The sequence below is a fragment of the Alosa pseudoharengus genome, unplaced genomic scaffold (genome assembly GCF_046254945.1).
Source record: "Alosa pseudoharengus isolate Yale_2024_CS ecotype anadromous, Long Island Sound unplaced genomic scaffold, YU_APseudo_1.1 YU_APseudo_1.1_scf_2, whole genome shotgun sequence".
Lineage (NCBI taxonomy): Eukaryota > Metazoa > Chordata > Actinopteri > Clupeiformes > Clupeidae > Alosa > Alosa pseudoharengus.
Window position 1 is genome coordinate 3,009,553 of NW_027468663.1, and position 204,360 is coordinate 3,213,912.

The window sequence follows — 204,360 nt, forward strand, 5'->3', positions numbered from 1 at the left end:
TCATTATTTTGGGCTACTATTACATTGGAATTCCAGCTCCAATTTGGATACCATGTAGCAGGGCTGTAGTCAAGACCACCTTTGTCGAGTCCAAGACAAGTCCAAGACCAGGACTAGTCGAGACCAAGTCAAGACCAAGTCCATAGAGGTCCGAGTCCAAGACAAGAACGAGTCCAAAAAGATTCGAGACCGAGTCCAGGACATAAAAAAACAAGTCATATGCATGACAGTATCTAAGACAATCATTTTGGGTTATTATTTGTTGATCTAAAACAGTGGTCCCCAAACTTTTTCTTCCGAGGGCCAGCTTACTATGCCTGGCTCTAAGAGAGGGCCAGAGACTCGGACTATATCAGTAACCATAAATAGCTTGCTGTGAACAACAGCAGTCTACCTTAGTTGAATATTCCATTACATTTAATCTATAGGCTATTGCAATTTAATACCATTGTTAGCTGTGTTTATATTGCCATCATGCCATATCAGTGTAAAACGTAACTCAAATTAAATAATACTAATAAAAATACTTTTGCATTCCCAAAAGTATATTTTATTAAAAATGTGTGAACTCTGAACTCTGAAAATGTAAAGTTCTCAAACTATGAGAATTTTATGAAGCGCTGAAGTGGTCTGAAATGACCACCATTCTAACTTTCACTCACCTGAACTTGTGACCTCTTTGTAGGCCTATGAACATTTGAACGAGTGAATACAAAATAGAAATAATTATCCCAGAAAGTCCCAGAAATATGACTTGAATAGAAGTTAGTTAGTTATTAACAATTAATTGATAAACTTTTACAATACTTTGAGCACTGATGCAGTCAGCATAGGCCTCTTACATTGTTTGCAGGTAGGCAGGCCTACATTTCATTCCGTTTTTGATGGCAAACGCGAAACAGCGCCAAAATAACCACCAGTGGACAAAAAGAGTATTACACGTGTACTGTTAAGACTCGCCATAGAGAATGAATGGGGGAAATAGTTTGACGATGTCGTACTCCCGCGGGCCGTAGTTTGGGGACCACTGATCTAAAAGATCTACAGTGTCACAACTCCCAGGATTTGTAAGTATAACCATTCCCCTTGATATCATATAATCTAATCTAAAGAAAACAGAATGAAATATGGTGATACCTCATAATAGCAGTGTTAGAACTGATACAAAGACCAATCCACTACTATTAGCCTACCACTGCTAGGTACTAGTAGCCTACTGAGCATTTGAGCAACTAAATTACACTATAGCTTCACTTTACAGAGTGTAGCCTACCCCTATGTTTGGTTTATGCCTTCCCTGAAAAAAATATTGTATTATATTGGTATTTTGACATGGGTTAATGGGAAAGACATCTATTTTCAGTTTGGAATGAACAGACTGTAATTCAACATTTTTTATTATTTTAGAACAAAGTGCAGAATTTTAAAATAAAACCATCAGGAAGTTCTTTTTGGAGGTTGGGTCACACACACACACACACACACACTCATATTGCACTCAAGGAGGTGGATCAAAATCAATTGTTCCAAAATCAGTTGTATCCTTCAATAGAATAGCTTTTTTAACATAAACATCTTAAAAGAAAAACAAATCTGAGTAAATTATCAACAAACTTTTAGTGTAGCATTTTGTTCGCAGGTGAGGTAAATAAAACTACTAATGAATGTGTAACAAGAAAAACAAATCTGTGTACATTATCAACAAACTTGTATAGCTAGGGCATGCAAATTATGGTATTTGTCCTTGTTTTTCAACCAAAATACAAGGACATTCTCCTCTACCGGACAGCTCTGAATATTGTCCAGGTATGCATTTACCTCACTGTTGACACTTGGATGATATCCATGGGTGGAATGGTTCTTTTTGTGAGTTTTATATTTTGTCAGGAGCCGTGGAATCTTGGCGTTTGGGGGAGAATCCTGCATTAATCAGCGTCTCCGTGGCACACATAGAAAAGGCAGCGCTGTGCTATAGCACAAGAATTGCATCGCCGGTTCGAATCCGGCCTGATGCACCGGCCGCCGCACCGGCCGTTTCTGCGATCTCACGTAGTTCTACGCCACGCCGCCCGCTGGTCATCGCGTTCCCGATCGCACGCGACATCTTATGAAGCCAAGTACCTGACTGTTTGTAACTCTTTGCGTCCTGTTTGTTGTGCTTTTTTACTGAGGGCAATCATATTAATCATTGATATCAATTGCAACAGAGGAATAAAAATCAATTTTACAAAATAGGGGGATGCAGCCGAGCGGCGGACTTTGTACACGCAGTAGCCGGCATCACGAAGTGCATTAATCAGCGTCTCCGTGCACACATAGAAAAGGCAGCGCTGTGCTATAGCATGAGCCAGCCAAGTCCATGAGGAAAAACTGAACGGCAAGTCACCTTGAAGTTGGATTAGGCTAAAACAAAATGCGCTCCTCCGGCCAGAGACCCAGGAGATCATGTCGAAAATGTACTGAGCTAGAACAGAGGATTTCTTCTTTGGAATCAAAGATGCATGCCCTTCCATCAAAGACAGATGAACTAGAGACGGGCGTGTGATGGGCACAGACAAGAAGCAGCACTCGCACCTATTCATCCCACAACCCTCGTTCTAGGCGACTCTGCTGTGAGACTTTTAATGGGGAAAGGATCAGTTGTGTAGTCTACGTAGAACGCAGGTATACGCCGTATACCCACCTCAGAATTTTGGTTATTTCAGTATACCCACCTAAAATGTTCAGTATACCCACTTAAATTTCATTTTTCAATATTTAGGAAAACATGCCAGTGAATTTCGCTAGGTAGCCTTCCCCCGACCCCGAGCTGCCAGGTTAAAGCAGCAGCAGCAGCGTTCCAGGTTTTTAGTTGGGGACGACGGATGGCCAGGCGTAAAGGACAGCAAGACCTTCAGAACTTTTTTAATAAGGTTGCCCGACCTGACGTTTCCGAAGGTAAGTTAAGAGTCAAAAACATCATTCACGCTTTTTATGAGACTTGTATTGCTACCAAGTTACCCTTCTAGGTTGTTTAATTTGTGGACATAACACAGTAATAACACAGGCTAGTCATGCTGTAGTCTAGCTTTCGTTCTTCTCTCAATACTAGCTAACGTACTCTGATCCACGTTACCCTACTTAGTTTTAATTTCTGGACGTTTGTTTATCTGGGATTCTTCTTTGGGATTCTTCTTTGGGAATAACTCCTAATCGCCATGTCTGTCTGTAAACGGTCTACATGATGTGTACTGTGGCTGTGGCTGTCTGGATTAAGTATCTATCATGAACTTTATTTACTAGCCAGAACCATGCTATCTCCATGGTATGCATGGATGGAGAGATATATTATTTGTACTTATGGGTAATAACATTATCTACCACACTGTTACTGCGATATAATGCCAGATGCAAAAACCTTTAGTGCATGTGATGAGTTTACAAAACAGGCTATATTTCTATTGACCAACATTTAAAAATCAGCTAATCTAATTTTGTTTGGGCTTGACTTGCTGTAGGCGTACTTGATAGTAACATTTTTGATTGTCATAGATGAAAATGCTTAAAAATGAAACTTAAAATTGGCCTATTTTTGTCATAGCTTTTAGAGGGCTTTGCATCTGAACTCATATGAAACAGAGTTGTTCATTGTTTTCTCTAGATGGCAGTGGCAGTCAGCAACAAGGTGCAAGGGGAGCTGGAGGCGACCTTGACACTGAGATGGTGGACCAGCAGGAGCAAGCAGGAACTTCAAGAGCTGGAGAGGGTATTTGATGATGGTGATGATTATTTTCTATTGGTTTTATTTTTCATTTATGAAATAAATTGACATGTCGAAGACACACAACCTGTCTCAAAATGTTATGGTGTTCTGCTGCTTTAAAACAATCCAGTGTTTCCTCTAGGATTTTTTTAAGCAGTGGGGGCAGGCCTGTCCGAACCACCCACCGTCCCCCCGTCCCACGGAACGTCCAACTGACACTTCGCTGCAACACAAACAATTATATGTATTCACCTCTATTCACACATAATGAGGCATTATTTTCAGTTGTGATTGAGCTGTATATTTGGAGAATCTACAACAGGTCTGCACAATGAATTTTGAAAGGCAACTGCGACTATTGTACGTCTGCCCCATTTCTGATACCGTGGGGGAAGAAAATTAAACCGCGGGGGGCCGCCACTACCAAATCAACATAGAGGAAACACTGCAATCACTCTGTTAGGCCTTGCTCTATGAGAGATGAGTACAAAGATGAATTGCCACATGGAGTTCCATTGCCTTTGAGATACACAGCACACAGTCCACACAATGAAATTTATGCTGTCCCTCACGCATGCAAGGGGCAGGTAAGTGCAAGTCTGCGACCCCCACAAACATTTTTGTCCCTTAATATTGGTCCCGAGGGGTCGAGTCCCGACCCCTAGTTTGGTAACCACTGAGCCCATGACTGGCCAAATATACAGTATGCCCACCTCAAAAAAGTAGACTACACCACTGGAAAGGATGATTGTATGTTGTTTCCCAAATGCTTCAGTGTCTGACACAAAAAAAAACTTGCAGAACTGGTGTCAAAATATGCAAATATCAAGCACATCATTGTGCATGTTGGAGCAAATAACATTTACAAAGAACAGCTTTCATCAGTGGCCCACTCCCAGCCAGTGTTGCCAATTTAGCGACTTTGTCGCTAGATTTAGCGATTTTTGGCCGTCTCTGGCAACTGAAAACTGTATCTAGCGACTGACAACAAATCTGGTGACTTTTTCGTGTGTCTGGCGACTTTTGTTTTCTCTTTGCGTTATCCTTCGGTTTGCCCAGGCTGACTGCAGCAGCAGCTCAAAGTGTGAGAAAAATCTTCTCGCAAAGATGGCAAACTGTTTTGTTGTTGAAACGTCAGAAAATCTCCCCTCTCATGCCTGTTTCGTTAGTGAATTACATCGCAAATTTTCCCAAAGGGTTGCCCCATGATTATAAAAGGAATGACTGGCCTATATAGTATCAGCCCATTTTATTACAAGGAAGTAGATGATCTATAGATCTAAGCTCAGACAACGCTCATTGGAAGGTGCAGCAACTTCGGGTGAAATTACAACAAGAGAGTCAACGAAACAGGGACTCCTGTTTACTTTAAGTCGAGTCAGAGCAGAGTTAGGAGTGTGCTGGCCATGGTGCTGGCTGGTTGTACATGTCCCGTAAATAAAGCTCCTGAAAGTTAATCTTCACACCTGTAACCCGGCTTCCTTCCACGCCTCAACGAGACTGGATAGTTAACCAGGTAGTACTCTAAAAATTAGGGTTACACATGTTAGAAAAACCTATAGCATTCGTTTAGGCTATGTAGGCCTAGCTTCAATGTTGTCAATGCAAGTTGATGCAGGACTGTCGGCTGAGTAAAACAAAATAAAAAATTCTATCGGTCTGTCCGAGTGACATTTAAGCCTATATTATGTAGCCTAAATATATCCAAAATATAGCCATTGCTGTAAGGGTACATTGCGTGTAGGCTACCCTATGGTCACGTTATAATCAGACTTCAAGCAGTGCAAAGCAGATGCAGCAGTGAATAGGTTGGAAATGACTGCTTTTCAGCCACCTGATGCTCTAGTGTAGTAGATGATAGGCTACAGAAAGTAAAGTGTAGCCTATCCAGAAAGTAAAGTGTAGCCTATCAAAAAATATACAAGTATATTAAATCAAATATATTTAAACTAGGCTCTTAAAGGATAATACTGGTATTTAGCACTTTGAGTCCCTTTTCTGGTTTGTTTTGGATGAACTAGAGTGGTGGACACCGACATTTTGACGATGGGTCCTGTCTCGACTTTCTGACTCGTTTTGAATTGCTAGTTGATGTTTTTTTTGTGGTATTTTGCTGTTGTTTGATTTTGGGGGATTCCGTGCGTTGGCTGTGGCAGAGCCAATGGATTCCCCCATGTGTAAGATTTGTGTTATCTATTATTGATGTGTGATTTAGCCTCCCTGCAGTAGGTGGTCTGAGGGCTGCAGCAGTGGACCGTATGGGGATTTGCGTTGCTGATGTAGCTAGGTGGTGTTCTGTATATTGAGTGGGCTTTCTTTGTAGTTTAGCTTTGTTATGTGATGCAACTTGAATTCACTTGAATGCTGTGTATTTTTCCTGGTGTTGTAATTGCCTACTGCTGCAGAACGTATGGTGGGAAGTGATAGCAATAATTTTACGGTTAAAATTAATAATAATTTAATTTCTAGACTAGTTTCAGTTAGCCATGTGGCCCTTCTTGGTTTTAAAACAAAGACACCCTCCCCTCCCCCAATGAAATGCTAATGTACTGGTTCTAAGAGCTATTAGACCCACAAGACAAAGGATGTTACTTTGCTATAATGTATCCATGTGTCATGAAATGTAAATATATTCATGTTTGGTATCGGGCAGTTCCAGCGTTATGGATGTGACAATTGGACTCATATTGGTAAACAAAATGCCTTAGAGTGGGGGCAAAATTAGTATCAGTGAATTAATTTGCATAACTTTTAATGCAACCTTTGTCCTCTGAATACTGAGAAATCCTCAAATTACATATAATCAATTTCATCCTAAGAATACAAGGCATTTTATCAGCGTTATGGATGTGACATGAAATGGACACACTTTTGTGAGAGATTACAGTTTTTCTACAAACTCTGTGAATTTTAAAGGAAACTGCCGAAACTATGATTTATGTACCATGAAGGAGACTTGAATGAACACAAAAAGTGTGTTTTTGAAACTATGCGTCATTTTCGTAATGCATTATGTAGGAAAAACTGGCGTTATGGATGTGACGGTTTCACGTTATGGATGTGACGTGTCTGAACCAGTCCTCGACAAACTACATAAAACACATAATTAAGTAGTGAATTTTGATATGAAACAATGAAATAGTAATCATGAAAAACTTGCGATGAAATTATTGCTTCCTCAGTGCCCACTAAGATCCACAGGAAGAATCAGGACAACAAGTCATTTAAAATATAAAAAAGAAATTTCTTTTTTCTTTTTACTGTCATCAATTTTGGTCAGTGATTCCCGGGTTACTGAAACACCAGGGAACATGAAACTTGGTGGCCACTCCCCTAAATAACTAGCCCTACCTGAACCGTTGCACCCAAGAAGACAAAATATTTATGGTATGTTAGTCTCAAGAGCCCGCATGAACCTAACCCATACCCACTCATTTGTGATTTGCACACATAAAGTACATGCACGCGCACGAGCACACATGCACACACACGCACATCCGCACACACACACACACGCACGCACGTACAGTCGCACACATACAGACAGGCAAGCACACACACACACATAAACACATACAGACAGGCAAGCACACACACACACACACACACACATGCACATGCACAAACACTAGGGGTGGGCGATATGGACAAAAAATAATATCTCGATATTTTTTTGTGATTTTGACGATAACGATAATTAGTCGATATCCTTAAAAAAAAATTGTAAAAGTCTGAGTTACTTTACAGCTCATTATTTATGAATAGCATCAATACAATAATAACCCGATAACCTAACCTGTGACTTTTTAACCAAATCAACCAATGCATTGTCACTCTATGACACATTTCCAATTTTGCCCCCACTTGTGTGTGTGGCAATGACATGGTCTAGCAAGCTACATTAGAGAAGATGACTAGGCCTAACAGCTTCTCAAGAGAAAGTCTGAAGCTGAAGTTCCTTTCAAAAACCTTTACTTAGGATTCACTGTAAAACTAAGCAGACCAACAGAGTACATCTCAGTTATTCCCTTCGATGTTTTGTTTAAGAGAAATCATGTAGGCTAGCATTCCAAGTTACAGAATAGAAACTAATGCGTTAGCTTATGGCTAATGTATATGAGAAATCCCATAGAGATGCTAACGGTTAGCATAATTGATACACGTAGATATTTAGAGCGAACTTTAGTCCATTTACAAAAGGGTTACATGAGAAGAGTTCTTTGTTTACAACTGACTACTAAAATACTCAAAGGCAAATGTTTTCTCTCCATACAATACCATGTAGGAAAAAATGTGACTGTCTCATCAATACTACGTGAACAGAAGTAGCTGCACAAAATCCCTTGTAGGCTACGTCTTCATCTCGCTACACAAAATAAACATAAGGCCTGTGTGTGACAACGTGGACCCACTAGCGATCATGTGACACTTGCTCTGCTGCTGCACACACCTCCTGGATTTAGTGAATGTATGGGGTTTCGAGTTCGAGTGTTTTTTTCCCCCATAAGTAATTTAAATACTCGATAATGTAAATTTGCACATCGTTAAAACAACAATCACGATATTATCGCAGACGATATATATCGCCCACCCCTAACAAACACCCACCCACATGAATGCAGATACATAAACACACACGCACAAGCACGCATACGCATGTGGACATGCAAACACACACGCACACACACACACACACACACACACAAACACACAAACACAGGCACGCATACGCACATGCACACACACAGACACACACACACACTCTTATAAACAAAAGCAAACTCACATATGCCCACATTTACATGCACATGAGTTGCAGGAGTAGGAGATGGAGACAAATTGACTAGCGTGATTTATTTTTTCGAAGAAAATATGCAGGACTGAGAGGCGGTCATATTTTGTACCGCTATGCGGTACATCTAGTTTATTGCTGCCCTTACTCATGTTACTCTGTGGGTAGCTGTATTGAGGACCTGACACTTCAAATGCTGTCATATCGCGTCACATTTAAAATTAAACTGTGTTAAGCAGACGTGAAACGGCAGGCTGAACAGATCTGCAACAGAAGGAGGTTGCTATGTTAACTCCAGCTGCAAAGTCAGCCATCTTCACCAGCTGACACGATAATCCAGTTACTGTACAACATTAGTATGACAGTTACAGGAAGATAATCGCTCAGATTTTCGTTATTAGGCCACTTGAAAATAGGCTATGGCTAGGCTAATCACTGGAGGTATTTTAATATTATGTTTGTTTTGCTAATGGTTAGGCAAGGCCTCCCTGTGGTTTTGATCGATCAACCTAATAATCTTTGAAATGTCAATTGTAAACACTAAGTTGAAATGCGTTGAAACTGACATGCCACCAGAACAGACGTTTTATCGGCTTTGAGGTATAATAAAGTCCCCAGTCTTGTAAATTCACATTATGTAACATCCATAACGTCACATCCATAACGCACCATTAAAGGTTTTAAAAGTAAGAAAGGGGCACAATTTGGTCATCACACTTTACATTGATATAAATCAGCTTTGCACAGACACTATGGACATTGTCGCATCAACACTGTATGTGTAGCATAAACTTTTCCTATAAAACGTTATGGAGGTGACATGGCCATGGAACTTGCTGACTTAAAAACAAAAGCCTTACAAATGTAAGGAGTTGTGCTCTTAAAGGCAAGCTGAGCATAGACATTACTCTACCATTCCCTTGTCAATCTGGAATTTGTCAAATGACACAATTTGTTTGAACATTGGGTCCATTTATCCACTTTTGAAATATGTATAATATTACCATGTGAAATATGTTGTTTCTGTATGGTTGCACACCATATTTATGATGTAAAAAGAGTGTCATTCTCCATCAAATTCAATCAGATCAGTTACAAACAATAAAATATAGACCTAAATGAAGATTTTAACAACAGTTCTATTTGCGTATGCACAACTTTTTTTTTCCATGGTAAGGATGACCTTTGCATGGAATTGCCCTATCATTGTAATAGTCTCAGTACAAGGATTGTAATGATTTGATTGTGAGAATGTTTGGAACATTCTATAAGTGATATTTATGATATATAAGATATCTCTCCTCATGCTATTCAGATAGGTGTGAAGTAGGTGTGAGTAGGTGTGTCTGATGCCATCTGGAGAACCAACCATGTTGGCTTGTTTTGGCGCCAAATTCTTCCTTTGTTTAACCCATACAAAAGTAACTAAACTGCAATGTTTGTCAGACTAAGAATTAGAACATGGAGAACTGAAGAAGAGAGAGAGAGATGTTGATCCAGAGGCCATGGCCATATTATTGTGATCATTATTATTGTAGGCTATAGACTACCTCCTTTATTGGAGATATTTGGAAATGGAAAATGCTGGTGTGTCTGTGTCTGTCAATATCAGGCGCAGTTTATTTTAGCAGATTATTCATTTAGAATTTGTAGCCTAGACTAAATCACTCTGTGCGTAAAAAGACTAGCCTATAAATCTAGATGCGCCTCTAGCTGCCAGGGCTAGTCTAGCAACTCTCCGTTGGCTTGTGAGCTCCAGAAATCGAAACTCAATCAGGCCAATGAAATCGTGTATAGAGTCGTTAGGTGGGCTTAACATAATGATTGATGGCAGAGTTGCAACGGTTTGGCTTGAATTCCCTGCTACTTGAAAACAAATAAGATGGATGTTGCTGTTGGCGAACAGTGTGACACGAGTTAAGCTTTTATTAAGTTGGCAAACGTTTAAACTAGCCAACTAGCTCCGCTGGTGAGAAAGGCATGGGACTCATAGCGCTGCCACTGTCCTATTGCGTGCAGAGGGAATTTGAAATACAACTGATTATCCCGCCCCTTGGACTGAACACTGTGAACGGTAAGTGCCCAGACCCTACATTTTGATGTGGGTCTGGCTCGTCAGGCTATAAAAAGACGCTACTTGCAGTCCAATCAGCTTGAATGAAACCACCCGAAATCACTACACAGCACCTAACATAATGACAATTTTTTTAACTATTTTTAAAATTATTATTAGACTATCTTATAACGTAATATCCCACGTGAAAACGTGCGTGAATAGTGCGCCGCTGACTGAGGTGTAATGGCAAGTGTACCCTGTAGCCTCGTTCTGGCCGCCGGGTGAATAAGGCGAATCAACCCTGCTGGAGATAAATGCATGAATGAGTTTTTCTAAATCATGTTTTGACATCAGCTGATTTAGTTACCAGAATGATGCATTCAAAAGTTAAAATAATACAATTGTTTCTTCCGGGAGAGCATGCCCCCAGACCCCCCTAGGATGACACACCATCAAAGAACCGCAGCTTCAGCCAATAACCAAAAATGGTTATTTCTATTTATTTTGTTTGGTAAGGATTAGAGTGGTTCTCATTCTTTAGTATTGCAGTGATCCTAGTAGATTACTTTGGTACCCCCAATGTTAATTTTACTAGGCTAGTTTGGGACCTAGGTCTAGGACTCCCTACACTGAGAAACACTGATGTACTATAAATTGTTTACATTATTAGCATAATGATGCTGAATGAGCCAAACAGAAATTTGCTGTGCATGCTGTTTTTTTTTTAGTTGGTAGCCCTGCTTTCACTGTTACTGTTGACCTGTACACATTTGACTATAGCTACAACTCTGAGTCATGCCATATGCAGAGTTCTGTCACTGTCATGCTCAACAGACAGGTTGAGGAGGTCCTTTGTCCCCGGGGCCATCCAACATGTCCATGCTACACAAAAGGAGAGGGGAGAAATGGACTTTTCAGCATGAGCTCTCTCTCAGCACCTATATCACTTTATCTGCTGTCCTGATTGTTTAACAGGCTACAGTATATAGCCCTCCTACACAATCTGGACTGTGGTCATAACATCTAGGCTACATCTTATAACTTTTTGCCTGTTTTATATTGTTCTTATAACCCGGAGAGAAGAAATACTCTTTTCTGATTGGCTGGTGTGGTGGTGGCTATTAAAGGGGTACTTGGCAACTATTTCAACGTAATAAACCCGTTTAGAAATCATTTGGATGGTTAAATGACCTGTTCCGGTGAAAATTTTGACTTTCCTGGCTGCGCCTAGCGTCCCCAGGCGGAAAACCAACCTTGCAACATTGAGACTACCGTCCTGGAAATAATCCGGTGGACAGCCCATAGAGCCCCATTGTGGACCCGGAAATGTTGAGTACACCAAAGTTTTATGATGGAAATATGTAGTATGGGTTCCCAGCATGCAGAAACTGCCGGATGCAAATTTGCATATGTTGGGCAATTTGTATAATTGAGCTAATTAGCATAAATTAGCATAATAACCTATATTGATCATATTATAAGAGCTGCTTGGCCAAAATGGACAATGTTAGTAGGTTTTTAGGGATTACTGGAGATGCTGAGTCCATATCTGACATTTTCAAGATTCAAAATCACTATTTAAACTTGGTTTGGTCACATTTTACTCTCATTAAGCTGATTTAGCTGAGTTTTTTGGTACAATTTAGACAGATTTTTGGAGGATAGGGCTATAGCGATATACAGTAGGGCTGTAACGATACACCAACCTAACAATTCGATTCGTATCACGATTTTTGACCCATGGTTTGATACGAACCTCGATAGACCTAGACATTTTAATAGCCTACCTTAGAGTAGGCCTACCAGAGGATTACAATGTAATATATCTGTATTATTTTATATCCTGTTGTAAAAAGAGAGAATACTGAATGTCTGATATTTATGACAGCACACTTTATGCAGATTAGCCTATAGCTTAGGCCTACTATTTCTATTACAACTCTACCACATTCAGCTGTCTGGTTGAAGCCTGGAAATATTGTAAACAAAGTAGCATAGTTGGATAGCTTATCCTAGTCTACTGATTGGACTGTTCAGTTTCCTCATGTGTGTTTAAGGTAATACTGTTCTCCTTGGGACAAGCCTTTTGGGAAACATTGGTATTGAGATGATCATTCAGTTCTCCCAGAATCCCCAGCGCGAAACATTGTGGGAATCTCAAGCACAGTCCAGCACGCTGGCGTTGCACAGCTTCCCCAACAAGCCATTGCCATCCTCGGCGCGGGCGTTCCCACATTCAGTCCAGCAATTAGTCTCTGGCACTGCCACACAGTAGGTGGGGTGCACACACCGCAAGAGCCCTACTCACCCTGGGGAACCACAACCACCAGCGGCCCAATGCGGGGCGTGCTAGCAGTCACCTGGTCTGTCGCCTCTCGTCCCCAGCTCCCTTCAGAGAACGCCCTCAGGTCACACTTTCGCAGTGTGCACCAACGCAACGTTCCTCCAACACCTGGCGTGGCCTAGCCTCCACTGCCACAGACTCCCCGGCGCTGAGCACCGTAACTGGCACTCCACCTCCGATGCTCCACTCCGTCGTCTCGCCAGTCGGGGCAGCAGACTCCAGTTCCATCGCAGCCGGACCACGCTGCGCACAGCTACAGCTACCGACGTTGGCGTCCCTCCTCTGCTGCCTTGTCGCAGAGCTGTCCTCCGCTGTTTCGGCCACACTGCCACGATCGCGCCAAGCCCTAGACCTTCTCTCTGGCTCGTGCCATCGGATTTCACACAACAAACTTTTTTCCCCCTTATTTTTCTAAAGAGCACCGGCGAACAGGCCAACTCGAACAGGCTCCGCCAACCGTCCATCCTCAAGGCACCACCTCATTGCCGCTCCACCTCTGCTCTGCTCCGCAGCCAGGGCCACCGCCAACTCCAGCCTAAAGCTGTCCGGCGGGGGCAGGGGCTCAAGGTCTTCTCTCGGTGAAGTCAGCGCCCAGGCCAGCGTCACTACCTTATTTTCCAAGGCCGCTTCCTCAGACCGCTCTCCCAGTCGCGTGAAGTCCTTCTCCGCCGTGGCCACTGCATCAAAACCCTCTTCGGGCAAGCATTTCTCCCGTAGCTAGGTCCAGGCGACAGCTGGTCTCCTCCTGCGGCTTCTACTGAAGGCCTCTGTAAGCTTTTTAGTACCCCTTACAAGTGTTCTCTTCGGATCCTTTTGCTTGGGCCTCCACCTAGCGGTGAGCATGGATGGATTATGAACTTTCGGGCCCCTGAGCCCAGATGTATTAAGGGTCCCCCATTAATTGTCGCATATGTGGAAGGGGGTTTGGAGGTCCTTCCTCAGAAATGTTTTAATTTGTTTGATGTGATTTCCTGTATTCTGGTGCATTTTGGGGATGGCCAATACTAAATTCAATCAGATTCATAGCCTACATCCTGATGTGTTGATATTGAGGCAATGAGTTCATGCAAATGCTTGGGCTTCAGGGCTCCCTGACCCCTTGGGCCCCTGGGCCGGGCCCGGTAGGCCAGTGCAGTAATTCATCCCTGGCGGTGAGGTCTCCCACTCCCGGCTCCTCCAGCACTGAAGACACTGTCTCCTACAGAACGCAACTTGCTCCTCCATGGAAAACGTGCCCATCTACAGGTGCTGCTTTGAAAAGCAGCAGACCGTCCTGATCCACCGGCTTTGGATATAACCGCGTTTGGAGGGAGTTAGAAGACAGGAATGAAGAAAGGAGAGGAAGTTGCCCACCCTCGTTTCAAGTCCTGTTGCTCCTCCTGATTTGTTAGATGTTATCAGCTGTAACTGCTGTGGTCAAAAATATCCAGGCAACACTCAGGTGTGAGGAACCACTGCAGGTTTATTCATGATACCGGGAGCAGGTCACTAGCAACAGCATGTTCCAGTAACACTACTCAAAGTTCTCTAGGGCGATGCCCCATCTTATGCATGTTAATTACATTGGTAATACAAATCACATGAGTACAATGGTCTTTTCCAAAAATCCTCATACATTTTCTTCTAAAGTCCTTAACAAGCACTGGGTATGTATCCAGAAAACTTTGAGGCAAAGTCAACTGCACCTGTTAAGAAACAAAAGATAGAGCAGCAATCAGTTCTCGCATGTAACCAGACAAAGTACCAACTACATTAGGTTAGGATTAGGTAAACCTGGAATTGGCATGGGACGGGCAGTCAAAATCTCAAATGGGCTTAACCCTTTTGATCTTGATGCACGGCCTCTGAGGTAGAGGAGAACCAAAGGTAGAGCAGTCAACCAATTCCATCCCATTATTTTAGTCAATTTATCTTTCAACATTCCATTAACATTCTGGCCATTTTTAAAACATATCTACAATTATAAGTTAATATTCATAACTTTTGCATTTTGTTAATTGATCAATTGAATAAAATCCATTATAATATATTCAAACGGGTCCGATGGTGGTGGGTGATGCCCTCCTTGGGCTCTCACTGTGGGTGCGGTGTTATGTTTAAGACAGGTAATGCACCTATCACAGTAAGCAGCTGCCGTAGTGGTGAATCCTGGTGCAAAATAAAGTTGTTCTATTGTTTTTACCATAGCTGTTGCACTCGCATGATCTAAACCATGAGTGACTTTATCAACTATATGAAAACATAATTTTGGTAGAACAGGCTTGCCTGTTGGAGTATGTAGCCACAAATCATCATTATTCTTTTTACAATTTTTCCATTTTCTTTTTTCTTTTGTATCTGCCGATTTTTGTGCTTCTTTTAAAGCTTGACCTGATGTCACTATATCTGGTATATGTAAATTCAAATTAAAAAACAATTGTGTTTTGTTCGAAAGTCTTAAAAACTCTGGTGGTATCCTCCTCTCAACTCCCCCCTTCGCGGCACTTTTAGCAGCCGAGTCAGCCCTTTCATTACCAAGGCTGACCTCATCAGCGCCTCTAATATGCACTGAACACTTAACCACTGCTAAAGCAGAAGGAAGCTGAATTGCCTCCAGCAACAATACAATGAACTCTTTATGTTGTACAGGTTTACCAGTAGCCGTAAGAAAGCCTCTTTCTTTCCATATTGCTCCATGGTCATGAACAATTCCCCAGCAATAACGACTATCAGTGTATATGCAAACAGATTTTCCAGCTGCCAACACACAAGCTCGAAAAAGTCCAATCAACTCAGCAGATTGGGCAGAAAAAGTTGGAGGGAGCGAGTAAGATTCAACCACTTCAAATTGATTCACCACAGCGTAGCCACTCCCTACCTCTCCAGATTCCAAGCGTAATGAGGAACCATCAACATAAAAATTAAGTCAGGGTTAGTAAGGGGTTCCTCAGATATATCAGGACGAGGTTTAGTACAAATTGTTATGACACCACAGCAATCATGGCTTTCGCCATCTTCGGTGGTAGGTAATAATGTCGATGGGTTGAGGGTGGTACTACGTACAAGTGTGACGTGCTAAAGTCAATAAGACAATGTTGGTACGAGAGGAGGCGGGCAATTGTCAGATGTGATGTCTTTGCTTGTAAAAGCAATGCATGCACGTCATGTGGAACATGAACAGTCAAAGGATGCATTAATACTAGATCCGCACAAGCCATTACTGCATTTGAAGCAGCTGCAACAGACTTCAAACAAGGCACCCAGCCTCTTGCTACCAGATCCAGTCTCTTTGACAGATAGGCTATTGGTCTATACTGTCCACCATGCAACTGACATAATACCCCAGACATGTAACCTCCTTTTTCACACACAAACAAATGAAAATCAAGATCATAATTAGGCAATCCCAAAGCTGGAGCTGAAGCTAAAGCTTGTTTCAAAATCACAAAAGCAGTCTCACAGTCGTCAGTCCAAGTTACAATGTCAGTCAAACTCTTACAAGCATTTGCGCATGCCCGGAGAGGTTGTGCCTTCTCCGAGAAGTCTAAAATCCAAGCACGACAATAACCAATCATTCCTAAGAAGCTTAACAATTGCTGCTTTGTCCTGGGTCTCGGACAGCCAGTAATTGCAGTGATGCGTGACGCATCCAGGGCCCTTCAGCCAGGAGTAAGTATATGACCCAAGTACTTAACTTGCTCTTGGCAGAGTTGCAACTTTTCTTTAAGAGACTTTAAGTCCCTCCCTGGCCAGGTATTTCAGCAATGCCACTGTGTCAATCAGGCATGATTCTTTTGATGGACTTCCTAATAAAACATCATCAACATAAGAAATAACAGTACTTCCTGCCAGTGGAGTAAATTGTGTCAGACAGGCCACTAATGCCTCATTAAACACTGAAGGTGATTCTGTGTATCCCATAGGCAAACGACTCCAAGTATACCTTTGACCTTTAAAGGTGAAGGCAAACCAAAATTGAAAGGCAGGATGTACTCTTATCGTAAAAAACACATTTTTAATATCAATTACAGAATAAAACTTCGCAGTGGATGGCAGACTAGAGAGAATTGTGCAAGGATTTGGCACAATAGGATGCCTCAGGTGAATAGCGTCGTTAACAAGTCTTAAATCTTGCACAAATCTCCAAGTGCCATCAGACTTCTTAACGGGCAAAATTGGTGTGTTAACTGGGGAGGAACTGCAATGCACAATAGCTCCCCTGTCCAATAATGATTTGAATACGGGCTCTATCCCCTGCTTAGCCTCTTTCGACAACGGATATTGGGCTTTCGACGGGTAAATACAATGTTTTTGCGCATATTTTTAATGGTTGAGCAGTAGATAGTCCCAAAGTCATAACTATCAGCTGCCCAGAGATTATCTGGAACAGCGGCTAACAGATCTGCTTTCTCTTTTAAAGAGAGAATCCTCCATTTATTGGGTTGGGTTAATGAGGGTATTAAACATGCAGAGAGCTCTTTCTGCACAGGAGTAACTTTCAAAGAACACTATGCATCTTGCATGCATCTTGTGATGGCTAATAAAACAAATTTAGGGTTTCTTGGACTCCTGTCCAATCTTTAGCATTCACACACGCTTTCACAAACGGCCCTAAATCAATCCAATTATCTTGGGCTTTCACCAATGCAACATGTGGATAAGAATTTGGGTTTGCAAACAAATATTTCAGACCTGGAGACAGGTCTACTACTACTGCAGAGTAGATTTTAGAGGTCAATACGCCGGCTACATCAATAGTCTCAATACTATTTCCTATCTGGTACCACTCTTTCACATACAGCTGATCTGGAGAGCCTTGAAAACATGCGATTGTACACTGAAATTGCTCAGGGGTTTCTGTCTTTTCTAGAACCGAGATCGGAGATTTTAATGCTAAACTAATGTCTTTACACTCATATCCTATCTTTGTGGGGTTAACTTTCTGACAATACAGATAAATGGGCCCTTCTAGACCTACTCCTTCAGGAGAAAGAAAAAGTGTAAGATTTAATTTACACATTAGATCTCGGCTTAGTAAATTTTCAGGGCAAACACTGCTCAGGAGAAAAGAATGTTCTACTGTCTGATGTTCATATTGAACCACTAAAGGGGTAGAAACTGGTTCTGCCACTGATTGGCCTGAAGCTCCTGTTACATATATAACTCTATTGCTTTTTAATGTTAAAAACTTAAGGAACTATCTTTCCTTCCAAGTGTGCTAACATCTGCTCCTGTATCAACTAAAAAGATACATCATTACCATTCAGAGAAAGAGTTAGCTTAGGTTGTGTGGCAGCATTCAAAGTCAGTTGTGGATAAAGTTCATAGGGTGATACAGAAGTGTTGGTGAAGGGTCCCGGAGCCCCCTGTTCAGAGTCCTCCCTGTCCTATTCAGAATTTCCATTCTGTGTCCAGACCGGACCCTGAGGGCGTCGTTGTGATGATTTATCCCCGTCTTGTCTCCAATCACCCTGCTTCGGACAATATCTCGCTATGTGTTCTACGTCTCCACAATTCCAGCAACCATTTCTTTCAGTCCACCTAAATCCTGCTCTCCTTCCTCCACAAAGTTTGTTAACTGCTGAAGCCACTCTTCCCAAGAATTCTCTAGCAGTCTGTTGTAAACTGAGAAATAGCCATTTTAGTCCAATCTTCAGTAGGTGAATACTTGCAGGGGCTTAGGGGCAGGAACAGCCAAAGCCAGCTGTGGTGTAGGGGGTGCTGAAGGGAATGGTGGTGGAGATTTACGGACTATAAGGGCTGGATTGTCAGGTTCACTCGTCTGCACATACACTTCAGTTGAAATGTCCATAGCTCCGCACAAACCTTCTCTTTCTCTCTGGCCCTGCTCTTTCTGTTCCATAACTTTTCTCTTCTCCTCTCTTTCCCTCGCTTCTCTTTCCCACTTTTCAAACAAATCATACTTAAAAGGCCTAGCCTTCCTTTCCATCTTAGCCCTACATTCAGTTAACCTTTCAAAACTCAACGTACCATCTAAAGGAAATTTTCCTTCAGTCCATCTACTCCACTTATTCAATAAACATTAGGGCTGGGATAAACGATTATTTTTAAACGATTAATCTAGCGATTATTTTTTCGATGCATCGATTAATCTAACGATTCATTTTTTCAGTCCGATTCGATTTCGATTCGATTCGATTATCGATTATCTCCCCATTAATTCACTAATAGCAACTTATACATGTTTATTTACATATCTGAATGAAAAAACATGAATTCTTTAACATTGCAATATATGTTTATTGCTCTTAAGATTCCAAAATAAAAGACTGAAGTGCAAGTAACTACAAGTGCAAAGTAGTGTATTCTTAGTCAGAGGTAGCATTCAATAAAGTTCAGTAGGCTAGTGTATGTCTAATTGAGTGCCTGTTATTTTAAGACGTTCGTGTGGGAATCATGTGTGGATGCAATTCATAACGTAGTTCAAATAACAGTTCGTACTTCTCCTTTGGACAAGCACTTTTGAGTCTTGGAAAACACTTTTCCATTTCCATCGGGATTTTGCAAACAGAGTCAATAAAATGAGCCCTGCATGAGTAATACAAGCAGCTGCAAGTAAGCATGCTAAACTTGACATCCAAACAGTATTCTAATGTTAGCTTTGAGATAGGACTACTGCTTGATTGCATACTGTAACTTAACTTCGTTTAGTCTCCTCAATGTACTATGTTGTGATAAGACCTTAGCAGAGTTTACTTTAACTTTAATGCAGCGGTTTTGAACAAATTTGCGCAGCATGGTCACGATGCTAAGCGGATTTAATAGCAATGTAGCCCACTGTGTTCTATGCAGTGCTTCTATGTGGCAACAATCGTGAATATTTTGTTAAATGCACATGCAGAGGAGGAGCAGCGGGCTCGTTACGAGAGAGAGCGGGCGGGGCGAGGAAAGGCTGTGTGAGTAGAAAGTGCAGCTCAATGAAATTATTTTATCTTATCTTTAATTTAAATAGCAGGCCTACAACATAGAACATCAATGTGTGGTGGCCGGTTTTGATTTCGTGGTGCCCAGCCACAGATTAGTCAACGTATGGAAAACACTGAAGGTGTAAAAGTAAAAATATTTAGCGGCACGCGTTATGCTTGACGAATCGACGCTCATATTTTGCGTCGACGTATTTTTTGCCTCGACGTCATCGATTACGTCGATGCGTTGTCCCAGCCCTAATAAACATTCATCTACACATTCAGGTCCATATTTCTTATATATATCTTTTAAACATCCATAATTATGTATACCTTTGGGCAATTTAACAGTTTAACTATTCCCCATAGCAGTGTCCCTTTAATATATTTTTATTAGCCAAATTACCTCACGCCTAAAACAGAGCAAACTATCAGAGTACAATAGCAAGGTTCTCAACCAATCCAATCCCCGTATCAAGCGCTTTAAGCCAATCCTACCGATTGCTTCTCTTAGCAGATCCTTTATCGATTGCTCTTCGGCTGTGCTCACAAGCCAACCTTTCTACCTTCCTACAAGTAGAGCAGATTGCTTCGGTGGCACCCCGGCACACAAGCCAATTCTTAACTACAAAGCGGTAGAAAAAAATCGCTTCCCACTCCCACTTCCCATCCTAGGTGCCTGTGACCACAATATGGTAATACCGTATCCGAGACACAGGATGACTCCCTTCCGGCAAGGATGGGTCCCGCGGGCGTTGTTGCCTTTTTTCCACGGTATTGTCCAAAAATCAAAAATAGATCTCCCGTAAGGCCTTTTCGGGTCCTACGCCTTCCAGGTTTCACCGCCGCGTCTCGGAGTTAGGTATCCCAACCGCTGCCACCAAAATGTGGTCAAAAATATCCAGGCAACACTCAGGTGTGAGGAACCACTGCAGGTTTATTCACGATACCGGGAGCAGGTCACTAGCAACAGCATGTTCCAGTAACACTACTCAAAGTTCTCTAGGGCGATGCCCCATCTTATGCATGTTAATTACATTGGTAATACAAATCACATGAGTACAATGGTCTTTTCCAAAAATCCTCATACATGCAGAAATACAACAATACATATACACTTCTTGGACATAGCATGTGATCCATGCGCCATACGCAAGTCATGTGGCTACTCCAAGTAAGTAGATAATTGGTCAATACAATACATATACATCCTTCAGCATTCTCTTGCCATAGTCTAGTTCCTGTCGGGATATTCCTAATATTACTGCCTCAGGCAGAATACCCTTAACTCGTGACAAAGGGGGTCGCATGACCTTTATTAGAAAATCATGACATGGAGAGAGCAAATGACAGACAAAGCAAAGTTGATGCACAGTATTGAATGTATAGAAAGCATATACAGAATATAAAAAAATTTTAGTAATCCAAAATTTCTCCTTCACTGCAAAGCTGTGTTAAAACTGTGTATACATGTATCTGGAAAGTGCAGCTGTGCAGCTGCAGGCCTGGCCTGTACTAATTATTGTTTCTGCAAAGGCAGTGATGTTACATGTGGCAATATATTTACACAGCAAAAACAGCAGAAGGACAGGGATGAAGAGTCTGGAGAAGATGGCGACAGGACAACGGATGAGGACAGTGAGGAGTAGTAGAGGCTGGTTCTTCCCTTTGTTACTCAATTGTGAGTCACAGCAGAGGGCCAGTGAATAGCTATTTCCAAAATGATTGTGGAATTCAGAAATAACTTGAGGATCCAAATTATTCCTAGACACTGAACATTTTTATCCTCCAAAAATCCATCTAAATCGCCCCCAAAAACTCAGCAAAATCAGCTTAATGAGAGTAAAAACGTGACCAAACCAAGTTTAAATAGTGATTTTGAATCTTGAAAATGTCAGATATGGACTCAGCATCTCCAGTAACCCCTAAAAACATACTAACATGGTCCATTTTGGCCAAGCAGCTCTTATAATATGATCAATATAGGTGAGTATGCTAATTTATGCTAATTAGCTCAATTACACAAATTGCCCAACATATGCAAATTAGCATCCGGCAATTTCTGCATGCTGGGAACCCATACTATATATTTCCATCATAAAACTTTGGTGTACTCAACATTTCCGGGTTCACCTTTCTGTCCACTGGACTAAAAGAGAAGTGAGAAACAAGAAACTCGTTTTAAATCGTGTTTCTTACCTTTATCCACATAGTTCTGCCAAACGTATGCTAACCATTCGCTAGCTTGTAAACAAATCAATGTGCTTTACCTTTTCCCACAGTTTGAAATAGCATAATGTACAATTTCTCCAGCAGAGGGGGAAATCCTGCCAAGTTTCCCTTTAAAGCAGCGGTATGGTATAAAATTCTCGCCAAAAGTTTTCTGTACCTGTACCAAAGTTTTGTGCTTGTAAGAATATTTTGTGCTCGTAAAAAATATTTGTGTACATGTAAAAATAATTTGTGTCTGTAAAAATATTTTGTGCATGCAAAATTGTACATCTTCAAATCCGTTTTGTCACTGTGTAGAAAAAATGTTTGTGAATTTGCGAACGATTTTTGCACGCACGGATTTTCCATTTGCAAGTGCGCATCTGTTTTCTACAGACATGAAACAGATCTACGGGTACGAAACGAATTTACAAGTACAAAACTTTTTTACAAATTTTCCCAAAACAGCCAATCACAGCACTGCTTACTGAACGGACAGTCAGCCTATCAACTGTCTCTGCTAACGTTACGTGAAAGCACCGCACAAATAACATGGGAAATACAAAGGGAGGAATGACTAGTCGGAAAACACTAACACAATAACTATACAGAACAATTATCATTAATAATAATACTAACCCTGTGGGAACAATAACTCTTAATGAGACATGGTAAACTACCCAATTTCGTGTAAAAGTACAATGGTTAGGGCGTGTGAAATCCGTCTTTTAGTCATAGTCAGCCTAAAGCCACCCTGAACTTTTTTGGTCATGTAGCAGTAACTGTTATGTTCCAGCTAGCTTAGGTAACAAGCTAACTTAGCTAACAAGATACTGCTTTTATCAACCGTCTCTGCTAACGTTACGTGAAAGCACCGCACATATAACGTGGGAAATATGTGCAAAAATACAAAGGGAGGAATGACTAGTCGGAAAACACTATAACACAATAACTATACAGAACAATTATATCATTAATAATAATACTATTGATCCGAATTTTATTAGTTCTAGTTAATGATATTAGATTCATAGTAGGGAAGGAATAGAGTTAAGTTGAGCTGTTTGCTTGTTAGCTAAGATAGCTCTTCTTTTTTAAGTGTTTCACCTCTTCTATATGGTGTTTACATGGATGTACCCAGAGCGGTATTTTCTATGTCCAGCGTTTCAGAAATTAAAGAAGCGAGCTGATCGGCTGACTGGCCGTTCAGTAAGCAGTGCTGTGATTGGCTGTGATCGTACCCGTAGATCTGTTTCATGTCTGTAGAAAACAGATGTGCACTTGCAAATGGAAAATCCGTGCGTGCAAATATCGTTCGCAAATTCCCAAAAAAAATTCTACACAGTGAGAAAACGGATTTGAAGATGTTCAAACCATTTTTACATGCACAAAATATTTTTACAGATACAAATTATTTTTACATGTACACAAATCATTTTTACGAGGCCGGGTTTTCGGCAATGACTGCAACTAAGACCAAATTGCGCAATCGACTGGACATTTCAAACACACTGAGGGTGTCACTGTCTTCCATCACCCCCAGATGGAAGCTTCTTGTTGTAGGGAAACAAGCAGGGCTCCCACTGATTATATTCGTAATGCACGTTTAGTTCCCATGTTTTGTTCCCATATTTTGTTAAGCATGTTCACACTTATAGATGTAGCTTCAAGTTGTTCAATATTCATAGTTCATATTGTTCAATTTTCACTTCTTCAAGTTCACGTTTTTCACAAGAGATTGTTACCTTCACTGTTCATACATAACTAAAGCTAGTTATTTTCAAGTAATGCATGCACAACACATATGGAACATGGAAACCCCCCCCGCTGGTCCGTGAAAAAAAAATAGGAATCAAACCAGTCCATGGTACATAAAAGGTTGGGGACCCCTGCTTTAAAGGATAATTCCGGTATTTAGCACTTTGAGTCCCTTTTTTTCTGGTTTGTTTTGGATGAACTAGAGTGGTGGACACCGAAATTTTGCACAGTTTTGAAAACGAACGTTAAAGCTACCTTGTGTAAGAACTTCTCCCATCTAGCGGTGAAATTCTATATGACAACCAACTGAATATTACTTTCTAGCCCCTCCCATTCCGAGCGCATTTTAACTCCGTTTCATGCCAAGGTTAACATGGCTTCCAGTACTACGACTTCGTCCAGTGTTCCTTCCAGTAAAGAGGTTACTTTAGAAAACAATTACACATTGCATTTAGTTATATAGCCAGTAAACATGTTGGGTATGACCTCTATGTAAAGTGAATAGCCTAATAGTTTTACGTTTTCGTTATTTTGGTAGGCTACTATTCCATTGCTAGCATCAGCTATCAGGTTCCCAAACGAATGTATGCTAATGTTAGTACAGTATCAGTGCTATCGTTATTCTGTATGTGCGAGATTAATAGTGTAAAGGCAATGTTTACAGCGTAGCCTACTATTTTTCTCAGTGAGCAGAGTCAGAGATCAGTCGATGCAACGGAGGTGCAAGGGAAAGGTAAAGGAAGAGGGAAAGGTAAAGAAAAGCCAAGAACCGGTGGCAGAGGATCGGTGAGACCTCCTAGGCAAAGAAAAAGTAAGACTCCAAAGATGACGAGGAGAGAGTGGAAGAACTTCAAAGACAAAGGAGAGAAGCAACGGAGGTTTGTGTTTTTAATATATTTCTCTGAACAGTATCAATGTCAATGACACCGAAATCAGCTCGGAAGCTGCATCAGGCACGTTCGTTTGCGTTGCGTCTGCTGCCACTACACCAGAAAAAAAATAGACCATTCTTCTAAAATTGATTTTTATGCGTTGTAAACGGAACGCTTCAGTTACGCGCTTGGTGTAGCTCTCCTGCCTGTTTGTATCTCCATTGTTTATATGTAGCAATTTCTAGCTGTTGCTAGTCAACTGCATGATGCGAGTTGTCTGCCAGTGAAATCACGACACATAATTACGTTATGGTCTATAGAAAATGTTACACAACATTTTCACCTTTTCATTGTCCATACACATAGTATTCATCATTTTGTGTGAACACTTGAAAAATGACAGAGTACTATTACTACTACTCTGCTAACAATCTAACTTTGCTACCTAAACAAGCCTATCTGATCTTATTTCTTGTGTCTTATTTCTTCAGAGACTTGTGGATGGAATGAGCCTGCAAGAGCACAGGAACCTTACCACACAGTTGCTAGTGAGGCAGCCAGGTCTGGTGTTTGATGCATCAGTGCAGACATGTCGTCCCCCCACCTGTGCCAGGGATGCCTTGGTGTACTTGTACACACTGCAGAGACATGCCAACTGATCAGGAGAGAAAATGCTGTGGACAAAACCCTGCCACCTGTGTGAGCCTTCTGCCTCACTACACACAGCACTGCCTTAGTGATGGGACAACCGACTCTTATACGCAAGTCGGTTCAACCGGACGGTCGTTGGTTGGCCTACCGAGTTAATAGATTCGGTCACCGGTTCGCGCGACCGGGGGGGGGGGGGGGGGAGGTGTTGTATCGTGCGTTACTTCCCCCGCCATAGTCGCTCCAAGACATGTAGCCTCAAGCTGCAAATGTCATGCTCTCCATGTCTCTGAAATTAGCTGACATACACACTCATATTGACCTACACTAGACTCAAGCACTGCCCATGGTTACATTCGGTCTTGTTCAGTAGTCAGCTGTGCGCGGTCTCCTCGTGAGCCTACCAATAGCCTATTCACTTCTAACATTTAACTAACTACCAAGATAACATAGCCTATGTCATATAATATTTCCCCCCTTTGTAATTTAGCATATGAATTTCAATGAACAATTCCAAGATGCACGAAACATAAAGGCTTTTGGGATCAGTTGATAACTCAACTTACCAAGAACCTAGAAACCCGTTTGATAACTCATGCATTAGCACGGTTCCCAGCTAGCACAGTTACGTTGCCAGTACGTTGCTGCAATGTAACTGAATGACCCAAAATACATTGCCACAACGTCGTATCCAACGTTGCCACAACATGCAAAGTGAAAGGTGAGAATTCGTAACCGCAACGTCACTCCCCAACGTTGCCAATCCGTAACTGCAACATTAAGTTACGTTGCAGCAACGTGGAATTGAAAGGTGCCGTTTCGTAACCGTAACGTAAGTTACTGATGCCACCAGTCCTGTTCAGCAACGTTGCCACAACATGCAAAGTGAAAGGTGAGAATTCGTAACCGCAACGTAACTCCCCAACGTCGCCACTCCGTAACCGCAACATCAGGTGACGTTGCAGCAACGTGGAGTTGAAAGTTGCCGTTCCGTAACCGTAACGTAAGTTACCGACGCCACCAGTCCTGTTTAGCAACGTTGCCACAACATGCAAAGTGAAAGGTGACAATTCGTAACTGCAACGTAACTCCCCAACGTTGCCAATCCATATCTGCAACATCAGGTTACGTTGTAGCAACATGGAATTGAAAGGTGCCGTTTCGTAACCGTAACGTAAGTTACCGACGTCGCCAGTCCTTAACAACAACTTCAGGCAACATTGCGGCAACGTCGCAAGTGGAAGGTTTCATTACGTAACCGCAACGTAACTTGCCAATCCGTAACCGCAACAATAATAAAATTATAGTATGTGCCTTACATGACAACTACCCTTCTTACAGCACTTGTACATAGGCCAATTAATACCTGTAGGCACAGCGAATGCTTTGATCCGGGTGATATTACTGTTACTGTGGGAGAGAGACAACCTATGTAACATCAGATCACATCTTCATGGTTATCCATTTTGCTATTAATTACATACAGTGAACTTACCTTATGTGTGTAGCTGATTTTCAACCATTCAGGCTTATGTCCTCCAACAAGATACACGATGGAATTGTCAGCTGGACTTTTATACTGCGTTAGAACTAGTAGTTTCACGTCCACGGTTTCTTTTTTTTTAAATAAACTATTCAATTTATTGTTCAAAACATCAGTAAGAGTTGAGCCTAAGCTAAACTGTTTCAACCATATTGTTTCAAAATCAATAACAATAATAGCCTATAAATGAGGCAACTGACTTGCAATGCATGCTGGGAAGCAAACCTCAACATGAAATAAGAGACACCTTAGGCTATATTAGTTCCCCCCTCATTATGAAATACTTTTTACAGTTTTTCACCGTTTTTCTCAGTTGCTAAAACACTAAAACCCATTGGCTGAAGAAGGTTCTCAGTTGCCTGAACTCATTTAGCTACTGTAATTGTTCAGTCTGTTGTCAATACCTTAAACCATTTCACATGGTAAAACACAATTTGCAGATCCCACTTACACTTTTCAGCAAAACTCTAAACACATTCGCATTCTCAAAACACATTCTGAACTCTAATGCACATGTCATCCATACTGGTAAACACAAGTGACAACAATTACAGTTTTTTTCAATTGCTAAAACACAATTTCTGAAACCTTGCTCCATTTTCTTAAAGCATTAAACACAAAACCCTATTTACAAGCACTATTTACAAAACCTCTGACTCCTCTTGTAAAAATCAAACTTTCGCCTCAAAACAGGAAACATCTACTTTGCTTTGCTCTTTGCATTTTTTTGTTCTTCCTCCTCCTTGTACCTCTATTTTTACAGTATCCTTCATCTCACAAACTTGTCCTTTGATTCTTGTTCTTTGTTGATATGAACTTGCACCAGTCAAAATCTATTGAGCAGTCAGTTCTGTAAACAAATGGAAAGCACAATGTTCAGGGCCATACGATTTGTTTACAGTATTGTACAGTATACAGCCTACAATGCACTGTAGTACAGTGTCCAATAAAAATCCCCTTTCTTGCCATCCTCCCCTTCCTCCTCATCCCCCACTTTGCATATGCACTCGTCTTCTTACATAGTTTCTTCTATCCATTTTCATTCCCACCTTCAACAACATGTTTGCTCTCTGACCTGGCGTATATTGGTTTTGTCACATCATTTGAAACAAGTGAAATCAATTTTGAGTGGTTGTGTTTAATCGATGACATGTGTATGTCTATTTGTATTTCATTTTTGCCACTTGTGTTTACCAGTATGGATACAGTACATAAGCATTAGTGCAGAATGTGTTTTGAGAATGAGTGTTTAAAGTTTTTCTAAAAATTGACAACAGACTGAATAATTAGCTTAATGAGTTCAAGCAACTGAGAACTTTCTTCAGCCAATGGGTTTTAGTGTTTTAGCAACTGAGAAAAACTGTAAGTACTCATATATTTTAGATGTTACATGTACTGTACATATACTGTATATACTGTAACACCACATATGTATGCATATACATATATCTTTACAAATATTACCAATAAATTTCCCCATATACATCTGAATACATTATGGTGGATATTTCTAACTAATTTGGGGCAGTCATGGCCTACTGGTCAGGACTTGAAACCGAAGGGTTGCTGGTTCGATCCCCGACCAATAGGTAAAATGCTGACCTGATCATGATGTTGTGGCACCATTCTTCATGGTAGCAAATGGCAACATCATCAGCTGACCAGTTCACAATGTTGTGGCAACATCACTCACAATACTACATGGCAATGTCATCGGCTGACGTCGCGGGGACGGTTCCCATGGCACCAAATGGCAACGTCATCAGTTGACCCGTTTACAACATTGTGGCAACATCACTCCAAATACTACATGGCAACATCATCGGCTGACGTCGCCGGTACATTTCCCACAGCACCAAATGGCAACGTCATCGGCTGACCTAATCACAATGTTGTGGCAACATCACTCCAAATACTACATGGCAACATCATCGGCTGACGTCGCCGGTACATTTCCCACAGCAACAAATGGCAACGTCATCGGCTGACCTAATCACGATGTTGTGGCAACATCACTCCAAATACTACATGGCAACATCATCGGCTGACGTCGCGGGGACGTATCCCACGGCACCAAATGTCAACATCATCAGCTGACCCGTTTACAACGTTGTGGCAACATCACTCCAAATACTACATGGCAACATCATCGGCTGACGTCGCCGGTACATTTCCCACAGCAACAAATGGCAACGTCATCGGCTGACCTAATCACGATGTTGTGGCAACATCACTCCAAATACTACATGGCAACATCATCGGCTGACGTCGCGGGGACGTATCCCACGGCACCAAATGTCAACATCATCAGCTGACCCGTTTACAACGTTGTGGCAACATCACTCCAAATACTACATGTCAACGTCATTGGCTGACGTCGCGGGGACATTTCCTGATACTAAATGGCAACGTCATCAGCTGACCTGATCATGATGTTGTGGCAACATCACTCACAATACTACATGGCAACGTCATTGGCAGACGTCGCGGAAACGTTTCCCACGGCACCAAATGGCAATGTCACCAGCTGACCTAATCACAATGTTGTGGCACCGTTCTTAACGGTACCAAATTGCAACATCATCAGCTGACCAGGTCACAACGTCGCTGCAATGTCACTAATGGTACCAAGTGACAACATTGTCTTGCAAAGTAGCTGTGACGTTGCAACAACGTAGCCAGAAGGTAATGTCGCTGTGACCAAATGACAACTTTATGGCGACGTTGCTGCAACGTCATGTGTTAGCTGGGTTACGGTCTCTAACCTGTTGTAGGCCTACAGTCTCCTCGTGACAGCCTACCTACCAACAAACATCTCATTTAACATAACTACCAAGATAACATGACGTATTTGTATTTTATATCCATCGGTAATGTAGCCTATGAACATCTATGTAGGCTACACAATCACCTAAGATGCACGAGAAATAAATAGGTTTCTGCGAACTCAAAGTTGCGATAACACCCGTTTGATTAGACTCATACCCTCGGTTACGGTCTCCTTCAGTAGCCTGGCGCGCGGTCACTTCCCAGATAGCACACGTTTTGGCTGAAGTCTGGCATATGTTTGGTATTTTTGGGTTTGTTTTGGCATAGAAGCGGCAAAGTAAATGCTTTCGGCTGAACTGTGGCAAGATTGTGGTTTACCATAATAGATAAAAAGGCGCCAGCGGTAGATAACTAGTTATGGCATATGTCTGGTTAACCAGATGAATGGGCAAATAGCGGGACGGTTTACTGACGTATGCAGGTGCGTTTTGGCTCCTTGTGGTTTGCCAGAAGACTGATCAAAGACCGGGAATTTTCTCTAGAAGAGACGTCTAGTACTTCACTAACTCCAGCACTATCACAGACGGTAAGAACATTTTCCTGTCTTTAAATAAACGTCTGAATTGTATACAAATATAGTCGTGGTTTTACATAGCTCTATAACATATATGACTACTAGCTTCGTTTTGGTGAATAGCTTTGTAACAGCCCACTATGCAAACGTTATTTATCGACAACACGTCTTTTTATTACAGTATTTGTAACGTAGCCTACTGGCTAAGTAGCTATTTAACGTTAGCTTGTTAATCTAAAGGCAAACTTGTGAAACACAGGCAAACTTAAATCACTGAACACATCCAATATTGCACATCCAATTATTTCCCTTTTTTCTGTTCTGTTTTCAGTGCATAAGACATTCAGTGGAGCTGCAGCAAGCAGTATAAATGGGTAAGTTTTTATCATGGCAATAAAGCCTCATTTTGCCCTAATATAGCTAGCTTAGTAGCTAGTTAACATGTTAACCTAAATGCTCTGCAGGTGGTAAACTTTTTAAAAACACAGACAGACTTATATCAATGAACACATCCACTTATTTCCCTTTTTTCTCTTCTGTTTTCAGTGCATAAGGCATTCAGTGGAGCTGCACCTTAATGGGGTAAGTTTCAATCACTGTAGGCCTAATACAGCCTCATTACCCTACACCTAATGTCCTGCATCTGAATTAAACTTCACTAAACAATTTCCTAGGCTATTTAAAGAGTAGATTTAGTAATTGTGCTTATTCTATCTTTGTGTGTACCGGTATGTTGTCAATTTCAGATGCTAGAAATCTGCAGCAAGCGGTATAAATGGGTAAGTTTCAACAATAAAGCTTCATTTTGCCCTAATATAGCTAGCTAAATAGCTAGTTAACATGTTAACCTAAATGCTCTGCAGGGGCCAAACTTTTTTAAAACACAGACAGACTTATATCAATGGACACATCCACTTATTTCCCTTTCTTCTCTTCTGTTTTCAGTGCATAAGGCATTCAGTGGAGCTGCACCTTAAGGCAATAGTAATGGGTAAGTTTCAATCACTGTAGGCCTAGAGCCTCATTTTTACCCTACACTCAATGACCACATCTGAATTAAACTTCACAAACAATTCCCAAGGCTATTTAAAGAGTAGATTTAGTAATTGTGTTTCTTTTGTCTTTGTGTTTATGTTGTCAATTTCAGATGCTGTGAGAGAAAATCTGCAGCAAGCAGTATAAATGGGTAAGTTTTTATCATGGCAATAAAGCCTCATTTTGCCCTAATATAGCTAGCTAAGTAGCTAGTTAACATGTTAACCTATATGCTCTGCAGGTGGCCAACTTTTTTAAAACACAGACAGACTTATATCAATGGACACATCCACTTATTTCCCTTTCTTCTCTTCTGTTTTCAGTGCATAAGGCATTCAGTGGAGCTGCACCTTAAGGCATAAGTAATGGGTAAGTTTCAATCACTGTAGGCCTAATACAGCCTCATTTTTACCCTACACTCAATGACTGCATCTGAATTAAACTTCACTAAACAATTTCCAAGGCTATTTAAAGAGTAGATTTAGTAATTGTGTTTCTTTTGTCTTTGTGTGTATGTTGTCAATTTCAGATGCTGTGAGAAGAAATTCTGTTTGCTCTGCCAACAGTCGACCCGTTTACAGTAATAAGTATGCTGATATGACTTAATAAATACAAATCCCAATGAAATGCATTTAATCTTTGTGGGGTTTTTTTGTTGTAAAAATGTGATGCGATCTGGGAAAACCCATCACATGGTGAAATTTTACCAACTTAAGATTCTGATACCACCTTAAAGCTGCTTTCAATGTCTTTTCAAATCTGTTTTCCTTTTTTTCATAGCATGTCTGTAACAAATGTTATCATTATCTGAAGTCAGCTTAGTAACATGGTTTTATGAAATGGAATTTTGAGAAAAACAGCTTTAAAGATGGACATTCTAAATAGAATCACCACAATCGAATATCACATGTTAAATTTCAATTACTCTATTATGGCACACACTTATTTTAGTCACTGTATATGTTGTAAAAGATAAAAAAAAATGGTTACTTTGGCACCAAGCAAACACACAACACTCATTAATTAGATAAAAATGAAGAATGTATTTATTCATTCAACATTCAATGAATTTAATTTGTTTTACTCTTCCTCTTCTTTTTTTGTTTCTTTTTCTCTTTATAAGTTACTGTACATTATATATGTATTAGACAATGTCAGTATCATTCTGTTATTATACAGTATATTATCAAATCATGCAGTATACATATGCAGAAAATATAAAGAATATGCAGTATAACTACAGAAAATATCAGAAATATACAGTATATCATGACTTATTGTGAATTCAAAATGTAAAAGTTGAGGTATCAACACATATTCGATGTAATTATTGTTTTGCTATCATTCAAAGTATCATGAAATCATGCAGTAAAAATATCCAGAAAAGTATACAAATATGCAGTATAACTATGCAGAAAATATCTGAAATATGCTGTATATCATGACTTATTGTGAATTCAAATGGAAACGTTGAGGTAACAACACATAGAATATCATCAAATCATGCAGTAAAAATATCCAGAAAAATATGCAGTATAACTATGCAGAAAATATCTGAAACATGCAGTAAGCTTATATATATATATATATATATATATATATATATATATACAGAAAACATAAAAATATGCAATATATCATGACTTATCGTAAATTCAAATGGAAAAGTTGAGTAACAACACTAACTATAGATTCAACCCTTGTATTCAATTAATCCTCATTCATGGTTACAGCCTGAGGGAGGGGGCAAACCAAGTCCTGCTTGTCCTTTGTCACAAATTCCCTTATCTCATTGTAAAGATACTGTTGCCTTTTAGCATCAAGCCCCTTTGGGAGGAGTTGATCAGGCAAAGCATTTGGGTCAAGTGCATCAAAGTCAACACCATTTCTCCCCAAGTCTTGGGAAACTTCCTCACTATTAAGAAATGTTTTCATTGTTACTAATGTGGAGCCCTGACAGAATAAGAAATGATGAAAGCTTTTAATGGTGGGTAATTTTCTGAAGTATGTACCCAAGAATGTGCTCCAGTCATACATGGGTACAAGAACAGTGCCATCCTCTCTACCACAAAGACATGGTACATTGACTCCAGATGGACTTGAGTTTTGAACTACTTGGGCAATGTCATCCAAGCAGTCAACCTTATTCCTCCTAAAATTTCTTTTAAAGAGCCCAAAGCACCAGTCACAGGAAAACTTTGTGTGCCCAGCAAGAAGGAAACTCATTTTGATTGACACATGACGACCTGTCAAGACACGCCACATCAGATACCACATCACAAAAGAGTTCTTGTTTTGTCCCGCGCAGTTATCTGCATGAAGGTGCATGTGCATTTCACCCAGTCCATAATTCTCAAGATATGAGTGTAAAAGGCTAATAACACAGTTGCTACCTTTACCAGTCTGTATGCATTCATCCAACAAGAAAGTAACCTGCTTTGGCAAGGCCTCACATGCTACACCAAAAACTCCACACTTACGTGGTGTTTTGAAATACATCGGCCCTGGTTGGAGGGGATCATTGGGGTAGTGAATCTGTTGTGCAAAGTCCATGCTATAATGTACCATTCCCTCATAGCTACAAGGAATGTGTGGACCTAACTCTAACCCAGCAGGCAAGTTTGCTTTTGAATCCTTACAAAGTTGCTGATAGTGTGTACGTTCTACTCTAGCCTTCTCCAGATGTTCAGTGGCCAGACGATGTAGCTCTACCTTTTCTGAATCAGCCTTATTGGCAGCCTCACTAATGTGTTTTTGATATTTTTGACATGTCCAACACAGGTCAGTTGCTGGCCGCATTGTGACAACAAATGGCACCACTTCCCGCCAGATACGGCGAAACGTAACTACAGAAACCACACGCTGATTCGCTGCAGCAACTGCCACACAGTAATCAGAGTACACCTTCACCTTTGTACAGTTAGTTGGAAGAAGTTTCAAATCACTCCTCCAAAAGCCTGGTACCCTCCCTGGAAGATGCATGCCATGAGTTTCAGCATAGTTTAAAATGAAATGTGCAACATACATATTGTCCTCTTTCTTCAGTGCATTAGGAGGCTGGCGCTTTTTGTTGCCATGAATTCGAGGAGTAACACCATGCTCCTTATAATGCTTAATAAGAGCATCTAGCTTGACCTGCCCAATGCCATGGAGATATTTGAACGTATCCCTGCATATTTTCTCCCCATGGTGAAAGAAATCAGTTCTTTGGGACTTCCGAACTGTCTGTTCTTTTTTATGGGTGCGGGATGTTAGCTGAGAAAGATGCATTCCACACGAGAGTTTAGCTAAAATGGCGATATCTAGCTCTTCCCTTGTCATTTCCAAGAAACAGTAACGAATCATCTGCAACTCCTCTTGCATGAAACGTGTTGAACATGGATGACCGTTATTGTATTTGCATGCACATACAAACTCTTGCACATCACCATTCTCTTCTTGATGTGGAACAGGTGGTAGTATCTCTGCTACATCTTCAATAATAGATGTGGGATGGTCATCACCTGAAATGAGTAAGAATGAATAACTGTAATACATGTATTATATAAAAAAGGCTGAACTACATTATTATTAATAATCAACATTGAGAATCTATCACACAAGTATTTCACCATTGCAATATGTCTATGCCCATAAGACACATGTGTAGGCTACTACTATAGTAGTACTACTATTATTACTCAAAACAATTATCATCATCATCATCATGATTAGATTATTTTGTTTGACAAGGTGCGACCAAGTTAACTTTATGTTAAGGTGTAGCCTACTAATAAAAAAGTGAACATGTTACGTGCAGGTTTGCACAGAATGCTGACAAGCTATCGGATCTGGCTCAATCCAACATCTCTCATTCCCAAAATAAGATTTATATGTCTTACATTTAAATTGCATAATGTCACAGAGTGAAGAAACCGTCTTCACCGTCAGTAATGCAAGGCTACAGTCTTGAATGTCACTAGCATGGCGCAATCATGAACATCACCAAGTGTATTAACCTAGCAGCTAACGTTAATGCTACAGTCTGCATCTCGAACATTAACGTTAAGTCTCCGTTTTAAACTCACATGTCAGCTGGACTTACATGCATAACCAGCCATAGTTTGTTGCTTTAACTTGACGTTTTAGTTTTAAGCCTTCGTGTCGCCATTCAAAATAAATGTATAACGGGAACATGGTAACGTAATGGATAAAGTTACTCTGAACGAACAACCCTGATCTTCCAGGGAACTTTCTAGCCTGTCAGGAATAGCACTAGGCTAACCTACATCACGTTTATAACGTTACACAAGGAGATAAGTTACCAGAGGGGGATTTTAAAATTAAGTAAATTGTTTTATTGTTGTTTTATTACTAGTGCAGTCTCTGGATGTTTTAATCGTAACGTTACCTTGTAGGTTTTTGATAACTAGTCTTACACTGGTCTTTCAAAATAACAAGCACCTTGTATCTTACATTAAGAATAGCATGGCTAGCTTACCTTCATCGGACTCCTCTTCTTCAGTAAATTCATTACAATCCGATCCTTCGTCATCTCTTGGATCTCTGGATGTGAAATAATCCATGATCACATCGTTCAGGGCAGTGGCATCGCCAGGATTTAGCAGATTGAGACGTGCAGCATCATTTAAGTGAGCAGCTACCTCAGACTCCCTTTTCTTGAGCTCCGTCATCTCTGTAGACTCTCACAAGACTGACATCCTCACGTAACGTTAACGTTAGGTTTATCAAAACATATCACAGTGTTACAATGTATATATGGCGGGAACATGTGCATTGATATGATTTCATTCGTGTGGTTACTTTATGGCTTTGATTGGTGAACCGTCTTTGTAGCCTAGTGTTTATAGCCTGGCAAAAGCAAGTTATGGGAGATTCTTTATGCACCTCCGCCGTTCGCGGTTTCAAATGTAGATGATCTTTCAGGCAGCTTGGCCAATATAAATCAATTTTTAATGTATAAAACTAGTGAATTTCACCTAGATATTTTCAGGACTTATAGACAAGATGTTATATAATAATAATTTAATGAAAACACAATTTTGCCAAATAAATGACAACCGACCTATTTTTACTATTTCCTCGAAACGTGACAGCGCGACATCCGACGGGTTTTCCCAGATCGCATCACAAATATCTTTTGACATATAGGCTAATTTAACAGTATGAGCCTAGTGCACTAGGACATAGCAATTAATGTATAAAACTAATGTAGATGTTAAAGGAGTTCTGTTCTAATACGGAACTACTGAGGTGTCACTGACTCGGGTAGTAGCTAGGCTGACGCGCTAGATGTTACTAGTGTTGTCACGATACCAAAATTATGACTTCGATACGATACCTGCCATAAAAATCACGATGCTCGATACTAAAACGATACTACGGCGAAATCCTAAGATATCTGGAGAAGAAAGGACTCATACCTCCTCCAAGTGTATTGAGTCATTTGTGTTAAATTTGGTGCACTTTTGTAGTGTGTAGGTCAATTCTGGGTTCTAAACTTCTAAACTTCCTACATAATTATTATTTTTTTATAGTCAGTAAAATAGTAGGCCTACTTTGTGTGATTAAGTCCTTTATTGTTTGTTATAGTTCATTTGACAAATGACAAACTATGAACTCAGTAAATTCCTGATGATTAATTTGATATTAATGAATGAAGTAATACATAAATCATGAATTAATTCATGTACCCTTACCGTAAAGTGTAACTTACTCTGAGACTACATACATTACCAACCTAATTCGCTTCAATTGTGTAAAATGTAATGTAAATCAGGTTTTATGGCCAAGTATACTTTGGTATACAAGGAATTTGGTCTCTGCATGTATCCCATCCGTGAATTAGTGAACACACAGGTCACACATTGAAGCACACATTAACCTGGAGCAGTGAGTAAAATAGTAGGCCTACTTTGTGTGATTAAGTCCTTTATTGTTTGTTATAGTTCATTTACATTGTGTTGTGTTTTCGCAATAAAGTAGCTTTAAATAGCCAAACTAGGCTAGATCAAGGTCAGTGTTAAAATTACTGCATGCAAATCACTGAATGCTATGCAGAGGGGCCATCTGATGTACAGTATTGATGGGTTTCATCAGGTCCCTTTCCACAGGTGTATTAATCAAGCTCCATGCAGTCTGCATTGATAATCAAGGTGCTTCATTTTATACACCTGTGGAAAGGGACTTGATGAAACTCATGAATAGGCTACCCTAGGCCTTCCCGTGTTCATGGGATTTCTTTGACAGTTGCAAAGGGGAAAATGTGAGGATAGTTTTCTTTGCGCCCAGTGTACAAGTACGACGTTCCAACCACTCAGGTCTTCGTCAGATAAGCCTACACCATTACCTGTTGCAATATATCTGTGTGCATTCCTACATTACGTCTATTTCTTTGCTACCACGTAGGCTACTGTAACAATAAGCCGCTATTATTAGGACTCTACACGCTTTGGTGGTATTATGCTGTGGGCTTTAATTAGCGCATTTCGGGTAGCCTATCCTACATCTGGGCAATAATTATTGAACAAATTGCAGTCTACATGCCATGACAAATATTACCAGTAGTAGGCTACTGACCGAACATGAAATAGATCGTTTACAAGTTATGGTAATGTTATTCTGGCGTGAACATTGCGCTTTCATCACGTTAGCACCCTATGATTACAGCTCGTTATGTCTCGTCAAAAAGATTACAGCTCGTTATGTCTCGTCAAAATTCATGGATGAAGGAAGGTTCGCTTTATCCCAGATAACCATACTCGTTTCACTTAGGCTAGACTAAAACATAAGAGAAGAACTTGGCACTAACCATGTAGTCGTGTTTTCTATAGCATAATCGTTAACCTGTCGTTCTTTGAACTCTTTAAAAATGTTGGGATATGTCTGCGAGGTGTTTAGCCAAGTTCCATGCGTAGCCTACTGCTTTTAAATGACTTTGTGTACCTGATGGCTTGCCTTCACTATTCGCGATGTATCCGAAATAGTTGCAGATTTCACTGCACCTTTTGTTTTATCCACAAGGCCTAGAACTGTCGGCAAAGAACTATGTTGACGTTGGCTGCCCACTCACTCACTCAGAGCTGCCTGCTTAGACACGCCCACTTGACTAGATGCGTGCAAGGAGCAGTGAGAGCAGCAGTTCCCACAGACACAGAACGTTATTATTTTAATAAAGTATCGATTCTAAAAACGTCTGAAATCGTATCGTTTTTTGCGTGAAGGCATCGCGATACCTTTTTAGTATCGATACACCGTGCAACACTAGATGTTACCTGAAGTTAGTTGCTGTGCTACTCTTTTGACTTACTGTGAATAAAAAACAGACGCCTGTAAACGGTCTTCAAGTTGAATCAAGGTGATCCATTTATTCCACATGAGTCCATAACAATAGATAAGGCAAAGTATTCACCAGTCAACCGGAGTGAGCATGCATAGCGTTTCACCACCTTAGTGCAGCGTTAGCGGTCAAAACCCTTTGCTCTTCCGGGTCGGACACCTAACCAGCAACACGTTATTCCTACCTATATACATGACAAATTGGTAATGAATATGCGCCACCCAGTGGAACACAAAAACATTGCACTCAAAAAAGACACCATACATTTTGGCTCCTACACACCGGCCCCTAATTGTTGATGGCAGGCAGACACAACAATTCAAATAAATGAAAACAAAAAAGGAACCAAAAATGTAGCAAAACACCAAGTGATAAGTACAATGCAATAACACGTTCATAACTATACCCCATGTACTAAGCAGAGTTTGGTCACAGGTCTTTCAATGATGTTAGATTTTGTCTGCAACCTGACAGATCGTACCAGGCCCTGCCTATCAGGAAATACCTCAAGCACCCTGGCAAGTGGCCAAGATCCACGGGGGGCAGAGGCATCCATGATGACAACTATGTCTCCAGCTTTCAAACTCCTTTTCTTCTCATTCCATCTCTGTCGTTCTTGGAGCAAAGGCAGATATTCTCGAACCCATCTCTTCCAGAACAAATCCGCAATATATTGCACTTGCCTCCATCTTCGTCTGACATACTGGTCATGAGGCTCGAAGACTCCTGGTGGCATAGCGGGCTTTCCTTTCAGCAAGAGCAGGTGGTTGGGCGTGAGCGGTTCCAGATCGGTTGGGTCATCGGAGAGATTGGTAAGAGGTCTGTCGTTCAAGATAGCTTCCGCCTCACAAAACACTGTATGCAAAGAGTCATCATCCAGTGTCTGCTGACGTACCACTGAACTTAGGATCCTTCTCACCATGCGAATCATCCTCTCCCAGACACCACCATGATGTGAGCCTGCTGGTGGGTTGAAACTCCAGCGTATTCCAACTTGTGAGAGGACTCCTGCAATCCGCTGATGGTTGAGCGCAGCTATTGCTTCTCTAAGCTCCCTGTCTGCTCCAACGAAGTTTGTACCGTTATCTGAGATCAGGTGAGTCACTTGCCCTCTCCTGCTTATGAAGCGCCTCAGAGCGTTGATGCAGGCATCAGTCTCCAGGGAAACTGCCACCTCCAGATGGACCGCTCTACTGGCTAAGCAGGTAAATATGGCCCCATACCGCTTGCAAGTTCCTCTTCCTTTCCTTACTTCCACAGGACCGAAGTAGTCTACCCCCGTGTTGGTGAAGGGGGGTAAGTCTGGCTGAATCCGCACTTCTGGAGGATCCACCATCTTTTGTTCCAGGAGACGTCCGTTGTAGCGTTGACAGAAGCTACATTCTGAGATTACTTTCCTGACAGCTGCATTTGCCTTGGTAATCCAAAATTTCTTCCTTACAGAAGACAAAGTGTGTGTGCGACCAGCATGACCTAGGCTCTGGTGAACATGTTTGAGGATGAGTGCTGTGAGGTGCTGCTCTTTGCTGAGGATAACGGGGTGTTTGGACTCCTCAGGCATTGCTGCTCTACTCAGCCTCCCTCCAACTCTTACTAGGCCATCGACCAAGACTGGGTCAAGCTTATATAGAGAACTTTGCCGACTCACTGCTGCCTTTGTGGAGGACAGTGCAGCAATCTCCTCCTTGAACTGCTGCTGCTGGCAATAGCGAACGACCGCATTCTCTGCCTCCAGCAGATAGTCTACCGTCAGAATGCTACCCCTGGGTGTTGCAGTGAAACTTTGGCCATCAGCTGCACTTGACTGGATTGTCACAGGCCCCTTCAGCTGGTTTCTCCAGCGAGCCTTCTCCAATAGAACGGCCTTCAAAAGGAGAAACCAAGCAGCTGCTTTCTTGAGCCTCTTCCAGTCAGAAAAATAACTAATGAGCTGGTCAGTTGGTGTAACAGCATTGCACACATTGATTGCATTCGTGACTGCCTCTCTCTTCACCTCCTTGTCATCAGCACTCAGGGAAACATCAAAGGCATTGTTAGGCCAGTCCTCCTCATGTCTCCAAAGAAACGCAGGCCCTTCCCACCATCTACTGGTCTTCAGGAAGCCTGCCACCTTCAATCCCCTTGATGCGTCGTCCGCTGGATTGTCTTTGGAACCGACATGTCTCCATTGCCATGGTTCCGATGACTCTCTGACAGTGGAGATCGATCCTGTTGGCCACGAATGTGTGAAATCTCCGATCCTCATTCTTGATGTATTTGAGGACCGAAGTACTGTCTGTCCAGAAGACCGAATCCTCAAATGTCCACTTCAATTCTTCCTTCAGCAGCGAGTCCATCCGCACAGCGAGAACTGCTGCAGTCAGTTCAAGCCGGGGTATAGTGACTGCTTTCAATGGTGTAACTCTGGCTTTGCCAAGGAGAAAGGAGACCTGTACTTTACTTTGCTCATTCAACACCCTCAGGTATGTCACGGTCCCATAACCAGCTTCGCTGGCGTCGGCAAAGTGATGTAGTTGGGCTCGGACAACCTTGCCATACGTCGCTGGTTTGACACACCTGGATATTTTGAAGGTGTTGAGCAGGTCCAAGTCCTCCAGCCATGAGTTCCACTGACATAAGATGTCAGGTGGCAAGGAATCGTCCCATCCGCATCCTTTTCTGCATAGCTCCTGTAGCATGATCGATCTTTGCTGGCAGCGTGACTGGGGCCAGAAAACCCAGAGGGTCGTATACTGAGCTGATGGTGGACAACATACCACGTCTGGTAAGTGTCTGTTGCTTCAATTCGATCTTGAATCGGAATGAGTCTGTTTCCACGCACCAGAGTAGACCTAGAGCTCTTTCTACTGGCAGCTTGTCACGGTCCAGATCCAGTTCCTTTAAATCCTTAGCCCTTCTTTCTGATGAAATGCCTTGCAAGACACCACGACTGTTGCTGACAAACTTCTCCAGGGTGAAGCCTCCCTTCTGGCACAGTGCAGTCAGGTCCTTGATTGTCTGAATGGCATCTGCTTCTGTGGCAGAGCTTTTCAAGTAGTCGTCAACATAGAAGTTTTCCTTGACAGACTGACATACAGTAGCAGGGAACTCCGCCTGGTGGTCCTCAGCATTTTTCCTCAGTGCGTAGCTAGCACAGCTTGGCGAGGATACTGCACCGAACAAGTGCACGGTCATCCTATATTGCCTCAGCTCCTGAGTGATGTCTCCATTCGGCCACCACAGAAACCGGAGAAGGTCTCTGTCTTCCTCTGCGACCTTTACTTGATGGAACATCGCCTCTATATCACCCATAAACGCCACAGGTTCCTCTCTGAAGCGCAGCAGGACTCCCAGTAATGAGCTTGTGAGGTTAGGCCCTTGAAGCAGCTCTTTGTTTAAACAAGCTCCTTGGTAGGTGACACCACAGTCAAACACCACCCGAAGGCTACCTTTCCTTGGGTGGTGGACTGAGTGATGGGGGATGTACCATACTCTTCCAGGTTCGCCTTGAAGCTTTGGCAGTAGCACGGGTTCTGCATAGGCGTTGCTGATGAGGCCATTCACAAACTCAGCATACTCCTTGTGCAAGCCTTGGCTATTGAGGAACCTTCTCCTCAGGCCCTGCATCCTCTGCTTCACCACGGCGATATTGTTGGGCAGAGAAACCTCATTTCTCTTGAGGGGCAACTTCAGGCAGTACTTTCCATCCTGCAGCTTTGCTGATTGATCCATGGTTTCCATAAACCTCATGTCATCTCTGGACATTTCCTTTTCCTCCGAAGCCCTTTCACTGAAGTCGTGGTTGTATTGACTAACCAGCATTTGTTCAAGTGTTTAAAGCGAGATGCGGTTCACTGTGGCGGAGGGTGCTGGCGCGCCACTGCTTCCACTCAGTGGGCCATTGACTACCCATCCTAGCACGGTCCTGATGGCATAGGGTCCGTGGTCACGGCTATTGATGACCTCCCAGGGCTCTAATAGCCTGGGTGCATTGGTGCCAATCAACAAGTCAACGTTTGCCTTCACGTTTGGGATGCGCACCTTCGACAGGTAGGGCCACCTGGCCAGATCCTTAGATGTAATCATGTTCTCCACAGTGACAGGCATTTCCTTCTGTGTGAAGACTTCAGGCAAGGGATAGAAGTTGTTACTGTCCACCTCGGACACCTCTAGACCAGACAGGGCATATGCTGGAACGACCTTTTCTTGTCCCATTGTCCTCAACAGGAAGCTGGTTTTCTTGCCTGTGAGTTTCAGTTTTTTCATGAGATGTTCAGAGCAAAATGTAGCTGAGCTACCAGGGTCTAGGAAGGCATATGTTGTTATAATGCGGCTTCCATTTGCAGACTTTAACTTCACAGGCAGAATGGACAGTACACATTGGTCTCTACCGGCCCCTGTATGCCCACATGTTTCACTGGAGGACTGCTGAGTGTCAGCAGAATCCTTTGACTGTTCTGGGGTCTGTTGCTGTTTAATATGAAGCACAGTTGGATGAGCCTTTCCACAGGTTTGACATGTCAAGCGCTCCTCACAGTCTTTGCTCATGTGTCCAGGACGTAGACAGGCGAAGCAAACGCCTTTTTGCCTCAAGAGAAGAATTTTGTCTTTGTGTTTCTTTTCTCTGAACTGCCTGCATTCCTCCACCAGATGGCGACGATCACAGCACAGGCACCTCACTTCCTCCACATCTTGAGTCTGTTCCTTGCCATCATCAGCCATGTCCGTTGCAGCAACAATGTTTCCCCTTCCATTGCCCCTGTGCTGTGACTTGAACGTTGACAGTGGCCTTGTAATAGATGAGGCGAAGGGTGGATCCTGAATATCGCCGAACAAGGGGTCGGACAGAATTTTGACACGCCGTTCAATGAACCGCACCAGGTCAAAGATGTGGGCTCTATCATGAGTTTTCTCCATGATGTCATGTGCTGTAGTGCGCCACTGTTCTCTCAATTTAAATGGCAGCTTAGAGAGAATGGTCCTCATGTTTACAGGCATGTCCAGTTCCTGTACATAACTCAAGTCCTGCATAACATTGCAACAGCCACGTAAAAACAAAGAGTAGGCCTGCAGTGCCTTCGCATCCTCCGCTTTAACAGCTTGCCAGGCCAAAGCCTTCTTCATGTAGGCTGTTGCCAACTTGTATGGGTTGCCAAAGTGTTCAGTGAGGAGGCCCTTTGCCACTACATACCCACGCTCGGGCACCATATGCTGGCAGCTGCGCACCAATTCCTGGGGTTGACCTCTAGTGAACTGTTCTAGATAGTAAAGGCAGTCTCCCTTTTCAGCCTTACTCTCCACGCCCTGTTCGAAAGCCTTCATGAATGGCCGAAACTGGAGAGGGTCACCATCGAACACTGGTATCTCTCTTGATGGTAGAGATGAGATGCGCTGTTCATGAACCAGAGCGGCTGTGATGTCATTTTGCCTTTGCATTATTTCCAGTAGGTCAGGTGAGTGTGTTGTGTTGTGTGAGGCATTACTGGTAGGAGGTGGTTGTTCAGCCCTTACATGCTGTCGATGTGCTCCTTGTGATGTTCCATGTTGTAGCTGAGGCATAGTGTGTTGTTTCAGAACATCGTTGCACCACAGCTCAGTTTGTTTTCTGCATGCTTCTGTTGACAGTATGTTGTTAGGTGGTAGTGGGCCTTTGGTAGACACATGTTGCGTTTGCTGTGGTAGACCAGGTTTGTACTCCATTGCATTAGGGTTAAGGTTAACCACTTTCCCTTTCTCCTTACGCAGATACGAGTTCATGCCATCGGAGTGCGCTGCTGAGTGACTCCTTCTGTCTGAGGCCTGCAGCACGGCTAGTTTAGCTTCTGTTGCAGCCAACTCTGCATCCAGATCAAGCTGCTCCTTTCTCCTCCTCAGCTGTTGCTCCTGCTCCTCAATGGCATGTTTCTCCTTTAACACAGCTTGGCGAGCAACCAGCGCCGCTCTGTCTGCCTGGGCCAGCATCCTGGCTGAGTGTGTGCTTGACTTGCCACTACTACCGCTTCTATGTGACCTTTTGCTACCCACATTAGAAATGCTGTCATTTGGGTTAATACCAGTGCCACCTTCAACATTTTCATGTATAGCCTTAACGTCATCATTAACATTCACAGAAACACCTGCATCAGCATCAGCATTTAAAACAGTAGGCAAACCAGTGTGAACATTTTCAGGACCCATTTTCAGAAAAACCTTAGTTTCACAAATAACATCATTATTTGAAATCATTTTTGCTTTAAACCAAACATCGTGCTTTTCTTGTTCTTCAACAGGTAATAAACTCAACAATGATTCATGAATGCGTTTAGCATCATTACACGTTTCCACCAAACATTTCAGAGCCTTTTGTAACTGAGGAATGTCATGCTTTAAACCGTCCATTGACCTCCTAATAGCACTTGCATTGTCCAATTTTAATTTTCTGTCCGTCTGTAAAGACGTAAGCTTATCAGCAAGAGAGTTTGCACGCTTGCTTTGCTGATCAACGCCACTAACAACACTACTAGGTTTATTAGCAGCTGCTTGTTGTTTATCATGTGAATCCATTGTAGCGAGAGTTCGATGAAAAAAGACGACAGTTCGAAGTACAAAAAAGTCGGCGTAAAATCAAAATCAGTAACGCAAGTCAGGCAAAGTCAATCAGTCCAAACGACGCACGAATCCCAAAGTCAAGTTTCTGCCAGCATTTAATACACTAGTTGTATTGGTACCCGGGTACTGTGTGCACACAAATAAAAGATTCAAATGGCCATTAAGAGTTGTAGCGCTACAATACCTCTTTCGTCGGGCGCCTGCAGTCATCAGCTGGTTGTTGGATGCTCTGAAGTATTCGTTTCCCCATCAAACGAAACTCCTTGTCATTGCCCACGAATTCAAACGAATAATCCACAACGAAAGCTGAATGCTCCTAAATCCACAAGCGCAGAAGTCTCCGACGTGCTTTCGTCGGACGCCTGCAGTCATCAGCTGGTTGTTGGATGCTCAGTATTGGCTTCCCCATCAAACGAAACTCCTTGTCATTGCCCACGAATTCAAACGAATGATCCACAACGAGGCTCTTCATGCTCCTAAATCCATAAGCGCAGAAGACTCCGACGTGCCAACTATTTACCAACTATCGCAGGGTTTTGACTAATGTTAAAGGAGTTCTGTTCTAATACGGAACTACTGAGGTGTCACTGACTCGGGTAGTAGCTAGGCTGACGCGCTAGATGTTACCTGAAGTTAGTTGCTGTGCTACTCTTTTGACTTACTGTGAATAAAAAACAGACGCCTGTAAACGGTCTTCAAGTTGAATCAAGGTGATCCATTTATTCCACATGAGTCCATAACAATAGATAAGGCAAAGTATTCACCAGTCAACCGGAGTGAGCATGCATAGCGTTTCACTCCTTAGTGCAGCGTTAGCGGTCAAAACCCTTTGCTCTTCCGGGTCGGACACCTAACCAGCAACACGTTATTCCTACCTATATACATGACAAATTGGTAATGAATATGCGCCACCCAGTGGAACACAAAAACATTGCACTCAAAAAAGACACCATACATTTTGGCTCCTACAGTAGACATATTGCAAAATGCAAAATTAAATAAATTTAAAGATTTTCAAGTGGAGTTTCAATGTAGATGCAATCATTTGGCATACTTATGGCCTCAATTTGGGTCAGTTTTGGCTACTTTTTGGCTGGATTTTGGGGATTTTGGGCTCTCTTTGGGATGGTTATGGCCATATTTTGGAATGCCACAATTGGTTTTGGGTGAGTTTTGGCCTCCTTTTGTTTTGATTCTGGCTTGCCTAATTTGGGCCATATATTGGGCGTACATCCCTCCAAAACTCTGCCAAAATGCCAAGCCAGTTTTGGGCCAAATTTGGGCCAAAATTAATGTGCTATCTGGGTTCGTGAACCTATGAAGCCAGCAACATTCACCTCTCTAACATTTAACTTTCTAACTACAAAGATAACATGACGTGTATTTGTAGGTGATGAACTTCCCCATCGATATATGAATGGCCATGAACACAAGCATCTACGATGCACTAAAAACAAGGCTTGGAATAACTTGCCGCGAACCTAGACAACCGTTTTGATATAGACTCGGTTACGGTCTCGTTTAGTAAGTAGGCTATGCGCGGTCTCTTCGTGACGAAGCCAGCAACATTTAACTTTATAACTAGGCTACCTAGATAACGTGTAGCCTATTTGAAGCTCATGTGATGTAGGCTACTTCCCCATCAATAATGTGTAAATTGCCATGAACACAATCATCTAGGATACTAGAATAAGGCTTGGTTAATAACTAACTTGTCGAGAACCTAGACCGTTTGATAACATTACTCACCCTCGGTTACGGTCTCGTTCAGCCTGGCACGGTCTTCGTGAGGCTATGAAGCCAGCAACATTCACTTCTCTAACATTTCACTTTATAACTTTAAGATAACATGACGTGTATGCTAATATGAGATGTAGGCCTACTTCCCCATCGATAATGAGTGAATTATGAACAAATCCATCTAGGCTACGATGCACTAACAATGGTATGAATCAAACATGCCGAGAACCAAGACAAGATTAAAGGTATACAGCGGTTGCACGGTTACATTCGGTCTCAATCTGTCTCCTCGTGACAGCCTGCAGCCTACAGTCATTCACTTCTAAGCATTTATTTAACATGACTACTAAGATAACATTAGGCCTATGTGTATTTGTAGGTATGTGATATAATACTTTCCCATCGATAAGATTTCCATGAACATAAGCATCTAGTTTGCACTAGAAAGGCATGTGATCGGTTGATTACTAGGGATGTGACGCTCGAAGCTGACGTTTCGAAACAGTGTCGAGCTTCCGAAACGCAAGTGTTTCGAACAGTGTTTCGAAGTGTGGTTCAAAACGCCCATGTCACGTGACCATGGCTTCGTGGTGTTTCAATTTGGTTTGGACCTTACCGCGCGAGCCAATTACCCGAGTAAACACCTGTTTGATCTAAATTACAAAGTCCCAGAATGCTTAAAAGTCATTCAAACACATCCTATCTTTGTGGGTTTTTTGTGAGGAGAGAGATTTTGAGAGATATAGCGACATAGAGACATATAGAGATATAGCGATTTATAGATTTATAGTGCATTCTTGTGATTGATGTTAGTGATATAGATTAGTTGACAGGCTAGAGACAGACAGTGAGCGAAAGTTTAGATAGATATAGTCTAGTGACGTTAATATTTAGATAGTAGCAGAAGTAAAAAAATATATGACTGATGCCTTTATTTCAAGAACAGCTGACCCTTTGAAATACTGGCAGGAGAGGAGAGTGGTTTATCCAAACCTAACTGTGATGGCCAAAAAATATTTGTTCATGCCAGCAACAAGTGTGCCTTGTGAAAGAATTTTTTCCAAGGCTGGGGAGGTTTATTCAAAAACAAGAAACAGATTAAATGCCAAGACGGCAGAACAACTGTTATTCCTAAATAAAAATGTATGTTGACATACAAAAAATGTGTTGTTTATTTTTCCCATGTTGTACCTGTTTAGTCTAACGCATGTATCCTTTATTTCCCTACAACATGTTCCCAAAAAAAACCCTGGGCCATAAGCATAGCCTACATTTTAAAACCATTGTAGCATTTTCCTCTCCAGCATATTCCAAAGGATAATGTACTATGAAACTGAAATAACAAAACATCTAACTGGCAGATATAAAAATATTCTTGTAATTTATGGGATATAGTCTGAAATTTCTAAGCACCAGCAGGGAATAGAACACCGGACGCTCCGGCCGAATGCAAGTGTGTTAACCACTCAACCACGTAGCTGTGGACGAAATCGTGCGTTCCATGTTGGCTATTTATATTCTTCGTCTGAAGCAGTTGTGCTTCACGGTCAAAATGTGATGGTGACATCTAGTGGCTAGTTTTGCTAACATAGAGTTACGGGTGTCGGATTGTTTCAAAACCTCGACACATTCCGGCGCAATTGCTTCGAACGTTTCGTTGTTTCACAAAGCCTCGTTCTGCCCATCCCTATTGATTACAACTTGCCGAGAACCTAGCGAACTGTTTGACTCGTGTGGCAGTCACGGTTACGAGGCCCGGAGAACCTAGCGAACTGTTTGACTCGTTTGGCAGCCACGGTTATGAGGCCCAGAGCCATGCAGGCTCATCATAGTTTGTTTGACTGATTATACTACCACTCCAGTAGAGGCGCTAATACGCGATACGATTATAGCGACGAGAACACTCGAGCACAGCCAATCAAGCCAGTGTTGCTCTTTATGTGAAAACGAATGATGTTAGGAACACTGAGTCGGTTTTTGACGTTTGGCACTCGAGTCTCCCGGCTCAGTGACACGAACCGGGTTATTTAACCGACACTTCGGTCAGTTCGTCAACACTACACTGCCTAGATGAAGGTTTTCTCCAGATTCACAGGCAGTACATCAGACATCACAGCATTAGGCCATGTAGAGTTCAGATATGCTACCTACAGACATTTCATTTTCTGACAGCATGGGTCTCTAGGACAGGGTAATAGAAGAGTGATCCCAAGCTGTGTGTGTAGGATAAATTCCCTGACCCTCAGGGACATCTCTGGAATTTATATCACCTTCCTATAATGTTGTAATGTTGTGTTATTGTAAATAGTTTTGTATTAGTGTTCTTGTAGCCTACTGCCTGTTCCTTTTAAAACTGTATTTAATTTATTTTACACCGGTACATTGCTATATTTTGCTTTCATGAAAATAAAAACTTTTAGAATTGATAAGAGACTGTTCATGCTGTACCTCTTACCACAAACTTATAATTAAAAAAGGAGTTGTGGTAATTTGCCATTTTGAAACACCAAATGACAGTAACATGGTCAACAATGTTATTTGCAATATATTTATTTACAGAAATTAACAAACTATGGTATTTACACATGAACCCTTCCTTTTTGTATGGTGCCTTTGAAGCAACATGGGCCATCATTCTAAATTTGCAGTCTCCTGGAAAGCTGATCCTGTGGAAGACATGCAGTGTCGTCAGACATACACGCCATTTTATATAGTTCAACATATTGTTACTAATCTGTATAGTGCTATTTTGCCTAGACTGAGTTACAGGCAAGGTTACAATGAAGGCATTCACGTGCATCACATAACAAGACCATTGAATTTCGTCCACATCCTCCTCCACGATGCTCATGTCATGTAGGCTTTGTAAAAATATATATAAATGCTTATATCATGAAAATATACAATAGAGAATATGTAGGGTTAGGGTATAGACATTATGAGAATTGATGGGTTACCTCTGTTCAAGGTTCCTTGGCGACTCCTTTTCATGTCCTCGAGCATAGGTGTAATCCTCCGTCTTCAACAGACTTTCAAATCTGCCGGCAGTTGCGAGTAGACTAATCATGCAAAGAGTATTGCCTACAAGCGCGAAAGGCGGAGCTGAATTTCCAGGATTGTCCCTCGTTGGCGACATAGACAGTAAAAGAAATGGACGAACAGACTCCGTCGTTTTCAATGGGAGGGCACTGAGTCAAATAGAACAATTTTTCAGTTGGTCCCCCCAGTACTGCGCAGACTCACACTTAACTTCGTGACGTTAGCCATCGAACTGAATCTTGTAACTCATATGATAGATACACAGAAATTCTTCTCACACTTCCTTCGCCTTCAAAGTCATCAAAGTTAAACAGCTAGTGGATTTTGTTTTGCCTTTGTAGTGTTTATGTGGATTACACAGAAGCTACAATATCGGCACAGGATATATGTTATATGAAGTTATGGTATTTCAAAAAAATCCTACAATGAATGGACTTCTATGGGAGTTAGCAGAGAGGTGCTCCCTCCAGCCTATGTCGATTCTTCTACTTCCGGGAATTCGCCTGCCCCCTTGGTTGGCGAATGTATTTCAAAGATGGAAGCGCAACATAGATTCAGCCCAAGGGGGCAGGCGAATTCCCGGAAGTAGAAGCATCGATGTAGCGGTGGTTATCAACTCTCTGCTAACCCCATAGAACGCCCATCCATTTAGGATTTTTTTGAACTCCCATAACTTCATATAACATATATCATGTGCCGATATTTTAGCTTCTGTGTTATCTACATAAACAATAAAAGGCAAAACAAGACTCGACTACCTCGTACGTAACGTTAGGTTCCCGTAAGAAGAATGTTTAGCATGTCCGGTTGAAGGGAAGCTAACGCACTGAAGGGAGATAACCGTATTGTTTGGATAAGAAGCGTAGTCCAGCCAGCACGGAAACTCGTGAACAAAGCTATGTAGCCTACAATAGCATTGTAGCCTATGTTAAGGTAAAGCATAGAGGCAAGTAAACCTAATGGAAAAACAGTAGTTTTACCGTTACACTGTAAAACCGAACAGTACAAGTAAAACAATGTTTTTGATTTGTAAACACTCAAAAATGAAAAAAAGTTAATAGTACTCTAATCGTCTGTGTTACTTGAACAAATTTGAACTTTTAAGTTGACAGCACTCGTCCGCTTTAAGTCATTTGAAAAAATAGAAAGCGTGGGAAACTTCCCCACGCAAATTGTAGCAAATTTGTAGGCGGATCTTCTGCCATACGTGGACCTTGTGTACAGCACCAACTAGCCAACGCCGAGTGACAAGCGACGCCGGCAACGGTCGACCAGCAGATGACAAGAGACGAGAACAAGAGCAGTGAAAATAGACAACGAGAGAGGAGACGACGAGAAGAGAGAAAAACCGCAATTAAACGTAAGTGGAAAAGTGAGGTGCATGTTGACCCTAAAGCACGTCCTTTATCATATTGTTTAAAAACCCAAATGTTTGAAAATATTGTCTTAGGCTACGTGACGTAACTTTATCCAGTTAGAACTAGCTAGCACTAGCGGCTAAGAATTTGGCTGCTGTATGCCAGCACTTGCTGGACCAGCCAGCGATCTAACTCAATTTGCCAATGTGAGTACTAAAAATATGAACTAATTAACCCCCGTTAGCACTTTTTAACACAATAGCTTGGAAGTGCAAGCTTTGTGGTGCACTGCTTGATAACAGGGCAGGTCCTGCAACATTATCGTTTACAGCATGTTAGCAATGTTTCCTCCATTAACGTTAGTCCACTGTCATGTTACTGACTGTGCACATTTAAGTCAGTAGCCTAAATTCATTTGACACGGTCACACACAGTTCATGCTCAGTCAGAATGTGTATTATTTGCATGTCAGCTGTGTAGGTGAAAACAACCATTTAATGTGCAAACTGTTCTCGGCCATTTAAGGATGCATTTAAAGTGGCATTTAAAGCGACATCATGAGATGGTGGATTGTCCTAATAGAGATTGTCAGTATGTTCAAATGTGTATTCGTCCTTCAATTCACAGATTCAGAAGTTGATGCAAACAACATTGGCATTGAGAAGGAATCAGACGTTCTTCCCCGCAGACATAGCCTATTGGTTCGGTGGTGGCCTGCAATCATGTTGGAATCTCAGGTAAGCATTTATTTTGTACAAATACTTGGAATAGATTCATTTCATGTGTGGTTCTGACCAAATGTGTTTTAAATCTTTACACTTACCCCCCTATTTTGAGTTTTTGCTCGAAATTGCACACCGCCTACTAACAATGGCCCTGTTTCCACATACTTTGACTTATATTCAAGTGCTTGACCCCCTTTGAAAGCAGAGGTCTTGTAGATTACAACTCCTCCATGGACTTAAGATAAAAAGAATGCTTTGGTTTCAGAAGCTGTACTATCAAAGAAAGGTAATCCTATTGAATTGCATTTTGTAGTTATTAACTGGCTTGACTCCATGTTTTCTCATGCAGGGATCCTCAGATGTAAATATCCGACGTGCTGTGGCGCTCCGTGGCCTTCCTTTCTACCTCCATGAGGATGATGCCACTTTTCTAAAGACATGGGATGTAAGTAAGTATGTTTTCTATTGACATGACAGTTAAAGCGTAACTGTGGCATTAAGCGACCCATGGCCTGTTGTTTCGAGGTCAACGCATGCTATTAGAATGAAAAACAATGAGAAAATTGAGTACAACATAAAGCAAATACTGGTCCAGCAGCTTAAATGGGTGGTTCAGGATTTTGGACATAGGACCTAATTTCCAAGTTAGCAAGTGTGATATTTATCAGTGGAGACCGTTTTTAACACGTTTCATCCAGTCCTCGTCTATTCAGGCGTTATATTTATTTGCCTCGGTGTACTATGGAGTGGGTAAGACTGTTTTTAGTGGCAGGCTTACACATACTGTTGACTCGCGCCAGCCTAGCACCTGCGAACTCTGCAACTAGATGGACTGGATGAAACGTGTTGAAAACGGTCTCCAACTTGTGTTGTTATCTTGGATCTTGGCACAAGGGATTATAACACCTAATCCTGTGTATTAATGTAATATCACACTTGGTAACTTGGAAATGAGGTCCTATGTCCAAAATCCTGAACCACCCCTTTAAACTAACCTAACAAGGCATTTGAACTGAACTGAAACTAAAGCCAAATTCCCTGGTAGGTTATCAATAGCTGCTGGGCCACTACTCAGTCTATGTTGCACCATTTTTTTTAATTCTTTTAATTTTATTCTTACGAACAGCCGTGACCTCGAACAACAGGGCTATGTGTCGAATAACGCTGGAGTTACATTTCAAGCTTTTGTTTTTCTGTTTGTTTTTTCACCAAGAAACTCCAGGGAAGTTACTTAGTATTATTTCAAGTAATTATTTCAATAATGCAACTGCCCTGGAAAAGTTTGAAGATAAAATGTTAAACTTAATATGACATGGTATCACTTGACATGTAATGCCTATTAGATATTCAATTAACACACAATTGTTCTTTGTTCATTTCTTCAGGTCTCTCAATCGGAGTTCCCAGATATTGAGGACCTTACTGTTGAACTCATTCTGATCAGCACGAACAGTGCAAATGCATCCCTCTGCCCAAAGAAGACTCCTGTTGTTTTGGATTGAAATGATTGTTGAATTTCCTAGCATTGGTCAGGCATTTGTCATAAAGTATCTATCTATCTATCTATCTAGATAGATAGTATCTATCTATCTATCTATCTATCTATCTATCTATCTAGTCTTTATGCCCTTGATCTAAACTGTGTTTATTTGAATGTAGCCTCCACTACAGCCCTGTTCTGAACTCCAACCTGTATTTGTTTCCATGGTTTACATGAAAATAAAAGATTAAGAAGAATTTCACTGGCCTTTGTCAACCTTTTTAATAATTTTTTGAAACTAATCAAAATGGACAAGTTTGTTCAACTTTCTGGAAATTAAAACTTTTAAGTTTAATTAAATTTAATTTAAAGAATTGGTTGAAGCAAAATGAAATATTTCAGGCTGACATAAATAAATCAAATTAAGCTATCTAAGCTTAATTTTATTAATTACCGTGAACTCATGTAGTTGATGTTTTTTTAACTTAAAAAAACCTTGTTGAACACACTCAAAATTTGCTAGTGAAGACTAATTAAAAAAGGTAAGTTTCTTTGACTTAGCAAAACCGAGTTACTATTACTTAAATTTTTTTGTGTAATCGGTTTCACCAATTATTTTGAGTTCAATTAACTTGTCGGGTTTTACAGTGTAGGTAGTCTAACGATAATCTTTTCGTTTTCGATGGATTGACGTAGGTCAGAAAAGTGGAAAGAAGATTAGCCTCAAGGCTATAACTTTTTTGTTTTGTTTTACCATGACTGTTTTTGAAGATGATCATGTGTGGTAGTTTCAACATTAACACGACTTGATATCACTTGTGAGGATGATAATAATAATACATAAATAAATGTTTAACTTTGATGACTTTGAAGGCGAAGGAAGTGTGAGAAGAATTTCTGTGTAGCCTATCTATCATATGAGTTACAAGATTCAGTTCGATGGCTAACGTCACGAAGTTAAGTGCGAGTCTGCGCAGTACTGGGGGGACCAACTGAAAAATGACTCAGTACCCTCCCATTGAGAACGACGGAGTCTGTTCGTCCATTTCTTTTACTGTCTATGATTCAGCCATTCGCGTGACTCGCGCGTATGTATTTGGAATAGCAGATTCTACACTTACGAGAATACTTTGATTAGTAGGTGGAAATAATTACACATGAATGAGCACATATTTTTGAAAGAACAAATGGGTTTTTGCTAAGAATTAACTCAAAAAAGTACACAATGTAGCTTTAAGGGATGTTTTAACCCTTAAAGGAGTACCGTCACACCAGTGTGACGGGAATGTTGAGAAATGAACGTTCTAAAGAATATCTGGGTTCATTGAATTCAACATAGAATTTTAGAACCTTCAATTGTTGCGGAACTTAGAACGTTCAAAAACCTACACCTTTAAGGGTTAAGGATGTTTGTGCATACCCGTAGGCTGCCACTCTGAAGTAGTCAAAGGCGATGTTTCATGTTTTAGGTAGGAAGGGAAAATTAGAAAAAATTAGATATTCACATCCAGTTGTCTTCAACAATGAGCAATATCTCTATATGATACATTGATTAAACCTAGCACTACAAACCATCCTCAGGAAGGAAGAAGCTGAGAAACTAAAATGGAAGTAGGGCATTTCAAGAGAGAAATGGCAGTATGACAGCAGTACATTATTTGTACTTGTTTGCTCATAAGTGATATCATCAAATAGGCTAACACTCTGATACCCATGCAGAAAAATGATAGTGACCATGACAACGACGGGCCCCAAGGTCTCCCAACAAATCCGGCCCACTAGAGTTTGACACCCCTGATCTAGAACCAATCAATTTCTGATCTGTGATCTATACTCCTATCCAGCAGATGTCAGTAATGCATTATTCTGTTCTACTTTTAGATGCACTTGCCAACTTGTCCCCGGAAGTTATTCAACTAAGTTTTAGCGCGAAAAGCTGAACGACCCGTAGACGGGCTCTGGCTGTACACAAGCAGAGACATTTAAACGGGCTCTGACACATAGCGAATCTGTATGTTTGCTAACCCTACGTTTACGGTGTGTTTGAGCAACACTTTGTAGTTATTCGGCCAGTTAATCAAGAAGATGTTAGATGTTCTCATTTAAACATGAGATCACTCCGCAATTGTTTTTAGAGCAATACATACCACGTCAACACGTTTATCACTGTGACTGAAAGAAGCCTGTGCCTTAAGTCATAAGTATCAAGGCTAATCTAGATTAATCAAAGTTAGGTTAAAATAATACTTCCTCCTCATGGAAGAACAGCTGAACACTGACAGCGATCGTTTGGAGCCTAAATATGGACTTTCTGGAGGTAAACGACAACTTTCAAGTGAGTGGGGCACGTTAATGTTTTTTGTATGCAACTTAAAAAAAAATCATTACGCATTTGTACCTATTAAGTATCTGTTATGTCTTGAATGAGGCGCCCCTAGACCATAAGCCTTTTAGTGCCAACCTATTCATGACTGGCATGTACTACTTTTTCTGGTAACGTTACATGAAATGTTTCCACACACCAGTGGCGGTTGCTGCTCTTGGGAATAGGCGAAGCTCATTATAAAAACACACAAATATTATTCTTTATCAGATCTGATAAAGAATAGTGTTTGTGTGATTTTATAATTAGTACTGTTGTGAAAATTATTCACGCAAAATAATCATAATAATGGTAAAATCGTGATTATTCTTCAGACAATAATCGTACCACCAAAATCTCTAATCATGCCATGCACAATGACAAACAGGAGTGCAACATTACTGCAGACTTCAACATGGCTATGTTTACGATTAGAAATGTCAAACAAATTTCGCCTATATAGGCTATTGTAGCCCATGAAAAGAGGTTGAAAATAAAAGTTAAAATTCACTGAAGGACTAGCCTACATTGATTGTGAAGTGTCATGTCACACAGGTTGATCTCTGTTGTCCTCCATTTTTTGGGGGGCAAATAAATAGTCATAGTCATAGTCAAGTTTATTTATATAGCACAATTTAAAACAACCTGTGGTTGACCAAATTGCTCAAAAAAAAAACAAAAAAAAAAACAGATAAATAAATAGTTAATATAAGACAAAATGAAACAAGACACACAAAAAAAAAACACAACAGGAAAATAAAACTAAAATAATATGTACATATATATAGCCTATAATTACATTCCACAATTCATTTAAAAGCCATTAATAGCATATGTTCTTTTAACTTGGCTTTAAAAGCACCAATAGTTGGTGTAGATCTAATGTGAAAAGGGAGGTTGTTCCACAACTTGGGCCTAGCTACTGAAAAAGCACGGTCACCTTTATTTTTTAGACGACTCTGTGGTGCTGAGAGCAGTTGTTTATCTGATGACCTCAGAGTTCTGGGAGAGCAGTGAAAGTGTACAAGCTCACTTAGGTATTGGGGAGCTTGTCCATTTAAAGCTTTAAAGACAAAAAGAAGAATTTTGTAATCTACTCTAATTTTCACTGGTAGCCATTGCAGAGATTTAAAAACTGGAGAAATATGTTGTGTCTTTTTAGATTTGGTGAGCAGCCTTGCAGATGCATTTTGCACCATCTGAAGTCGGGATAGAGTGGACTGAGTAACACCAAAATAAAGGGAGTTACAGTAGTCCAGGCGGGATGAAATAAAGGCATGGATCAATATCTCATAGTTTTGGCTTTACTTAAGATTCTGAGGTGGTAAAAAGATGACTTGACAACAGCATTAATTTGTTTCTCAAATTTAAATACAGGGTCAAGTAGAAAGCCAAGATTTCTTGCATAAGGTTTTACAAATCTGGCAAAAGACCCTAGTTCACTAATTGCATTATTTGCAGCTTCATGTGAACCAAAAAAATAGAATTTCTGTTTTGGATTCATTCAGTTTTAAAAAATTGGTCGACATCCATTGTTTAATCTCTTTTAGGCAATCAAGCAATGGGTTTAGAGCACCAGAAGAACCACATTTAAATGGGAGATACAGTTGTGTATCATCCGCATAGCAATGATAGGATATACCGTGCTTTTTCATAATTTGACTGAGTGGCAACATGTACAGTGAGAATAAAATACAACTAAGCACTGATCCCTGTGGAACACCATAAGATAAGGGGGCAGATGAAGATGAAAGATCATTGAAAAGTATCATTGAAAAGTATCATTGAAAGAAACTGAAAAGGTTGAAGGAGGCAAACCATTTCAGTGCAGTTCCTGAAATTCCAACCCAGTGCTCAAGGCACTCTAATAGAATGCAGTGATCTACAGTGTCAAAGGCGGCGCTAAGATCTAGCAGCATAAGTAATGCACAGTTCTTTGCATCCACTGATGGTAACAAGTCGTTAGTGACTTTAATTAAAGCAGATTCCGTGCTGTGTTTAGGTCGGAATCCAGACTGGAAGATGTCTAACATCTCATTCTCTAATAGAAAGGATTGGAGTTGTTGAAAGACAACCTTTTCTAGGATTTTAGAAAGAAAGGGCAATTTTGAGATGGGTCTATAATTGTTTAAGTCAGTGTCATCAAGCTCTGGCTTTTTAAGCAGGGGCTGCACTATTGCATGTTTAAAATGAGTTGGTACTTGGCCAGAGATAAGTGATGAATTGATAATAGAGAGGATGGAGGGACCCACACTCTCAAATGCCTCTTTCACCACCCTTGGTGGAATACAGTTGAGTGGATAAGAGGAGGGTTTTAGATTAAATACAACTTGTTTCAGGTGTGACAAGGAAATGGGTACAAAGCTAAGTAAGGAGGCTGTGAGCACTGGAGGAGTTTCTAGATATACATGTGCATAAAACGTAGATACTTGGTCACGTATATTAGAAATTTTGTTAACAAAGAAATCAAGGAAATTACCACAGTTCAAAGAAGGAGCAGTATTTGCAGTTTCCTTGGGACTGATTAAGGATTTTAAAGTGCTGAAAAGAACCTTAGGCTGGTGACTATGTTTAGTTATAAGATCAGCAAAATATTTCTCTCTAGCAGATTTAACCTTTGCGTGTTAGAGCTGGCCCAGCACGCTATTCTATTCAGCACGTGAGCGCAGCCCAGGGCAACGCAGCCCATCAAGTTGCTACATACTGTACAGTGTATCATACACCGATAACACTTCAAATCCCAAAATGCGTTGCATCGTTAATGCTTTCTGTTCATAAACAAAACACGTATCCATGCAACCAGACAAAGTATCAACGAAAAAATGGCGAAGCGAAAGATTGATAATCGGAGTTTTCAAGATGGGTGGTAAAACGATATATATGTTCATATTATTCATATTATTCAAGGACAAACCCGTTTGCTTGGTATGTGGATTTACCGTAGCTGTCACTAAAGAGTAGCCTACAACATAAAACGGCACTACAAAACTAAACATGAAGACAAATACAAAGATCTGGATGTGAAGCTTAAGCTACAGCAGGTGGGAGAATTGAAAGCAAGTCTGCTTTCAAGGCAGACTATGTTTACCCAAGCCAAGTCACAGAATTCCCACGTTTCCTCCCCCAGACAATGCCGCGACTCCGTCAGCAAGCCGCTCAGACGCTGTCAATGTTCGGAAGCACGTATCTATGCGAACAACTTTTTTCTCTGATGAAGGCAAATAAAACGCCTCTCAGGAGTCTGCTATCAGACTGGCACCTCCACGCAATTCTGAGGATTTCCTCTGTCCAGAGCTTGATTCCAGACCTTGACAAGCTGGCATCTCAGAAGAGAAGCCAGGTGTCTGGCTCGCACCAGTGCGAGTAGCCCATGAACTGTTAATGAACTGTCATGAACTGTTAATAGTTACAATTACAATTTTGATAGTTGTTAAATGTTATTTACAATTTTTATAGTTCACCTGCAAAAATAGGCCAATATATTTTTTCTATTCAGATATTCAATATATTTTTTCTATTAGGCTATATTCAGAAATGCCTGCATTCTATTTTTTCTTGTGTGTATACAGTTTTAATTCAATAAAAACATCGGTTATTCAATAAATGTTGAGCTTGGCCCGCGACATACTCCCAGTTCTTAATTTTGGCCCCCTGTGAATTTGAGTTTGACACCCCTGATTTAGAGGGTTCTCAAGAATGATGGTAGAAGGGGCAGACTTGAAAAAACTAGCAAAATTGGTTACCGTCATGTTGTTAATAACACGTGAATAACGTGGTGGAGGACGGCTTTTCTTAATAAGACCTGGGATATTCACGTGAAAGACAATTGGCATATGATCAGAAATACAGGTGGAGACAATGTTCAGATCATTAACGTCAAAACCATACGATAGAACCAGGTCAAGTGTGTGTATGTGAGTTGGACCGGAGACTGACTGGATCAAATCAAAGGCTTCAATTAAATTATTGAAGTCCGACACCATAGGTTTATCAGGACAACACACATGTATATTAAAATCTCCCACAATTAGAACCCTTTCCCAGTTTGCCATAATCATACCAAGGAAGTCAGAAAAGTCTTGAATGAAACTGGTGCTTGGTCTTGGAGGCCGGTAAATCACTGCGCAAAGCAGTAGGACGTCGATGTCAATTTTGATCAGCTGCAACTCAAAGCTCTGATACGTCATAGGTGGAAGCAAACGGCAGTTAAAATCTTGCTTGAAAATGGCAGCAGTCCCACCACCTCTTCCAGAAAGTCTTGGTGAATTTAGGCAATTGCAGTCCACCGGAGTTAATTCATTTATAGCGCTCAACTCGTCAGGGTTGACCCAGGTCTCACATAAAAATAAAAAGTCTAAACTGTGAGATTTAAAAAGATCGTTCAATATGAATGTCTTATTAGCGATAGATCTGGCATTTAACAGAGCCATCTTCAGAACAGATAGGCCTGTAGAAGTATGCTGTGGAGGGCACAGTCTTGGTTCGGGTCTCACCAGTGCCGCATGATTCATATGCCGACATTCAGCGAGTTGAGAGGATGGTGCGCTGTCTGTAACGATCTCACAATGAAGTTTTGGGGAGTTGGGTGTAGACAGTGTTTCCCCTACAATGTATTCATCAGCGGCGCAGCACCGCTCCTGGAAATCAAGCGCCACTGCAAAAAAAGTTGCCTAATTAAAAATAAATTGACGCAAGTGAACTTCAGGAACAGCTGCCGTTCGTTCAGGTTTTCTGTCAACAAATAATAGTAGGCTAACGTTGAAGGCGCAGTCAGGATTCCACAGGAGATCACGTTTGTTTGTGTTTATGTTTAAGTTTATTAGCAGATGCAGTTTTGTGCAAAAAAAACGTAGCCTACATTATGTTAACCAAGGAACCAAATTAAACACGTCAGCGAGATAGCTCGCCCCTACCTTCAGTAGCCTGTTCCCAGATAAATTCCACGCATTGTTTCGTTTTTGTTTGATACAGGCAATGCTTTCAAGCCGTGTTGCTAACATGCCTAGGCTGTGGAACTAAGGTCTAGCTAGCCTATTGGTGGGTTTAATTGAATTTGAGTAATAGGATATGCAACCATTTACATCTGAGATAGTTCATATGTATCTCTAATTCCTGTAGAGTTAGCCTATGAACTATGAATATATGTTCTTACCTTAACTTTCACTGCAGAAGTTCTTGGGCAGAGTATCGGAAGACCTTCATCCCTGGAAAGCACAAACTCAACAAAGAGTTGTATCGCAGAAACCGCCTTCTCCGCTGTGCCGACAGTCAATCGACTATATTGCAACCATAGGTGTTCATGGGGAAATACCGCGGATGAGGAAGAGAAGGGAAGCCCAAACCAGTTACTGGTGACTCAGAGTCCGAGGTGCAGCTATTGCCTACGTTTTTGTAACAGCGTTTTCTTCTTGTTGTCTGCAGTGTCAGATACTCAGCTGTATCCAGAGTTTTGTTACAAATTATCCCAGTGTTGCCTCAACGTTCTATAGGCAAAAACTTGAACTCCGATAAAAACTAAGATCGTGTAAAAATAAGTCACTGAAACAGCGAACAACGAATAGTAACTGATCATAGCCAACTTTTGGCAAATAAAAACTGTAATAAAAACAACACCGAGTAATGAAAATAGTGAACATAAATCAAAGAAAGTATAGCCATACGGAGCGGCGCATCTGGCCAGCGTCCCCGTTATTAGGCAACTCATAAATAAATTAAATTAATGCAGAGGAAAATCTTGCTGCAGCCTGCGGGAAGGTGGAGCCCAGCCCACATCCAAGTCAGCCATGTTTTTTTATTTTTTTATTACATCAAGCAGTTTAAAATCGCTGGCGGTGAGAGGGAGGCAGAGAGAGAGCCATGACTCGCGACGAGCGAGCTGCAACATAAACCAGCAATTTACTGCAAAACACATTCTATTGTGTATTCAACACGTAAATTGTGGATTCAAACCAGTGCAACAACTCGCAACAGCACCAACGTTCCCATAAGAACGCCGATGTCACACTACTCGTCAGATATGAACTAGCTAGCTAGCTGGCTAGCTAGCCAGCAAAATTAACCACCCAGATGGTAAGAGGCTGGCGGCGGCCCACCGGTTTCATAGTTCGCTGTCCGCTGGTGACTTTTCTGACTCGTTTTGAATCGCCTTTGACTACTTCAGAGTGGCTGCCTATGGGCATGCACAAACATGTCTCTAAAACAACCCTTAACGTTCGTTTTCAAAACTGTCCCATTGATTTCTGTTGGAAGACACATTGCACGTTGATATTACTGCGCCACCGGAAACTGAAACGAGGGCTGTTTACGTTTGGTTGTAGTCTTTCCGTGAGACCTTCTTTTACTGTCTAAGCTTATGCTTCAGGCTCAAATATTGAGCTGAAGTTTATACGTGGTTGTGTGGTATCTGAAAAAATAGTTCCACATTAGCAAATAACACGGCTGGAAATCATACATTGCGTCGATATTAGTTTTTAATAATCAACGAACACCACTAACCACTCGTGAGTTGCACAATTTTGAAAACGAACGTTAAGGGTTGTTTTAAGGACATGTTTGTGCATGCCCATAGGCAGCCACTCTGAAGCAGTAAAGGCGATTCAAAAACTAGTCAGAGAAGTCGAGACGGGACCAATTGTCAATTTCGGTGTCCACCACTAGTTCATCCAAAACAAACCAGAAAAGGGACTATCCTTAAATAATTTAACAACTATTTAACTGTTCACCCATTGCAACTGTCAGTTGTCATCAACTGTGACTCCCGCCAACTGTTTCCTCTTTCCTCAACTTTTTCAAAATAAAAGTCCTCACTACAATAATTCCCTATTAAATAATTTAACCATTTAAACTACTTAAAGGTAAACTATGCAGTATTGGCAATTTCCTTACTGTTTTTTTGGTTTTTGCTTCTTTTTCGCTGGCTCGGTCATGATTAATGTCTGAGAAACTCCATCGCTACCTTTTTGCCTGGCGTGTTATGTGTATTTGAATGCAGTAAAGCAATTCGTTACACTCGTTATACTTCCTGACACTGAGGCCGTCGGCCTGCCGGCCCACAGTTGCAAGGGTGGTTTTTCTGCTCACAGGTGCTAGGGGGAAGTGAGACGGCCACCATTCAACCCGAAAAAAGTCATTTAACCATTCCAATGACTGCAGTTTGATATGCAAGTTTTTTAGCTTAATTTACCTTCATTTAACAGCTTCATAGTTTACCTTTAACTAGGCTATTTAACTATTCAGCCATTGCAACTGTCAGTTGTCAATTATGACTCCCGCCAACTGTTTCCTCTGCCCACAACTGTTTCAAAATAAGGCCTCATTACAATAATTCCCTATTAAATAATTTAACAATTTAAACTATTCAACTATTTAACTGTTCAGCCATTTCAACTGTCAGTTGTCATCAACTATGACTCCCACCAACTGTTTCCTCAGCCTATGACAACTATTTTCAACAACAACAACTATGACAACTATTTTCATGCACTGGTAATTCCTCGGAATTACATTTTCTAGTTTATTTATTTATGAAAAATGAGGAGGGAGTCAGTCTGTCAGTTTAGGCCAATCTGTCTGGGAGTGATTAGTCCAGCATTTCTTAACCATTTAGTAGAATAGTATAGCCCTTACCTTCTGCTGGCTTTCAGGTGCCACACTGCTTATTTCAGTCTTGCACCGCAGACAGCAAAAAATATAAACCTATTGAGATTATTGATCTGTGTTGAACGAGTTTACTCCACTTACTTTACAAAACCAGCGTCCCTCTTCCAGTTTAGTCCATCTGTGATTTGAGTACTGATTCAGAAAATGAAAAAACTAGGCTACTTGTATCCGTTTTTGGTTTTGGAAACGGATATAGAAAAAACAAGTGTTTGTATTTTTTTGAATGATACACAGATTATGCATGCATTCCTTTAGTAGGGTGAATTGCCTTAATATGGGACACTGCCTGACATGGGACACCTAGTGAGGTTTTAATGTGCTGTAATTACATTAATACACAGGATTAGATGTTAAAATCCCTTGTGCCAAAAGCCAAGGTAAAAACACATTAAGAAGCCCCTGCTCAAGTTTAACTTTAAAAAGCACACTACCCACAAATCCGCCAACAAATGGTCACAAACACAATACAAATGGCCCATCCAACAGCAGTATGCGGCATGTCATTGGGGTTATCAAGTGGGCACCCTCATTCACCGATGTTTCGTTAAGTTAGGCCCACGACACCTCATGAAGGCTTAACAGTGAAACCAGCGTCCTGGAGACACTCCCCTCCATGCTGCCACCATATTACCACATTGAAATATCCAATACCCAAAATACTCTTAACCAGCCCAGGCATGGTCAAGGTTGGCTAGGTTGGTCCGTCCCGTTGATGTGGACTGAACCATAGCCATAAAAACCTTGGCCAATCAACCTAGACACAGCCCATCACAAACACAAAACAAATTAGCCAGTTAGCTTACGCCCCATGCTGCCACCATATTACCACAACAAACATCCAAATACCCTTAACCAACCTAGGCATGGTCTAAGTTGGCTAGGTTGGTCCGTCCCGTTGATGCGGACTGAACCATAAACCATAAAAAACCTTAGCCAAGTACCATCAACCTAGGCACAGTCCATCACAAACACAAAACAAATGAGCCAGTTAGCTTACCTTAGCTTGCGCCCCAGGAAGGGTAACTTCTCCTTACCCACAACCATTCGCTTGCCCGTTCTGCTGCTAAAGACATGCTACTAACCACCTGCCTTAGACTTCGACCACAAATGCCCAATTCAGACAGCAAGCCAATAGCAGATCTGGCCACAAACCCACGTGCACCGATTTCAATAGGCCTTAATCGTGCACTCCAACCTCGCTTAGCTGCCTCCTCTGCTATTTCAGTGTATTTAGCTCTCTTCAGCTCATTGGCCACTTCCACTCTGTCTTCCCAAGGAACAGTGAGCTCAATGAAGTAAACTATCTTCTCTTAATCCGACCATAGAATTACGTCGGGTCGTAGTTTAGTACTCACTATATGTGGAGGTACAGCCATCTGCTGGCCAAGATCAACCTTCATTTCCCAGCCCGCCCCATTTTTCAACTGGCCGGTTTTACACCTGGCCTTCGCGGAACAAGGTTTATCCCCCTGACGTACAAAGTTAATTTGCCTTACCCCTTTACTAGCTGCTAATGAATTGACTTCTCTCCTTTTATCCTCTATTGCCACTGCCACACATTTCAATACCTGGTTATGACGCCACGTATACCGCGCCTGGGTGAGACTTACCTTGCACCCTGATAGGATATGGTGGAGACAGGAGCAAGTCTGTCAAGTGCTGTAGACATGCAGTCATTATAGTGGTCAACTAAATCCCCCAATGAAGTATTAAAAGCAGGGGAGGGATAAGTGGCAATTAGAGAAGTGAGTTCCTCTGGGTCCACCTTTTTAATGTTGCGATATGACATCACACGCTGAACCTTGGACTTCATGACAGGCAGATGGGTGTCAAACAGTACAGCTTTGTGGTCAGAGATGGGTAGTTCAGCAGTACTGATATTGACAGGCTTGATACCAGAGCAACAGACCAGATCTAAAATATGTCCTTTGTTGTGGGTTGGAAAGTCAACATATTGTGTGATCCCAAAGGAGTCAAGCATATCCATAAAGTCTTTTGTAAATGCATTAGAACATTTGTCCATATGTATATTAAAATCCCCCATCAGGATGACATTAGGAGACATTGCATTCAAAGCAGTAAGAACAGTTGAAGGTTCAGGAATAAACATATTTGATGGTTTAGGTGGTCTGTACAATACCGCAATAATGGTGGGTGTGGGTCCTTTGAGTTTAACAGCCAGCAGTTCAAAAGAGGTGTGATAAGGCACTGATAGCGGTGTCAGTTTCACATTCTCGCGATAGAGCAGTGCGAGACCACCTCCCCTCCCGGATGAGCGGGCTTTACAGATGTAAACAAATCCATGTGGGACTGCTTGGTTCAAAAGAAATCATTGCTCTGCTGCCACATTTCCGTCAGGCATAGAAAGTCCAGTTTATGGTCCACAATGAAGTCGCTGACGAGAGAAGCTTTGTTGGTAAGGGATCTTATGTTGAACAATCCAGCTTTCAATCGGTTTGACTGACTGTGCACATCCGATCTGGGCAGACGGGCAAGCACAGTATGGTCAACTTGTCGATCAGGCTTCAAATGACCACGATCAACAGTCCAGAGACAGGGGATTATTTTGTCATCTTTGCGAGCCATGCAGATTTTGTTGCGACGAGATCCTCGATGGATATACTTTGGACGTCGGAGAATGTCGCGTTGACACAGAAGCTCCGCAGAAGGTGCATAGTTCCCCCATAGCCGGTAAAGTTCACTTATTAAATATTTCCTCATCCTTACTCCAGCAGATGTAGCCGATGCAGGAATTTGTTGTGGGTAAGTAGGCCTAGTCCTAGAGCGCTGTTGGCTTAGACTACTGCGATGGAGTTTAACGTTAGGCTTCTTGCGTCCTCCGGTCACTTTGTTGATGAACGGAGTATGAAAATCAAAGAAAATGATCGATGTATTCGTGAGAAAAAGTAAAATTACTGAAAGTAAACAAGCCAGCTGGAGCGGCGTCAATGTCGCCAGCGTCCCCGTTACTAGGAACTACCGTTGACAGAGGAACTTCATAAACTGTCAATGGCCACATTAGCCGAGGCAACAAACCAAACTGCCAACACCACAGCTTGAGCTTACCTGGCAGCCCTGACTTGTCAATTTTTGCAATACCTTACCTAGTGACCTGTCTCAAGTCTTCAACCTGTGATTTATCAGTAAGGCTTGCATCATACCACCTTCCCAGACTCTTCACTGGTTTCTCCAGAACTGTGGGAATCACCCCCTTATTTATAGCAAACTTCTTATCTATTACCTTCCCTTTAACAATTGAGAGACTCCTAGACTTACTTGGCTTCACCTTCATTCTGGCCCATTCCAGATTACTATTTAACTTATCCAGCAACCTGTTGGTGCATGGAACGGTTGACGTCAAGGTTGTCATGTCGTCCATGAAAGCCCTAATCGGGGGGAGGTGTGGCCCTCCCTGCAACTTCTCCCCACCCACTACCCATTTTGAGGCCCTAATGATGACCCATTGCCATTGTAAAAGCAAGTGTGGAGATGGTACATCCGGCCATGATTCCTATCTCAAGTTGTTGCCACCCTGTGGTGTAATCAGCTGTAGTAAAACATAATTGAATATCCAGAAAGTATGCTTTTACTAGGCTTTTAATGCTACCTGGGATTCTGAAATAATCAAAGGCTTCCCACAACAGACTATGCGGCACAGACCCAAAAGCATTAGCCAAATCCAAGAACACAACGTGCAGGTCTCTCTTCTCACGCTTTGCTAATTGAATTTGGTGCCAAATCATGCTGGTATGCTCTAAGCACCCGGAGAAGCCAGAAATTCCAGCTTTTTGCACCGTGGTATCAATTAGTTTATTCCTTTCAAGGTAATTTGTCAGTCTCTGTGCCACCACACTGAAGAAAACCTTCCCTTCAACATTCAGTAGTAGCCTGGGTGTTCCCATGCTGCCTTGCGCGCGATTTGATTCACGCTGCTAAGGCAGCCTGGAGACCATGGAGCAAATTTTCGCCTGAGATAGGAGACCAATCACAGAACAAGGGGGAAAGCAAGACGATGATGAGCTATGCACAGACGCATTTGATAGACATCCATGGCCCCCAATAAACGGATCTGGGCATTTTTTTCAAATACGAGAAAATGAACGTTTGGTTCCTAGACCACGTCTCATTGAGAAGTGGTGGCGCTAGCCAGGCTAATTCAGTAGACTAATTGGCCTAAATTGATTAATCTCCACTGCATCCTTTTCTTTGGGAATAAATATTCCCCCAGCCCTCCGCCAAGCCTTGGGAATACTCTTATACAACCGGTAGGGCACTCCATTAGGTCCTGGGGCTGAAGAGGCCCTTGCACGTTTTATTACTTCTTGCACCTCTTTCCACCTTGATGGACTATCGTCGCATTGGCTACTTAATTCACCAATAGGTGGGATATCAGCAGGAAGTACCATCTCTCTGAACCTCTCCCTATCTTTGTGCACTCCCTCTAAATACTCCTCAAGCTTCTGCTTAGGTTCCAAAAGACTACCACTCTTCTGCAATACGAATAAAGACTTAACAAACTTAAATGGGTCTTTATAGAATGCTAGTCGAGCTCGTGATTTCTTCTTCCTATTTTTCCTAATATTTTCAGCTCTTCTTAGCACTGCCAACCGCTCCCTCACATCTGCCTGTAGACAGTCAATACCTTCCTTCTCATCATCTGTAGCTTTTCTCCACTGCTTCTTAAGCTGCCTCCTCTCCTTGATAAGTTTATCTATCTCCTGCTGGCGCCTAGATTTGACTACCTCATGTTGCCGTTTTGTCCTTATCTCAATAGTCCCAAATCTTTCCTTACCATAGCTATTAATAATGTCTCCCATTTTCTCTAATTTGCTTTCAGCCGTCCCCTTGAGCTGACCCAGGATACTGACCAAATCACTATTAACATCTTCCCACATTCTACATTCTGCTGCACCTGGCCATCTAACCCCAGGCCTATGACCATTAATCTTCTACCTCCTTGGCTGACTGGACTATCTTTCTGCCTCAGTGCTAGAACTTTCCTCAACAACAGGGGTACTGATGTCCTGCGAACTGTGGGTTTCTTCCTGTCGCTGAACTTCAACCGACTGACTTGATGCACTTCTTAAGAAATAGCTATCAATGCGGGGACCCTGTGTTCCCTCTACCAAGCACTTCTTTTTCCCTTGATGAATTTTCAGTCCCTTTAGACTTGTAACCTTCTGCCAACCACACACACACATCTGCAGCTTTTTCTCAGTTTTCTCTGAACTAGTGGCTTCCACAAACATGTTTTCCTTACTCGTAATCAAATTCGTTCCAGGGTCAGTAACCATGTCTATCACAAGTGAGTCATTTTCCGCCCCTGCTCTCGCTGACTCTAGGGGTATTTTTTTCATTATGTCGTACTGTAGCTTAGTAGGGTGCAGCCCATAGCTTAGTGAAGCCTGGGCTACTGCCACAATGAGCTGCTAACCCATTGTAGCCCCGTAATATATACTACAGAAGTCCGAAATGCAAAAATGTGCCACTTGAGGGCTAGTCACCATGTGATGATGATATGAACATAATAAGTAAAGAGTTTATTTGGCCAGACAGTGTTCTTACTTTTTATACTAGCGGGATAAGGGTCCATTCACATTTGTGTGTGGTCAGAACATGTTGGTTGCATGCATTAGCTGTTGTGATCGATGTTAATCACAAAATCTGCATAATTTGCTAGGGAAGACCATTGTGCGCAGACTGCGGTTGCAGATTTATGCCTGCTCTTTTTTATCATTGGCTACCCATATCTCCTTGGGCAAGTGTGTTAGCAATAGCGGTGGAAAACAGCGACTTCTGATCTGATTATGTACAGTCAAGATTTCCTAGAATTCCGAGAATCAGTGACAAACACTGGTTGCAAGAAAGACAGTGAAATGGCAATTAATTTTGCAATGTCAGTTTTTCGATGATCTATGCAGATGCAACTTAACACTCATCCACGGAGGTTATAGCTAAACCTTCATGTTGTAGCTTTAAATGTTCATGTCCATGTTGCTTATGCAGTAGGAAACAGTGCTTTGTCACAGGCTACAGCTATAACAAAGTTGCTCATTACCTTTTTTCACAGGGGAAGTGGAGATGGACATTGCTCAGTTAAATCATGATGTGCCACAGCTTTCAGAAGTTTTCTCCATTGTAGACAAAATTGGTGAAGGTGAGTGTGCACTTTTCAGTATCAGTCTGCTTCATCTCTGCAAATTATATAACTAGTGACCGTCCAGACCAGTCCCCACACAGCAGATCTTGGATTTTATGGGTTAGACATTAGAGATGAGCCGATCCAATACTCAAGATCGGTATCGGTCCTATATTGGCCAAAATAACTTGATTGGATATTACTAATCCGACCCATTCCGCTAAAAGCTGTTATCATAATTAACCTATACTTGGAAGCACACGACATAGAGAGATGCTATGCTATGAGCAGCATATAAGCGTAGTAATATTGTAAAGACTTACAGCATGCATCCAGGCAAATGTATTGACCGCATAGTTGTTTTAATAGACAATATCGGATTGGTATCGGTATCAGCAGGTTGTCATATCAATAAAGTATCTATCCATCTATCTATCTATCTATCTATCTGGCATTAGTAAGTGGTATTGTGCCATCCCTGTTAGATATCCTGTTACTCTGTTGGGTCATTACATTAACTTTAGGCCCAACTTTAGGCTATTATCATTCGACAGATATGACATGGATGACCATAAGTATTGTAGACTGTTTCCACATGAAAATCATGCTTGAGTCTTAAGTACAGTGTTTCCCCTGGAATTTTCTCCCACAGCGCTGTTATTGGCAGAAAGTTAGTAACTGAGCTAAGCTAGGAGGATCCAGGGGCCAATTTTGAAAAATACCAGTAGGCACGGCCGAAGTGCCCTTGAGCAAGGCTAGTGATGCACCGATGTGAAAATTGTGGCCGATACCGATAACCGATATTAATTTTGCTGTTATGGCCGATACCGATATTTACCGATGTCGATCTGTATAGAAAACACATTCTTATGATAATCAAATAAAGAGCTATTTTCCAAAATGCATTTTTTTAAATAACGTTTCAATAGCCTACCTTAGAACACCAGAGGATTACAATATAATAGAATATATATGTATTATTTTATATCCTGATATAAAAAGAGAGAATACTGAATGTCTGATATTTATGACAGCACTTTATGCAGATTAGCCTATAGGTATGGCACACTATAGGCCTACTATTTATATTACAACTCTCCCTCTTTAATTCAGCTGTGTGGTTGAAGCCTGGAAATATTGTAAACAAAGTAGCATAGTAGCATAGTTGGCTAGCTTATCATAGTCTACTGATTGGACTGTTCAGTTTCCCCATGTGTGTTTAAGTTTAAAGGTAATACTTGTTCTCCTTGGTACAGGCACTTTTGAGAAACATTGGTATTGAGATGATCAGTCAACTTGAAACCAAGAGTTTTTAACAAATATGTGCAGCATGCTAATGTTGCTAAGCAGATTTAATAGTAATTTAGCTAGTCGTCTTCTATGAGTCCTTGCTTTCACGATTGTAATGTTTTATTTAGTGCTGCCACTAACGACAAATTTTCTAACGACTAATCTTTCGACTAATTTTTCGATTAGTCGACTAATCTAAACGACTATTTTTTTTTTTTTTAAATCAAGTGTTTGTTATTTTGTTGTGTACGTTTTATTTTGAACTCAACTAAAGGGAAAACGTAAACTATATATCACCTTGTTAGAAGCTGTATTACTGTAAGTAAACTGTTCAAAAACATTATGTAGCCTATTAAAAAAAAAAAAACACCCATTTAAAATGCTACCTTCAGATCTACAGTAATGTCAGACCTTTGATAGACTTTATTTGTATGCCAGTGTTGCCATCGACATAGACAACTTCTTTGACCTGAGGCCCGGTCATGGCATACTTTGGGGTCATAGGGCCCACCTACATGAACCCACCCCCCATCAAATTATCATTATATCACATCACAATTATTATTGTTATGCTATATTGTTATACATGCACTTCAAAGCAGCCAGTGTTTAAAGTGCTAACATTGTTCACAAAAAGTTTGAAAACATGCACATCAGAGGACTGCTTTACTAATGTAAAATATAATTAGAATAGTTCCATTGCTTTTGCATGGTTGCATGATAAATACTTCTCAAAACAACAGCAATTATATGGGTGTCATCGTTTGGGATGTTTCCCTCATGCAAGCATCATATACTGGTAGGCAAATGGAAAGAATATTTACATATTTAATTATGCCACAAGCTTTTGGCCACGTTATTCAAATTTGACTATACAATACTCTAGATAGTGTATTATAGTCTGTGCTCTGTTTTTATGGAAGTTGCATAAATCCACATTGTTCTATTAAATGTAGTTTCATAATTAAATTATCAGTTAATCAGTTTCATAATTAATAATTATCAGACGAAGCCCCGGGAATAATTTCACGCCGCAGCTCCGGACCAGCAATGTCCACGTTACGGCCGGTGCTGGTCCGCGCGGCCCATAGTTTGAGAAACGCTGGACTTTGAAAGGTGACAGGAGTTGAGGACTTTGCAAATGAGCCTAACATCAGCATGTTCAAAACAAGTAGGCTACAGGCACTTTGCGCGTCTTACCACATAGGTTACTTCACTTTATCAGTTGGCTTGAACGCTAAAAAAATATGCGTCGTGACTTATTGACCATGGGAAATGACGTGCACCTTGATTGTTGATATCACGGGCGGCGGCATGTTCGGTTTAACGTTTTTTTGTATGAATGAATTACAGTAATGACACGCCGTTGCGTTGTCAACGTGAGACACTTCACTTGATTTATTTCAATTTCCACAATAGGCTACTATATTAGTCAGAGTCTGGACTAGGGGTGTAACGGTACACAGAAGTCACGGTTCGGTTCATACCTCGGTTCGGACATCACGGTTCGGTACGAGTTCGGTACAATGGAGGGAAAAGCAAAACAAAAATGCAGAAAGCATTTTTTTTATACATTTCTCAGGCTGTACCACCTAGTGTCCTACAGTCTCTTTCCTGAGCTATCTGCAACAGCCTGAAGTGTGTAAGATGTAGGCTAAACAGTACAATAAGTACCCAGACTCCATCTGTAACTTGTAAACAAAATAAAACAATCAGCTATAAAACTGAAAATAGGCCTACAGCATCTCTTATTTCTGAAAGTGCAAATTACATAGAAAAATTATTTTTAAAAATCCACTTAAGCAAGACCTTCAACATCTGTGTTTAGTTGTATATGGAAGGGTCTACAATTTGCCTCAATATTTTTCATTGTGTGTAAAGTAATAATCTAGCCTACTAACTGTGAAAATATCACACTATTTTGCCTTTTTTTTAAAAAACAAACACCCACTGGGGCGAAATTGCTCCTTTCATTTCATAAAGAGACTACAACTAGAAGTCACGTGACTTTGCCCTTTGACGTTAACTCACCGTAGCATGGTTTGTTTATTAGCCTGGTTAGCGTTGTCACTTTACTGTCACTTAACACGACCAGCTCCTCATGTGAGAAGTTACAAGTTACCACGCGATTTACATAGCTTTCTGTCATTACGAAATCGTTTAATTTAAGCCATAGGTTTTGGCCCTATTTGTATGTATCCAAAGGCTGCTGAAGCGCAGGGGAAGTTTTTTACCCCTCGTTTCAGTGATTGGTAGCTAGCCTACTACATAATCTGGGTGATGGCTTCTAATATGTGTAGCATTTTTTTCACTCACATACCCAACAACTGCTGAACAACGCCGACACACAGTTTCATCTTATCCACCACTCTTTCGCCTGTACTAACGTTACTGTAACTGAAGTTCTCAAACTTGCGATCTTAAAGAGACCAGCGGATCCTCTAACTCTTGTGGGTCGCCACCACTTGCTTATGTTGCTGCTATCTCTGACTGACTTGACCGACGACCTGACAAAAAAAGAACATAGGCGCCAATCAGAGCCAAGGCGAGGCTACAGATTAGCGTTAGGTGTCGCTAAAGAACTCCCGTAACTCTCGCTACTTAACAAATTTTGCGCATGACATTAATTAATCCGCACACGAGTTTTATGTATTTTGATACCGTGTATTCTCCGTGTAAATTCATGCACCGAACCGTGACGCCCGTACCGTTTCGGTTCAATACGAATACATGAACCGTTACACCCCTAGTCTGGACTAGCGTAACCTACTAGCTTAGCTCCCCCCACTTAGCTCTGCCTAATAATTAATTGCGCTGAAAGCAGGCAGGCACGCAGCTTTGCTGCTGGCGTTAACACTTGCGTGCATAGTGGGGTTTAAAACATGCCAAAGTCTTAGTAGCCTGTTTAACATCCAAAGACAGTCATTGTACTTTTCAAGAGTTAATAACATAGAGTTAATATAACATTACAGCCGTGTGAGACCAAAAATAAATAGGCGGTCAATAGTAAAACGACTCTTCGACTAAAAAAAATTGCCGTCGACTAATTTTCATGGTCGATTAGGTCGACTAATCGCGGCAGCACTAGTTTTATTTGGATTGCGTTGGCCGAGTCACGCGTGTCCATTGAGTGAGCAAGAGAGAGCGGTGCAAAGAGAGGGGTGTTGTAAAATGGTGTTGCGGCTCCTTTAAGAGAGCTCCGTGTGTGTGTGTGTGTGTGTGTGTGTGGGAAGAAGCTGGGAAGGAGGGAGATAGAGTGAGGAAGTATATGTAGGCTATGCGACTGGAGCAGAGAGTGTGGAAGTTCAAGTTGGAGTCTGTACACAGTGTGAGCGGTGTTACTGTCCGAAATAAAACTCCATAAAGTTCAGCTCGTGTATTTTGCTCATCAGAAATGGGACCGTGACCCCGACGTTATTCTATCTTATAACATCAGCCCTCGAATAACGAATCTCCCCTGCGTTTCTGACTACGGTCTGAAACAAAGCAGGAAAGGTTAACAGGGGGTTTATACTGTTTGGTAAAGTCTACAATGAAAGCAACGTAGGCTACCGCCAAGTAAAGCGGGAGATGTGTGTTGTTTATGCGGCCGTGTAAGCTGCAAAGCACTGCTAGACACTAGAAAGGGTGTGTCAGTTCTGCCTTTTCACACCGCGACACAGGTTTGTGGATTTTTGAATCGCATATCGTTACAGCCCTATTAAATTCCTATTACGACCATATAACTACATTCTGTCTGATACACAGTTATATTTAGCCTACCGCGAGAGATGTAGTGCTAGGCATGACATGCAAGCCAGCCATCAACTTGACTGCAAGCAACGCGAGCAGCGCGATACAACGCAACGTTTTGAAAGAATTTTTGTCAGATGCCCAGTGTCTTCTTTCTGTCAGTCTTGTTGCCCTGCTATTTTAAATAAGAAATATGATTCAATAGAAGGGCATATTTAACGGATTCAGTGTAGACAGATAACACGCTTGGATCGCTACACACACGTCAAATACACAGGAATGATTATCGGCCTGTTCACATCGGCCCTATTTTGACATCGGACCGATACCGATGTGAAAAAAATGACCATATCGGCTAATATTATATCGGCGGCCGATATATCGTGCATCACTAAGCAAGGCACCTAACCCCTCACTGCTCCCGGAGCGCCGCTGTTGTTGCAGGCAGCTCACTGCGCCGGGATTAGTGTGTGCTTCACCTCACTGTGTGTTCACTGTGTGCTGAGTGTGTTTCACTAATTCACAGATTGGGATAAATGCAAAGACCAAACTTCCCTCACGGGATCAAAAGAGTATATATACTATGTTTATATGAAACCAAAAAAATGAAAAAACATATATTTTTTTATAGCAATTAGGCCTAATAATGTAACGCAATTAATTGCTTAATGCAGGGATGGGCGAACTTTTTGGTTCAAGGGCCACATTGGGTTTTGAAAATTGGCCGTTAGGTCCAAGTTAGGTCCTAAAAGTTACAAATAGTTCACCTTTGACGTTAAATTTTTTTCATAATGGGTGGTTGCTTAGCTGCCTGCCTTAGCTAAGTCAGGAAGATGTCTACTTATCTAATATGTATAACAACATGTACAGTACACAATTTCAACCTTGCATGTTTTAACCTTCACTACTTTGGAGGTAAAAAGCATGATATTGTGAACGATGCCTTATGCAGCAGTCATCTCTTCTGCCATACATGTAGTCCATGTGATATGAATTGAGGATTTTTTTTCTCACGTCTGTTTTCCAGGGACTTTCAGTTCAGTGTATCTGGCTGAGGATAAAATGTCATTAAGGCAAAGACGGAGGTTTGCTTTGAAGCATCTTATCCCCACCAGCCATCCAATCAGGGTAGCTGCTGAGCTACAGTGTCTGACTGTTGCAGGGTGAGTGTTTTTTTAACTAATATAATAGTTCCTTTTCAGATAAATTAACTTTAAGCTTTATAGTTCATTAGTTTTTTATATCAGCATAGGACTTTTTTTTCAGTTATAATCATTTATGATCTCAAATGTTTCAGTGGCCAAGAAAATGTCATGGCTGTGACTTACTGCTTTAGGAAGGACCATCATGTGATCATCGTTATGCCTTATGTGGAACATGAACCCTTTGTGGTAAATTGCTCCCTTCCCATCTTACAGTTAGTTGCCATTGAATACTGCTATGAGACTGTAGTTTAATAGTCCTTTTTAAACCATTTACAGTCATCAATCCAAAGACTTCTGTATGATGTATGATTCTGCTCACCTGGGAAAAAATATGTTAAGATGCTTTCTGAAATGGTGACATGAAAGTTTTTCAATAACAAAATACAAAGTGCATTTCTGAGAAATGGCCAGAAATCCAGTTCTTTGCTGGATTTAGACATGAAAAATGCACTCTACCGTTATCCAAATTCTTATTACACTGTACTGTTCTTCCTAAGCTTCTTATTCTTCTTCTTCCGCTGACTGCTTTTTCTGCGCGCAATTTCTCTTGAACCGTTAAACTTAATTCCAACTTTGTAACTTCTAAAGGACATAGCTGCTATGTGCTTTTCATCTTTGTAACTTCTATACTTTTTAAACTATCTCCCCATAGACTTAACATTGGTGATTATGACATCACAATACGGCCATTAAGCAATTAAAATCCTGTGCCAGGTGGCCATGCCACCTGCAGCAACTGCCAGTCTCAGGCTTTAAGCATACAATCTGGCTCTCTTAAGCCTACACATCCTGTTCAACTGTTTCCTCTGCCCTACTGTTTCAAAATAAGTCCTCACTACAATAATTCCCTATTAAATCATTTAACCATTTAAACTATCTACCTATTTAACTGTTCAGCCATTCCAACTATATTAAACCACCAACTACTTAGCAACCAACATAGCAACCACCAAAAGTACCCTAGCAACAGCCTAGCAACCATGTCAAATACCCTAGCAACAGCCTAGCAACCACTTACATAGTTACAACCTAGCAACCAATATAGCAACCGATGATATTAACCTAGCAACCAGCATAGCAACGGCCACAACTAAGTTAGTTAGTCTGTTGTTAGCAATTGTTACCAGATATAGCATTACCAGATTGTAATGAAGCAGAGTACCAGAGTATATCTACGGCTCTCAGAGTATATCTACGGTGTACTGTTATGGGTGCAGCCGTCATGGAATTTCAAACTCAGGGCACTCTTGGTTCGAACGAGCTGAACGAGTCGGATTGAACTTCGGGGGGTGTTCCTTCTGCAACTAACCATTTTTCTCTGTCCTTCGTTAGTGGTAGTGTAATGTCCGGCTGGGGATAGCTTGCGAAAATAGGAGCTTACAATGGACAATCATTTTCTGTGCATATACCTGAATAAAACTCTCAATGGTCTGATACCTTCATGTATCATCATTCTACGACACCTTAGGTCCTCTATAGCAGATCTCCTAAACGTTCCCCAAACAAAACTGAAGCCACCTTCCCTACCTCTGCACTGAAATCATGAAAATCTGCATGGCAGGCAATTCAAGGGGCTTTTAAAATAATAATAATAGTAGCAATATTTTTATATTTATATAAATGTTCCATAGATTATATCTTTAGTTATATTTAGTTACAACTTGAATTCTGCTTTTGCTTAATTGTTAAAGCACTTTGAGTTGCTTTCCATGTATGAGTGATGCTATACAGATAACGGAATAACAGAAGTTGTTACATTTATTTAGTTTTTGATGCAACTAGTTTGATATTATCTGAAGCAAATTTAGTACACCCCAATGCCTTAAATAGTTGAAAATAACCTAATTTCTTTTTTTAGGACATTGTTGGTAACATGACTCTTCAGGAAGTGTGCCACTACATATTTAATCTCTTTATAGCGCTGAAGCACATCCATAAGTTTGGAATCATTCATCGTGACATCAAGCCAACAAACTTCCTTTACAATCGCTCCCAGAGAAAGTAAGTACCACAGTGCTTTGTAATGCTAGTTTTCGTATGAACCCTGAGCTTTGTCCACACCAGTGGTAATCAAACAGGGGTCCATGAGTGCAACAGCAAGGGGATCTGGGAAATAATTTTGGATTTAGATTTGTAGGAGCAGGATTATGGAGTGTGCACCTGTGTGTGTGTGTGTGTGTGTGTGTGTGTGTGTGTGTGTGGGGGGGGGTTCTATGTTTGGGTGAGGGGGCAGTGTTTCCCCTAGAATTCTTTCCAGCAGCGGTGCTGTTACGTACAGGAAGTTGTAATCAAGCCATAGTAGGGTGGTCTGGGGGCATGCCCCCCCTGGAAGAAATTGTTTAAAATTTGAAAGTTTAAATGCATCAATCTGGTACACTTTCAAAAGAAGAGGTTAGACTTGCTTATTTTTGTATCTATGAATGAAAATATTTGTGCTGTAGCCTAAACTATTTTGTACTTCAGAATTTTAACCATACACGCACCAGGTGGAATAGTTCTGATGATACTGCAATACGTTCACAACTACAAAGCATATGCTTCACAGTTCAGAAATAGTCGGAAATAGTTTAGGCTACATTTCAACACTCCATGAAATTATGCAGAAGTGGTCACCTGTGTTGAGCTACTGTAGTGACACAGTGGAAAGACACAGTGATGGGGAGATTATGTGAAAAATCGTTACGCGGTGGATAGAAGCATGAAATTTGGTAGATATGTTCCTTGGGTGATCCTAAGACATCCTAGAAGGGGTGTCCAAAAATATCTCAAACAGGAAGTGAGATTTTGAAGAAATTCAAAATGGCCGCCCATACAAATGACAGCTGATTCAAAAGCCACCTTCACAACCTCCTAAAAGCTTGAAATTTGGTATACATGTTCCTTGGATGATCCTAAGACATCCTAGAAGGGGTGCCCAAAAATATCTCAAACAGGAAGTGAGTTTTTAAAGAAATTGAAAAATGCCGCACTCCCCGCCACAAAATTGGCAGCTGATTCAAACACTACCTAAACAACCTCTAAAAAGCTTGACATTTGGTATGTATGTTCATTGGGTGATCCTAGGACATCCTACTGTAGAAGGGGTGCCCAAAAATATCTCAAACAGGAAGTGAGTTTTTAGAGAAATTGAAAAATGGCATGCTCCCCACCACAAAATTGGTAGCTGATTCAAACATCACCTAAACAAACTCTTAAAAGCTTGAAATTTGGTATATATGTTCCTTGGGTGATCCTAATACATCCTAGAAGGGGTGCCCAAAAAAATCTCAAACAGGAAGTGAGTTTTTAAAGAAATTGAAAAATGCTGCGCTCCCCGCCACAAAATTGGCAGCTAATTCAAAGACCACCTAAACAACCTCTTAAAAGCTTCACATTTGGTATACATGTTCCTTGGGTGATCCTAAGACATCATAGAAGGGGTGCCCAAAAAAATCTCAAACAGGAAGTGAGTTTTTAAAGAAATTGAAAAATGTTAATTCAATCACCACCTAAACAACCTCTTAAAAGCTTATATATTCCTTGGGTGATCAAACATAGTCTGTCTGCCTTTTCACCCCCTCCATGTTTGGTACTGTTTGTCCACTAGCCACTTGTACCACTGTCTTTATGCCTCACTGTTTGCGTGCTATATTAGCACATTAGCACATATGCATAACCCCCCCCCCCCTCCATGCCACAGCAGAACTGTGGCCACACTTATACTTTTTCTTAAATAGTTAAATATATAGATATATAGACTTTACTTTACTTTATTCCTGCATTGTTGCACTGTTGACTTACTCATTTGCACTATCACCATGACCACTATCACCATTGCACTACCACCATGACACTCATTCACACAGAGCACCTTAGAGCACCTTACCATACCTCACTATGCACAGAGAATCACAGGCTCAGTCCCTTCCTCAGTCATTGCAAGCGCCTCTGATTTATTAATCACCACTATGTGGATACTGTTTTTAGAATTGATTTAGATTAAGTGTTAGTATAATTTGTATTTTTGTAATTTGTATTTTAGTATATTTTTACATATTGTATTAAGTGTTAGTATAATTTGTATTTTAGTATATTTAGCATATTCTTTATCTTCTACTGTCCTTACTGCTTAGTTGTGTTTTTATATTATATACTTTAATTACTCTTTCTGCTGTTAAAGAATGTGTTTGTGTTGTATGTATGCTGCTGAGACCTTGAATTTCCCCTGGGGATCAATAAAGTATCTATCTATCATATCTCAAACAGGAAGTGAGATTTTGAAGAAATTCAAAATGGCCACCCATATAATTGACAGCTGATTCAGAGGCCACTTAAACAACCTCCTAAAAGCTTGAAATTTGATATGTCCCTTGGGTGATCCTACGTTATCCTGGAAGATTACTCCAAGAAATCTCAAACGGGAAGTGAATTTTTAAAGAAATTGAAAAAAGGCTGCACTGCCTATCCACACAATTGGCAGCTATTTCAAAGGCCACCTAAACAACCTCCTAAAATCATGAAATTAGGTATAAGTGTCATAGATATGTCTCTGTTTTAAGCAGACAATACGGCTACACTATGGCTATATCCACCTATTGTCTCAAGGATACTATAAACACACAGTCAAGCACCTCAGACAGACCTCATAAAAAAACATACAATTAAGCACACATGTCCCCTGCAACTTCTTAAGACACAGTAAAACACCACACTAGATTACATTAATCCTACTCTACATACTGCATATTTGCATCTGTTCACATGCTCTGGCACATTGGCATGATACTGTGCAAGGCAACCCAGCATCCTGGCATCGGCACTTTCGAGAGCAGAGGCTCACCTTTGCTGCCACATTTAAGAGGTTCTCTACATACTTTGGCTGCCTCTGGTAAAAGTGTCCATAAAGATGCCCAAAAATCATCTAATTTGGTCAATCCATATTTTTTAGGAGAAGGCACTGACTGGGTAGCCTGCAGACCTTTGGACCAAATGCTAGCTTGGTACACTGCTCTATTTGAATGCTGTATCAGTGCAGCCTGTGTGGGAGGAATATTTTCCATTGAGAGACATATGAGAAAACAAGTCCTTCCTGAGATCATTGACTTTCATGATCCGTTTTTTTATCGTAAAGAACACAAGTGTACTTCTCCAGCATGCAAACATGTTTGATTCCTGGCTAAGCAGTTGAAAAGGATTTGCTGTCATAGCAATGAAGGCATCCTTTACTTCTGGAAATGGTTTCCATGCTGCCCACCCTTTAGAAGGAGTCTGCTGTTCCAGAGGTAGCCACCCCATTATCACATAGTGCAGTTGTTCAACTACTTCCATCTAAAAGTTATCCGATTGTGTTCCTTAGAGCCATCTCTATGTGTAACCCACCAAGCATCACAAACATCTCTCCATAACAGTCTGGATCTCTGGATCACTCCACTGAACCATTTTTGTAAATGTATATAGTGGTTGGTCAAATGCCATGGTTGGTCAAATGGTCAATGTTCAATGACGGAATTTAGGTGCTCTGTCAATTGTTTTACAACATTCATGCCATGTCTTACCATAGCAAAGCTGGCAGCTTTTTCATGAAAGAGAGGAAGGAGTGAGTTTATAGCAGGTGGGTCAGACAGTTCTGGCTGAAGTGAAGCATCAGTTTGATTGCATGCTCACCCCACTTTTCCTCCTCTGTTATTGCCCATGCTAAGTTCGGTTTGGTTAACTTTTGGCACTAAGATGGCCTTTGGTTGACAAGTAACAGCTGGAATTGTAGTGTATACTTCTCTGGAAGACAGAGCATATATTTTTGCACTTTTTGAGCTGGCTGAATGTATATTTGCTCTCTAGCACCTCGGATCGGGAGGCGAGCGTGCTGGTAATTGAGCTAAAAGCCCAGGCTGCTAGTTCTCTCACTAGCACGTCAAGGTATCATGAGAGAGGTTTACTCAATGTACATACTGCACAGCTAAATACTAGCTGGCTACCGTTACTGTAGTACAGAGGTTCCCAAACTGAGGCGCGCCAAATAATTTGAGGGAAGGCGCAGAAGGTTGATTCAAAAAAGAAGGAAAAACGTTTATTTCATGTTAGAACTATCTATGTTTTTTTCCAATGATTATGTAATTGTCAACATTATAAAATCGAAATAAATCATAGAAGAGATGTATACTAAATCTTTGGGATAGTGGAAAGTATTATTGATCCCTATCCTGAGTGAGAATGTATATGTGCCAAACCTCATAACGTAATTTAGCAACAGTGCCGCAAGCCGAGCTAGCTGCAAGTTACCAGTGAACGGTAACTTGCAGCTCCAAGCGGATTTGTACACGCAGCCTTACAACACTGTTTACAGCTCTTCGAGTCATGGTAAAATGTATTTTTTGTATAGCTAATTTAGATAAACTTATGGTGTGGGTGCTTGCGTTTCTTTAGGAATCAGCTGCCTTGGTTTGTATAGAAATGAATATTAAGTGACAGATACACGTAAGAGGTTGGACATACGTGACTGTAATATGTGACGTTCCGATAGCTAACTTACTGTAAAATGGACAGATTTGTCACATTTTATCGCTGCAGGGCCCGAGCCTGATATGGGCAACAAAGCCAAACGTCGAAAATATGATGAACTCATTGCATTGCATAGCATAGTATAGCACCGATTTAAGTGACTTAACTGAAGTGAATATCATTATTTGAAAATGATTGTGTGGGGGGGGCGCAGCAGAGGTGTCACTGTTTTCAGAGGGGAGGCCCACATTGATGGAGTTTGGGAACCCATGCTGTAGTACAAATAAAAATTTCGTAGCTTCTAATGTTATTCCCGAAATAACAGTACCCCCCAGGAAGCCCCACAGATTCACAAATACGCACCCCAGGTGATCATGGGGACACAATTAGCCTAGGGATGCCTTTGTTTGCCTAGATTTAGCTTGATAATTGGAACCCAGCTAGTGGTTTTACATTGGCTAATGCTAACGCTAACACTGGCATAACATTTGGTCAATGAGTTGTGTCCCTATTTACTGTAGGGCTTGATCTCTGATCATGTGGGCATTTTAGCAATAAACTGTCTTGAAAATTAAGTGATTCTTAAAAGTATATCTAAAAATATTTATGTTATGCATACATAAATAATTAACTTCTCAGATGAGGATTCATTTGGGGAGTCATGTCATTCTGACCATTTTAAGCCTGTTTTCCCCCCTTTAAAGCTGTATAAAAGGCATGTAAGATTATTTTCAGGGGTTATCTTGCACATATTATTTGTTAAAGGAAAATTCCGGTTTTTAGCACTTTAAGGCCCACTCGGTGAGTTGCACAGTTTTGAAAACGAACGTTAAGGGTTGTTTTAGGACATGTTTGAGTAGCCTACTACAGTATGCCCATTGCCAGCCACCCTGAGAAGTGAAAAGGCGATTCAAAACGAGTCAGAAAAGTCAAGACAGGACCAATCGTCAAAATTTCGGTGTCCACCACTCTAGTTCATCCAAAACAAACCAGAAAAGGGCCTTAAAGTGCTAAAAACCGGAATTGTCCTTTAAACATTTCTATATCAAATGTAAAATAATAAAGTAGCAGAATAAACCATGATGCCCAACTATGTAATGTTTTATTATCCTTGTGTCGTTTTAGGCGGCCATCTTGGATTTTCCCTTAAAAAATGACCTAAATGAACCAGAAATTTTGGGCACCCCTTCTCAAATGATGAGATACATCATAAAGAGTGTCTGTACCAATTTTGATGCTTCTATCCACCGTGTAACGATTAGGCCCTTTTTTGTTGGTAATCCCCCCTACTAATAGTGTCGAGTCTGTTATAGCCTATTTGCTTGTATTGTAGCCTATGCAACTATTCTATTTAACACTGTGTGTTAGTCTATAGGCTATGACCACTATGTCCTTGCACTATTTTCCCCCATGATCATATTGTTTCAGTTATCCAAAAGGCTCGAAGGATGCTCTTTATTATATGGCAATTTTGGAAAAATAACTAATGAAAGTGAGGTGAGGTGGCAATTTGTGGGGGACCTAGAGAAAGCACCCGTTTGATAGAATGAGCCAGTAGTGGAGAAATAACTTTTAAGAAATAATCTGTAGCCTAAGGTAGGCTACTGCAAAAAACATTGGGTACTAGTGACTAATCAGCCAACCACTCAGTCTCAAACTGAACTGAATGTGTGATGTGTTTTATCTACAATTTAGGTGACGGTAACTGTAATCAAATCCTTACAGAAACGGTGCTTGGGCCTCAATAATCCTTACAGAAACAATCAGGCTTTGCACCTTTAATAAGAAAAGCAGAAACACTTGGGGTGCCTTTGCAGCTTTGCTTTATTGTGAAAGTGAAAGCAAAAGTATTGTTTGTTTTTGTTAAGTACTTGAAGTGGAGGTATATATGACATAAGCATACTGAAATGTTGTGTCTGAAATATACTGGTCGTGACTTTTTTTTTTTTTTTTTTAAGGCATAAGCCAAATTTGGATCATAGGGCTTTAATCATAATTTCAACTAATGTGTTTTTGTTTTTTTGTCTGCTTGTCTAGGTACGCATTAGTTGATTTTGGCCTAGCTCAGGGCACACCAGACACACAGATTGAGCTGCTGAAGGAGGTGATCTCCAAAGCACAGAAGGGTGGTAGGACCACTGGGGAACCTGAGCACTCAAGGGGAAAATCGGTACCTGCAACAGCACCAGTCACCTTAGCCACATCACAAAAGTTTCTTTTTCCATCAAGCACTAAACCACCAGCTGAAAAAAAACCTTGCACGATCTACACATCTGCAGATGCCAAACCTAGCAAGGTGTTCACACATGGGTTTTGTTCTGTCATGATTAGGATATTGCAAATGTTTTTTTTTTATTGTTCATCAGGGTTGTGCAAAACTCGGAATTGAATGAAGAATGACTCCTAAATTTGCATTTACATTAAATTACATTTATTCATTTAGCAAACTTTTAATCCAAAGTAACTTATATACAGCGGGGGAAATAAGTATTGCACACATCAACATTTTGTTCAGTAAGTATACTTCCAATTAGGCTATTTGAATTAATTTTTCACTAGATATTAGTATTAACTCATAACCCATATAAAAAAATATCCAAACATTAAAGTCCAAAGTAGTTATGTGTAATAAAGTGAAATGACACATTATTTGTAATGACCGCTTCAAGGCATTTCCTGTATGACGAAACGAATCAGTCGCAGTATTCAGGTGTGATTTTGGCCCATTCTTTTAAACAGATAGTCTTTTAATTTTGCAGATTTCAGGGGTCTCTCTTGTGAATCCTGATCTTTAGTTAACTTCCAAAACTGTTCAATTGGATTTAAGTCAGGGCCTTGGGCAGGCCATTTCCTTTCTCTGATACCAATTGAGAGTTTCCTTTGCTGAATGCTTTGGGTCACTGCTGGATGGTCTAGCCATGTCTCATCCTCATCAACTGTATGAAGTCTGCCAGTACCATGAGATGAAAAACAGCCCCACACCATGATGCCTTCACCTCCAAACCTCACTGTTGGTATGGTATTTTTAGGGTGATGCACAGTGCCATTTCTCCTCCAAATATGGTGTGTAGTAGTATGAGATCCAAAAAGTTCAATTTTGCTGTCACCTGACCAGAATACATTCTCTCAGTATTTCATAGGCTTGTCCAAATGTTGTGTAGCAAACCTTCAACAAGCTTCGACATGTTTTTCTTCAGTAATAGTCATGCAGGGTAGTGCTGGGCGGTATACCGGTTCACACCGTATACCGGTGTATATTTTCGTTATGCTATGAATTTTTAATATACCGCCATACCGGTGTATTTGATTACACAATGTTTGGAACGCTGCGCCGCGCGACAGTGTTTCAGACGGGACTTTTTTCACACGCACGCATGGTGCCACTGCGAGGCATAGTGAGGGTAAACACAAAACACCTGAAGTTTTTCCCCTGAAGTATGACCCTTAAAGCGATGGTTCGGAGTAGTCCTAAAAGTCCTGGCAGGAAGCATGCATAAGGATGTAGATCCAGGAATGCACTAATATTTTGTTCTTAGTCCAGTTTGCAACAATTATTAGTTATTACTAAGTTGTAAACACTTTGGAAAAAAAATATTTAAAACTGGATATACCAAAAAACGTTGATGTAATCGCTTCCTGCAAGGACTTTTACAGGCTTTTCCCAAATCACGGAAGAAACGTTGACGCAGCGGTATAGTAGCAGATAATCAGGCAAGTCTTATTTAAATAAACTCCTGGTGCACTTACAAACTTTCTAATGCCTCGTTATTGGACTAAATGTCGTAGTTGTACTACTGCAGAAGTTTCGTACCATTCAGGGCATTATTAGTGGGGTAATTTACGAGATAAAAGTTGGTTCCATCATGACTGCAGAACGTCATTCGTTTCTGACGGCGCTGCTCGACCAAGGGAAAAAAGGTTCTGGGAGGGTGTTTGGCTCGGGGTCATGGTGCAAAGAACCCTAGGGTAAAATTACTCCGAACCATCGCTTTAAGGCTTAATTTATCCTTAGATAAGGGGTTTATTTAAGGGTGTTGCACAGAATACCTTAAATTGTTTCTTTAGTTAAGGAAAAACGTTAAGGGATACTGCGAAAGGGATTTACCGTCACGAAAATTCTATTGAGATTGTTCAACAGCAACTAGCTGGCTAGTAGGTGATGTCGTTAGTTAGCAACCCACCAAACACAGTTAAGTTTAATGAGCTTATCATTCATCTCACTTTAAGAATATTCGCTGAAATTATCCAGGTAGCAAGTAAAGCATGTTATAGACATGCACTGAGCAATACAAGCTGGCTAGTTAGAAATGATCCTGACTGTCATCAGTGCACCAAAACGAAATTTTTTGTTAATGTTTTGCCTAGCGAACCGAACCGAAGCTCACGGCAGGCTAACATGACATCCACATTCACATGAAGTTAACGTTAGCCTATCACTAATGTCATGTAAACCACACAATAACAATAAGGCATGTTTCTGATAGGCCTATTTGACAGAGTAAGCATATTAGCAGAGAGGTTTCATTTTAAATTGTATAATTTTCAAAAAAGTATAAAGTTGCACTACTTTTTGTATTGGTTTTATAGGCTACAAGATGTTTGAAATTTGCACAGTACAGTTCTGTATTTTGACTGCAATTGTCTTTGCATTCTGATTAGATTCTTCTTTAGAATCATGAGTGGCTCTTTGTAAACAGCATCATTTTCTGGGGCCTTGCAAAACTGCATTACCACTAGTGTGGAGTTATTCTACATCATGGCAGTAAAATAGACCATCCTTAGTCAATGTACTGCAGCAATTCCTCCCTCAACCTGTAGAAAATGCTGTGAACATCTGATTATGCATGGAAAAAAAATAGTCATATACCGTGAAACCGTAAGAATTTAGAAAAATACCGTGATCACATTTTTGGTCATACAGCACTAATGCAGGGTGATCGTGCATAGAGGCCATGCCGGTGGAGTGCATTACCTATGATTTTCTCTGTAACAATTGTACCTGCTGCCTCCCAAGTCTTTCTGGAGCTTTCTCCGGCTCTTGGGCTACTCTTCTGACTATCTGGTCAGAAATGTTGTGAGGTGATCCTGTGCATGCCCGGTTGATGTTCCTTCCACTTGCATGTAATGGCTCCAATACTGCTTACTGCGTGATTCTGAAGTTTTGAAATTCATCTGTAACCAGTTCCATTGATGATTTGCAACAATAAGGTTGCAAAGGTCTTGGGAGAGCTCTTTGCGTTTACCCATCATGAAGTGTTTCTTGTGTGACACCTTGGTAAAGAAAACCCTTTTTAGGGCCCATCAATATGTACCAACCCAATTTATATTAATTTGCACAGATAGGAGGGATAATTACTCTCTAACTAATAGATTCCAGCTTGTTCCTTGCCGTTCCTTGCCTTTGTATACTGCTTTTTCTTATTGTGTACAATACTTTTCCCCTGTGCCAGTCCATTCTACTTATGGACATTAATGCTTGGATTGTTTTTATATGTGTGCATTATCTAAGTTCATACGAATAGCCTCATTGGAAGTATACTTACTGAAAAAAATGTTGACTCGTTCAATACTTATTTCCCCCTGCTCTGTCAATTAAATTACAAGGGATTACATTGTCCCCAAAAGCTGGGAATTGAACCCACAACTTTTCAGGCTACTGCATGCTAGCCCAGCTCCTTAACCACTACGCTACCACCACCCACTTCAATTCTTGAATTTGAATTGAGGTTAAAAACAGGCTCTAGACTTATAATATTTCGAATTTGAATTAAAGGAAATAGTGTAGTGTTTAACAATGAAGCTTTTAGGGCTGCACGATATATCTAAAATCTATCGTTATCGCGATATCAACGCTTGCGATGGACATACCGCAAAGATTACTTCATTTTCGATAAATTTTGATAGATTTTCTGTGCCGTGCGCATTCCATGGCCTACAGTCTATGATGTATTCACATTCTGAATGTCAACATATTTTAACAAACCGATGCTGTCATGCAGCCCTAGAAGCCCGTCCCCTACCAGTTTAGGTGTGTGGTGTTTTAGGTGTTGAGGCAGGAGCTAAGTCGTGATGGCTGAAGATAGTGAGTCAAGCGAGGTAGGTTACACTTATGTGAAGAGGAATTGGTGACTAAAGGAAAAGCACGTCTGTTATATGGAAATATTTTGGTTTTTATAAAGGACGACGTATTACAAACACAGCGCCAAATGAGTCCTTCTCCACTGTGTTAAAATAAACAATTTCTTTCGTTGTTGTTATAGGATCAGAAGATAGCCTATCTATCTTTCACTGTAAGGCTTGTATTTCATGATTTGCATTTAGCAAAAGCCCCAGACAGCAGCAGAGAGGTAATCAGGATTCGTTATTTGTAAAAGTTGTTTAGCCTACTTCGTTAGCCTGGACTGCGATCGCAGCCACTTACTTTCACTTTCCGCTGCCCTCGTAGTCGGCATGCCGGTAGCCTAATAACGTGGGATGCGCAGCGTATGAGGTTAGACTGGGCTACTTAAGATTTTAGATGAGTGACCGCCGCGATATAGCTTAAGTAGGCCTAGCTTTTTTTCTAGGCCCAGCGAAGGCTGGCAATGTGGAATATTCCGCTGGTTGGTGCACAAGTATTCAGATTGGCTGTCTATCCGTCTTTTACGAGGATTTTCTTGGAGCACATCTTCCACACAACTTCGATAGCCTAGTCAGTAGGTATCTTAGCTGTCCACTTTCATCAGGCCATATAAAGCCTAGGCTACATAATATACTGCTCAAAAAAATTGAAGGAACACTTACAGTTTTTCACAATTGTTCAAACCCATTTTTTTAAACCTTCCACCCTTCTCTCCATTTTCAAACTACATTCACAGAATGTCTGACAGTTCTTGCAAAATAAAACACTCGCCTTAAAAGTTTTTCTTATGCTCAGAACCAAACAGTGTCAGAGCACCAATCCAGTGTATGATTGAAGTGTCCCCTTAGTTTTTTTGAGCAGTATATTTATATTGTTTATGTAGAAAATTATACATTTATTTCTGTAGTTATACATTTACCCCCCCCCCCCCCCCCAACCCTACAATCTATGTTAGCAGCAAGTAGAACAGAGAAAAACATTAAATATTTAAATATCGCAAGTTATATCGTTATCGCAGTACTCAATAATGTTATCGCATATCGCATGTTTTCCTAATATCGTGCAGCCCTAGAAGCTTTACAATATGTCAGATATGATTGCATTACATATTTTAGAAATAATATTAGTTTTAACTACTTTCACTTGGACTTGAACACCCCTTGTCTTTCAGAGGATACTGATCCTTTGGTTTATTGGAGGGACCAAACTAAAACTTTTTTCCTAGCTCAATTCCTAGCTCAACTTGCATATTAACTATGCCATACCAGCTTCCTCTGCACCTGTCGAGTCTTTAATGTTGCAGGAAGATATTCCAACCAGAATGGTGCAAACTCTATGATACAACATTTGAGGATCTATTGAGAATTAGATGCAACAGTGTTGCTCAGTGAGTTTTTGTATTGAAATAAATGATAACTGCATTTACTATGACAACTTGGAGGGAGTATTTTTTTTCTTCAAGAATTTGATATCTATATTTTGGAGCAAAATGTATGCGGTTTGGGAAGTGACTAGTTACATTTATGTTACAATTATGTTATCAAATTACAAAATAATTACAATTACATTTAGTTGCATTACGGAGTGAAAATGTGTAATTAAGTTAGTTACTAATAAAAATAAAAAGTAACAAGTTACATTACTTTGATAAAGTAATCCAAATTACATTGCTTTGATAAAGTAATCCAAATAAAGTAATCCAGACCACATTTATAATGAGTAACCGTCCCAACACTGAGTGTATGTGAGATTCAGCAGTCTTTCTGTTGTTTGACTCTGGAATTTCTTTGAATTGTCATGAATTTAATTCCATTTCCTGTCATTCCAATTCCAATGCAAATTCAACTTCCTGTGGGGCGGAGCCAAGCTAATTCAATTCAAATTCCGATTTATAAATTGAATAGAGACCAATTCTGAATGTTACACAAGCCTGCTAATCATAAGACTTTATCATATTTCTTTCAGCAGCTAATTGATTTCACTGTGCAAATCTTTTTCAAAATGGGTCATATGTGAATAATATAATTTTTTTTCTCAGGAGTTAATGACCCCCTGTAAAGTGCCACGGTCTGTGTTTGGAGAAAGAAACATGAATAGCATTAATCCAGCCAATACATTAGACACAGGAGTGGAGGTATGTTTCCTCGACAATTATTTGTTAAAGGGATGATATTCCACCATTTGGGGAATTATACTGATTTTCAATCTCTTAAACAATTGATTTTTTTACCTTTCTCCAGTTCATCCAGCCATTCTCTGAGTCTGGTGATATCAGTTTTAGCTGCAGCCTAGCATAGATCATTGAATCTGATTAGACCATTAGCTTCTCGCCTGCTAGCATCATGTTAAAAAGTGACTAAGATTTCCGGTAATTTTCCATTTAAAACTTGTCCTCAAGTCAGAAAGTGTAATAAGACCAACGGAAAATAAAATGTGGCTATTTTCTAGGCTGATTTGACATGGAACTATACTCTCATTCCAGTGTAATAATCAAGAAACACCATGGGCACAGCAGCACAATATTATGCAGCACCTGAAAATAGTCCCCGTAGGCATAAAGGTTGAGCTGCAGCAGACAAATTGGTTAGTGACTGGATTATTACGCCTGAATGAGAGTATAGTTCCATGTCAAATCGGCCTAGAAAATTGCCAGGTTTCATTTTCCTTTGGTCTTATTACACTTTCTAACTTGAGGAGACAAGTTTTAAATAGGAAAATTACAGGAAATCTTAGTCACTTTTTAACATGATGCAAGCAGGCGGGATGCTAATGGTCAATGGTCTAATCCGATTCAATGATCTATGCTAGACTGGAGCTAAAAGTGGTATCGCCAGACTCCGAGAACGGCTGGATGAACTGGAGAAAGGTAAAAAATTGTTTAACTCAAGGGGAGGTGGAAAATAAGTAATTCCCCAAATGGTGGAATATCCCTTTAACTGCAATACGTCTCTTGTAATATTCTTTTTCAACCATGCAGAAAGAAGTTTGTCTAAGCTTTTTGTGTTTGCTCTGTTTAGGTTATACGATCTGTGAATACAAAAGACATTGCTGCTAGAAAGATGTTGCAATCCAAGTATCAGTCTGCCACAGTGAAGGAGCAAGTCAGTGGCCAGAAGCACAGAGACTTAGCTCTTGATTCAAACCTCACCTGCAGCTGTTTCTTGACAGACCGTGTCTGCAACATTTGTCTCTCCAGGTCAGATCCTGGATCAACCACAACACTGAAATCCTCCAACAAAACAATTGTATATGTATATATATTATGTAGCTGTAATGTTAGCCAATTCAGTCTATTTGTTGTACCCATTTGTTTAACTGTGTAAACAAATTACTACGGCATTCTTAATCTCTCTTACGTTTTTTTCCACCTCCCCACCACAGGAAACAACAGGTTGCCCCGAGAGCTGGAACACCTGGGTTTAGAGCTCCTGAGGTGTTGATTAAGTGTCAGAAACAAGGAACAGGTATAATTCATCATGTTGCCATCACATTGTGGATATTTGGAGTTACATCTACAATGCCTAATGTGCTCTCAGTGACTGGTTCATAAAATGAATGACTGGCTGAAATATTTCACGTGATACTTTTTTTCCCCCTCTACAGCCATTGATGTATGGGCTGCTGGTGTGATCCTTCTCTCTCTCTTAAGTGGTAGATACCCATTCTTTAAAGCAAGTGATGACCTTATAGCCCTAACACAGATAATGACAATACGTGGATCCAGGGAAACCATACAGACTGCAAGAGTGTTAGGTATGTTTGTTTACCTTTGGCTCTTTTTGCTTTTCTGCTATTACATATAGCATATATTGTTATGTTGTCCCCTCATGTCTTTCGGTACATTCACTACATAGTTTTTTTGAGAGCTTGATGGGCTTAAATGCTCTCTCCCTCTTCCACTCACACAAACTTGAGTTATAAGACAAAAATTGCACCAAAGTTTATTTTTTTTTTTATAAAGGAGCCACACCAACACTTTACTATACGCTATTCTGTTCACTTTCTGTTTTGTTGCTACTGTGCATGCAGGACAGGCCAATTGTTCTGTCCATCATTGGTGGTATAGGCTTAGTAACATTTTCAGCACATTTGAACATAAGTGATATTACATTTTTATACCATTACATCTCTGATGCACTTACCATACACGTCCCTTTCCTTCTTCGAAACACTTGACTAGTATTTAAATTTATTTATTTATTTATCTAGGTATTTATTGTTACCTAAGGTCTCCTCTGCACTGTAGCTTGGATGTTATTCCTCATTTAGTAATGCCGGCCTTACACCATACGATTTTCAAGCGATTTCACAGTCGGTGACTAAATTTCCAAAGTCGGAATGAAGTCATGGGAGTTTTACTGGAGTCCGGTGCGCTCCCGTCAACTAGATCGTTTAGCGTAAGGTGCCAATCATAGGGGTTTTAAGTCAGTCCGAGTCAGTTTTTTTCTAGTCTTGGCGTTGATATTTTCGTAAGTCTTTTAGTTGAGGCTCATACAAATAGTGACATGAACAATATAAAAACCAATAGTTCTCTCTAACATAAAACAGGAAGGGGCAAAGTAGGTGACAACTGTAGCCTATATGATTATTTGTTATTTCGTTTCATATAAATTATTAGTTGGCTATTCCATGTGACAGAACAACTGTATATCGGTTAGGGATGTCACATATGATACAATACTGCAGAAACATGAAAATATGACTGATGAGTAGGCTATCGTTTGAGTTCCTGTTTATATCTAGTGCACGGTGGCAAGATCCCTAGTTGTTGCAAAATCGTTGTCTGTGACTAGTATGCTACTTAAAAACTCTGACTTGTCTTTAGATGTGAGAGGGTCTGAGACTAGCCTTTCAAAAGATCTTTTCCAAATCTTTTTTTAAGTCTTTCAGTGTAAAGATGGCATTTGTTGCATTGAATAAGTACTAAATTAGCAAATGTAATGTGATGCAAGATTTAAAATCGTAAGTGTTATACTAAACGGCATGTATATGTTTAACACATCCAACTGAACCTACAGTACTTATTGAGCAACAAGCCCCAATAGGCCATAGTTTAATTATATTAATACTGTTGTTTGGCCAAGTGGTAATGCTGCAAAGGTAAATAAACTCATACTTGTTGACTACTTTACCCAGTTTACCAGCTGAGTGACAGTGACACAAAAATTATAAATGAACTGAATGCCAAGTTATCCAGCTGGTCGAACTTGAGTGAGTTTTCACTGCAATGCATTAGTATACCCATCTGTGACATTAGGTAACATTAACAACTGCTACTACATGTATGTATACACATTCATATGTTTAAGTTTAAGATTTGGGTAATATGAGATTTGTCTTTCAACCAAGGTTGACATCAAAGATGATGTGCAGAATGTATTTCATATAAGTTGTGTTATTGATTTCCTTAATACCCAGGGAAGGAAGTAGTGTGCAGCCATGAGCTTCCACGACTTGACTTGAGGAGACTTTGTGAGATGATGCGAAGAACGCAGCCTGGCCAAGAGGAGACCGTTTTGACTGAAATACAGACCACATGTCAATCCTGCAGTCCTATACAAAACAACCTGGACAAGACTAGTATGCACACTGAACAAAACTGGGATCGAGTTCCAGATGAGGCATACAATCTCCTAGACAGACTGCTTGACCTGAATCCAGACACAAGAATTAAGGCTAGCATGGCCTTACAGCACCCTCTGTTTAAAGACCTGAATGTAACACCTGGCGTCTAAGGAGTAAATCTGCCACACAGCAGGAACTCTGAGCAAGAGTACATGAAATGGGCTCAGGCTGCTCGCCTTCATAAAGCATAACTAGTTGATGTTATTTTATTGTACCAATTATTATTTAATAGTAACACCCGTCACAATTGATGGAGTTCCACCCCCACTCCCACTAGATTTCTCAAGAATGCGTAGCTGCTGAAACAGTCGTCTTAACTGAAATTAATGCTACTGTCTGCAAAATTCTGACTCATGTTTATGATATTGTTATGGATAATAAAATTTGAAATGCGGGAAAGTCTTGGTAACAATGTTTATTAACACAATCACAATGAATTTACCAGGGGTTGTTCATTCAGATTTTAACAATTACATGATAGAAAATTATGGTGAAGTTTGAAAACACTTGGAATTTTAACAAATCATAAAAAAGAAATGTTATGACGCTGTTCCATTCCAGATACCTGAATCAAATAGTCATAATGTGATTCTTGGGCTTTAATGGCCTCTTTCCACAGTTTAAGGTAGGGTCTCCATAATCTCTTCAATTCTCACCAGGACACTCTCAATCAATTCAAATGTAAACAAGGCAGAATGAAGAGCCTAGGACAATAGAGCATTAGGTTATTAAATTTCATTGTCACTCAGCTGTACACTTAAAAAAATGTTGAAAGACTGACTACAATAACAAAAATATAGCCACAAGAAGCTAGCGTCCAATACTATATAACAATTCTGAACAATTCAGGTGTGAGAACTGGATCACTGGATACTAAGTAAAAAGTATGCCAAGTTAATACTTTAGGTTGAGAAGTTAGCATAAGTTAGCATGAATGCTTAAATTGTTCATGACTGCATCCTGCTGTTTGGCCCTGCTGACATGTCCCTTAAAATTAGGTTAATGTTGCATCACATCTTACATATTTTAACCACAAATCACCTGAATCTGTAGTTCTGGTGTAAGATTTGGTAGAATCTCATTTCCCACAGTAATCGTGCAGACGGCTCCCGAGTCATTTTCTGAGTAATAAACAGGCAGCTTGGTTAAGAAAACAAATAGTCAGCTGAAATGGGACATGGAAATGCAGTAATGTGAAAAATACTGTCTCAATTATTTCATTAAGAAAGCTGATCTTTCACAGCATCTCACCTTTGTTTGTGTCCTTTACTTGAGTATTTTTCAGCTCTGCCTGATAATGAGCCTTAGACATATTCAGACCCAGGCGTAATGGCTTCATGAAGCAGTCATGAATTGTGTGCACTTCCAACCATATCCCTGTCTTGAAACAATTTATATGGAAATTCTGATGCACTGCTCATCACACCAATAGCTTTTATATATCATATATTGCGCTTACCTCATTGTCACATTCTTTGTCTCTTATTAGCAAATATCGCAGAAGGTTTAGGGCTTCCATTATCCTTTTAAATTATATACATTGAATTAATTATTGTCAGTACATTAACCTAAAAGTCCCAACATGCACATCTATTCATCTATTCATAACTGTGTCTTGCAATGCCATCTCACCTGTCCAGGTTTTGCAACAAATCTGTTTCAGGACCCTGTGGAAGGCACAGGACCAGTCGCAGTAAAGGCAGAAAATGGATTCCTCGGAACCAAATATTCTCGTTTCCTGGCTGGAAAGAAAGAGGTCACTGTACTGATATTGACCATGGTGTATGACAAATTATTTTAAAAGATATGGTAATTATGCTCTAGCATTGTGAAAGCAAAACCTTCATTTTGGAAAACTATCAAATAGATATGAATGAATAGGCCTTACATCTCATGGCAATAAAAAATCCTGTATCTCAAAATATTAGAATAAAGAAATGTCAACCTTCTGAATAGTCAATTTATGCACTCAATACCGATTAGGGGTTTATTTTGCATAAATGAATGCATCAATGTGATGTGGCATGGAGGCAATCTGCCTCATTTTTCTCTTTTCAATTCATTGACATTCAATCATATCACAATCGCAATATCTGAGAAAAATCACAATTAGATATTTTCCCCAAATCGTGCAGCCCTAGTAGACAGCCAGTCCTTTCAGCAGTGTCCTTCTGTGGCTTACGGCTTCTATACAGTTGCGTTCCGTCAACGCATGCCAGTGGGTGTTCCCGATGGTAGCTATGCAAATGACTTGAAGTATAACCGTAATTTGATTGGTTGGTGCGGTCCGTCGATTGGCTTGATTGGCCTGTGCTGTCTGTTGGTGCAGCAACAGCTGAACTTCTCAACGTGAGCGACGGGAGAAACGCAACGCAACGGACCCACAATTCAGTTCGGCAATGGATGACGTGAGCCCATGTAAAGTGAATGGGATGTGTCTCCAGCACGGCAACGCACGCAACTGTGTGTAGAAGCCGTTACCCTCCCTGTGGAGGGTGTCAGTGAGTGTCTTCTGGACAACTGTCATGAGCGGAGAGCCGCATCATCAAGATTAAAACAAAGAAAAGCTTCAAATATTTCACTTTGTGGGATAAATCTCGAATACAGTGGGGAAAATATTGAACGTGTCAACATTTTTTTCAGTAAATATATATTTCCAATGAGGCTATTCACATTACATTTTCAGTAGACTTTGGTATAAACTCAAGAAATACACACACATAAAAAATCCAAACATTTAAGTCCATAAATAAATTAATTGAATAACAAAAAATATTGTAACACCCCAACTGAAACTTCTTAAATACTTTGTGGCAAAGCCTTCGTTTGTAATGACCGCTTCAATACATTTTCTGTGTGAATAAACCAGTGTTTTTCACATTTTTTTTAGCCACATTTTTTACATTAAAAAACACCACCAACCAAAAATGTAACAAAGTTACACACTGTAGCCTAATACAGCAAAAATAATGACAATTTAGTCTCTCCATTTGTTTACAGTTCAGTTCAGTGTCTGCTTTTTTTTCTTTTTTAAGTAAGCCTATACATTGTATCCATCTGCGGGACTGAGGTGTAATGCAAGTGTAACCTGTAGCCTCGTTCTGGCCGCCGGGTGAATAAGGCGAATTTAGGGGTAGGCTACGTAAACATCATATTGCTGGGGGCAAACATCTTACTGTCTATGGGCAACACTTGCCGACAATCAGTGACACCTCTCTGATTTCCAATCAGAGACACCGGTTTCTCCATTAGCCTCCAGTGATTGCTGCCCCCACCATGATGGCAGCACTTTCTCTGATCTATATATCTATATCTCTGACATGAAGAGTATTTATTATGTACCAAGTCACTACACTGCAGGCACAGGTGCTCAACAATGGCATAGCCTAGGCTACTATTTGCAACAACTAAATAATAAAAGTTTTTGGACCGATTAAGTGAAATTGGACAGTTTCTCACGGCCCATTAGTGGGAACAGTGGTTGAAAATCACTGGAATAAACTAATCAATAATAAAATAAAAACTCAGATTTTGGCCCATTTTTCTAAACAGATTGTCTTTAAATCTTGAAGATTCCAGGGGCCTTCTTGTAAATCCTGATAATTAGTTCCTTCCACAAATGTTCAACTGGATGCAAGTCAGGTGATTGACTGGGCCTTGGTTTTCTTTCTCTGAAACTCCAACTGAGTTTCCTTTGCTGTATGCTTTGAATTGTTGTCCTGCTGAAAGGTCCACCCATGTCTCATCATCCCGGTGGATGGCAAGAATTTCCCAGAAAAAATGGCTCCATTCATCGTTCTTTCAACTGTATGAAGTCTGCCAGTACCATGAGATAAAAACAATTGTACAATTGCTGCCTCCAAGTTTTTCTGGAGTCTTTATTTATAGAGTTAAATGTTGTGAATTCTTCATGTTTGTGAATTAATACTAATGTCTGGTGAAAATTTCATGTGAATAGCCTCAATTTATTTATTTATTTCCCCCACTGTATATGAAAGTTTCACTTTTAAAATAAAATACATTTAAAATTATTATATATATAAAAATGTACACAATATTCTATGTGTGATACGTGTTTTGAGATGCACCTGTACATGAATAATTACGGTTCCAAAATACTTAAAATGTTTCTCTTGGTCCTACCCTCAAGGAGAAGTCCACCAGATTTTTTATGTTCTTGATGATTACACCTTCTACTCCAGAGTGGTGACTTGTCTTAAACATGCACCTGCAGAGGAAGTTGGTATAAAAATTATGCAGGAATATAGCTTATACAACCATGACACAACAAATACACTTACACACACATATATCCACCATACATACAAATCACTCACAGAAACTGTAAAAATTAAAGAGCATTTGAAGTGATTAGAAAGGTCTGGTATGGACTGACCATGTGATGCATTGACCATGATAAGGTGCTATGGTAGAGTGTGTGCAATGGTGGTAGTGCAAAAGTGCAGGAATTGAACAGTGCAATAATTTTGCTTGTTATTAGTGGGTTTGATCCAGCAAGCCCACTATTGTTCTTCTTAAGTTTTCTTATTATTAGTGGGTTTGATCCATGCTGTGGGCTTGCGGACTGTGGGCTATTGTTCTTCTTAAGTTTTCTTATTATTATTATTATTAGTGGGTTTGATCCAGCAAGCCCACTATTGTTCTTCTTAAGTTTTCTTATTAGTGGGTTTGATCCAGCAAGACCACAGCATGGCTGAAAGCCATGCTGTGGGCTTGCGGAGCAAGCCCACTATTGTTCTTCTTAAGTTTACTTTATTTATTAGTGGGTTTGGTCCAGCAAGACCACTATTGTTCTTCTTAAGTTTACTTTATTTATTAGTGGGTTTGATCCAGCAAGACCACAGCATGGCTGAAAGCCATGCTGTGGGCTTGCGGAGCAAGCCCACTATTGTTCTTCTTAAGTTTTCTTATTATATCTTCTTTTTCACCCACTTTTTGGCCGAACTACTGCTCCTAGACCGTTTGAGCTATCGACGCGGTTCGAACTCCAAAAATTCAGGCCCGAACCGGTGTAACTTGCTTGTTAATTTCGTGTCGCTGGCCCTTGTCGTTTTCGCGGTATTCCCGTTTTTCGGCGTTTTTGGGCCCCATTGAAATGAATGGCGGAATGTTCAAGGATTCTAATTCGATTGTGACATCACAGCTCTAATTGCTTAAGCTTGCACCTGGAAGAGTTCTAAGCCACCTGGCAATGTCTAATGGGCTGGGCTGGGCTGTCTGTGTATAATGAAGGTGTGTGCATGTAACTTTTGACCCGTATGTCCGATTTTCATAAATGAGGTACCGTTGGAATCCTTGGATGAGGCCGAGTTCCATGCCCCTGATCAAACCCACTCTTGCAGTTCCTCGGAACCGCAATTCTAGTTTATTTATTATTCCTTTTCACCCACTTTTTGGCCGAACTACTGCTCCTAGACCGTTTGAGCTATCGACGCGGTTCGAACTCCAAAAATTCAGGCCCGAACCGGTGTAACTTGCTTGTTGATTTCGTGTCGCTGGCCCTTGTCGTTTTCGCGGTATTCCCGTTTTTCTGCGTTTTTTGGGCCCATTGAAATGAATGGCGGAATGTTCAGAATTCAAATTTCGATTGTGACATCACAGCTCTAATTGCTTAAGCTTGCACCTGGAAGAGTTCTAAGCCACCTGGCAGAGCTATAATGGGCTGGGCTGGGCTGTCTGTGTATATGAAGGTGTGTGCATGTAACTTTTGACCCGTATGTCCGATTTTCATAAATGAGGTACCGTTGGAATCCTTGGATAAGGCCGAGTTCCATGCCCCTGATCAAACCCACTCTTGCAGTTCCTCGGAACCGCAATTCTAGTTTATTTATTATTCCTTTTCACCCACTTTTTGGCCGAACTACTGCTCCTAGACCGTTTGAGCTATCAACGCGGTTCGAACTCCAAAAATTCAGGCCCGAACCGGTGTAACTTGCTTGTTAATTTCGTGTCGCTGGCCCTTGTCGTTTTCGCGGTATTCCCGTTTTTCTGCGTTTTTTGGGCCCATTGAAATGAATGGCGGAATGTTCAGAATTCAAATTTCGATTGTGACATCACAGCTCTAATTGCTTAAGCTTGCACCTGGAAGAGTTCTAAGCCACCTGGCAGAGCTCTAATGGGCTGGGCTGGGCTGTCTGTGTATATGAAGGTGTGTGCATGTAACTTTTGACCCGTATGTCCGATTTTCATAAATGAGGTACCGTTGGAATCCTTGGATGAGGCCGAGTTCCATGGCCCTGATCAAACCCACTCTTGCAGTTCCTCGGAACCGCAATTCTAGTTATTCCTTTTCACCCACTTTTTGGCCAAACTACTGCTCCTAGACCGTTTGAGCTATCGACGCGGTTCGAACTCCAAAAATTCAGGCCCGAACCGGTGTAACTTGCTTGTTAATTTCGTGTCGCTGGCCCTTGTCGTTTTCGCGGTATTCCCGTTTTTCTGCGTTTTTCGGCCCCATTGAAATGAATGGCGGAATGTTCAAGGATTCTAATTCGATTGTGACATCACAGCTCTAATTGCTTAAGCTTGCACCTGGAAGAGTTCTAAGCCACCTGGCAGAGCTCTAATGGGCTGGGCTGGGCTGTCTGTGTATATGAAGGTGTGTGCATGTAACTTTTGACCCGTATGTCCGATTTTCATGAATGAGGTACCGTTGGAATCCTTGAATGAAGCCCAGTTCAATGCCTTGCCAGCACTAAGTGTAAAGGTAATGTAAAAAAAGATGAGACAGCGCGAAGCGCTGTCTCATCTTTTTTTTAAAGCCAAACCATGTTGATACAGGTCATTAAAAAAATATATATATATATTTTCCAAATCCATTCAGCCCAGTTCAATGCCTTGCCAGCACTAAGTGTAAAGGTCATGTAAAAAAAGAGGAGACAGCGCGAAGCGAAGCGCTGTCTCCTCTTTTTTTTAAAGCCAAACCATGTTCATATAGGTCATTAAAAAAATAAATAAATAAAGTATTTCACCAATCCATTCAGCCCAGTCCTATACCCAGCTAGCTCCATTTGAACATAGTCATGTGTACAGTTGTATAGATTATTACATTGCGAAACACACTTTCATACAGATATCATACATATCCACGCAGCATTACTAATCAAGTTACTCATCGTTGCCCAGCAAGAAGTCCACAATCAATTCAATTGTCTTGCCACGATCTGTGGAGCTTACAGACAACGTTACATTACTATAGGTTCTGTATGCTATTTAAAGCCGACCTAACGCTGAGTCCCTTCTAGACGGTGTGTTGCAATGCATTCTGGGTGCTGTGCTGTGATTCGACGGCTCGTCACCTGACCCACCAAACAACAACTCTCTGGGATGTGGCAAATATCGCGTAAAAACCTTGTTGCCGGAACAACAGGGAAAAGGCAACAGGATAGCAGCACGAAAGATACACAGGATACACACGGAATTTTGATGGACGTCCTTATCAGTCTATGGTCTAACTTATAAACGTGTCGGGTCAACGTCAACGATAAGTAAGTTAGGCTAACGTAAACGTTAGCTATTTGCTGTTGTCATATGCTAGTGCTATATGCTTTAGGCTACGTGATGGCCATTTATCACACTAATTTTAGGTACTACTTTTACGAGGTCTGTAGTTCTGTCAAAATGTATCTTATCGTTGAACAGACTACAAGGTTATCTTCCTTAGACTTCGTAGATGTAGTTACTACAATTTGGAAGCGAATTTCGAAGTGTAAATATGGTTTTAGTGTGTAAACAGACCAACCGCGATTTTGCAATGAAGTTAAGTGGAGCCTTTTATGTAGGGCTTCTAGGCTACTTTCACGAAGTCTGTAGTTCTGTCAAAATGTATCTTATCTATGAACAGACTACATGATTATCTTCCTTAGACTTCGTAGATGTAGTTACTACAATTTGGAAGCGAATTTCGAAGTGTAAATATGGTTTTAGTGTGTAAACAGACCAACCGCGATTTTGCAATGAAGTGAATATGGAGCCTTTTATGTAGGACTACTAGGCTACTTTCACGAAGTCTGTAGTTCTGTCAAAATTGATCTTATCTATTAACAGACTACATGGTTATCTTCTTTAGACTTTGTAGATGTAGTTATTACAGTTTGGAAGCGAAATTCGAAGTGCAAATATGGTTTAAATGTGTAAACAAGACGCCTGATGTTTAATATATGTTAATGAATGGGCACAGTATTATTGTGTACAGTAATGGGCTATCAGTAGTATGTAAACAGTTCATGTGTTATGTGATTTACATAAACTAACAACAGAAATGTTAAAAGCTGGCATTGTGTTTCCTGAATTCTTACATTCAGGCATTCAAATGAAATGTAATTAAATCGCATATATATACTCTATCAGTGTATGATGCTTGCATGAGGGAAACATCCCAAAACAACGGCACCCATATAATTGCTGTTGTTTTGAGAAGTATTTCTCATGCAAGCATCATGCAACAATGCAAAAACAAAGAAACTAGTGTAGGCCTAATTATATTTTACATTAGTAAAGCCAGGGGCGTAGCCAGGATTATTTTATAGGGGGGGCCAGCTGGGTCCAGACTTTTTATTGGGGTGGCACTTGGGAATCAAAACTACAATATGAAAACTACTCAAAAAGTTTTGAAGATTAGGATACCCTGTTTTAATAATGGCAATAAATTGTGTAAAGCCAACTGATACACAGGTCCATTCACAGACAACCTGAACAGTTTGTTGTCCACTCCAACACATTTTCCATAAATAGGCCAATGCTATAAAAAGTACATTATGATAATGCACCTTACTTAATCAGTCATATTCAAATGATGTTAACTCAAAGAACAATAATAAATACTACAAATATGGTATGCAGATATTTAATCTTATACTGATGGCAAAACTATATTTCTTTCTGTTATCCACTCCAAGTACTTGGCTGTAAGTAACATGGCTCTGAATCAAGACATTAACCCTTAGAACCCTAGACTGTTTTAAGGGCTTTTTCACTACCTTTAGTTAGAAGCATTTATCCTGGTCATTGTAAGTGCCATACACAAACAAGAACAATGAGCCATGAACAAAGTGAAGGGAAAAAGGTGTTTCTCTGTCGAATAAATTGGGATGCAATGTGAGTCTTGAATTGGATGCCATGTAGGAATTTGCTAGGATCTCAAAACCGGATTATGAACATGCTATGCCATAGAGAAACACATTATAGCGTTGGATTATGAACATGCTTTGCCACCACAACAACACACAAAAACGTAGGGTAAGTAAGTCGAGCTATATGAAGTTATTATTTTGATGTCCCTTCGTCTGTTTTATAACCCAGAAGGATGTACTTGGTATCAAATGATAGCTCTGTGTCTCCTCTTTCATCTGACATGCGTGGCATAGGCTATCTATCCGATCACGGGTTCGTGAGTAGGGCCTAATTCAAACGAGAGTAATGGCTGTGAAGCGTTGGTTTTTGTACATGATGTTATTTTGCAGTCACGTTGTCTGTTTTTATAGCCCAGAAGGATTGATATACTTGGTACCAATGGATAGCCCTGTGCCTCCTCTTTCTTCTGATATGCCATATCTATGCGATCACGGGTTCGCGAGTAGCCTAATTCAAACGAGAGTGTGGGTGCGTAGGTAAACTAAATATGATGCAATTTGATTTAATTTCATGATTTTTTGTATTTTCATACTTGATCGCACAGACAAGTGTTTAGTCTCGTTGGAAAGCCCCACTTCTGCTCTGTCACGCAGTTAAGGTTTCATCTCGTTGCAATTACCGGAGCAATGTAACAAAGAACTCAGGCAACGCAGCAGCCTGCCTCTGCCTGACCAGCTATGGCAAGAACCACACGCAGTCAGCAAATTATGTTTTTATAAAGTAGCCTAGGCTAGACACTATTAGCCTACTTTTATTGGAGCCATCCGGAGATATGTGCCTAATATGCTTGCATTTCACCCGAATATTATCAAAATATTTTTGTAACAGCGTTACCGCGGGCATCCGCTTATTTTTGATCAGCCTCACACGTCAATGTCAGAGCCTACCTAACAAGAACAGCCCAACGCAGCTCACTTTGCTATGATTAGTGTCACATTTTAACATTAATGTTCCAAGTCATCATCAACTCACCTGTTGTCACTGAGGTTAAGTAAGTAGTAGTCTACTGTCAAGTGTTTTTAACAGATGACTTGAATTGTCCCCTGCTGCTGCTGCACTAGGCCTACTCACGATTTGATTAGAACCGTAGGCTACACTTCCTTTCAAAGTAGGCTACCGTTGAAAACGGCAGCAATCTTTTTTTTTTACTTTTCACTGAACGGAGCTGGGGGGGCCAGCAGGGTGGCCAAGCTTTGACCAGTGGTGGCCGTGGCCCCCCCTGGCTACCACGTAGCTCCGCCCCTGAGTAAAGCAGTACTCTGATGTGCATGCTTTCACAAACTTTTGTGAACAATCTTAGCACTTTAAACATTGACTGTTTTAAAGTGCATGTATAGCAATATAGTATAAAAATAATAATTGTGATATCATTACAATTTGATGGGGGTTGGGAGGAGGGGGTGGGTTCATGTAGGTGGGCCCTATGACCCCAAAGTATGCCTTGACTGGGCCTCAGGTCAAAGAAGTTTGAGAAATGCTGATGTAGACAACAAAGCAGCAAGGAGGCGTCGTGTGATCATTTAAACAAGTTTTATGACAAGGTCGATGAGGGTGGGAAAAATCGTACATTTCTGTGCAAACTTTGCCCGCACTTCAGTCACATTGTCTTTTAAGAAAATGCAGTCCTTTTTTCGGTTCCAGCAGCCAACAACCTCAGAACTGACCCTTCAGGCCTCTCAGCAGGCGCTGGCCTTTAACCGCAGCCAGAAGAGAGTCAGCAGAAATTTGATTGCCTTTAAAAAATCTGACTTAAAAAATCTTAAACTGGCTGCATTACGTGATTATTTCTGAGATTCTGATACGTTTTTAACCATGACACAATTCTGGTTTGAAAATGTATCTCTTAAAATAATCACTTTATGCAGTCAGCTTAAGATGGCTTACTAGCAACTAACTAATTACCCTAGCAACAACCTAGAAACCACCCCTGTAATGTCAACCTAGCGACCACCATAGCAACCAGCATAGCAACCATGTTATTTATGCGTTTTAGCTTATTGGATGTTGCGTTAATGCAGACAACTTTTGATCCGTGTGCCCGATTTTCATAAATGAGGTACCGTTGGAATCCTTGGATGAGGCCGAGTTCCGTGCCACTGATCAAACCCACTCTTGCAGTTCCTCGGAACCGCAATTCTAGTTATTATATCTTCCTATTCACCCACTTTTTGGCCGAACTACTGCTCCTAGACCGTTTGAGCTATCGACGCGGTTCAAACTCCAAAAATTCAGGCCCGAACCGGTGTAACTTGCTTGTTGCTTTCGTGTCGCTGGCCCTTGTCGTTTTCGCGGTATTCCCGTTTTTCGGCGTTTTTGGGCCCCATTGAAATCAATGGCGGAATGCTGGGGCTTTATGACATCACAGCACCTCCTTACTTGCACCTGGTAGAGCTCTGCTGCTAGAGTTGATTACTTGCACCTGGCAGAGTTCTAAGCCATCTGGCAATGTCTAATGGGCTGGGCTGGGCTGTCTGTGTATATGAAGGTGTGTGCATGTAACTTTTGACCAGTATGTCCGATTTTCATGAATGAGGTACCGTTGGAATCCTTGAATGAAGCCCAGTTCAATGCCTTGCCAGCACTAAGTGTAAAGGTAATGTAAAAAAAGATGGAAGCGCTGTCTCATCTTTTTTTTAAAGCCAAACCATGTTGATACAGGTCATTAAAAAAAATATATATATATATATTTTCCAAATCCATTCAGCCCAGTTCAATGCCTTGCCAGCACTAAGTGTAAAGGTCATGTAAAAAAAGAGGAGACAGCGCGAAGCGCTGTCTCCTCTTTTTTTAAAGCCAAACCATGTTCATATAGGTCATTAAAAAAATAAATAAATAAAGTATTTCACCAATCCATTCAGCCCAGTCCTATACCCAGCTAGCTCCATTTGAACATAGTCATGTGTACAGTTGTATAGATTATTACATTGAGAAACACACTTTCATACAGATATCATACATATCCACGCAGCATTACTAATCAAGTTACTCATCGTTGCCCAGCAAGAAGTCCTCAATCAATTCAATTGTCTTGCCACGATCTGTGGAGCTTACAGACAACGTTATATTACTAAAGGTTCTGTATGCTATTTAAAGCCGACCTAACGCTGAGTCCCTTCTAGACGGTGTGTTGCAATGCATTCTGGGTGCTGTGCTGTGATTCGACGGCTCGTCACCTGACCCACCAAACAACAACTCTCTGGGATGTGGCAAATATCGCGTAAAAACCTTGTTGCCGGAACAACAGGGAAAAGGCAACAGGATAGCAGCACGAAAGATACACAGGATACACACGGAATTTTGATGGACGTCCTTATCAGTCTAAGGTCTAACTTATAAACGTGTCGGGTCAACGTCAACGATAAGTAAGTTAGGCTAACGTAAACGTTAGCTATTTGCTGTTGTCATATGCTAGTGCTATATGCTTTAGGCTACGTGATGGCCATTTATCACACTAATTTTAGGTACTACTTTTACGAGGTCTGTAGTTCTGTCAAAATGTATCTTATCGTTGAACAGACTACAAGGTTATCTTCCTTAGACTTCGTAGATGTAGTTACTACAATTTGGAAGCGAATTTCGAAGTGTAAATATGGTTTTAGTGTGTAAACAGACCAACCGCGATTTTGCAATGAAGTTAATGGAGCCTTTTATGTAGGGCTACTAGGCTACTTTCACGAAGTCTGTAGTTCTGTCAAAATGTATCTTAACCATGTAGTATGTTTATAGATATCTTCCTTAGACTTCGTAGATGTAGTTACTACAATTTGGAAGCGAATTTCGAAGTACAAATATGGTTTAAATGTGTAAACAAGACGCCTGATGTTTAATGTTAATGAATGGGCACAGTATTATTGTGTACAGTAATGGGCTATCAGTAGTATGTAAACAGTTCATGTGTTATGTGATTTACATAAACTAGTAAACAACATAAATGTTAAAAGCTGGTATTGTGTTTCCTGAATTCTTACATTCAGGCATTCAAATGAAATGTAATTAAATAGCATATCAATCATGCAACAATGCAAAAACAATGAAACTAGTGTAGGCCTAATTATATTTTACATTAGTAAAGCAGTACTCTGATGTGCATGCTTTCACAAACTTTTGTGAACAATCTTAGCACTTTAAACATTGACTGTTTTGAAGTGCATGTATAGCAATATAGTATAAAAATAATAATAATTGTGATGATATTACAATTTGATGGGGGGTGGGAGGAGGGGGTGGGTTCATGTAGGTGGGCCCTATGACCCCAAAGTATGCCTTGACTGGGCCTCAGGTCAAAGAAGTTTGAGAAAGGCTGATGTAGACGACAAAGCAGCAAGGAGGCGTCGTGTGATCATTTAAACAAGTTTTATGACAAGGTCGATGAGGGTGGGAAAAATCGTACATTTCTGTGCAAACTTTGCCCGCACTTCAGTCACATTGTCTTTTAAGAAAATGCAGTCCATTTTTCGGTTTCAGCAGTCAACAACCTTGACTATTTGAAGATACTAATCTATTGTGTACAGTAATGGGCTATCAGTAGTATGTAAACAGTTCATGTGTTATGTGATTTACATAAACTAGTAAACAACATAAATGTTAAAAGCTGGTATTGTGTTTCCTGAATTCTTACATTCAGGCATTCAAATGAAATGTAATTAAATAGCATATCAATCATGCAACAATGCAAAAACAATGAAACTAGTGTAGGCCTAATTATATTTTACCTTAGTAAAGCAGTACTCTGATGTGCATGCTTTCACAAACTTTTGTGAACAATCTTAGCACTTTAAACATTGACTGTTTTGAAGTGCATGTATAGCAATATAGTATAAAAAAAAAAATAATTGTGATGATATTACAATTTGATGGGGGGTGGGAGGAGGGGGTAGGTTCATGTAGGTGGGCCCTATGACCCCAAAGAAAGTTTGAGAAAGGCTGATGTAGACGACAAAGCAGCAAGGAGGCGTCGTGTGATCATTTAAACAAGTTTTATGACAAGGTCGATGAGGGTGGGAAAAATCGTACATTTCTGTGCAAACTTTGCCCGCACTTCAGTCACATTGTCTTTTAAGAAAATGCAGTCCATTTTTCGGTTTCAGCAGTCAACAACCTCAGAACTGACCCTTCAGGCCTCTCAGGAGGCACTGGCCTTCTAACCTAGCGACCACCTGAGCAACCAGCATGATTGCCCTAGCAACCAGCATAGCAACCACGTTATTTATGCGTTTTAGCTTATTGGATGTTGCGTTGATGCAGATAACTTTTGATCCGTGTGCCCGATTTTCATAAATGAGGTACCGTTGGAATCCTTGGATGAGGCCGAGTTCCGTGCCCCAGATCAAACCCACTCTTGCAGTTCCTCGGAACCGCAATTCTAGTTAAATATTAAGACTATGAAAAGACAAAAATGTAAACGTAATAGAATTGCTTAACAAAAAATACAAATAATATACTTTAAGAACAATATATAACAGGGATTATTCCACTGCTTGGTTGAATTTCCCATTGTCCTACGTAACTTAGAACGACCATTAACCTTATGTTATTTGCACACCTATGAAGTAGATCCATTTTGTTGGCCGTATCACACTATATTAATTCGCCGAAGTCGTTGTGAAGTTTAAATGAACTGTCACGTTGCATTCGAGCTGTAAAATGCAGACATTCAGAACATGGCAACATTGTAGCATATGACGGAGGTGGCTTTTAGCTAGATGGATGACAGCAGGCTAAGTAAAATAGCGATGTTTCAAAACTAAAGTTCATCAGAATCTTGGGATACGCCTGCTTGACAACGGGAGAGATAGAACTAACGACTGGCCTTTGGCCGTAGCAACCATCCATTTAGAACTAGTAACGGCAGTTTGTCCTGCAAGTTGAGAAATTAGTTGATATGTGTCGGAAGAAATTAGTTCTACAAACAAGACAGTTTTAGCGATTAAAACGTTTAAATTGTAACAGGAAATGAACACAACGCAAGTGGCAACAGTGGAATAAGCGGGATAATGGACTCCACGGTGGTCAGTTCACAGAAATTAATGCACTTTCGCGTCGGGGCCGTTTTACAACCTTGACCGTGCATTAACTTCTGTGAACAGACCACCGTGTCGTCCATTATCCCTTACTTATACAACAGTTGGGTTCTATGGAACTATTTATTGGTTCCATGGACATTTCAACTCAGACTTTGCACGGCTAATAATAAATCAGTCCCCGATACAATGCGAATATTCTATAATGCTTTGACACAATGTAGCAATAACTGTTAAATTAAAATTAAATTCAAGTTCTTTTCAAGTTAATTTAAAAAGGCGAGTAGCCTTGGCAATTGGAGAAAAAAATGGAGATTGATTTCCCTAAAATAACTTTTGAGTTAATATATGAAATGTCGGATGACGAAGGGGAACAGACAATCAAGCGAGGAGAGCGCATCTTCATCCAGGTGCATCCAGATTGTGTAGAAGGGCTATAACTAATATAGCCTGTAAAAACAGTCCGGTGGACAGCAGACAAAGTGATATGATGGTAGGTGCTGAGAGAGACAGGCTCATGCTGAAAAGTCCAATTCATGCTCAATACTGCTAGTGGAGGGTACATGTTAAATAGACGTGATTAAACATATTTTCATTGGTCATTTAGATACCCAAAGCTAACTGTAGACAGAGGTGAACATTCTATTTATAAAAGCAATCTCTGCCTCTCTGGGATGCTCTTTTTCATACCCAACCGTGTTGCCAGTTACCCTAATTAGTTGTCAAACATTCCTCCTTTTGTTTTCTTATCATTACACAACTTTTCCAGCATTTTGTTACGATGGGCACTAACTTTGCAATCATTGGTCCAGCCTTACCAATCACATTGATCAGATATTCCTAACGTGACTTCCTACTTCGCCTAACTTTACAAACTGACAATAAACAGCAGTCAGGAAACAATGTATGTTACCTTTGCTGTAAATAAATTTCGGTTTTGCCTTCCCCTCTCGTTGTCAAACTAAAGTTGGGTTGTCCTGAATATAATTATTTTGGTTTAATCAAAATAAACCACCAACTGCTGACTGATATCACCTGATCACCTGAAATGCGCAATAAAAACATGATTTAAAATATTTCTAAAAATGGACAATTTAATGTACAATTGGCTTCACACTTATTGGCCAAAATATTCAGGCATCGTCCAGGTGTAATTGCTATTGTATTTAGTTTAAAAAAGAAAGCAATGTAATTGAATTATTATACTTGGCCTGTTTTACCATGCACGCACACCAGTGGCAGCAGGTGGTTAAAAAAATAACGGAGGAAGCAAGGTGCGTTTGATTGGTGTTAGTGGCAAATGTGAGGTTGTGATGGTGTTGGTGGCATATGTGAACAATAGAGTATGTAAGCCGCCTACCCAGACACATTTATAGCAGCAGTATACATTTTAACTGGCAATGTTGTGTAATAAATGCTGTTCTGAGGGGGGGCTTCCACCATTTGAGCAAGGCACTTAACCCCAAATTGCTCCAGGGACAATGGGCTTAATATAATTTAAATATATAAGTCACTTTGGATAAATTAATACATGTAAATAAATGTAAATTTAGGTCTGGGAAGTCAGGGAAGATATGTAGGTCTAGTTATGAAATACTGTTTTCCAGATGTGCAAAATTATGGAAAGTCTGGAGGTTTTGCTCAATGTAATACATTTGCAGAAAAGTCTATAATACTAAAAATAGACACTTGTTTTATAAAACCATGTAACTATTTACCATTTAAAAAATATACCTCAAATGTGGTTATTTGTAACATGCTATTGTTTTTAAAGCCATATTGCTATAATTTAAAGACAGGTTGTAATAGCTAAGTGGGAATTTATACTCGAAAGACGTCATTAAAGGAATGCATCATGGTCTGAAACATTCATTAACAATGTTACCATCCAAAGATACAGTTAGAACGGTGAAAACAAGAACATATTAACAACAAGAACATTATTTAACAATTATTTAGTTAAGGCATAACTTGGATGATTATAACAATGCATAACTATCCAAAAATGTTTTATCACCAAATCCCTGAACTGTCCACGTTTGTGACAGGCCAGCAGTAGGCTATAGCTAATTGTTTTCTGTGCTAACGTTACCAGTTGGCCATGAGTATTTGTCATACTATGTAGCATTCAGTAGCCTCATAGATATACAGTCTATGAGTAGCCTACACTAGCCTTACCATCTTTTTTTAGAATATGAATTTTTGGAACTGGTCTTCCTGCCTTGATCCTAACCTTCGCACTGTATTTGAATGTATAAAAGATGGTCATTGTCCTCTGATTCCATTGTAGCCTACTCTTTATTTCACAAGCAAAAAACAAGTTTTCCGTTCAAGGAAAGATTCTTAGCTGTATGACTGCAGATAACGTTCTTGCAGAGCAGCTAGCTGCTCATTGGTTCACCGTTGCCGCTAAAAACAGCACCCCCTATCGCAATTGAAAATTACTGTACGGAGGAGCTTCCTCCCTTGGCCATTGAAAACGACGTGATTCACAAGCCGCTGGCGTCTGAGGCATTTATAATGGACTTCAATGAGGGGCTTGATGAGAAAGCTCCTCCATACAGTAATAAGGAGCCTCCTCTGACGCGCACACACACACACACACACACACAAACAAACAAACAGATGGTGGAGCCTATACAGCGGAACTTTACAGAGCCTGAAAATGGCAGTTACCAAGGGGGCACAACAAAATAGGACAAACAATGTTGATGATTATTTTTGTAATAGTTACTATTACAATGAAATTTAGTGCACTTACCTAAGAAACTTGTATTTGGCCTCAATGTTAAATTTGTTGATGCTCAATTGGAACACAGACAGTCCTTTACTTCTCTGTAAAAAGATATGCTCAATGTCTGTCATATAAGATCTGTCATACTGACGTTTTTATTAGCATGGAAAACAAAAAAGAATTACCCATACACATTTTCACATTATATTTTCAACTCACAAGAACAGGCACACATCTTACTTACCAAACGGTGGACAGGACACTGCGTCATAACTTTCACCAAATTCTTAAAGAAAGCACCACATTTTATTTAAGACACTATAGCAGTAATGAGACGGCTGAAGATAAGAGTTAATGTTTTTTTTTTTACCTGTGGAACACTGACAAAGGTTTTCAGCTCCAGAAGCTCCACTGACAAACTGTTGTCCTCTACTCTGACCAGACTTTTTTCATACAAATCCTTGAGGAGGAAAAACGTGAGACATTTCAGGCTTTATACTTGATCATTGGATATAACAAACACTTCAATAGTGCAACAAGAAGGTACATAAACTATTCATCTACTAATCTGTGGAGACTAGCAACTAACTGTAGTCTGACGTCGTCATACTCAATTCTAGTCAGAATTTGAGTCTGATGGTGTTCCATTGTAGCCTCGTGAGACCATCCTGATCTCTCACGCTTCAGTTTTCCACTCGCAGATCAGTCTGGCATCTTTCCAATAGAGAACATTTGGAGCAGTTCGCCAAACAAACGGCCAATCAGCGTTAGCTTTAGGTGTGGGTTTAGGTGTGACGCAACAAACAACATGACGGCATCCACAGATGAAGTGAGTGTAGCCATCACGCAAGTTTTATCCAAATTAGAAAGCTGTGAAGCTATGAGTCTCAGCCATGCAGCTGGGAGGAATGAACGACACAGACATCCTCCACGGCCGATTCCAGTCCGTAATGGAGGAATATACTTTCTTCAGAAGTGTAGGGCCTACCTTGAAAACTTAGTGGGGATTGTCACTGATGAGGTTCATGTCACATACAAATGGTAAGTTTAAAAACGTTAACGTTAGTTACGTTACCTAACTTAATTGTAGGCTATGTTAAACGAAGGTATTAGAAGAACACTTCGTTCATCTGATTTATTGATTTGGCCCGTCGATAACCAACATAGGTGGTGATAGACAAATGGTTTATCCAATCAGCTAACCAGTATTTTCGATCCTTCCCAAAAGTTCTCCAACGGAAAGTTCCCAGATGGACATGCAGAGCAAATGCAAAGCATCCATCTGGCGGAGTCAGGTTAGTTCCATTGGGACATGATTATAGGGCGTGTTTCAACCGATACAGGGGGGAAATGCTTCTGCACTCAATTGGATAGACCTAACCAATTACAGCAACGAAACAGCTTACCATGAGCTGTAGGAAGAACACCCGAACCATCCTTCTTCTCCACAAATGCCTTAAAATGGTTTTCTGGTGTTTTTTTAGTTATTGCGCTGTCAATATCTTGCACAACACATGATAGCGAAATCTAAGACCATGTTTATGCGTAGCAGCGTAGGCTATTCGGAAAAACTGATATATCCCCGCCTACGTTTTTAAAAATAATTCCGTTCATACCAATGCTAAAAACAGCTGGGGAAGGGTATCGCAAATCCCTCGAGCAAACAGATGACCAATCAGATTTCAAACAAACAAGGGAAAATGCAAAAATGCAAGCTGGCTATATGGCTTCTAAGACTCTGTTTACACATAGAAAAAAAAATGCATATATTTTTATATGGTTTGGCCTTTCATTTACAAGAAAACTGAGGTTACATCACTTAATTGTTGAAAACAATTAGTTCTGAAAACAGTGGATATGTTGAAAAACTCCAGTGAAAACAGCTTTCTTGCATTTTGATATGTTGTTCAGGCAGCTAGCGGATGGTGAGGTGATGTTTGCTGTATGTAACAGAAATGTTTTAGCTTAGAAACCGCGTAACATCGCTTTGAGCAACTTTAAAGGGGGACTTGGCAACTATTTCAACATAATAAACCCATTTAGAAATCATTTGGATGGTTAAATGACCTGCTCTGGTGAAAATGGTGACTTTCCCCGCTCCTCCTAGCGTCCCCAGGCGCTAGCTTGTGAACAAATCCATGTGCTTTATTGTCACTTTTTTCCACAGTTTGAAATAGCATAATGCACAACTTCTCCAGCAAAGGGGGAAATATAGTCCTACCAAGGGGGCTTTAATTGCCTTTTTTCTATCCAATTGAGTGCAGAGGCATTTTCCCCACTGTATCTGTTGAAACACACCTCATAATCACGTCCCAATGGACCAGTTTCAGACTCAGATTTTAACTAAATTGGGTATGATGACGTCAGGCTAGTTATAATGTTAATTGTGAAAAGAAACAAATGAGTTTTGTTGCATGCAGAGCTGAAAGAGCTGTATCTATAAGGATGGCAGCTGCTGAGGTTGGAGAGGGGCAGAAAGCTGGTCTTCTCGAACCACGACATGAGATGCTGGATCTTTATATATACACATATTTCTATTTTTCTTTGCTGTGGTAGTTAATATTTTAGCAAGGCGGGAAATGAAGAGAGCACAGCAAGATATATTAATAAGCTTACCAGTCCCCTCTGAAGATGGGATTCCTCTGTTCTGTTGAAAGAATTAAAGTTATCACACTGGCATAATTTAATGACAATGTCACTGGAACACAAAATCACTAAATATGAATTACAATCAGTCACCCTTTGCAAAACATCTGTGTGTGTGGGGTCCTTGTTCTACCAGTTGAACTACAGGAGCACAAGAAGATACGCTGTTCTTAGACTACAATACCAAGCTAATGTGTGGAGTGGAGTGGGTGGAGAAAGACCAAGACATGGACATTTTATGGCTGTTTGACAAAAAAGGAATTATGTCAGACATACCTACTAAGCAGGAGCTCGACATATTCCATGTTACACTGTAGAATGAAAACTGGGCTAAAGCCAAAAAGAAACAGAATAATCCATGTTCAAGCTTTTTATGACAGACCAACTGAATTCACTAAGATTACATTCTTTAACCATATACATTTTATGCGACTGATAAATGGTTGTTAGTCCTTTATGTTGTGCTGAGACCCAGTTCCTGAAACATTCCTTTTAGTCCCGGAGTCAAAGGCCAAAGTGTTTTCTTAGCCGTTTCTTGTTGTTGCCTAGGGGTTACTCAGTAAGAATACGTAGGGTACCCAGTGATATCCCTTGGACAATTCTGATATTAGATATACATATATATAGTTAAGAACACAATTATTCATACCCCTGGCAAATATTGATGTAATGTTGATTTTCTCTTGACCAATATGTTTGTTCTGACTTAAAATGACAATGCCACATGCCCAAAGGTTGTAAGATAATGTGGTAGTAACTAGGCCTGTCGCGATATTCAATAAATCAATTAATCGCATGATAATTAAAATTAGCTCTTATACCGGTAGGCACTAGGCAGAGAGAAAGCTAGTTGCGAGTTCGAAGATGGAATTGGTTTCTAAGCCAAACGCGACAGCTGCAGTATGGGAGCATTTCGGATTTAAACCGAATGCCCGTGGTGAACCACTGAACGTGTACGAGTCGGTGTGTCGCATTTGTTGGAAAACAGTCGCAATTAAAAGCGGCAACACAACAAACATACATATGCATCTAAAACACAATCATCCGCTGCAGTTTTCCCAGTTGGGGAAAAAAAACCGTGGGCCGTCTTCCTCTTCCCGAGGAAAATTCTCAGAACGACAATATTATCGCTTATCGCAATAATTTCTGAGACAATTTATCGTCAAGCAAAATTTGTTATCGTGACAGGCCTAGTAGTAACATGGAATCAAAAAAATTATCGTTTGTGTCTTTTTTTTTTAGCATTTTTATGAAATCATTAACAACTCTCCAAATGGTTCTTATAATATCTACCAAGCCTCTCCACATTGATTCTAGACCACACCTTTTTAACAGCAATCCGGGTTTTCAGTCAGGAACGATTATTTGCCATCACTCTGGCCTTGTGCTAACTTTTTTGACGGATTGAGGTCTGGACTCTGGCTAAAATGTTGATATTTTTCTCAGTTAACCATTTCTTGCCTTGTTTGGCTGTATGTTTTGGATCATTGTGTGGTTTAGTGGTCCAATGATGCCCATTGGGGCAGGTCTCTCGGCAGACTGCCTGATCTTTTCCACCAAAAATCTCAATGTAGGCCCTTGTTTTAAAGACAGGTGTGTAGGGGCTCCTCAAGTTTCTCAAAGGCCCATCATATGGCTTCCCCCATTACATGGCTAAATCGGTGTAAACCAGACAAAATTATCATCAATAAAATAATGGCCGATGGGTGTACAGTCACAAAATGTACACATGGATGACATTCCATGGATGACATTCCACAAAACTTGGCATACCCCCAGTGGATGTCAGGTTAATCATATACATGAAATTTGGTGCAGTTCAGACCAAATCACAAATGAGTGGTTATGGACTAGGTTGATGCGGGCCCTTGAGACCAACATACCATAACTTTTTGTCATCCTCAGTGCCACGGTTCAAGTAGTTATTTAGGAAAAACTGCATTTTTTTAGGGTTAGGCCCAGTGCTGGGACCCCTAATTAAACAAAGGTTATACAAAATTACAAAAGGTTATTAACACTGAGTGCCAAAAACGCAATATTGCGTTTTTTGTTCCCATGTGTTGAGTACCAAAAACGTAAAATTACGTCTTTAGCTTTTTTTTAGGGCTGTCAAAATAACTGATTAATTTCGATTAATTAATTCGAGAAAAATAACTGATTAAAAAAATTAGTGCAGATTAATCGATTGCGTATGACCTTTGACCTCGAGCCGTTCTAGTCAGTAAAAATTAGACTGTAAAATGAAGGAGAGAGAAGAAAACGTGCTGCCTGGATCATTGATTGGAACATTTACTTTTAAAAAAACGGCCTGATGGTGTTGATAAAGTTCTCTGCAATGTCTGCAGCAAGGAATGTGCATATCACCAGAGTTCATCAACTCTATAGTCGCACATCAATGCAAAGAAATAAGTGTTGACATTGAGGGGAGTGTTAATTTATTTTCATCGTGTCCCCTAGGTTATATCTGTTGCCTGAAATGCCTTGTATGTGAAAAAAAAAAAACTTATACCCGAAGCACTTTTGAGTTTATTTCCTCAGCATATTAGGTCATATCATAGATTATTATGGCAATTATTTGAACAGTGAAAATAATAATAAAAGAGTTTTTGAACTTTAATGTCACTAATGCTGATTAATCAATGATTCATTTTAATTTAATTATTTAAAATACTTTCACAGCAAAAATTACATATGCGATTAATTTAGATTAATTAATCACAGAGTATGTAATTAATTCGATTATTTTTTTTAATCGATTGACAGCCCTACTTTGTTTTATACTATTACGAAAATAGACACTCTAACATACCTTATGTGCGATTTTGGGAACTCTATGATGAATAGAACTGAAATAAATGACGATCGAAAACTCATGAAAACGAATCTGGACATTTTATCTGGACATTTTTATCATAACTCGGCTTTTAATGGTTGCCGCTTTGGGTTGAATCAGTGACGCATGCACGTCAGGTCAAAACCAGGCCATTTATTTTCATGGGTTTATCAGTAGGTGGCAGTCTGGCTAGGTCACTTCCCGGAAACTTTACAGGCAACACTTCTCAGGTGCTGAAGGGGAAAATGAAAAAGTTGAAGAAAAAGATATTGCAGCAGGTGCGTTTTCGCCAGACAGCGCTGGATGAGTCCACTTTTCTACTAAGACAAGATGACTCTGACCACGACAATCAGGGGAGACCAGAATCACCACACAATCAGGAGAGACCACACGCCAGGTCAAAAACATTAGAAAGAGTGACTGACCACCGTGCTGAGGAGGGAGTTCCATCTCCACCACGGGCTGGGCCGAGGATGATAGGCCGAGTCACGCTTGCAAGAAGGCGATAGCGACACAGACATTACCAATCAAGAGGAGGAGGAATTATGGAGCCCGACAGCAGTAGAAATGAGGTATTATTGTTGTGTACTCCCCCCCGCCCCCATGGTGATCAGTGCACTATATTTTCATATTTCCATAGATCACACACAAGCATACTTAAAAGACGAATAAACCAACAGATGACCCTGAATCCCACATAAGTAGAGTAACTGGCTTACCTTAGAACAACAGGGAATGTCTCTATGCCAATGTGGTGCACAAATAGTAGGTATGCAATATTGGCCAATGACTCCCTAGGGTATCTGACTTCTTCTTCAAGGAACCCAGGGACATCACGCTTCTTAAGCAATTTATGGCACAAAAGTTCTGGAAGAGGTTCCCCAATCCCAGAGAGGATGACCTGAAGAGCAGAACAAGATCACCCATCACATCTAAAAAACTGAATAGTCAAATAAAATAGACAGGAGATGTCCTCCTATATGCAGTCATAGTTAGGGAAAGTTAGGTATTTTTTTTCGCCAATCTGCAAATTCTTACCAATAGCTTTTTTTACTATATGTTCCTATAGGTGTCTAGTAACATCTCACAATTTATCACAATTTTGTAATTGTTTAATAAAACCACTTGTTATGGATTTTTTATGGACTTGGGAGTCATTTTTACTCAAAACTAATGGCTGGGATAGATTCAGCACCCCTAAAAACCCCTAGATAGACATCTCAAAAGCTAATATTGGTAAAAAAAAAATTTTCATTATTTTCGCCCAGACCCTCTGGGCACCCCAAACTTGATGGGCTCTCCAGGTGTTTCCCTGAGGATTTGGCCGTGGATTAATTGGGAAGTGTTACTAGACACCTATAGGAACACATAGTAAAAAAGCTATTGGTAAGAATTTTTTTTGCAGATTGGTGAGAAAAAAGCTTAACTTTCCCTAACTATCATTACATAATAAAAGGTATATATCTGATCAGCTTTTTATGATTCTTACCAAGATCTCTCTCGAAAACTCGCAAAGAAAAGAATTGTCAAGTTGGTCAGGATCAGTGAACTGTACTCCAAGAAGAGGCTCCTTCAAACTCTTCATGCAGCTACAAATGAAACAGCACAGTAAACTATTAAACTATACATATTCTCAACAGGGATTTTATACAGGAAACTGGTTTAAAGGTCCGGTGACCAGAAATGGGTAAACCAGCAAAGTTGAGTTTTGGTTGAGATTGGTTGAGTTTTGGTTGAGATTATTTTAAAAAAGCCACAAGCAGCAATGAGTGTTCTGCGAGGGTCTGTGTACTTCACGGCCATACAAGGTCTGTTTTGAAATGGGAAAATCAAAATCGGAAAAAACACTTTGTTTTTCGTGTTGAAATTGGAAAATGAAAAATGGCCCATTATCCGTTCTTTGTTTTGAGTACAAACAGAGGGCGACATGTGACCCATTATCTGATTTAATGTGCTCATAAATGTAAACGGGAAAATTAAAATACCTGTGCCATTTTTTATTCCTTTGTATTGTCAAAACACAGAACGGATAACAAGCCATTTCTTGTTTTACCGTTTTCAAAATGAAAAAAAAAAAATCAGATTTTGATTTTCCTATTTCAAAACAGAAATCAAATAGCTGCAAACTACTCGGACCTGCAAGCTGTGACATTTTGTCATCCAACAAGGCATTCACTATGTGGTGTGTGTGTCAAATTTCATGAGACATTGGAAGCGTTACAGTACATTTGTTCCAGACGGGGAAAAAGATAACGTGACAATACAATTCTAATCAACTGTTCAGGAGAATTATATAAAAAGTGTGGACTCAGGCCAACCAGTTACAGGGTCAATCATGAACATATAGCATTTGATTTTGTGTAAGAAACACTTTAAAGGTGAAGATGCAGAACTGTTAACATAAATTTTCAGAGTGAGGGAACTACTCATTAACTACCCATTAACCATTGTGAAGGATACCTTTTCCGATGTTTTCCAACCTAGTGATACTTTACAAAGCAAGGCACAGGCCTTTATTTGGGGCAGGCCTGTATTCGAGGCAGGTATGGAAGAATATCAGAATCAAATGTTTTGTACGTGTGTATCAGTAAAAATGATCTGTACAAGTAATTGTATCTATTACAAATATATCCTAAACTTACAAATCTATTCTACTGGTGAGGATCGGTTTTACAGCTACAAATCATCCTACAGTTACAAATATTTCACCATTACAAAAATATTCTACAACTACATTTCTGCAGTATATCTCTCATTTTTATATTATACAACTACTATTCTGCAGGTGCACAGACTTTTGCACCACCTTAGGGATGAGAAGCGTCTCATTTGTATTGTGTGTGTGTGTGTGTGTGTGTGTATCGGGATTTGTAACTCTAAAACTGATTTGTGATTTAACAAAAAATAACTCATATACATTATTCTATTATCAGGGTTTACATTTATTATGAGCCAGGGTGACCAATAGTGACAGATCTGCCAACCAATCACAACTGATTTTTCTTGTTTGAAAGTTGTGGTTTCATCCAATATTGAGTAAGGAAATTCAAGCCTGGCCTGGCCAGGCGTGGTTTCGCTGCATTCATATTTGGCCTAGTAACGGGGACGCTGGCCAGACGCGCCGCTCCGTTTGGCCTATTTTTTGTTTGATTATTTTCTAATATTTACATTAGGGCTGTCAAAATAACTGATTATTTTCAATTAATTAATTTGAGAAAAAATAACTGATTAAAAAAATTAGTGCAGATTAATCGATTCCGTATGACCTTTGACCCCGAGCCGTTCTAGTCAGTAAAAATTAGACTGTAAAATGAAGCAGAGAGAAGAAAACGTGCTGCCTGGATCATTGATTGGAACATTTACTTTTAAAAAAACGGCCTGATGGTGTTGATAAAAAATAAAGTGTTGAAAATAAAGTCCTCTGCAATGTCTGCAGCAAGGAATGTGCATATCATCAGAGTTCATCAACTCTATAGTCGCACATCAATGCAAAGAAATAAGTGTTGACATTGAGGGGAGTGTTAATTTATTTTCATTGTGTCCCCTAGGTTATTAGCCTGGCCCTTACCGCCTGTGACTACGAATTCTCTTCGTCATACAGTCTGGAACAAAGTAATAAGAATCCGTCTCCGTAATGGGCGGATGCTTATTTCGAGGTTTAAAATCATTGGAGTTCCCTTAACCAATCAGCAACGTTTGGTAATGACGTACGCTGTGCGCCGGAGTTCAGGCTATTACGCTTACCACTTCCGCTTCAGGCTCTTACGCTTCCCACTTCTGCTCTCAGTAGTAAACAGACCGCTGGCTAGTATGTAGGCTACCTGACCGCCAGGGCAGTCTCTTCGTAGTGGATATATCCCTAACTTGCGCCAGCCACAGACCGAGAGTTGTATACCAAAAGCGTCATGTCACCGAGATTATATCAGCTCTTGTCACACGCCAGTTTTCCTCTTATCTCTTCTCGCCGCTTATCAGACGATTGTTGTTCTACGCAGCCCGGTGACTTCGTCGGAGCTACGGAGCTTTTACTTCGTCCTACACGGGCTGTTCAGACTACACTCTTGGATAAGTTGGATTGTACTGATGACCTACGTGTTATTTAACCTGGAGCTTGCTCAGTTAAACTAACAGTTGTTCGGCATAAAACAACGCAGCCTCACCTTGAGCCATGCTCCGTGACTGGCTAACGTTACTGTCCACAAGCACGGTAGCCTCGCCTGGAGCCCAGCTCAGCCACAGGCCTCTGTCAAACACAAACACGGAGTGGTTTACCTTGAGCCCAGCTCGGTAACCGCTAGTCCCAGTCAAGCACAATCACAGCAGCCTTTCCTTGAGCCCCGCTTGGTAACCGGCTAGCTCAAGTCAAGACACACAGCCTCGCCTTGAGCCCCGCTCGGTAGGCTAGTAGCTAACATTCCATTCCTTAAGTAGGCCGCATGATTTTGTAAAGGTAATTTGAGAGTAGGGGGGAGAATAACGAGCAGCAAACGTTTATTTGAAAACATGAAAAGTAGTGATGCATGTAGTACACTTGTGCGTTTAGTAGAGATGTCCGATAATATCGGCCAACCGATATTATCGGCCCGATATTAGCATAAAAATGTAATATCTGTTAATATCGTTATCGGATTTTTTTTGCCTTAAAACCGATAACATAATGCTTGCGTTACACACAAATAGTGCCTATGCGCTCCTGAAGCGTTTACCGGCGCACAGATGATGACCTCATCAATCTGCGTCTTGAAGCATACAAACAAGCGTGGATGGCTGCAGTAACAAACTTGCTCGTGGCCGTAGTAGCCCCTTGCATTGGCCGTGACGCCCCTTTGAAAATCAGAGGTTTACAGGCCACGGTGGCCTTGGTGCCCCCTTCTTTAAATATTCTGCTTTGCGTCCTACTAATAGCGATATATATTTAGCCTATGGCCTATGGCCAAATTACGCAGTGGAGAAAGTGACAGTGCAAGAAAGAAAGTGCGTCCAAATTAACCCATCCTACTCATCACACAGACATCACAAGTATCACACGAAAGAGCTTTTTCTCAGCTTTTAATCGATGTTAGCCGCTAATTGCTGTGGTGAACGGTTCGCGAGAAAAGTAAATAATATCATTCAATTTAATCATAAATTCTACCGAAGGTTTTGCGTCCATCTCCCTACCCATTCATCTCGGTGGAATACTTCAGAACCCTTCGTTTAACACATGACAAACCATATATCAGAATAAACAGCAGACCTTACCGAACAGAAAGGTGTAAAGCAGTCCCCTGTACAGTTAGCCGTTCCAGACTAATCCCGTTTTGAATTTGCAGTACATTTCAACATACATGGATGTCTCCAAATTTGGGATTTAAGTTTTACACTGTGTTTAAATTGTTCCACATTATTTCATAACGGGCCAAATACAAAACAAATATTACAAATGTCGCCTAGATATCGGTAAATCAGAGGACAGCTGACTATAAGAGTTTGTGAAAGTAGCCTTCATGATCACAAAATGCTAAGCATGCATCTAGGCTATTTGAGTTTCTTAAAGCTGAGCTGTGCTTAAATTGTTCAATACATGATTTCATAACAGGCCAAATATAAAATAAATGTTAAATATAGCCTAGATATCTGTATATGAGGAAGGACGGGTTTAGAGTGAGGGTCTGTCTTGTCTGTAAAAACAGACACCCGTGACTCATATTTGTGCATTCATTCAATTAAGGTGATTGAGTTTTAGTTAAAGAAACAGTTCATGAAGCATCCTACAAATGCAGGCTCATTTAACACAGAAAAAGGGTAGCCTGTCATACACTATGCCTGTTATTTTAGTTGGCTTTACATTCTGCTATGTTGCACATAGTTGTTCAGGTACAATGTTTTATCATTTGTGAAGAAGTCAAATTTGCCCTATTTGTTGTGGGCATTGTCAAGATTCTCAGGGAGAGTGTAATCCAAACTGTTGTTTGAGACAATTAAAAAAAAAAAAATAAACATGGCACTTTTTCCCTAAATTAAGTTGAAGTATTTTTCTTATTTTGCACAGACAATGTTAACATTTGGAAAGCCTTGTTGCATTCAAGAATGCATCCAGTGGGGCATCACAATAACATTAAGCATGTTGTGTTAATTCCACAACAGGAGATATGTGATGTTACCTAAATTAGTTTTGAGGAAAAATAACCCACATATCGACATCGGTATCGGCTGATATCGGAATCGAAATTTGAGAGTTGGACAATATCGGCATATCGGATATCGGCAAAAAAGCCAATATCGGACATCCCTATCGTTAACATATCAACTCGTTCGTATTTTTTGTTGCGTTGGATCCGGTCGCACTGTCATCAAGTGGACAACAGAGGATGGTATCCTCCTGTATCCCTGTGTCCCTTCACTCAGGTACAACTCCTCAACTCATCTTCCTGGTGCCTGTCAACAGCGATGGTCTGATGAGAGCGACTCACCAGAGCGTAGGCCAACTGGCTCTGTCGTGTCAACTACAAGCCATCTCATCTACCGAAGTTCTGCCCCAGCGATTACACAGCGAAGTGCAAAGAAAAGGGAATCATCTGCGAAAATGGACATAAACAACAAAAAGGCACTTTTAAACATGCCAACTGACAGCGCACAAACTCTTGCTGGTGAGCGCTCATCTGATATTGGAGATCGTCTTTTGGGTATGCCTATATCGGACTTGTCACAACATTTTAAGACACGTAAAGGCCTTGGTTTTGTTCACATAAATGCTAGGAGCCTTTTGCCAAAGATGGACATTTTAAAGTTGTGGGTTAATTACTCCAACCCTGAAGTCATTGTCATTTCAGAAACTTGGTTGAATACCAATGTTAACTAGAAATGCAATTCCGAAGAATTACACGAGGGGATGCAGTCTGCTGGGTAGGGTGTTGGTGGGGCTGTTGAGCTTGCTGCTAGCTGGTTGGTAGGGTAATTGTGATACCTGCAAAGGTGCTTTTCTAGTTCAGGTAGAGCTAGATTCTATGCTTAGAAGCTGAGACAGTTGAATTCCTCACAGGTGACACCTGTGCCAGTGTTCTGATTAGCCTGGGAACTGCTCTGGGAACTACTTAACAAGCGCAGCTGGCTCTATTATGACATCATGACGTAAAAAGAAAAATAATAATAATAACTAGAAATGCAATTCCAAGGAATTACCAGTGCATGAAAATGCTAAAGTTGTGATGTAAAATATCATATAGTTAAATCAGATAATACAGAGATGGTTACTACGGTGATGCTAGGATAGACATGGTGGTTGCATAACTTAATAAAAGTTGATAGTTTAAAAGTAGACTGTTTAAAAGCTGAATGTAGATAGTTTAAAAGTTGTTGATAGACAGTAGATAGTTTAAAAGTTGTTGATAGACAGCTAGTTTAATAGATAGTTTAATGATTGTTTAAAAGTAGACCGTTTAAAAGTTGAAGGTAAATAGTTTAAAAGTTGTTGACAGACTGGAAGTTTAATGAATGTTGATATTCAAATAGTTTAATGGCTGTGTATAGGTAGATATTTGACGATAACTGAAAGTTGGAATGGCTCTAATGTTTGCTAGCAGTTATACTAAGATTTTTAACTATGCTAACCATGCTACTCAGCTAATGTTTTATAGCAGTGCTAGCAATGCTAACATGCTAACCATGTTACTTAGCTAACTTAACTAACATTTTCTAGTAGTTTAGCTAAACATGCTAACTATGTTAGCAATGCTAACATGCTAACTATGTTAACCATGTGACTTAACTAACCTAGCTTATCATTTTTAGTAGTTATGCTAACTATGCTAACTAACATGTTAACAATGCTAACATGCTAACCATGTGACTTAGCTAACCTAGCTAATCATTTTTAGTAGTTATGCTAACTCTGCTAACTAACATGCTAACAATTTTAACATGTTAACTATGCTAACCATGTGACTTAGCTAACCTAGCTAATCATTTTTAGTAGTTATGTTAACTCTGCTAACTAGCATGCTAACAATGCTAACCATGTGACTTAGCTAACCTAGCTAATCATTTTTAGTAGTTATGTTATCTATGCTAACAATGCTAACATGCTACAAGTCTTTTGCACCATGACCCCGAGCCAAACACCCTCCCAGAACCTTTTTTCCCTTGGTCGAACCCTGGTCGAGTAGCGCTGTCAGAAACTAATGACGTTCTGCAGTCGTGATGGAACCAACTTTTATCTCGTAAATTACCCCACTAATAATGCCCTGAATGGTACGAAACTTCTGCAGTAGTACAACTATGACCTTTAGTCCAATAACGAGGCATTAGAAAGTTTGTAAATGCACCAGGAGTTTATTTAAATAAGACTTGCCTGATTATCTGCTATACCACTGCGTCGACGTTTCTTCCGTGATTTGGGAAAAGCCCGTAAAAGTCCTTGCAGGAAGCGATTACATCAACGTTTTTTGGTATATCCAGTTTTTAATATTTTTGTTTACAACTTAGTGTTAACTAATAATTGTTGCAAACTGGACTACGAACAAAATATTAGTGCATTCCTGGATCTACATCCTTATGCATGCTTCCTGCCAGGACTTTTACGGGCTTTTCCCAAATCACGGAAGAAACGTCGATGTATCGGTATAGTAGCAGATAATCAGGCAAGTAAACCAATCTGAGGTTCTCTATGGACTGTGTAATTCCAAGTGTATGAAAAGCTCTCTGGGTGCAGTTAGACCCACATCTCTTAAAGCAACACCAAAGAGTTTTTTGTACCTTCAAATAATGTTTCCAAAATCGTTTCATTGGTTCATCAACTCGTAACAGGGTGAACGGCACTTTCTGCATTCGCTTCGCGGCCCTCTATCGGCTATAACCGCACTATGTAAGTTTGCCGGATCGGGTAGCGGTTCTGTAGTTCGATGGAATGAGACATGAGAAACTACAAATTTGACTTGCATCTGATGTCGCAATACATCGTACTTTCATAAAATCATGCAACATTTTCTACCTTGTCTGTGGACATTGTTATTTGCAAAGCTGGTGCTGGATAAACAAATAGTGCATGCGACAGAGGAAAAGTTCTTTGGTGTTGCTTTAAAGAGTGCAGCCCCTGTCATTGCTGAACCTTTAACTCACATTTTTAATTTAACATTCTGCTCTGGGTCTACTCCAGAATTCTGGAAATCAGCCCTAGTGACCCCTCTACATAAAGGAGGAGATCCAAGTGATTTGAATAACTATAGGCCAATCTCCAAGCTTCCATGTTTAGCTAAGATGTTAGAATCCTTTGTAAATGAACAGCTTTGTTCCTTTTTGTCATCATATTCTATGTTAAGTCCTTATCAATCTGGGTTCAGAGCTGGCCACAGCACAATTACAGCAGCAACTGCTGTAGTAAATGATATAGCTACTGTTGTTGACAGTAAGAAACATTGTGCAGCTTTGTTTATTGACTTGTCAAAGGCTTTTGACACTGTTAATCACAGGTTACTTCTTGAAAAACTAACCTCTTTTGGTCTAGATGAAGTTTCCTTTAAATGGTTTCAAAACTACCTCTCTAATAGAACACAGTGGGTAGATGTGACAGGATCAACCTCAGAGCCATTGAGACTAAATAATGGTGTTTCACAGGGCTCAATTTTGGGACCACTGTTGTTTACATTGTATATCAATGACATCTGTGCTTCAATAGAAAATTGTAAAGTGCATTTCTATGCAAATTACACAATCCTTTATGCCTATGCACCATCTGTAGAGCAAGCTGTGTCATATCTTCAATGTGCATTTGCAGAAATCCTTGAAAGATCTTAAACTGGTTCTAAATGAAGCAAAAACTAAATATATGATCTTTACTACATCGAGAAAGTGTGACCTTGATGCCTATAACATTTGTTCCCTAAATGGGGCACAAATTGAGCAAGTTTCTCAATACAAATATCTGGGCATTTGGCTAGATAACAAACTAACATTTAGAATACATGTGCTTGATCTCACAAAAAAGGTAAAAAATAAATTAGGTGCACTTTACAGGATTAGGTCTGGCTTCTCTTTAGAAAGCAGAATGACCATTATTCAAGCAACTATAATGTCAGTCCTAGACTATGGTGACATTGTGTATATGCATGCAGCCCCTTCCACTCTGAAATCACTTGATGCAGTTTACCACAGTTCACTACGTCTTATAACTGGAGATGGGTTTAAAACTCATCACTGTAAATTATACCAAAATGTAGGATGGTCTTCCCTCTATGATAGGAGGGAAAGGCACTGCTTCATTTTTGTTTATAAGGCATTACTGAGAAAGTTACCTTTATACCTAACTTCTCTTCTGAACATAAAATCAATCTGCCACAATACACGCTCACAGGGTTTTATATCTCTTCGAACTCCTCAAATTAAATCTGAATTTGGTAAATTAGCTTTTAAATTTTTTGCATCTAATAAATGGAACAAATTGCAAGAGTCATTGAAATTAGATAGGTTTGTGTCACTAGACCAATTCAAGGGTATGATTGATGATAAGGCTGTTGCACAATGTTCTTGCTTTGACTGATATTTTAGACCTTTTATATCATTATTATTATGTATACATTCCCCTTCTTTTCTCTCTATTTATTATTATTTATTTTTATTTGATTTTTGTTATTATTATTATTATTTGCCTTTTGTATCTTTTATTGTTCTTGTTTTGTTGTTTGATTATTGTTGTTGTTTTGTAACTCATGGCATTGCTGTAAAAGAGCTTGATGCTCAGTCAATTTCTCCCTGAATAAAAAACAGTTGATGATGATGATGATGATATGCTAATTAGAGCCATTAGCACTCCACAAGCTCTCCTCACATGTTATAGTTCGAGACGAGACCTTCGCAGGTTGCAAATTGTCATCAACTGCCGAAAATTAGGTAGATCTCCAGGCGTTTACGGGGACGAAAATCACACTTTTCACGCAGTGTTGAGAGGACATATATGTCAGTTTAATAGAGAGCATCCTTACCTATAACATTTCTGTCTGGTATGGTCACTTGACTTTACACAATAAGAACAAGCTGTCCAGAATTGTTAAAAATGGCAGGGAAAATCATAGGGAGACCTCAAAAAACACCAGATAATCTATACAGCACTGCAGTACACAGAAAGACCATGAACATACTAGATGATTACACCCACCCCCTCCATTCTGAATTTGAGCTGCTTCCCCTAGGGCGGCGCTACAGAGTACACATGGCAAGGAAAAATATATACAAAAACTCTTTTATTCCAAATGCAATTTCCATGGTCAACAAACAATGGAAAAGCTAAACAGAAGGGAGGTGTAGCTAAGAACACTACAAATGGGCTGGAACTAGGGCTGTCAACGAATATTCTAAATTCGAATATGTTTGAATAGTTTTAAAAAACAGAAATTCGAAGGTGAAAATTAATATTCGTATGTGGAAAAACACACCTGCGGTAGCAGAGGCGCGGCTGTCTGCTTTGGGAGTGGGCGCGCTGCCTGAGGGCACAGCATCACTGCTGAAAGTTGACTTACTTGGAAGATGGCAGAAAGTGCAGAGACCAACTCGACCGCAGCAGAGAAAGTAATTTTAACCCCTCAAAATCTAAAAAGCCATGTCTGGAAGTACTTTGGAATTTTGGTCAGTAGAAGGAAAAATGTTGGAGCCGCGAGATAAAGTAGTATGCAAGCTATGTAAGGTACAGTTAGCGTACCATTCAACCACTAGCAACATGAAGTCACATCTCTAAAATGTGCACCCAAATGTCCTCGCATAATGTGTGGAACTCCAGCTAAACAGCCATGTATTGACACTTATTTTGCACCGCCCGCCACAAGCTCTTTGTCTGCAACACGACAAGAGGCCATCACGGAGAAATTAATTTCATTCATTTGTAAGGACATGAGACCAATCAGTGTCGTGGATGGGGCAGGCTTCAGGGAGTTCTGTCAAGCAATGGAACTGAAGTACCGTATCCCTAGCCGTGGAACAGTCACCAATAGAATCATAGAAGTGTATAACAGCACTTCAGACAAAATAAAGGAAACAATCAAAGACAAAGATGTGGGTCTTACCATGGACGGGTGGACATCCCTAGCGACAGCATCCTATGCTACAACAAAGGCCCATTGGATTAATGATGACTGGGAAATGCTTAACAATGTGCTAAAAAAAAGAGCTTAAGGTAAGCCACACTGCAGAGAATGAAGGTGAATGCATTCAAGAGATCTTGGACGTTTTTGGCATAAAAATGGGATCTGTGATTGCCATCACAACGGACAATGGCACTATGCAGTGGAGAGACATCTTCAAATGGTAAATATACAATGTGTGGCGCACACAATACATTTGGCTGTGCGTAAAGGGCTCGGGGTCAGAGCCATTGAAATCCCCGTTAGTAGGCTGAAAGTGGCGGCCTCACATTTCAGCAAATCTTCTGTCGACAGCTACCTCCTTCAGCAGAAACAACAACTTTTGGGATTGAAAACTGAGAAAATGATTAACGACTGTCCAACACGGTGGAACAGCACATATGAAATTATCTCCCGTGCATCGGAGCAGCAAGCAGCTGTGTCTGCTGTCATCTTCGAGAAAAAACTGTCAAGAATGGACCTGACCACAAGCGAATGGTCCCTAATGGAAAAGGTGAGCATAGTGTATGAAATATGTACTGTAATAGGCTGGACAAATGCAAAACTGTCCTAATATTAAAAAAAAAAAAAAATAGGTAGAATGATGGCCCTGATTTACTTTGTGTGAATGTTAATAAGCTAAACAAATGCAAACCTGCCCTAATATCAACGCATTAAATTTACTTATTCATTGCAGGTGCAAGAGGTCCTTAAACCCTTTAAAGTGGCAACAGAAGCACTTTCAACTGACAAATATCCAACCGCGTCGGCTGTACTGCCTTTAATACATGTTCTGCTCGCTCAACTGAAAAAGCGAACGCCAGACGAACCAGAACCACCTGCATTGTCAGATGAAGACAAAGATCGTCACAGATCTGGAGAAGCGTTATAGTGAGGAAACTACTGCTTAACAAAGCGAGTTACCTGGATCCACACTTTCATCGCCTTGTTCATTTGAAAGTGGAGCAGAGACGGCAGGTGTGCAGGTGGCTATACTGGTAGTGTTGTCACGATACCAAAATTATGACTTCGATACAATACCTGCCATAAATATCACGATGCTCGATACTGAAACGATACTACGGCGAAATCCTAAGATATCTGGAAAAGAAAGGACTCATACCTCCTCCAAGTGTATTGAGTCATTTGTGTTGAATTCGGTGCACTTTTGTAGTGTGCAGGTCAATTCTGGGTTCTAAACTTCCTACATAATTATTATTTTTATAGTCAGTAAAATAGTAGGCCTACTTTGTGTGATTAAGTCCTTTATTTTTTGTTATAGTTAATTTACATTGTGTTGTGTTTTGCAAATAAAGTAGCTTTAAATAGCCAAACTAGGCTAGATCAAGGTCAGTGTTGAAATTACTGCATGCAAATCACTGAATGCTATGCAGAGGGGCCTAATCTTTAGGCCATCTGATGTACAGTATAGGCTTCCCTAGGCCTTCCCGTGTTCATGGGATTTCTTTGACAGTTGCAAAGGGAAAATGTGAGGATAGTCTTCTTTGCGCCCAGTGTACAAGTACGACGTTCCAACCACTCAGGTCTTCGTCAGATAGGCCTACACCATTACCTGTTGCAATATGTCTGTGTGCATTCCTACATTAGCCTACGTCTATTTCTTTGATAACATGATTTGCTACCACGTAACAATAACCCGCTATTACTTAACACGCTTTGGAGGTATTATATGCTGTGGGCTTTAATTAGCGCATTTTGGGTAGCCTATCCTACATCTGGGCAATACTTATTGAACAAATTGCAGTCTACATGCCATGACTGGTGGAGATGAAACAAGTGAATGTGGCAGGAGACACACGCAGTGAGGCCGCTGCCGGACAACCCGGTGATCAACCGGTGATCAGCAACCCGCTGAGAAAACTGCGTTATCTGCTATGGGGTTTCTCTTCGGAGACACGTATTGCACAGACAGCCCAGACCAGGACATCAGTGTGCTGCTTCAAAAAGAGATGTCGATGTATGAACCAGAGTCTCCAATACCTGCTCAACAAAATCCTCTCATGTGGTGGAAAACTTTTGGGCTCTGGGAGATACCCTCACGTCACCCAGATGGCAAAGAAATATCTTTCCATCCCCGGATCCTCAGTGCGCTCTGAACGCGTCTTTTCCTCCGCTGGGAATATAGTTAATAAAAAGAGATCAGCACTGGCCCCTTCAAATGTGGACTGTCTTGTGTTTTTGGCAAATAACCTGTAGGCCTTCAGGACTAAGACCCGACGGCCAATGGAATAAATTGCGGTCAGTTTTTTTCCCTTTTTTTATACAAGCATCAAGAATGTAAGTAGCCTTTTTCGTTTTTAATAGCACTTTATTTTTTTAAGGAATCTCAGGGTAAAAGTTCTTTGTTGTCACATTTCTCGGAATTGTGTGCCTCATTTTATTTAACGTTAAACAGAAACATTAGGCCTACTAAAGTGTAGGCTACTGTACTGACTGAATAGATATTGCATGAATAAGGTAGGTTAGATACAGCAGTTTCATGCACTGCAAGCTTCCACTGGTTTGATTATTTACCGTTTCATGTCAAGGAAAAGTTTCATACTTCAATTCAATTAATGTTAATAATATTATATAATATTATATTATATATATATATATATATATATATAAAATATTATATAATATTATATTTTATATATATATATATATATATATATATATATATATATATATATATATTAGGGATGTCCGATATTGGCTTTTTTGCCGATATCCGATATGCCGATATTGTCCAACTCTCAAATTTCGATTCCGATATCAGCCGATACCGATGTCGATATGTGGGTTATTTTTCCTCAAAACTAATTTAGGTAACATCACATATCTCCTGTTGTGGAATTAACACAACATGCTTAATGTTATTGTGATGCCCCACTGGATGCATTCTTGAATGCAACAAGGCTTTCCAAATGTTAACATTGTCTGTGCAAAATAAGAAAAATACTTCAACTTAATTTAGGGAAAAAGTGCCATGTTTATTTTTTTTTTTTTTAATTGTCTCAAACAACAGTTTGGATTACACTCTCCCTGAGAATCTTGACAATGCCCACAACAAATAGGGCAAATTTGACTTCTTCACAAATGATAAAACATTGTACCTGAACAACTATGTGCAACATAGCAGAATGTAAAGCCAACTAAAATAACAGGCATAGTGTATGACAGGCTACCCTTTTTCTGTGTTAAATGAGCCTGCATTTGTAGGATGCTTCATGAACTGTTTCTTTAACTAAAACTCAATCACCTTAATTGAATGAATGCACAAATATGAGTCACGGGTGTCTGTTTTTACAGACAAGACAGACCCTCACTCTAAACCCGTCCTTCCTCATATACAGATATCTAGGCTATATTTAACATTTATTTTATATTTGGCCTGTTATGAAATCATGTATTGAACAATTTAAGCACAGCTCAGCTTTAAGAAACTCAAATAGCCTAGATGCATGCTTAGCATTTTGTGATCATGAAGGCTACTTTCACAAACTCTTATAGTCAGCTGTCCTCTGATTTACCGATATCTAGGCGACATTTGTAATATTTGTTTTGTATTTGGCCCGTTATGAAATAATGTGGAACAATTTAAACACAGTGTAAAACTTAAATCCCAAATTTGGAGACATCCATGTATGTTGAAATGTACTGCAAATTCAAAACGGGATTAGTCTGGAACGGCTAACTGTACAGGGGACTGCTTTACACCTTTCTGTTCGGTAAGGTCTGCTGTTTATTCTGATATATGGTTTGTCATGTGTTAAACGAAGGGTTCTGAAGTATTCCACCGAGATGAATGGGTAGGGAGATGGACGCAAAACCTTCGGTAGAATTTATGATTAAATTGAATGATATTATTTACTTTTCTTGCGAACCGTTCACCACAGCAATTAGCGGCTAACATCGATTAAAAGCTGAGAAAAAGCTCTTTCGTGTGATACTTGTGATGTCTGTGTGATGAGTAGGATGGGTTAATTTGGACGCACTTTCTTTCTTGCGCTGTCACTTTCTCCACTGCGTAATTTGGCCATAGGCCATAGGCTAAATATATATCGCTATTAGTAGGACGCAAAGCAGAATATTTAAAGAAGGGGGCACCAAGGCCACCGTGGCCTGTAAACCTCTGATTTTCAAAGGGGCGTCACGGCCAATGCAAGGGGCTACTACGGCCACGAGCAAGTTTGTTACTGCAGCCATCCACGCTTGTTTGTATGCTTCAAGACGCAGATTGATGAGGTCATCATCTGTGCGCCGGTAAACGCTTCAGGAGCGCATAGGCACTATTTGTGTGTAACGCAAGCATTATGTTATCGGTTTTAAGGCAAAAAAAATCCGATAACGATATTAACAGATATTACATTTTTATGCTAATATCGGGCCGATAATATCGGTTGGCCGATATTATCGGACATCTCTAATATATATATATATATATTAGGGCGTCAATCGATTAAAAAAATTAATCGAATTAATTACATACTCTGTGATTAATTAATCTAAATTAATCGCATATATAATTTTCGCTGTGAAAGTAAATTTTTAAATATTTAAATTCAAATGAATCATTGAATAATCAGCATTAGTGACATTAAAGTTCAAAAACTCTTCTATTATTATTTTCACTGTTCAAATAATGGCCATAATAATCTTTGATATGACCTAATATGCTGATGAAATCAATTCAAAAGTGCTTCGAGAAGAAGTTTTTTTTTTCACATACAAGGCATTTCAGGCCACAGATATAACCTAGGGGACACAATGAAAAAAACACTCCCCTGAATGTCAACACTATTTCTTTGCATTGATTTAGCTCCGGTGACATTGCAGAGCGCTTTATTTTAATCAACACTTTATTTTTATCAACATCAGGCCGTTTTTTAAAAGTAAATGTTCCAATCAATGATCTAGGCAGCACATTTTCTTCTCTCTCCTTCATTTTACAGTCTAATGGTTACTGACTAGAATGGCTCGGGGTCAAAGGTCATACGGAATTGATTAATCTGCGTTATTTTTTTAATCAATTATTTTTTCTCAAATTAATTAATCAAAATTAATCAGTTATTTTGACAGCCCTAATACATATATTATATAATATTTGTTCCACTGAATGAAGCCTTCTATATTTGGGACAAGAGTCACGACCTTAAATTGCACAAAACAGCACTCAACATTTGTTTATTGTTGTTGTTTGTTTTAACCATTATGCGCAGAGAGCGTGAGGGTGCGGGCGAGAGAGAGAAAGAGTGCGTGAGCAAGTGAGCAAGCGAGCGAGAGTGAGGTCTGCGGTCTTGGCCATTAGTTGTTTTACTTGTTTTTGTGTAGGTAATACATTGTCAATAGAGCTGGTAAGTCCCGCCCATCCGCTAAAGCCCCAGTGGACCTCTAGATTGAAAAATCGTCAATGCAAGTGAATGTGAGAAAATAATTATTTTCTGGTCCCGTTTGAATTGTGCCATGAATGTGAACATATGTTGTCTGTGAATTTTTAATATAATTTTTCATGTTACGAGTTTGACAGTTTGTATGATTCTTCGGCTAGCAGTTGTGAAAAAGACATAATGAGAAAGACTACATGTCGCCTATGTGACGTGAGCTAATCGCTAACATTAGCTGAGATGCTAGTTTTTGTAATGGCAGGAATAAACACACATGGTAACAAAAATATTCGAAACATGTCTAGCTTCACTCAACACATTAACACTATGATACAGTGTGATTTTAAAGTAGTGATGGTTGTTATGGGAAACTAGTTAGCTGTCGTCTATGGGAAAGTTGTAGTCCACAAAGTGCTCTCAAGTTTAACCGCATCAAACTTCTACCCGCTAAATTGTAGCATTCTTTACACGAAAATTTATATTAAAAATTCACAGACAACATATGTTGACATTCATGGCAAAATTCAAACGGGACCAGAAAATAATTATTTTCTTACATTCACTTGCATTAACGATTTTTCAACCTAGAGGTCCAGCGGGGTTAGCGGAAGGGGCGGGACTTACCAGCTCTATAGGGCTGGGACAACGTGTCGACGTAATCGATGACGTCGACGCCAAAAATACTTCGACGCAAAATATGAGCGTCGATTCGTCAAGCATAACGTGTGCTGCTAAATATTTTTAATTTTACACCTTCAGTGTTTTCCATACGTTGACTAATCTGTGGCTGGGTACCACGAAATCAAAACCGGCCACCACACATTAATGATGTTCTATGTTGTAGTAGGCCTACTATTTAAATGAAAGATAAGATAAAATAATTTCATTGAGCTGCACTTTTTACTCACACAGCCTTTCCTCGCCCCGCCCGCTCTCTCTCGTAAGAGCCCACTGCTCCTCCTCTGCATGTGCATTTAACGAAATATTCACGATTGTTGAAGGATTGTTGTTGCCACATAGAAGCACTGCATAGTAGCCTGGCGGGCCATCCTATATCATTGACATGTATAGTCTGGCATCGAATCATTCACCTCGCTTAATCCAAGGGGCGGGCAAAGAATTGTCTTTCAAACTGCCTAGGCATGCAATAGGCCAGCGCTACGACCATATCCGTATCCGGTCGGCAAAACGGCAAATACATCCTTCTTCGAAAGGAATGACTTAAGTGCATTGTGTTGATCTACTTTCAAAGAAAAGCACAAGTCCAACTCCTCCAAAGTTGACGCCAATGCCGATTCAAACAACCGCTCTTCGTTTGCCATAGCCACCTTCCTTGTTGTTCACTGTCGCAGGATGTCGTTATCCTGTTAAGCCCGCCTTAAGACTCTCTAACGAAATAGAGCGATGTGATTGGCCGTCATCCACGGTGTTAAGCCAATAGAAATTCCTATGGTTCGATACTAGACGTACAAGCTGAGCAAATTAATTTGCCGCCGCTAGGGTGCGTCTAGATTTCTAGGCTAACTGCATAGAACACTGTGGGCTAAATTGCTATTAAATCCGCTTAGCATCCTGACCATGCTGCGCAAATTTGTTCAAAACTGCTGCATTAAAGTTAAAGTAAACTCTGCTATGGTCTTATCACAACATAGTACATTGAGGAGACTAAACGAAGTTAAGTTACAGTATGCAATCAAGCAGTATCTTAAAGCTAATGTTAGAATACTGTTTGGATGTCAAGTTTAGCATGCTTACTTGCAGCTGCTTGTATTCGTTACTCATGCAGGGCTCATTTTATTGACTGAATGTTTGCAAAATCCCAATGTAAATGGAAAAGTGTTTTCCAAGACTCAAAAGTGCTTGTCCAAAGGAGAAGTACAAACCGTTATTTGAACTAACTATGTTATGAATTGCATCCACACATCAGCAGCCTTTTATCGAATCGGACTGAAAAAATTAATCGTTAGATTAAAGGCCGTGTTGCAGGGTTCATTTTCCAACGAATTTGCACAATTTGCTTGTTGATAATAAACATTTAAACTGTTATCCATTGTATTTGATGTTGTTGGGTATCACAAAACGGAATATAATACGAAAAAGCAGGTACTATTTCACAGCATTTGAAGTGATTCTCCTTTCCCCCACAATGCATTGCATTACGTCACCTTGGGGAGACTACAGACCAAAGCCCACCTTGAGACCCTTGAGAGTAACGAGAGAGGAGTAAAGAGAGACGAGTAAGGGATTGTACAGCAGTAGATAGGGCAGATTATAGATAAATAGATAGGCTATAGATTGTCTATATACATATCTAGGCTGATAGTCTAGATAGCTAGATAGATCATGTCATTATGCTGGTCACAGGGGAGCTCCTCGACCAGCGGCCAAAATGCACTCGCTTCCCTAGTTACTGCAGCTCTCCACCACAGTTTCCATCGGGACGGCACAGCCCACACAAGCACTTGCAAAACTGCGACTTGCCCATATTATCTCCCTCTTTGGTAAGCCGTACTCTGACGATGTCAATGGCAATCAATCACAAGCAGTAGTTATCGAAAATATTCATGCTGAAGACACGACCAGCCTAATCGGCGGCGGCTATAAAAGCTAAGTAACTGGGGTGGCTCACAGGTGGGACTAAAAAGTTAGCCCAGCTAGCTATCATGATGCTTCATATTCTGATCTTCTGACTAAGTTTGCCCGGTAGCCTACTTATCTGAACTAACGACATGATCACTATCACTAGATATAAAGAACATGTTGACTTTCATTCGGTGCTGTTCACTGACAGTAACAAAAAAAGTGTCGTAATGTTATAAGCATAATACATTGAACTGAATAGGTGCATTATGTAGCCTCATAACGAGGCCTCTCAAATTCAGAAAATTGCATTAAACTAAAATCGGAAGACATTGTTATCTTTGTTAGACCATAGGGTCGTTGTCATATTAATGCTGTAACGAAATTCGAAGTGTAAATATACAAACTTTATGTTGAAAGTGTAACCGCGACCGTTTCCCATGGGAATGAATGTAAAACATACCCTCCAAAACGAGACCTCCCGAAATTCAGAAAAATTACTAAATTGATATCAGGCACCGTTATTACCATTGGTAGATCATAGGGTAGCTGTGATATAAATGCTGTGACGAAATTCGAAGTGTAAATATACAAACTTTATGTTGAAAGTGTAACCGCGACCGTTTCCCATAGGAATGAATGTAAAACATATACCCTCCAAAACGAGACCTCCCGAAATTCAGAAAAAATACTAAATTGATATCAGGCACCGTTATTATCATTGGTAGATCATAGGGTAGCTGTGATATAAATGCTGTGACGAAATTCGAAGTGTAAATATACAAACTTTATGTTGAAAGTGTAACCGCGATGTCCATTGAAATGCATTGAAATGAATGAAGCGCAGATCAAGTAGTCCCCAAAGTGACGTCATCACCGAATTGCGTACAAAAAACCCGCTAATGCTAAAAACAACAAAAACTGGCATTTAACACCATTTGGAGACATTTTTAAAATGATATACATATATTGAGTGCTTTATGTACCCATTAATAAACAGTGGTGTTTAACCTGCAACACAGGCTTTAATCGATGCATCGAAAAAATAATCGCTAGATTAATCGTTTAAAAAATAATTGTTTATCCCAGCCCTAATTGTCAAATATGTATACTTAAATAAACTACCTATACAAGTAGTTATGTCTCTTTGTATTCATTTGTCCTGTTATTGACGTAATGAGTGTCATTGACAAAATGCGCAACCAGATGTTCGAATGGTTCGAATATAATGTGTTTTTTTTAGAGCGAATATTGAAACGTCATTTTTGAGCAATTTTGACAGCCCTAGCTGGAACTGGTGCTTTCTGCCTTGTCGTAATAACAAGGTACCAACTTTTATCTCGTAAATTACCCCACTAATAATGCTCTGAATGGTACGAAAATTCTACAGTAGTACAACTATGTTCTTTACTCATAAAACGAGGCATTGAAAAGTTTGTAAATACACCAGGAGTTTATTTAAATAACACTTGCCTGATGGATGCTACTATACTGCTTCGTAGATGTTACTTCCGTGATTTGGGAAAAGCCCGTAAAAGTCCTGGCAGGAAGCATGCATAAGGATGTAGATCCAGGAATGCACTAATATATTGTTCATAGTACAACAATTATTAGTTAACACTAGGTTGTAAACACTTCGGGGAAAAAAATATTAAAAACTGGATATCAAAAAACGTTGATGTAATCGCTTCCTGCCAGGACTTTTACGGTACCAGTTTATGGTAAAAGTCAGTTATCTGACTTTGGCATGAGATTATTGTGCTTTACTGAAAGAAGAAAGTTAAAAAGTGGTATTGTCTTGTAGCCCTGGTCCCAGAGTTTAAGAAAAATCATGTTAACAAGAAATAAACTCATTCCCACTGTACCTGCAGACCACTTAAGTAAATTTACCATTGAAATTAATGGGATTTTATGGATTTAGGTGAAGAACGTGTACACATAATACATTTTGGTCTGTACCATGAAGAGAAAACTGATTGAACTACAGTATATAAACCATATATTTTTTGGGTATTGGTAAATCGGTATATGGCTGATACCTTTGGGTCTGTGTCATTTAGGTAAAACTGGTTCAACTATATAAACCATATATTTTCTGAAAGCTTAGACCCTCAGGATGTGATCTAACATGACAAGAGACATGTCCCACCCTCCTCATTAGTATGCTGCCCATGCATTACACATTGGGTATTGGTAAATCGGGTATATAGCTGATACCTTTAGGTCTGTCTCATTTAGGAAAAACTGGTTCAACCATATAAACCATATATTTTCTGAAAGCTTACACTCTCAGGATGTGATCTAACATGACATGAAACATGTCCCACCCTCCTCATTAGTATGCTGCCCATGCATAACACATTGGGTATTGGTAAATTGGTATATGGCTGATACTAGGGGTGAACGATTTTGGAAAAAAATCTAATTGTGATTTTTCTCACCAATATTGGGATTGCGATGTGATATGCGATTATTTTTAAGCTCTTTATCTTCGGTCTTATTCAACAAAGACAAGCAATATTTTATTCTATAGTATGACCAACACAAAATTAGATAAGTTAAACATAAACTGTTCTGATGGCATTAGGTCATTGAATAAGATTGATAAATTAAATATTTTTTATTTAACTATTTTAATCACATTAGTAGACCTATATTTGTTGAACTTCCAGCCTTGTAAACATTTAATGATTCGGATACGTTTCTATTTTGTTTCTATTTCATGTAGATATGATCTTCTTTATTTAGTTAAAAAATAGGTCTACATGTAGTGGCACTGACACGGCTTCTCCTTGTCCTGTGCTCTCCATACATGCGCGCACGCACACAGACCCGCTCCTCTCCTCTGTAGGCTACTTGCACGTGAATCGGAACAAACTGCTGTAGATTGTTGTAGCGCAAGTAAATGCGGCCGAATGACCGGCTCGGTGTTAACTAAAGGTTAGCATCATCAACACTGCAGCGCAATACGCATGCATGCAAATTAACTAGTTTGTTCATATCACAAAAAGCCAATCGCAGAGACAAAACTCTTTAAACAGGCAAAGTTATCAGCAGTTAGCATCATGTATGTAGCCTAGAGCCTTAGCTGGTAAGCTAATGTTAGAACAGCTGGGTTTTTGGTGGTTAGCTGTGTTAACTACTTGTGGATAACATATGCATCAATTGTGAGATGAAATGTTTGTGCCGCAAATGCCCCCACTGTCACTGTACTCCAGTAAAGAAAGTCCCCAGTGCACAGGTGAGTGCAGCCTAAACAGTCATGGAGTTTTAATAAGTGAACAAAGTTACCAGCCAGAGTAGCAGCACAGGGGAATTATGAACTAGAACCAGGGACATGGCAGGTTCGAGCAAAAGGTAATGAAGATGTTTATTTTTAACCAAAGTAGCTCTACTGATCAGACCTTTCTTGACACTGTTAGCTGGTCCTCTTGTTTACGTTTTTTGCTTCTTCAGTGGTCGGTGTGAAGAGTCGGTGGCGCGTCGTCAAGCACAAGTATAAATGCGTTTTGGTGACGTCACATATTACGAAATCGCGTTTCATCATATTGCGATATTATCGCAAATGCAATAAATCGTTCAGCCCTAGCTGATACCGTTTTGGGCTATCATGTCATGAGGAGGGTGACTAATGTCAAAAAAACTCTTACTTTTGAAAATTTGGTAGATATGACTCCACAAAATATGCCCAAAATCGCGTAAATTAATTCCTTAAATCGCGTATGATGAGAAGGTGTGGCCTTCGACATTACAGAGGTACTGAGCAAATATTTTGTGCTTAACATGTAGTACTCAAGTGGTAGATATGGCTCCATATGTCGTAGCTGGTTTTAAGTCTACCATCGACGGTTACGATTTTATGGCTTATACCCCAATTGTCAACAGAGAAATTGTATTGGATTCTCACTTCTGGAATCGGCTGTGGGCGGGACTGTCGAGGTCTACTGTATGTGAGCCTTGAATGGGATATTATGGGAATTTGATAGGATCTCAAAACCGGATTATGAACATGCTTTGCCATAGAGAAACACATGATAGCGTTGGATTATGAACATGCTTTGCCACAAAAACACACAAAAATGTGGGGTAAGTCAAGCTATATGAAGTTATTACTTTGCTGTCAATTAATCTGTTTTATAACCCAGAAGGATGTACTTGGTATCAAATGATAGTTCTGTGTCTCCTCTTTCATCTGACATTGCGTGGCATATCTATCCGATAACGGGTTCGTGAGTAAATCAAACGAGAGTAATGGGTGCGCACCGGTAGGTTGAGCTATATGACGTTATTATTTTGCGGTCACTTTGTCTGTTTTTATAACCCAGAAAGATCAATATACTTGGTATCAATGAGTAGCTCTGTCTCCTCTTTCATCTGACATGCGTGCCATATCTATGCGATCACGGGTTCGCGAGTAATTCAAACGAGAGTAATGGGTGCGCAGGTGAACGCAGAGCAGTATAGATGGTGTAGGCTACTGTGATTGTTGAAGTGAAGCAGTTTATTTCAAGAAACAATTAACGTTAGCATGCTAGCCATGGTATTTTATGCAAGCTCATCATACGTGAACTGCCTAATATATAGCTGTTTATATCAGAGCCATGTCTTCAGACTACCAGTGAAATGTATGGATATGATAGGAAAGGATATGAAAGACGGCAGCGTCTCTTTAAATTTTGTTTCTCTATCTTGCTAGTGGCTAAGCTTTAGAGCAGTCAGCTGCCCTGAGGTTTTATTTTTCTGGAACTCATTTTCATCAACCTATCACTGCTTCCGTACATTAGCAGGGATAGTGCTGATAGGTTGCAGAGGTGATAGGGCCCTTGTCTGAAGGTGTTCTGTTAAAGTAGGCTATAATGCGTGGAGTTTGCTGCACAATGAGCAACTTTTGAAAAATGTAAATAGATGTAAGCCTATCGAATTATCACGGTTCACGTATGCGCATTGAACCGTAGAGGGGCGTATTGTTCGGTTCGATAATGCACCATATATCGTTGCATCCCTAACACACACACACAGAAGCACACATACACACAGAAGCAAACGCATACATGCACACACCCACTCACATACACATAGCATGAGTTGCAAGAGTAGGGGATGGAGACAAATTGACAAGCGTGATTTATTTTTGTAAAGAGAACGTGCGGGACTGAGCAGCGGTCATACTTTATACCGCTTTGTGGTACATCTATTTTTCTTTATTATATTAATGACATTTTTCTTTGGTTGTGAAAATAACAGATAAGGCTCATGCAGGCCCCCCTGAATAGCAGATAAGGCTAAAATATGCTAAGTATATTTGTGTGCATCTGTTTCAATATACTGTACATAGCTCTGCAAGTCATCACCAAAATGTTAGCCATTTGGAAAAACAAATGTCTTGTAAACTGATGGCAATCGAGACAAGTGCTTGTCATTGGTGTTTGAGGGACCTCTTAGGAACATTTTTGTTTGAATTCACACATTATAAAAAATAAAAGTGCTGTTCACTTACAACTTCAGGATTTCCGTTCTTAGCTCCTCATCATGGACAACTCCACTGTGATAATTGTGCTTGATTTCTTCTACAAAGGGTTTTACAAACCACAGAAGCCCAGAGCACCATCGGCACAAGCCTGCTGCATCATCCTGCTGTTCTGTCATTGAGGACACTGGGAGTCGAGCTATCTGGTCCAACAATGTTGAAAGTGTCATGCCTAGGAAGGTAGCCTTCTTCCTGCCAAAGTTCAACAGCACTGCAAGAGCATAGTAAGGAATTAGGGTTATCACATTATCACTCCATCTCATCATTCTCTTTATCTCCTCCTTTATGCCTTCTCCTCCTCTGTCTCTCTTTATACATGCATATTGACTAAGATTTTTCTAATATTTTGCTATATATATATAGATAGATAGATAGATAGATAGATAGATAGATACTTTATTGATCCCCAGGGGAAATTCAAGTATATATTTATTTTCTTTGCAAATTGTCAGGAAATACAAATTTTCTTGTAGTATTTTACTGCACTATCGGTAAAGATCCTGCTCTGATGCACAGCAATGCATTTTGCTATTTATTATAACATTGCCTGACTGTTTAATAATTATCTGAGTCTATAGTGGGTAACACTTGACAGTGTCTACATAAGAGTGACATGACACTGTCATAACGATGACCCGACACCATCCTTAACCTGTCATAAATGTTATAAACAAGTCAGAAGTCATAAACGCTTATGTCATTAAAGGAACACTATGCAAGATTTTCACCTTTACGAAGCCAATTTGATGGTAAACAAACTTGTAATAGGCGAATCGTTCACCTAGCATAGCCAAACAGCATAGACGTAGCAAGTCCCTACCGAGAAAACCAGCGATGCAATTCCAAGAGCGGCGCCCCGCCAAATCTTGTGAGAATCGTGAAACATTACCTTGTCAGTAGATATAGCTCTTTGGAGATAGTTTGTGCCTGTTGTTAATCCTTCACCTCCACAACAAAAGCATTTGCATTGTGTACAGGGAGGCTAATTCGCGAGAATTTGCATATTAATACATTGTGACTCTAGAGGGAGCTCCACACTCGCCAAAAACACCTAAACCTGCATAGTATACCTTTAGGTGTCATTCCGTTTTTGTCATGACAAGTTGACATTGTTTGGGTTGTCTTAATTATGACAACTTGACATTAATCAAAGTGACATTACCAGAAGTTGTCTTGGTCATGACAAGTTGACATTAAATATGTTTGGGATGTCTTTGTAATGACAACTTGACATTAACCAAGATGACATTACCAGTAGATATATGTCATGACAACTTGACATTAAATTAGCTTGAAGTGTCCTTATTAAGACAGCTTGACATTAAACAGGATGGCATTACCAGAGGATGTCTGTCTTGACAACTTGACAAACAGAAAATGTACCTCTTTTTGTATTCATGACATGTTGACATAATGATTATTATAATTAGATATGCAAGGTTACAGAACAATTCTAGCACTGTTAGATAGATGTGTGACAGGATATTTCAGAAAACTGTCTGTCATGACAGTATTATGACAGTATAATATATAGATTCTTAGACCTCAAGTAAAGTCGTAGCATTTTGATGTAGTGTGCTAATGTGCTAAATGAGAAAAAAACATACTGGATTAGAAACATGCGGGGAACCAAAAACATAAGAATTCCCATCTCAACTCAGAGTTTACAGTTAAGCTTAGAGCTTGATAAAGCCTGCTTTCTGGAATATCCCCCTTTGTGGATGTGCTTATGACCAGTGTTGGGGAGTAACGGAATACATGTACCGGCGTTACGTATTCAGAATACAAATTATGAGTAACTGTATTCCGATACAGTTACAAGTTAAATAGTTGGTATTTAGAATACAGTTACATTGTTGAAATCAATGGATTACATGACGATACTTCTCTGTTTCATAAGTTTGTTCACTCTATAAATAAATTAAGGCAACTCCATTTCCCAGAAGCTCCTGAAAGCAATCTATGATGAAATTGTTTACATGTTTAAATCCAAGCCCCGCCGTCTTGCACTAGCCTCAAAACGCAGCCAGTGCGCCTTATGGACGCGTCATCGGAGACCCTGAAATGACTGTTTGCACAGCAAATTAGGAGTAAAATAAGTGGAGGTAACTCCTGTTCCTCACTGATCGTGATTCCTGGGGCTTTTCTCAATACAAAGTACGCTAAAGAACGGTCTCCCGTTCTTGAAAGTTCAAACTTGAAAAGTTAAGATCGTGAGTCCAGACTCTGGAGAACGCGAGGACACAGGACGCTCAATTTGCAGTTTGAGACAGCAGCGTTCTTGCCAACGGCAGCTTCTCTCGGAACAGCTCGGGAGTCTAGTCATTTACCTATTGCTCTATTGGTCTACCCAGTATTTCTGACATTTACAATAAAATATATAATTCACCAGCTTGTTTAAGTTTGTTTCTCATTGATTTTTTTAAATTAAATATTAATAACAATATATTCACTTGCCGATGGCGGGAACAACGTTTGAAGTTCGCAGTTTAAGTGACAGTTATGATTAACGTCTGTTCAAAGGAAGTATTAATTGCTCAGGCTACTTCGGCCAATCGGTTACACAGTTTGCTAAGCAAGCAAAGCCTAGTTCACGTGTTGATTTAGACCTACAATAAAACCAATCTCTAAAATAGGCACTGCAGTCTAAGTTTTTTATTCTAACTTAAAATAGCTTTATGGATTTTAATTTTTTTAATTAGATCTACATTTACGTCTTAAAATGAATTATATGGTGCAGCCTCTGAAGAATTATTCTTGCGAGTAGCCCTAGCATATTTTAACGTGCGTTTTTTGATTGTCATTATGCGATCACGTTCATTTTGAGAGCACTGATATACAGTAGCCTAGATAGTGTTTACATTTACAGGTCATTTGCGTTCCACCTGTCATATGCGCCCCTCACTTGTACTGGGTTGATGCCACCGAAAAATCTCACAGGCACACATTATAATTTCTGGCTACGCCCTTAAAGTAGCCTATTTATTTTGTTTGTTTTAATTAGCCTAGTCGCCTGCTGTAGTTTTAGTGGTCACCTTGCTATTTTAAAGTTGTATCAGGTAGCTTAGTTGACTTTACATTCTCCTATGTGGGCCTAACACTTCAGCCATTTGGAACAGAAGAACACACCAGAATAGGCCTGTTTACTGTAGTAGGCCTAGGCAGGATTTGATGGCCGCATTCCTACACTTATAAAATGCAATTAAATGCGAAAGTAATCTAAGTATTCAGAATACGTTACTCAGATTGAGTAACGTAACGGAATACGTTACAGATTACATTTTTGGGCATGTATTCTGTATTCTGTAACGGAATACGTTTTGAAAGTAACCCTCCCAACACTGCTTATGACACAATGCTTCCTTAAAGCAACACCAAAGAGTTTTTTATTAAAATTATGTTTCCAAAATTGTTTCCGTGGTTCGTAACAAGGTGAACTGCCCTCTATCGGCTATAACCGCACTATGTTAGTTTGCCAGATCGGGTAGCGGGTTTGTAGTTCGATGGAATGAGACATAAGAAACTACAAATTTGACTTGCATGATGTCGCAATACATAGTTCTTTCAAACAAATAGCGTACGTGCGACAGAGGAAAAGTTCTTTGGTGTTGCTTTAACAAACTGAAAAGCTAAGCTATACACTCCATCAAAAATTCTTGTGTAAGGCCTTTGTCTACAAAATGTTTAAGTGAATAAGGATTCTCTTAAGTCACCTTTCTGTAGGGGTTGCAGCAAAAACATCACAGTTTCTGTGATAGCATCTTGGTTGGCTGCCTCCACCTGCTCCAGCAAACTAACCAGAAGCTCTTTGGAACTGCAAATCTAAATCAACAAATAAAATCAAACACAAGTTTGTGACCACATTTTAATGCCAGGAGTGTACACAACTGGTTAAAGGTATGAAATAGTTATGATTGGATCATCAGACTTTATCTGATGAATATCATGACTATATTTGTCCTTTGAAATATTAAAATTGTCTAGGGGTCATTAAATATCAGTTCAAACCATCTTGACACCATGGCCTCATTTTTTCCAAACAATCCCCCAGGTCTTGTTAGCCTGACATAGCCATACTCATTCTATTCTATTCAGAGTTTGAGTCTGATACTGCATGATTGGGACGTGATTATTGGATGTGTTTTAACTGCACTCAATTGGATAGACCTAACCAATCAGAGCAACGAAATAGCCTACATGTATCGTGACTCCTGTAGGGAGAACAGCCATCATATACTTCTTCTTGACAAATGCCTTAAAGCGATGGTTCGGAGTAATTTCACCCTAGGGTCCTTTGCACCATGACCCCGAGCCAAACACCCTCCCAGAACCTGTTTCCCTTGGTCGAACCCTGGTCGAGTAGCGCTGTCAGAAACTAATGACTTTCTGCAGGCGCTTATGGAACCAACAGAGTATCTCGTAAATTGAAACTTCTACAGTAGTGTTGCACGGTGTATCGATACTAAAAAGGTATCACGATGCCTTCACGCAAAAACGATACGATTTCCGACGTTTTTAGAATCGATACTTTGTTAAAATAATAACGTTCAGTGTCTGTGAACTGCTGCTCTCACTGCTCCTTGCACGCATCTAGGCAAGTGGGCGTGTCAAGCAGGCAGCTCCGAGTGAGTGAGTACGCAGGCAACGTCTACATAGTCTTTCCCGACAGTCCTCGGCCTTGTGGATAAAACAAATGTGAAATCTGGAACTATTTCGAATACATCGCAAATAGTGAAGGCAAGCCATCAGGTACACAGAGGCCCGTTTGTAAAATATGTTTCAAAGTCATTTTAAAGCAGTAGTCATTAAACACCTCGCAGACATATCCCAAAAAATGTAAAGAGTTCAAAGAACGACAGGTTAACGAAAGATTAGCCCCCTCTGCATAGCATTCAGTGATTTGCATGCAGTAATTTCAACACTGACCTTGATCTAGCCTAGTTTGGCTATTTAAAGCTACTTTATTGCCAAAACACAACACAATGTAAATGAACTATAACAAACAATAAAGGACTTAGTCATACAAAGTAGGCCTACTATTTTACTGACTATAAAAAATAATAATTATGTAGGAAGTTTAGAAGTTTAGAACCCAGAATTGACCTGCACACTACAAAAGTGCACCGAATTCAACACAAATGACTCAATACACTTGGAGGAGGTATGAGTCCTTTCTTTTCCAGATATCTTAGGATTTTGCCATAGTATCGTTTCAGTATCGAGCATCGTGATATTTATGGCAGGTATCGTATCGAAGTCATAATTTTGGTATCGTGACAACACTATTCTACAGTAGTACAACTATGTTCTTTACTCATAAAACGAGACATTGGAAAGTTTGTAAGTACACCAGGAGTTTATTTATTGCCTGATAGCTTCTACTCTGCTGCTATCTACCGCTGCGTGGATGTTACTTCCGTGATTTGGGAAAAGCCCGTAAAAAAGTCCTGGCAGGAAGCGATTACATAAAAGTTTTTTGGTATATCCAGTTTTTAATATTTTTTTCCGAAGTGTTTACAACTTAGTGTTAACTAATAATTGTTGCAAACTGGTACTATGAACAAAATATTAGTGCATTCTTGGATCTACATCCGGTAACACTCCATAATAAGGTGCCATAATAAATAGCAAACTAGTAATTACCTAACCCTTTGTTAATTGTTACTAAAATATCTATTTGGCACAAGTTAATAGTTTTTTCATCATTAATTAAATATTAGTTGTTTGCATAAAATCTGTATGTTAATGTTTTAACAAATCTATTAACTAATATTGTATTAATATATGTTAATAGTTAACTAAATATATTTTTGCCACTAATTAACAGTTATTTCTTACATCATTTAAATGTTAAATGTTTATTTATTATTATTTACAAACTATATACTAATATAAAAGTTAATGACATATCATTATTTATCTAGCTTTTATGATTAGCTTTGTTGAGAATTTATGGAATTTATGGTTTATGGCTTTATGGTCTTGTGGGGTGCATACGGCACCCTACTGCCAGTGGTTGGTTGTGTGAGAGTTTGCGCTCCTCTTCTTCCACTTCATCCTTATTGGATACCTTTGTGGTTGGCTGTCCTGTAATTGGTGACTCTCTGTCTAGTCTTTGAAAGTAGTGTACTCTTTGCCTTTGGAAGTACTATTTGGTTGCTGCTTGGATTTGGTGAAATTCAGGGGAGGGGTGTAACAGAGTTAGAAATGTAGTTTAGTGTTTGTATGTGATGTAATTAAGCAGCTTTATTGATATTGGTGTTTTGGAGCCCCCTTTGGAGAAACGCTATACTGCAGTTCTGCTGCGTTTTGTCCTTGTATTGTTGCCATAGCCGATCAGAAGCGGTATGCTTTGCATTGGGTAGGTTGACTGTATAAAGCACTCCCCACTTTTGTAACTGTGAAATGTTGTTTAAGTTGAAAACTTTGATATACCACGTGTATTATGTTACTTTACATGTATTTTTAAGATTTGGGTGCAATTCTAGCGACTTAGAGAACGTTTATTAATGTTTTCATTATGACCACGAGTTCATACACACTGAGTCTAACGTGACTAGCTGTAAACTCCGCTAGCAACTTTCCATGCATTCAGTGTAGTTAAGCAGTTCAGCTTAGTGTGCATGGAAAGTGCAATTCAGTCTAGCAGGAAATGAATGTACATTTAGTTTAGCATTATGTTTATGCATTACCTCCGTATGGTCTACGTCTGTGAGTGTTTAGGGAGTCTCAGAATATTAATAAACTGTCGTTCTGTGCACCTGAACATTCCATGTCTCCCTTGCTAGTAGGGCTGACAGTGATGGTATAGGAATGATGCATGTAATATAGCCCATTCAACTACTTGTTGTTTTGTTTTAACTTTTCCTAAAAGAATAAATGTGATAAGCCAGTTTTGGTCTCAGTCCCTTCACCATCTGACTATAGTTATATATTACTAATATATGAATTAAGCTTAACCAACTTTATTATAAGGGGCTCCACACTGATAGCTATATACTACTAATATATTAATAAAGCTTAACCAACTTTATTATAAGGGTCCCCCATACTGATAGTAATATATTACTAATATATTAATTAAGCTTAACCAACTTTATTATAAGGGACCCCACGCTTATAGCTATATACCACTAATATATTAATTAAGCTTAGCCAACTTTATTGCAAGCGGTTCCGGCGCTGACAACAGTGGCAACATGTCAAGGTAGCTCCATGTTTTTTTCTTGAATTTCCCCTTGGGGATCAATAAAGTATCTATCTATCTATCTATTGTAAGGGTCTTATGGAGAGTGGTTCATATTGGGATAGGCAGAAGCACAGTTTAATAACAATTAGTTAAATAATAATATGTCATTAACTTTTCTATTAACATATAGTTTGCAAATAAACATTAAACATTTAAATGATGTAAAATATAACTGTTAATTAGTGCCAAAAATACATTTAGTTAACTATTAACACATATTAATGCAATATTAGTTAATAGATTTGCTAAAGCATTAACATACAGTTTTTATGCAAACAACTAATATTTAATTAATGATGAAAAAACTATTAACTTGTACCAAATAGATATGTTAGTAACAATTAACAAAGGGTTAGGTAATTACTAGTTTGCTATTTATTATGGCACCTTATTATGGAGTGTTACCCTACATCCTTATGCTGTTAGAACTAAACATGGTGAAGCAGCTTTTAGCTGCTATGCGGCTCAGCTCTGAAACCAACTTTCGGATGACATTAAAAAGGCCCCAACTGTAGCCAGTTTTAAATCTAGACTTAAGACCAAACTCAGATGCTTTCTGCTAACTGCACTGAGTTATAATTTCTGAATCTGTCTTCAAAATTATTCTACCTTCTTTTATTTTGTCTTTTTAATCATTCTCTATTTTTAAAAGATTTTACCTTGTGTTTTATGTTTTCTTTTTATTATAATCTTTACCTTTTGAACTATTCTTTGACTATATTGCCCTTCTATGCTTTTATTTGTTATTAGGGCCCGAGCACCGAAGGGCGCAAGGCCCTATTGTTTTTGTAAGGATTATTATTATTATTATTATTATTATATTAACTTTGTCTCAGAGCGTTTTCCTTTTTTGAGGTGGTTAACATGGTCGAAAACGCTTGAAATTTGGCACACATATCAGGTGTCACGCAAAGCAGTTAGGTACAAGAGCTTGGCCCTGGGCGTGGCCCAGGGACTCAGTAGCGCCCCCTTAGGTGATTGAGGCAGTGGTTGGCACATACTTTCAGCTAGACGCATCAAATTCGGTAGGTATGTGTATCTCCCCAAGATGAACAACTTTCGTATGTACAATGCATTAGCCACGCCCAACAGGAAGTGAGGTATTTGGGATTTTGTGCGGACTAAAATGTGATGAATTGTGATGCCAGAAGACGTTCTGAAAACGCATGAAATTTGGCACACACGTCAAGAGGTACCATGAATACACAGGGGAAAAGCCTTGGCACTGGGCTTGGCCCAGGAACTCCATAGCGCCCCCTTATGTCACTGTGACTTGTGGTTGGAATATAGTTTTAGATACACACACCAAATTTGGTGGGTGTGTGTAACTCCCAAAAACAATCAACTTTTGTATTAACATGCCATTAGCCACGCCCACAGGAAGTGAGGTAATTGGGATTTTGTGCATTGTGGACATGATCAATTTTAACGTACTCCTCCTAGACGATTGATCCGATTCATGTGAAAGTTGGTATACATGATGCCAATATGCTTCTGATTCTAAATTGTGAAGCTTTTTTTGATATGTTGTAATTTGACGAAATGGCGAAACTATGAATTTTAATACCCTTCCACGTTAACAATAAATGTGTCTTAATTCACCATGCATGGCTTCAAATGTTTTAAATTTCACAGGTCTTTGAATACCATGGTAGTGATGATATTCACATGCCCATAATGTATATTTGGCATAGCGCCACCACCTGGCAACAGAAAGAATGGCAATTACATTGATGTTACATGATCAATTTTAACATACTCCTCCTAGACGGTTTGCCGGATTCATGTGAAATTTGGCTAACATTATGCCAAGATGTTGCTGATGTTAAATTGCGAAGGGATTTTTGATATGTTGTAATATGTCATGATTTTAATATCTCACCATATAAACTGGAAATGTGTCATATAATCACAGTGCATTGAATGAATGGTCTGAAACTTCTCAGGTTAATAGATATTATGATTATGATGATATCCAGACACCCAATGGGCCTGCCTGACATAGCGCCACCACCTGGCCAAGTAGGAAATGTGCCAGAAATGGACAATGCCTTAAGTGATTGATCTGAAACTTTATAAAATATTGGATATCATTATTGTGATGATATTCACACATATAATTCACATGCCTAGCACAGCGCCACCATCTGGCCAAACAGGAAATATGCCAGAAATGTTCTATGCTTTGAATGAATGGTCTGAAACTTCTCAGGTTAATAGATATTATAATTATGATGATATCCAGACACCCTATGGGCCTGCCTGGCATAGCGCCACCACCTGGCCAAGCAGGAAAATGTGCCAGAAATTGGTAATGCCTTTATTGGTTGATCTGAAACTTTACAAAATATTGGATATCATTATTGTGATGATATTCACATGTGTAATTCACATGCCTAATATAGCGCCACCATCTGGCCAAAAAGTGTATCAAAAATGTTCTTTGCTTAAAATGAATAATCTGAAATTTCTCAGGTTAATATATATTATGATTATGATGACACACAATGGGCCTGCCTTGCATATTGCCCCACCTGGCCAAGCAAGTAAATGTGCCAGAAAATAACATGCAAAAACAAATAACACACACATCAAATATGTACATTTTACAAATGCACCACGTCGGTGCTTTGTTGGATTCTGAAATGTCATGGGTTGCGGCCCGCAGGTGCTCGGGCCCGCCATTGCCGCTTGCGGCTATATTTATTATTTGGTTTTGTTTATGTAAAGCACATTGAATGACCTCTGTGTATGAAATGCGCTATATAAATAAACTTGACTTATGCATGCTTCCTGCCAGGACTTTTACAGGCTTTTCCCAAATCACGGAAGTAACGTCGACGCAGCGGTAGATAGCAGCAGCGAGTAGAATCCATCAGGCAAGTGTTATTTAAATAAACTCCTGGTGTACTTACAAACTTTTCAATGCCTCGTTTTATGAGTACAGAACATAGTTGTACTACTGTAGAAGTTTCGTACCATTCAGGGCATTATTAGTGGGGTAATTTATGAGATACTCCATAGGTAAGCGCCGGCAGAAAGTCATTCGTTTCTGACAGCGCTACTCAACCAGGGTTCGACTAAGGGAAAACAGGTTCTGGGAGGGTGTTTGGCTCGGGGTCATGGTGCAAAGGACCCTAGGGTGAAATTACTCCGAACCATCGCTATAATCACTGTTTTCTGTTCTTTTTTAAAGTTATTGCGCTGTCCGTATATTGTACAACAGCCACAATAGTGACAAACGGCTAGCAACAACATTCTTGCTGTAAACAAAATCAATCGATGCACGCTCAGGTCACGTTGCTCATCTGTCCATCATTGTATAAAGACCACTCGGACGATTGGATTGGTAAGCACACTTCTCAAGTTTTCATAGAGGCTTGTCAATTGAGCAAGTCCAGACCAAATTTTGCAACCTCAAATTTTGTGGGCTGGCTTCCAGGCTAGTAAAGTGCTACTTCACAGAGATCAAATGGAATGGAATCATTAGGCCAGTCTGGATAATTACATTATCGACTTATCGTACAAGATATTAAACTATCGACAACTAGATGTACCGCAGAGCGGTACAAAATATGACTGCCGCCCAGTCCAGCACATTTTTTCCCCAAAAAGAAATCACGCTGAAAGGCCTATATGATTCTAACTGTCTCACTAAATTGCATGATCCACACTCAATTCTTACTGGTATCTGCTAGACAACAAGTACCAAAACATGTAAAATTCATTTTATACAACCCAATCCCCATCTTGCCTGTTCATAATTCTGAGAAATTCTTGAATTGTGTGCATGTGTGCGTGTACATGTTTATGTTTATGTGTGTCGGTGTGTGTGTGTGCCTGCGTATGTGCCTGTGTTTGTGCATGTGCATGCATGCGTACATATGTCTACTGTGTGAGTATGTGTCATACGTATGATTATTGTGAATGTATGTGTGTGCGTGTGTATCTGTTTATGCACATGTGTGCATATGGAATGGGTTAACATGACCCCTGGAGGCAAACATACGGAAAAAATTGGTGATCCTAGGCCCTACGGTTCTCAAGATATTCACAGAAAACTGTGTCTGCCCTACCCTCCTTTCGGGGGGTCTAGTCCAGCGGGGGGGCTACAGATCAAAACGAAAAACGATGGTTCCATGCTATCCATGTGGGGTTACATGCCCACCAAGTTTCGTGTACCCCGGTCTTTCAGTGTCCCGGGAATCCTTGTTGGTGTACAGTCACTAAATGTACACATAAATTATTTTATTGTAAGGCCCCCCCATGAACGAAAGTTCACAAAACTTGGCATGCATTCGGAGGGTGTCATAATGATCCTACACTTTTAATTTCGTGCAGTTTTGACCTTGTCAGCCAGAGATATTGTGATGAAAACACCTAATTTTTTGCTTTTTAATTTTTAACTAGGTGGCGCTATACATGAAATAAGTGGTAATGGGATGGGTTGAATTCCGGAATTCCACGAAACTTGGCGTGCATTCAGAGGGTGTCATAATGATCCTACACTTCCAATTTTGTGCAGTTTTGACTATGTTAGGTCACAGATACCTGTGATTACAACACCTCATTTTTACTTTTTTGTGTTTAACTAGGTGGCGCTACACATGAAATAAGTGGTGTTTCCTCTAGGATTTTTTTAAGCAGTGGGGGCAGGCCCGTCCCCCCCCCCCCGTCCTAGCACCATGGAACTGACAACTGACACTTCGCTGCAACACAAACAATTATATTTATTAACCTCTATTCACACACTCTATTCAATGAGCATTATTTTCAGTTGTGATTGAACTGTATTTTTGGAGAATCTACAACAGGTCTGCAAAATGAATTTTACAAGAAATTCTTCGTGGGGAAACCAAAATTCAAAGAAGCCTTGCTGTGCACATTTCATTTTTCATTTGGAAAAATAACTCCAAGGCTCGGTTATAGGGGAATTCAGAAAGAGGTGGTCCATTGATGCTGAGTAGCATACATGCTGTTAGATCAGGGGTGGGCAAACTTTTTGGCTCAAGGGCCACATTGGGTTTTGAAAATTGCCGCACAACAACCCCCCCCCCCCCCCCCCCCCACGACACATACATAAAAAACTATTGTTTTTATAGCCTATATTTTTGTATAAAAAGTATTTCTTTTAAAATATGAATTGCTTAAAAATACTGCTAATTTTATGCAGTTTAACAAATGTATAAATTGTGCACTGTCGCTTTAAGACAGTCGCTTTAATTCACGTTTATTTCTCAATGATCTTCTGCCTGCACCGCTATGGCTAGTGCTGTGCCTATGGCTGGGCCCTCTCACAGTTTTTAAATGGTCAGTAGTGGGAACTACTGTTGCCTTCATGATTTCCTTTTAAAAGTTTCTTATAAGAAGGAGATATCAATTATCAACAATGGCAAGCCAGCTGGAACCTGCGGCTCTCTCTCCCTCTCGTGAGTGCAGACGCGTTCCCAATTAAATGGATCGCATAATGTTCACGTTAGATCTGCTGCAAAGGAGATAACTAAGAGTTAACTTAGTTTAACATGATGTTATCTCTATTTAACATGATGTTTTGACATTGACATTGCAAACGTTCTCTAAGGAGAATGAAAAGCAGTTTGCAGTAAGGCTAACCAACGTCGTCTCTATCGCAGGAAAAAAATAGACTATTTCCAATTTGTATTATATTAGTGACTCACTTATCGTTTTAATGTTTCCAGATGTTTGATATCAGGACGTGAGCTGTCAGAACTGACAAGTTGAACGTTGTCTTATTAAAACGGACCCACCGCGGTGACGTTTTTGGTGGAGGTGTTGTTTAATAGTGACTCAGAAGAAAGCAAACGTTTGGACAATAAGCACATCAACACACTATGTGGAGTTAAACTGGACAGCCCCAAACCTCTGAATAGATCTGCTTGTTGTTAAATTGCAATGTTAGCGGCCGCCAACGGGGGTGCATAATGTCGGCAGGATCATTTAAAAGGCAACTGCGACTATTGTGCGTCTGCCCCATTTCTGATACCGTGGGGGAAGAAAATTAAACCGTGACGGGCCGCCACTACCAAATCAACATAGAGGAAACACTGTATGGAATGGGTTGACATGACCCCTTGAGATCAACATACAAAAAAATGAAAAAAAAAATGGTCCTCTTAAACCCTACGGTTCTGGAGATATTCACAGAAAACTGTGTCTGCCCTACCCTCCTTTCGGGGGATCCAGTCCATCGTGGGGGCTACAGATCAAAACGATGGTTCCATGCTATCCATGTGGGGTTACATGCCCACCAAGTTTCGTGTACCCCGGTCATCCAGTGTCCCGGGAATCCTTGATGAAAATTTGGACATGCGGAAAAAAAAATCTAACTAAACCTATATGACCGCCGCTTCACTGCGCGGCGGTCATAATAACTTTTGCAGACCTCAGTATTGCCTGACTGCTGCATTTACATTTGCATCACTAGTTTTCAATCTCTACAGGTGCCTTTCTGATAGAAGAAAAAAAAATCCCTCTCTCTTAGATAGCACTGCGGCACTATGAAGTGTCTTTGCAATAGAGAGGAATAAATCCCAGTAAAATGAGATATAGTGCCCTACAGTCTTCCTTCTTGATTCCTTGATTTGACGGCTAGCATTATTATCATCAAGAGGTGTGCTAACTCGTACCTCTGGATTGCTTTGCATTGAGGTGAAACTTCAGATTTGAACTCCTATGGTAGGCAACAGAAATTCCTTACTGCTGCAAAAATAGTAGAGAATGATGCTCCTGTCACCAGGAGTGGTCTGAGTGTTTTAAAAGTAGGCTAAATGTTTCATTCACAGGACCAAGCAGTGCTTTCTCGTCTGCTTCCTTCAGTCACTGTAGCCAGACTGCACTGGGTCAAATGTCACTACGAAATGCGATTCATCAGTGTAATTTGTAATTTTTAACATGTCCTAAATTTTACTATTAAAAGGCATACGATATGTATGACCGAGTGACCCTGAAACTGTTAAGAGAGTATAGTCATCATTGATCTATTGGTCTAACTACACTGGACTCTTTCCCAGAATTAGTTCGACAACTCTTCAACTTTCTAATCCGCTGCAGATTTACTGCTGCACCGTGCTATGCGGCCTCAACAGCATTAAAACTGTTGAAGCTGTCTGGTGAGGGGACGTCTCGGTTCTCAGTCCTGTTCGCACTCCCTCTGTAATTGATGACAGACTGGAATCCCTGCGTGTTTTGCAGGTAGAAACTCAAGTTTTTGGGAGTATGTCCTTTTGAAACGGAGTATGCCCATGAAAGGGTGTTGTAACTTTCTGTTTTTCTGTGTGTGTGTCCACTTGCATAACTTTCACTACTGGTTCAATTTGCTTTAGACTTTCAGACAAGGTAGAGGATCACCATATTGTGTTTCTGACCATTTGGCAAAATCATAGTAAAAGTAATTAAAAAACTATGAGAACCATTTAATCTTAATTTGAATTTATCTAGCAAATCATAGGTGGTCTTTAGTCTTTCTTGGATTGTCTAATAACACAGTGTTAATTTTTACTAAGGTTGAAAACTATTTCATCATAGCTTTTTGCGTGGGGTTGGGGCCCCATGTCATGATATAGGTGCCTTTTTTGTTTTTGCCACTGGGTGTACATGTCAAAGGTGCCCTTTTTGAGTCCACCACTGGGTATTCATGTCAAATGCACACATCTGATTTCACACTGATGGCATAGAGCTTTTACGCAAAAAACAAAAATACGTCAATTGTAAACCCAGTTCCGTTTTATGCTTTGTTGATGGAAATATGGAAGCTAAGGTTAGAGTTTTATTGTGAGTCTGGTTACCCAACCAAAGTACCGATGTCACACAATCCAGCAAAATATTCCTTGGTCACCAATGACAATTGAATTGATTGTGAGCTTCTTGCTGGACAATGATGACTAATGTGACTTGACTGATGGTACTGGTGTTGCGTGGAAGTGTATGATATCTGAGTGTATGTGGGTTCAATGATATTATCCATACACCTATATACATGGATAAGTTTGAATGGAGCTGGCTGGGCATAGAACTGGGCTGAATGGATTGGGAAAATACTTTTGGGGCGGTGTTAGTGTAGTGGTTAAGGAGCTGGGCTAGTGTGCAGTAGCCTGAAAGTTGTCGGTTCAATTCCCGGCTTCCCCCGTTGTGCCCTTGAGCAAGGCACTTAACCCCAAGTTGCTCCGGGGACAATGTGATCCCTTGTAATATAGCTGACCTATGGTCAAGAAGTGTCTGCTAAATGTAATGTAATGTAATGTAACAGGTCTATTGTCGACCAGAAGACTCAATAACTGTTTTCAGACATGTCAATCGCACTATATGCGTATCTTTGTCAAAAGAATATCCGACCCTTTGGGTGATTCAGATATGATTCTTACCCAGACATTATGTGTGAACGACACCGACGCACATGAACAGAATCTCCGCGTGGTTGAACAGGTTGGACGGGGCTGAACACGCACATGAACAGGATCTCTGTATCGGAACCTCTGATTTCAGCCTACAGTACCTGCCAGGGGGATTGGGGACAGGACCTCTCTCATATAAAATCAGGACACCTCTGAGTTTATCAACACTAAATGAGAAACAAATCTGATGAAATATCTAGGAATTGTGAAGCTAAGACCAGTGATATAACAGTGTTTCCTCTACATTGATTTTGGAATGGCGGCCCGCACAGCTAAATTAATGCTGCCACGGTATCAGAATTAGGGCAGACGCATGATGTAGTTGCGGTAGCCTTTTAAGTTATCCTGCCGATGTATCCTCCCCCGCTGGCTGCTGCTCACATTGCAATTTAACAATAAGTAGAACTAGTCAGAGGTTATTATGGCCCGTCCAGTTTCACTTCACCTATTGTGTTGATGTAGCTTACAGTAGTTTATGTAAAAACAGTAACTTTCTTCCACAGTGTTTCATTTCATTTTGCAGCGGTGGCCACTGCTTCAGAATTAGAGCAGGCGCACAATATTGTCCGGGTGTATGGTAGGCTATAAGTGCCCTCCGCTGGCTTGTACTCACATCATCGCAGTAGCAACAGCAATGCTAATCAGAGGTACCTGTCTAGTTTTATTCCATAAATATATACAGTGTTTTAATTTAAGTTACAGACCTCCAGCAGATGTGTGAGAATGGCATGACTATGAGGTAGATTATTTTCCTCATTCTTCAGCTGAACCTGCACAAGTGGGCCCACAAGATTCCAGCCCATGCATCTCACTATGTACTGTGAAAACAAAGATTAAATAATCAGAAATACAGTGTAACTAAAATCAAATCAACACAAAGTGTGAAATATGGTGATACATTCACCTTGTTTTTCTCATCCACTATAATGCTTAGAACCTGTGCAATGTCACCGTCTTCTATACACTTTCGAGCAGAGGACTGGAAAAGATCATAATCCTCTGGGGTATACAAATCATTTTCGATTGTTTGCTGAAAAGACAGACATTTTTTAACATTAGGCCTACAGTCTAGGAATGTTAATATTTCTAACTGTTGTCAATAGCACTCGGATGCCTTTCCATTTTCAACTGTGCCTTACACATCTTTGGACAACATCACACAGTTGGTCTAAAGCCATCCTTCTTGGATCATCTCCTCAGGAGTTCCTATGAATAAAAACAACTGTTTACAAATGACCACCTCCAATATTGCTCAACAAACTGGCTTTATCTAACGTTAATGTTTTGTACGTCGCTTTGGACAAAAGGCTAGTCAACCAACATAAGCAACATAAATGACACAGGAAACATTCAAGACTGCCTGGCATACTGTAGTTTCTTGCTTGAAAAAAAGAACCCAAAGAGGTATGGGCTAGCTTCTACCACTTCAGGCTCAGCTCCCTCCTCAGCTCCGGAAGGAAATTTGGCTTCTCCTAACTTCTCTAATACTAGCAAGCTAATATGTTTGTCAAGTTGCCACAACCACGAAAGTCGCCGCTTAAACGAATCATTTCATAACGTAACTTTTCTCGTCTGAAGCTAACACACACATATTCTTATGTTAGGTATAATCAGTTAATGTTAAACATCATAGCACATGTGACAAAAAATGGTTGAGCTAGTAGCTATCTAACTTATAACGATATTGGGAGGTACTAACGTTAACGTTCCAGCTGTTAATATTACCTGGCTGGGATACATGCAGTATCTAAGCATGTATTAATTAAAATCTAAATGATGTATTATCTGATGCAATTTACAATTAAATCAACAACAAAATACAAATTGACTTTATAAACAGACACGTACTTACGTTGAGCATCCCAAAAAAACTGCAAGGATGAAACGTTACTACTATTTTGGTTCTGCATACTTGCCGTAGTTAACGCCGATGTCCTCGGAAGTGCTTGGTTTCTTTCTTGTTTGTGCTGCTTAGTGCCATAGTGGTCATCCGCTAGTGTCGTATCAAGCCAAACATGGAGAGTAAGGTTACACGAAGGAAATCTACCAAAGGTAAAATAAAAAAATGCTATATTTGTCTAATTGCGGTAACGTTAGGGGTAAACTTGAATTTCCACTGGGGATCAATAAAGTATCTATCTATCTATCTATCTATCTATCTATCTATCTATCTAACGGTTGTAACGTAACAGTGTGTCCGGCAGGTTAACGTTAACGTTATCGTGCGATTCATTGAAGTTAACTGTTGTAAATCTGATAATATATCACGTCACATTTATTTGTTGGTTTGTTGTATTGTTGTTGTTACTATTAGATTCTAGCTATTATTTGGAAGTTTGTAACCGCATTTTTGAAGGAAATGCCAATGGAGCATATGGGTGGCCAAACTACTAGAAGCTAGCACCAGAGAATGTCTAATAAGGGGAGAACCCATAGACAGTGGGAGAACCTTCACTCTCGGAACGCTTCCGGTGTGGTACTGCATCTAGGGGCGCTCGCGGGCGAGTCCAGAATGAATGGAGGTCTATGGAGCTGTACCCCTCAAAATCCACTTTTCTCAGGATATAATTTTTTTTCAAGTAATTTGCATATTGTATTAGAAAGGGGAGGCAAAGAAAATACACTTGGTTGAGTATTATATTTTTTAAAGTCACTTAATTGTTTTAAAAAGCATGTCAATGACGTCATTCATTAGCATGATCATAGCATAGCATCAATGCTAGCGTGTTATGGGCAACAACGACCCAACCTGTAAGAAAACGAAAGGACATGACTCCCAGATTATTTCACTTTTGATTGATAATCCATATCCATTATGCAAAAAATTAAATAAAATCTGAGGGTTTCAGTTGTTAAATAGGTGAAAACAATAAATGTAGCCATGTAGCTCCATCGGACCCCATGTATTTTGGACTCGCCCGTGATCGCCATCTAGGTGAACTCTGGTGAACTGCAGCCAAATTCGGTTTGTATGGGATTAATAGAGAGTGGGGAGGCTCTCCGTAGACGGGCTCTGCTAGCACTAACATTATGTGTTATTAGTGTAGCAGCTAGCTGCTAGCATTGATGTCGTGGTTGGTTGGTTTGTCATACTATGTTACCAGAATTAATTAACGGTGATTCTTTAGTGTCACCATGCCATGTCTATGTGAAAATGTGTTAAACTATTGTTTTTCCAGCAGGTGAGAGACTCACATCAAAGACTGATGATTTGGAATATAAAAGGTAGGCTATGATAAAAGTTATGCCAACTTCAGGTCAACATAGGGGGGTAGAACTATCACAGGGCATTTTTCACCAAGAGAGAGAATGCGTTCTTGAACCTGTTCCGTTCAGAATTCTTTTAAACTTGGTGCTAGATGGCAGTGTATCCACAAGACTGACAGACCAGTAAAAAATATGAAACGTTTAACATAATAAGTAATTCCAATGTCTGATTGAGTATACTAAACTACTACTATTGGCTATAGGTGTAACTAAGGTATGGTAAATGCAAATCTAAAGTCATCCCTCTACTTATTTCTTTAGCAAAGAGGGAGCAAAAACAAGCACAAGCACCAATAGCCTATCTAATCAATCAGGTCAGCTAAGCTAAATTAAGATAAGTTTCCTCTTATGAGAAATCTTGAGATGTTTAACATTTTCAGGGCTATGCAGAATCTTACTGCTCAAAGGCCAATTTTGTCTTGTGGGTTTAATGGACACTTTCACTTGTAAGCAAAGCGATTGGTCGAGTCATCGATATGTCCAGGTTTTTTTATCAGACATAGGTGGCAACCCTAATTTGATGTTTATTGTATTTCTATTTTACATACCGAACTGTCATTATTCAACTATGCTAATGTAAACACAGTTTTACATTCTATAACCCTTTTTAAGTGTGGTAAAGCGCAAAAGCATAAAATGAATTTCTCTTTTTAGACGAGAGTATTTGAAGGACAAACTGAAGAAGAAGGTGGAGCATGAGCGCAGGGCACTGCAACTGGTGGAGCTTCTGTCAGGGCCTGCTGTATCCGAAGACTTTCTTATTAATTGTGTGAGTTATACTATGTGAATTGTGAAAGCCAAGATTACATTCTTACAGTACATGCAAATGTTAGCAACTGAGCTATTTCCTACTTAAAGCCCGTGTTGCAGGGTTCATTTTCCAACGAATTTGCACAATTTGCTTGTTGGTAATAAACATTTAAACTGTTATCCATTGTATTTGATGTTGTTGGGTATCACAAAACGGAATATAATACGAAAAAGCAGGCACTATTTCACAGCGTTTGAAGTGATTCTCCTTTCCCCCACAATGCATTGCATTACGTCACAGTGATTCCCACAGAATTGGATTCAATTTGTGGTGGTAGCTGACTTGTACAACCGGGGGGGGGGGTATTAAGATCGTCTTGGTAGTGTATAAACTTAGGTCTAATTGAGTGCCTGTCACTTTAAGATGTTCGTGATTAACACAGTTAACGTTAAAAGGCTGCTGATGTGTGGATGCAATTCATAACATTTTCTACAAAGTTAAAATAAAGGTTCCTACTTCTCCTTGGGACAAGCACTTTTGAATTTTGGAAAACACTTTTCCATTTACATCGGGATTTTGCAAACATTCAGTGTCAGTCAATAAAATGAGCCCTTCAACGAAATTGACAAGTAGGCTAAGCATGCTAAATTCTACATCCAAACAGTATTCTAACGTTAGCTTTGAGATACTGCTTGATTGCATAACTTAACTTTAAGTTTAGTCTCTTCAATGTAGACTACTATGTTGTGATAAGACCTTAGCAGAGTTAACTTCAATGCAGCAGTTCTCAACAAATTTGCGCTTCAGCATGGTCACGATGCTAAGCGGATTTAATAGCAATTTAGCCAGACGTCTTCTATGCAATGCTTCTATGTGGCAACAACAATTCTTCAACAATCGTGAATTAGGGCTGGGATAAACGATTATTTTTTAAACGATTAATCTAGCGATTATTTTTTCGATGCATCGATTAATCTAACGATTCATTTTTTCAGTCCGATTCGATTTCGATTCGATTCGATTATCGATTATCTCCCCATTAATTCACTAATAGCAACTTATACATGTTTATTTACATATCTGAATGAAAAAACATGAATTCTTTAACATTGCAATATATGTTTATTGCTCTTAAGATTCCAAAATAAAAGACTGAAGTGCAAGTAACTACAAGTGCAAAGTAATGTATTCTTAGTCAGAGGTAGCATTCAATAAAGTTCAGTAGGCTAGTGTATGTCTAATTGAGTGCCTGTTATTTTAAGACGTTCGTGTGGGAATCATGTGTGGATGCAATTCATAACGTAGTTCAAATAACAGTTCGTACTTCTCCTTTGGACAAGCACTTTTGAGTCTTGGAAAACACTTTTCCATTTCCATCGGGATTTTGCAAACAGAGTCAATAAAATGAGCCCTGCATGAGTAATACAAGCAGCTGCAAGTAAGCATGCTAAACTTGACATCCAAACAGTATTCTAACGTTAGCTTTGAGATAGGACTACTGCTTGATTGCATACTGTAACTTAACTTCGTTTAGTCTCCTCAATGTACTATGTTGTGATAAGACCTTAGCAGAGTTTACTTTAACTTTAATGCAGCGGTTTTGAACAAATTTGCGCAGCATGGTCACGATGCTAAGCGGATTTAATAGCAATGTAGCCCACTGTGTTCTATGCAGTGCTTCTATGTGGCAACAATCATGAATATTTTGTTAAATGCACATGCCGAGGAGGAGCAGCGGGCTCGTTACGAGAGAGAGCGGGCGGGGCGAGGAAAGGCTGTGTGAGTAGAAAGTGCAGCTCAATGAAATTATTTTATCTTATCTTTAATTTAAATAGCAGGCCTACAACATAGAACATCAATGTGTGGTGGCCGGTTTTGATTTCGTGGTGCCCAGCCACAGATTAGTCAACGTATGGAAAACACTGAAGGTGTAAAAGTAAAAATATTTAGCGGCACGCGTTATGCTTGACGAATCAACGCTCATATTTTGCGTCGACGTATTTTTTGCGTCGACGTCATCGATTACGTCGACGCGTTGTCCCAGCCCTATCGTGAATATTTTGTTAAATGCACATGCAGAGGAGGGGCAGCAGGCTACGACAGAGAGCGGGGCGGGGTAAGGAAAGGCTGCGTGCGTAAAAAGCGCAGCTCAATGGCAATGCAAGGATTTGATCTTATATTTAAATTAAATTAAATTAAACATGCAATATTCATCTGTGGCGGCCGATTTTGATTTTGTGGCGCCCCGCCACAGATTAGTCAATGTATGGGAAACACTGCGTCACCTTGGGGAGGCTACAGACCAAAGCCCACCTTGAGAGTAACGAGAGACGAGTAAGGGATTGTTCAGCAGTAGATAGCGCAGATTATAGATAAATAGATAGTCTATAGATAGCCTAGATATGTATATAGACAGGTAGATAGATAGATAGATAGATAGATAGATCATGTCTTATGCTGGTCACGGGGGGAGCTCCTCGACCAGCGGCCAAAATGCACTCGCTTCCCTAGTTACTGCAGCTCTCCACCACAGTTTCCATCGGGACGGCACAGCCCACACAAGCACCTGCAAAACTGTGACTTGCCCATATTATCTCCCTCTTTGGTAAGCCGTACCCTGACGAATCAATCACGAGCAGTAGTTATCGAAAATATTCATGCTGAAGACACAACCAGCCTAATCGGCGGCGGCTAGAAGCTAAGTTAGCCCATAGCTAGCTATCATGATGCTTTATATTCTGATCTTCTGACTAAGTTTGCCCGGTAGCCTACTTATCTGAACTAACGACATGATCACTATCACTAGATATAAAGAAAATGTTGACTTTCACTCGGTGCTGTTCACTGACAGTAACAAAAAAAGTGTCATAACGTTATAAGCATAATGCATTGAACTGAATAGGTGCATTATGTAGCCTCATAATGAGGCCTCTCAAATTCAGAAAATTGCATTAAACTAAAATCGGAAGACATTGTTATCTTTGTTAGACCATAGGGTCGTTGTCATATAAATGCTGTAACGAAATTCGAAGTCTAAATATACAAACTTTATGTTGAAAGTGTAACCGCGACCGTTTCCCATAGGAATGAATGTAAAACATACCCTCCAAAACGAGACCTCCCGAAATTCAGAAAAAATTACTAAATTGATATCAGGCACCGTTATTACCATTGGTAGATCATAGGGTAGCTGTGATATAAATGCTGTGACGAAATTCGAAGTGTAAATATACAAACCTTATGTTGAAAGTGTAACCACGATGTCCATTGAAATGCATTGAAATTAATGAAGCGCAGATCATGTAGTCCCCAAAGTGACGTCATCACCGAATTGCGTAAAAAAACCTGCTAATGCTAAAAACAACAAAAACTGGCATTTAACACCATTTGGAGACATTTTTAAAAATTATATACATATATTGAGTGCTTTATGTACCCATTAATCAACAGTGGTTTTTAACCTGCAACACAGGCTTTAAACAAATTTCGTCATCAAGCCAGGCATTACTTAAAGGAACACGCTGACTTTTGGGACTTTAACTTATTCACCGTATTCCCCATTAGATAAGACGATGGGGTGATCCATTTGACTCGTCCGAGTTGGAAAGTGTGAAATTTCCCAGTTGTCTCGCGTCATTTCACCGAGACAGCCCCCCCTTTTTGGTCGGAATATCAGCCGTCTGACTCGGGGCTCTTGATAGTGCACCGAGCTGAACGTACAAGTTGAAAACAAAGATGGTGCTCATAATTACTGAAGCTGAGATTCTCTTTGTATTTGTACTACGTTGGTCGATTTAATGTCAATTTGAAATGCTCTTAAACACTTGATTACATAACTGCTTTAATCCGGTCACCAATTTATGCATTGCCCGGTCTTGCTGAGGCAAATGGATAGCAGCAATACCCTTCTCATCTCCGTACGAGTAGTTACTCGGTCTGTTGCACCCACCGCTAGCCTAGCTTAGCACAAGTGCCTCGAAGTGGCCGGCTTTAATAGCCTACACCTCCCAATAGTGACATAAGAATTCCAACATTTTCCTATTTACATGCTGTGATTTGCATAGTTAAAATGTGTACAAATAACAATGTCAATTGAGACAGCCATTTTGTAAGCTTCATTATTCACCAGCACAAAGCATCGCAAAATATTAGATTTTAGTGATTCCATTTAAGTTAGAACAGCAGAATAATATCTGCTTTAATACATAGGCTTACCGTTTACAGAACTAGCTAATAGAACAGCATCTCCTTTATACATACCATTCAACACACCCCTCGCCCTCCTCACGAGCTTGTGCAGTAAAACAGTTACAGATGGTCCAGAACGCTGCGGCCCGTCTGGTCTTCAGTAAACCAGAAAGGGCACATGTTACCCCGCTGTTCATTGAGCTCCACTGGCTACAAAGTGATTGCTGGGTCTACACCAGGGGTGTCAAACTCATATTATGTAGTGGGCCGGAGTTGTTGGAATGAGACCTCGTGGGGGGCCGTAACTGTCATGGTCATTATCATTTTTCTGCATGAGTATCAGAGTGTTATTTGATGATATCACTTATGAGCAAACAAGTAGGTCTACAAAAAATGTACTGTTGTGATATACTGCTCTCTCTTGAAATGCCCTACTTCCAGGTTTTCCGCTTCTTCCTTCCTGAGGATGGTTTGTAGTGCTAGGTTTAATCGATTTATCATATCATAGAGATATTGCTCAACACATTGTTGAAGACAATTGGATGTGAATATCTTTTTTTCTAATTTTCCCTTCCTACCTAAAACGTCTGGGGGGCCGTATGAAACCTGCTGGCGGGCCTGATCTGGCCCCCGGGCCTTATGTTTGACACCCCTGGTCTACACCCACTGCCTCACCCACGGCAATCCAGACTTTTTTCATCGGTGGTCCCCCGATGGCGGAACGATCTGCCAAGACCCATCAGAATGCGTGCCTCTCTGTCTTCAAAAAACTCTTGAAGACACAACTCTTCCAAAAATACCTCCTCTCCTAGTGCAATCAATCTCACACACCTGATACGTTCTTCCCTCCTCTACCACCTTCCTCTCCACTTCCCTCTCTTCCCTCCTCTACCTCCCCTTCTACCACTACCACTTCTTCCATTCTTGACTAGTTCTTAAAGGTTCTCTAAGCAAAGTTGGGTAATGTCACTTCTGTTGACGTTACAAACAAAACAGAGCTAGCTTGCCCCTCCCTCCCCCTCCCTCCTGAAACTCTCCTGAACGCACATCTCGTCGTGATTGGCTGGAACAGTTTTTTATGTTTCATGTTCCAGGCTGGACCAGGCTGTTTTTGGAGCCTGGCCTGTCCACAGTTTATGCTGTTTTTTTACAGCATATCAGGGGACAGGCAGCTAGCCGATTAAGAGGAGTGGTTTGCTGGATGTGACAAAAAATGTTGTAGCTTAGAAACCTTTAATATGTAGGCACTCCTATCCTCTAGTACTAGTATTGACTAGAGCTGTAATGATATGCGATTCAAAACCGAATCACGGTGTGAAAAGGCAGAACCGCGACACACCCTTTCTAGTGTTTCACGCAGCTGACGTTGTCCAAAAATAAAATAAATGAATCATAATTTCATACCTCTCGTTACTTTCATTGTAGACTGTGTTCAACTTTACCAAACAGTATAGAAGTAAACGCCCTCTCCCTCCCTCTCTTGCTCAATGAACACGCGCGACTTGGCCAACACAATCCAAATAAAACATTCACTCTTTTATTAACAGCACCTTTATTTGGGGCAGGCTTGTATTCGAGGCAGCTAGGCCTTTATTTCTTACGTGGTGCGTTTTATTGAGACATATGCCTACTTTTTCGTTTGGAGCGGCATATCGGTAGGCTATCAAAAGCAGAAGATGTTCGAATTGGGATTTAATTTACGTTTGGAATGTTTGATTATATTGCTAAATATCGGGACTGATGACCACTGAAATCTATGGGGTATTTGATGGTTCACTATTAAGTTTCATATAGTTGAAAGAGTGTCGGGATTTCCATCATATTGCGAGATAAGGCATCCCGCTTTCATTCATTCATGGAACGTGTGCTGTGCTGTAATTGAAACCTTATTCCGTATAGCCAAAGAGGTCTACGATAGCCTAAATTGAGTTATTTTTTTAAATTATGCATGATTTACTTTTTTATAAAATTCGTAGGCTGATGCCTGGCAGCAACAATTGTGTTTAAATGTTGGTTACTGCTTCAGCCTCTGGCAACGACGTGTTGGAGACTTATGGTGCAGGACAATGACTTTTCATTGACAACAATATTAAACCAACCAACAATATCAAATATTAAAGGAGAATTCCGGTGTGATTTTGACCTAAAGTGTTTTGAAACATGATACCGAGTGTGAACGTATGTCTCATAGCCCATCTCGGCTTGTCCCCTGCATTCCGAAATCTGGCGCTAGTTAGCCGATGCTACCAACAAGGCGGTCAATTCCGAGGGCCGCCTTGTTGGTAGCATCGGCTAACTAGCGCCAGATTTCGGAGTGCAGGGGACAAGCCGAGATGGGCTGTGAGACATACGTTCACACTCGGTATCATGTTTCAAAACACTTTAGGTCAAAATCACACCGGAATTCTCCTTTAAGAAGAGCTCTTTTATGAGTTAAATCGTAACAAAATTATTACTGGCCTTTATTTGTCAGAATCTGAGGCCCGGCTATAAATAGAATTCCGGCCATAATTTGAGGATTTAGGTATGCACGTGTGTTTCAGGCATAGTGCAAGCACTGCAAGAACTTGTGCATTTGAGAGGGCGCTCTCATGGCTGTAGACGGTAATGTTTCATGTAGGGTTCATGTCAGTTAATATGAATTGACATTTAAAAACATGTTCAATTATATATATTTTTTCATATATAAGTCGCACTTGACTATAAGTCACAGGACCAGCCAAACTATGAAAAAATGTGCGATTTATAGTCCGGAAAATACGGTATTAGTAATTCCTAGCTATAGTCTCCTCTGCACTGTATCTTAAATGTTATTCTATTGCTGTAGCTAGTTCTGTAGCTTAAATGTTAATAGCTTAAATTTTATTCTATTGATGTAAGTCGCTTTCGATTAACGCACCTACCAAAGAATAATGTAAATGTAATGGGGTTTATAATGCATGTTGAAACAATATGCACAACCAGGGTAGGAATTTCACGACGGCCATGGTAGTCATTGCCCCTTGCATTGTCCGTGATGCCCCTTTGAAAATCGGAGGTTCCCTCCCCCTTTCAATATTCTGCTTTGCATCCAACTAATAGCAATTTTTATTAAGTGTGCTTGCAAAGCAGTACACTTATTGTTCTTCTTAAGTTTTCTTATTGGGGGCCAAGCAGCGAAGCTGCGAAGGCACCCATTGTGTTTCTATGTTTTCTTATTATTATTACGCTTCCGTCATTGAAGTCAATGGCAGCCCATAGAACCGTCTGGTGAAAAGTTGTGAAATTTGGCACACTGATTGGGGACAGTCTCATGATTAATTTCACCAAGTTTCATACCGGCACCTTGAGCGCTCTAGCGCCACCAACAGGCCAAAGTTGGACGTGCGTTCACGCACGTAACTTTTGACCCGTTGACCTGATTGTCAAAAATGTGGTATCGTTGGAATCCTTGGACCAAGCCGAGTTCAACGGACTCTATGACGTCATTTTCCGCCATGATGGTTTTTCCGCCATTTTGGATTTAATCAAAAACACTTGAAAAAACAGGTCACAAATTTTGTCCTATCTACACCAAACCTGACACACATGATCTTCAGACCAAGCCTCACAAAAGATACTCCTTTTCTTCTTCGGAACTAAAACCGTTCGCCCGTAACAGCCAATCAAAATTTGCGGCGAAGCCGCCAAACAGGAAGTGAGCTCATATCTCAGCAATCCATTGATCTATCATAACCAAACTTTGTACATGGACTCAGGACCCAATCAGGGGGACGCTCCAAAAATTTGGTGACCTTTGACCTCTAGGGGGCGCTGTCATTTAGAAACATGCCTTTTGGCCTCTAGCTGCTGTTGTGCTTAGAAATAAAACGCACTAGTGGTGTCTGGTAATACTGTTGGAGGTCCTTAGGCCGACCCAAGCCAACTTGTGATGTCATCGTAATTGATTCGGCCGCCATATTGGATTTAATCAAAAACACGTAAAAGTTATCGCAGGGCACAAATTTCAGCGGATCCTTACCAAAATTGGCAGAGAACATCTTCAGACCATGCCTTATCAGTGCATTGCTTTCTGGACCAATTGACAGAAGCATTAGGCTGTAACAGCCAATCGAAATTTGCGGCGAAGCCGCCAAACAGGAAGTGAGCTCATATCTCAGCAACCCTGCCATGTATCATAACCAAACTTTCTACATAGATTCATGACCCCATTAGGAGGACGCTCAAAAAATGTGTTGACTTTGACCTGTAGGGGGTGCTGCAATTAGCAGTATTGCATTTTGATCTGTAGTTGCTGATGTGTTTTATCGATCTTTTATTTTTGGATGTGAAACTGATGACAACATGTTCCATCCAGTTAATTCTAATGCGTGCGTGCAGGGGCAGGGCAGGGCAGGACGGGGTGGGACGGGCTGGGGTGATTAGGTGGGGGGGGCTGGCTGGTGGAGGCGGTGGCAATACTCAGCCCTGTTTCAGCCCTGTTGATCCCGGGTGTCTGCTGGGTGTCTGCTGAGTTCTATCTTGTCACCGTGGCTACTCCGGCCTATTCTGCTTGGCCCCCTCATTGCTGCTTGCAGCTATATTTGGGGGCCAAGCAGCGAAGCTGCGAAGGCACCCATTGTGTTTCTATGATTTCTTATTATTATTATTGGGGGCCAAGCAGCGAAGCTGCGAAGGCACCCATTGTGTTTCTATTTGTTCTTATTATTATTATTATTATTCCGCCATTGAAGTCAATGGCAGCCCATAGAACCGTCTGGTGAAAAGTTGTGAAATTTGGCACACTGATTAGGGACAGTCCAATGATTAATGTCAGCAAGTTTCATGATGGCACCTCAAGCACTCTAGCGCCACCAACAGGCCAAAGTTGGACTTGCGTTCACACACGTAACTTTTGACCCGTATGGCCGAATGTCAAAAATGAGGTATCGTTGGAATCCTTGGACCAAGCCGAGTTCAACGCACCCTATGACGTCATTTTCCGCCATGATGGATTTTCCGCCATTTTGGATTTAATCAAAAACACTAAAAGGTTTTCACAGGTCACAAATTTTGTCCAATCGACACCAAACCTGACACACATGCTCTTCAGACCAAGCCTCACAAAAGATACTCCTTTTCGTCTTCGGAACTAAAACCGTTTGCCCGTAACAGCCAATCAAAATTTGCGGCGAAGCCGCCAAACAGGAAGTGAGCTCATATCTCAGCAACCCATTAATCTATCATAACCAAACTTTGTACATGGACTCAGGACCCAATCAGGGGGACGCTCAAGAAATCTGGTGACCTTTGACCTCTAGGGGGCGCTGTAATTTAGAAACATGCCTTTTGGCCTGTAGCTGCTGTTGTGCTTAGAATTAAAACGCACTAGTGGTGTCTGGTAATACTGTTGGAGGTCCTTAGGCCGACCCAAGCCAACTTGTGATGTCATCATAATTGATTCGGCCGCCATATTGGATTTAATCAAAAACACGTACAAGTTCTCGCAGGTCACAAATTTTAGCGGATCCTCACCAAAATTGGCAGAGACCATCTTCAGACCATGCCTTATCAGTGCATTGCTTTTTGGAAAAATTGACAAAAGCATTCGCCCGTAACAGCCTATCGAAATTGGTGGCGAAGCCGCCAAACAGGAAGTGAGCTCATATCTCAGCAACCCTTGCATGTATCAAAGCCAAACTTGGTGCATGGACTCAGGACCCAATCAGGGGGACGCCCAAGAAATCTGGTGACCTTTGACCTGTAGGGGGTGCTGCAACATGACAACATGTTCCATCCAGTTCATTCTAATGTGTCCGTGCAACAGCGGGGCGGGGCGGGACGGGGTGGGACGGGCAGGGGTGATTAGGTGGGGAGCTGGCTGGCGGAGGCAGCAGTAATACTCAGCCCTGTTTCAGCCCTACAAAGTCAGTTATGTTTTGATGTTACACTAGTTGAAAGCATTGATCGCGGATGTCTGCTGAGTTCTATCTTGTCGCCCTGGCTACTCTGGCCTATTCTGCTTGGCCCCCTCATTGCTGCTTGCAGCTATATTTGGGGGCCAAGCAGCGAAGCTGCGAAGGCACCCATTGTGTTTCTATGATTTCTTATTATTATTATTTAACATCTTTCCTCCGCCATTGGAGTCTATGGCAGCCCATAGAACCGTCTGGTGAAAAGTTGTGAAATTTGGCACACTGATTGAGGACAGTCTCATGAATAATTTCACCAAGTTTCATATCGGCACCTTGAGCGCTCTAGCGCCACCAACAGGCCAAAGTTGGACATGCGTTCACGCACGTAACTTTTGACCCGTATGGCCGATTGTCAAAAATGAGATATCGTTGGAATCCTTGGGCCAAGCCGAGTTCAACGCACCCTATGACGTCATTTTCCGCCATGATGGATTTTCCGCCATTTTGGATTTAATCAAAAACACTAAAAAGTTTTCACAGGTCACAAATTTTGTCCAATTGACACCAAACCTGACACACATGATCTTCAGACCAAGCCTCACAAAAGATACTCCTTTTCGTCTTCGGAACTAAAACGGTTCGCCCGTAACAGCCAATCAAAATTTGCGGCGAAGCCGCCAAACAGGAAGTGAGCTCATATCTCAGCAACCCATTAATCTATCATAACCAAACTTTGTACATGGACTCAGGACCCAATCAGGGGGACGCTCAAGAAATCTGGTGACCTTTGACCTCTAGGGGGCGCTGTAATTTAGAAACATGCCTTTTGGCCTGTAGCTGCTGTTGTGCTTAGAATTAAAACACACTAGTGGTGTCTGGTAATACAGTTGGAGGTCCTTAGGCCGACCCAAGCCAACTTGTGATGTCATCGTAATTGATTCAGCCGCCATATTGGATTTAATCAAAAACACGTACAAGTTATCGCAGGTCACAAATTTCAGCGGATCCTCACCAAAATTGCCAGAGACCATCTTCAGACCATATCCTATCAATATATTGCTTTCTGGAACAATTGACAAAAGCATTCGCGCGTAACAACCAATCGAAATTGGTGGCGAAGCCGCCAAACAGGAAGTGAGTTCATATCTCAGCAACCCTGCTATGTATCATAACCAAACTTACTACATGGATTCATGACCCCATTAGGAGGACGCTCAAAAACTTTGGTGACCTTTGACCTATAGGGGGTACTGCAATTAGCAATATTGCATTTTGATCTGTAGTTGCTGATGTGTTTTATTGATTTTTTATTTTTTGATGTGAAACTGATGACAACATGTTCCATCCAGTTCATTCTAATGCGTGCGTGCGTGCAAGGGCGGGGCAGGACGGGGTGGGACGGGCTGGGATGATTAGGTGGGGGGCTGGCTGGCGGAGGCGGTGGCAATACTCAGCCCTACAAAATCAGCTATGTTTTGATGTGACACTTGTTGAAAGTGTTGATCGCGGGTGTCTGCTGAGTTCTATCTTGTCGCCGTGGCTACTCCGGCCTATCCTGCTTGGCCCCCTCATTGCTGCTTGCAGCTATATTTATTATTTAACATCTTTCCTCCGCCATTGGAGTCTATGGCAGCCCATAGAACCGTCTGGTGAAAAGTTGTGAAATTTGGCACACTGATTGAGGACAGTCTCATGAATAATTTCACCAAGTTTCATACCGGCAACTTGAGCGCTCTAGCACCACCAACAGGCCAAAGTTGGACGTGCGTTCACGCACGTAACTTTTGACCCGTTGACCCGATTGTCAAAAATGAGGTATCGTTGGTATCCTTGGACCAAGCCGAGTTCAACGCACCCTATGACGTCATTTTCCGCCATGATGGTTTTTCCGCCATTTTGGATTTAATCAAAAACACTAAAAAGTTTTCACAGGTCACACATTTTGTCCAATCGACACCAAACCTGACACACATGATCTTCAGACCATGCCTCACAAAAGATACTCCTTTTCGTCTTCGGAACTAAAACCGTTCGCCCGTAACAGCCAATCAAAATTTGCGGCGAAGCCGCCAAACAGGAAGTGAGCTCATATCTCAGCAACCCATTCATCTATTATAACCAAACTTAATACATGGCCTCAGGACCCAATAAGGGGGAGGCTCAAGAAATCTGGTGACCTTTGACCTCTAGGGGGCGCTATAATTAAGAAACATGCCTTTTTGCCTGTAGCTGCAGTTGTGCTTAGAATTAAAATGCACTAGAGGTGTCTGGTAATACTGTTGGAGGTCCTTAGGCCGACCCAAGCCAACTTGTGATGTCATCGTAATTGATTCGGCCGCCATATTGGATTTAATCAAAAACACGTACAAGTTGTCGCAGGTCACAAATTTCAGCGGATCCTCACCAAAATTGGCAGAGACCATCTTCAGACCATGCCTTATCATTGCATTGCTTTCTGGAACAATTGACAGAAGCATTCGGCTGTAATAGCCAATAGAAGTTTCCGGCGAAGCCGTCAAACAGGAAGTGAGCTCATATCTCAGCAACCCTGCCATGTATCATAACCAAACTTACTACATATATTCATGACCCCATTAGGAGGACGCTCAAAAAATTTGGTGACCTTTGACCTGTACGGGGTGCTTAATTAGCAATATTGCATTTTGATATGTAGTTGCTGATGTGTTTTATCAATCTTTTATTTTTTGATGTGAAACTGATGACAACATGTTCCATCCAGTTAATTCTAATGCGTGCGTGCAAGGGCAGGGCAGGAAGGGGTGGGACGGGCTGGGGTGATTAGGTGGGGGGGGGCTGGCTGGCGGAGGTGGTGGCAATACTCAGCCCTGTTTCAGCCCTGTTGATCCCGGGTGTCTGCTGAGTTCTATCTTGTCACCGCGGCTACTCCGGCCTATTCTGCTTGGCCCCCTCATTGCTGCTTGCAGCTATATTTATTATTATTATTAATATTATTATTATTCCCGTCTCCCTTAAATTTTTTCTCCCTGTGCCTAGGCCCTTTGAGACAGAGACACCGTTCCAACTTTAAAACGTCCGGGCAGTACCGGTGTAACTTGCTCGAGAAGATGACGTCAAGTGGGCGTGTCGTTCGTCCGCCATATTGGATTGAATAGAAAGCGAAACTAAATTTTCACAGGTCACAAATTTGGTCCGAACGCCACGAAACTTGACGTACATCATCATTGGACCAAGCCTCACAAAAGTTACTAGAAGGATTTTTGATTTTCGAAAGCGTTTGCCCGTCACAGCCAAACGAAATCGGCGGCGAAGCTCCGAAACAGGAAGTCGTCCATATCTCAGGAACACTGTCACATATCGATACCAAATTTTGTATATGAACTGGGGACTCCAGTGTGAGGGTGCATAAGCTAAAAAAAAAAAAGAAATATTCCAAAAGTTTCTATCATTTGGCAAACCACCTACAGGTATTTGGTAACTCTCACCATGCACCTTTGCACCATTCACCTTCTATCACAATGCCTTCCAAGTATGCTCACTGTCTCTGGGAAGCCACAATGTCTCCGGGCAACCTTGCCCAATCATGAAATCCTTGCTCTGCCATGGACTTACGAACTGAAATGGCAAGGAGAACAGTAGCTATATATAGCTTACATAATAGAGTTGTTTTCACATTGACGGTATTCAAATTAAATTTTTCATTATTGTTAAATATCATGATGGGAGAGTATTATTAAAAATGTTACAAGTATGCAAATTCATATGTTTACGGGAAATTAGGTTTTACTGTGTTGTTTTGTTGTAAAGACATGCAAGGCATTCTGGGCCGTAATGAACAGTGGTCGGCAGCACTCCATAGGCTACGTATTAATATGAATAGGTGTTTCTGTAAACCTAGGGACAATAAACAGCTATCTCTATTACAAAAACGAGCTGGTAATCGCTCATTGAAGAGGGTACTATGATAAAAAGATTGTTTTCCTAAAAGCATGGAGTTGACGAAAGAATAAGCAAGCAATGTCACGTTAATGTTAAATAGCCTAACGCTAGGTGGCAACGTTGTATTACATTTCACTGAATACGTGTGAGCTTCACAAGTAAGGAAAGTGCAAATATTATGTAATTTATCATGGGAAATTATTGGAAATGTTATTTCTTGTTTATTATAATTGCAAACCACACACATCCATTCGTAATCACACGTACACATTTAATACTGGAAGACTGTCTATTCGTTTATTTGATGTTGCTTAGCAACCAAGACTTCAGAGCAAAGATTCTAGAACAGAGCTTCAGAGAGACACGTTTTGTGTTCGTGGCCAAGTACCTAAAATATCGGTTTCCATGTGTATGTGCTGGATGGTGTGCTTCCTTTATGAAAGTAAGTGTTTTATACAGTTAACGTTACAGACATAATGAGTCATGTTGTAGTGGTCCACATAAATGTGCCCCTTCTGTTATTAGAATGCTAAGCAGAGAAGCATGCTAAGCAGAGATTTAGTATCATTAATTTCTTGTGTGGCTAGCTATAGGGAGGAGATTTATGTTGCTAATTGGGATTTATGTTGTTTAGGTAATGCCATGGTCATTTGATATGAGATGCTTGCACTCGTAACTTCGTCACGTGTAACTTTAGGACTGCTATTTTTTTTTACTAACAGTAATTCACGAAGCACTTTAGCCCTAAAAGTAGCACCTATGTCTGTGACCGCTTAAAAGAAGTGGCAAGGACTCCTAACGCGATGTTTTGAAATGCGTCTACTATTGTCTACAGGAGCTTCCAATCGCGAGGGAACTTGCATTGTAGGCATAACTAAGGGATGCAATAACACCACCAACAACCAAAACTAGCCTACTCATTGTCAACATGTACATGAAATGTAACGTTTCATGTGAATCAAATTAAAATGTTTTCTTTGCAAACGTAGGCATAGGCGTATGGTGACAGATTAATTTAATAATGCTGCTGTGTGAATCACGGTAATCACGGTGAATGAAGTGGCCACTTCTTAATGGGACCCACTGTATGGAAGTGGGCTAAGTAAAATAGAGATGTTTTCAATAAGATAAGGTTAATCAGAATTCTACGATATGCCCGCTTGACAACGGCTTGACAACAGCAGAGATAGAACTGGCGTTTGGCCATAGCAACCATCCATTTAGAACAACTGGCCTTCATAGCAACCAAAGATCTGAGCTGTGTTGCAATGTGAGGCAAAGTATAGAAAGGTGATGAAACATACAGAGACAGGTCAAGAAATATAGTGCAGTGTAGACAGTAGTATACAGTTGATTTACAGAACGTGGTTTAGAGTAATATGAATTAAATATAAATATGTACAGTGTATTAGCAGTTATCTCATACAATAAGTAGAATAATGTAGGCTATGTAGATGTAGCAGTAACATTATAATTAGTAGAAATAATAATATAGATATATGCAGTGTATTAACAGAATATAATAAAACAGAATAAATATGGATATTCAATATGACAAATATATAACAGATATGTACATAACATACAGCTATGTGCCGTGTGGAAACAGTGTCATTGTAGTGCAGAAACAACATTATAAGAGTAGTAAGAATAAGTTAATGTGCAGGATGAATAGTATAAAGATCAGTAGAATAACTGTATAAATGTAATTACAGTAGGCCTATGTACATTTGTAAATAAATAGAAAACTATGGGTGAGAGGGATAAATAAATTTTATTTAATCGTAAAAGTAAATTGCATTCAATTAAATTGCCATTAAAAATCTTTCCAGTAGGCTTTAATGTCACACAAAAAGTACAACCAAAGCTGAGCTTGATCAACTAGAACGTCTAAAGAACCAGAACTTGAGTGTAGTTTTTTGCTGGGTCCCAGGCCATGTTGGTCTGAGGGGAAATGAGAAAGCGGACAGTGCTGCTAAGCAAGCCCTCAATGAAGAAGTCACAGAATGTCAAATCCCTGCCCCAGACCTTAAACCTATACTGAAGCAAGGAATGTGAATGTTGGCACATTTTCATGATCCACTGGGTCGTTATGGGCCACACAAAATACGGTGTTGCTAAAATTACTCCTATTGTGGCTATTAGAGACATGCGTTCATGAGTATCCAGCTACATTCAATGAGTTAAGTAAAATACATTCACACACACAAAAAAAACATCACTAATGTTGTGGACATTCCTTTATTCTGAGATACATCAATAGGCTCTCAAAACAATCCCAAACAGACATAAGGTCTTTATAGAGCAAATCCATATATATTATTTGTCAAATAAACCAGTAAAATAGAATTAGGGGATGGAATATATAACATTCACACTCATAGCTCATATTTTTTAAATAAATCAGTGAAAAAGTATCCTGACAAACAAGCAGCATTTTAATGCCTTAGTCATATTTCATAATTTCAAATTTTTCTCTAGGTTACCTGATAGCCCAGTTTGAGAGGTGCAAGACGCGTGACATTATTTATTTTTGCAGCCAATCACTGCTGTTGTTTTATTTTATTGATTTGATTTTAGTCATAGAAGCTAAATTCGAAGGCAGGCCACAGGTAAAATCCAACGAACCGCATTCACCCCGCAAGGCAATAGTTGAATAGAGCTTTTGAGGTATTGCCACTGCTCCAACACTGAAAGGCACTGTTAGAATGCTTGGATCAAGCCAGGTTCAGCATAGCGTATGTCACTGTCTGCTCACGTTGGTGACCAGACCAGGGCAAGCACACTTTCGCAGTTCCCGCCGGAAATGCAGTCTAGTTATTATTCCCGTCTCCCTAATTTTTTTCCAGCTCCTGTGCGTAGGCCCTTTGAGACAGAGACACCGTTCCAACTTTAAAACGTCCGGGCAGTACCGGTGTAACTTGCTCGAGAAGATGACGTTAAGTGGGCGTGTCGTTCGTCCGCCATATTGGATTGAATAGAAAGCGAAACTAAATTTTCACAGGTCACAAATTTGGTCCAAACGCCACGAAACTTGACGTGCATTATCCTTGGACCAAGCCTCACAAATGTTAGCGGAAGGATTTTTGATTTTCGAAAGCGTTTGCCCGTCACAGCCAAACGAAATCGGCGGCGAAGCTCCGAAACAGGAAGTCGTCCATATCTCAGGAACACTGTCACATATCGATACCAAATTTTGTATATGAACTGGGGACTCCAGTGTGAGGGTGCATAAGCTAAAAAAAAAAAGAAATATTCCAAATGTTTCCATCATTTGGCAAACCACCCACAGGTATTTGGTAACTTTCACCATTCACCTGTACACCATTCACCTTCCATCACAACGCCTTCCAAGTATGCTCAATGCCTCTGGGTATCCACAATGTCTCAATCATGAAATCCTTGCTCTGCCATGGGATAGTATGGACTTACGAACTGAAATAGCAAGGAGAACAGTAGCTATATATAGCTTGCATAATAGAGTTGTTTTCACATTGACGGTATTCAAATTACATTTTTCATTATTGTTAAATATCATGATGGAAGAGTATTATTAAAAATGTTACAAGTATGCAAATGCATATGTTTACGGGCATTTAGGTTTTACTGTGTTGTTTTGTTGTAAAGACATGCAAGGCATTCTGGGCCATGTAATGAACAGTGGTCGGCAGCACTCCATAGGCTACGTATTAATATGAATAGGTGTTTCTGTAAACCTAGGGACAATAATCAGCTATCTCTGTTACAAAAACTAGCTGGTAATCGCTCATTGAAGAGGGAACAATGATAAAAAGATTGTTTTCCTAAAAGCATGGTGTTGACAAAAGAATAAGGAAATGCCACGTTAATCTTAAGTAGCCTACCTATCTGAACGCTAGGTGGCAGCGTTGAATTACATTTCACTAGTGTAGCCTACTTGAAATATGGTGTGAGATTCACAAGTAAGGAAGGTGCAAATATTATGTAATTTATGATGGGAAATTATTGGAAATGTTTTTTCTTGTTTATTCTAATTGCAAACCACACACATCCATTCGTAATCACACGTACACATTTAATACTGAAAGACCCTAATTTAGTTTATTTGATGTTGCCCCTAGCAACCCTGGTGGGTGCAGCCTACAGTAGTCCAGTTTCAGAGTGACGAGTTCGTGGCCAAACAAGTGCCCAAAATATCGGTTTCCATGTAGAACTGTGCTGGATGGTGTGTGTCCTTTATGAAAGTAAGTGTTTTATAGAGTTACAGACATGAGTCATGTTGTTGTAGTGGTCAACATAAATGTGTCCCTTCTGTTATTAGAATGCTAAGCGGAGAAGCATGCTAAGCAATTAAGTATCATTAATTTCTTGTGTGGCTAGCTGCTAGCTATAGGGAGGAGATGTATGTTGCTAATTGGGATTTATGTTGTTTAGCGTAATCTCATGGTCATTTGATATGAGATGCTTGTACTCGTAACTTCGTCACTCGTAACTTTAGGACTCCTATATTTTTTACTAAGAGTAATTCAGGAAGCATTTTAGCCCTAAAAGTAGCGCCTGAGTCTGTGACCGCTTAAGCGAGGACTCCTAATAAGACCGATTCACAAACAATGTTTTGTGGTGGCATTTCACGTCGCGATGTTTTGAAATGCGTCTAACAATCACGAGGGAACAATTTTGCATTGTAGGCATAACTAAGGGATGCAGTAACACCACCAACAACAACCAAAACTAGCCTACTCATTGTTTACATGTACATTAAATGTAACGTTTCATTGTGAATCAAATTAAAAGATTATCCTCTTTGCAAACGTTGGCATAGGCATATGGTGACAGATAAATTTAATAATGCTGCTGTGTGAATCACGGTAAGCACGAATGAAGTGGCCACTTCTTAATGGGACCCACTGTATGGAAGTAGGCTAGCAGCTAAGTAAAATAGAGATGTTTAAAATAAGATAAAGTTAGGATATGCCTGCTTGACAACGGCAGACATAACTGGCCTTTGGCCATAGCAACCATCCATTTAGAACGACTGGCCTTCATAGCAACCAAAGATCTGAGCTGTGTTGCAATGTGAGGCAAAGTATAGAAAGGTGATGAAACATACAGAGACAGGTCAAGAAATATAGTGCAATGTAGACAGTAGTATACAGTTGATTTACAGACGGTGGTTTAGAGTAATATGAAGTATTCCTTTATTCTGAGATACATCAATAGGCTCTCAAAACAACCCCAGGCTCACAAAACAATCCCAAACAGACATAAGGTCTTTATAGAGCAAATCCATATAGATTATTTGTCAAATAAACCAGTAAAACATAATTTGTCGGATGGAATATATAACATTCACACTCATAGCTCATATTTTTTTAAATAAATCAGTGAAAAAGTATCCTGACAAACAAGCAGCTTTTTAATGCCTTGGTCATATTTCATAATTTCAATTCCTCTGTAGGTTACCTGATAGCCCAGTTTGAGAGGCGCAAGACGCGTGACATTATTTATTTTTGCAGCCAATCACTGCTGTCATTTTATTTTATTGATTTGATCTCAGTCATAGATGCTAAATTCGAAGGCAGGCCAAAGGTAAAATCCAACGAACCGCATTCAACCCACAAGCCAATAGTTGAATAGACCTCTCCTAGAGCTTTTGAGATATTGCCACTGCTCCAACACTGAAAGGCACTGTTACAATGCCTGGATCAAGCCAGGTTCAGCATAGCGTATGCCACTGTCTGCTCACGTTGGTGACCGGACCAGGGCAAGCACACTTTCGCAGTTCCCGCCGGAAATGCAGTCTAGTTTAATCATATTATTTTACATACAGTTCTTTGCCCATCTTCCTACCCATTCATCTCGGTGGAATACTTTACGAACTCTTCCCTCAACACATAGCAAACCATATATCAGGATAAACAGCAGACCTTACCAAACTCAAAGGTGTAAAACATTCCCCTGTACAGTTAGCCATTCCAGAGTAATTCAGTTTTGAATTTGCAGCAAATTTCTACATGCATGTCTCCAACTTTGGGCTTTAAATTTCAGTCACAATGTGTTTAAATTTTTCAGTACACTATTTCATAACAGGCCAAATACAAAACAAATGTTACAAATAAAGCCTAGATATCTGTAAATATTAAAATCAGAGGATATACAGCTGACTAAGAGTTTGTCAAAATAGCCAATGATCACAAAATGTTAAGCATGCATATAGGCTATTTGAGTTTCTTAAAGCTGAGCTGTGCTTAAATTGTTCAATACATGATTTCATAACAGGCCAAATAGAAAATAAATGTTAAATATGGCCTAGATATCTGTAATATTAAAATCAGATGATTCTGATCATATTCTATGTAATATGTTATGTTTCATGTTTTTGTCATGTTTCATAGTGATGCAGGTCTACTGCTGTGAATAGGCTAAATACAACTTTGATTATTTTTATGTAGAATACTGTATAGTTAAGTTTGGCCTTAGTGCCCTGACGTGTGGCCTTTGTGCCCCCTGCCAAATATGCCCACATGAAGGCCCTTGCCCCTAAAATTATGAAAATCCAAGCTTGTGCACAACACACATAATACTTAATACATAATTTATGTAAAACCATAAATGTTATATCCATTTTACAGGCTCACTTGATCACTGCTGATAATTACAAGGATATCGTGGAGGAAAGAACCATTGCCAAGCTCTGTGGTTACCCCATTTGTCTGAACAAACTTGATAGTGTGAGTAACTGCACTGTCATCAAATGCCTTTTTGTAAAGTGCTGTGTCATTGTCATTAGACACAGATATTTTGCCAAAAATTAGGCATCTCAGGGTATATCGGTCACTCCATTTGCATTGAAGCTGCAGCTGCAACCACATAGAATGTGCATTTACTTCTGCTACCCAAATGCTGTGTCATCCAATGTTCCTTACTTAACTGGATAAAAACATGTCACAAATTTGTTCACAACAAAATATGGTCACTGGGATATCATATGTGGCTAGAAAACACTCTGAAAGTGGGTGGTTATTCCAGTTTCTTTGTTTAACTTTCAGTTCCTCTATTGGAAATAAATATGTGACATTATTTCTTTCCATCCTAATATACAATTTTTTTCTGTCTTTCAATAGGTACCCAACCAAAAATATAAAATTTCCACCAAGACAAATAAAATTTACGACATCACTGAGCGAAAGGTATTTGTTAAGTACTGGGTTGCTTTGAGCACCACCAAAAAGTAGCTTTTCTGTGAATATATTGTCCATTTCATTAAGATGTCATTTCAATTTCATTCCAGTGCTTTTGCAGCAACTTCTGTTATAAAGCCTCAAAATGGTTTGAAGTTCAAATATTGAAGACACCCCTATGGCTTAGGGAAGATGAGAGGTACTATATGAGACACAGGGTTGTCATTTAAATACTTGACACATTTTGCAGAGAATTTGTTTTCAAGTTCTGTTTTATGCCTGTAGACCTCCTGATGTGAAACTAATGAAGAAACAAGACGGGTATGTATAAATAAAGGAAGGGCTATGGAATATAATTGCATTTAATAGAATTATGTGGCATGAATTGAAATGAAGATAGATGCAGTGATTCCCCTACTATGCATTCAGCAGCAGCGCATCCCCTTTTCCAACATTCCTCATGTAAAGATTTTGTGGCGGTGCGCCGCTGCTGAATGCATATAGGGTAACACTGGTGCTTTTTTTTTGGCTCTTGGAGCAATGTTAAATTTCATAGGATGAGGTGATAAGAAACTTTGTTTTCTTTACTCCTATTAAGAGGTAGCTCAGGGCTTGAAGTAATGCTGGTGGACAGGCCGGTGAAAGAAGCTGATATTGAGAGTCCTGTTCTCCCAGAATCCCACCAGTCTGCAATCTATATCAACAGCAGTGATGATGGGAATCAGGAGAGTTTCATTTCCAAAGCCTTATCAAAGTGTCACCTAAGGGTACATTGGGGAGAGCTTCCCCAAGACTCAGGAGACATTCAAGGAGCTCAAGCTGAAAAAGAAAAAACGCTTTCTTGTATCAGTCACCATCCAAATGAATCTGAAACAGCAGCCATGCAGGATTTTTCTGTGCAGATGCTATCTTTTGCAAACTGTTGTCAAGAGATTGCAGGGGAATGCCCAAATGCAGACTGTGAGGTTGAGGAGAGGTTTTTGAGTCAGTCTTCAGTAAGAACTGATCACAAACAATTTGCCACACCATTTCTTAACAAAACTTCAAGTCTTATACAAATAACAGATGAGACTGGCCCAGCTGTAAGCCAAATCCGTATGACCGAAGCAGGTGTGACTGAATTGCGAGGAGTAAGCAAACCTGAAACCACATTGGTAAAGCTCAATTTGATGGAGCGCCTAAAGCACACCCTTTTGGAATGGAAGACAGACGAAACCATGACGTTTTTGTATGGGTCCGATTACACCATGGGGGACCGTTACACATGGAAACATGAAGAGGAAGAGGACTTAGATGAAGATGACATACAGGAGACTTCAGAAGGGAGCTTGTGTTCTACTAGGGGGACAGAGAGACCTACAACCCCAGACTACATTACTCTTTGCAGAGCAACTCCTGCAGTGGATGTCGAATTCAAAGAATTAACCACAGAATGTTGTCTCCCGAAAGATTCACACAAAGGCACTGACAACCAAGATGTTACCTGTGAGGTCAGTCATATTTTTGGACTAAACAAATTGTTACATTTTTCTATTGTAGAACAGCCAAAAAAGGATATGATGTTTTGGTATACAGTTAGGCTCATACGTTTTTCAACCCATGCTAAAGTTGACTAAAAAGAGGAATATAAAATATTTTGGAAATTGATCTTAAGGCGAGACACAGCAGGTGTAAACATTGTTTTTTCATGCACTGGTCAATTTCGAGATTTTTGGATAGTTTGCTACCTTAGCATATTCTGTCACACTACTACAACGAAAAAAAGTCCAATTTACAAATTTAAGTATTTATTTCATTACATTGTGTTTACTCGCGCCTGTATATTTCTCCTAAATTCACCAAATCTTGAATTTCAATAAAGTATCTATCTATCTATCTATTTAAAAGTTAGCATTCTAACCTTGCAAGCACTACCGTGACCGTGATCCAAAACATATCATGTGTAGTACCGTTGGGACGCTCTATTTTTCCTGTATCACGCTATGTGATCCATATGGACATTTCCTTTGTATCAGCAACCAATCGCGAAAGTTCAAAGGCGAACCTAGGCTGAGAACGGAATCTTATTAACTGTGTTTCAAGGCTGTTTTCTCAAAGTGAGTTTCCTCTCCCACTCTGAGCACAAAATCTCCACTTCAGAAGCACTTACATACACCAAACTTTCTAGTCTTATGCTTAACTATATTTAGAAGAGAGGTTTGGTGATATATTATTCCAAGCCTGATTTATGTCATTTTATGCCTAAAAACATGGCAAAGATGTTTTAAGGCTATTGACAGCATATGATAAATATATATATATATATATTTCGAAATCGTGACACCCTTAAAAAATATAAATCGTGACACCCTTAATATATATTTCTCAAGTAATTTGAGGATTGTATTCGAAAGGGGAGGCAAAGAAAATACACTTGGTTGAGTATTATATTTTTTAAAGTCACTTAATTGTTCTAAAAAGCCTTTCAAATGTGTCAATGACGTCATTCATTAGCACAATGCTAGCGTGTTATGTGCAACAACGACCCAACCTGTAAGAAATCAAAAGGACATAAGTACTCGTTCATTCAACTTTTGACCTATAATCCATGTTGAAGTTATACAAACTACAATCAAATCTGAGATTTGTCAACGACAATCAGGTGAGAGACAAATTTAGCCGTCTAGCTCCATTGACTCCCATTCATTCTGCACTCATGGCGATCGCCCCCAGTGGAACTCTGGTGGAACTGCATCCAAAATTTGGTACAATGGGACTTAATACGGAGTGGCAAGGCTCTCCGTAGACGGGCTCTGGCCTAATGTTAGTTCTGTTTACATTACAACCTCGCGGTTGGAACGGTTTCAAAATAAAAAGCCGTTTCAAAATAAAAGCCCCCGAAACGGAAAAGGAAAAGGCCAAAAAGAGTAAATAACAAGGAATGCATTAATAGTAATATTTAAAAAAAGATCAAAAATCGAATCGAATCGTGACACCCCTAATAAAAAATAAATAAAAAAATGTATATATTATTTATATATATATATGTGTGTATGTATGTGTGTGTGTGTGTGTGTGTGTATGTATATTTAATATATATACATATACACACACACACATTTTATATTTTGAAACGGCTTTTTATTTCGAAACCGTTCCAACCGCGAGGTTGTAATGTAAACAGAACTAACATTAGGCTAAAACAGAGACGTGAACATAGTGAAATGAAAACACAGAATGATAATTTGATCGTTTTAGCACACTCCAAAGAGACCCAAGGTTAGTGTTCATGGAATATGTAGCAGCTACTTATCAATGTGCATTTTAAGCCTTAAAGTAACTTTGGACTGTAACTAGATCATCTTTTTACTTGCTAAGTTGAGTAGGCTAAGTTAGTTTTAATTGACATGAATGAATGAATGAATACTTCCACACCGGTGATTTCAAAGTAGCAAGGGGGGGTTTGATTTCGGTAGGTTGATGTGTATATTTTAACTGGCTGCAACCTAAAATTAGAGGAGTGTTGACGCTGCAGTTCAGCGTGTGCGTTTGTGCGTCTTGGCATACATGCTGGACGTGACATTGGGGGTGTGGCTGCATCGTCGATTCTACTTTTAAGTTTGAAGTTTGAGATTGAGATGTAATTTCGATATAAAATCGAAATCGTGACACCCTTAAAATATATATATATATATATATATTTATCATATGCTGTCAATAGCCTTAAAACATCTTTGCCATGTTTTTAGGCATAAAATGACATAAATCAGGCTTGGAATAATATATCACCAAACCCCTCTGTAAAAATCTTCTAAATATAGTTAAGCATAAGACTAGAAAGTTTGGTGTATGTAAGTGCTTCTGAAGTGGAGATTTTGTGCTCAGAGTGGGAGAGGAAACTCACTTTGAGAAAACAGCCTTGAAACACAGTCAATAAGATTCCGTTCTCAGCCTAGGTTCGCCTTTGAACTTTCGCGATTGGTTGATGATACAAAGGAAATGTCCATATGGATCACATAGCGTGATACAGGAAAAATAGAGCGTCCCAACGGTACTACACATGATATGTTTTGGATCACGGTCACGGTAGTGCTTGCAAGGTTAGAATGCTAACTTTTAAATAGATAGATAGATAGATAGATAGATACTTTATTGAAATTCAAGATTTGGTGAATTTAGGAGAAATATACAGGCGCGAGTAAACACAATGTAATGAAATAAATACTTAAATTTGAAAAACTTAAATACTCAAGTCCTTTTAGGCAAGTCCCTCCACTCAGCGGTCATATTGCAACACATGTTGGGCACTTATCGGGCATCTATTTCGGGCAGAACTGCACATGCGCGAGGCTTCAAGATACCAACCTCACTCTAGCTGAGAGATTACAACACATGATTGGCACGATGTATTCACATGTCAACTTTTGGCGGCGGAAGAGGTGGAAAATGTCATGTCTGACGAGACTCTCCTTTAAAAACTTAAAATTGCCTTGAATGTAAACATCTACTACATTGGTTCTAATTTCTTGGTTTTTCTTTTTTTGACCCGCCACAATACTTAAATGTTCTAGGCCAAAAGCTCGAAGGACCCTGTTCTCCCATTGGTGGACTGCCATTCACAACATGTTATCCAGAAACGCATAGTAGTGGAGAGGCTCAATAGAAGGTTGGTGAGAATAAATTGTTGCATTACATTTTTCGTAATTACAGTTTCACTTGTGTCTGTGGCTACACATCTCATTGTAGACACACATTTTTATATTTTTTCCAGGCAAAAAGTTGCACTCAAAAGAATCAGCATTTAGATATTAGGGTATATTTTAAGCAGCCCTGTTCCATAGTTAACCATTATGTAATGACAGGCCCCTATTTTCAATCCTGGCGCATGGCGGAAAACTCGTTTTCCACCCGGCGCAAAGTTTATTTTCGTATTTTGCACGTCTAATTTTTAAACAGTGCGCCAGGAGGTGTGGCAATGAACAACCTAGGGAGTGGTCGCGTTGTCTAAAAATCATTATCGTACACTACCTAAAATGCATTACGCCACTGCCCAAGAGAATTGTCTATTTTCCTAGGCTGATTTGACATGGAACTATGTACTCTCATTCAGGCGTAATATCCAGTCACTAACCAATTCGTCTGCTGCAGCTCAACCTTGTTGCTGGAAGTTAGCTTACGGGGACTATTTTCAGGTGCTGCATGATATCATTGTGCTACTGCTCCCATGGTGTTCCTTGATTATTATGCTGGAATGAGAGTATAGTGTTACAACCATCCGGTTCGTTCTGGGTGATTTAACATAGGGAGACCACATGTGGATAAAGAGTTAACAAAAAAGATGTATTTATTACATCTTTATATGCAAAATGTGAAGTGAAGACAGTATTAATGAGATGGTAAAAAAATAAAGGTGTAATGAAAGGTGTAATAAAAGAGTAATGTGCAAAGCACAGTGGTTGTTACGTATAGCACCTATTGTCTCTAAGTTTAGAAAATGGATGATGTTTCCAAAATCATTGAGTCGGTGATTCTTGAGATTAGGGACAAAACAGGTTTCAATTTTCTAAAAAAATATGTTGAAGCCATCTACAAAGGCTTTGAATCTGTGCACTCAGCATTCCACGGAGCTTTTCTTTGTACATCCCAATAAAAGTCAAATTAAGCACACATGCACGAGCACTACACTCCACCCTCTCTCCTGCCTATCACACTCATTTTAATATGGCAACTAGAAGGCCACTCAAGAGTGCAGACCTTTCTGATGAAAAATAATTACTGGATCCATCCGTATTCAGACCTGCACCAAAATGTACTTATTGAAATAAGCAAATTAAAAGTAAAGTATATTTCCAGCAAATGCAAGGTGAAAGTGCCAGGCACGGTGCCAGGATTTCTGTTTTGGATGGGGAAAATCAATTTTGTCTGGGCCTATAATTATAATTAGCCTTCATAAGTTTTGTAGCCCGCTGCTTGCCTTACTCAAACAACATTGATATCATACTATCAATGGTTCATAGTGAATTTGGTTGATGCTATTAAATAATTTTTCTATGATGTTTTCAATGCTTAAACGCTCTCTCTCCACGTCACCATAGACGCACAAGCAGTGCGTTTTTTCATTGATGTTAGCTTTATGTTTAAGTTGAAGCTCAATATCAGTAATGTTAAATAAAAGCTAAATCTATTGTCTTTGTTCTCCTTAGTCATGCTTCTCTCCCCATCAGAAGAGGTCAAATGCGTTGTGTTTCACTAATAGACAACAGGCTAAACAAATTTAGAACCGTGGCTCATTAGTGTGCACAAAATCCCAAATACCTCACTTCCTGTTGGCCGTGTCTAATGCATTGAAAGTATATGCCAACCAAGGGATCAGGCATAGATACATCTATGAAAAAACAAAAAGATACCCGCACACTGTTCTTTAAGCTCGCAGAGTGGTTTAATAAGCTACAACGTTTCGACCAGAGGTCTTCGTCAGGAATACCCAGCACCTGTTCAAATTTTTGTAGATGTGCATGCACCTCACTTAGAGTGATAGATAAATATATGCCTTCAATCTATGCCTTCAATATCTGATTGCTCCATTTCCCAGAATGATGTTATTGCCATAGCTATTATGTTAGCTATTGTTCAACACCCTTGGCTATAATAATACTTTCCTCAATCCACTTAACAGTATTTTTATTTATTAAGATGATATGGTATGAGAAACTGATGAATGAATACACCTGCTGTTTCCACTAGCGGTACAGGATTTAGACTGTTAATTTTGACACAGGCATTGTAGTCATGTAGTTTACTGGCAACAAATGGATAGATTAGGATAAGGATGATTTATTGTCATTCCAGAACATCTGGTACATGAAAGGAGGTGAAATGAGATACTCAAGATAACGTTCAAGATTAAGATTGTATTTATTTTGTTCTTGAAGGGGATTGATTTGTACATTCTGGCGAATCTCTCCAACTAATCTGTTTATTTTGTTTTGGAAACAAAGCCTGAAGAATATTGTGGGTCCTTTGCATCTTACCATGAGGGATATCTTCAGTGACCTAAACAATCTAGTTAGGACTTTAAGGTGAGTGATTTCTACCATCATTACGCAACTTGCAGCACCTCTGAAGTACTATAAAGGGAACTGAAACCCATCTCTTATGTTTATGGTTTTTAAAGGTGCTCTAAGCGATGTCATACGGTTTTTAGGCTAAAACATTTTTTGTCACTTACAGCAAACATCACCTCACCATCCACTAGCTGCCTGTGTCCTGAATACACTGTAAAAAAATGTGATCTCTGTGGACAACCCAGGCTCCAAAAACAGCCACAAAACAACTTGGGCAAACCTTGCCCATAAAAACATAACAAACTGTTCCAGCAAATCACCGTCGAGATGCGCGCTTTGGAGAGTTTCAATTGCACGTGAGGGAGGGGGAGGAAGTGGCGAGCTAGCTTTCTGTTTTGTTTAAACGCCAACAGAAGTGACGTTACCCAGCATCGCTTAGAGCGCCTTTAAGGTTTTTGTCCGAAGCGACTTACAGTATATCAACACTACATTAGTTACTATTTCTGTTTAGATTTCAGAATTTTAGTCCAGGTGAAAGACCGTCACCTTCAGCTCAAACTCTCCAAATTTGAGTTTCTGGTATTCCCAGCTAATCCAGTTATTTCCCCACAAATTATCATTCAGTTTGGCTCATCTTCACTGACCCCTGCTAAAATGGCACACACAGTCATGTTGGTTTATCCTTTACAATATTTGGAACATCAGACCTTATCTAACCCCATATGCCACACAATTTGTGCAGGCCATAGTTCTGTCTATTGCAATTCATTGTCAGCTGGCCTACCTGCTTGCATAGTGAGACAATGATTCAGAATGCTGCAATACATCTGCTCTTAAATCAGCCAGAGAAGTCATATGTAACTCTGCTGTTAGTTACTCTTCATTGGTTAATTGAGTTAATTTAATGGCATTTATATTTTGAACTTGTAAGAAGGGTGTCACTTGCGCTCAAGCCTTTTTGGTGCTCACAGTCCAGGACCAAGGGTCAGAGAAACTGGCTGGGTTACTTCCAAGAGACTAAACCCAGGGATGACCGGAGCACTTAGAGAACTTTTACAGTTGTTTTATTATGGTGCACAATCGACTGACGTTTCGACGCACTGCATCTTCCTCAGAGTCGATTAAGTCAACGATTTATATTTTGAACTTGTGAAAAGGTGTTGAAAATACAAGACTCTAATTATGAGTATATAATTTTGGCACTATTTGACGGCCTTTCTGAAGAGCAAATCAGCACATCGCTTACTGACAAGCTATGCAGATAATTAGCATAGTGCCCATGACCCGTCGACCCGTTATTATCTTCATATTATCTTATTTGTTTAACTATTTTATATATATCAATCTTTACTCAGGCTTACCAATACAAACATCATCCACAGAGGCCCAGAATGGACAGTGATTGCTGTAATATTCCTTCATGTGTAAGTGCAATTTTCTTGAACTAAAAATTCACATTGTTCTTTGTTTATGTATGACTGCATCTAAAAGGGACAAGGACCTGTCATTCTAACTTTCCGTACAGGATATGCACTATGGAGTTCTATGTTCTGGGACAAAATTTCATCATGAAGTTGTTTGGGATCAAGTCTGAACATCCACCTCTCAACTTGAATAGTTCCTTGTCTGTACCCAATTCAACCAAATTTGACAGTTGGTTCTTCCAGAAGCCACTGACCTACACTGTCCGCTATTATGAAAATATTTATTGCTGACTGTTTAGAATGAGTTGATGGTCTCTTTTCATTGTACTTCATATTACTAAAATCTTGGAAGAATTTGGCAGATAGACCAAAAAGTAAATTTTATACCCAGAATTAACATATCAGCTGTAATAATTGAAATGAGACCCCGTAAAACTACCCCCATGTTCCTGTGGTGGAATCATCCTAATCCAAGTGTGGATACGTTTTGCCCTATACCGGTATATGTTAATGCAATCAGCAGTATGTGATATGAAGCCCATAAAAAATATCACATTCAGCGAACATCTCACAATCTGCTCATCCCATTAGTATAATGTAAAAAAAAAAAGTCTCTGTAGGCAGCCCAAACTCCGAAAACTGGAAAAGTTTTGTCCAAACTTTGTTAGCAAACATGACGTTATGCACAGTCACTGACTGCACCTTTAAGTCTTGTATCATTCCATATGCAAGCTTCATTACTATCAAGTTATAATTGCTATGGCTAGGATGTCTTTCTCTGGAGGACCCTTGTCTGCAGTTTTCAGAGGGCCTTGGATTTTCAGAGTATTCCAATCGATTGATCATTTGCCAAACTAATCAATTTTGTAGCCAACATTTTTGTGAAAAGGTTTTTTTGGAATTGTATGTCATTTCAGTCATCGAACCCCTTGCAGCTTTAGAATGGATAAACAAAATGTATACATAACTCAGAATACAATGTTTATGTTGTATTTTATCCCATCCAGTTGGTTTTGGATTGACAAAAGGACCAAGTGCCTAACAAATCTTTATTAATCTGTTTGTTTCTTGGGTTAGTTTAACCGAAGTCTCTCCACTACTGAGGGAGAGTTTGACCTGTCCATCAGCAAAGGAGTTCATATTGTTTCTCATGAAAGAAGTACAACTGACTGACCAGGACCTACACAGCCTCATTAGATTATTCAACCCCCAAGATGAATTACATCAGTAATGCCATAACCAGAAGTACCACTATTCACCAGGATTTACCATCAGATTTCCCAATAAGAACTTTGGAAACACGTATAGACGATATGTTGAAAGAGAATTCAAATGATTAAAAAGTTAGAACACAGAACACAGATTTAATCACATAGCCTTGAAAGTCTGATCAACCCATTTGATTTTTACTTGTCATGTTTGTGAGCAGATTCTGTATTTCTTTTTAAATAAAATGTGTCTTCTTGACTGGAATTGGGAAATGTGATTTAATTGCAGTGTGTAGCTATGTCACATGAAACACACTATAGTTCGGAGGTTAATAGTGGTCTGTAATATTTTTAGTGCACTGTTGTTGTTATTGACAAATCGCACTCAGTCAGTGATGAATGTGAACATACTGGGGTAAATGCTCTGTCGCTAGCTTAGACACTTTTTAGAGTTCAACACTGTTTTAAAGAAATGTTAAATAAAGAAGTCACATGACTCCCCATTGCTCTCTCAGTTCATCTGGTTCTTCAAAGTTTTTCGTACGAGCCAGAAGAGGGCACTTTATGTTCGTGTTAGCCTAGTCCCATTATGTTATTTTCTAGGCCTTGTTCTGCTGTTCCTCCTTTGTAAGGTGGGTGTGTCTTGTAGGCTGTTTTCCTACTGTCATAAAGACATGCAATAGCCAATTTCCCCACTGAATATTAAGCTATCATGCTGCTTGATTGTACATGTGAATCTGAAAAAAATGGAATATTGTGGACAAGTTCTTGTTTCCCCCCTAATTTATTTAAAAAAGTAAATTCATATATTCTAGATTCATTACATATAGAGTGAACTATGTCAAGCCATTTTTTTTGTTTTAGTGTCAATTATTATGGCTTACAGCTCATGAAAATCAAAAATCAGTTTCTTAAAATATTAGAAAAACATGTTATAATACAGAAATGCCTTTAACTGTTTGACTCTTTGAATATCTTTTTTTAAGACTTAAGACATCTCATGAAAACAAGCAAATTTGGCTGGCAGTGTGTTAAGAATTTTTTTCTTGATAAGACGCCTTGAAATAAGTCAAACTCTTATTAGGCCTAAATTAAAGACCCACTGCAACACAAATCAAGTTTTTAACCCTTTTGACATGTTCATTTGGTGTTTTGTATGTGTTACAAAGAAGGCTTTTTACAAGATTCACAGTACCACTAACAGTTAAAAACTCTTCAACCTCACAGCTGACATATTGACTTCTTTCTTCACTGACAAGGTAGTAGCCATCAGCAGTCAGTTTTCTGACCCAAGCACTCAGTGCATCATTACCCTCATTCATCCTTCTCACTGAGAGTGAGGTGTCTAAACTTCTAACATGTAGACCCTACTGCATACCCACTAGACCCTTTTCATACCAACCTACTCCAAGACATAGCTCCCACCATCACGTAAATGTAAATCAGGTTTATAGGCCAAGTATACTTGCGTACAAGGAATTTAGTCTTTGCATTTATCCCTTCCGTGAATTAGTGAACACACAGAGCACACAGTGAGGTGAAGCACACACTAACCTGGAGCAGTGAGCTGCCTTGCTCAAGGACACTTCAGCCGTTCCACTGGTTGGGGATTGAACCAGCAACCCTTTGTTTCCAAGCCTGAAGCCCTAACCAGTAGGCCACGACTGCCCCTACCATCACACCAGCAATCACACATGTAAATAACACTTCTCTGGCTTCTGGTACATTTACAACTGCTTTCAACTTGGCCCAGGTAACGCCGCTGCCTAAAAAAACTTCTCTTCACCATTCATTCCACCAACATGGAACCACTAAGGAATTGAATTTGACCTAGTGTTTATGGCTGGTCGACACAACAGACGCTCATCAGAAGACAGCAGTGGGCGGTTGGGGATGTACATCTTGATCATTGAATTAAGATAGCAGGGAGCAGATACAGTCAGTCTTATAGGCCAAAGTGAGAGATTTTAATTTAATTCTGGCCACTATAGAGAGCCAGTGCAGAGTAACTAGGAGAGGAGTTACATGTGTCCTCTTTGGCTGATTGGAGACTAGGGGCCTCATTTATAAAGCGTTCTTACGCACAGATTTGATCTTAGACCGTGCGTACGCTCAAATCCATGCCAACGCTCAGATTTATAAAAACCGTCTTTGACGTGGAAAAGTGCTTATCTCCACGTCAGGTTCAAACTTGACGTACGACCATTTCCTTGTGGTAATGCCGGGGTACTGCAAGTAATCTGAGGTCTAAGTGCGATGCATTTTCAAAATTCCAAGACCAACGATCTCATGTCTTTCTTTGCCATATGCATGATCAATATCAGAAGATTTTTAAAGACGTTTTTGGACGCAGCTTAATGTTTCATGGTTTGGCATAAAACTGCTAATGAGAACTATAGCCCACTTAAGAAAGTGAAAAGACGTATAGCTTACGTATTTCACAATATCTAAAAAAAAAAACACCAAGACCTACGATAGAATAATTGAAACATTCTTACAGGTGATCTAGTATATTTAGTGTTCTCGCCAATCTAATATTGACCATCAAATGTCCAATTGCCCTCGTTTAGGAGAGGAAGGCATTCAAAAAGGCATTCGAACAGTTTGATAATGTTGGAGGTTATTGCAGTATTGGGAATATAGGATAGTATTTGATCGTACAGTTTTGAATGTTAAAAGTGAATAAACTTTTTTGAGAGGTGGATAAACTCTAATAAGAGGTGGGTAGCCCTAAACTCTATTTCTGAAATTTCAGAGGTGGATAAACTGCGTTTACTCGCGTTTAGCCTCCACTACATCCTAATTTGCGCTCATAGGCCTATTCGTAACAGAAAGGTAATATTTGACTGTAAGCTATATAATGTAGGCTATAAATATTTGATATCATATATAGCCTACACAACCAAGGGACGGAAGTTATCCTCTTAAAGCAGGGCATCACCGTGGTAAAGTTGGTTTTATATTGGACGTTGGATATTCGACACATTCGAAAAATCGATTTAGCACTGACTACGAGGGTCAAATTTGTGTCAAACCAACTTTAATGTGTTTAAACAAGGCCTGCCTATATTACACAAAGCTTCTTTTGTCCAAAAACCCATGTTTTGATTTTATGATTTTTTTAGGCTGATAAAAGATTTCAATCTATTATGCGGCTTCACCTTTTGACTTACCCATACTAAAACACATCTCCTGAACTCGGCTTACTGCCCTTTCTAGTACACAAAGCTTCTTTTTCCCTAAAACCTATACAATTTTTAATGTTAAATGTTTCAAATCTATTATGCGGCTTGCCCTTTTGACCTACCCATGTCAAAACACATCTGGTGAACTCGGATTACTGCTCTGTATAGTACACAAAGCTTCTTTTTCCCAAAAATCCATTCTTTGATTTTATAAATATTTTTTAATGTAAAAAAAATGCTTTAAATGCTTTAAATCTATTATGCGGCTTGACCTTTTGACCTAACCATGTCAAAACACATCTGTTGCACTCGGCTAACTGCCCTACATAGTACACAAAGCTTATTTTTTCCAAAAATGCACTCTTTGATTTTATATTATTTTTTTACTATTCAAAAATGCTATAAATCTATTATGTGCCTTTACATTTCGACCTACCCATGTCAAAACACATCTGATGCACTCAGCTAACTGCCCTACATAGTACACAAAGCTTCTTTTTTTCAAAAACGCACTCTTTGATTTTATATACATTTTTTACTATTCAAAAATGCTATAAATCTATTATGTGCCTTCCCCTTTCGACTTACCCATATCAAAACACATCTGCTGCACTCGGCTAACGGCCCTACATAGTACACAAAGCTTCTTTTTTTCAAAAACGCACTCTTTGATTTTATATTCATTTTTTACTATTCAAAAATGCTATAAATCTATTATGCGACCTGACCTTTTGACCTACCCATGTCAAAACACATCTGCCGCACTCAGCTAACTGCCCTACATAATACACAAAGCCTATTTTTTTCAAAAACTCTTTCTTTGATTTTATATTATTTTTTTACTTTATAAAAATGCTATAAATCTATTATGTGCCTTCACCTTTTGACCTACCCATGTCAAAACACATCTGTTGCACTCAGCTAACTTGCCTTCATAGTACACAAAGCTTCTTTTTTTCAAAAACGTACTCTTTGATTTTATATAAATTTGTTACTATTCAAAAATGCTATAAATCTATTATGCGGCTTCCCCTTTTGACCTACCCATGTCAAAACACATCTGTTGCACTCAGCTAACTGCCCTACATAGTACACAAAGCTTATTTTTTCCAAAGCCCACTCTTTGATTTTATAGATGTTTTGGTAACACTTTATAATAACTACACACAATTCATCATTTATTAAGCCTTTGTTACTTATTAGTTAATGGTTTGTTCATCATTAGTAGTTTCTTGTTCATACATAATTTATCATCAGTAAAGCATTTGTTCACACAATTATAAATGGTTTGTTCATAGTAAATAAGCCTATCCAAAAATATGTTTGTAAGTACATGATTTATACTTAATAAGTAATGAAACAACCACTTATAATGAAATCATTTTCTTATTATAAACCAGTTGCAAACTATTACAAAATGCTTTGTTCATCATTTGTAAAGCATTGAGGATACATATTTTATAAACCACTTCCTAATACTATAATTCATGATTAACTCAGGAGTTACAAGTGGTTAGTTAATGATATTTTGTGAGCTTATCTAAAGTGAGGACTTTCTATGCCTTGCAACACATTTTCAAATGAGTTGTAAAGATTACATTCACATTCATTCATTTAGCACATGTCAATTAAATTGAAGGCCATTGACATAACAATGAAAGCTGGGAATCGAACCCCCAACTTTTCAGGCTATTGCATGCTAGACAGGCCCAGACAGAAACCCCTACAACTATGCAAGAGTTTCTGTTTTCTTCTACTACACACTGTTATTAAACATCTGTAAAGTATTATTAAATGCTGTATTCTTCGTTTGTAAAGCATTATTCCTACATTAATTCTCATCTGTAAATCATGTTTACACACAGTTAAAAATGGTTTGTTCATAGAAAACACGCATATCTATATTATATTTTTGAATTGACTGTTGTAATACCACTGGGCAGAGGTAGGGTAGTGGATAGGGAGCTGGGTTAACATGCAGTAATCCATAAAGTTGGGGGTTCAAACCCCAGCGTCCACCAATGTGGCCTTGCCCTTTAATTTCATTGACATGTGTCGCTTTGGGTGAAAGAGTCGGCTAAATTAATAAATGCATGTGTAAACTTTATAACTCATTTGTAAATGTGTTGCAAGGCATAAAAAGTCCTCACTTTAGATGAGCTCACAAAATATCATTAACTAACCACTTGTAACTCCTGAGTTAATTATGAATTATAGTATTAGGAAGTGGTTTATAAAATATGTATCCTCACCCTAACTAATAATTCGTGCATGTGTATGTTACAACTGTTAAATAATGGAAATATTACTTAATCAAAAACATATTATTGCATCATTTATTAAGTATTAACAATAATGTATAAACATATTTTAGATATAGGCTTATTTACTATGAACAAACTATTTATAACTGTGTGAACAAATGCTTTACTGATGATGAATTAGAAATTACTAATGATGAACAAACCATTAACTAATAAGTAACAAAGGCTTAATAAATGATGAATTGTGTGTAGTTATTATAAAGTGTTACCAAAACATCTATAAAATCAAAGAGTGGGCTTTGGAAAAAATAAGCTTTGTGTACTATGTAGGCAAGTTAGCTGAGTGCAACAGATGTGTTTTGACATGGGTAGGTCAAAAGGTGAAGGCACATAATAGATTTATAGCATTTTTATAAAGTAAAAAAATAATATAAAATCAAAGAGTGCGTTTTTGAAAAAAAGAAGCTTTGTGTAATATGTAGGGCAGTTAGCCGAGTGCAGCAGATGTGTTTTGACATGGGTAGGTCAAAAGGTGAAGGCACATAATAGATTTATAGCATTTTTGAATAGTAACAAATTTATATAAAATCAAAGAGTAAGTTTTTGAAAAAAAGAAGCTTTGTGTACTATGTGGGGCAGTTAACTGAGTGCAGCAGATGTGTTTTGACATGGGTAGGTCAAAAGGTGAAGGCGCATAATAGATTTATAGCATTTTTTAATAGTACAAAAATAATATAAAATCAAAGAAAGAGTTTTTGAATAAAATAGGCTTTGTGTATTATGTAGGGCAGTTAGCTGAGTGCGGCAGATGTGTTTTGACATGGGTAGGTCAAAAGGTCAGGTCGCATAATAGATTTATAGCATTTTTGAATAGTAAAAAATTAATATAAAATCAAAGAGTGCGTTTTTGAAAAAAAGAAGCTTTGTGTACTATGTAGGGCAGTTAGCCGAGTGCAGCAGATGTGTTTTGATATGGGTAAGTCGAAAGGGGAAGGCACATGATAGATTTATAGCATTTTTGAATAGTAAAAAATGTATATAAAATCAAAGAGTGCGTTTTTGAAAAAAAGAAGCTTTGTGTACTATGTAGGGCAGTTAGCTGAGTGCAGCAGATGTGTTTTGACATGGGTAGGTCGAAATGTAAAGGCACATAATAGATTTATAGCATTTTTGAATAGTAAAAAAATAATATAAAATCAAAGAGTGCATTTTTGGAAAAAAGAAGCTTTGTGTACTATGTAGGGCAGTTAGCCGAGTGCAACAGATGTGTTTTGACATGGTTAGGTCAAAAGGTCAAGCCGCATAATAGATTTAAAGCATTTAAAGCATTTTTTTTACATTAAAAAATATTTATAAAATCAAAGAATGGATTTTTGGGAAAAAGAAGCTTTGTGTACTATATTGAGCAGTAATCCGAGTTCACCAGATGTGTTTTGACATGGGTAGGTCAAAAGGGCAAGCCGCATAATAGATTTGAAACATTTAACATTAAAAATTTTATAAAATCAAAGAGTAGGTTTTAGGGAAAAAGAAGCTTTGTGTACTAGAAAGGGCAGTAAGCCGAGTTCAGGAGATGTGTTTTAGTATGGGTAAGTCAAAAGGTGAAGCCGCATAATAGATTGAAATCTTTTATCAGCCTAAAAAAATCATAAAATCAAAACATGGGTTTTTGGACAGAAGAAGCTTTGTGTAATATAGGCAGGCCTTGTTTAAACACATTAAAGTTGGTTTGACACAAATTTGACCCTCGTAGTCAGTGCTAAATCGATTTTTCGAATGTGTCGAATATCCAACGTCCAATATAAAACCAACTTTACCACGGTTACTTTTTTTCAGCAAAAACATAGCCTATCCTAAAAGAAACGTTAAGCCTACATGACATATCACGCTTAATTTAGTCCTCTGTTTTGTAGGCTAAATCAGCATATTACCCTGGGTCATATTGGAAACGTACAGTAGCCTACTGTACCATAACGTACAGGATTATGCTGTAGGCCTATCTTTCCTTCATAAGGTAGGCCTACCCATTTTTTTTTCTACAAAGTATAAACATAGGCTAAATGTTGATTATTCACATTACTGCAAGCAAAAGGAATGAAAGCGAGCAGAGGATAATGGACATGGATGCATACGATCTCTTTCCAGAACGCTTTGCTGGAAAAAACATAATTAGTTAAGGTATTCGAACTGACGCATATAGGCTAGTTAACATCAGATGGCATAGGCTAGGCCTATACAATGTTTTCAATATATAGTTTTACATAGGCTACAGCTTTTAGGCCATTGATTTCATTAAAACATATACTAATAATATTGATGAGGGTGTGTTTACAAGGCGGAGACCTAAAACCATCCGGCTGCGCACAAGTTGACGTTCATTTGTGATTTATAATGGGCACATCTGGAAGGGTGGCGTACGCACGTTTTTTTGTGCGTACGTTCGTGTTCTCTGAATCACACGTACGATCATTTCAGAAATGATCTAAGATCAAATGAAGGATGGCTTCTACGCAACACTTTTATAAATGAGGCCCCAGGCGTGCTGCAGCATTCTGAATCAGCTGTAGCGATCTTACTACACAGGTTAATATGCATGCAAGCAACTGTATCAACTAATTTGCATACGAGGATAGATTTATGAATTGTGAATTTGAGAATTCCATCTTTCTTTGTTAAAGAATCCCAGTAACTTATTTCAATGAATCCATGATGGTCTTTTGATAGGGTTATGGTGCACATTCAAGCATTTACCTTGGCATTATTCAACAACCATATGCAACTTCACAACACTTGTTTTTGTTCAGTTCCATTATTTTTCTCTAAGAATCTTTTTCATATGACAAAGTTCTGCGTAAAATCTTTTTCAGCATATCTGAAGTCAGTATTCTGTGTTGACCAATTTATCTGTGGAGGTGATTCTTCATTCTCCCTGATCCACTCTTTCACAGTTTGAGGCAGATGATTCCTGGCATTGTCATCCTGAGACATCCTGAAAAATATTCCAGACTGGAAATGTTATCCATGACATTTCATGCTATCCATGACTATCCATCAGGCTGGGTAGGGAGGGGATTGATGAGTTCACTCTCTATTCTGTTGTTCTTTGGTTCACATGTATGTCAACGAATGTGACATCATCCAGAATATGCTGATGGTAACTTTCATTTAAAGTTCATTAGAAAAAAAATGATCCAAGTTTCTATGTTAAGCGGTTAAAGTCAAATTAGGCCCTGGAAGAATAATAAATAGATGTACCGCAAAGCGGTACAAAATATGACCGCCGCTCAGTCCTGCACATTCTCTCCACAAAAATAAATCACGCTTTTCAATTTGTCTCCATTCCCTACTCCATCCCCTACTCTTGCAACTTGTGTGTATGTAAATGAGTGTGTGCTTGTGTGCATGTGTGCGTTTGCTTTTGTGTATATGTGTGCTTCTCTGTGTGTGTGTGTTTTCACTCTGTGTGTGTGTGTATGTGTGCTTGCCTGCATGTGTGTGTGTGTTTTTTATGTGTCTGTGTTTATGTGTGTGTGTTCGCTTGTGAGTGTATAATGGGGGTAATGGTGTGTGTGTTTGTGTGTGTTTATGTGTGTGTGTGCGTGTGCCTGCCTGTGTGTGTTTTAATGTGTGTGTGCGTGTTTGTGCGTGCGTGCGTGTACGTGTTTGTGTTTATGTGTGTGTATGTGTGCGTGCATGTGTGTGTGTGTATGCATGTGAGCCTGTGCGTGCGTACATGTGCGTGCGTGCATATGTATGCTTACTTGTCTACTCTGTGTGTATGTGTGTGCGTGTTTATGTGTACGTGTGTGTGTGTGTTTATGTCTGTGTGCATGCATGCGTGCGTGAGTGTGTGTGTGTGTGTGTGCTTGTGTGTGTGTGTGCTTGCATATGTGTGCATGTATTTATGTGTGTGTTTGTGTTGGTCTGTGCTTGTGTGTGTGTGTGTGTGTGTGTCTGTGTGTGCATGCGTAGTGTACAGTCACTAAATTTACACACATTTCATTCATTTATTGTATGGTCCCCCATAAAAAAAAAAACTGACTAAACCTATATTGCCTATAACCTGCTGCACGGCGGTCATAATAACTAAAAAAGCATTTCCTGAAGGAAATACCAGTGCATGTAAAGTCAGTGGTCCCAATGTCCATACCCTGAAAGTGATATGGACATATTCATTGGCATGATTGTGTCTTTTAAGGTATTTTTTTAAAGCAGTAGTTTTGAGTGATAGACGTATGGTTTTGAAAATGTAAAAAATGTTTAAGGAATGATGACAAAACTATACAATTATGACAATTATGACTCTGCAATGGGAATACAACAGCTAACTTTGTATGGAAAGAATGTTGTGCAAACAGAACGCACATTTCATGTCATGTTCTTTATTTACTTTATAGCTACTATAAACTCCGCTGCGCGTCGGGGTCCGGTTCACCCTGTCGGGACTTATTTTCCCAATAATGACCGGCGTTCTATACATTATCCCTTACTTAAAGCACAGTTGCGTGTTCAGTACTCCATGCCTATTTTGCCTACATTACCTTGCCTCAGGTAAAGCAGATGTTTTTAAATCATATAATGTTGTAATCATTTAACAATATAATGTAGTCAATAATAGAGATATGTAGGGCAGGTTCTTCATGTTAATATCATTAAAGGTTTCTGGTGCATTGGTAGGTAATTCAAAATCAACTTGCCACTCTGTTCAGAAGTACAAAAGCAGTCACACCTTTCTTGGAAAAAAGGACTCATGTTTGGCCAGCTGACACCAGTACATGGAGCTCAAAGTTTGGTCATAGAACATACTAACATGCCCGAGAACAACCTTTCTCTACCCAATGACCTGCAATAGTCATTGTTTGCTACGCCCCTTTTCCCCTCCATAGGCCTGCAAGGTAAAGTCCATTCCTTTTTTAACTTTTATAGTTACTCTCCATTAGAACGTTGACACCATTGCCTATACTGATTGAAATTCGAACCCTGTTGGTTTAAACCCTGTCCATAACAGCAAGTCTGAATACCATCAGTAGTAAAATAAAACTCCAGCTAGAGCAAGCAACAAAATGTTAATATTGTTTTTGCTGTCTCACCCATTTGTATATGACCTGTAGTGACACAAATTATAGCATTATGACCTGTGACTACTAGAGTGCACTTAATCGAACTGAAGTGACCTGTGTTGGCCATCACACACAATTTCAGTATCACTTCAAGATAACACTGTGTCAGCTGGCAGGAAATGAAGAAGGCAATCTAAGAACAATATTGACACAGGCAATTACAATTTGCTATTATCCAGATGATTTAAGTTGTTATAGAATGCGTGTTGATAGTGAACAGGAT

At 39.9% G+C, this 204,360-nt stretch overlaps 4 protein-coding genes and 2 long non-coding RNA genes across 11 annotated transcripts; 4 read left to right on the forward strand and 2 right to left on the reverse strand.

The window, feature by feature from the left end:
* Positions 1-29,905: 29,905 nt before the first annotated feature.
* On the forward strand, positions 29,906-31,869 carry LOC143134968 (uncharacterized). 3 transcript variants are annotated; one of them, XR_012988745.1, is made up of 8 exons: positions 29,906-30,226; positions 30,546-30,588; positions 30,761-30,796; positions 30,961-30,993; positions 31,160-31,205; positions 31,362-31,400; positions 31,573-31,618; positions 31,779-31,869. It is a non-coding gene; the product is annotated as an uncharacterized LOC143134968 (long non-coding RNA). The 3 variants fall into 3 exon arrangements; XR_012988746.1 differs by lacking the exon at positions 30,961-30,993; XR_012988747.1 differs by lacking the exons at positions 30,761-30,796; positions 30,961-30,993.
* Positions 31,870-32,876: 1,007 nt separating this feature from the next.
* On the reverse strand, positions 32,877-36,374 carry LOC143134969 (uncharacterized). The gene is made up of 2 exons (XM_076295697.1): positions 35,730-36,374; positions 32,877-34,752 (listed from the first exon to the last, which is right to left on the reverse strand). Exons 1-2 carry the CDS (start codon positions 35,920-35,922, stop codon positions 32,960-32,962), a joined length of 1,986 nt encoding a protein of 661 aa, XP_076151812.1. The 5' UTR covers positions 35,923-36,374; the 3' UTR covers positions 32,877-32,959.
* Positions 36,375-50,919: 14,545 nt separating this feature from the next.
* LOC143134970 (uncharacterized) lies at positions 50,920-52,855 on the forward strand. The gene is made up of 3 exons (XR_012988748.1): positions 50,920-51,294; positions 51,920-52,029; positions 52,367-52,855. It is a non-coding gene; the product is annotated as an uncharacterized LOC143134970 (long non-coding RNA).
* A 2,600-nt stretch (positions 52,856-55,455) lies between these two features.
* cdc7 (cell division cycle 7 homolog (S. cerevisiae)) lies at positions 55,456-94,506 on the forward strand. Of its 2 annotated transcripts, none has more exons than XM_076293392.1 (11): positions 55,456-55,832; positions 69,589-69,675; positions 75,707-75,842; positions 75,977-76,070; positions 77,743-77,885; positions 84,399-84,657; positions 90,521-90,616; positions 91,500-91,678; positions 91,864-91,946; positions 92,086-92,235; positions 93,901-94,506. In XM_076293392.1, the coding sequence occupies exons 1-11, from the start codon at positions 55,754-55,756 to the stop codon at positions 94,215-94,217; spliced, it is 1,623 nt and encodes a 540-aa protein (XP_076149507.1). In that variant the 5' UTR covers positions 55,456-55,753; the 3' UTR covers positions 94,218-94,506. The 2 variants fall into 2 exon arrangements, with proteins under 2 accessions (XP_076149507.1, XP_076149508.1); XM_076293393.1 differs by having other exon boundaries at positions 84,399-84,531.
* A 1-nt stretch (position 94,507) lies between these two features.
* glmna (glomulin, FKBP associated protein a) lies at positions 94,508-160,673 on the reverse strand. Of its 2 annotated transcripts, none has more exons than XM_076293390.1 (19): positions 160,589-160,673; positions 159,876-159,942; positions 159,641-159,766; positions 159,441-159,554; positions 146,790-146,898; positions 143,047-143,287; positions 118,983-119,082; positions 118,213-118,394; positions 114,937-114,990; positions 114,631-114,661; positions 112,385-112,474; positions 112,259-112,300; positions 112,042-112,115; positions 98,251-98,335; positions 95,740-95,849; positions 95,567-95,630; positions 95,359-95,488; positions 95,149-95,228; positions 94,508-94,811 (listed from the first exon to the last, which is right to left on the reverse strand). In XM_076293390.1, exons 2-19 carry the CDS (start codon positions 159,912-159,914, stop codon positions 94,728-94,730), a joined length of 1,755 nt encoding a protein of 584 aa, XP_076149505.1. In that variant the 5' UTR covers positions 159,915-159,942; positions 160,589-160,673; the 3' UTR covers positions 94,508-94,727. The 2 variants fall into 2 exon arrangements, with proteins under 2 accessions (XP_076149505.1, XP_076149506.1); XM_076293391.1 differs by having other exon boundaries at positions 160,585-160,631.
* An 11-nt stretch (positions 160,674-160,684) lies between these two features.
* Positions 160,685-193,833, forward strand: rpap2 (RNA polymerase II associated protein 2). Of its 2 annotated transcripts, none has more exons than XM_076293389.1 (12): positions 160,685-160,788; positions 161,919-161,961; positions 162,658-162,772; positions 183,345-183,443; positions 183,837-183,902; positions 184,004-184,092; positions 184,179-184,214; positions 184,492-185,383; positions 188,444-188,538; positions 190,871-190,951; positions 192,292-192,360; positions 193,438-193,833. In XM_076293389.1, exons 1-12 carry the CDS (start codon positions 160,752-160,754, stop codon positions 193,589-193,591), a joined length of 1,776 nt encoding a protein of 591 aa, XP_076149504.1. In that variant the 5' UTR covers positions 160,685-160,751; the 3' UTR covers positions 193,592-193,833. The 2 variants fall into 2 exon arrangements, with proteins under 2 accessions (XP_076149504.1, XP_076149503.1); XM_076293388.1 differs by having other exon boundaries at positions 160,687-160,788; positions 161,916-161,961.
* The last annotated feature ends 10,527 nt before the right edge of the window (positions 193,834-204,360 follow it).

Bases quoted from the DNA above. Each gene is read 5' to 3' on its own strand.
- cdc7 (XM_076293392.1), top strand. From the start codon at position 55,754: ATGGAAGAACAGCTGAACACTGACAGCGATCGTTTGGAGCCTAAATAT. The intron at 55,833-69,588 runs GTGAGTGGGGCA...CTTTTTTCACAG, and splicing joins AGGTAAACGACAACTTTCAA to GGGAAGTGGAGATGGACATT. The intron at 77,886-84,398 runs GTAAGTACCACA...CTGCTTGTCTAG, and splicing joins TACAATCGCTCCCAGAGAAA to GTACGCATTAGTTGATTTTG.
- LOC143134969 (XM_076295697.1), bottom strand. From the start codon at position 35,922: ATGACGGAGCTCAAGAAAAGGGAGTCTGAGGTAGCTGCTCACTTAAAT. The intron at 34,753-35,729 runs GTAAGCTAGCCA...TACTCATTTCAG, and splicing joins AGAAGAGGAGTCCGATGAAG to GTGATGACCATCCCACATCT.
- glmna (XM_076293390.1), bottom strand. From the start codon at position 159,914: ATGGCTTTAGACCAACTGTGTGATGTTGTCCAAAGATGT. The intron at 146,899-159,440 runs GTCTGTAACTTA...TTGTTGATTTAG, and splicing joins TTCTCACACATCTGCTGGAG to ATTTGCAGTTCCAAAGAGCT. The intron at 98,336-112,041 runs GTAAGTGCACTA...CTTCCTCTGCAG, and splicing joins GCCAAATACAAGTTTCTTAG to GTGCATGTTTAAGACAAGTC.
- rpap2 (XM_076293388.1), top strand. From the start codon at position 160,752: ATGGAGAGTAAGGTTACACGAAGGAAATCTACCAAAG. The intron at 183,444-183,836 runs GTGAGTAACTGC...GTCTTTCAATAG, and splicing joins GTCTGAACAAACTTGATAGT to GTACCCAACCAAAAATATAA. The intron at 188,539-190,870 runs GTTGGTGAGAAT...TTGGAAACAAAG, and splicing joins GTGGAGAGGCTCAATAGAAG to CCTGAAGAATATTGTGGGTC.